The sequence below is a fragment of the Hemitrygon akajei genome, chromosome 9 (assembly GCF_048418815.1).
Source record: "Hemitrygon akajei chromosome 9, sHemAka1.3, whole genome shotgun sequence".
NCBI lineage: Eukaryota > Metazoa > Chordata > Chondrichthyes > Myliobatiformes > Dasyatidae > Hemitrygon > Hemitrygon akajei.
Window position 1 is genome coordinate 98,465,722 of NC_133132.1, and position 288,358 is coordinate 98,754,079.

Sequence of the window (288,358 nt, forward strand, 5' to 3'; positions counted from 1 at the left end):
TAGGTCACTTTTCTTCCCCATTATGATGTTTGATTTGAACACAACTGAACCTCCTGACCTTGTCTGCATGCTTTTATGCATTGAGCTGCTGCTACATGATTGGCCAGAGGGTGGTGAATCCATGAAATTCACTGGCACTGATGGCTATGAAGGCCAAGTTATTAGCTATGTTTAAAGTAGAGGTTGATAGGTTCTTGATTAGTTATGGGCGTCAAAGGTTACGGGCAAGAGAATGGGGTTGAGAGGGATAATAAATCAGACATGATCGAATGGTGAGGCAGACTCAATGGGTCAAATGGCCTAATGCTATACGTATCTTATGGTTTTATTTAGTTTCAAGAAAATTCCATCAGTGAAAAACTGAAAAGAAATGTAAGTGTCCCTTTAAGAGAAATTTAGGCAGGGAACAAATGCACAGTAAACAATTCAAATCACAGTTGTGATTTTTTAAGAATGGCAGTTTGCCTCTTAGTTGAATCACATGAAGTTGCTATTCTTATTGATAGAAACTACACTAGCCATTAAATAATTTGGCCTTCATAGTCTACCTACCTTTAACAATGTAAGAAGACTAGCTCACTCATTGTCCCAGCAACTATCTCATGGACTCTACAGATCAGTGCGGTAACCCCTGACCATCCCTTCAGAAAATACATTGACCCGAGAACAAGCAACATGCCATCCACGAACATCTAGAGATCATCTTGGCCTTGAAATGACTGAGCAGCTGAACAAACTTCCCTGCCTGACTACATTTTCCACAATCTGCCACACGCTACATACAGTGGTGATGTAACCCTTTTCACTAAATTGTCTTACCTCTCTGAAGACCTGATGGTTTTTAAAACTATAACTGACATAGATAGGGTAGGAAGTCAGAATCTTTTCCCCAGGCAGGAGGCAAAGGGTGGGAATAAAGGGAGCCTCCTGGTTGACTGCTGGTAACTAGTAGTGTTACACCAGGGTTTGTGTTGGGACTGATTATTTTTACATCAGATGGCAATGATTTGGATGATGGAATTGATGGCTTTGTTGCAAAGTTTGCAGATGGTATGAAAGTAGGTGGAGGGGCAGGTAGTTTTGAGTAAGTAGAGAGGCTACAGAAGGATTTAGATTAGGAGAATGGACAAAGAAAAGGCAGGTTGAGTAGAGTGTTGGGAAGTGTATGGTCATGCACTTTGGTAGAAGAAATGAAAGGGTTGACTATTTTCTAAATGGGAAGAAAATACAAAAAAACTAAGGCTCAAGGGGACTTGAGAGTTCTGTGCAGGATTCCCTAAAGGTTAATTTGCAGGTTGAGTCTGTGGTGAGGAAGGCAAATGCAATGTTCCATTCATTTCAAGGGGACTAGAATATAAAAGCAAGGATGTAATGTTGAGACTTTACAAAGCACCGGTGAGGCCTCACTCAGTATTGTGAACAGGTTTGAGCACCTTATCTTAGAAAGGATGTGCTGAAACTGGAGAGGGTTTAAAGGAGGCTCATGAAAATTATTCCAGAATTGAATGGCTTATCATATGAAGAGTGTTAGATGGTTCTGGGCCTGTATTCACTAGAATTTAAAAGAAAATGGTAAGACTCTTGGCAGTGTGCAGGATCTGAGAGATCTTGGGGTCTGTGTAGATAGGACGCTCAAAGCTGCTGCACAGGTTGACAGTGTTGCTAAGAAGGCGTATGGTGTGTTGGCATTCATCAACTGTGAGATTGAGTTCAAGAGCTGTGAGGTAATGTTACACCTACTAAGACCTTGGTCAGACCCCACTTGGAGTACTGTGTTCATTTCTGCTCACCTCACAACAGGCAAGATGTGGATATTATAGAGAGAGTGCAGAGGATATTTACAAGAATGTTACCTTGATTGGAGGGCGTACCTTATGAGAATAGGTGACGGACGACGAGAGGTGACCTGATAGAGGTGTATAAGATGATGAGGAGCATTGATCATGTGAATAGCCAGAGGCTTTTTTCCAGGGCTGACATGGTTAACACGAAGGGGCATAGTTTTAAGGTGCTTGGATATGGGTACTGAGGGGATGTCAGGGGTAAGTTTTTCAGAGGGTGGTGGGCATGTGGAATGCACTGCCAGCGAAGGTGGTGGAAGTGGTTACAATAGGGTCTTTTAAGAGCCAGTCAGATAGGTACATGGAGCTCACAAAAATAAGAGGGCTATGTGCTAGGGAAAGAGTAGGTTATATGGTTAGCAACCATGGACCTGTAGTGTGCTGTAATTTTCTATGTCTATCAACTGTTTACTCTTCCATAGATGCTGCCTGGCCTGCTGAGTTTCTCCAGCATCTTGTGTGTTTGCTTACCTTGTTTCTCTCAGCTTTAAGTCTCATCTTACAGAGCAATACACACAAGAAGTTGGAGGAACTCAGCGAATCACACAGCGTCTATAGAGTGAAATAAACAGTAGATGTTTTAGGCCAAGAGCCTTCATCGGCACTGCAAAGCAAGTGGACAGACAAGAAGATGGAGTGAGGAGGAGTGCAATCTGGCAGGTGATAGGAGAGAGGGTGGGGAGGGTGATGAAGTGAGAAGCTGGGAGGTGATAAATGGAAGAGGTGAAGGGCTGAATTAGGACAAATCTGATGAGAGTGGGCCATGGAAGAAAGGGGAGTAAAGGCACTCCTTTTCGTCCACTATGCACTGTAAACACTTAAAATCGCAGTTTATAAGGTCGTAAATACATGTTGGTATTTATGCACATTTTATTTCATATACGTATTTTAGCCTCTAACTTATTATTTTATACTGTTTATTCTTTATAATTGTTCTTGTTGCATGTCGCGCCAACACACCGCAGCAAATTCCTAAAACGTATACGACGAATAAAGTTGATCCTTGATTACCATTGCGAATTTGGAAGGACGGAATTCATGGGTGAACGGGAGATCCAGTTCTGTTCCACCATTGAGGAGTTGAGATGATCGTATGGGGGTGAACTCGCTAACGCCCTCGCGTTGCAGAGACACCCGCTGCCCACTGTCTGACTACAGACCTCGGCGCAGTTAGTCCCTCTAAAGGAGTGCTGCCCTGTCGTTTCACGGCTCCTCATCCATAGTCAGAGGGTGAGGGCCTCCCCGGACTGCAGCTTTCTCCACACCCCTTTACAAAACTGCAGGGAAACGAAACCGAAAGCGCGTAACGCCGAAGAAACGTAAATGGAAGTGGGAGTTGTAGCGTCGGCGTAGGGTAGCGGGCAAGTGCAGAAGTTTGCTGGCGCAGAAACGGTGAGCTGCTCTCGTTTTTGTCTGGGGTCCTCGGTGCAGACGCGAGATGGGTTTGTGCGACCATTTAAAGTAGCCTGCGTTGTTGAACATCTCTCGGGGCAGGAGGGAGATGGGAGGCATTGGTGTATGGTTAATCTATCCAACACAGTGGCAAGGGTGCTGGCAACTTACAATATGTAAGTTCTGCCCCCCCCCCGCCCCCACATCTCAGTCTGCAGTTAGTTTCCAAACTCAAGAGGCGCCTGAACGAAAGATCCCGCGGTCTATATTCACGGGGGCCATTGCCCCTCTTGTAGTCGTACCTCAGATGCACTGAAAGAATCTCAAACTGTGGGCTTCGGAGGACTGAGATCATATGTCCTGTGGTAATGTTGCAGCTCTGTAAAACTCTAGTTCGACTATGCCTGGAGGATTGTGTTCAATTCTAGTCGCCTCATTATAGGATAGGGCTGTATAAACTATAACATAGAGGCACAGAGTGGATAGACAGCTAATACAAGGGGGCATAATCTTACCGTGATTGGAGGAGGATATAGAGGGGATGTCAGAGATAAATTCATTACACAGAGTGTAGGGTGTGTGGAATGCACTACCAGGGGTGGTGGTAGAGGCAGGTATATTAGAGACTTTTTAAAAATTTATTTATTTATTTATTAATTTTTAGAAAATTACGAAGTATAAATGTGGTGATAAAATAGTGAGAAAAATAATATTAACCCTCCCCACCCTTAACCCTTATCTAAAGAAAGAAAAAAAAGAGAAAGATTGCCTGGATATCGGAGGATCCCCACATGCTCCATGGAGTTCAATTAGAGACTTCTAAGAGACTTTTAGATAGGCATGTAGATGATAGAAAAACAGAAGGCTGTGGGAGAGGGAAGTGTTAGATTGATCCTAGAGTAGGTTAAAAGGTCAGCACAAAATCATGAGCTGTACTTTCCTGTGTTCTATGGCCTATTACAGGTTCGGAAAGAAAATGGCCAATGCAGAAGCAACAACTTCTGATGCTGGCCACAAGTATGTGGAAAAGCTTATCCTTTATGCAGCATCAGTCAAGAAGAACTTGACCTGGGAAGAGTCACAAAGTGGACCATCTCATGACCCTGTGTAAGTTGCTAAGGAATATGTTTCTTTGATCGTGTTGTTTACAGCTCCATGTTCACAGTTCCTCCCCACGGTTTTAACTTCCTCCATCTAACAACCCTGAAATTCCTTTAACATCTTCCAGGTGTAATATCCATCGAGAGCTCTGCCTTGACATGATAAGAATCTGAAGCTCGAGTTGCCTTTGCAGCCAAGCTACTTAATGAGATTGTCTTATCTCTTCCCTCAGCGCTAATCTTTTCCTGAAACCCATCTTGCTTTATTCACTCAATTTCAAAAGATCGCGGTCACTTTCTTCAATATATTCAGTTTTGGTGGAGCATTCAAACACTGAGTGTGAGTGAGGAATTTATTCTGTCTGGAGGCCGGAAGGCTGTGTTGGCGGAAGATGTGTATCTTGTATTTACATAATGCCATTGAAATCAGTTGTTTCTGCCATACTCAAACCACCTTGTCTGGCACCAACAATCGTTCCATGGTCAAAGTCACTCAGATCACATTTCTTCCCCATTCTAATGTTTGGTCTGAACAACAATTGAATCTCTCGACCATGTCTGGATGCTTTTATGCGTTGAGTTGCTGCCACATGATTGGCTGATTAGATATTTGCATTAATGAGCGGATGTACAGGTGTACCTAATAAAGTGACTACTGAGTGTATTTTGGAAAACTCTGTGCATGTTTATAAAGTAGTTAACTTGTATACTGTATATGCCAAGTGAAAAATTAAATTGATCATAAGATATAAACTTATACAGAACTAATACAAACCAGCAGCTACTCCTGGCCTTCATTGTTCTGTCTGTTGTCCTGTATCGGTCTTCTATTTCCCAGGGGAAAATCACAGCCCATGTAGGTTCCATTGGAGAGGCACATATACCAATGAACAAGGTTAGGCTCCAGAGGATCATTGAGGTGTTTTGTGGATCAGCAAATGTTCAGACAGAAAAATTAACTGTTGCTTTGCTAATTTTATTTCCATTGCTCTGTCTGCTCTACTTCAGGTTCATAACTTCTGCAAATCTTGGGAATAAAATATACCCTGAGGCCCAGGGCAAAACAAAGAAGAAAGCTAAACAGAATGCAGCTAAGAATGCTTGTGAGTTTCTGGACCTTCTGGATACAGAATCTGAGCAGGTGAGCCTTCTGTGTCATACTTTAATCTTTAACTACAACTTTTAAAATACTCAGATTTGATTTGAGGCATTTATTTCTTATTGGATTTTATCTCTGTCGTTTAGCCAAAGGGGCACCATGATTGTCAGTGTTAAAGGGAATGTGAGGCCTGGACCTCTAGGTGGGTGTGGAATTGGAGTTTATTAGACCATAAGACCTGGAAACTGTATCAGGCTATTTGGCCTATCAAATCAGCTCCACAAGTCAATCATAGTTGATTTATTTTCCTCCTCAACCGCCTTTTCTCCATAACCTTGATGCCCTTACCAATAAAGGACCTCTGCTATGAATTTACCCGATGACTTAGCCTTTACAGGTATCTGTGGCGATGATTCACCATCCAATAGCTAAAGAAGTTTCTCCTCATCTCTGTTCTGAAGGAACATCCTTCTATTCTGAGGCTGTGCCCTATTGTCTGCTAATAGAAACATCCTCTCCATGTCCACTCTATCTAGGACTGTAAGTAAGTTTCATTGTTAGCCCCTGTCATTCTTCTAAACTTCACCAAAATTACAGACCCAGAGCCATTCATTAATTAGCCCTTTCATTACTGTGACCAATATTGTGAACCACCTCTGGACTGTCTACAATGCCAGCACATCTATTCTTAGATATGAAGTCCAAAACTGTTCATAATAAAGTCTAGAGCTCAAAATCAAACATGGCCTGAGGTGGTACCACTGGGAATCCTATGGCAGGTGGAATGAGAGCCTTTATGGAACACTTTCATTCTCTTATTCAATATTTCAAGAATCTTTATCAAATTGCCATTAAGGGGATCAGGAAAGTACTTTGTGAGGTGCTTTTGATAGAGTCCTCCGAGAGAACCACAACCTTGTCGTAGGGTTTGGAGGCTTGCGAGAGCTGGAGAGCTGTGTTGGCTGGAGTCAGGACCTTGTGATTTGACTTTTGGTGAGTGATCTGTGCCAAACAGGTCAAAGGGTAGAGGTCAGACTAAGAGTGATTCACTGGTCCTGCATGTTTTGGGGTTCAGCTCAGGGCTAACAATCCTGACTGGTCAAAAAAATTGTTACGGAAACAGCGATGAAGAATCCCATTTCTGTGTATGATGGTATTCCTGAGTCTCCACCCGGGATTTGCATCACTGACAGTAGTGAAAACCAAGAGGAAGCTACCGGCATGATGAAGGAAGCCCTGAGCACCACCAAGATTAAGACCAAAGTTGTTTCTTGTAATGTACGAACCATATACAACATTGGCAAGCTAGCACAAATAAATGTAGAAATGTGTCGTTACAACCTATGTATACTGGCCGTCTGTGAAAGAATATGGACAGGGTCTGGCAGTCTAAAGGTAGCAACTGGGTAAGGAGTTTTATACTCAGGAAGGGAAGATGGTCAGCATCACGATGGTGTAGCTGTCATTTTGAAGAAAGGCATTGAGAAGTGCTTGCTAGAGTCAAGACCAATCAACAGGTTGATGAGAGTCAGGCTGAAAGGGAAGCAAGAGAACATGACTGTAACCCTGTGCTAAGCTCCTACTGATGATAGTGACATTGAAGAAACGGATGTCTTCTACGAACAGCTGCAATCGGAGCTAGAGTTAACGCCGCGCCATGACAGCCATTGTCATAGGAGATCTAAGTGCCAAAGTGGGAGATAACAACTCACACTTCACTAGGGTCAGGAGCACGCATGGATGTGGAACAATGTATAACAATGGTGAAAGACTGATGGAATTCTGTGCCATGAACAATTTGGTCAAAGGAGGGACTCTCTTTCTGCACCGTGAAATCCACAAACTGACGTGCTCAGCCAATGAATGTGACAAGAACCAGATTGACCATTTAATGATCAATGGTACGTGGAGACGATCCTTGCAGGATGTTGAAGAGAAGAGCAGACACAGGAAGTGATCACCACTTTGCTGTAGCAGTGAAGAAACTCAAGCTGAGAAGCACTGGGACCAGAACAAATACAGCAAAGATGTTTTGATATTGAAAAGCTCAAGGACACCAGTGTGAGATGTGCCTTCAGCATTCAGCTTAAGAATGGATTCCAGGTCTTGCAAGACCTTGTTGAGGATGTGTCTCAGCGTAGAAGGCTGAGGGGGGACTTGATAGAGTTATTTAAAGTAATGAGGGGGATAGATTGAGTTGACGTAGATAGGCTTTTTCCATTGAGAGGAGGGGAGATTCAAACAAGAGGACATGATTTGAGAGTTAGGGGCAAAAGTTTAAGGGTAACACGCGGGGGAATTTCTTTACTCAGAGAGTGGTAGCTGTGTGGAATGAGCTTCCAGTAGAAGTGGTAGAGGCAGGTTCGGTATTGTCATTTAAAGTAAAATTGGATAGGTATATGGACAGGAAAGGAATGGAGGGTTATGGGCTGAGTGCGGGCCAGTGGGACTAGGTGAGTGTAAGTGTTGGCACGGACTAGAAGGGCCGAGATGGCCTGTTTCCCTGCTGTAATTGTTATATGGTTATAAGAATGGATACAGCAGGAAACATGGACAGCCTCAGAAGAAATACAGAAAATTTTAAAAAGTGTTGGATGCAAAATCAACACGAATTAAGGAGAAACTTCACCTAGCATACACTGAAGCTAACAAGAAGGTAAAGAGACTTGTTAGAAAGATTAAGCGTCTACATCGAAGACCTTGTACAGGAGGCTGAAGCAGCAGCTATTCAAGGTGTTCCAGGAAATATATACAAGATTTCAGAATTGGTATGCAGAAAGTGCTGGGGCAGATCCAGTGGTCCCATGAGAAATAAGAACAATCTGCTTTCGACAACTGAGAAAGAGCAAGAATCACAATGGTTAGAATATTTCAGAGAATTACAGAATAGACAACCACCAAATGAAGAACCTGACATACACGAGGCAGCAGAAGATCTCGACATCAGCACAGATCCACAGAAGAGATTGTTGCTGCGATTAAATCAATAAAGAACGGCAAAACTCTGGGACATGACAATTTGAATGCTGACCTGTTCAGAGTGAACCAAAGGTTGCAACAGCCATTCTACACCCACTGTTTACTGTAATCTGGGAACGGGGACAAATACAAAAGGACTGGTCAAAGGAAGTCATTGTTAGGATCCCCAAGAAAGGAGCATGAAGTGATTGCAACAACTGGCATGGCATTAGACTTTTGTCAGTGTCGAGCACAATTCTCGTCAAAGTCATTGTCAATGGATTACAGACGCTGTCGATGTGTGCTTCAGGAAAGAGCAAGCTGGGCTTCAGGAGAAACAGGCTGTGTCAATCAGATCATCATGCTGTGTTAAATCAGAGAAGAGTGCGCAGAGTGGCAGAGACAGCCATATGTGAATTTCATGGACTTTGAAAACGCTCCTGCTCCTCAGCCAGCCTTTCCTTGTGATCTTTATCTGAAGGGGACATGGCATGTATCACAAACGTGAATGACTGGAAGATGTAATCAGTCAAAATGCTGCAGTAAATTTAAAAAAACAACTGCAGATACTGGAAACCTAAATAAAGGGTTTCCAGTACCACCAGGGAGAGCCTTTGGTGAATTCTCAGATTGTATTTAGAAAATTGCCCAGCTTATCTAGAGTTTCTATACTAATTTCACCTGCATAGTTGGGACTGTAATTTGAGTTCTTAAGTCAAGGCAGGAGTCAGGCATGGCTGTGTGATGTTGGTGATATTATTTAACCTGGTGATTGACTGGGTTATGAGGCAAACAATGAAATATAAGCAGAGAGGCATTAGATGGACTCTATTCTCTACTTTAGAAGACCTTGACTTTTGTGGATGACTTGGCATTGCTATCACATACACACCAGCACATGCAAGAGAAAACCCAGTGCCTGTGTACCTTGGCTGGACAGGCTGGACTCAGAGTCAGCCGGAGAATGACTGAGACCATGACCCTCAATGTAGAATCTCCTCCTGTCACGGCACATGGTGCCAAGTTACCTGGCACCGGCTGATTCACCTACCTGAGCAGCATCATTCGGCAGGATGGTGGGACCAAGTACGATGTCCGGTGCAGACTCAGTAGAGCTTGAACTGTCTTCAGATCAATGAGCAACTTATGGGAATTAACCAAGTGCAGTGTCCACACCAGGGTGAAGTGGTGCCAGAACTCTGTACTGTCCTCAGTGTACGGGTCAGAATGCTGGCGCATGACAGAGAGCAACCTTGCCAAGCCATCATCATTCCATGCCATGAGCCGCTGGAAGATCCTCCTCTGTATTTTCTGGCCAAGAAAGAACTCCAGTCTTGCCCTAATCCTTCAGTGTCACCAAGAGGACATGACACCATCATCATGAGGACATGTTAGAGATGGATTGGGCACATGAGGAGAAGAGGGGCCAACTCCAGCATTTAAGACAGCATTTCATTGGACCCCTGAAGGGCAGAGGAAATGCAGGAAATCAAACACAACTTAGCGCCATACTGTAGAGGCAGGAATGAGAACTGTGAACCACATCTTGGGTACAATAGAGATGGTCAAGGACAGACAGAGATGGAGGATCTTCATTGTTGCCCAAAACACCAGTAGTGTAACAGACAGTGATTAACCAAGTAACTTTGATAGAGTGGATGTGGAGAGAATGGTTTCTACAGTGAAGGAGTCAAGGACCAGAAGATACAACCTCAGAATAGAGGTAGGTTCATTTAGAATAGAAATGAGAAGGTATTCTTTAGCCAGAGGTTGGTGAATCTGTGGAATTCATTGCCACAGATGGCTGTGGAGGCTAAGTTATTGAATACAGTTAAAGCGGAAGTTGATAGGTTCTTGATTATTCAGGGTGTCAAAGGTTATGGGGAGAAGGCAGGAAAATGGGGTTGAGAGGGATAATAAATCAGCATTATGGAATGGGGACAGATGGCCTAATTCTGCTCCAATGTCTTATGGTCTTTCAGTTCTGCAAGATGCTATAGAAATGGAAATCCTCAATTATATTTATTTTGTCGAAGTGTCTAACCGTTGTTGGTGAAGGAGCAAGTGGCTGCTGCCTAGGACCTGGTGATGCACTGAGATACAGTGAAAACTTGTACTACGTGGTTTTCTCAATGCCCTGATGAAATGAACGAATGCAGCATTACTGAATTTAGTGACAGATTTTGCATCCATGCATGTAGATCATTACATCGAGGAAACACAAGCTGGCTGACTTGATGAGTTTTTTCCAACATTTTCTGCTTTTCACTTCTTTCGTACTCTGTGTACCTGAAAACAAATGGCTACTGGAGTGGTGGCTAAAGAAGTCATAGAGTCTTAGAACACTTTAGCGCAGAAACAAGCCCTCCAAACAATTATTCTGCCCTAGCACCTGGACCATAGCTCTCCCTACCCCTCCCAACCATGTATTTATCCAAATTTCTATTAAATATTGAAATCAAATCCGCACCCAACACTCACACTGGTAGCTCATTCTATACTCTCAGCACCCTCTGAGTGAAGCAGTTCCCCTCATGTTCTCCTTAAACATTACATCTTTCACCCTTCAATGGTTCAGTTTAATGTCAGAGAATGTACACAATATACAACCTGAAATTCTTACTCTCCACAGACATCCACAAAACAGAGAGGAAAAACCGCAAAGAATGAATGACAGAAAAATGCTAGAACCCCAAAGCCCCCCTCCACCCCATGCTCAGCAAGAGCATAACTGCCCCCTCCCACAACACCCACCATGCAAGCAATAGCAAAGCTCCCAGAGACAATGATCTGGAGAAGATGCATGTCTTCCAGCTACTCCTGGACATCCCTAAAGGCAGCTGTATATTATAGATTTCGACAGGACCCCAGCCACCTTGAAAAGGGAAAAAGACACATGAGAACAGGAGATTTAAATTGTTTCACAGGTGAACTGGAAGAAGTCGCCCGGGTCCACCAAAACCTCTGCCACCATCTTTAGCTCTTTTAACCCACGACCTCTAGTTTGAGTCTCACCCAACTTCAGTGGAAAAAGCCTGCTTACGTTAGCCCTAACTATACCACTCAGAATTTTGTATACCTCTATCAAATCTCCCCTCATTCTCCTGTGCTCTGTAGAATAAAGTCTTAACCTATTCACATTTTCCCTTTAACTCAAGTTCTGAAGTCCCAGCAACATCCTTGTAAATCATCACTTGGGAGCAAGATATTGAAAAACACTGGAATCCCTTGAATTCTGTTAGAGTTCCAAGAGGTGAGTTTCGGGCAAAGAAACAGCTTCCAGCGGCTGCCCTCGCACACATCTCCTCTATTTCCTGGATACCTATCTTCCTGTCACCTTAAATGGGCTGGAGTTCCTCTTGTGCTCTCCTACCTACCACCAAGCATCACTCTCCACAGCTTCCATCATCTTCAGCGGGACCCTGTCACCAAACACCTCCCACCTTCCACAGGGATCACTCCCTCTGTGATTCCCATGTTTGTTCATCCCTCCCAACTAATTACCCTCTTGACACTTATCCCTTCAAGCGAAAGAAGTGCTACACCTCCCCATTCATCTCCTCCCTCACCTCCATTCAGGGCCTCAAACAGTCCTTCCTTCTGAGGCAACTCTTCCACGCCCAAATCTATTGTATCCAGTGCTCCTGATGTGGCCTCTTCTACACTGATGAGACCGCCTTAGATCGGGGGACCGCTTTGTCGAGCACCTTGGCTTCATCTGCAAAGAACAGAATTTCCCAGTGGCCAATGACTTTAATTCACCACGTCGGTGCCTGGTCTCCTCTACTGTCATAATGAGGCCTCTCTCGGGGAGGAGCAACACCTCATATTCTGTCTAGGTAGCCTCCAACTTGATGGGATGAACATCGATTTCTCCAACTTCTGGTTCCCCCCCCCTCCCTCTTTTTCAATACCCCACTCTGGACCCCGTCATACCCCTTCTCACAGGAGGCAAGTAATATGGCTCACAGCAGGAGTGCACAACAAATTGATCAAATGGAATTGGATACTGGCTCAACTGTTTCAGATTCCACAAAATGAGTTTGATACTGAAATGAAGCCTGCAGATATCCAACTAAGAACTTATACTGGAGAAAAGATAACTGCTTTTTTAATGACATTTATAAGTAACAGTGAAATATAACAACCAACAAGCCACATTGGGTTTGTATGTGGCAAAAACGAGGACCAGCATTGTGGGGCTGTGATTGGCTGAGACAATTACAACTTGATTGGAGATCCATCCATCATCTGCATGCCACATCCCCTGCAACAGAGTCAACTGAAAGCAAGTTAAGAAAGGTACTGGATGATGCCACAGCAGTGTACAGGGATGACAATGGAAAATTCAAACATATTAAGGATAAAATACGGTTTAATGAAAATGCCACACCAATGTTTTACAAAGCCTATCTGGCTCCTTATACCATTTGTGATAAAGTAGCCAGTGAGCCAGATTGCATGGAGGCTAAAGGAATTCTTTCCAAGGTTGAGCAAATATAAAAATAAATAAACAATTAATATTGAGAACATGAGATGAAGAACCCTTGAAAGTGAGTCCAAAGGTTGTGGGAACAGTTCAGTGGTGGGGTGAGTGAAGTTATCCTTTCTGGTTCAAGAGCCTGATGATTGAAGGTTAATAACTGATCCTGAATGTGGTGATGTGAGTCCTGAGGCACCTGTGGGTCCCATGGGTTTACCTTCCTGATGGCAGCAGTGAGAAGAGAGCATGCCCTGGGAGGTGGAGGTTCCTGATGATGGATACTGCTTACCTGGTGACAATGCTCTGTGTAGATGTGCTCAATGGTGGGGAGGGCTTTAAATGTTATCAAATGGGCTGCATCCACTTTTTGTACGATCTTTTCTGTGCAAAGGCATTGGTGTTTCCATCACAGGCTGTGATCCAGCCAGTCAGTATACTCTCCACCACACATCTGTAGAAGTTAGTCAAAATTATAGATATCATGTTGAATCTTTGCAAACTCCTAAGGATGTAAAGTCACTGATGTGCTTTCTTCATAATTGCACTTTTGTGCTGGGCCATGACAAATAACTCCAAGGAATTAAAACCTTTTCCACCTCTGATCCCTCGATGTGGACCGGCTCATGGACCTCTGGTTTCCTCCTCCTGAAGTCAATAATCAGTTCCTTGTGTCTTACTGACATTGAGAGAGAGGTTAGCCAGATTTTCAATCTTCCCCCCAATATGCTGATTCATCACCTCCTTTGATTTGGCCCACAACAGTGGTGTCGTCAGAAAAGGAGAATGACATTTGAGCTGTACTTGGGCACCCAGTCATAAGTGCAAAGTGAGAAGAGCAGGGGACTAAGTATTCAGCCTTGTGGTGCACCTGTGCAGACGGAGATTGTGGAGGAGATGATGTTGCCAATCCGAACTGCAAACTGCTTGGGGTCTGCAAGTGAGGAAAGCAGGAATCCAATTGCACAAGGCGGTATTGAGGCCAAGGTTTGAAGCTTATTGATTAGTTTTGAGGGACTGATAGTATTGAATGCTGAGCTGTAGTCGATAGAGAGCATCCTGAAGAATGTATCTTTGCTGTCCAGATGTTCCAGGGTTGAGTGAAGAGCCAGTGAAATGGAATCTGCTATGGAACAGTTGTTCTGACAGGCAAATTGGAGTGGATCCAAGTCGCTTTTCAAGCAGGAGTTGGTATGTTTCATTACCAACCTCTCAAAGCACTTCATCGCAGTGACTGTAAGTGCTACTGGACAATAGTCATTGAGGCTGGTTCCTACATTCTTCTTGGGCACCAGTACAATTGAAGCCTGCTTGAAGCAAGTGGGTACCTCAGACTGCTGAAGTGATCTCAGTGAACAAACCAGCCAGTTGATCAGCACTTGCCTTCAGTACTCAGCCAGATACCCCATCTGGGCCGGATGGTTTCTATGGGTTTACCCTCCTGAAGGATGCTCTCACATCAGCCTCAGAGACTGAAATCACAGAATCATTGGAGACTGTGGGAGTTTGTGAAAGTTCCTCCATGATTTGATGGTCAAAGTGAGCATTGAGCTCATCTGGGGTGAAGTCCTGTTGTCACTTATGTTGTTTGGTTTCATTTTGTAAGAGGTGATGGTGTTCAACTTCTACCAAAGCTGTGGAGCATCCTTCATTGACTCAGGTGTGGCCCTTCGCCCATGAGAAGACTTTCTGGAGATTGTGCCTGGACCTCTTGCATCCTAATTGGTTGCCAGACCTGAATGCCTCTGATCTGGCCCTCAGCCGTTTTCAGATCTCATGGTTCATCCAGGGCCTCTGGTCGGGAAGACTCTGAATGATTTTGTGGGGGCACACTCATCTATATCTGCTTTTAGAAAGTCTGTGACAACCATGGTGTATTCGTTCAAATCTACAGATGAGGTCTTGAACATGGCCCAGTCCACCAACTCGAAGCGATCGTGTAGCCGTTTCACTGCCTCCCGTGACCACCTCTTTATTGTCCTAAGTTCTGGAGTTTTGTTCTTTAACCTCTGTCTGTATATAGGTAGGAGGACAGGCAAGTGATCAGATTTCCCATTGTGTGGTCTGGGCATGGATCAGTTGACATTCCTTATCCCAGTGCTTCCCAACCTTTCTTATGCCATGGACCCCTACCATTAACTGAGGGATCATTGGACCTCAGGTTGGGAACCCCTGCCTCACCTTAATTTAGCAGCGGTCTAGTGTGTTGGGATCTCTGGTGCTATAGGTTATATGCTGATGGTGATTGGGCAGCTTTCTTCAAACAAGCCTGATTGAAATCCCCAACTATGATTTGAAATGCATGGGAATGGACTGTTTGTTGTTTGGAGGCAGCATCATGTAATATCTCAAGTGCTTGATTATAGTCAGTTGATGGTGGTATGTAAATGCAGTCAGGATCATGGAAGAGAACTCTCTTGGTAAATAGAATGGTCAGCTTTTGATTGTTGGGTGTTCAAGGTTGGGGGACAAGAGTACGACAAAGCCACCACATTGGAGTTCCACAGATAGTTCATCAGGAAACACATACCTCCACCTTTTGCCTTTCCAGAATCAGCAGTTTGGTTCAAGAAGCCTTGGAGTCTGATTGCTGTATGTGACATACTCTGAGTAAGCCAGATCCAGGTAAAACACAGAACACAACAATTTCTCATTTCCCTTCAATGCAGCAATCTTGCCCTCAGTTCCTCAATTGTGTTCTCCAGTGACTGCACATTCACTAACAAGATGCTGAGAGGAGGGGGCCTCATCCGTCTGCTTATAGGTGCTGTAACTGCTGACTTGAGAGTTAGGTCTACTGATACCCTCAGAAGATTGTGGAATCTGGTTCATTATGTCAGTTTAAAATTCCTTAAAGGGAAATTACATGCTGCAGATTGCAGTGAGAGTAATTCAAAAGAGGTATATTTAGAGGTACTGTACGTAGCCCACAGAACATTGAGGCCCCAGAACCTCAAATTGTTTTACATCCACAAGTTTAACCTGCTTAGCAGAGAGATTAACACTGCCCCCCACCCACCAACCCCAGTCAGGAAAGATGTTATCCCACAAAACTAAGAAATCTTCCACACCGATTAAATCTTTAGGCCTGAATGGGACAGTTTAAAATTTACTATGCTGTGGATGTCTGTATATTGTAGTAGGTGTATTATACTGTACCATCATGTCGTCTCTGCCCTGGCAGAGGGGCCCTGAAACATATCCTTAGCAGCTGCCCAAAAGCCTTGAAAGAAGGCTGCTGCCGCTGATGCCATAACCAGGTGCTAAAGACAGTGGCTGAAAGTATCTCCTTGATCATAGCAACAGTAGCACCTTGCCAACCCAGAAAGCCCATAGCCTTTGTCAAAGCTAGAGTCCAACCAGAGCCTCAGCCCAGATCACCGGCAGGCTTCCCTTTCCACAGTGTCTGACTGGCAACTGAAACAGACAGAGATACTTTATTGATCCCGGGGGAAATTGGGAAAGTTGATCTGAGCAAGCAATTAAAGTTTCCTGACTTCATCACATCGTTATCTGAGGCCTGACGCGGTCATTCTGTACGAAACCTCGAAGCAGGTGGTCATGGTAGAACTGACAGTGCCTTGTGAAGACTGGATTGATGAGGCATTTGAGCATAAGAAAGCCAGATACCAGGAGCTGGTAGAGCAGTGACAGAGACTGGGGTGGTGGGCACAATGCGAGCCTGTAGAGCTGGGGTGTAGAGATTTTGCTGGCTGCTTGCTGTGCAGAACCTACTCTCTACTCGGGATTCTGGTGGCTGCAAAGAAAAGAGACATCAGGACTGTCACAGGAACTGCTGAGCAAGCCTCCAAATGCCTATAGCTCAAGAAAGGTAACTTGTGGACCAACGCTGCTGGGACACGTCAGGGTCTGATGAATCCACGTATGCACACATATACACTGTAGCTAGGGTGCCTAAGACATTTGCACATTACAGGATTTGTCAACGTGGAGTGGAGAGCAAGTTTGCATATATGGCAGGAGCAAAGGATGTTGGAATGGCAAGTGAGGAGTGCTGTGGGAGGGGTGCGGGGCAGGTGACAGAGTAACATGGGCGGGGAGGGTGGGGTGGTGTGGGTTCAGACGCAACCAGCCCTGAGATGGCAGGTAAGTTAATTTGATTCCAAACAACTGGTTTATTGATCATTATAGAATGTTTCTCTGGTGCTTCCCACTGCTTTCCCCTTTTCCCAACCATGTTTCCCTTCTCCCTGCCTCCTTCCCACTCAGTCCATTAATAGAGACCCATATCAGAATCAGGTTTATCATCACTCAGATATATCATGAAATTTGTATTTTTGTGTGGCAGCAGTACAATCCATTACATAAAATTACTACAGTACTGTACAAACTTCTTGGGCACCTTTGTGATATAAATGTACCTAAGACTTTTGCACAGCTGATATCAGTGATAATGTGTATATAAATTAAGATGCATTCTGTGTTGAGTTAGAGTTTATAGCTAAGCAGGGAGGAGTGTTGTGTACTTAATATTTCAGTAATGTAAATATGTTGTTTGATTAAGCAACCTTTGCGTTTACGTAATTCATTATGGGTTATATGCAAAAGTATCGTTATGCCATATGGGCGGGCCTTGCTAAAGTAAAACGAAACATATACAGGTTATCCCCAGCTCCCATTTTTTTTCCTTTTGATTTGTTTCTGGAGTTACAAAGCATTACATAAACTACTCATTTCACAGTCTGTTTCGATGTTTCAATACACGTGACAAATAAAGCTAATCTTTAATCGCATGTGCCATTGTTCAGTGACGGATACAGCCGTTCAGAAGAATTCAAGTGCTCCTCTGTGCCCGAAACCTATGTGATGATGGTTTGGGCACCTACAGTGTGAGTTGGTGGCAGAATCAGAGGCATTGTCCCTGACGTGTTTTTCTTGTAGCCTCTCAACAGCTCCTTCCGAACACCGAGCCCAGCTGGCGGGGAAAATTACATCAGTAAGCTCAATGAATACAAGCAGAAGCATGACCTGAAAATGTGGTACGATGATAACGAGATCAGTACAGGGGTGGCTCACATACAAAAGTAAGTGCAGCTTTGTAAAGATAAATTATTACGCCTTTACTGTCTCACACCTTGCCAAACAGCACACCAACCTTAGTTATTGATTTTCCTCATAGAACATAGAACAGAAACAGGCCTTTCAACCCACAATATTTTCCGGTGAGGTGGCAGCGTGCTTGGTCACAGCAGCCTCTGGGTCCAAACAAAGGTTTAATTGTTCATTTTTAACACTTTTTTACCATCGAAAGACCCATAAGCCCATCACCCCTACTGGGCATAGGCCGCCAACAGCAGCTCACAGAGTCCTCTGTCCTGGGCCAGTCTTTCAAGTTATCCCTCAGTGAAGCCCATTTTTTGGTGCCTTCTAGGTGAAGATTCTTCCTCTCCCAGGGATAAGGTCCTTGGAAGTTTTGTTGGCATTTCTATAGCTCTGGGTTTTTACGGAATGGGGTTGCTAGCCGTATGCCCAACCCTCCCCCTTCTGCAGCCGAACTTGGGACTTTCCGTAGTGGAACTGGGATTCATGTAAATGGGTGGTTGGTGGTTTGCATTTGGTTGACTGAAAGGTTGGTTTCCGTGCTATAATGAATCTATGAATTTATCGAGATGTTTTCAGATTCTGTTCTGAGTATAGCCCCATAAACCAATTTTCTTGTGTGACAGAAACATCCGTTTTCAAGAGTAACCCGTATTGCATCATTCTACATACACTTGCTATAATTCAAAGTTCAAAGTAAACTTATCAAATTATGTATGTGTCATCATATACAACCTTGGGATTAATATTCTTGCAGCCATACTCAATAAATCCTATAACCATAATAGAATCAATGAGAAAGCTATCCACAAAGAGACCTAAACAACCAGTGTAGAAAAGACAACAAGCTATGCAAATATAAAAAGAAAGAAAAAAGAAATAATAATAATAAATTAATAAATAAGCAATTAATATCAAGAACATGAGATGAAGAGTCCTTCAAAGTGAACCCAAAGGTCGTGGGAACTGTTCAGTGATGGGCGAGTGAAGTTATCCCTTTGGTTCAAGAGCCTGATGGTTGAGGGGTAATAATTGTTCCTGAACCTGGTGGTGTGATTCAGTGAGAAGAGAGCATGTCCTGGGAGGTGCGGGTCCCTGAGGGTGAATGCTGCTTTCTGCGACATCACCCTGTATAGATGTGCTCAGTGATCCATGGCAGACTAGGCCATGTAAACTGCTTTTTGTAGGATAGTCATTCAAGTGCATTGGTGTTTCCATACCAGCCTGTGATGAATTCATTCCGTTGAGTATTTTATGTAACAATAATAAACCATGTTGCTGGTAACATGCTCTTCTGGTCCAGTGAAGCTGTGCCAGCTGGTTACAACCAATTAAAGCTACTGACCTGCATGTCTTTGGAGTGTGGGAGGAAACTGGAGCACCAGGAGGAAACCCTCGTGGTTAAAGGGAGAATGTACAAACTCCTTATGGACAGCAGCAGGAATTGAACCTGGGTCACTGGCACTGTAATTGCATAGTTAACAGCTACACTGCTGTGCCACCCCTTTTTGGCTTGTCCTGTCAAAGCCTACCAATTTTTGTTACTGCACCTTAGAAAACAGTCAGTCTGGGTGCACAACGGGTTGGTATGGTAACTTCATTCTCTCTTCCCCCCTCTCCCATTGGGCAGAAAATACAGAAGTCTGAAAGCATGTACCATCAGGCTCAAGGACAGCTACTATCCTATTGTTAACCTCTCTTTAACGGACCTCTTGCACAATAAGTTGGGCTCGGCCTCACAATCTACCTCGTTACAATCTGGCACTTTATTGTTTACCTGCTCTGCACTTCCTCTGGCGCTTTACACTTTATTCTGCATTGTTATTGTTTTACCTTGTTCCAGCTCAATGCTCAGTGTAATGACCTGATCTGTACGAAGTGTATGTTTCACTCTTTCGCTTAATACGTGTGACAATAATAAACCATTGCCATTTCCAAAACTACCCATAATTAAACTAACAGAATATACACTGAATAATCAGAATAATTTATACAGAATATAACAGAATGCCCACAGTATCCAATCATTAATCCAGAAAGTTGTGAAGCATTTTTTTACTATCTTGAAAAATGCTTCAGAGGCATATAGGAGAATTTGTGTAACATCAGGTTTCCATAAATCAGATCACTTGTTGGGCCAGAAAGGCCTGTTATATGTAAATTCTCCCACACATAAGCGGAACCTCTGAATATATCAGAAAGTTATACTGTTTTGATTATGTGTCCGTGGCTAAAGTGACTGTCATTGTGTTGCAGGTTTAGTTGTCAAGTTGTCATTAATGATAGGAAATACCCAGAAGGCTTTGGAGGAAGCAAGAAAGAAGCCAAGAGAGAAGCCGCAAGACTAGCATTGGTGGAAATTTCGAAACATCCATTTACTTTCAAGGTACTGACTGAGTAGAAGAGGACAATGTGGCACACAGACCCAGGGGACAGTCAAAATCAGGCTTGTTAGCACAGCTGGTGAAAGACTTGGATGCCTGCTCTGTGCCTTGATGCTTAAAGAGCTCTGTGCTGGATGATTAGCAAGGGATGCGGGAAAGATCACTTCTTTTGGTGAAGGGGCTGTGATCACTGAGTCGAGTATTGGTGGGTCCTCAGGTTACTGTAAAGGCTGAACTGGGATCCACACATTCTGGTGCAGTGTGGATAAGAGTAAGTGGTGGCTGTGGTTAGTGGTTGGGTCTCTTGGTTGTTCAGCAGCTGCTGCTTGAACAGATTTCCTCCAGGTGTAGATGTAATGTTGAATGTCTTCAGGCTACTTCAATTCCTTTGCCCACCAGGGGCTAACTGACCTTCCTTAAACTGGGAATAAAGGATCTGTCTGGGGAGACGTGAGTGAGTCATCTGGATGATGTGACCTACGATGATGATGTTCATATTGCCCTCTTCCGGTACACTGGTGAAGGAATTACAGTGGAACCCTACATTTATATATTACAATTAAGAGGGGTTGGAAAACTTTTGTTGGAAGGGGCCCAAATGTTGGAGCATAGACACTGATAATGTTGAGGTGTGTACAATAACTGCAAATTTTCGGAGTGGGAGGCAGTGTTGGCTTGGAGAAGTAGAGATGGCAGGGAGTAGAGGTGCTGTGGTAGGGTCATGGGCATCAAGCTAACCTGCCTTTTGGCTTTGCTGAGTTGATGCTGGGGAAGGGTGAGCGTGTTTTATTGGTTCTAAGCAAGGAAAGACGGAAAGAAATGTGAGCTTTATTTGGCTCGTGAACATCAAATCTGAAATGTGTTGTTTTCATCAATGATCAACGCATTCTGAGGCTGTGCCATGCTTCCAGCATCAACACAGTATGCCCTTAACTTACTAACTCTAACCCATTTGTCTTTGGAATGTAGGAGGAAACCGGAGCACCCGGAGGAAACCCACACAGTCACAGGGAGAACGTACAAACTCCTTACAGTCAGTGGTGAGAATTGAACCCTGATGGGTGATCACTAGCGCCACAAAGAGTTATGTTAACTGCCACACTTACCACGCCATCCACAGAACTGGCATCTCAGGATCACTGCCCTTTCCACTGACCCCGTTGGTCTTTTCCTCAGCCTCACTGGGTGCCCCCCACCCTCCCAAACAGGAAATCTCCAAATGAATCTTAAGAATAATTACAACAAAACTAATTCCAAAATAATGGCTGTGGGCCTGTACTCACTGGAGTTTAGAAGAATAAGGGGCATATCTGACTGAAACCTATTGAATATTGAACGGTCTAGACAGAGTGGACATGGAGAGGATGTTTCCAGTAATGGGGGAGTCTGGGACCAGAGGGTATTAGATTGGGAGGGTAGATTCTAAAGGGAAAGAGTATTTCCTTGATTGATGCTGCACCTTATCTTTGCCTCTTAAAATTAAAATTATATCAAAATCAAGAGGACATGGTAGGTTTAAGTTGAGAGGAAGGAGTTTGAAAGGGGACCTGAGTGGTAAGTTGTTCTACACAGCGAGGGGTGATATCTGGAATGTACTGCCAGAGGAGGTGACAGTCATGTACACTTGTGGTTTAAGAGGATTTAAATAGGCAAGGCATAGAAATTGTTGGATTGAGTCTGATGGGCAGAAAAGTCAGCATGGATCTGTGCTGTACACTTCTGTGACTATAAGCTAAACCTCTTTTCTCTTTATTTGATTTAGAATCTCGAGAAATCACTGGCTGATGTGAAGAATGAGGAAGAGCCCAAGGAGAATACAGAAGACTCTTCTGTCCAGAATTTCGAAAGGTACTTCCATTTTATACATCCACCCCTCCTCCATCATCTATACAGTACTCTCTGGCTCAAGGAGCCTGCTGCCCAGTTACACCCATGTGACCAATTAACCTACTAACCGTACAATAGTTACCCTTTTAGGAGAAGGGCCCCTGTGTTGGAAAACTTGACCCATTTGTTTAATTAATGTCTGATTCTTTTAGGGATAACTTGCCTCTCTTCCTTCTGTCCTTGCCCTTCTCCATTCTCACCTCATCTCTTCTCAGTCTTTCACTAATCTCTCTCCCTTTTCTCCTCCCCCCCACTCTCTTACTGTTTCTCCTACTTTCCTGTCCTCAACCTCCTCCCACTTCTTCCACCTTGCTCTCCCTACCTTTCTTCACTCACTGCTCTCGCTCTTCCTCTCTCTCTTCCTCTCTCCCCCTCTCTCCCCCTCTCTCCCCCTCTCTCTCCCCCTCTCTCCCCCTATCTCCCCCCTCTCTCCCCCTCTCTCCCCCCCTCTCTCCCCCCTCTCTCCCCCCTCTCTCCCCCCTCTCTCCCCCCTCTCTCCCCCCTCTCTCCCCCCTCTCTCCCCCCTCTCTCCCCCCCTCTCTCCCCCCTCTCTCCCCCCCTCTCTCCCCCCCTCCCCCCTCTCTCTCTTTCTGAAACAGAAAGCCCCGGAAACACTCAGCCGGTCAGGCAGCATCTAGGAAGAGCCATCTCTGCTGACTGTATCAAATGCTTTCGTCAGATCGACGAAGGTCATAAAGAGGTCGCTTTGCTGCTCTTGACATTTTTCCTGGAGTTGGCGTGCAGCAAATATCATGTTGACAGTTCCACGCTCTGCACGGAAGCCACACTGGCTTTCTGGGAGGAGACCTTGCTCAAGGTGTTGGAGAAGGCGATTAAGCAAGACGCGAGCCAAGATCTTCCCAGCTATGGACAGGAGGGAGATACCTCTGTGATTGTGACAAGACTGGTGGTTGCCTTTCCTCTTGTAGATGTGGACTGTGCTGGCATCTTTCAACTGTTGCGGGACCTTTCCTTTGTTCCACATAGACTGGAAGAGTTCAGTCAGCTTCTGCATCATGAATGGGCCTCCTGCTTTGTAGACATCAGCAGAGATTGCATCTGATCCTGGTGCTTTGCTACAAGAAAGTTACCTGATGGCTTTTCTAACTTCTTCTGTGGGGAGGTTGTCAAGGTCCAGGTTGATCTCCACCTGAGGTAGGCGAGCAATGGCCTCATCATTGATTTCGGCAGGGCGGTTGAGGACCTGGTTGAAGTGTTCAGCCCATCTCTCCAAAATCTGCTTTTTTTCTGTCAGCAGCCGAGTCCCATCTGCACTGAGGAGGGGGGACGAGCCAGAGGACTGAGGTCCATACGTAGCCTTCAAAGCGTAGCTCAAATGGAAATGGTTGAGCTGTTTAGCTGAACCAACTGTTCAGAGCGCACCAGAACGATCTCATCGGCCTTATTGCTGAACCAGACATCTTGCATCTCACGGAGTTTCTTCTGCACTTACCGTCTTGCACTGGTGAAGGCATCTATCTTTGCTTGTGATGTGGGATTGTTCTGGTGCGCTCTGAACAGTTGGTTCAGCTAAACAGCTCAACCATTTCCATTTGAGCTGTCTCCGCAGACTTCTCCACGTACGATGGCAGGTCAAAGTCCCAGACACGGAGGTCCTGGAGCGGGCTAGCACCCACAGCGTCTACACCCTCCTACAGAAAGCCCAAGCCAGATGGGCTGGCCATGTCGTCAGGATGTCTGACAGTCAACTACCAAAACAGCTGCTGTATGGAGAGCTGAGCCAGGGCAAGCGCTCAGCTGGAGAGCAGAAGAAACGTTTCAAAGACTGCCTCAAAGTGTCCCCCAAAGACCTCAACATCAATCCCAGTAGCTGGGAATCGCTTGCTCTGGACCGCCCAACCTGGTGGAGCAGGACCACTAAAGGAGCGTATGCAGCAGAAATCAGACGCACCGCAGAGGCTCAGAGGAAACGCGCCACGCGCAAGGCTCGAGCTACCTCCACTTCCACTGCAGCACCTACCCTCATGTGTCCCACATGTGGGCGAGCTTTCAGGGCCTGGATTGGCCTCACCAGTCACCTCCGGACCCACAGTCACAAACCCTCCACCTGACAGAAGTCGTGGTTGTCTTCAACTCCGAAGGACAAACAACAACAATCTGAGAAGAGGGAAATGAGAGACCCTCACCGGGACTTTCCTTTCTCACTTACTTCCCCATGTCACTGTTGTTTCCCCTCTCCTTCCCTCTTTTACCATTCGTCCTTGTTCCCTGTCCACCACCCACTATCTCCCTTCATCCCATTCTCCTCTCATCCCCATTCCCTTCCAGATGAGTGACTGGACTAGTAGTGAGTGTCTGAGGTCAATAAACACAAGAGGTTCTGCAGATGCTGAAAATCCAGAGTAAAGTGTAAAACGCTGGAGGAACAGCATGTCCTGATGAAGGTTCTTGGCCCATAAGATTGACTGTTTCTTCCTCAGTAGGGAAAGGGGGGGGGGGGGTGTGTCCATGAGTGCAGGGACGGGGATCCAGGGATAGTGGAAAACGGGGTTAAGGGGTGCTGGTGTCTTTGGTAGAAGCTTGGGAATGGGACAGTGAACCAGATTTGGGACTTTTGAACAATGGGATAACCAATTATCAGACCTTTTATTTATCTCTTAGTAACACACACCAAAAACTCAACAGATCAGGCAGCATCGATGCAGGGAAATAAACAGGCAACATTTTGGACTGAAACCCCTCATTAGGTCATTGAGTAAGAGAACAGTGCAGTACAGAAACAGGCCCTTTAGCCCATCTAGCCTATACTGAACTATTAATCTGCCTAGTTCCAATCACCTGCACCTGGACCATAGCCCTCCATACCTACAGGTCCTACTGAGTTCCTCCAGAATTTACTAAGATCAGCTGTGAACGGCAGAGCAGAGTCAGTATGTCAAAGGGCCGTGTTCTGCAGCAGTTATCTTGTGGTCTGATGGACCCAGAGCCAGGGGTTCATGACCACTGGAAAATCTGATTCACAGCAAATAAAGTTGGTCAGGAAACAGTAAGCACGAAACTTTCTAGATTCTTGTAATCTCAGGGTATATATGGTGAGACATAGAGTACATACTTTGATAATATGCATTATTAACTTTGAAACCCATCAGTGTCTTTCAGGGAAGTAACTTTACTGTCTTTATCCAGCCTGGCATCAGACTCATCACTGTGGTTGGCGTTTAACCACATCTTCAGGCCAGGAGCTGGTGCTGCCTGTGGGACCTTGATGTGCCCAAAGTGGCAGCTTTATTTCTGATACAACAGTAGAGTCATAGAACACTACAGCATAGAAGCAGGCCCTTGGGCCCATCCAGTTGGTGCTGAACCATTATTCTGCCTAAATTGTATTCATGTGCCCATGGAACATAGTCCACTATACCCCTCCCATCCATGTACTGGCCCAAATTTCCATTAAATGTTGAAATCAAACCGACATCCACCACCACAATAGTAACTCCTACAACACAAAATGCTGGAGGAACTCAGCAAGTCAGGCAGCATCGATGGAGGGAAATAAACATTCCCAATGAAGGGTCTTGGTCTGAAATGTCGACTGTTCATTCCCCTCCATAGATTCTGAGTTCTTCCAGCATTTTGTGAGTTTCTCAAGATTGGCAGCATCTGCAGCATCTCTGTGTAACTCACACAGCACTTGCTGAATTGTAAAGCACATTGGGTGGCGTGGGCCCCACGACTGAACTGAGAAGAATGTTCTTCCTTGTCAGGCTAACAGAAGATGAGGCGGCACAGCAGGAAGAGATGAGGAATCTGCCCTCTGGTGTGGTTGCTGCTGAAAACTCCATAAGCTTCACTTCCGGAATGGTACAGAAGACCTTTTAGATTAACTTATGTTAGATTACTTTATTTGTCATACGTATATCGGAATATATCGAAATGCATCATTTGTGTCAGTGATCAGCACAGTCTGAGGATGTGCTGGGGCAGCCCACAAGTGGCACCAGAAGCATGGTGATATCATGCCCACAGCTCACTAACCCTAACGAGTACGCCTTTGGAATGTGGGAGAAAGCCAGAGGAAACTCGCACAGTCATGGGGAGAATCTACAAACTCCTTACAGACAATGGTGGAATTGAACTCATGTCACTGGCACTGTAGTAGGGTTGCTGTACTACTGTGATGTCTTCATGATGTTCCATTTTGTTTGATTCATTGTTCAGTGTTCCCCCCCACACCCCTTCTGGCCCTACACCCCTCATAACCCTATCTAGCCCCAATATGCCTCCCTCTTTCGGTAACCCTCTCCACTCCCTACACCCCTCACGCTCTGTAACCACCCTCCCCCACACCCCTCCCTCCCTTTGTAATCCCCTCCAGTCCCTATACCCTCCCTTACACCACTCCCTCTCTCAGTAATACCCTACCCCTTCCCTCTCTCTGTAATACCCTACACCCTCCCTCTCTCTCTCTAGCATCCCCTACACTTCCCTTTCTCTGAACCCCCTCCAGTCCCCACACCTTCCTTCTCCCTGTAAACCTCACACCCTCCCTCTATTTGTAATTCCCTACACCCCTCCCCTCTGCAAGGAAACCCCCATGAAGCAGCTTTAATGCCAATAAAAGACAGTTCAGAAATTACCAACTTCAAATATGTCTGTAATCGAACAGTCTCCCCTGTTATAAGTGATGTGTTCCTTGATTGTTAGTCTCCCCTGTTTTAAGTGATGTGTTCCGTGATTGTTTGCAGTCAATCAGAGGGTTAACAAATGCAGTTGGAGAGCTGAATGAGTTTTGCCAGAAGAATGGACTGTCCCACGACTTTGTGCAAGTGGACCAGCGAGGACCTTCTCACGTCCCAGAGTAAGAGAATGTACAGCGAGGGGCACTGGGAACCAGGGAGAGAGGCGGAGGAGTGAGCAGGCTGGCCTTTTATCGAAGCTTAAGGGTGGTGTGATTGAGATATTTGAGGTTGTGAAGGAATTTCATGAGTGTGTGTACTGTAGGGGATTAGAGATAGGCTTTATTTGAAATGTGACACAGTCTGAGGTTGTGCTGGGAGCTGCCCACAAGTGTTGCCGCACTTCCAGCTCCAACATAGCATGCCCACAGTTCACTAGCCCCAAGCAACACACACACAATGCTGCAGGAACTCAGCATCTGTGGAAATGAATAAACAGTTGACATTTCAGGCCAGAACCTTTCTTCGGGACTGGAAAAGAAAGGCCGAAGACACTGGAATGAAAAGATGGGGGAAGGGGATGGAGGATACTAGAAGATGGTAGGTGAAGCCAGGTAGGTAGGCAAAGTAAAGGGCTGGAGAGGAAGGAATATGATAGAAGAAAAGAGTGGACCATAGGAGAAAGGGAGAAGGAGGGGCATCAGGCAGAGCTGATAGGCAAGCAAGAAGGGGTAAGAATCCAAAGTGGGGAATAGAAGAAGAGAGGAGGAGAGAGAATTTTTTTTACTGGAAGAAGAAATCAATATTCATGTCGCCAATTTAGAGGCTACACAGGCAGAGTACAAGGTGTTGCCTCTCTACCCTGAGGGTGGCCTCATTGTGGCACAAGAAGAGGCCATGGACCAATAAGTTGGAACGGGAATGGGAATCAGAATGAAAATGTTTGGCTGCTGGAGAGTTCTGCTTTTGGTGGATGGAATGGAGGTGTCTGACGAAACGGTTCCCCTATGTATGACAAGCCTCATCAATGTAGAGGAGGCTGCAGTGGGAACACCAGACACAAAAAATGACCCCAATAGCATGGCAGGTGAACTGTTGCCTCACCTGGAAGGACTGTTTGGGGCCCTGACTGGAGGTAAGGGAGGAGGTGAAGGGGCAGGTGTAGCATTTTGGCTGCCTGCAGGGTAAAGTTCTGGAAGGGAGATTTGTGGAGAGGGATGAATGGACAAGGGAATCAGTGAGAGAGCAATCCCTGTGGAAAGTGATGGGGGGTGTGGGGAAGTAAAGCTGCATTTGATGGTAGGATCCCTTTGGAGATGGTGGAATATGTGGAGAATCATGTGTTGGATACAGAGGATCATGGGGTGGTAGGTAAGGACAAGAGGAGCTTTATCCCTGTTAAGATGGCGGGAAGATAGGGTGAACGCAAATGCTCAGGAAATAGGAGATGTGGCTGAGGGCAGCATCGATGGTGGAAAAAGGGAAACTCTGTTCTTTGAAGAAGGACATCTCTGATATCCTGAAAAGGAAAGCTGCATCCTAGGATCAGACGTAGTGGGGATGAAGGAACTGAGAAAAGGGAGTCGCATTTTTACAGGACACAGGGTGGGAAGAGGTATCATGAAGATAACTGTGGGGATCGATAGATTTATAAAAGATGTCAGTTGACATTTTGACTCTAGAGATGGAGACAGAGAGATCGAGGAAGGGAAGGGAGGTATTCGAAACCCTAGTCCATACGTCTTTGGAATGTGGGAGAAAGCCAGAGCATCCGGAGGAAACTCACGTGTCGCAGAGAGAGAGTACGAGCTCCTTACAGACAGCAGCAGGAACTGAACACTGATCGCTGGCACTGTGCTGCCCCATAAGGATAAGTTGCCGAGAAGGTTGCTCTTTGCTGAGCCAGAAGTCGGGTTTGTCACTCTGGGATGGGTTTTATCAATCAGTTTTGATAATACTTTGATGATAAATTGATTTTGACTTTGACAATTGAACTTGCACCTACCACTTCTGCTCATGGCTCAATCCACACTCGCCATACCCTTTCATGAAGAAGTTTCTCCTTGAGTAATCCAACTTGCACCCTAAAACTTTTGACCTCTAGATCTACTTTCACCCAGCTGAGGGGAGGGAAGAAAACCTGCATGCATTCACCGTTTTGAAGCAAGCACAGAGCTGGCAGGCAGTGGGACTGAAAAGTCGGGGAATGATTCAGCTCAGACAGGCCCTTTGGCCCATTGAGGTCATGTCAGCTCTTGAGTTCTCTTCGCCTGTGATCTCCCTACTGCCCTGCACATTCTTTTATTTCAGAATTATCCCCGTTTCCTTTTAAACGTCTCTCCTGGCACTTTTGTTGCCCCATCCATTCCAAGTCATCATAACCTACTCAGAAAAAGGTTTTAATTTAAACTGTTCTAGCAATGAGGAGTTCTTTAAGGAGTTTGTTTGTTTTCTCCGTGACTGCAGGAGTTTCTGCCGGGTGCCATGGTGTCCTCCCACATTTCAAAGACATAGGGGTTAATGTGTCGTGTGGGTGTAATTGAGTGGCGCAACTTATTTGGGCCAGAAGAGCCTGTTACCGTGTCATATCTCAAAATATTCAGACCTCATCTGCAGTTGATAAATAAATATTTCAGATTTTGGCCTGTCCTCCAGTTACTGCATATTGCTGCCCCAAAACCCTAACCTGACCCCTAATTCCCCACTGATCCCAGAACCATCCCTACAAACCTAGGAAAAAACTACAAAACAATGTGTGCAATTCTTCTTTGCGTGCTAATGAAAAGTGCTGTTCCCATTCCAGGTTTACTGTACAATGCGTAATAAATGGAAAAAGATTTCCAAGTGCCACTGGGAATAATAAACAAGATGCCAAGCGGAAAGCAGCGCTTCTGGCTTTGGAAAAACTGAAAGTACGGCCCCTGTTATTTTACTTTCCTCCCTGCTATTTAATGATGATATTTTTCTGTCTCTCAAACTATTTTGGGTTCCACCATCTTGAGAAAGGCTCCTTCTTTATGTGCTTTTAACTAATTTGCTCACCTCTGCAAAGCTTTTTAACATGAACTGTTACAGTGCATTACATTTTTTGTGGAAAATTGTTTGAAGCTCGTGGCCTGTATTGACTGAAATTCAGGAGAATAAGGGGTGACCTCATTGAAACTCATTGAATGGTGAAAGGCCTTGATAGAGTGGATGTGGAGAGAATGTTTCTTATGGTGGGAGAGTCTAAGACCAGAGGACACGGCCTCAGAATAGAAGGGTGTCCTTTTAGAATGGAGATGAGGAATTTCTGTGGCTGGAGAATGGTGAATCTGTGGAATTCTTTAACACAGCTAGCTGTAGAGGCCTAGTCTTTATATATTTTTATATATATATATTTAAGGCAGAGGTTGATAATTCTCGATTGGTCAGGGCATGAATGGAAACGGGAAAAAGGCAGGTGATTGGGGCTGAGAGGAAAATTGGAGCAGCCATGATGAAATGGCAGAGCAGACTTGATGGGCCAAATGGCCTAATTTTGCTCCTATATCTTATGGAATATTTCTAGAGGTTTTTGAGACAGAGAGGGTGCAGAGGAATATAATACATGTGGATTGAATTTTATTACCTGAAGCTTATGAATCAAACACGTCTCCTAAAGCAAGCTACAGAATAGATTTTTTTTTAATGAAGTTTTATTCATTAGAGGTCTGTGCCAGTGAAGATAATGTTTGCAATGCCATCATTCATCCTGATTCATGTACAGCCTGTATATCTGAGGGAAACCGGCAGGTTGGATCTGCTAGCTGCTGCAGGCATCTCGATTCGCGGCCACATTCCTGAGTTGTGAGCTGTTCCAGTTATGAACGGTTCACCAGGACAAAACCCTGCCATAGCCTGGACATGACCTGTAGTGTGAAATTAAAAAATATAACTCAATTGTGGTTTTCAAAATGATGAACGATTTTCACAGGGCAAATGGAGGAAACCCATTTCTCAATGAAACGTCTTAACGTATCAAGTATATCGACATATCACAAACAAACAGCTGGTACTCCTTCCCTCCCCTACTTTCTTATTTTATTGAGATGCAGTGTGGAGTAGGCCCTGTGAGCCATATCACCCTGCAACCCCCTGAATTAATCCTTACCTAATCTCAGGACCATTTACAATGACCAGTTAACCTACCACCTGCAATGACTTTGGACTGTGGGAGGAAACCCACGTAGTCATGGGGAGAGCATACAAACTCCTTACAGGCAGCGGCATGAATTGAACTCGGGTTGCTGGTACCTTAAAGCTTTGTGCTAACCACTACGCTACTGTGCTGCCCTTCCCCGTTCCTTTCCAGTCCTGACGAAGGGTCTCAGCCTGAAACATCAACTGTTTATTCCTCCCCATAGATGCTGCCTGACCTACTGAATTCCTCCAGCACTCTGTGTGGGTTGCTCTGGGTTAACGGCATCTACAGAATCTCTTGTGTTTAGGAAGCCCATTCTCTCTGTCTGGTGAGGTGATAGGCAAAGATCATAGACTACAGAAAACATCGGGGTGGGGAAAGGAGAGGGTGAAATCATTTCACTTGATTGCCTGGAAATTGGATCATTGGTACCTTTCTTTAATAAGCAAGTCATGCATGAAGTGATATATCCTGAGTTAGATCATGGTAGCATCTGTTAGGCAAGGATGGGAAATTGGACTGGGAACTGCACTGGGGAAAGAATTCAACATACACTCATGGCTACTTAATAAAGTGGCCACTGCGAGTATGTTTGTGGTCTTCTGCACACCACTGATGTAACACCTGGTTATTTATGTTACTGTCCCCTTCCTGTCAGCTTGAACCAGTCGGGCCATTCTCCCTTGTCCCCTCTCATTAACAAGGAGTTTTTACCCATAAGACACTAGAGTCTGTTGTGCGTGAAAATCCCAGGAGATCAGCGGTTTCTGAGATGCTGAAACCGTTCCAGTGCTTAGGCTGAACAGCAGCTGAACCTCTTGACTGTGCCTGCACGCATTAATGCTTTGAGTTGCTGCCACATGACTGGCTGGCTGATAAGATATTCACGTTAAAGAGCAGCAGTACATATATACCTGATAAAGTGGCCACTGGGTAAAAGTTTAGATGACGCATCCTTACAAATTTTGAGTCATAGAGTAATACAACATGGATACTGGCCCTACGGCCTAACGAGTCCATGCTGACCATGGTACCACCCAGTCCTAATTCACTGCATTTGGTCCATCCCTCCATGTTCCTGTCCAAGTACTTATGAACTGATACTGTTGTAGCTGTCTCAAGCACTTCCTCTGGCAGCTCGTTCCATACACTCACCACCCTCTCTGTGAAAAAATTGCCCCACAGGTCCTTTTTAAATCTTTCCCCTCTCACCCTAAGTCTATGACTCCCTGGTTTTGGCCTCCCCTACCCTAGTGAAAATTCTGTTACCATCGACCTTATCCAAGCTTCTCACAAGTTTGAAAACTTCTGTAAGGTTACCTCTTGTTCTCTTACCATACCTCTCAATGTTGCAGTCACTTGTGCCTCATTTTCAAGAGCTCTCCAAGTCATGACCTCTATATTATTTAGTATTTGCACCACTTGTCTTTGTTTGCACGTTGTCTGTCAGTCATTGCTATGTATAGTTTTTCCTAAGTTCTATTGTATTTCTTTATTTTTGTGTAAGTACCTGCAAGGAAATGTATTTTAAGGTAGTGAATCTTACAGTGACATGTACATACTTTGATAATAAATTTACTTTGAACTTCCCACCACTATCTGACAGGAATTTGTACTTTCTTCCTGTGAGCATGCGGGTTTCCTCCCACACTCCAAAGACATATCGGTTAGTAGGTTAATTGGTCACATGGGTATAATTTGGCCAGATGGGCCTGTTACAGTGCTGTATCTCTCTAAATAAAATCAACTTTTTAAACTTTGAGAAACACTGAATGCTGGTTTTGTCAGAGTTTTGTCAGGATCTGGAATTGTGGTGCAATGAATCCTTGGGTACCGTGTTTATGACTTAAAAATTATTGAATTGAATTGACTTTATTACACACATCCTTCACATACATGAGTAACAATCTTTACGTTTTGTCTCTGTCTGAATGTGCAACTTATAGTAATTTGTAATAAACAGTATGTACAACAGGACAGTCAATATAGTATAGAAATACAATTGTATCAGTGCAAATTGGATTTAGGAGATTGTGTTTCATTTTTGTATACACAAACACTAATTTTTTTTACTTTCTTTGTCTCTATCATAAACGTGACAAATTCAGAAGTCCGATGTTCTATCATTGGCATCAGGAAGTGAGCAAAACAGAAGTTCGGAACAGTAAGTATGTGAAAGTATTCATAGGCAATTGTACTTTGGTCATAGCGCTATTCTGAACAATTTAAAACTTTGCTCATAGTTTTAATATCTGAATAAGATTCAGGTTTACTATTATGTCATGAAATTTGTGGTCTTGCATCTCAGTACATTGCAATAGATAATATAGATAATATTAAAAACCAAAGATTTACAATAAGATATATATGTATAATTAAGTTCAATAAATAGTACAATAAGAGAGCAAAATCAAAAGTTCAGAAAAAAAATAGTGAGGTAGTATATGTGGGTTCATTGTCCATTCAGAAATCTGATGGTGCAGGGGATGATGTTGTTCTTGAAACATTGAGTGTGTGTCTTCAGGCTCTTGCACCATCTCCTTGATGGTAGCAAGGAGCGATGGGGGTCTTTAATGATGGATGCTGCCTATTTGATACATTACCGTGATGTCTTTGATGCTGGGGAGGATAGAGTCCCTCGAGCTAGTGAGTTTACAACTTTCTGCAACTTTTTTCGATCCTGTGCATTGGCCCCTTAGTACTAAGCAGTGATGCAACCAGTTAGAATGCTCACCTGTGAGCATTCTGTACTGACAAACCAATTCTCAAAGTCCTAATGAAATATAGCCTCTATTGTTCCTTCTTTGTAACTGCATCAATGTGTTGATCCCAGGATAGATCTTCAGAGATGTTGACACCCAGGAACTTGAAACTGCTCCCCCTTTCTACTGCTGATCCCCCAGTGAGGACTACCGTGTGTTTCCTCAGCTTCCCCTTCCTGAAGTCCTTGGTCTTACTGACACTGAGTGCAAGATTGTTGTTGTGACACCACTCAACCAGCTGATCTGTCACCATCTGAAATTCTGCCAACAATGGTGGTGCTGTTGGCAAATTTATAGCTGGCATTTGAGCAGTGCCTAGCCACATAGTCGTGGATGAAGAGAGAGTAGAGCAGTGGGCTAAGCATGCATCCTTGAATAACTCCAAGTTGTGTTGGTAAGGTTAAGGGCCATGTTTTCATTGCTTAGAATTCCCTTAAGAGAGTCTTCATAGATGTCAGAGAGTCAAGCAAAGAGTCAGCTGAGTCTTCACTGAACACCCTTTTGAACCATAAACACTGGGGAGTCTTACCAGCCTCCTGAATGACTCTGTCAGATTTGCCTCCATCATTGACACCCCAGGCACCCACCACTCTCTGTGTTTTTACAACAAATGATGTCCATTAAATGTCCAGTAAATGAATTGTCTGGTTGACATAGCAGTGAATTATTTGGAATATTTTCAGTTACCTTTTTCTCGTTTTCCAAGGGAAAATGACAAATGCTGGGACATGTCGAACTCTGCTTCAGCAAACCCATCTACACCCAGCACGGTAAGTTACTCATTATAACAGGGAACAATAAACTCCATCTCCATTGCTTTATTTTGCTTTCTGGAAATTTGCGACAGGAATAACTATAAAAGTGGCAAAGATTTGAATAGCAGTCTCCTCCATTATGGACTCACAGGGGACTGCAGATGCTGGAATGTGGAGCTACAGTGTACCTGCTGTGGGAACTCAGCAGAATGGGCAGTATCAGCGGGGAGGAAAGGACTATAGTTCTCCCCTCACAGATGCTGCCTGACACGCTGAGTTCCTCTTGCAATATGCATCCTCTCACAATGCAGGAAAGTTACGGTGAGCTGTCAGGTCAGTAGAAAAGGTCATTGGCTGCAGTCCATCATCACTGCAGGACTTGTATCCACGACCAAGAAGCAGGCAGGAAAAATCATTGTGGACCTTACCCACCCTGAAAATTGCTTTTCCAAAAGCTCCTTTCCAGAAAGTGCTATAAGACTATTAAAACAAAACCTCATGCCATCTTAAACATTTCTTCCCCCAGGCAATTAATCTGATCAATCATTCTAGATAGCCCACTCAACCCCACCCTCATCATGGCTCTGGACTGTAAACACTTTAAATCACTTTATATAAAGTTGTTTACATTGTAAAGATATTGGTATTTATGCACATTTAGTCTCTAATTTTATTTTTATATAATTCTTTATTCTTTGTAGTGGTTGAAAGTTGTTTCTTTTGTTGCCCGTTGAACCCTGATCCACGTACCACGACATGTAAATATACAGGTTTTCCCCGGTTTTCAAACGTTCTGTCTACGACTCCTCGCTGTTACGAAAGACCTGCACTAGTTACCTGTTTTCGCTAACAGAAGGTGTTTTCACTGTTACGAAAAAAGGCAGTGCGCGCCCCGAGCAACCAAGTTTCTCCCCTGGAACTGCATTCTAGCCGGCTTTGCTTAAACGCGTGCCTGTGAGCATCTGTGATTTATGTCGATTTATTTTGTACATCCATTAGCAGGATGAGTTCTAAGGTATCGGAAAAGCCTAAAAGAGCGCGTAAGGGTGTTACACTTAGCGTAAAACTAGACATAATTAAGCGTTTCCATGGTGGTGCACGAAGTAAGGATATAGTGAGTTTGGCTAAGGGTTTGTGGAAGTTGACGAAGATGATGTTGAAGAGGTTTTGGCATCCCATGACCAAGAACTGAGAGATGAAGACCTGATGAAAAGGAAAGGATAACAATTGAAACCGGACGCAGTAGCGAACAGCCCGAAAGTGAAGTCGTCCAGGAACTGAATGTGAAGCGTGAGATTTTTGCTGCGATTGACAACACTGCAATGATTGCAGAAAAGTATGACTTTAATTTTGAAAGGGTATGTAGGTTTAGGGCATATTTGCAGGATGGTTTGAGTGCTTACAAAGAACTGTACGATAGAAAAATGTGCGAGGCTAAGCAGTCAAGCATACTGTCGTTTTTCAAGACTTCCACATCAGCCACAGCAGATGACAAACCTCGACCTTCGACATCGAGGTAGGTAGACATAGAAGATGTTAGTGACCTGCCTGCCCTGATGGAAACAGACGACGATGAGATGACACCCCAGTCTCCTCTACCTCCCACCACCCTGACCCTCAGCCTAACACACCATCTGTCTTCCCAATTGGGAACACATGGCTGTCTTCCCAATTCTAGTAAGTGAAACTACACTGTACATACATTATTTCTACTTTATATAGGCTGTGTATTTTTATGTGTTACTTGGTAGCTTCATAGCTTAAAGGTTACTGGAAAGAGTGTTTCTGCCGGGAGCACTTGCGCCGAGTGTTTTTGCCGCGAGTGCTGCTGAGAGCGCTTGTGTGAGATTTTCGCTGCGGTGGACAGTGCTGCAATAATTGCAGAAAAGTATTCCTACATTATATTAAAAAAAACACAGAAATACAACTGCAGATGCTGTGGATCAAAGAATACGTACACAATGCTGGAAGAACTCAGCAGGCCAGGCAGCATCTGTGAGAAAAGAGTAGCCAAGGTTTCGGGCCGAGACACTTCATCAGGAATGGGGGGGGGGGGGGGGGGAAGAGAGGGCCGAAGCCCAGTAATAGAGATAGGGGAGGAGGTAGGGCCTAGAGGCGCCAGGTGGAAAACCAATCAGAGGAAAGATAAAGGAGGGAGGGGGAGGGGATAAGCATGAAAAAACTGTAGAGATAAAGAAGCAGAAAGTTGAAAGGGGAGAGAGGCAGAGAGGTACCTGGGATAGGGGAAGGGGTAGGGGGAGGGAATTACCGGAAATTGGAGAATTCAATGTTCATACCACCAGGGTAGAGGCTACCCAGACGGTAGATGAGGTGTTGCTCCTCCAACCTGAGTTTGGCCTCATCATGGCAGTAGAGGAGGCCGTGTATGGACATATCTAGATGGAAATGAGAGGCAGAGTTGAAGTGGGTGGCAACCGGAAGGTCCTGTCTATTGTGACGGACGGAGCGTAGGTGCTCGACGAAGCGGTCCCCCAATCTACGTCGGGTCTCACCGATGTAGAGGAGGCCACACCAGGAGCACCGGATGCAACAGACGACTCCAGCAGACTCGCAGGTGAAGTGTTGCCTCACCTGGAAGGACTGTCTGGGTCCCGGAATGGTGGTAAGGGGGGAGGTGTGGGGACAGGTGTAGCATTTGCGCTTACAGGGATAAGTGCCAGGTGAGAGTTCTGTGGGGAGGGACGTGTGGACCAGGTAGTCGCGGAGGGAACGATCCCTGTGAAAAGCTGAGAGGGGTAGGAAGGGAAAGATGTGCTTGGTGGTGGGGTCCTGTTGAAGGTGGCGGAAGTTGCAGAGGATAATATGTTGGATCCGGAGGCTGGTGGGGTGGTAGGTGAGGACAAGGGGAACCCGGTCCCTGTTGTGGTGACAGGAGGATGGGTTAAGGGCTGAAGTGCGGGAAGTGGAGGAGATACGGGTGAGGGCATCTTTGATGACGCCAGAAGGGAAACCACGATCCTGAAAGAGAGAGGACATTTGAGAAGTCCTGGAATGGAAAGCCTCATCCTGGGAGCAGATGCGGCGGAGGAGGAACTGGGAATAGGGAATGGCATTTTTGCATTGGACAGGGTGGGAAGAGGTATAGTCAAGATAGTTATGGGAGTCAGTGGGTTTGTAGAAGATGTCAGTGGATAGTCTGTCTCCAGAGATGGAGACCAAGAGATCAAGAAAGGGGAGAGAAGTGTCCGAGATGGATCAAGTGAATTTAAGGGCTGGGTGAAAGTTAGAAGCAAAATTGATGAAATTGACGAGCTCAGCATGAGTACAGGAAGCAGCACCAATGTAGTCGTCGATGTAGCGGAGGAAAAGTTGGGGAGTGGTGCCAGTATAGATTTGGAGCATAGACTGTTCCACATAACCCACAAAGAGGCAGGCAAAAAACTCATAATTCCCACACCCCGCACAGCTTGGTTTTACCTCCTCCCCAAGATCCAGAAGCCTGACTGTTCCGGCAGACCCATAGTTTCAGCCTGCTCCTGTCCCACTGAACTTGTGTCTGCCTACCTGGACTCCATTTTATCCCCCATAGTTCAGTCTAACCCCACCTACATCCAGGATACATCCCATGCCCATCACCTCTTCAATAACTTCCAATTCCCTGGCCCCGACCGCTTCATTTTTACCATGGATGTTCAAATCTTATACACCTCCATCCCCCATCAAGAAGGCCTCAAAGCCCTCCGCTACTTTTTGGATAACAGACTCCACCAGTTCCCCAGCACCACCGGTTGGCGGAGCTTGTTCTAACTCTCAATAACTTCTCCTTTGGTTCTTCCCACTTTCTCCAGATCAAGGGCGTAGCCATGGGCACTCGCATGGGCCCCAGCTGTGCCTGCCTCTTTGTGGGTTATGTGGAACAGTCTATGCTCCAAATCTATACTGGCACCACTCCCCAACTTTTCCTCCGCTACATTGACAACTACATTGGTGCTGCTTCCTGCACCCATGTGGAGCTCGTCAATTTCATCAATTTTGCTTCTAACTTTCACCCAGCCCTTAAATTCACTTGGTCCATCTCGGACACTTCTCTCTCCTTTCTTGATCTCTCGGTCTCCATCTCTGGAGACAGACTATCCACTGACATCTTCTACAAACCCACTGACTCCCATAACTATCTTGACTATACCTCTTCCCACCCTGTCCAATGCAAAAATGCCATTCCCTATTCCCAGTTCCTCCGTCTCCGCTGCATCTGCTCCCAGGATGAGGCTTTCCGTTCCAGGACTTCTCAAATGTCCTCTTTCTTTCAGGATCGTGGTTTCCCTTCTGGCGTCATCAAAGATGCCCTCACCCGTATCTCCTCCACTTCCCGCACTCCAGCCCTTAACCCATCCTCCCGTCACCACAACAGGGACAGGGTTCCCCTTGTCCTCACCTACCACCCCACCAGCCTCCGGATCCAACACATTATCCTCCGCAACTTTCGCCACCTTCAACAGGACCCCACCACCAAGCACATCTTTCCCTCCCTACCCCTCTCAGCTTTTCACAGGGATCGTTCCCTCCACGACTACCTGGTCCACACGTCCCTCCCCACAGAACTCCCACCTGGCACTTATCCCTGTAAGCGCAAATGCTACACCTGTCCCCACACCTCCCCCCTTACCACCATTCCGGGCCCCAGACAGTCCTTCCAGGTGGGGCAACACTTCACCTGCGAGTTTGCTGGAGTTGTCTATTGCATCTGGTGCTCCCGGTGCGGCGGCCTCTACATCGGCGAGACCCGATACAGATTGGGGGACCGCTTCGTCGAGCACCTACGCTCCGTCCATCACAATAGACAGGACCTCACGGTTGCCACCCACTTCAACTCTGCCTCTCATTCCCATCTAGATATGTCCATACATGGCTTCCTTTACTGCCATGATGAGGCCAAACTCAGGTTGGAGGAGCAACACCTCATCTACCGTCTGGGTAGCCTCCAGCCTGGTAGTATGAACATTGAATTCTCCAATTTCCGGTAATTCCCTCCCCCTCCCCCTCCCCCTTCCCCTATCCCAGGTACCTCTCTGCCTCTCTCCCCTTTCAACTTCCTGCTCCTTTATCTCTACAGTTTTTTCATGCTTATCCCCTCCCCCTCCCTCCTTTATCTTTCCTCTGATTGGTTTTCCACCTGGCGCCTCTAGGCCCTACCCCCTCCCCTATCTCTATTACTGAGCTTTGGCCCTCTCTTCCCCCCCCCCCCCCCCCCCCATTCCTGATGAAGGGTCTCGGCCCGAAACCTTGGCTACTCTTTTCTCACGGATGCTGCCTGGCCTGTTGAGTTCTTCCAGCATTGTGTACCTACATTATATAGGCTGTGTATCAGATCATTCTTGCTTTTACTCTATGTTACTGCTATTTTAGGTTTTATGTGTTATTTGGCATGATTTGGTAGGTTATTTTTTGGGTCTGTGAACACTCACAAATTTTTCCCATATAAATCAATGGTAATTGCTTCTTCACTTTACGACATTCCGGCTTACGAACCGTTTCATAGAAACGCTCTGCCTTCGAATAGGGGGGGAAACTTGTATATGGCGAATAAAGGTGATCTCTTTTCTATTGTACCCAGACTGATAGTTATCCTTCAGCCAATATCGGTACTCCAGATTCTATAGCACTGATTCTGTGTTTATGATTGGCAAAGTCATTTGGCCCATCAAATCAATGCTATCCCATCCCACCAGTAGTTTCCCCTCGAACCTATTCCCCACACTTCCACAACAGTTCTACCACTCGGCCTACAAATGAGGGGCAATTTACAGTGGCTCATTAATCTACCATCCCACACGTCTTTTGGATGTAGGAGCACAAGGAGGAAACACACAAGGTTAGAGAGAACACACATACTCCACACAGGATAGCTCCGGAGGTCAGGACTGAACCCAGACCGCTGGCACTCGGTGGTAGCAGCTCCACCAGCTGTTTCACTGTGCTGCTTCTTCCAGATTAAATTCCACTGTTAACATGGTGACAACCAAATTCAGGATTAGCAGTTTTGGCAGTCCTGGGGCAAGTATCTTGCTGCTTGTGGGAGATGTGTATGAGTGCGAGAGAGTAAACACAAACAGACTTCTCCTGCTGAGGTTGGGTGAACTAGACGTCATAGTTTACGGGAGAAAGCTGAAATATTTCAGTGGAACCTGAGGGGGAATTTCTTCACTGAGAGGGTGGTGCAAGTCTGGATAAGTACAGGAATGGGAGGAGTATGGAGGACTATGGTCTAGGTGCTGGTCAACGGGAGTCAGCAGAATAACAATTTGACGCAGACTTGATGGGCCAAAGGGCCTATTTCTGTGCTATAGTGTTCTATGGCTCGAATATACGAAGTTAATCTGTCTGCAGTTGAAATTTATCTTCCAGTCATGCTTGTCTGGTATTTAAAACATTGAGGGGGGAGTCTTGCTTCTTCAAGTGGTCCTGAACAGTCTCTGTGTATGCCCACAGGTGTGGCTTCTTGCAGGGAATGGGAATCTGCCTCTGCTCTTTGATGCTTTCAGATTATCTACTCCATCTGTCCACACCTCCCCTCCCACCAATCCAGTCCCGCTCATCCTCTGTGATTCTGAGCTCCGCTCAGCCCGTCCCTCCGTCTCTCCACCCTGACTCCCTCCACCTCCTCTTCACATGCTCCCTACCTCCTTCGCTTGTGGTACATCTACTCTGTTCGTTCTAGACGGAGGGAGATTCAGTAGTAAAGTGCAGACCAAAGCCTCACCTGTTGCTGGAAGTAACAAAAATATTACAATGGTGCCAACTGGAAGGACCTGGGCCAGAACACAGGTGCTGCCTGATCTGCTGAGTGTTTCCAGCATTTTCTGTTTTTGGTATTAAAGCAACAAAAAGAACCGAGGTGTTCTATCGCAAGTAGTGGCCTCTCTCCATGCCCTCAGGTCATGTCCACCCATCTGTGTTGGAGGGTGGTGAATCTGTGCAGGGGCTGTGAAAGGCAAGTCATTGGGTGTATTCAAGACTGAGGTTGTTCGGTTGTTGATTGGTAAGGGTGAGAGAGCAGGAGAATGGGGTTGCAAGCAATCAGCCATGATTGAATGGTAGAGCAGTTTGATGGGCTGAATGGCCTTATTCTGCCCCTATATCTTATGGCCTTGTATCTTTGTTTTACAGGGGAATACTTCTGGGTCCAGAATGCCAAGGTACTGAATGCTTGTCCTGTGTGAACTTGGTATTTGTAGTGAATTTTATTAGCTGTGGCCTAGTGGAAATCATGCCATGGCATCTATAATTCCGAAGGAAACACCTTCAAACCAATTCTGGAGCACTGTGCTGGCGTTCCTCGTCCACACTTTGAGTGTTGTCCGTGTGTTGAGAGTGTGCTGCAGCATTGCATGTGTTACCCTTGTCACCTACCTGCAGATTGAAAGAGCACATAGAAAATTCACAAGGACGTTGCTGGAACTTGAGTTATAGGGAAAAGTTAAATAGGTTATGACTTTATTCCCTGGAGCATAGAAGAATAAGGGGAAATTTGATAGAGGTATACAAAATTATAATAGGTATAGATAGGGGTAATGCAAGTAGGCATTTTCCTCTCAGGGTTGGGTACGGTTAGAACTTAAGGTCATGGTGAAAGGTGAAATGATTAAGGGGAACGTGAGGGAGAACCTCTTCACTCAGAGGGTGGTGAGAGTGTGGAATGAGCTGCCAGCGGAAGTGGTGGTTTTGGGTTTGATCTCAATATTTAGAAAAACTTTAGGTAAGTGCATGGATGGGAGGGGTCTGGAGGACTATGATCTGGGTGTGGGTTGATGGGACTAGGAAGAATAACAGTTTGGCATGGACTAGATGGGCCAAATGGCCTGTTTCTGTGCTGTAGTGCTCTATGACTGTAAGATGTTAAAGCAAGGAACTATATTTCCTTAGAAATGGATGTAGAAGATTCAGCAACACTTGAGGGCTTCGCCTGTTTCCTTGGGTACTTATTCACGGACTGTCTGGTTGTAGTCTTATTGCTGTGTGTGAGCTCTCACTAGCTGCTGGGTTTCCTGTGTTGCAACCATGGCCACACCGCAGAGGTGCTCTGTTCTCCATCAGACACTTCCAGACATCCGAGGGCCCTGGATCTTCAAAACTAAGCTGAGGGGGAATTTCTTCAGCCCTCTAGAGGGTGGAATTCATTGCCAGGGAGGCCAAGCCATCGTGCTTTCTCTATGTGAGGCAGAGGTTGAAAGGTTCTCGATTAGTTAGGGGGTTAGGGTTATGTGGTTGAGGAAAAAAGCACCCACGATTGAATAACTACAAGAGATTCTGCAGAGCTATACATACAAAATGCTGGAGGAACTCTGCAGGTCAGGCAGCATCTATGGAGAGGAAATAAGCAGTTGACATTTTGGGACCTATTGATGAAACAATATTCTAATGAGGTATTAATAATCGTTCTTGTTATAACGGCTGGCAATTTACATCAACTTGAACTAGTTAATTTCTCAGGCCTGATGAAAAGACTCGGCCGAAACATCAATTGTTTATTCCCTTTCACGGGTGCCACCTGACCTGCTGCGATCCTCCAGCATGGTGTGTGTGTGTGTGTGTAATCATGTCTGAATGGCAGAGCAGACTTGATGGTCCAAATGGCCTAATTCTGCTCTTACCCTGAGGTCAGCTTTTGTAATGCTGGAATGACAGATTTGTACGCCAATATATAGAAACTGGTGTGTTGGTCAGGGCTATTTGCTCTCACTAGCTTTATAGGATCATTTCCTTGTGACATTTAACCTCTTGCCTGGCTAATGTTTGGTTTTTGGAAGTGAGGATGACCGCTTGTTATTTAAACTGGATGATCAATAGTGGTTTCTTGTTATAATGTCAGGCGATTAGCACCAACTTGGACGAATACGATGGGATCTTTTGAGGTAAGATAGCTTGTTTGTTAATATTAAATTGCTGTTTGAGCATAGTGCTTTCTTTATGTGAGGCATGACCGTGATTACTGCAGAGAAAAGAGCCATTCAGCCCATAAATTCTATGATATCTCTTTGCATGAATTGTTTCCATTCCCCTCCATCCTTTTCATATTTTCATTTACTTACTTACTATGCTAACAACAATTTTAGCTTTAATGTGACCCACGCCTTCGAGGATGCACTCCAGCCTCACACAGACAGCTCTCTGCCTTGCCCTATGAAAGGCTTTGCCCTCTCTTCCTTGCCCTATGAAAGGCCTTGCCCACTCTGCCTTGCCCTGTGAAAGGCCTTGCCCACTCTGCCTTGCCCTGTGAAAGGCCTTGCCCACTCTGCCTTGCCCTATGAAAGGCCTTGCCCACTCTGCCTTGCCCTATGAAAGGCCTTGCCCACTCTGCCTTGCCCTGTGAAAGGCCTTGCCCTATGAAAGGCTTTGCCCTCTCTGCCTTGCCCTATGAAAGGCCTTGCCCACTCTGCCTTGCCCTATGAAAGGCCTTGCCCTTTCTGCCTTGCCCTATGAAAGGCCTTGCCCACTCTGCCTTGCCCTATGAAAGGCCTTGCCCACTCTGCCTTGCCCTATGAAAGGCTTTGCCCACTCTGCCTTGCCCACTCTGCCTTGCCCTGTGAAAGGCCTCCCTGAGTAAATAATGAAGTTCCTCAACCAACTCACACTTCTCCCCTTCCTCCCCTCCATACCAGGAGCCCAGATATCATACAACCCGAACATAAGACCATAAGACATAGGAGCAGATTTAGACCACTCAGCCCATCGAGTCTATTCCAGCATTCAGTCATTGCTGATATATTTTCCTTTTCAACCCTCTTCCCTTTCCTTCTTCCCTTAACCTTTCACACCTTTACTGATCAAGATCCTGTCAGCCTCCACATTAAAAAACCACTGACATGGCCTCCACAACTGTCTGTGGCTATGAATTCCACAGATTCACCACCCTCTGGCTAAACAAATTCCTCCTCATCTCTGTTCTAAAGGAACACCCTTCTAAGGCTACGCCTTCTCATCCTGGACTCCCTCATTATAGAAAGTATCCTGTCCATGTCGGTCTAACTAGGCCTTTCAATATTCGATAGGTGTCAATGAGATTTCCCCCCCCCCCCCTTGCTCGTTTAAACTCCAGTGAGTACAGGCCCAGAGGCATCAGCTGCTCCCCATAATTGACCCTTTCATTCCTGGGATCATTCTCGTAAATCTACTCTGGACCCTCTCCAGGGTCAAGTACAGGGGCTGCGGCCTCTCAAGTTACATTTAGACATGGAAGGTGGACTCCACTGGGCTGCACGAAAAGGCAGGTGGCCCTGGAGGCTGTAACCCAGCTTAAAAATGTGTGGTATGGGATCGCCCTATGCAGCTGTGTCTGTGTCTCACATAGCACCTCTTATCCACTGACTGTGAAGTGGGGCCATTTTCCTCCGACCCCGAGTAAGAAGCTGATTGGTTCCAGCCTTATCCGTGTGGTGGACCCGGTACACCAACACCTCAACTTCTTCAGGAGGCTGAAGAAATTTGGCATGTCCCCTTTGGTCTTCACTAATTTTTAATCAATGCCCCGAAGAAGGCATTCTGTCTGGATGCACCAGGGCTTGGATATGGCAGCTGCTCTGTCTGTGACTGCAGAGAGTTGTGCACATCAAAAGAACTAACCTCCACTCTGTCTAAGCTTCTCACTGCGTCAGTCAAGCAGCCAGGATAATCAAAGACCCTACCCACCACCTCTTCTCCCGTCTCCCATCAGGCAGAAGATGTACAAGTCTGAAAGCACATACAGGTTTCCCCTGCTATCCAAAGGTAGAGCATTCCTGTAAGCTGGAATGTCGTAAAGTGAAGAAGCAATTATCATTTATTAAGATGGGAAAAATTTGTGAGCATTCCCAGACCTAAAAAAACCTACAAAATCATGCCAAGTAACACATAAAACCTAAAATAACAGTAACATATAGTAAAAGCAGGAATTATATGATAAATACACAGCCTATATAAAGTAGAAATACTTTTCTGCAATCATTGCAGCACTGTCTAGCGTAGCAAAAATCTCACTACGTAGCGTATGATCTCACTACGTAGCGCTACTAGCGTATCGAAAGCACTCTCTCCAGTAACTTTAAGCTATGAAGCTGCCAAATCATACCAAATAACACATAAAAATACACAGCCTTATAAAGTAGAAATAATGTATGTACAGTGTAGTTTTACTTACCGGAATCAGGAAGACAGTGAGCACACTGATGATGGTCTGTTAGGCTGAGGGTTGGTTGGGGTGGTGGGAGGTACAGGAGACTGGGGTGTCATCTCCTCATCATCTGTTTCCATCAGGGCAGGCAGGTCACTAACGTCTTCTATGTCTGCCCGCCTCGATGTCATCGTCTGCTGTGGGTGATGTGGAAGGCTTGAAAAATGACAGTATGCTTGACTGCTTAGCCTCGAGCATTTTTCTATCATACAGTTCTTTGTAAGCACTCAAACCATCCTGCAAATATGCCCTAAACCTACGTACCCTTCCAAAATTAAAGTCATACTTTTCTGCAATCATTGTAGCGTTGTCAATCGCAGCGAAAATCTCACGCTTCACGTTCTGTTCCTGGATGACTTCACTACTGCATTCAGTTTTGATTGTTATCCTTTCCTCTTGCAATTGCATCAGCTCTTCACCTGTCAGTTTCTTCTATCGAAATAAATGTCTTGCTTGGCAATTTTTTCCAATAAATTGCAGTTTCATCACAGTTAAGCACTTGCTTATATGAATAACCATCTTCTGTAATTATTTTCTTCAGTTCTGCTGGGAACTTTTCGGCAGCTTCAGTATCAGCCTCTCTCCAGTAAACTTTAAGCTATGAAGCTGCTCTTACCTCAGAAACCGATCAAACCACCCATGACTACCTTTAAATTCCACTTTCATCACCATCGTCCAGTGCTTTCTGTTTCAGCTTATTGAAAAGACTGATTTCTCCTTAAGTATAAGATAACTTATTGGAACACCACACTTTGTACACCCATCAATCCACTCAAGCAATAGACTTTCCATTTTATCCATTGTTGGATGCTGACTGAAAGAGACTACTTTGCTACGAGCAGAACCAACCATTGGCAGTTTTCAAGATTCTTTCTCTCTGCGTGTAAATAGTGCAAATGGTGGATGCAGGCAAATTCAACGCGTGGACAATGTCCTTGCTTCGTTCACCATGATCAAAACGCTTAATTATGTCTAGTTTTACGCTAAGCGTAGCATCCTTACTAGCTCTTTTAGGCTTTTCCGATACCTTAGAACTCATCTTGCTAACGGATGCACAAAATAAATCGACATAAAGCACAGATGCTCACAGGCACGTGTTTAAGCAATGCCGGCTAGAATGCAGTTCCGGGGGAGGAGCTTGGCTGCTCGGTGCACGTGCTGCCTTTTTTTATAACAGTAAAACACCTTCTGTTAGCGAAAACAGGTAACTAATGTAGGTCTTTCGTAACAGCGAGGTGTCATAAAGTGAACATTTGAAAAGCGGGGGACACCTGTACTGCCAGGCTCGAGGACAGCTTCTGTCCCACTATTATCAGACTCTTGAACACACTTCTTATAAGATGGACTCCTGGCCTCACAATCTGCACTGCACTTCCTTTGTAGCCGTTACACTTTATTCTCACCTTGTTATTGCGTTCCCTTTACTACTCACATGGTGAATGATGTGTATGAGTGAGAGGCATAACAAAGTTTTCCACTGTGGCTCAGTACCCGTGATGGTAATAAACTGATTTACCAATGGGCTGTGAAGTTAAGCCTTCACTTGCTCCCTCTGCGAAGAGGCTCGGTGAGGAGGGTCAAGCACTTTAGATCCATCCGCAAAAAGAGGGATTTTAATTCCTGTCACCATTCCCATTCTGACACGTCCATCCATGGTCTCCTGTTCTGCCACAATGAGGCCATCTCAGATTGGAAGAGCAGCAACTCATATTCTGTCTGGGCAATCTCCAACCTGATGGCATGAGCATTAATTTCTCCAATTTACAGTGTTTTCCCTCTCTCCCCTCCCACTTCCTCTATTCCCCACTTTGACCTCTTACTTGTTCTTCTCACCTGCCTGTCACCTCTCCCAGGTGCACCCTTCTCTAGCCTTTTTCACCTATCAGCTTTCAGCCCTCCCCCACTCACCTTGCTTCACCTACCACTTCCTTCCCTTTCCCCCGCCTTTTTATTCTGGTTTATTCCTCCTTCCTCCCAGTCCTGGTGAAAGTCTTGGCCCGAAATGCTGACTTTTTGTTCATTTCCATAGATGCCGCCTGACCTGCTGAGTTTCTCCAGTGTTTTGTGGGTGTTGCTCTGGATTTCCAGCGTTGTGTTTTATGAGAAATTTTGCAGTGTAGGTGCTGTCACTTGGCTGTACGCCAGCAGAGGGCAGTAGGAGCACTCCACCATCGAGCCGACACTGCAGTATGAATCTCCCTGGTTCCCCGCACATTCTCTAAAACTGAAAGCCAATGACAATGAACATGGGAGGCCTTGCCCCTGCCAAGGGTTAACTCCATCTCTGCTCCAAGCACCAACCCACTCACAGCCCATTTACAGGAGCTTCTCCTTTCCACCCCTGAAGCAGAAACCACTGCTCTACCCCCTGACATCTCCCCTCCTGAGACCTAGGTCTGGTCAGTAACCCCAGCTGTTTAATTCCAGTTCCAGGGTCCTGTTGAGTTGAGATAGGAATACCCCCTATTACTTTTGCACACCTGGGGGGAGATCCAGAAATCCAGGGATCTAGACAGCGTAGCAGTAGGCAGGTAGTGCAGGAGTCCCCTGAGGTCATCTCCCTCCTAAACAGGTATACTGTTTTGGATACTGTTGGGGGAGATGTCTCATCAGGGGAAGGCAGCAGCAGCCGAGTTCATTGCACCATGGGTGGCTCTGTGGCACAGGAGGGAAGGAAAAGGAGTGGGAGAGCTATAGTGATAGGGGATTTGTTTGTAAGGGGAATAGATAGGCGTTTCTGCGGCCGCAAAAGAGACTCCAGGATGGTATGTTGCCTCCCTGGTGCAAGGGTCAAGGATGTCTCTGAGCGGCTGCAGGACATTCTGGAATGGGAGGGTGAACAGCCAGTGGTCGTGGTGCACATAGGTACCAACGATATAGGTAAAAAACGGGATGAGGTCCTACAAGGTGAATTTAGGGAGTTAGGAGATAAACTAAAAAGTAGGACCACAAAGGTAATAATCTCTGGATTACTACCAGTGCCACGTGCTAGTCAGAGTAGAAATAGGAGGATATTTCAGATGAATACGTGGCTTGAAAAATGGTGTAAGGGGGAGGGATTCAAATTTCTGGGGCATTGGAACCAGTTCTGGGGGAGGTGGGACTGGTATAAACAGGACGGTCTGTACCTGGGCTGGACTGGAACCAATGTCCTAGGGGGAGCGTTTGCTACTGCTGATCAGGAGGCTTTAAACTAATGTGGCAGGGGGATGGGAACAAGTGCAGAGAGACAGAGGGGTGTAAAATGAGGGTAGAAGCAAAAGTAGTAAGGTGAAAAGTATAAGTGGCAGGCAGGCAAATCCAGGGCAAAAAGCAATAAGAGCCACTTTTCAACATAATTGTATAATGGCTAAGAGTGTTGTAAAAACAAGTCTGAAGGCTTTGTGTGTCAATGCGAAGAGCATTCGTAACAAGGTGGATGAATTGAATGTGCAGATAGTTATTAATGAATATGATATAGTTGGGATCACAGAGACATGGCTCCAGGGTGACCAAGGATGGGAGCTCAACATCCAGGGATATTCAATATTCAGGAGGGATAGACAGGAAAGAAAAGGAGGTGGGGTAGCATTGCTGGTTAGAGAGGAGATTAACGCAATAGAAAGGAAGGACATTAGCCTGGAGGATGTGGAATCGATATGGGTAGAGCTGCATAACACTAAGGGGCAGAAAATGCTGGTGGGAGTTGTGTACAGGCCACTTAACAGTAGTAGTGAGGTTGGGGATGGCATTAAACAGGAAATTAGAAATGCATGCAATAAAGGAACAGTAGTTATAATGGGAGACTTCAATCTACATATAGATTGGGTGAACCAAATTGGTAAGGGTGCTGAGGAAGAGGATTTCTTGGAATGTATGCGGGATGGTTTTCTGAACCAACATGTCGAGGAACCAACTAGAGAGCAGGCCATTCTAGATTGGGTATTGAGCAATGAGGAAGGGTTAGTTAGCAATCTTGTCGTGTGAGGCCCCTTGGGTAAGAGTGACCATAATATGGTGGAATTCTTCATTAAGATGGAGAGTGACATAGTTAATTCAGAAACAAAGGTTCTGAACTTAAAGAAGGGTAACTTTGAAGATATGAGACGTGAATTAGCTAAGATAGACTGGCAAATGATACTTAAAGGGTTGACAGTGGATATGCAATGGCAAGCATTTAAAGATCGCATGGATGAACTACAACAATTGTTCATCCCAGTTTGGCAAAAGAATAAACCAGGGAAGGTAGTGCACCCGTGGCTGACAAGGGAAATTAGGGATAGAATCAAGTCCAAAGAAGAAACATACAAATTAGCAAAAAAAAGCAGCACACCTGAGGACCAGGAGAAATTCAGAGACCAGCAGAGGAGGCCAAAGGGCTTAATTAGGAAAGGGAAAAAAGATTATGAGAGAAAGCTGGCAGGGAACATAAAAACTGACTGTAAAAGCTTTTATAGATACGCGAAAAGAAAAAGATTGGTCAAGACAAAAGTAGGTCCTTTACAGTCAGAAACAGGTGAATTGATCATAGGGAACAAAGACATGGCAGACCAATTGAATAACTACTTTGGCTCTGTCTTCACTAAGGAGGACATAAATAATCTTCCGGAAATAGTAAGGGACCGAGGGTCTAGTGAGATGGAGGAACTGAGGGAAATACATGTTAGTAGGGAAGTGGTGTTAGGTAAATTGAAGGGATTAAAGGCAGATAAATCCCCAGGGCCAGATGGTCTGCATCCCAGAGTGCTTAAGGAAGTAGCCCAAGAAATAGTGGATGCATTAGTGATAATTTTTCAAAACTCCTGAGATTCTGGATTAGTTCCTGAGGATTGGAGAGTGGTTAATGTAACCCCACTTTTTAAAAAAGGAGGGAGAGAGAAACTGGGGAATTATAGACTGGTTAGTCTGACATCGGTGGTGGGGAAAATGCTAGAGTCGGTTATCAAAGATGTGAAAACAGCACATTTGGAAAGAGGTGAAATCATCGGACAAAGTCAGCATGGATTTGTGAAAGGAAAATCATGTCTGACAAATCTTATAGAATTTTTTGAAGATGTAGCTAGTAGAGTGGATAGGAGAGAGCCAGTGGATGTGGTATATTTAGATTTTCAAAAGGCTTTTGACAAGGTCCCACACAGGAGATTAGTGTGCAAGCTTAAAGCACATGGTATTGGGGGTATGGTATTGATGTGGATAGAGAATTGGTTGGCATACAGGAAGCAAAGAGTGGGAGTAAACGGGACCTTTTCAGAATGGCAGGCAGTGACTAGTGGGGTACCGCAAGACTCAGTGCTGGGACCCCAGTTGTTTACAATATATATTAATGATTTAGACGAGGGAATTAAATGCAGCATCTCCAAGTTTGCGGATGACACGAAGCTGGGCGGCGGTGTTAGCTGTGAGGAGGATGCTAAGAGGATGCAGGGTGACTTGGATAGGTTAGGTGAGTGGGCAAATTCATGGCAGATGCAATTTAATGTGGATAAATGTGAGGTTATCCACTTTGGTTGCAAGAACAGGAAAACAGATTATTATCTGAACGGTGGCCGATTAGGAAAAGGGGAGATGCAACGAGACCTGGGTGTCATTGTACACCAGTCATTGAAGGTGGGCATGCAGGTACAGCAGGTGGTGAAAAAGGCAAATGGTATGTTGGCATTCATAGCAAAAGGATTTGAGTACAGGAGCAGGGAGGTTCTACTGCAGTTGTACAAGGCCTTGGTGAGATCGCACCTAGAATATTGTGTGCAGTTTTGGTCCCCTAATCTGAGGAAAGACATTCTTGCCATAGAGGGAGTACAGAGAAGGTTCACCAGATTGATTCCTGGGATGGCAGGACTTTCATATGAAGAAAGACTGGATCGACTAGGTTTATACTCACTGGAATTTAGAAGATTGGGGGAGGATCTTATTGAAACGTATAAAATTCTAAAGGGATTGGACAGGCTAGATGCAGGAAGATTGTTTCTGATGTTGGGGAAGTCCAGAATGAGGGGTCACAGTTTATGGATAAAGGGGAAGCCTTTTAGGACCGAGATGAGGAAAAACTTCTTCACACAGAGAGTGGTGAATCTGTGAAATTCTCTGCCACAGGAAACAGTTGAGGCCGGTTCATTGGCTATATTTAAGAGGAAGTTAGATATGGCCCTTGTGGCTAAAGGGATCAGGGGGTATGGAGAGAAAGCAGGTACAGGGTTCTGAGTTGGATGATCAGCCATGATCATACTGAATGGCGGTGCAGGCTCGAAGGGCTGAATGGCCTACTCCTGCACCTATTTTCTATGTTTCTATTACATATCCAGGGGGTTGATACCCATCAACTTACCCTGACCACTATCATCTGCTGTCAGTCCTTGCTAAGACTCCATGATTAGTAGCCACCATTTACAGTGAGAGACAGCCCATAAACAGGACCTTTGGCCCACTGGAGTCTATGCTGACTATCAACAACACGTTTACACTAAGCATATATTCATTCCATTTTATTTTCACCAGTAACCGCACCCCCCCCCCCCCAACCACACAAGGACTGATTTACCAAAAGACATAAGAGCAGAATTAAGCCATTCAGTCCATCGAGTCTGCTCCACCATTCCATCATGGGTGATTTATTTTTCCGCTCATCCCCATTCTCCTGCATTCTCCCTGTAACCTTTCACCCGCTTACTAATCAAGAACCTATCAACCTCTGCTTTAAATATTCTCAAAGACTTGTGGCAATGAGTTTCACAGATTCAGCCCTCTCTACTAAAGGAAATCCTCCTCTGTTCTAAAGAGACATCCTGCTATTCTGAGGCTGTGCCCCTGCTCCTGGACTCTCCTATTATTGGAATCATCCTCTGCACATCCACTTTATCTAATCCTTTCAGCATTCAGTAGGTTTCAATGAGATTCCCCCTCATTTTTCTAGAGTCAGTCAGTACAGGTCCAGAGTCATCAAATGCTCCTCATATGTTAATCGGCTAAACTAGAGAAAGTTAATCACTTTTGCACTTCTTTAAATTACAGGAGAGGAGAAAAGGTGAAAACCTAAGAATAAGGTAAGAGACTATATTGTATGTTCGCATTTAAATATGATTTGTAGCAAAGCTATCACCAGCGACCCGAGTTCAGTTCCACTGCTCTCTATAGGGAGTTTGCACATTTAACCCCGTGACTGTGTTTGTTTCCTCGCACGTTTCAAAGGTGAAAGGATTAGTGGGTGTAATTGGTCGGCGCGGGCTCCTGTCCTGCCAAACAAACACTTAAAGAAGAGAAATGTGGAAGGCACAGTGTCACTGCCTCACAGCGCCAGAGATTGGGGTTCAGTCCTGACCTCTGGCGCTGTCTGTGTGGAGTTTGCACGCTCTCTCTGTGATTCCCGAGTTTTCTGCTTCCCTCCCCATCCCAAAGAATTGCAGTTAATTGGCTGTAGTAAATTGCCCCTTTAAGTAGGCGAGTGTTAGAATCACGGGGGGTGGGGGATGCAGGGAATGTGGGGGCAGTAAAATAGAAATGGTTGATGTGGTTTCAGTGGGCAAGGGCCTGGCTCATCCCACATTCCCCATTGTGTTAAATCTCAAAGTGTATATTAAATGAAATGGGTCTTGGCACAGACTTCAGTACAAAGAAACTTTACAAATGTAAGTTCAAAGGTCAAAAATTTCATATTTCAAAGTGCATTTTATATCAATGTACATGTGCCCTCAGTAGCCACATTTGTTTAGGTGAATCTGCATACCTCATTTATGCAAATATCTATTCAGCCAATCATGTGGCAGCAAGTCATTGTACAAAAGCATGCAGACGTGTCAAGAGATTCAGTTGTTTAGACTAAACTTCAAAATGGGGAAGAAATGTGATCTAAATGACATTAGCCATAGAATGAAATTTGGTGCCAAATGGCATGGCTGGAGCGTCTTAGAAACTGAGCATCTCCTGGGAATTTCATGCACAAGTCTCTAGAGTTCAAAGGAAATGGTACAAAAAACAAAAAAAAAAATCCAGTTCAGTGGATGAAAAAGCCTTGTTTAATGAGAGAGGGCAGACAAGAAAGGCCAGACTGGTTCCAGCTGACAGGAAGGTGTCAGTAACTCAAGTAACCACACAGTGGTGTGCTGAAGAACATCTCTGAATGCACAACGTTGAATTGAATTGACATTATTTCTTACATCCTTCACATACGTGAGGAGTAAAAATCTTTATGCTCCATCTCTGAATATGCAATTTATAGTAATTTGTAATATATAGTATGTACAACAAAACAGTCAATATAGCATAGAAATACAATTGTATCCATCTGATGGCCTGGTGGAAGAAGCTTTCCCAGAGCCTGTTGGTCCTGGCTTTTATGCTGCAGTACTGTTTCCCGGATGGTAGCAGCTGGAACAGTTTGTGGTTGGGGTGACTTGGTCCCCAATGATCCTTCAGGCCCTTTTTACATGCCTGATGCTGTAAATATCTTGAATAGTGGGAAGTTCACGTCCACAGATGCGCTGGGCTGTCCGCACCACTCTCTGCAGAGTCCTGTGATTGAGAGAAGTACAGTTCCCCCACCAGGCAGTGATGCAGCCCAGTCAGGATGTTCTCAATTGTGCCCCTGTAGAAAGTCTTTAGGATCTGGGGACTTATGCCAAACTTCTTCAGCCGTCTGAGGCGAAAGAGGTGCTGTTGTGATTTTTTTTTCACCTCACAGCCGGTATGTACAGACCAGTGAGATCCTTGGTGATGTTTAAGCCGAGGAACTTAAAGCTGTTCGCCCTCTCAATCCCAGATGCATTGATATCAATAGGGGTTAGCCTGTCTACGTTCCTCCTGTAATCCACAATCAGCTCCTTTGTTTTTGCAATGTTGAGGGAGAGAGTGTTTTCTTGACACCACTGTGTCAGGGTGATGACTTCTTGAAGTCACCTTGGAGAAGTCATCACCCTTGAAGTGGATAGGTGACAGCAGCAGAAGACCTCACTGGGTTCCCCTCTAATGTCGAATAAAGTGGCCACGGAGTGTATACAGTCGGCCCTCCTTATCCACGGATTCTACCAACCGCGGATCGGGAAAACCCAGAAGTGCTCTTCCAACACTTGTTGTTTGAGCATGTACAGACTATTTTTTCTTGTCATTATTCCCTGAACAGTACAGTATAACAACTATTTACATAGCATTTACATTGTATTAGGTATTACAAGTAATCTAGAAATGAACAGTACAGGCAGTCCCCGAGTTATGAATGAGTTCCATTCCTGAGTCCGTCTTTAAGTCGGATTTGAAGTCGGAACAGGTATATCTGGTATTATGTAGTGTCAGTAAGTCAAACGTTTTTCTTAGTATTTAGTACATATTTTACCTTTCTATGCATATAGAACACTTAAGAAACATACATATTTCAATAATTAAACCACTGTGTTGCTTAGTAATAATTGTAGCTTTCATCGGGGCAGGGCCTTTCAAATGCTCCATTAAAATTGTTCCAATCGTTGACCGACTGTAGCCTAACGCTTTTCCAATGACCGATGGCGTTTCACCTCTTTCCGATCGCTTTATTATTTCCACCTTATTTTCAACTGCAATCGTGATTATTTTCGTGAACAGAAACACTGTGGAGCTACGCCGGGTCCTAATGTCCACAGCATTGAGACAGGTTAAATAAAGTCTGGGGTTCCGCTGGGTCCTAAAGACCACCGCACTGGAGCAGGTTAAATAAGGGACTTGAGCATCTGCATATTTTGGTATCCGCGAGGGGGGGGGGGTGGTCCCGAAACCAATCCCCCGCCGATAAGGAGGGCCGGCTGTATTATCATACTACATATTACCTTGAGGTCCCAATGCGCAAAAGAAAACATGCAAATAAAAAAAAATCTAAATACTGGGAACGTAAGTCTTTGGTTCCTTGAAAGTGAGTCTATAGGTTGTGGAATTAGTTCAGAGTTCAGAATCAGGTTTACTATCACTGGTGTGTGACATGAAATTTGTTAACTTAGCAGTAGCAGTTCAATGCAATACATTAATATAGAAGAAGAAAATGAAATAATATAATAATAAGTAAATCAATTACAGTATATGTTGCGGTTACCTGCACTGGTTCAGGAGTCGTATGATTGAACTGTTCCTGAACCTGGTGGTGTGGGACACAAGGTTCCTGTACCTCCTGCCCGATGGTAGTAGTATTAGTTCCATTGGCCTGAGCTGGGGTGTGTGTAGAAGGTAACAGGCCGGTAAGGGGTGAGAGTGCTACAGGGGAAGAGATGTAGTCCACCAGTAACATAAAGGGCAGCTGTGTAATTTCTATACATCACAGGGAGTACCATGGTGGATCTCCTGTACACCCCTCCTTTCACCATAAACTCAAAGTGCATCCTTAAATGTTACTCTCTCTCCACTTTGCGTTCCTTTATAACTCTCCTTTTCACTCCTCCCCTAATGTATCATTAAGTAACCTCAATGCCAAAGGTGGACAAGTCATGTTCCTGTGCTGTGGCTGGCAAGATTATTTAAGGAACAACACACAAAACGCTGGTGAAGCTCAAAGGAATAAACAGCCGATGTTTCAGACTGGGGCCTTTCATTGGGACCTGTCGACTGGTTATTCCCTTCTAAACTGTAGACACCTCCTGACCTGCTGAGTTCCTCCAGCATTCAGTTTGTTGCTTCGGATCTCCAGCAGCTCTTTGTGTTGAAAGGTTATTTACTCCTTTCTATTTATGTTTTTTTTCTTGATTAAAATGAACAAATCCAGCATGAAGGAATTTACTAACAAAGGAATAATCGGTGAAGGCGGATTTGGCTGTGTTTATAAAGCAAAGCATTCTGTTGATGAAACGTTCTATGCGATCAAGGAAATACCTACACGGGATGAGTGAGTGTATTTTTTTTCTTCCTCTTTAAACTGTTAACCTCAGCCAGCTACGAATGGAGGTTAGAGATTACTTGAAGCTGTTTGTGAAATGTTCAGGTTCTGGCTGAAGCCTGGCATAGTGGGCAGTGCAGTGCTTTACTGTGCCAGCAGTTAGAAAATTGGTGTTGTGTTCCCACCTCTGTCTGTAAATAATTGCACGATCTCCCTGTGACTTCCTCCGGGTGCACCAGTTTCATCCCACATTCTAAAAGATGAAATGAAAGATGTTTCCTGTACTTGGAGAATGTAGTCTGAGGTTGTACCATTGGGCAGGTGTAATGAGAGCTTTTATGGAATTGAAATGAAAGCAGAATTGGACAACTTGACCTTCCCAACATTTTTATTCACTTATCCAATATTTTATTATCCAGTATATTGTTATCAAATTGCTGTTAAGGGGAGCAAGAAAGTATTTTATGAGGTCCTTTTGCTAGAGTGGATGTTGAGAGGATGTTTCCTACAGTGGGGAGTCTAGGACCTGAGGACACAGCCTCAGAATAGAGAAATGTGCTTGAATTTCACCAGAGGGTGGTGAATCAGTGGAATTCATTGCCACAGATGCATCTGGAGGCCGAGTCATTGGATATATTTAAAGTGGAGGTTGATGGGTTCTTGAATAGTCAGGGCTTCAAAGGTTACAAGGAGAAGGCAGGAGAATGGAGTTGAGGGATAGTAAATCAGCCATGATGGAATGGCTGACAGATCTGATGGGCCAAAATGTGGTCTAAAATGTACAGGTTAGCTTCAGTGAATTGTGGGCATGCTATGTTGGCGCTGAAAGCATAGCAGCACTTGTGGGCTGCCCCCAGCACATCTTTGGGCTGTGTTGCTTGTTGAGGCAAATGACACGTTTCAGTGTAACTTGGAGTTGGCAGTGCTTTCACGGGCCGGAGGATGGTGCATGAAGGTGGAATGAACTCAGTGGATGTACAAGAGATGTTTGTAGAATGTGTTAAAGGGTGACACAATTGTACAACCGTTGGAACCAGTGTCCACAGCTCCAGAGACTCCTGACCTCAAGCACTGTCTGTGTGGAGTTTGCACGTTCTCCCTCTCAACCAGAAGAAAGCAGCACGGTGAGAAGTACAGCCTTTATCGAATGGCGGCGCAGATGTGATGGGTTGAATTCTGCTGCTGTGTCTTATGGTCTCTTAGTGGTCTGGAGTCCGCCACCACCTAAAGGCAGGCGGCTGGTTAATTGCCCACTGTAAATCAGCCCCAGTGTGTGGGGAGTGGTAGAATCTGGGGACGAGGGGTAATTGTCCACTGTAAATCAGCCCCAGTGTGTAGGGAGTGGTAGAATCTGGGGACGAGGGGGTAATTGTCCACTGTAAATCAGCCCCAGTGTGTGGGGAGTGGTAGAATCTGGGGACGAGGGGTAATTGTCCACTGTAAATCAGCCCCAGTGTGTAGGGAGTGGTAGAATCTGGGGACAAGGGGGTAATTGTCCACTGTAAATCAGCCCCAGTGTGTGGGGAGTGGTAGAATCTGGGGACGAGGGGGTAATTGTCCACTGTAAATCAGCCCCAGTGTGTAGGGAGTGGTAGAATCTGGGGTCGAGGGGGTAATTGTCCACTGTAAATCAGCCCCTGTGTGTGGGGAGTGGTAGAATCTGGGGACGAGGGGTAATTGTCCTCTGTAAATCAGCCCCAGTGTGTGGGGAGTGGTAGAATCTGGGGACGAGGGGTAATTGTCCACTGTAAATCAGCCCCAGTGTGTGGTGAGTGGTAGAATCTGGGGACGAGGGGTAATTGTCCACTGTAAATCAGCCCCAGTGTGTGGGGAGTGGTAGAATCTGGGGACGAGGGGTAATTGTCCACTGTAAATCAGCCCCAGTGTGTGGGGAGTGGTAGAATCTGGGGACGAGGGGTAATTGTCCACTGTAAATCAGCCCCAGTGTGTGGTGAGTGGTAGAATCTGGGGACGAGGGGTAATTGTCCACTGTAAATCAGCCCCAGTGTGTGGGGAGTGGTAGAATCTGGGGACGAGGGGTAATTGTCCACTGTAAATCAGCCCCAGTGTGTGGGGAGTGGTAGAATCTGGGGTGGGAGAGATGAGAATGTGGGAGAGAATAAAAATGATTGGAGTAGGAGTGGTGTAAGGTGAATGACTGCGCATTCAAAGGGTCTGTTTCTGCGCTGTATGACTTTGAGTCATTGTATACAGCAGTTTTCCAGAGACCAAGGAGTTGTGTCAAATAGAAAGAGATAGCTGCTTGTACAACAGTGGTTTGAGGGGAACATCAAACTACTTAGAACATACAACAGTGCGCCAATCCTGGAGCAGGATTCTTGGGTGAACCCCTAGATGGCACTCTTGGGTGCTTGGTCTGTCCAGCAGGGGAGAAAAGAATGAGACTTGTGTTTCTACGCTCAGGTATTCCAACACACGCTATCATTGAAGTGCTTTTTAAAATTATAAATGTGGGAAATTTGCCAAGAATCAGATTATTTTGGGTGCTTTATATTTAAGTAGAACATAGAATGGTACAGCATAGTCCAGTCCATTCAGCCCACAATATTGTACCATTCTTTAACCTACTCTTAAGTTCAATCCAACCTACATATCTCTCCATTTTTTGATCATCCATGTGCCTATCTGTTAGTCTCTTAAAAGTTGCCAATATATCTGCCTCTACCATCACCCCTAGCAGTGTATCACACTTACCACCTGTATGTAAAAAAAATCTGACATACTCCCTGTACTTTTGTATTAGCCATTTCCAACCTGGGGGAAAGGTGCTGGCTGTCCACTCTATAAGTGGATGCTGTCAGCCCAAAGAGAAAAGCCCTAGCTTGCTCAGCCGATGCTCCTGCTCTCTAATCCTGGTGAATCATCCCGATGGCTGATCTGTGCTTAACGGCATTGCTTTGATGAACCTGCCTTCTCGTGAGACTTTGACTCTGACATGTTGCCTTTAATCTCCAATTAGAAGCACCAGACGAGAGGCCGTGGTTTTGGCAAATATGGAACATCCCAACATTGTTCGATACCACACTTCCTGGTTTGAAGAGAGGTAATGAGACAATAGACGTAAGTTTTGTTGCTGCATAAAATTTGTAATTACACACAGTGGCTACTTTATTAGATATAGGAATGGAATGCGGTGTGGTTCACTGCTGCTGTAGCCCATCCATTTCAAGTTTCAATGTGCTGTGCATTCAGAGATGCTCTTGTGCATTCCACTACTGTAATGCGTGGTTATTTGAGTTATTGTCACCTTTATCCAGTCTGGCCATTTTCCTCTGACCTCTCTCATTAACGAGGCATTTTTGCCCAAGAACTGCTGCTCACTGGATGTCATTTGTTTTTCGCACCATTCTCTGCAAACTCTAAAGACTGTTGTGTGTGGCAATCTCAGGAGATTAACAGTTTCTGAAATACTTCAACCACCCTGTCTGGCACTAACAATCATTCACAGTCAAAGTCACTTAGATCACGTTTCTTCCACATTCTGATGTTTGGTCTGAACAACAACTGAAGCTCTTGACCTTTTATGCATTGATTGCTACGACATGATTGGCTGATTAGATATTTGCATTAATGAGCTTAAGACCCTAAGAAATAGCAGAATTAGGCCATTTGGCCCATCATCTGCTCCTCCATTTCATCATGGCTGATGCATTTTCCCTCTCAACCCTAATCTCCTGCTAATCTCCCATACCCCTTCATGCCCTGAGTAATCAAAAAAACCTCTGCCTTAAATATACCCAATGACTTGGCCTCCAGAGCTGCCTGTGGCAACAAATCCAACAGATTCCCCACACTCCGGTTGAAGAAATTCCTTCTCACCTTCGTTTTAAAAGGATGCCCTCTATTCTAAGGCTGTGTCCTCTGGACCTAGACACCCTCACCGTGGAAACACCCTCTTCACTTCCATTCTAGGAGGCCTTTCAATGTTTGATAGGTTCTATCAAGTCACTCCTCGTTCTTCTGAATTCTAGTGAATGCAGGCCCTTCTGTATATTTCTTACTACCGCACACAAAATGCTGGAGGAACTCAGCAGATCAGGAAGCATTTATGGAGAGGAATAAAGAGTCGATGTTTTGGGCTGAGACCCTTTATCAGGATTAATGAATGAGTTGTGACGAATGGTCACTTCTGCACTCTCACCCTCTGCACTCGCTTTGAAGCTTCAATCTCCCTCATTGCTTTCATTGGCGAATAATTGGGGCTTTAATTGGCAAAATGGAGACAAACATGGGTTTGAGCCGTGTCCTGTAGCCTGCCCGCTACAAAGTTCGTGCACGCTGCCTCGGCCTCCCGGAATCCTGTGCTGGAACACCCAAACATCTGCACTCACCTCGATGTTTCAGTCGCCCTCATTGCTTTAATCGGCGAATGATAGAAGCTTCAATTGGTGAAATGGAGTCAAACACTGGCTTGTGCGGCATCCTGCAGCCTTCTCACCACAAGGTTCGCTCACTCTGCATCTGCCTCCCAGAATCATCTCGGAGACTGCAGAGTGCTGAAGCACCCAAACAGCAAAACACAGGCTTCAACAGTTCCAGAATCTCATTCAATGTGAGAAACAAACAAACATAAAAGAAGTGAAAAAGATGGTTTCATGATTTATCCAGAAGATGTTGGCCAAAGGAGCATTGTACGCAGGCGCCATCTTGACTAGAAGTCTGTGTGTGTGACTGCATAAAGTTTCTTAAACATGCAGGCTATCTTTTCATAGTTTCTTGTTCATGATTTTTCAAAACTTACAATTTCTTTTTTTGAATTACGCTGTTGCAGGGATAACAAGACATACCTGTACATCCAAATGAAGTTGTACGAGAAGAGCTTAAATGTCTGGATACAAGAAAGCTATCAGCAACAGCGGACCGAAGTTTCCTTAAGCATAATGCGTCAATTGTTGGATGGTGTTGAGTACATTCATCGGGAGAAGTTGATTCATCGGGATCTGAAGGTCAGACTATTGAGATTGTGGTTGTCTTATAACTGTAAGGGTTGTCTAGTCAGCATGGGATTGTGCATGGTGTTCATGTCTAACCAATCTCACAGAGTTTTTTGAGGAAGTTACCAGGAAAGCAGATGAAGGCAAAGCAGTGGATGTTGTCTACATGGACTTTAGCAAGGTAATTGACAAAGTCCCGCATGGGAGGCTTGTCAAGAAGGTTCAGTCACTCAGCATTCAACATGAGGTATTAAATTGAATTAGAGATTGGCTTTATGGGAGAAGCCAGAAAGTGGTAATAGAGGGTTGCCTCTCTGAGAGAAGGCCTGTGACTAGTGGTGTGCTACAGGGATCGGAGCTGGGTCCTTTGTTGTTTGTCATCTATATCTATGATTGGATGATAATGTGATTAACTGGATCATCAAATTTGCAGATGACACCAAGATTGGGGGTGTAGTGCACAGTGAGGAAGGCTGTCATGGCTTGCATAGGGATCTGAACCAGCTGGAAAATGGGCCGAAAAATGGCAGATGGAATTTAATGCAGACAAGTGTGAGTTTTTGCACTTCAGTAGAACCAACCAGGGAAGGCCTTACACAGTGAATGGCAGGAAACTAAGGAATGTGGTAGAACAAAGGGATCTGGAAATACAGGGCCATAATTCATTGAAAGTGGCATCACCTGCAGATGGGGTCATAAAGAAAGCTTTTGGCACATAGGCCTTCATAAGTCTAAGTATTGATCACAGGAGATGGGATGTTATGTTGAAGTTGTGAGGCCTCATTTGGAGTATTGTGTGCAGTTTGGTCACCTACCTCCAGGAAAGGTTGAAAGAGTACGGAGAAAATTTACAAGAATGTTGCCGGGTTTGGAGGACCAGAGTTATAAGGAAACATTGAATAGGTTAGGACTGTATTCTTTAGAGTGTAGAAGATTGAGAGGAGATTTGAAAAGGGTGTACAAAATTATGCAGGGTATAGATAGGGTATAGATAGGCTTTTTCTACTGAAGTTGGGTGGGACAACAACTAGAGATTATAGGTTAAGGGTGAAAGGTGAAAAGTTTAAGGGGAACATAAGGGGAAACTTTTTCAGTCAGAGGGCCATGAGAGTGTGGAATGAGCTACCAGCACAAGTGGTGTAAGCAAGCTCAATTTCAACATTTAAGAGATGTTTGAATAGGTACATGAATGGTAGGAGTATGGAAGGCTATGGTCCCAGTGCAGGTTGATAAGCAATATAAATGGTTTCAGCATGGACTAGATGGGCCAAAGGGCCTGCCTCTGTGCTGTACTTCTTTATGACTCTCTGTGAACTCACTCCCACATCACAATAGTGACTGTGCCTTCATTGGCACTTCTCACTTTGGTCTTCAAGCTCCCAATAGCCTCCCTCTGCAACACTCTGCTAACTCATTTTACAACTCACTAGGCGACTCACCCGCCCACCCACACACTCGTGGGAGTAAACCCTCCACACTACCAATCTTTCCTCTTCTCTCCCACTCCTGATGCAGCGTCTCCGCCTGAAGATTTCCACTTACACCTTCTGCCCCCACGGATGCCCCTCCCACCCCTAGAGTTCTTGTCACTGATGGCCCATATTTGCCGTGTGTAGTGGCCACAGTGGGTGTTGACGGTGTGAAGGCAGGACTGTGTATACTGCTCTGCCTCCTCTGGCAGTGTTGCCCTAGTGACTAAAGGGCATGACCCCAGGTGGTGGCCTGGTTTAGAACTGCTTGACCACTCTGGATTAGACTCCAGATGTTCATAGGGATCAGGTCTATTAACACTGGCAGCAGCACAGTGCATTATGTAAAATATCCATCACATTATAAGACAAACTATATAAAAATAAGTAGTGCAGAAAAGAGTAAAAGCTAGTGAGTTAAGCACTGTAAACTGAAGGTTTTGCAGATGCTGAAAATAGCAAATGTTGGTGGAACTCGACAAGTCAGGCAGCATCTATGGAGAGGAATGAAGAGTTGATGCTTTGGGCCAAGATCCCTTTTAAGGACTGATGCTGGAATCCAGAGTAACACTCACAAAATGCTGGAAGAACTCAACAGCTCAGGCAGCATCTATGAAGGGGAATAAATAGCTGAAGTTTCAGGCCGAGACACTTCATCAGGACTTGGCCTCCTTTATTGTTGTGCTTCAAGAGCCCAGTTAAATACCTGAGTGTTGTGAGGGTCTCGGCCTCCTCCCCACCCTTCTCCCTCACTCCCAGGCAGTGTGCTCCGCGTAATCTCTTGTGTTTGTTATTAAAGGCCGTGGCCCAGTTTTGGGATAGCAGGTCCCTGATGGCCAGAACAGAAGGGCTTTTCTGTTCCAAATAAGTGACGTAAGAATCTAAGAAAGGCTGTTCAGGAGGAAGTCACAGCGTTGCTTTACAAAAAGGAAGTAATGTTTATACATACTATTACCTACTTGCACTCCATTTTGTCTGCAGCTTTTACACTTAATTCTGCACTCAAAGTTTCAAACTACATATATGTTGTTGTATACCACCCTGAACTTCATTTGCTTGTAGGCATTCACAGTACAACAAAGAAACACTATAGAAGCAATGAAAAAACTACACACAAACACTGAAAAACAACCAATGTTTGTAAAAGAAAACCAACTATGCAAACACCTAATAATAACAATAATGAATAAATAATTAAATAAAATACTGAAAAGATGAGTTGGAGAGTGGGTCTGTAGGTTGTGGAATCAGTTCAGAGTTGAGGTGAGTCAAGTTATCCACGCCAGTTCAGGAGCCTGATGGCTGAAGATTAATAACTGTTCCTGAACTTGGTGCTGTTGGACCCAAGGCTCTTGTATCTCCTCCCCAATGGCAGTATTGGGAAGAGATCACGACCAGGATGGTGGGTTCCTTGATGAGGGACACTGCTTTCTTGTGGCAGTGCTGCTTGCAAATGTGCCCATTGGGGGGGGCAGGACTTTGCCTGTGAGGGACAGGGCTGTATCCATCACTTCTTGTCAGCTCTCTGCACGTGGGTACTTGCTTCCATACCAGGCCATGATGCAGCCAGTCAGGGTACTGTCCTGCTATTGTTATTGTTTGACCTTGTTCTACCTTGATGCACTGTGTAATAATATGTGATGGATACAGCCCAGATCCCACACCGCCATCTTCAGGAACAGTTCAACCATCAGGCCCCTGAACCGGCGTGGATAACTTCACTCACCTCAACCCTGAACTGATTCCACAACCTACGGACCCACTTTCAAGGATTCTACAAACTGAAGTTTTCAGCATTATTTATTTGTTATTTATTATTATTAAATTTGTTTGTATTTACACAGTTTGTCATCTTTTGCACATCTCCCTTTGTAGTTTTTCATTGATTCTATTGTATTCCTCTGTTCTACTGTGATTGCCCCCAGGAAAATGAATCTCGGTAATATATAGCAACATACACGTACTTTGATAATAAATTTACTTTGAACTTTGATTTGATCTGTATGAACAGTATGCAAGACAGGCTTTTCACCACATGGCTATAATGAACCAATACCACTAACAAAATAACTGTCTTGATTTTAAAAAAACAGCCGGCAAACATCTTCCTTATCGAAGGAGAGAAGCTGGAAGCAAAAATTGGTGACTTTGGCCTCGTTAGGGCGAACGATCAGAGTTCACACACCAAGCACGTTGGGACACCTTACTACATGAGCCCAGAACAGGTGGGGAGACAGAAACACTCTCGGTACCACTGAAGCACTGAAACCTCTGCCTGCTCGAGTCTATACCTCTTCCTGTTCTTTCCATCCAAAGGGAATCTCGATACAATCACGGCTGAGGCCTTGGAGTGACCTTGGCAACTGATTACTCAGTCGGTGGTCTCTTAAAGCCTTCCTAAGCCCATTGTTCTGTGTAGTGTAAGGGAGAACAGTCCAGGCCATTCCTGTCTCTCCACAGAGCCAGATACTTCCTGACCTTCTCCAGAGCCTGCTGTCTAGAACAAGGCTTGATGTTCCAGGCAGGAGCACCATCCTTATTTTAGTTATGTAGAAATACAGCACAGTAACAGACCCTCCTGGCCCAATGAGCCCAATGGCACCCATGTGACCAATTAACCTGCTAACCCGTACATCTTTGGGATGTGGGAGGAAACCAGAGCACCTGGCGGAAACCCACACAGTCACAGTGAGAATGTACAAACTCATTACAGACTGTGGTGGGAATTGTAATAGCGTTATGCTAATGGCTATGCTAGCCTGCCACCCTCCCAAGTATTGCCATGCTTCCACCACCAACGTAGCATGCTTAGAACTCACTGACCCTAATCCTTATCTCTTTGAAATGGAACAACCAGCAGAAGCCCATGTGGTTACGGGGAGAACATCAAACTGCTTATGGGAATTGAACCCCGATCTTCTGATCTCTGGCCCTGTAAAACTACTGCGCTACTGTGCTGCTGTAAGACACCCCACAGTTTCAGGGTTGTTGCTGGAAGATGTGTGAATCTCTCTGGGATCCCCAAGTGCGGGGATTGACAAGCAGCGATATCACTTCTTGTGCCATTTCCTCCACTGTAGTGTGACAGTCACACCCAGTGGGGGTATCCTGCCTCTGGGGCAATGGGGAAGTTAAGTTGTCACTTCAGTTATTTCTGATTCCCAGTAGAGCTCCACTAGTCCATTATCCAACTGCTCAAAATTCCAACAGGAACCCAATTCCTGGGATCACTTAAACTCACCATGGCCCCGGTTCCAATGGTCCCTTCAATTCAAAGAATTCCCAATTCCCACAATCCCTTTAACATGTAGTTATTTTAGGCTAAATATGTAACTATTTTATATCTTTACAATTTTGTAAAATATCTGAACAGGCTTATTGCTTTCCACTTATTCTTGCATTTTACTTGTGTGGGTATAAGGCAGAAAGCAGAGACAAAACATTAAATGATCATTTGTCCTTCTGAAGAATATAGTTCATGATCGTACTTTTTCTGGGGAGCGTATACAAGTTTTTGTTTTTATTTTATTTATTAAGTGGTACAGCATGGAGTAAGCCCATCTGGTTTTTCGAGCCATGCCGCCCCAGTAAGCCCCAATGAAATGTGATTAACTGGACCCTAATTATGGACAATTTACAATGACCAATTAACCTGCCTGGCACATTTTTGGACTGTGGGAGGAAAGTGGAGCACCTGGAGAAAACCCATGGGGAGGAAACACAGAGACTCATTACAAAATGAACTCCTAACTCTGGAACACTCTGAGCTGTAAGAGCATCACACTAACAGCTTCTTTGAGCATGGAATTCGGCCAACTGTAGTTGTTACAGAATATGGTCCTTTAACTCTCTATCATGTTGTATATACTATATATACTTTAATTCTGATTCCCATTCCAGCTCGTCAATCCATGGCCTCTCTTGTGCCAGGATGAGGCCACCCTCAGGGTGGAGGAGCAACACCTTATATTTTGTCCGAGTAGGCTCCAACTTGATGGCATGAATATCGATTTCTCCTTCCCCTAAAAAAAATTCCTTCCCCTCCTCCCTTCTTCTAACTCTGGCCACTTCTTCTCACAGATACTTTGGGACACGGCAAAAATCCAGCTTCCTCCAACAAAAAGCTGTTTTTCTTTCTTAAACAACTTAGTTGTGCGTTTAACCACTTTTTGCCTTCAAACGAGGAAGCTGCCTGGACTAGAAACTGAGTTGTAGGATTCATCAAAGCTATATGTGCTCCAGAAGAGAGTACGATCAGGAACGGTGAATACGTACAGACAGCAGCCACGTGATTCGGAACCTCCTGTACCTAATAAAGTGGCCACTGAGTGTATGTTCGTCACCTTCAATCATTCCATGTGAAAGTCACTTGGATCACATTTCTTCCCCATTCTGATGTTTGGTCTGAACAATAACTGAACCCCTTGACCCTGTCGGCATGCTTTTATGTATTGAGTTGCTGCCACATGATTGACTGATCAGAACAAAGAGGTGGACAGGTGTACCTAATAAAGTGGTCTCTGACTGTACATATGCAGTGGCCTCAAAGTGGGGAATTCCAGCGTGGGATCGCTCCATTTCTCATCCTTCTTGTCTTCTCTCTCCCTCCCTCCCTCTAGCTCAGAGGGGACGACTACAACCACAAGGTCGACATCTTTGCCTTGGGACTGATCTTCTTTGAGCTCCTCTGGATGTATCAGGGCTCTGCATCAGAAAAACATGAGGTACGTATGACAGTAACGTGTGGCCAGAGGAAAGTCCCGGGACCAGGGCCCAATCTTGGGGAGAGAGGGAGGGTGTGAGGCACGTGGAGGGTTAGAAATGTCAGGAGAGAAGACGGAGGGGCAAGGGAAGATCAGAGTGGGAGAGGAACGTACAACATAGAGCATTACTGCCCAGTACCGGCCCTTCAGCCCACGAGATCAATCTAGCCCTTCCCTCCTACACAGTCCCCAATTTATCTGTCAGTTATTTTCCTAAGAGTTTCTTAAATGTCTCTAATGTATCTCCCACTAGCAGCACATTCCACACAGCCATCACTTTCTGTGTAAAGAACTATCTCTGGCATTCTCCCTATGCTGTCCTCCAGTCACCTTATAATTATGGCCCTTGGTATTAGCCATTTCCATCTGGGAAAACGACTCTATCTATACTTAGCTTGTACTCAAGATGCTAGGGTTATTGGAGGGGGAGGGAAGAGGTGTGTGGGGGTTGGGGTGTCAGGGAAAGGGTTGGAGGGGTGTGGGAGAGAGGAATGGTAGGGAGGGCTAAAGGGGGGAAGTAAATGGGATTGGAAGGGAAAGATTAGAGGATGTGGGATGCAGTAATGGACGAGGGTTTAGGGGAAGGGTAGGATTGATGGGAGGGTAGAAAGTGGAGGGAGTTGGAGAAGGGAGAGGGAATAGGAGGGGGAGAATGAGGAAGGGAGTGGAGAGACGGAGTTGATAGATGAGGGTATACAGAGAAGATGGAGGAGGCAGAGGGATTGGAGAGGTATAGGCTGGGTGAGAGGCTGAGAGGGAGATGAATGGTGTACATTGGGAACGAGATAGAGTAGAAGTGCGGGGAGGTCAAACATACCCCTCCTTCGTGTGTCATGGGGGAGTGTGTAGAAGTACTTCAGGTGATGAAGGGGAGAGGATGTGAAGGTGAAGGGGTTGGAGGGTCTTACTCACCAGAAGCACAACACGGCTAGGCTGTGGTCGAGAATTACCCCAGGAATGAAAGGGTTAACATATGAGGAGTGTTTGAAGGCTCTGAGCCTTTGCTTGCTGGAATTTAGAAGAATGGGGAGGGAGTCGGAATCTCATTGAAATGTATTGAATATTGAAAAGCACAGCTAGAGTGGATGTGGAGAGGATGTTTCCAATAGTGGGGGAGTCTAGGACCAGAGGGCACAGACTCCGAATACAAAGACGTCCCTTTAGAACAGAGATGACGAGATCCCCCCACATTCTTCTAAATTCCAGTGAGTACAGGTCCCAAGCTGCCAAATGCTCCTCATATGTTAACCCTTTCATTCCCGGAATAATCCTCGTGAACCTCCTCTGGACTCTCTCCAATGACAACACATCCTTTCTGAGATATGGGGTCCAAAACTGTTGACAATACTGTAAACACAGTCTGACTAGTGTCTTATAAAGCCTCAGCATTATCTCCTTGAAATAAATGCCAACATTGCTTTTCCCTTCGTTACCACAGACTCAACCTGTAGATTAACCTTTTGGGAGTTTTGCACGAGGACTCCCAAGTCCCTCTGCGCGTATGATGTTTGAACCTTCTCCCCATTTAGATAATAGTTGGCACTATTGTTTCTTTTGCTAAAATTCATTATCATACATTTCCCAAAAACTGTATTCCATCTGCCACATTTTTGCCCATTCTTCCAATTTGTCTAAGACCTGCTGCAATTCCATTGCTTCCTCAGCACTACCTACCTCTCCTCCTATCTTTGTATCATCCACAAACTTTGCCATAAATCCAACAATTCCATTATCTAATCTTTGACAAACAATGTGAAAAGTAGCTGCCTCAGTACTGACCCCAGAGGAACACCAGTCACTGGCAGCCAATCAGAAAAGGCTCCTTTTCTTCCCACTCGCTGCCTCCTGCCTGTCAGCCATTCTGCTATCCATTCCAGTATCTTTCCTGTAATGTCATGGGATTTTATCTTGTTAAGCAGCCTCGTGTGGCACCTTATCACATGCCTTCTGAAAATCCAAGTAAATGACATCCACTGCCTCTCCTTTGTCCACCCTGCTTCTTACTTCCTCGAAGAATTCTAACAGATTTGTCAGGCAGGATTTCCCTTTACAGAAACCATGCTGACTTTGACTTATTTTATCATTAAAGTCCAAGTACCTTGAAACCTCATCCTTAATAATAGACTGGACACTTTCCCAACCACTGAGGTCTTAGGGTCTTATGGCTGCCATCTGGCACAATTAGCATGGTTATATGTATGGTGTGCTGGGGCCTTGGTACCAAATGACACCACTGACCCCGTACCCTGCCACCTTTCCCTGTTGAGGGAGCTCCAGGGGCTTGTCAGCCAAGGTAATGGTGGAGTGGGAAGGGGGGGGGGTTGCAGCCCAGTCCATCACACAAACCAGCTACCCCTCACCCCTCCATGGACCCTCCCTACTATTCCCTGATGAAGGGTCGCAAAATGTCAACTCTTTATTCCTTTTCTTAGATGCTGCCTGACCAGCTCAGTTAGACCATAAGACATAGAAGCAGAATTAGGCTGTTTGGCCCATTGAGTCGACTCTGCCATTCCACCATGGCTGGTGTAGTATCTCTCTCAACCCTAGTCTCCTACCTTCTCCCTGTAACCTGTGATGCCCTGACTAATCAAGAGCCTATCATCCTCTGCTTTAAATATACCCAAGTTCCACCAGCATCTTGTCTGTGTGTCTGGGATTTCCAGCATCTGTAAAATCTCGTGTCTACACCTGCAAGTCCATTGGGAGAGCAGTTAACATAATCAAGGATTCCTCCTGCCCCAGTTATACTCTCCCCCCCCCCCCCCCCCCCACCGGGCAGAAGTTACAAAACCCTGAGAGTACTATCACCTGGCTCAAGTTCTCAGAACTTGAACCGAGCCCTCGTGTGCAAAAAGATGAACTCCTGAACCTGCCTCCTTGCCTGCCACTTCCTCTCTGTTTTAATGTTTCCTCCATTTCTCTGTAACTACATCACCGTTGTCTGTATTCTGTGTATGGCCTTGATGGAATAACTTGTGTCCTGATCAGTTTAGGTGACAAGTAAAGCCACCACTGCCTCAGAATCAGAATCAGGTTTATTATCACTGGCTTGTGTCATGAAATTTGTTGTTTTGTGGCAGTAGTACATTGCAATGCAAAATAATAAAAATCTATAGAATACAATAAATATATATTAAATAATTAAATGAGTATTGCAAAAGTAGAGGAAAGAAAATAGTGGGGTCGTGTTCATGGATTCATTGTCCATTCAGAAATCTGAGGACAGAGTAGAAGAAGTTGTACCTGAAACATTGAGTGTGTGTCTTCAGGCTCCTCTACCTCCTCCTTGATGATATCAATGAGAAGAGGGCATGTCCTGGGTGATGGGGGTCCTTAATGATGAATGTTGACTTTTTTGAGGCACTGCCTTTGAAGATGTCCTCAATGTTGGCGAGGCTGGTGCCTATGATGGAGCTGTCTGACTTGACAGCTTTTTCCTCAGTGGTGTAGTGGCATCAGCACTGGACTTTGAGGTGGGTGGCCCTGACTTGAATCTGGCCAGGCCCCATCTTGGGCAGCAGCAGTATCTGTGCAGAAGAAAGGCCAGGCAGTCTACTTCCATATCTTGCCACAAAAACCTGTGGACAGCTACACTATCTGTAGCAACTGAGTGGCATTCACGCGTCTCCTTCTCCACATTGCCACCTGAGGGCCATGAATGGATGTGCTGGCAATACACAGTCAGGCTGCTCTGTGGGTGAATAAACGGTTGATGAGACCCTTGCAACATCGTGTGTGCATTGCTCAAGATCTCCAGCATCTGCACAATCTCTTGTGTTATGGCTGTGCAGGCGTCTGGAATTGGGATGGCCTCAGGCTGAGGAGAGAGAAATAAGAGAGAATTTTTAATTAGTTTATTTTGTTTTATTTAGAATTGGAAAAAGATTCGCAAGGGTACGTTTCCTGACGGTTTTGCTGAGCGGTATACCAATGAGGTAACTCCAACTCGTTTTACTATTATCCAGATGCATGAATTTTGTCAAACCATCATTAAGAGTGAATATTAATTCACTCCCTCTGTACCCACTAGAGCATCTTAATCCGAAAAATGCTGACGGAGAGTGCAGCTGAACGACCAGAGGCGGCTGAGGTGAGGCGGGGGATGGACTCCTCCCATGCACAAACCATTTGAGGGATCTAAGAAGTAAGAACCCTCCTGGATAGCCATCTCAGAATGTGGAACTTAAATAATCGCCATCCTTCCTACAGAGGAATCTTGTCATGCACTTTTTAAAAGTTCACTTCTAGTACTTTTTTATATTAATTGTTTCATACCTGGACTAAGCAGTGTCAATCAATGTTTGATTCCAAGGATCTGTTTAATTGGAGGTTCCTGTCATTGCAATAGTCAGGTAGTTTTTGAAGCAATGTAAAGGTTTATATACTCAGTAATCACTTTATTAGGTACTGGAGATGAGTCCGTGATCTTCTGCTGCTCTAGGCCATCCTCGTGCACTCAAGAGTCGCTCTTCTGCCACCACTGTTGTTACACGGGGTTACTTGAGTTACTGTTGCCTTCCTGTCAGTTTGAACCAGTCCAGCCATTCTCCTGTGGTCTCTCTTATTAACAAGGTGTTTTTACCCACAGAACTGGCACACACTGGATGTTTGATTTTGTTTTTTGCACCATTCTCTGTGAATTCTAGAGATTGTTGTGCGTTAAATTCCAGAAGACCAGTAGTTTGAGATACTCAAACCACCCCATCTGGCACCAACAATCATTCCATGATCAAAGTCACTTAGATCACATTCCTTCCCTCATCAGATGTTTGGTCTGAACAACAACTTAACCTCTTGACCATGATATTCGTATTAATGAGCTGGTGTACAGGAGTACCTAATAAAGTGGCCACTGAGTGCATATCAGCAAGCATTTCATCCCCTCACCTCCTCACTAGCTCATCCATCTCCTCAGCCACATTCCCACCACTTCAATGCACGTACTTCACTGGCTTGTGCTTCCCCTCACTCCCACCTCCATGCAGATCCCTCACCTCCTCACTCCCACCTCCATGAAGATCCCTCACCCCATCACTCCCCACCTCACCCAGAACCCTCACCCCCTCACTCCCCACCTCACCCAGAACCCTCACCCCATCACTCCCCACCTCATGCACTCACCCACCCCTTAATGCCCTCACCGCATTGCCCAACACCCTCCGCTGCTCTCCCATACCCTCATCCAACATCCTCGGCCTCTCATCCACCCCTTCACCAACTGCTCCCCAGCCAGCACACCTTCCAGCTCTCAGCCCTCAAGGCCCAGGTTTGATCCTGAGTGGACCAGGAGGGATTCCTCCACTTCCCTCCCACGTTGCGATGTTGTACGTGCCGGTAGCTGAAGTGCTTGTGGTAAGTTTTCCCAAGTGTTGGTGGGGTGGGGAGGGGGGAATGGGTGGAAATGTGACAGAAAATGGGTTACAGGGAAATAAATGAAGGGATTGCTGGCATAGAATCAACAGGCCAAATAAAGCCCCTCACAAACCAGGGAATTGAGTGCAGGAGTTGGGATGTTATACTGAAGTTTTCTAGGAAGTTGGTGAGGCTGAATTTGGAGCATTATATACAGTTCTTGTCACCTACCATAGCAAAAGATACCAATAAGATTTGAGAGGATGTTGCCAGGACTTAAGGGACTGAGTTACAGGGAAACATTGAATAAGTTAGGACTTTATTCCCTGGAGCTTAGGAGAATGAGGAGAGATTTGGTTAGAGGTGTATGAGGTTGTGAGGAGCATCAACAGGGTAAATGGAAGCAGGCTTTTCCCCTCAGGTTGGGTGAGAATAGAACTGGAGGCCATAAGTTTGAGTGAAAGGTGAAATATTTAAGGCAAAACTTGACTCGAGGGTGGTGAGAGTGTGGAACGAGTTGCCAGTGGAAGTGGTGGGTGCAGGTTTGATTTTAACATTTGGGAGAAGTTCGGATAGGTATATGGATGGGAAGGATATGATCTGGGTGTAGGTCGATGGAATTAGTCAGAAGACCAGGCTGGCATGGATTAGATGGCCTGAAGGGCCTGTTTCTGTACTGTAGTTCTCTATGACTCTATAGCATCAGCTGGTGATGGTTGGAAAACATGTCTCCAGCATGCCTTCTGAAAGATTAGATATGGAGAGGACACACAAAATGCTGGAGGAACTCAGCAGGTCAAACAGCATCTGGGAAAGGAATAAACAGTCAACATTTTGCGCCGAGACTCATCATCAGAACTCATCAGAGCAGTCCTGATGAAGGTTCTTAGTCCAAAACTGTGGCTGTTTATTCCTCTCTACAGGTGCTGCCTGACCTGTGGAGTTCCTCCAGCATTTTGGGTGTGTTACTCTGGATTTCTAGCAACTTCAGAATCTCTTGTGATTGTGGGGAGGACATTCCCACCTGTTAGGTGGGAGGGGGAGCGAATCTAGAACCAGGGGTCTCTAAACAAAGGAGCCACTGAAATAGGATTGGGACAGTCTTTTCTATCAGAGGGTCTTCCTTGAAGGGTGGTGAAAGCAGGGTCTTCGAGTATTTTTGAAGGCTGGACTAGACCAATTCTTGATAAACAAAGGGATAGGAAGGGGAATGAAAGGGCTCAAGGGTCAGTGGGACTATGGAGTCAGATTAGTTATTAAATGGGAGAATGACCAAGGGGACAGGTCTGAATTAATAGGTTGATGTGAACATTTGCTTGTTCACAAGATGAGTTTTAAAATTTTAAACCTTTAATGTTCGGACACTATTAAAATTGAGGAAATCGGTTTTAAAAAACACTACATTTAAAATAATCACATTTCATTAAAATATTGAAATACTTAGAAAGCATTAAAGAAAAGTTTAATTTTTTAAAAAGGACATAACTATTCCTGCACTCCTCAAGCAGAAATTTCCCAGCAAAGTGAGTCGGTCTGTTTGGGACTCCCCAGTGCAGTGCTGAGGTGGTCCTAGCCAAAGGGAGCTCTGTCCATGGCCCCTGTGTGGGGACAGGATCCTTCCACTGGCACCTGTTACTCACTGGGTTTCTCTAGGTCAGGGGGTAGGTACAGCAGTTTGAGTGATTGGAAGCCACCACATCCCTTTGGAATAGGTAGTAGAACAGTGATCACTCCAGTTAATTATGATGTTCTCCTAAGGGTTCGTCTATTAGTGGATCCTCAGGTAGCCAATCCAGGGTCCACATAACCAGGATGTTTTGGTGGATTCCCTTACTAGGTAGGGTCATGCATGGGCAGCCACCACGGCCTGTGTCAGATCGGGGTCTGGGTTCAGCAACGTGGAGGACATGGAGACAACTGAGGACCCTCCACTGCTGTAGTCTTCCTCCACCATCACTGCCGTTGTGATTTGTCGTCATCCTCTGCGGGCGCTCAAGTCTTGGTTGGATTGATCTTTGTCTGGAACCTCCCCAAGGCCTTTCTGTCATGGAGCTAAGCCCCAGATGGCTAAACTCCAGATAGCATCGCTTTTGGGATCTCAGAAACTCACAAGCCTCCCCACCACAACAAGGTGACGGTCCTCAGAGAAGGATTTGGAAAAGGTGGTTGCAGTATATCCAGCAAGATCTAGCCCTCAGTTGTAGGCCTTGCTATTCTGGAGCCCTTTCGATCCTTCCCAGTAACTGGATCCTCTTTGCTCTAGATACCTCCCTGTTCTGCCTCTTCCCAATTCTGCGGTACTTTCTCAACTGATTTATGGTCAGGACGCAGCTCCTCCAAGCTGCCTTAAGTGGTCCTTTATCTAAAAAAGCAAAAACCTGCAGAGGATGGAAATCTGAAATAAAAACAGTAAATGCTGGAGGCACTCAGCAAGCCAGACGACATCTGTGGAGAGCCAGAGTTAACGTTTCAGTGCAACAACATAAATGGGACTTGGGGAATAGTTATAAATCAAATGTGTTTTACATCACAGGGAAGAGGCAGGGGTGGAGAGGGCAAATAGAATGGCACTGAATGGTGGTCACCCAGAGAAACTCAACGACAGTGGCAGTGGTGGTGCTGGCTGGGAGAAGGTGGTAATGACGTGTGTCTGTAAAGATAGAGATTAGCTTTCTAAATCAAACCATGTAGTGAGATATATCATTTGTGCCAATGACTAACACAGTCCGGGGACAGCCTACAAGGTCTTGCCGTGCCTCTAGTACCAACATAGCATGCCTACAACTTACTATCCCCAACCAGTACATCTTTGGGATGTGGGAGGAAACCCACGCAATCACAGGGAGAACGTACAGCAGTGGGAATTGAACCCTGGTCGCCAGTGTTATAAAATGGTCACTGCCAGGAATTGACAACTGCAGGGCCATGAGACACCGGGCATCTTGAGTGAATCCAACATGGGAAGGGAGGAATTCACCAGGAATTTCATAGTTGGAGACATTTGCTGGGGTAAGAAATTGGCCCTGAAAGATAATACTGGTCAACAACGCGCTGTAAACAAGAAACCATTGAATGCAGACAAATAAAAGGGAAAGGAACTCCCGTGGGAGAGGGGAACAGACTTACCCAGGGGAGTGGCAGTCGTTCCAGCTGAAACTGGAAATCAGAGATTGCTCCTCACTGCTGGTACATTTCCCACAGTGAGTACCATTGTTAGACTGATCAGCCATAATGACTGAGCCTCTACCAGGGTGCCACGGTGGCGCAGCGTTGGAACTGATGGCTCCCTGCTCTGGAGACCTGGCTCCGATCCCAGCTGTCGGGGTGGAGTTCGCATGTTCGCCCTGTGACAGCGTTGGGTTCCATTGGGTGCTCCGGTTTCCTCCCACATCCCAAAGATGTGCAGATCGGTGGGTTAATTAACCCTGTAAGTTGCCCCAGGAAAGGGTAGAATCTGGGGTGGAGCTGGTGAGAATTTGGTGAAACTAACAAAGCATTTAATGTAAGATCAGTGTAAATGGGGAGCTGGTGGTGGTTATGGACTTGGTGGGCTCTTTCTGTGCTGTCTCTCTCAGCCAGCACTGCCACTATTGGTGTCATTCAGTGTCTCTGGGAGGCCATTCCCTTCATCCAGCCCCTTCTTGGTGTCTTAAAACAGATCCGATTTTTAAACTTCCCACAGGCACGATGAAAACCCTGAAACACTTAATTCTGTTTCTCCCTCCACAGATACTGCCTGATCTGCTGAGTGTTTCTGGTATGTTCTGGTTTTATTTCATACTTCCAGCATCTGCAGTTGTTTTGCTTTTTGACAAAGGACCATTGAATGGGGCTGGGAAGAGCCCAGTCCTGCACAAGGAACCGAATTGAGAATGGACTGTGAGGTGGGGAGATGCATGAGGAAGTGTCCAGGACAGAGTGGGGGGGTGTCAGTGATTGGGAAGGGTCTCCACAGATCATGCTTCACCTGCTCTTAGTTCTTAATTTCCCTTGACCCATGAGTATGACTGATTGTTGGACTGTGGGAGTGGGAGCCTACCCCCGAAACTGCCCAACCTCACCATTCAATGCCCAGCACCCCTCCAATGTCCTCAGCTCTTCCTTCCCCTGAGGAGGCTGGTTTGCTTGCTTGTGGCCCCCACACTATCAGGACAGAGAGCAGAGAAGGAAGCGAGACTGAAAGCAAGGGGCAGCTAGGCTGAGAGTCTCCCCTTTTGGATAGGGCTGAGGAAGACTGATGTAGGTTCTGAAAGCAATGGATTGCCTAGACTTGCAACCACAAACACAAGAGATTCTGCAGCTGATGGAAATCCAGAGTAACACACACTAGATGCTGGAGGAACTCAGCAGGTCAGGAAGCATCTATGGAAATGAATTCAACGGTTCCGGCCAAGAACCTTAGATTGGTTAGATTTATTAACTTTATCTTTATGGCCCATGTTTTATCTTCAACCACAATAAGAAGACTTTGCCAGATTTGGGCTTCACTCTATGCCATGCTCTCCACCCAAGGTGTGGTGGTACCTGTCACACCATTTTCACTGTAGCCCATAGTGGCAAGGGGAGCACTAATAGAATGGGGTAAGGGTGACTTGGGGGGGGGGGCATGTCCACTCTCTTCCTTCAGCCTCCATGGTGGATGTTCCTGTGGCTGCTGCAAAGGTCTGACCACCTTCAGTGGGCAGTGGGGACTGCAGCCCATCTGAAAAACACCCTCTGTCCCACCACTGGCCACAGGTTTCTTGACCTTTACTGAGGAGAAGGAGCTAGCGTCGGTGCTATTGGCACCACTGAGGTCGATAAGGAGGTGAACTCTGGTGGTGAGAACGGGTCCAAGGACCATCTTAGCAAAAAGATGCTGGCAGAGCAGGAAGGCATTGGGAAGAACCCTCTTAAAGAACCGTGCAAGTGTGGGGGGGTTCAGGAGTGATTAGAATGAGTGATAGTGGTGACCGAGTGTGAGGAGTAACTGATGTAGGGGGAGAGGGCGTTGTGTGTGCAGGACATGCAAGACTAAGTTGGGCTGAATGGCCTGTCTTCGTGTGGTGTATTCACTGTGGAAAAGGGCACCAGTTTGTGTGTATTATGGCCTGTAAACGTGACCCAATGAGGACTAGAGCCAGGAAGGATGTCGTGGCATATTAGTAGGAGACACATTTCCTGTCTTGGTCCCATTTCTGGGCTGTGGCCCTCATTTTTCTCACAGAAGATTAATGGCCAAGACTCTCCCTGAACAATCTCACTCTGCTGGTCAGTTCACTCCAGTTTACTTGTTATTTGGGGCTTCTCAAAGCTTATGTGGCTCTACTGGTCTCAATACTGATGGTGATCATAACTTACCTTGGTAATTATTTTTAATCTCAGAACTTCCTTGTGAATTTTAAATAAAGTTTAACTCAAACAGTGACAGAATTTATTGAACGTCAGCATGTGACATAAAGCGGGTGCTCTGGTATTCCACATCCCAAAGGCGTGCAGGACCACGGGCTAATTGGCTGCAGTAAATGCACCCCACTGTGTGAGTGACAGGGGAGGGGGATTGATGGGAATGCAGGGAAAATGGGTCAGTGGCCGTCTCTGAGTCTATAATGTTGGGGATTTGACTGTAACACACTAGTATGATATTTGGGTGAAGCACTGAGGAAGTGCCCCTGTGTTGGAGGCACCATCTTTACCTTAAACTATAGAGCAGACTGTAAAGGAGGGTGAGGTGCCAAGGGAGGGGAAGCGGAAGATCGAGTGGAGAGGGAGTGAGTGAGAGGCAGTGAAGACCTCAAGTCATGTGAGTAGAATTAGGCCAGTCAGCCCATCGAGTGAACTCTGCCCTTCGATCATGCCTGGTTTATCATCCCTCTCAGCTCCATTTTCCTGCCTTCTCCACGTAGCCTTTGACACCCTGAATAAGCAAGGGTCTATCAACATCCACTTTAAATATTTACTCAATGACCTGGCATCCAGAGCTGTTTATGGCAATGAGTTCACCAGATTCACCACTCTCTGGCTAAAGAAATTCCTCCATCTCTGTTCTAAAGGGACATCCTTGTATTCTGAAGCTGTGCCCTCTGGTCCTAGACTTGCTCACTATTGAAAGCATCCTCTCTACGTCCACTCTATCCAGGCCTTGCCATATTCAGTCGGGTTCAATGAGATCCTCCCCCCCACCTTTCTAAACTCCAGTGAGTACAGAAGGGAGAGAGAGCCCAGCAAAGCTGAGAAGTGAGCGATTCCCTCCATTGCCAGCTGAATACAGGAGGGGTAGCAATGGTTCTTGCTGGGGGAATCCAGGAGTCTCTGGAATTGAGCGCAGTTCAACTGTAGTTACTTCATGTTACATTGTTATTAAAGGAGAGATTGAAACAGTAAGTCACAATGCTATAATGTGACCACTGTAACATTTTTTAACTTTTAATTTTGTTGGTCTTTTGACCCAGTGATCCTGCACCACCCAATTACACCCATGTGACAATTCAACATGGGAGGAAGCCCACAGATGGCAGTGGGAATTGAACCCGGGTCACTGGCGCTGCAGCAGTATTGTGCTAACCCCTATGCTACTACGTCACCCCCTACAACTCAACAGCAGAGAAGCGGTGCGTGGCCTATCTAGTCACATCTGGTGATTACACTTTGCCGAGCCTCCTTCACGTCTCCCTCTGTCCCAGCTGCACTTAGGTGGAGATCATTTCCATGGCCTCCCCTTATTTTGTTCACTTCATGGGCTGGGAATGGCTCTGTAGATCAACTTGTTCCTCCTGAACCCACAGACCTTATATTTAAGACTTGGCGAGGTTTGACCCAATAAAACACGAAGGCCACTTTCCCTGCCCTTTAAGGATTTTAATGGCCACCCTGCAGCCTCTTCCCCTCATGAAGACTGATCTCAACTTCTATACACTTTTCCAGGAGAGTTGTGCCCTCTGACTCCAAGTATAACTAAATGCATTTCACACTCTGGAGACCCAAGTGGCTAACGTTACCCCGAGCTTTCTGCTTGGAGTTTGGTTCTCATGTTCTCCAGTCCTTACCTAGGGAGGAAAGATCCTAAGAACAAAACGAGTCCACAGGCCAACTTTATTACCAATGCATTTTAATATTGCCTTTTGCAATTTATTATAAAATACACTTTATCCCCATTCTTTAAACAATTAATGTGGTTATGCCGGTGAATGAATTCCAGATAAAGGTAGTTTTAGAAATAGTAACACAGTATTAGGCAGGAGAGGCTCTTTGCTCTATCTAGCTCGCCTACACCCCATGTTCCTATCACTCGTTCTAATTACCTGGCAGCCACCAATTCACAAGAATCAAGCCACCTCCCCCTCAAATCTTTTTATCTCAGAGTCAAGCCAGAAATGTTGCTGGTTCTAATCATTTAGTTGGATCATACACTCAGTGGCCACTTTATTAGATACAGAAGTAGAACCTGGTGTAATCTTCTGCTGCTGGAGGCCATCCACCTCAAGGGTCAACATGTTGTGCATTCAGAGATATTCCTCCACACACCACTGTTGTAAAGCGTGGTTATTAGTGTTACTATCGCTTGATCCAGTCTGGCCATTCTCCTCTGACCTCTCATTAACAAGGTGTTTTTGCCCTCAGAATGGCCACACTCTGGATTTTTTAGTTTTGTTTTTCACACCATTCCCTTTAAACTCTAGAACTGTTGTGCATGAAAACTCCAGGGGATCAGCAATTTCGGAGATACTCAAACCACCCCATCTGGCACCAATGGTCAATGTCACTTAGATCACGTTTCTTCCCCATTCTGATGTTTGGTCTGAGTAACAACTGAACCTCTTGACCATGTCTGCATGCTTTTATGCATTGAGTTGCTGCCACGTGATTGGCTGATTAGGTATTTGCATTAACAAGCACGTGTGCAGGTGTACCTAATAAAGTGGCCACTGAGTGTATAAGCTCACAACGTAAGATGGAGATTATTTTACCCATCATGGTCTGCCACCTGTAAAAGACTCTGGCCATTAAGAGACATTTCCTGTCCTTGTCCCAGAGCCTTTACAAAGTTGTTAAGACATAAGGAGGAGGTGGGGGAGCAGAACATTCAGCCCCAGGGTTGTTCCCACAGTCCTCATTTACTTTCCTGTCCTTTCCCCACAACCTCTGATTAGAAATCTAAATTTCAGCTTTAAGAACTGAAGAAACTCAAGAACTCAGCCTCCACACCCCTCTGTGGCAAGGAGTTCCAAAGACATGGCTGCCTAATGACTTTCTACTCCCCCATACGGGACACATCCTCCCAGTATTTAATGCATCTAATTTCCTTTTAGACTCTCCCCTATGGGACACATCCTCCAATTTACTGCACCTTGTCGAATATGATTTATTTCAATAAGATGGCCTCTCATTCTTCCAAACTCCAGTAAGTTCCAGACTGCTTTGTTTTGCATTCTTTCATGTGTCCATTCCATATGTAATACACGATGTAACAAAGAAACCTTCTCATGAACACTTTCACTCAATCTACACCTCAAAAGACACTCTAACCCCAGGGATGTTAAAATATCTCTCTAACCCCAGGGATTTTAAAATATCCCTCTAACCCCAGGGATGTTAAAATGCCCCTTAACCCCAGGGATTTTAAAATATCTCTCTAACCCCAGGGATTTTAAAATATCCCTTAACCCCAGGGATTTTAAAATATCTCTCTAACCCCAGGGATTTTAAAATGTCCCTTAACCCCAGGGATTTTAAAATATCCCTCTAACCCCAGGGATTTTAAAATGTCCCTTAACCCCAGGGATTTTAAAATATCCCTCTAACCCCAGGGATGTTAAAATGCCCCTTAACCCCAGGGATTTTAAAATATCCCTTAACCCCAGGGATTTTAAAATATCTCTCTAACCCCAGGGATGTTAAAATGTCCCTTAACCCCAGGGATTTTAAAATATCTCTCTAACCCCAGGGATGTTAAAATGTCCCTTAACCCCAGGGATTTTAAAATGTCCCTCTAACCCCAGGGATTTTAAAATATCCCTCTAACTCCAGGGATTTTAAAATGCCCCTTAACCCCAGGGATTTTAAAATGTCCCTCTAACCCCAGGGATTTTAAAATGCCCCTTAACCCCAGGGATTTTAAAATGTCCCTCTAACCCCAGGGATGTTAAAATATCCCTCTAACCCCAGGGATGTTAAGATGTCCCTTAACCCCAGGGATTTTAAGATGCCCCTCTAACCCCAGGGATGTTAAGATGTCCCTTAACCTCAGGGATGTTAAGATGTCCCTTAACCCCAGGGATGTTAAAATGCCCCTTAACCCCAGGGATTTTAAAATGCTCCCTTTCTACTCTGACTATGGACTGATGTACATGGATAAGGTTCATCTGTGGAGCAAAGATTCAACTCTCTTCATTGCTCTGAGCTTCCTGACACTCATCCATGGTACTAGAAGCTAACTCGCTCTCTTTCCTGTGCCTCCACAAGTTTCTGGTCCATTCTATTGGTGAAGAGGGTGGACAGCTGTCCTTGGCATATCGAGCATGGTATCAGAAGTGTGGTCTGAAATCCAACTGCGTCTCTCCTTTACAAATTGGAGCTTCTGACTGCTGTTCTTCAGCCAAATTTCAGTTGCAAATCCTTCATCGGTCTCCGATCAGGAGCCACGCAGTGCGGTTACACCTGGGGAAGTTGGGGCTGCCAACCCCCTGGGACTGAGCTGGAGTTCCCAGGTAATGAGAGGCAGTCTAAGGAAAGGCGTAGCATACAGAATGGTGACACAGTAGTTTGGTGGTTAGTGTGACTCTGACCCAGGTTCAATTCCCACCGCTGTTTGTCTGAACATTTTCCCCATGACGCAGAGTTCCCCTGTTGCTCCAGTTTTCTCCCACATCCCAGAGACGAAGCTTAATGGATCGCGTAGGTGCAATTGGGCAGCACAGGTTTGTTGGGCCAGAACAGCCCGTCCATGGTGTATCTTGAAACTTTAAACAAAATGGAGGGGAATCAAGGAGACACAAAGACTGTGGATGCTGCAGATCTGGAGGAACGCACAAGGCGCAGCCAGGCAGCACCTGCAGAGAGATGTTCTGGTCGAGACCCCTCAACTGGATTGGACTTAAGAAGAAGACGATTTCCTGCCCAATCTTTATGCACATGTTGTTTGAAATGCATTGGAATCAAGAGAGGGAGCAGGGTGATTCAAGGTAACACACATACACAATTCTGGAAGAGCTCAGTAGGTCAGGTAGAATCTATGGAAAGGAATGAAGAGTTGATGTTTTGGACCAAGACCCTACAGGAAAGAAGGATGAAGAAGCCAGAATAAGAATGAAGGGAGAGGGGAAGGAGTACAAACTGGCAGGTGATGGGTGAGGTCGGGTGGGTGGGGGGATGAAGTAAGAAACTGGGAGGCGATGGGTGGAAAAGGCAGAAGGAATCTGATAGGAGAGGAGAGTGGACCATGGGGGAAAGGGAAAAATCAGAGGGAGGTGATGGGCAGGTGAAGAGAAGGGGCAAGATGGAGCACCTCAGACTGAGTATGAGGTGTTGCTCCTTCAGTCTGAGTGTGGCCTCATTGTGGCAGTAGCAGAGGCCATGGACCAACATGTTGTAATGGGAATGGGAAGTCAAATTGAAATCAGTGGCCATCAGGCTATCTACCTTTTGTGGCGGACAGAGCAAATCTATTTTGGGTCTCAGCGATGTAGAGGAGGCCATACTGGGAGCACCAGGTACAGTAGATGTCCCTGACAGACTTGCCTCACCCAAAAGGACTGCTTGGGACCCTGTGGTGAAGGAGAAGGCACAGGGGCTGGTGTAGCACCTGTTCTGTATGCAGAGATAAGTGCCAGGAGGGATATCAGTGGGGAGGTTAGTGAAGAAGTCACTGGAAATCTGGGGAAAAACTGGAAGTGCTGGAAGAACTCAGCAGGTCAGGCAGCATCTATGGAGGGGAAAGTTCTGGGTCAAGACCCTTCATCTGGACTGGACTCGAGAAGGTTTGAAGAAGTTAGTGATTCAAGGTTAGTGAAGAAATTGCTGCTGCTCTCTTTGGCCAGGAGTCTGGTGGGGTATTTGCAAGCACTAGGAGCAAATTGACTATTGGAGGGATGATGCACGTGAGGACAGGAAATCAGGTGATGAAGCCTCCAGGAAGATGTCCATGCAGAGCTGGCAACCCTCAGGGCTGCAGAATGGTGCTGGCAGTGAAGATCTTGCGGTTCTGATGTTGTACACCTGAAAGCCATGCTTTATTCTCCAGTGACCAGCAGATTTTTCTTTAAAAAACACACACACACATTCTGACACAGTTAGTACTATGAAGAGACATGCAAGCAATACCTAAAAGTGTTTCGGCTTGGCTACCAGTAGAAAATTCAGACGGGAGAGACGTCGGTATTCGGGCGTCAGTTCAAACATAGTAGCCCCCATTGTATTTAATCCAAAGTTTTGATTCACAATTTAAAATATAAAAAGCGCGTTGCATATCAACAGGATGCCGGAGGAGGGTCGGTTAGACTGGTGGGCAGATTCCTCTGCAGCTGGGAGATTGAGAGTTTGGGCCCATCCAGGGGAAATTTGTGTCCTCAGCCCATTCTGCCAGTGTTGGCTGCTGGGTAATGTTGGGGACGCTGACCTCAGGGTTTGACTGCACCTTGGTTTAACACATAACATAACGTAAACACAAAATTCTGCAGATGCTGGAAATCCAGTGTAGTACACATGAAATGCTGGAGGAACTCATCAGGCCAGGCAGCATCTATAGAGAGGAATAAAGGAGGAGTTGATTTTTCAGACTGAGTCCTGATGAAGGGTCTCAGCCTGACACATTGACTCATTATTCCTCTCCTTAGATGCTGCCTGATGTGCTGAGGGTTCCTCCAGCATTTTGTGTGTGTTACTTTGGCCACTCTCAAGACCAGGTCCGCAATGCACCCCAACTTAAAATCAATTTTGGACAGTAAATTGCCATTCAAGGTTGGGTAGAGGGGCAGGGGTGGGCAAGTGGAGGAGGCAGAGTGGGTAGGGCAGGGCAAGGGGGCAGGAGGTGGAGGAGGAGGAGGGCGGACTGACCACCAGCCACGACATCTTCCGGATTCTCACGCAGCTAACTCTTGAAGACACAGTGGAGTCGCCATCTCACAGCTTCACAGGTTCAATCCTGACCTCTGGTGCTGTCTGTGTGGAGTCCGCATGTTCTCCCTGTGAGTACGTGACTCTCCCCCCCCCCCCCCCACACACACACAACCCCGAAAGGTGACTGGGTCGGTGGGTTAATTGGCTGATGTAAATTGCCTCCAGTGTGTAGGTGAGTGAGAGGTTGAATCTGGAGGGAATGCAAAGGGAATAAAATTAATGTGTTTAGCACAGCCACAGTGGGCTGAAGGGCTTGTGTCTGTGCTGTATGACTCCTTGGCAATGGGTGTGACCCCTTTAATTAACTGCCTTGCACAGGACAGTAGCTGCGAGCAGCCCGCACGCACAAGACAGCAGATGTGTATGTCAGTGGGTCTGGGTGGGAACGGGAACAAGAAACCCGGCAGGACACTGCCCACCTGCTGTCACGGGTCACGGTCCGAGGGGGCTGTACGTGGGGTGACACGGTAGTGTAGCGGTCAGCTGAACACTTTACAGCGCCAATGCTTGGTGTTCATTTCCCACCGCTCTCTGTAAGGAGTTTATACGTTCTCCCCGTCACCTCTGGCTGCTCTGGTTCCTCGCACACTCCAAGGATGGCCAAGTTAGTGAGTTGTGGGTGTGACAGAAGCATGGTGATACTTGTGGGCTGCCCCCAGCACCTTCTCAGGCTGCGTTGGCCGTTGACACAAACGACTCCTTTCACTGTGTTTTGACGTACATGTGACAAATAAAGTGAATCTTCCTCTGCCCGATAGAGCGGCCCAGAACACAGACATCTCTGCATGCATGGGTCTTCAGACTGCAGGTCTTCTGAGTGGAGACTTGGAATGTGAAGACCCATGCAGACCTCAATGGGAATGCTGACCCGAGCCCTTTTAATTAAGCACCGCCAGGTAAACGTCATCACACATGCAGCATCTGGGGACTGGAGTAGGAAGGAGAACAAAAAGCAATGGAGGGATGTTGCAAGCGATGGACGTCAGCATCTCACTGAGTGAACCCAGGTTGTGGTGCCACCAGGGCAAGAGGAGGGGTCGGACACGAAGGCAAGCAGCTTCTCAACTGTGTGAGGCGTCACCCAGAGGTCAACAGCAAACCGCCTGCCCACTGCGACACCAAGTGCCAGTGCCCAGAAGGCAGGGGTGCACAGTAGAACCGGTACCCTCTCGATACCGTGGCCAAATGTTGTGAGGCGCGGGTTACAGCTGATGCCCTCTCAACACTGCACTTGAATAGCGAGGTGTATCGGGCAGGGTGGAACACCCCCACCCTCAGACCAATCTCCACCACAAAGCCAATACCCTGCTCAATGAAATACCATCTTGCTCCGGCAGTCGGTGATGAATACACGCTCATCGGTGGTACACAGACACACAACGTGTCTTTAGAAATATCCAGTAAGAAATAGGCACCCATATGTAACATGAGCTGTCTGTATCTTCCCGCCTTTTACCACAAAAAGTTTCCTCTGAAATGGTTGCCGTGCCACTAGAAGGAATGCGAGAAGCTGGCGGCTGACGTCCGGGACGCCTTGCTCCTTCGGCTCTGACCCACAAAGCCCGGATCTGACCGCTCCTCCGCCGGCTCCTCCTTCTTGCTGATTCGGAGGCGGCTGATGAGGCTGGCGGCCAGCCGGTCCCACTCCTCGGGCAGCAGGAGCAGCAGGAAGCCCAGGCAGATGATCAGCACGGCCACCACCCTCACGCCATTGAAGATGATGTCGCTGGTGTAGGCGTCCACCACTGGCGACGGAGAGAGAGAGGAGAAGCAGCTTTAGTGTGTGGCGGGAGTCCCGATCGCCCTGCTCTAACCCACTGTCCAGAGAAAGTACGGGGGGTGACGATGGCAGCCCAATCAGACATTGAAGATCAGGTCCAGCTTTGCTCTGACAGACCCCCTGCCTTTCTAAAACAACACCCTAGCTCAGCCCCACCCCCCCCCATGTAGATGCACCACCGTCCCTTTCCCTCAGCTCCTCCACCTCCTCAGGGTCTCGGCATCCTCCTCCCCAATCTGGGCCAGTTCAGCAATCCCCCTTCTGTTCCTGCAGTATGCCTGCCTCTCCAACCAAATTCACCCCCACTGCCCTCCTGGGCCGTGACCTCACCACTGGGTCATTCGTACCCAGATATCTTCCCCCCGCCCCTCCTTTTACTGAGTAGCAACTTTACCCCTGCCCTCAGGAGCCACTGCTTCCTCTTGCCTGGCTGTCTCCTGGCACCATGATCGTACAGCTATGCATTCCGTCTCCACAGACCAACATCTGCCCACACCTCCTCCTCCTCACCTGACCTGGCCTAGCCTCTACTGAAGTGGAGTGCCCGAGTGCTGGTGTGGAATGGACTCATTGGGCTGGAGAGTTCTATGCTGCATTGATCTATAGCTCCATGTATATCCCCTTCAGGAGGAAAATACGGTCAATCCTAATTAATATTTGGACCATGGTCACCACAAACAATCATTCCCCATCACTCACTACAGAGGCAGCTCTCTGAGGGGTAAGTCATAATACATAGGAGCAAAATAATGCCATTTAGTCCATCAAGTCTGCTTTGCATTCCACCATGACTGATTTATTATCCCTCTTGACCCCATTCTCCTGCCTTCTCCCTATAATCTTTGATGCTCTTACTAATCAAGAACCTATCAATGTTCGCTTTAAATATACCCAGTGACCTGGCCTCCACAACTGTCTGTAGCAATGAATTCCAAAGATTCACCACCCTCTGACTAAAGGTGTTCCTCCACATCTCTGTTTTAAAGAGATCTCCTTCTATTCTGAGGCTGGACCCTCTGGTCCTGGACTCTCCCACTAGAGGAAATATCCTCTCCATATCCACTCTGTCTAGGACTTTCAATATTCCATACATTTCATTGAGCCCCCCCCCCCTCATTCTTTTAAACCCCAATGAGTACCGGCCCAGAGCAATCAAACACTTGTCATACATTAACCCTTTCATTCCTGGGATCATTCTTGTAAAGCTCCTCTCACCCTCTCCAATGCCAACACATCCTTTCTTAGATAAGTGGCCCAAAACTGCTCATAGTAGTCAAATAACCAGTGCCTCATAAAGCCTCAGCTATTATTTTCTAGTCACTCAAAATGAATGCTAACATCGTGTTTGTCTTTCTTACCACCGACTCAACCTGCAAGTTAACTTTTAGGGAATTCTGCACGAGGACTCCCAAGTCCCTTTGCACTTCTGATTCATGAATTTGCTCCCAGTTAGAAAATAATCTACACCTTTATTTCTTCCATCAAAACACAAGACTATACAATTCCTTACACTTTATTCCATCTGCCACTTCTTTGCCCATTGTCCTAATCTGTTTAAGCCTCCATTCTTCCTCAACACTACCTGCCATTCCACCTATCTTTGTATCGTCTGCAAATTTGGCCACAAAGCCACTAATTCAGTCATCCATTGGGTGCTGGTCTTTTTTTTCTTTAATTGGGTTCTTTCAGGTTTCTTGGTGTGTGGCTACCTGTAAGTAAAAAATCTCAAGGTTGTATAATTTATCTATTCTTTGATTAGAAATGCACTTTGAATCCTGGAATCAAATCATTAACATACAATGTGAAAAAAGTGGTCCTAGCACCAACTCCTGCTGAACACCACTAGTCAGAAAAGGCCCCCATTATTTCCACACTTTGCCTCCTGCCTGTCAGCCAATCTTCTATCCATGCTAGTATCTTTCCTGTAATACCTTGGGCTCTTATGTTGTTAGGCACCCTTGTTGTGGCATCTTGTCAAAGGCCTTCTGAAAATCAAAGTAAACAACATCCACTAACTCTCTTTGTCTCTCCTGCTTGTTATTTCCTCAAAGAATCCTAACAGATTTGTCAGGTAAGATTCCCCCTTAAGGAAACTATGCTGACTTTGAATTATTTTATAATGCGCCTCCAAGTACCCCAAAACCTCATCCTTAGTATTGGCCTCCAACGTCTTCCTAACCACTGAGGTCAGGATAACTGGTCTATAATTTCCTTCCTTCTGCCTCCCTCCCTTCTTAAAGAATGGGGTGACATTAGCAAATTTTCAGTCCTCCAGAACCATTCCAGAATCTAGTGATTCTTGAAAAATCTCTACTAATGCCTCCACAATCTCTTCAGCTACCTCCTGGGTGTCTATCTGGTCTACCTTCAGATCTTTCGGGTTCCCAAGCACTTTCTCCTTAGTAATGGCAACTACGCTCACTTCTGCCCCCAGTACTCAAATTTCTGACATTCTGCTGGTATGTTTCACAGTGAAGACTGACACAAAAAAATTACTGAGTTCATCCGCCATTTCTTTATCCCCTATTACTAGCTCTCTAGCATCATTTTACAGTGGTCCAATATCCACACTTGCCTCTCATTTACTCTTTATATAATTGAAAAACTCTTTTGGTATTCTCTTTTATATTATTGGCTGGCTTACCTTAACCCTTTCTCCTTATTGCCCTTTTACTTGCCTTCTGTTGGTTCTGAAGGTACCCAATAAAGAATTCACTGAGTGTACGGTATATGGTGAATAAAGTTGATCTTTGATCTTGACCTGAACCTCGTATACAGTGCATGGGTCCCCAACCCTTAATGCTGTTAGCCAACAAAGTCTAGGCAGAACATTTGAAAACATTCAGCTTCTGGGGGGGTGGATCCAGATGCCACACCACTGCCCTTTGTAAAGGCTGAACCACACAATCTCATTTCTAAGATTCTGGTCCTCCAGTCTGGGTCCCTCCTCTGCCAGAGAGAGTGATCCCTTCCCATCCATCCTCATGGATTTCTTAACCATTCTGATGTCTTGATAACACCTTTTGTACTGAAGGGGCTCTAGGCCTGTCCTCTACGACACTCTGAGACTTAATGAGTCCTACAGCACAGAAACGGGCTCTTCAGGTTATCTAGTACATGCCAACCTGATTTTCTGCCTAGTGCCATCGACCTACACCTGGACCATATCCTTCCCATCTGTGTCCCTATCCAGAGTTGAAATGTTACAACTGAACCTGCATCCACCACTTGTGCGGGCAACTTGTTCCACACTCACACCACCCTCTGAGTGAAGAAGTTCCCCTCCATGTTCACCTTTCACCCTCAACCTCTCGTTCTAGTCTCATCCAACCTGAAGGGAAAAAACCTGCTAGCGTTTACCTATCTATACATTCTATAATTTTCTATAGCTCTATAAGATCTCCCCTCATTCTCCTGCACTCCAGAGAATAAAGTCTTAACCTATTCAACCTCTCCCTGGGACTCATGTCCTGGCAGCACCCTCACAAATTTTCTCCGCACTCTTTCAAGCTTATTGGTATCTTTCCTGTAGGTAGGTGACCAGAACTGCACACGATGCTCCAAATTCAGCCTCATCAGCATTTTGTACAACTTCAAAATAACATTCCAACTCCTTTCCTCAGTGTCCTGATTTATGAAGGACAATGTACCAAAAGCTCTCTTTATCTAACAGTGAAGCCACTTTCAAGGAATTATGGATCTATATTCCCATATCCCTGTCTTCTACCACACACTCCTCAGTGCCCAACCATTCACTGTGTACTCCCAAAAAGCAACACCTTACACTTGTCTGCGTTAAGCGCCTTCTGCCATTTTTCACTAATAGAAGAATCTCGGCAGCTTTAATCACCTGGTACTATTGACAAGCTTTAAATGGTATCTAATCCTGGAAACCCCTGTTGACACAAAATATCTATCCCTGTCCTCGTCCTTGTTGTTCCTTTAAACTCCATCTGCCACAATATGACCCATCCTGACCTGAAAACATTCTCCCTGCTTCCTCTATCACAACCCCTCTTAGCATTAAGCACTTTTGATAGTGTTTTTTGACAGCGGGCCTGGGAGAACACTTGTACCCAGAACCTGCAGCTTTCTTGCTTATTGCTGCAGCCCAGGGAAAGAGCCAAAGAGAAAAACCTCTTACCAGCGTTTACAGGAACACTGAGGACCACTCCCACGGATATCAGTGTTGGAGAAGTGACGGCAATCCCGAAATTCATCAGGATGGTAAAGGCTGGAAAGATGGACACAGAAACCATGACATTAAAGGGAAGAAATGCATCTCCCCGTCCAACCTCAGCACATCCCGATGTGCCTTAAGGCCAGCGAGGTACTGATGAGCATAAGAGGGCTCATAATAGAGACAGGGAAAACCGTAGGTATCAGGCTGGATGAGGCTTTATTTCTGTATCGGGGTATTAAAATTTGTTGAGGATCATTATAACCAGAAAAGCGTGAAGTGGTTCATTTTGGAAGGTGGAACTTGGAGGCAGAGTATAGGGTTAATGGCAGGATTCTTAGTGGTGTGGAGGAGCAGGGGGATCTTGGGGTCCACGTCCATAGATCCTTCAGAGTTGGTGCACGTTGATAGGATTGTTACGAAGGCATATCACGTGTCAGCATTCATTAATTGTGAGATTCAGTTCAAGAGCCACAACGTAATGTTGTGGATCTATAAAACCCTGGTTATATCACACTTGGAATATTGTGTTCAGTTCTGGTCGCCTCATTAACAGGAAGGATATGGAAGCTTTAGAATGGGTGCAGAAGAGATTTACCAGGATGCTGCCTGACTAGAGATAGGTTGGGTGAGCTAGCGCTTTTCTCTCTGAAGCAAATGAAGGAAGATGAGCGGTGAGTTGATAAAGGTGTACAAGATGACAAGAAGAATAGGTAGATGGACTGCCAGAAACCTTTTCCCAGGGTGGAAATGGCCAATACAAGACAGCAGAAGTTTAAGGTGATCAGAGGAAAGTATGGAGGGGTGTGAGATGTAAGTGGTGGGTACGTCAAACACCCTGACAAAGATGGTGGTAGAGACAGATACATTAGGGACATTTAAGAAACTGTCATGTGGATGATAGAAAAATGGAGGACTCTGTGGGAGGGAAGGGTTGGATTGATCTTGGAGTAGGTTAAAAGGATGGCCAACTTGCAGGCTGCCCCAGCACATCTTTGAGTTGTGTTGGTTCTTAATGTAAACAATGCATTTCACTGTCCGTTTCAATGTACATGTGATTAATAAATCTGAATGTGAACCCAACTCTCCTACTCCCATTGGGCAGAAGTTATAAAATCTTGAAAGCATGTACCACTAGGCTCAGGAAAAGTCTCTGTCCCACCATTATCAGACTCTTGAACAGACCTCTTGTATGGTAGCATGGACTCTCCACCTCGTTATGGTCTTGCACTTTATTGTCTACCTGCACTGTATATTCTTGGTAGTTTTTACACTTCATTCTGCATTGTTTCACCTTGTTCTAGCTCAAAGCAGTGTGCAATGATCTGCTCTGTAGGAACAGTGTGCAAGACGAGCGTTTCACCGTGTCTCAGTACAGTAATAGACCAACAGCAAACTCGGTGCCATTACTCCTCCATCCACGTTCAACCACACCACAGCCAGTTTGGATTCCTAGAGGCCAGTGAGGTCACTGGGGGAAGAGGGTCTCAGGAGGAGGTGCAGAGTCTGGGTGGAGGGGAGGGAATGCAGACACCGAAACAGTTAGAGGAAACACTTTGCAACTTACAAAGCAGAAGAATTGCTATCCCACACAGCTTCTCCCAGGGAATGAGGCTAAAGGAGGTCCAGTACTCGATACCGGTGAAGTAAAGAGCCATGGGAACGCAGATAATAAAGGTGACGTTGAACAGGCCGAGCACCGTTAGGAATAAGGCAGCTTCACCGTATTTGGCACTGCCCAGCAACATCTTAAACAAGATCTGGGAAGAAGGAGAAAGCTGCATTACCTACAGGCTCAGCAAGTTCAGGTTGTTTAACAGCCAACGCAGCACAGAATTTTACAAAAATATATTAATTATAAGCTCAAGCTACTACAGTACTATAGTATAATCACATCTGTTGATCATTTATCAGTCGTTTGCACACTGGCTGTTTGTCAGTGTCGTTTGTGTATAGTTTGTCCTTGATTCTACTGTCTTTCTTTGTTCAACTGTAAATGCATGCCAGGTAATGAATGTGAGGTAGTATATGGTGACGTCGATGTACTCAGATAATAAATTTACTGTGAGTTTTGGTGTGTTGTGATCATTTTGCAACGTCAAAGTTGAAGTTGCGTTTGTTGCCGTGTGCTGAGGTGCAATGAAAAACTTACTTGCAGTGACATCACAGGCACAGAGCATCGGGTAAGCAGCATTCACAAAAGAAACATAAGTTAAAACATAAATTAAACACAATTTTTACAAGGAAAAACACAAATAGAAGCAAAAGAATTTAATTTCAATGCAAAGTGAAGCTAACAGTGCTGTTGAGGTGTTGCATTAGGGTTGTGCCGGGCAGTTCATGCACTGAATGGTTGAAAGGAAGTAGCTATTCTTGAAACTGGTGCTGTGGAACTTCAAGGTTCTGTACGTCCTACCCGAGGGTGGTCGCAAGAAGAAGGCACGGTCCGGATGGTGGTGAATTTTGACGATGGATCTTGCCATCTTGAGGAGGCCTCTCATGTAAATACTACTAAAGGGTTAATCCCTTGCCAGGTTGGGGTGCTCTTGCTGAGGCTCTCACCTTGTAGAGGGCCGACATGGAGGCTGACGCCACAACGAGCGTAATTCCGATGACAGAGTGGCTATGGAAACCGTCGGCGTAAGTGATCATCACAATGCCAGCGATGGCAAGAATGGCAGCCACTATCTGGTGAGGAGAGATGGAGGCTCGGTTAGTCAAAGAGCACTACAGCACAGAAACAGGCTCCATGCCCATCTAGACTGTGCTGGTCTAGTCGTCTGCCTAAACCCATCTTCCTGCAGCCGAACTATATCCCTCCAATCTCATCTAAATGTTACATTTGAACCTGAGTCTCACTTCTGCTGGCAGCTCGTTCGACACTTAAATGATGTTCCCGCTTTTAAATATTTTACCTTTCACCTTAAACCCATGACCTCTAGTTCTAATCTCACCAACCTGAAGGGTGAAAAGCCTGCTTGTATTCACTCCATCTATATCTCTCATAATTCTGTATGCTTCTATAAAATCTTCCCTCATTCTCTTAAGTTCCAGTGAAAAAAGTCCTAAACTATTCAACCTCTCCCTATTATTCAGGTCCTATAACTAAGAAAGGATGTGCTGGCATCCTAGAGGTTCCAGAGGAGGTTTATGAGAATTATCCCAGGAATAAAAGGGTTAATGTGTGAGAAATGCTTGAAGCCTCTAGGCCCGCTCTAGCTGGAGTTCGGAAGAATGAATGGGAATCTTGTTGAAACCTAGCGGATACTGAAAGGCCTAGATAGAGTGGATGTTTCCAATAGTGGGGGAGTCTAGAAACAGTGGGCATGGCCTAGAATAGAAGGGTGTTTCATTAGAACAGAGACGAGGAGGAATTTCTTTAGCCAGAGGTGGTGAGTCTGTGGAATTCATTGCCACAAACGGCTGTGGAGGCCACGTCCTTGGGTATGTTTAAAACTGAGGTTGACAGGTACTTGGTCAGCCAGGGCTTTAAAGGCTAAGAGGAGAATGCAGGAGAATGAGATTAAGAGGGAAAATAATGGCCATGGTGAGCCCTGGGGTCGTAGGTCACGGCTGAAGAAAGTTCGTCGGCCAGTGAAGAGTCAAGTCAGGAGCAGTTCCTCTGGATAACAGCCCTGCCTCCAAGGCAAAGGTTGTACGTTATGAAAACCAGAGATTTTGCAGATACTGGAAATCCTGAGCAATACACACAAAATCCTGGAGGAACTCAGCAGGAGAGAGCAGCTCATATCCCTCCATAGATGCTGCTTGACTCTACAAGTTTACTTTTATTTAGAGCAGGGGGTCCACGGCATAAAAAAGGTCTTAGAGACTTAGAGACACTTCGCAGAGCAGGCCTTTCCTGTCCTTCGAGCCAAGCTGTCCAGCAACACACAGATTTAACTCTAGCCTACCCACCAGACAATTCACAATAACAAATTAACCTGCTCACCGGCACGCCGTTGGACTATGGGACAAAACTGGAGGAAACACACATGCGCATAGGAAGGAGCTTACAAACTTGCTTACGGAGGATGCTGGATTTGAACTCCCAATTCCAACGCTCCTGGCTGTAACAGCATCGCGCTAACCACTACTCTACCGTGACGCCCCAACATGTTGCAGGTTAATGCCAGGAAAGTTCCCATCAAGGAGGTGCTCCTCTGTCACTGTTAATGTTCACTCTCGTCTCACGCGGTGTGGGACGGGACAGGAACACCCTTCACGCAGTGTGGGACGGGAACGTATAGACAGACAATGGTGGTGCTATTCCCAGGCTCTGTCTCCATGCAGTCACACTGTCCTCAGTCAGTCTCAGGTTATCTCATTCATCAATCAGCACAGAAAGAGGCCATTCAGCTCTCTCTATCTGTGCTGACCTTCAGGCACCCATTTAGACTAACCTTACACAAATCCAGTCTTGAATTGACACCAGCTTCCCCAAAACTAGCTGGATTTATCTCAGCCAATTAGCAGAACAATCATGTCAGGGGCTATTTACCACAGCCAATTAAACCCATCTCCTTCATCCGGGAGGGGGTATTTACCACAGTCTGTGTACCCACCAACCCAGTCGTTGGGGTGTGGTTTCCTGTGGGGTCACAGGAAGAATGTTCAGACTCCGCCCATGGCAATGTGCCTGGGGATCGAACCTGAGTCTCTGGCGCCATAGGGCAGAGATTCTACCAGCTATGTCACTGTGCCACCACTGAGCAGGAGGACAAACTGCCTGCCCTCACACGCCGAGGGCTCCTACCTGTTGTAAAGCGCTCCCTTCTGCCCCTAGTCTGTGTCGTAAGGCGCTCCTTGTACAAAGTGTTAAGCAGGACGCATGACTCACCCGGACCCCCATGAACTTGTCCCGTAGGACAATCCATGACAGCAGAAAGACAAAGGCCTTGTTACAGCAGAAGAGAGCAGAGGCATCCGTGACACTTATCTTCTTCAGGGCCAGTAGGTATAGGTAATGGGTTAGAGTCCACAGGACGCAGAAGGGGGCGGCCCTGGTGAAGAATATTTTGATGGTTAAGCCGTCATCCCCATAGAACCTGCAGCATTCCCTGCCGGGGAGAAGGACGAGAGTTAGTAACGCCTCGCAGCGATGGCGACCCATGTTTAATTCCTGCCTCTGTCTCTGCCTTCTCCTCGTGACCGTGTAGATTTCCTCTGGGTGCTCCAGTTTCCTCCCACGTTCCAAAGACGTTTAGTTTAGGGTTAGTGAGCTGTGGGTATGCTATGTTGGCCCATGGAACTGCACTGTGTTATGCCCCTCCACTCCCACCACAAGACCATAAGATATTGCAGCAGAATTAGGCCATTCAGCTAAGTCTGCTCTGCCAATCGATCTTGGCTGAATTATTTTCCCTCTCAACCCCATTCTTCTGCCTTCTCCCCTTTACAAATGCCTTTACAAATCAGGAACCTATCAAACTCCACTTTAAGTTTGTAAGTTTGATGTCAGTGGTGGGTAAATTAATGGAAAGTATTCTTAGAGATGGGGTATATAATTATCTGGATAGACAGGGTCTGATTAGGAACAGTCAACATGGATTTGTGCGTGGAAGGTCATGTTTAACAAATCTTACTGAATTTTTTGAAGAGGTTACTAGGAAAGTTGACGAGGGTAAAGCAGTGGATGTTGTCTATATGGACTTCAGTAAGGCCTTTGACAAGGTTCCGCACAGAAGGTTAGTTAGGAAGGTTCAATCGTTAGGTATTAATATTGAAATAGTAAAATGGATTCAACAGTGTCTGGATGGGAGATGCCAGAGAGTAGTGGTGGATAACTGTTTGTCAGGTTGGAGGCCAGTGACTAGTGGTGTGCCTCAGGGATCTGTACTGGGTCCAATGTTGTTTGTCATATACATTAATGATCTGGATGATGGGGAGGTAAATTGGATTAGTAAGTATGCAGATGATACTAAGATAGGTAGCGTTGTGGATAATGAAGTAGGTTTTCAAAGTTTGCAGAGAGATTTAGGCCAGTTAGAAGAGTGGGCTGAAAGATGGCAGGTGGAGTTTAATGCTGATAAGTGTGAGGTGCTACATTTTGGTAGGAATAATCCAAATAGGACATACATGGTAAATGGTAGGGCATTGAAGAATGCAGTAGAACAGAGTGATCTAGGAATAATGGTGCATAGTTCCCTGAAGGTGGAATCTCATGTGCATAGGGTGGTGAAGAAAGCTTTTGGTATGCTGGCCTTTATAAATCAGGGCATTGAATATAGGAGTTGGGATGTAATGTTAAAATTGTACAAGGCATTGGTAAGGCTGAATGTGGAGTATTGTGTACAGTTCTGGTCACTGAATTATAGGAAAGATGTCAACAAGATAGAGAGAGTACAGAGAAGATTTACTAGAATGTTACCTGGGTTTCAGCACCTAAGTTACAGAGAAAGGTTGAACAAGTTAGGTCTTTATTCTTTGGAGCGTAGAAGGTTGAGGGGGGACTTGATAGAGGTATTTAAAATTATGAGGGGGATAGATACAGTTGACGTTGATAGGCTTTTTCCATTGAGAGTAGGGGAGATTCAAACAAGAGGACATGAGTTGAGAGTTAGGGGGCAAAAGTTTAGGGGTAACACGAGGGGGAATTTCTTTACTCAGAGAGTGGCAGCTGTGTGGTACGAGCTTCCAGTAGAAGTGGTAAAGGCAGGTTCGATATTGTCATTTGAAGTAAAATTGGATAGGTATATGGACAGGAAAGGAATGGAGGGTTATGGGCTGACTGCAGGTCGGTGGGACTAGGTGAGAGTAAGCGTTCGGCACGGACTAGAAGGGCCGAGATGACCTGTTTCCGTGCTGTAATTGTTATATGGTTATATAAATATTCCCAATGACTTGCCTATAGCAATGAATTCCACAGATTTATCACCCTCTGACTACAAAATTCCTTCCCATCTCTGTTCTAAATGGATGCCCTTCTATTCTGAGGACTCCTCCACTATTAGAAACATCCTCTGCATGTTCACTCTATATAGGACTTTCAAGATTCCGTGCTTTCAATGAGATCCTTCCTCATTCTTCTAAACTCCAGATAGTACTGACTCAGAGCCATCAAACGCTCCTCAAACATTAACCCTTTCAGTCCTGGGATCATTCTTGTGAACCACCTCCTCTGGAACCTCTCTGATGCCAGCACATCCTTTCTTACATATGGAGTCTAAAACTGTGCACAGTATTCCAAATGTGGCCAATACCTCTGTTGCTGAGCTTGAGTCTGCACACTGGCTGCTCAGGTACAATATCTCTTAAAACCACAGACTGGGAGCCCTCACATTCCAGGAGAGTTCTTCACTCCTCACTGGAAGATGGACTGAATTTTTCACAGCAGTGAATTCAGATTGGAATTGATACTGAATGATAGGGGTGTGCTAACAGTCGTCAGTCGTGCCCAAGATGTTATGAACACATACACAGGTAGAGTTAACACCCAAGTTATGAGGCACAACTCAAGAAACCCAGCTTTGAAAGCAAGGATGTAATGCTGAGGCTTTATAAGGCATTGTTCAAAGCGCACTTGGAGCATCATGAGCAGCTTTGGGCCCCTTATCTAATAAAGGCTGTGCTGACGTTGGAGAGGATCCAGAGGAGATTCACAAGACTTATCCCAGGAATGAAAGCGTTTACATATGAGGAGTGTCTGATGGCTGTGGACCTGGGCTCGCTGGAGTTTAGAAGAATTGGGGTGGGGGGAGGGGAATCTTGTTGATATCTTCCAAATATTGAAAGACCTAAATAGAGTGGACATAGAGAGGATGTTTCTAATAGCAAGAGAAGCTAGGACCAGAGGGCACAGCTTCAGAATAGAAGGATATCCATTTGCCACAGGGATGAAGAGGAATGTTTCTTAGCGAGAGGGTGGTAAGACTGTGGAAATCTTTGCTACAGGTGTCCACAGAGGCCAAGTCACTGTTTCAATTTAATGTGGAGGTTGACAGTTCTTGGTTAGTAAGGACATTAAAGGTTGTGAAGGGAAGGCAGAGGAAGGGGGTTGAGCGAGAAAATCAATTAGCTATAATTGAATGGCAGAGACGACTCGATGGGCTGAATAGCCTGACTCTTCTCCTATGTTTTGTTGACTTATCGAGCTGTCAGTGAGAATTCTGTACTCCTTCCCAAATTCTCCCTGTCCCTCCCAACAACATGAGGGTTTCTGTGTTCAATAGCTGTAAATTGCTCCTGTTTTGTGGGTTGGGTTGGGTTGGAAGGAAGAGGTGCCTGAAAATCAGAGGAATTGATAGGGGTGGTAGACAAGGGAAGAGATTAATGTCAGGGGCAAACAAAGAATGGAAGTGCTGAAAGGCCTATCTGTACACCAAATCACTCAATGATTCTGATGCCCACTCACTCACTGATTCTAATACCCAGCCAATGATTCTGATGCCCACTCACTCACTGATTCTAATACCCAGCCAATGATTCTGATGCCCACTCACTCACTGATTCTAATACCCAGCCAATGATTCTAATGCCCACTCACTCACTGATTCTAATACCCAGCCAATGATTCTAATGCCCACTCACTCACTTATTCTAATATCCAATCACTCAATGATTCTAATATCCACTCACTCACTGATTCTAATATCCAATCACTCAATGATTCTAATATACAGTCACCAAATGATTCTAATATCCAATCACTCACTGATTCTAATATCCAATCACTCAATGATTCTAATATCCACTCACTCACTGATTCTAATATCCAATCACTCAATGATTCTAATATACAGTCACTCAATGATTCTAATATCCAATCACTCAATGATTCTAATACCCACTCACTCAAAGATTCTGATGCCCACTCACTCAATGATTCTGATGCCCACTCACTCAATGATTCTGATGCCCACTCACTCAAAGATTCTGATGCCCACTCACTCAATGATTCTGATGCCCACTCACTCACTGATTCTAATATCCAATCACTCAATGATTCTAATAAACAGTCACTCAATGATTCTAATATCCAATCACTCAATGATTCTAATACCCACTCACTCAAAGATTCTGATGCCCACTTACTCAATGATTCTGATGCCCACTCACTCAAAGATTCTGATGCCATCACTCAATGATTCCGATGCCCACTCACACAATGATTCTGATGCCCACTCACTCAAAGATTCTGATGCCAACTCACTCAAAGATTCTGATGCCCACTCACTCAAAGATTCTGATGCCCACTCACACAATGATTCTAATATCCAATCACTCAAAGATTCTGATGCCCACTCACTCAAAGATTCTGATGCCATCACACAAAGATTCTGATGCCATCACTCAAAGATTCTGATGCCCACTCACTCAATGATTCTGATGCCATCACTCAATGATTCTAATACCCACTCACTCAAAGATTCTGATGCCATCACTCAATGATTCTGATGCCATCACTCAAAGATTCTGATACCATCACTCAATGATTCTGATGCCATCACTCAAAGATTCTGATGCCATCACTCAATGATTCTGATGCCATCACTCAAAAGATTCTGATGCCCACTCACTCAAAGATTCTGATGCCATCACTCAATGATTCTGATGCCATCACTCAATGATTCTGATGCCATCACTCAAAGATTCTGATGCCCACTCACTCAAAGATTCTGATGCCATCACTCAATGATTCTGATGCCATCACTCAAAGATTCTGATGCCCACTCACTCAATGATTCTGATGCCACCACTCAATGATTCTGATGCCCACTCAAAGATTCTGATGCCATCACTCAATGATTCTAATACCCACTCACTCAAAGATTCTGATGCCATCACTCAAAGATTCTGATGTCCACTCACTCAAAGATTCTGATGCCCACTCACTCAATGATTCTGATGCCCACTCACTCAATGATTCTCATACCCACTTACTCAATGATTCTAATACCCACTCACTCAAAGATTCTGATGCCATCACTCAATGATTCTGCTGCCCACTCACTCAAAGATTCTGATGCCATCACTCAATGATTCTGATGCCCACTCACTCAAAGATTCTGATGCCATCACTCAATGATTCTGATGCCCACTCACTCAAAGATTCTGATGCCATCACTCAATGATTCTGATGCCCACTCACTCAAAGTTTCTGATGCCCACTCACACGATTCTAATATCCAATCACTCAATGATTCTGATGCCCACTCACTCAAAGATTCTAATACCCACTCACTCAAAGATTCTGATGCCCACTCACTCAAAGATTCTGATGCCCACTCACACGATTCTAATATCCAATCACTCAAAGATTCTGATGCCATCACTCAATGATTCTGATGCCATCACTCAATGATTCTGATGCCCACTCACTCAGATTCTGATGCCATCACTCAATGATTCTGATGCCCACTCACACGATTCTAATATCCAATCACTCAATGATTCTGATGCCCACTCACTCAAAGATTCTAATACCCACTCACTCAAAGATTCTGATGCCCACTCACTCAAAGATTCTGATGCCCACTCACACGATTCTAATATCCAATCACTCAAAGATTCTGATGCCATCACTCAATGATTCTGATGCCATCACTCAATGATTCTGATGCCCACTCACTCAGATTCTGATGCCATCACTCAATGATTCTGATGCCCACTCACACGATTCTAATATCCAATCACTCAAAGATTCTGATGCCATCACTCAATGATTCTGATGCCCACTCACTCAGATTCTGATGCCATCACTCAATGATTCTGATGCCCACTCACACGATTCTAATATCCAATCACTCAAAGATTCTGATGCCCACTCACTCAAAGATTCTGATGCCATCACTCAATGATTCTAATGCCCACTCACTCAATGATTCTAATGCCCACTCACTCAATGATTCCAATGCCCAATCACTCAATGATTCTAATCCCCCATCAGTCAATGATATAATACACAATCATTCAATGAGTGTTTCTGTTGGCTCAGAGCTGAGGAGGTTCAGTTTGTAGATAATGAAATTGCCCTGGGATATACAATGGCCAGGCACGTTAACTCTGACGGCAGTACTGAGAAGCATGAGCAGCCTGCAGGGTCAGAGAAACCACAGGTTGCTGCTCCTGCAGTGCCACTGCTGTCAGGTGGACCTATCTGAGCCTCCTCCGGGAGACAAGGGTCTCCCTCTCTAAGGATGCTAGTGTGGGGCTCCATCTCTCTAGCTGAGCAAAGTGCCATCTCCATCTCTCCACCCTGACAGTCCCAGCACAGAGCTCCGTCTCCTTACTCCCAACAGCCCTAATGCAGAGCTCCATCTCTCTACCCTGACAGTCCCAGCACAGAGCTCCGTCTCCTTACTCCAACAGCCCTAATGCAGAGCTCCTACTCTCCACCCGAGCACAACTTCCTCACCCCATGAGGGACGCAGTACAGAGCTCCATCTCTCCACCCTGACAGCCCCAGCACAGAGCTCCGTCTCCCTGCACCGTGGACCCCGGCATGGAGCTCCCCACCTGAATTGTTGCAGAGGTGTCTGCTTCTCCTCGGCGCTCCAGGCGTGTCCGATGTAGTAGAGCGGGAAGAAGAGGAGGTTCCAGGTGGCGGCGAACCAGGTGACGGCGAAAGGTGCATCAAAGGACCGGAAGGTGATCTTGGCCAGCTGGCTGGTGCCCGCCCAGGACGAGCAGACACTCAGGAACACCGCCCAGCCCCACAAGGCCTGCTTCAGCCGGGCAACAGAGAAACCTCGCAGGTACCGGCAGCAGGCTGGGCCGCTCCTCCACCATCGGCTCCTCCTCCCTCCTCTGGCTTCCTCCTGCGTCTCCACCTCCGTCCGGACTGAGCTGCCCCCTGCCTTGCTCGCCTCCGCTCGCACTGAGCCACTCCCGGCCTTGCTCGCCTCCTCTGGTTTTTCATCTGCTGTAAGGGGAGTGGGGGGGGGGGGGGGGGGGGGAAGGGGTCGAAGGTCAGTCCAGATCCCAAATGTCGATCAGTAACAAACCCTGGGCGACTGTCCTGGGAAGAGACAGACACCACTGACATTTCTACAATTCTCTGGGATACCCCATCAGGAACCCCATTAATAAATTACAGGGGAAGAATTAGGCCATTCAGCCCATTGAGTCAGCTCTGTCATTCAATCATGGCTGATTTTTTTCAGCCCGATTCTCCCATCTTCTCCCCATAGTCCTTAAATCCCTTACCAATCAGGAACCTATCAATCTCTGCTTTAAATACACCCAATGACTTGACCTCCATCATCCTCGGTGGCAATGAAATTCCGTCTAATCTCTTCTAAAGGGACCTCTCTTTATTCTGAGGCTGTGCCTTTAGATCCTAGACTCTCCCATCTAGGAAACATCCTCTCAATGTCCATTCTACCAGGCCTATCATATTGGACTGGTTTCAATGAGATCCTCCATCACGTACGGACCCAAGGACACCAAACGTTCCTCGTGTGTTAATGAGCATAGTGAACTCTGGTTTTAAATTCCACGCTGGATATTTAAGCAGGTCACCAACACTTGCACGATCCTCAGCCAAAACATTTCACCATTAATAACCAACAACCACGTATTCCCAAATTCCCCAAGGATAGACCAGGATTTCAACTTCCCTAATACAGACTGGGACGTCTTTCGTCAAAGAAGTTCAGACAGGGTAGAATACGTTAGGGATACTGGAGTGAGTCCAGCTAGAGTGTGGGCTACACTGCACCTGGTGTTGAGTAATGAGCCTGATCTTTCGCTGGGAACATCTGTGATTGAGATAACTTAAGACAGCTGTACATACGGATAAGTATGGACCTTATGGGAGAGTGTTAAATTGAAGCAGGGCAAATTGCAAGAGTATTAAGCAGGACCTAGGGAGAGTTAACTAGGAAAAGCTGTTTTGGGTTAAGTCAATTTCTGCCACGTGAAAGGTGTTTAGAGACCAACTTGCACAGGGTAAAGGACAGGTAGGTTCCAGTATGGCAAAGTCATGAAACTTTGGATTATGGCAATTTAGTCAAGAAGCAAAAGGTAAGGTTTAGTACACAAGAGATACTGCTGATGCTGGAAATCTTGAGTAACACACATAAAATGCTGGAGGAACTCAGCAAGTCAGGCAATGTCTATGGAGGGGAAAAAAGAGTCGACGTTTTGGGATGATACCCTTCATCATTCCTGGAAAGGAAGGGGGAAGAAGGTGAGGAGAGGGGAAGGAGTACAAGCCAGAAGGAGATAGGCGAGGGGAAAGTAGGAGTGGGGGGGGGGGATGAAATAAGAAGCTGGGAGGTGACATGTGGAGGAAGTAAAGGGCTGAGAAAGGAATCTGAGAGGAGAGGTCAGTTGACCTTGGGAGAAAGGAAAGGAGGAGGTGCACCAGAGAGATGCGATGGGCAGTTGAGGAGAAGATAAGGGGTGAGAAGGGAGTCAGAGTGGTGAATGGAAAAGAGAGGGGCGAGTAATAGCGGACAGCTAGAGAAATTGATGTCCGTACTGTCAGGTTGGAGACTACCCAGATGGAATATGAAGATTACTGGGGGTGGTGGAGTCACCACACAGGTCACAGGGAGTGCGGGTTCACACAACACAAGACTGGGAAGTGCGGATTCGTACAATGTGGGACGGGGGAATCAAAATCAGGTTTATTATCACTGGCATGTGGTGTGAAATTTGTTAACTTAGCAGCAGCAGTTCAATGTAATACATAATCTAACAGGGAGAGAAAAATAATAATAATAATAATAAATAAAAAACATAATAATAAATGAACAAGTAAATCAATTACATATATTGAATAGATTTTTTAAAATGTGCAAAAACAGAAATGCTGTATACAGTATTAAAAAAGTGAGGTAGTGTTCATGGGTTCAATGTCCATTTAGGAATCAGATGGCAGAAGGGAAGAAGCTGTTCCTGAATCGCTGAGTGTGTACCTTCAGGCTTCTGTACCTCCTACCTGATATTAACAATGAGAAAAGGGCATGCCCTGGGTGCTGGAGGTCCTTAATAATGGATGTTGCCTTTCTGAGATACCGCTCCCTGAAGATAACCTGGGTACTTTGTAGGCTAGTAACCAAGATGGAGCTGACTAGATTTACAACCTTCTGCAGCTTCTCTCAGTCCTGTGCAGTAGCCCCTCCATACCAGATAGTGATGTAGCCTGTCAGAATGCTCTCCACGGTACAACTATAGAAGTTTTGAGTGTATTTGTTGACATACAAAATCTCTTCAAACTCCTAATGAAGTACAGTCACTGTCTTGCCTTCTTTATAACTACATCAATATGTTGGGACCAGGTTAGATCCTTAGAGATCTTGACACCCAGGAACATGAAGCTGCTCACTTTCTCCACTTCCGATCCCTCTATGAGGATTGGTATGTGTTCCTTCGTCTTACCCTTCCTGAAGTCCACACTCAGTTCTTTTGTCTTGCTGATGTTAAGCGCCGGTTGTTGCTGCGGTACCACTCCACTAGTTGGTATATCTCACTCCTGTACGCCCTCTCGTCACCACCTGAGATTCTCCCAACAATGGTTGTATCGTCAGCAAATTTTCAGATGGTATTGGAGCTATGCCTAGCCACACAGTCATGTGTATGTAGAGAGTAGAGCAGTGGGCTAAGCGCTAAGTACAGAGTAATACAACACAGGATGGGGAGTGCAGATTTGTACAATGTGGGAGAGCAGATTCACAAGACACAGGGGAGGGACAGTATGGATCCACACAACACAAAAGAGGAGAGTGTGGATTCCCACAACACAGGACAGAGGGACTGTAGATTCACACAACACAGGACAGGGGGAGTGTGGATTCACACAACACAGGACAGGGGGTGTGTGGATTCACACAACACAGGACAGGGAGATTGGGGATTCACACAACACAGGACAGGGGGAGTGTGGATTCACTCAACACAGGACGGGGGAGTGTGGATTCACACAACACAGGACAGGGAGATTGGGGATTCACACAACACAGGACAGGGAGATTGGGGATTCACACAACACAGGACAGGGGGACTGTAGATTCACACAACACAGGACAGGGAGTTTGTAGATACACACAACACAGGACAGGCGGACTGTGGATTCACACAACACAGGACAGGGGGATTGTAGATTCACACCACACAGGACAGGGAGATTGTAGATTCACACAACACACGACAGGGAGATTGGGGATTCACACAACACAGGACAGGGAGTTTGTAGATTCACACAACACAGGACAGGCGGACTGTGGATTCACACAACACAGGACAGGGGGATTGTAGATTCACACCACACAGGACAGGGAGATTGTAGATTCACACAACACAGGACAGGGAGATTGAGGATTCACACAACACAGGACAGGGGGACTGTAGATTCACACAACACAGGACAGGCGGACTGTGGATTCACACAACACAGGACAGGTGGAGTGTGGATTCACACAACACACGACAGGGAGATTGTAGATTCACACAACACAGGACAGGGGGATTGTAGATTCACACAACACAGGACAGGGAGATTGGGGAGTCACACAACACAGGACAGGGGGATTGTCGATTCACACAACACAGGACAGGGGGACTGTAGATTCACACAACACAGGACAGGTGGAGTGTGGATTCACACAACACACGACAGGGAGATTGAGGATTCACACAACACAGGACAGGCGGATTGTAGATTCACACAACACACGACAGGGAGATTGAGGATTCACACAACACAGGACAGCGGGAGTGTGGATTTACACAACACAGGACAGGGGGACTGTAGATTCACATAACACAGGACAGGCGGACTGTGGATTCACACAACACAGGACAGGTGGAGTGTGGATTCACACAACACACGATAGGGAGATTGGGGATTCACACAACACAGGACAGGGGGATTGTAGATTCACACAACACACGATAGGGAGATTGGGGATTCACACAACACAGGACAGGGAGATTGGGGATTCACACAACACAGGACAGGGGGAGTGTGGATTCACTCAACACAGGACAGGGGGAGTGTGGATTCACACAACACAGGACAGGGGGTGTGTGGATTCACACAACACAGGACAGGGAGATTGGGGATTCACACAACACAGGACAGGGGGAGTGTGGATTCACTCAACACAGGACGGGGGAGTGTGGATTCACACAACACAGGACAGGGAGATTGGGGATTCACACAACACAGGACAGGGGGAGTGTGGATTCACACAACACAGGACAGGGAGATTGGGGATTCACACAACACAGGACAGGGGGAGTGCGGATTCACACAACACAGGACAGGGGGTTTGTAGATTCACACAACACAGGACAGGGGGACTGTAGATTCACACAACACAGGACAGGGAGTTTGTAGATTCACACAACACAGGACAGGCGGACTGTGGATTCACACAACACAGGACAGGGGGAGTGTGGATTCACACAACACAGGACAGGGGGACTGTAGATTCACACAACACAGGACAGGGGGATTGTGGATTCACACAACACAGGACAGGGGGACTGTAGATTCACACCACACAGGACAGGGGGATTGTGGATTCACACAACACAGGACAGGGGGACTGTAGATTCACACCACACAGGACAGGGAGATTGTAGATTCACACAACACAGGACAGGGAGATTGAGGATTCACACAACACAGGACAGGGGGACTGTAGATTCACACAACACAGGACAGGCGGACTGTGGATTCACACAACACAGGACAGGTGGAGTGTGGATTCACACAACACACGACAGGGAGATTGTAGATTCACACAACACAGGACAGGGGGATTGTAGATTCACACAACACAGGACAGGGAGATTGGGGAGTCACACAACACAGGACAGGGGGATTGTCGATTCACACAACACAGGACAGGGGGACTGTAGATTCACATAACACAGGACAGGCGGACTGTGGATTCACACAACACAGGACAGGGAGATTGTCGATTCACACAACACAGGACAGGCGGACTGTAGATTCACATAACACAGGACAGGCGGAGTGTGGATTCACACAACACAGGACAGGTGGAGTGTGGATTCACACAACACACGACAGGGAGATTGGGGATTCACACAACACAGGACAGGGGGTTTGTGGATTCACACAACACAGGACAGGGGGATTGTAGATTCACACAACACAGGACAGGGGGACTGTAGATTCACACAACACAGGACAGGGGGACTGTAGATTCACACAACACAGGACAGGGGGTTTGTAGATTCACACAACACAGGACAGGGGAATTGTGGATTCACACAACACAGGACAGGGGGATTGTAGATTCACACAACACAGGACAGGGGGACTGTAGATTCACACAACACAGGACAGGGGGATGGTCGATTCACACAACACAGGACAGGGGGACTGTAGATTCACACCACACAGGACAGGGAGATTGTAGATTCACACAACACAGGACAGGGGAGTGTGGATTCACACAACACAGGACAGGGGGATTGTAGATTCACACAACACAGGACAGGGAGATTGGGGAGTCACACAACACAGGACAGGGGGATTGTCGATTCACACAACACAGGACAGGGGGACTGTAGATTCACACAACACAGGACAGGGGGATTGTCGATTCACACAACACAGGGCAGGGGGATTGTAGATTCACACAACACAGGACAGGAGGTTTGTAGATTCACACAACACAGGACAGGGGGATTGTGGATTCACACAACACAGGACAGGGAGATTGAGGATTCACACAACACAGGACAGGGGGACTGTAGATTCACACAACACAGGACAGGGAGATTGAGGATTCACACAACACAGGACAGGGGGATTGTGGATTCACACAACACAGGACAGGGAGATTGAGGATTCACACAACACAGGACAGGGGGACTGTAGATTCACACAACACAGGACAGGGGGACTGTAGATTCACACAACACACGACAGGGAGATTGGGGATTCACACAACACAGGACAGGGGGACTGTAGATTCACATAACACAGGACAGGCGGACTGTGGATTCACAGAACACAGGACAGGTGGAGTGTGGATTCACACAACACACGACAGGGAGATTGGGGATTCACACAACACAGGACAGGGGGAGTGTGGATTCACACAACACAGGACAGGGGGATTGTAGATTCACACAACACAGGACAGGGGGATTGTGGATTCACACAACACAGGACAGGGGGATTGTAGATTCACACAACACAGGACGGGGGACTGTAGATTCACATAACATAGGACAGGGGGATTGTAGATTCACACAACACAGGACAGGGGGATTGTAGATTCACACAACACAGGACAGGGGGACTGTAGATTCACACAACACAGGACAGGGGGATTGTAGATTCACACAACACAGGACAGGGAGATTGTAGATTCACACAACACAGGACAGGGGGACTGTAGATTCACACAACACAGGACAGGGGGATTGTAGATTCACACAACACAGGACAGGGGGAGTGTGGATTTACACAACACAGGACAGGGGGATTGTAGATTCACACAACACAGGACAGGGAGATTGTAGATTCACACAACACAGGACAGGGGGACTGTAGATTCACACAACACAGGACAGGGGGATTGTAGATTCACACAACACAGGACAGGGGGAGTGTGGATTTACACAACACAGGACAGGGGGATTGTAGATTCACACAACACAGGACAGGGGGTTTGTAGATTCACACAACACAGGACAGGGGGATTGTGGATTCACACAACACAGGACAGGGAGATTGAGGATTCACACAACACAGGACAGGGGGACTGTAGATTCACACAACACAGGACAGGGAGATTGAGGATTCACACAACACAGGACAGGGGGACTGTAGATTCACACAACACAGGACAGGGGGACTGTGGATTCACACAACACAGGACAGGGGGATTGTCGATTCACACAACACAGGACAGGAGGACTGTAGATTCACACAACACAGGACAGGGGGATTGTAGATTCACACAACACAGGACAGGGGGACTGTGGATTCACACAACACAGGACAGGCTGACTGTGGATTCACACAACACAGGACAGGGGGACTGTGGATTCACACAACACAGGACAGGGGGACTGTGGATTCACACAACACAGGACAGGCTGACTGTGGATTCACACAACACAGGACAGGGGGACTGTAGATTCACACAACACAGGACAGGGGGACTGTGGATTCACACAACACAGGACAGGGGGACTGTGGATTCACACAACACAGGACAGGCTGACTGTGGATTCACACAACACAGGACAGGGGGACTGTAGATTCACACAACACAGGACAGGCTGACTGTAGATTCACACAACACAGGACAGGGGGACTGTAGATTCACACAACACAGGACAGGGGGACTGTAGATTCACACAACACAGGACAGGGGGATTGAGGATTCACACAACACAGGACAGGGGGAGTGTGGATTCACACAACACAGGACAGGGGGACTGTAGATTCACACAACACAGGACAGGGGTTTGTAGATTCACACAACACAGGACAGGGGGAGTTTGGATTCACACAACACAGGACAGGGGGACTGTAGATTCACACAACACAGGACAGGGGTTTGTAGATTCACACAACACAGGACGGGGGAGTGTGGATTCACACAACACAGGACAGGGGGACTGTAGATTCACACAACACAGGACAGGGGGATTGTGGATTCACACAACACAGGACAGGGGGACTGTAGATTCACACAACACAGGACAGGGGGATTGTCGATTCACACAACACAGGACAGGGGGATTGAGGATTCACACAACACAGGACAGGGGGACTGTAGATTCACACAACACAGGACAGGGGGACTGTAGATTCACACAACACAGGACAGGGAGATTGAGGATTCACACAACACAGGACAGGGGGACTGTAGATTCACACAACACAGGACAGGGGGATTGTCGATTCACACAACACAGGACAGGGGGACTGTAGATTCACACAACACAGGACAGGGGGATTGTCGATTCACACAACACAGGACAGGGGGATTGTAGATTCACACAACACAGGACAGGGAGATTGGGGAGTCACACAACACAGGACAGGGGGATTGTCGATTCACACAACACAGGACAGGGGGACTGTAGATTCACACAACACAGGACAGGGGGAGTGTGGATTCACACAACACAGGACAGGGGGATTGTAGATTCACACAACACAGGACAGGGGGACTGTAGATTCACACAACACAGGACAGGGGGACTGTGGATTCACACAACACAGGACAGGGAGATTGTAGATTCACACAACACAGGACAGGCGGACTGTGGATTCACACAACACAGGACAGGGGGACTGTAGATTCACACAACACAGGACAGGGGGACTGTGGATTCACACAACACAGGACAGGGAGAGTGTGGATTCACACAACACAGGACAGGCGGACTGTGGATTCACACAACACAGGACAGGGGGACTGTAGATTCACACAACACAGGACAGGGGGACTGTAGATTCACACAACACAGGACAGGGAGATTGAGGATTCACACAACACAGGACAGGGAGATTGAGGATTCACACAACACAGGACAGCGGGAGTGTGGATTTACACAACACAGGACAGGGGGACTGTAGATTCACATAACACAGGACAGGCGGACTGTGGATTCACACAACACAGGACAGGCGGAGTGTGGATTCACACAACACACGACAGGGAGATTGGGGATTCACACAACACAGGACAGGGGGATTGTGGATTCACACAACACAGGACAGGGGGATTGTAGATTCACACAACACAGGACAGGGGGACTGTAGATTCACATAACACAGGACAGGGGGATTGTAGATTCACACAACACAGGACAGGGGGAGTGTGGATTCACACAACACAGGACAGGGAGATTGGGGATTCACACAACACAGGACAGGGGGAGTGTGGATTCACACAACACAGGACAGGGGGATTGTAGATTCACACAACACAGGACAGGGGGAGTGTGGATTCACACAACACAGGACAGGGGGATTGTGGATTCACACAACACAGGACAGGGGGAGTGTGGATTCACACAACACAGGACAGGGGTTTGTAGATTCACACAACACAGGACAGGGGGAGTGTGGATTCACACAACACAGGACAGGGGGAGTGTGGATTCACACAACACAGGACAGGGGGACTGTAGATTCACACAACACAGGACAGGGGGATTGTGGATTCACACAACACAGGACAGGGGGACTGTAGATTCACACAACACAGGACAGGGGGACTGTAGATTCACACAACACATGGATTGTGGATTTGAAGCTGACGAATCAAGTGGAGTGTGGATTCACAGCACACGGGCAGTATGGAGTTCCACACAGGACACAGATGAGTTGAACTGGCATTGGTGGTAGTTCAACTCATTGCACTATTTGAGGGCCTGGGTAAAGGAGGAAGGGTAGGTGGGTTTATCAGCTTCTGTGTTTGCTGTGCACTCCCGAATCTGAGACCCCCATCGAAATTGTGAGAAATGAATGAACTGAAACCCCCATTGTCATTGCCCATTGAGTCAGAGCCCAGAAACAGGCCTTTCAGCCCAAACAAACCATGCTGACCATTTGGCCTGTGACTCTCCAAACCTTTCCTAACCACATACCTGTCCCAGTGTCTTTCACAGGTTTTTATCATTTCTGCCTCAACCAGTTCCTCTGGCTGCTCATCCCATATTCGGACCACTCTCTGGGTGAAGAAGTTGTCACTTAGGTCATCTTTAAACATTTATCCTCTCTCCTTCAAGCTTTGCCCTCTATCCTTACCATACTGTGCAGGTGGCATTTATCTCTCTCTGTAGATGCCGCCTAGTTTGCTGAGTATCTCTAACATTCTACAGGCGACCATCTGCCACAGAAGGCGGGATTTCCTGGTGACCTCCCACTTCAATTCACCTTCCCATTCCTATTCTGACATGTTGGTCCATGTCTTCCTCGACTGCCACGATGAGGCCACACAGGTTGGAGGAGCAACACATCATATTCCATCTGGATAGCCTCCAACCTGATGGCATGAGTAGCGATTTCTCTACCTTCCAGTAATCTCCGCCCCCCCCCCTCTCCTTTTTCCCATTGCCATTCCGGTACTCCTCTGACACCTCTTCTTCTCCTAAACTGCCCATCACCTCCCTCTTGTTCCCCTCCTCCTAATCTTTCCCCTATGGCCCACTGTCCTCTCCTATCAGATTCCTTCTTCTTCAGCCCTTTACCTCTTCCACCTATCACCTCCCAGCTTCTTACTTCATCCCACCTCTCTCACCCACCTATCTTTCCCCTCAGCTGGTCTCACCTATCATCTGCCAGCTTGTACTCCTTCCCCTCTTATCACCCTGATATTCTCTTTCCTCCCCCCTTCTTTTCTAGTCCCGAAGAAAGGTCTCAGCCCGAAACATCCACTGTTCATTCATTTCCACAGATGCTGGCTGACCTGGCAATTCCTCCAGCAATTTGTGAGTGTTGACTCTCAGTGGTTGCAGGTTAAGGATGTGATCAGGCTGGAGGGGGTGCACACACGCACACACACATACACACACACACTCACTCACACTCACACACACATACACACACACACACACACACACACACGCACACACACACACACACACACACACACACACTCACACACACACACACACGCACACACACACTCACACACACACACACACACACACTCACACTCACACACACATACACACACTCACACACACACACACACTCACACTCACACACACATACACACACACACGCACACACACATACACACACACTCACACTCACACACACATACACACACACACACACACACGCACACACACACACACGCACACACACATACACACACACACTCACTCACACTCACACACACATACACACACACACTCACTCACTCTACTGGTGAGCATCTGGAAGTTTATATTTCATAACCCAAACAGACTTTGGGAGCAAACTCAAACTACCTGCGTCTCAATATCACCAAGACCAAGGAGATGGTGGTGGACTTTAGGAGATCTAGGCCTCATATGGAGCCAGTGATCATTAATGGAGAATGTGTGGAGCAGGTTAAGACCTACAAGTATCTGGGAGTACAGTTAGACGAGAAGCTAGACTGGACTGCCAACACAGATACCTTGTGCAGGAAGGCACAGAGTCGACTGTACTTCCTAAGAAGGTTGGCGTCATTCAATGTCTGTAGTGAGATGCTGAAGATGTTCTATAGGTCAGTTGTGGAGAGCGCCCTCTTCTTTGTGGTGGCGTGTTGGGGAGGAAGCATTAAGAAGAGGGACGCCTCACGTCTTAATAAGCTGGTAAGGAAGGCGGGCTCTGTCGTGGGCAAAGTACTGGAGAGTTTAACATCGGTAGCTGAGCGAAGGGCGCTGAGTAGGCTACGGTCAATTATGGATAACTCTGAACATCCTCTACATAGTACCATCCAGAGACAGAGAAGCAGTTTCAGCGACAGGTTACTATCGATGCAATGCTCCTCAGACAGGATGAAGAGGTCAATACTCCCCAATGCCATTAAGCTCTACAATTCTACCGCCAGGACTTAAGAACTTTTTAAAGCTATTATTAATGCTTTTTGAGATGGTGATTTAGATGCATATCATATTTTTTTTTACTGAGTTAAGTATTGTATGTAATTAGTTTTGCTACAACAAGTGTATGGGACATTGGAAAAAAGTTGAATTTCCCCATGGGGATGAATAAAGTATCTATCTATCTATCTATCTATCTATCTATCTATCTAACAATCTCTGCCACTTCTATCTCCCAAACACCTGAAAAGTCAAGTCAGTATCCAAGCCTCCTGTATCTAAAACAGTGGCCACTAAATGTACTGTGAGTTCCTCGTCCTCTGTCTACTTCAGGTTTCAATGTGTTGTATATTCAGAGATGGTCTTCTGCACACCACTGTTGTAACGCATGGTTATGTGATTTACCATCGCCTTCCTGTCAGCTTAAACCAGTCTGGCCATTCTCCCCTGACCTCTCTCATTAATAAGTCCCTTTCACCCACAGAACTGCCACTCACTGGATGTTTTTAGTATTTTGCACCATTCTCTGTAAACTCTGGAGACTGTTGTGCGTGAAAATCCCAGGAGATCAGCAGTTTCTGAAATACTCAAACCACCCCATCTGGCACCAACCATTGTTCCACAGTCAAAATCACTTCTATCACATTTCTTCCCCATTCTGATGTTTGATCTGAGCACCAACTGAACCTCTTGACCATCTCTGCATTCTTTTATGCATTGAGTTGCTGCCTAACAAAGTGCCCACTGTGTGTACGTTGCCTCAGGCTGTGTTCACCACCCCTGTAAGCTCCAACAGGTTTCAGTCACTGGCTCCCAACAGCTTACTTTCAAAACTCTGTTCAAATCCTTCCAGGACTTGGCTCATCCCTTTCCCTGTTCTCCTCCCCCACCCCAGGATCTCTGCCCTGGTTCCCAGATTCCATGGCTCCACCACTGCACTGTGTCCTCGAGCTCTGGAAGTCCATTTGCAAACCTCTACACTTCCCTCCATTCTCCTTCAGAGCGACACAGTCTACCCTCCTCTGGAGACTCATTAATAGCTGCCTCTTGGCCTCAGCTTTTGGATATCTGCTCCAAAATCAATGGTGCTCCATCAAAGTTATGGGAGCTTTTACTCCATTCAGAATGCCAGGTAACTGCATTTTATAAAGATAACGTGAACGAGCAACAGCTGGCTCCTCCTCCTCCAGACAGCTGTCTGAACGGACACCACTCACTGGGCACACAGTTCCCTCTCAGAACGTCCTGGTGAAGGTGTTGAGCATGTCTTTGTCACTTAGAACATAGAACACTGCAGTAAAGTACAGCCCTTCGACCCATGATGTGTGCTAGCTTTATAATCATTCTCTGCTATTTGTCTGGGGTGATGTGAGTAACACTATTACAGTCAGTGGCCCCGGGTTCAATTCAACACTATTACAGCCAGTGGCCCCGGGTTCAATTCAACACTATTACAGTCAGTGGCCCCGGGTTCAATTCAACACTATTACAGTCAGTGGCCCCGGGTTCAATTCAACACTATTACAGCCAGTGGCCCCGGGTTCAATTCAACACTATTACAGCCAGTGGCCCCGGGTTCAATTCAACACTATTACAGTCAGTGGCCCCGGGTTCAATTCAACACTATTACAGCCAGTGGCCCCGGGTTCAATTCAACACTATTACAGTCAGTGGCCCCGGGTTCAATTCAACACTATTACAGCCAGTGGCCCCGGGTTCAATTCAACACTATTACAGTCAGTGGCCCCGGGTTCAATTCAACACTATTACAGTCAGTGGCCCCGGGTTCAATTCAACACTATTACAGCCAGTGGCCCCGGGTTCAATTCAACACTATTACAGTCAGTGGCCCCGGGTTCAATTCAACACTATTACAGTCAGTGGCCCCGGGTTCAATTCAACACTATTACAGCCAGTGGCCCCGAGTTCAATTCAACACTATTACAGTCAGTGGCCCCGGGTTCAATTCAACACTATTACAGTCAGTGGCCCCGCCGGGTTCAATTCAACACTATTACAGTCAGTGGCCCCGGGTTCAATTCAACACTATTACAGCCAGTGGCCTCGAGTTCAATTCAACACTATTACAGTCAGTGGCCCCGGGTTCAATTCAACACTATTACAGTCAGTGGCCCCGGGTTCAATTCAACACTATTACAGTCAGTGGCCCCGGGTTCAATTCAACACTATTACAGTCAGTGGCCCCGGGTTCAATTCAACACTATTACAGTCAGTGGCCCCGGGTTCAATTCAACACTATTACAGTCAGTGGCCCCGCCGGGTTCAATTCAACACTATTACAGTCAGTGGCCCCGGGTTCAATTCAACACTATTACAGCCAGTGGCCCCGAGTTCAATTCAACACTATTACAGTCAGTGGCCCCGGGTTCAATTCAACACTATTACAGTCAGTGGCCCCGGGTTCAATTCAACACTATTACAGTCAGTGGCCCCGGGTTCAATTCAACACTATTACAGTCAGTGGCCCCGGGTTCAATTCAACACTATTACAGTCAGTGGCCCCGGGTTCAATTCAACACTATTACAGTCAGTGGCCCCGGGTTCAATTCAACACTATTACAGCCAGTGGCCCCGGGTTCAATTCAACACTATTACAGCCAGTGGCCCCGAGTTCAATTCAACACTATTACAGCCAGTGGCCCCGGGTTCAATTCAACACTATTACAGCCAGTGGCCCCGGGTTCAATTCAACACTATTACAGTCAGTGGCCCCGGGTTCAATTCAACACTATTACAGTCAGTGGCCCCGGGTTCAATTCAACACTATTACAGCCAGTGGCCCCGGGTTCAATTCAACACTATTACAGCCAGTGGCCCCGAGTTCAATTCAACACTATTACAGCCAGTGGCCCCGGGTTCAATTCAACACTATTACAGCCAGTGGCCCCGGGTTCAATTCAACACTATTACAGTCAGTGGCCCCGGGTTCAATTCAACACTATTACAGCCAGTGGCCCCGGGTTCAATTCAACACTATTACAGTCAGTGGCCCCGGGTTCAATTCAACACTATTACAGCCAGTGGCCCCGAGTTCAATTCAACACTATTACAGCCAGTGGCCCCGGGTTCAATTCATGCCACTGTTAGCAATAAGTTTCTCCTTGTGACTTGCATGGGTTTCCTCCGGGTACTCTGGTTTCCTCCCACACGCCGAAGTCGTACGGATTAGTGGGCTCATCTGTCACATGGGAGTAACTGTGTGTACGGGCTCACTGAACTGGAACGGCCTGTTACTGTGCTATATCTCTAAAGGGCCACATAAGTACTCTAACCCCTCCATTTGTCTACCATCCATGTGCCTATCTAAGAGTTTCTTAAATGCCCCAAACGTAAATGCCTCTACCACCACCCCTGGCAGGACATACCACACACTCACTACTGACTCTGATATCCTCCAATCACCCTAAAATGATGCCTCCTCATATTAGGCATTTCCACCCCGGGAAATACAATCGCTTGCTGTCCACTTGATTTCCATGACAATATAAGCTCATCTCACGGTGGTGTGCGTGTCATTGTAGTGGTGTGCGTATCATTGTAGTGGTGTGCGTGTCATTGTAGTGGTGTGCGTGTCATTGTAGTGGTGTGCGTATCATTGTAGTGGTGTGCGTATCATTGTAGTGGTGTGCGTGTCATTGTAGCAGTACGCTTGTCACAGCGCCTCTGTTGACAGATTTGCAGACAACACTGAGGTTGGTGGCTTTGTGGAGAGTGCACAAGTTTCTCGTACTGTAGGTTACAATGGGGCATTGAGAGAATGTGGAGCTGGGCTGAGAAGGGGCAGGCAGTCTTCAGTCCGAAGAAGTGAGGAGTGAGAGGTGATTCACTTGGGAAAGTTGAACTTGAAGATGGAGTTCAGGGTTAATGGCAGGATTCCTAGCAGCCTGCAGGAACACAGGGATCCTGGGGGTTCATGTCCATAATCCTTTAAAGTTGCCGTGCAAATTGATAGGATGGTTAAGAAGGCGTCTGGTGTGCCTGCCTTCACTTGACAAGGAATTGAGCTCAAGAGTTACAAGGTAATGTTGCAGTTCTATGAAACTCTGGTTAGACCACACTTCTTGTGTTCACTCTGGTTACCCCATTACAGGGTGAGGAAACTTTAGCGAGGGTGCAGAGGAGATTTACAGGATGCCATGTCTGATGAGGAACGGTTGAGCAGGCTAGGGATTTCCTCTTTGGAGCAATCGGGGATGAGAAACAACTTGATAGAAGTATGTGACAGACATAGAGTGAACAACCAGTAACTTTTCCCAGGGCAGCGATGGCCAATACCAGAGGCCATCCAGTTAAGGTGAGTGGAGGAAGTTTGATGGGGGGGGGGGGGGTAGCTTTTTCACACGGAGAGTAGTAAGTGTCTGGAATGCACTGCTGAGGGTAAAAGTAGAGGCAGATACATTAGGGACATTTAAGAGACTCTTAGATTAGGCACATGGGGTAGTTTTTATAGATCAGCACAACATCGTGGGCAAAGGGCCTGTACCGTGTCCTACAGTACTGTTCTGTATTAGTCCTGTATTAGTAATAAACCTGTTCTTTAGTGCTGCTGTTATAATTGTTGATGATAACAGTGTTTTTCATACATATTAATATCAATGTGTTTGTCATACTCTGTGCAGACTGACACCTGTTAACTCCCTGATTAGTTAGCACAGAGGAGATGGGCTGAAGGTGCTGGTTCCGTGCTGTACTCTACATACCAATATCACTGATATATACGTTAGAATCACAGTCACACTGTTATCACTGATTGACATGATCACAGCATTAGGCATTTTTACCAGAATATTCACGGAAAACGCGGTGTTACCACATCTTAATACAGTATCAGATTGTCAGACTCTCTAATGTATCAGTTTGTTGCATATTAGCCTCGGAGTGTTCTGCATAGCAATCTGTTTCGAACACATTTACATATGATCGATTTTATGTTAATAGCGACATACTTAACGATCAATGTTTAAGTTAATAGCATTGTATTAAAATGTTAATGAATTGTCACAACTTTATAAGACCGATCAACTTGTTTTCTCATTGCATATGTAAAAAAATCACAGGTTAATGCTTTGCATGAGAACTCTATTTTTCACGTTAATCTTATCATAGTTGCACAGAGTAACATGTAATACATATTAATTAGTACTACATGTTAAAACGCTGTAACATAACAACATTAAACACGGGAGCATCACTATAGTGATGTGATTGCTGGGATTATTGGATCTGCAAATTAATGCTTTGAGTTATCGCAGTATCGGTGCGTGAAGATGCCGTTGAAGCACAGAAATAAATGCCTTACTAAACGTGATATTACCATAATAATGGCATTCTTGCAGAGCCGGACTCCAGAGTTGGACTGAAACTGCTCCGAACTCGGAAGACCATTCGCTCATTACCCCTAACGCTATTGTTTATCTGTGTGACCTCAGACATAAACGCTGATGAATCCCCAGCCACCCCTCTCCCCGGCTGCCTCACAACTCCATTGTAATTCCGGCTACAAACCTTTCACTTCAGTGAGGGTCAGTACCGGACTGTTGCAGGCGGTGAGGGGAGCGACCCTGGCCGAATGTTTCTTCATCCTGATCCCGGCTCAAGGGCAGATTCCGAGCGAGTGCAGCCCGCATACCACTGACCAGCCGAGGAGATGCAGTCTACAGCCTTTCGCAGTCACCCTCTTCGGCGTCTCTCCGTGTGCGTGTGTTTGTGTGTCCCGGTATATCACCGACACACTGACAAACACATACACACACTGAGTGTTTGCTGTAATCAAAAGGCGTCACATAACTGGTGCCTTCTTTGGGAAGATGCAGCGCCCGGCAGCGGGGGGGAATGGTTCGTCCGCTTGGTGCAATGCTGCTAGCCCTTATCATTTCCTCCGCCTCCTTCCCTCCCTCCACCGAAGTCCTGCTCACACCAGGTATTCCAGCACTGAAGCTCGGCCTCGGCCCCCGCCCCCTTCCCTGCGGCTACCCATTCCTAGCAAAAATACATCAGACCTAGCCCACCAGCGGCGGGGAGAGGGATCTCCCACCCCTTCCCTCAAAGTGGGCAGTTCTCCTCCCACAGGCGCTGTAAACACACAACGATCCCAAATCAATCCGGGAGCGGATCTGGGAAGAACTTTTCCTCACGGGCCGGTTACTGGGAGAATGTTTATTTACAACAGATTGCCATGGTGGAGTCCAGGAGAAATGCAGGCTCTTCGGCCCAACTCGTCCAGGCTGACCAAGATGCCTCCCTGAGCTAGTCCCATTTGCCTGCGTTTCACCCAAATCCCTCTAAACTTTTCCGATCGTGTATGTGTCTAAGTGTATGAGGATGAATTTCTTCAGCCAGAGTGTATGAATCTGTCTAAGTCATTGCCACAAAGGCCAAGTCACTGGGTATAGTTACAGAGTAGGTTGACAGGTTCTTGATTAGTCAGGGTGTCAAAGGTTACGGGGGACAGGGGAATGGGGTTGAGAGGGATGGTAGTCATGATGGAATTGGTGGAGCCAAGTGGTATAATTCTGCTCCCATGTCTTACAAATGTTGTAAGTGTACCTGTCTCAACCACTTCCTCTGGCAGCTCCTTGCATATACTGACTGCCTCTGGGTGAAGAAGTTGCACCTCTTTCCCCTCTCACCTCTAACTTTTAAATCTTTCCCCTCTCACAGACAGACAGACTTTATTGATCCCGAGGGAAACTGGGTTTCGTTACAGCCGCACCAACCAAGAATAGTGTAGAAATATAGCAATATAAAACCATAAAAAATTAAATAATAATAAGTTAATTATGCCAAGTGGAAATAAGTCCAGGACCAGCCTATTGGCTCAGGGTGTCTGACACTCCTAGGGAGGAGTTGTAAAGTTTGATGGCCACAGGCAGGAATGACTTCCTATGACGCTCAGTGTTACATCTCAGTGGAATGAGTCTCTGGCTGAATGTACTCCTGTGCCTAACCAGTACATTATGGAGAGGATGGGAGTCATTGTCCAAGATGACATGCAATTTTGACAGCATCCTCTTTTCAGACACCACCGTCAGAGAGTCCAGTTCCACCCCCACAACATCACTGGCCTTACAAATGAGTTTGTTGATTCTGTTGGTGTCTGCTACCCTCAGCCTGCTGCCCCAGCACACAACAGCAAACATGATAGCACTGGCCACCACAGACTCGTAGAACATCCTCATCATCGTCCAGCAGATGTTAATCACCATGAACCTCTAGGTTTTGTTTCCCTTTCCTTGGGAAAAAGACTGTATTTACCCTGTCCATGCCTCTCTTAATTTCATACAACTATATAAGTTCACCCCTACATTTCAAGGAATGAAGTCCTATCTTGTCCAACCTTACCATATAATCCAATACCTCAAGTCCCAGTAAAATTCTTGTAAATCTTCTTTGCACTCTTTCCAGCTTAAAGATGTCTTTCCCAAAGTAGGGAGAGCAAGAGTGTTCACAATGCCTGACCAATGTTTTGTAAAACTGCAAGGTGATGTCCCCACTCCTATACTCAGTGCCCTGTCTGAAGGTCAGCATGCTAAACACCTTCTTCACTGCCCACCGTTCTTGGTGAGGGGCAGATCGGGCCTCAGGAGCCTGACATTGATGAAGGCAGAACAGTGGATGTGGTGCGGATGGATTTTGCTGAGGTGTTTGACGTGTTTCCCCATGGAAGACTCATTCAGAAAGTCAGGAGGCATGGGATCCAGGGAAACTTGGCTGTGTGAATTCAGAATCAGCTTGCCCACAGAAGACAGAGTTGGAGTCAGTGAGAGTTAGAGTCAGCTAGGTGTGATACTTTTTTGTTTCACAACTGTAGCAGCCAGTTGGACAAACCAATACCACTGTTAGAGACCAAGCACGGGGAGTTATCCTGTATGACGTGACTTCAGATCCAAACAGCTGGTCCTGATCTTATCGCACAAATCCTCTTCTGTCTGGAAAAACTTAAATGATTCTTCCCCTGGTTACACAGGCAGAAAGGGAAGGGGTGGCCACTAGACAGCGTAGCAGTAGGCAGGTAGTGCAGGAGTCCCCTGAGGTCATCTCCCTCCTAAACAGATATACTGTTTTGGATACTGTTGGGGGAGATGTCTCATCAGGGGAAGGCAGCAGCAGCTGAGTTCATTGCACCATGGGTGGCTCTGCGGCACAGGAGGGAAGGAAAAGGAGTGGGAGAGCTATAGTGATAGGGGATTCGATTGTAAGGGGAATAGATAGGCGTTTCTGTGGCCGCAAACGAGACTCCAGGATGGTATGTTGCCTCCCTGGTGCAAGGGTCAAGGATGTCTCTGAGCGGCTGCAGGACATTCTGGGATGGGAGGGTGAACAGCCGGTGGTCGTGGTGCACATAGGTACCAACGATATAGGTAAAAAACGGGATGAGGTCCTACAAGGTGAATTTAGGGAGTTAGGAGATAAACTAAAAAGTAGGACCACAAAGGTAATAATCTCTGGATTACTACCAGTGCCACGTGCTAGTCAGAATAGAAACAGGAGAATATTTCAGATGAATACGTGGCTTGAAAAATGGTGCAAGGGGGCGGGATTCAAATTTCTGGGGCATTGGAACCAGTTCTGGGGGAGGTGGGACTGGTATAAACAGGACGGTCTGCACCTGGGCTGGACTGGAACCAATGTCCTAGGGGGAGCGTTTGCTACTGCTGTTCAGGAGGCTTTAAACTAATGTGGCAGGGGGATGGGAACAAGAGCAGAGAGACAGGGGTGTAAAATGAGGGTAGAAGCAAAAAGTAGTAAGGTGAAAAGTAAAAGTGGCAGGCAGGCAAATCCAGGGCAAAAAGCAAAAAGAGCCACTTTTCAACATAATTGTATAATGGCTAAGAGTGTTGTAAAAACAAGTCTGAAGGCTTTGTGTGTCAATGCGAGGAGCATTCGTAACAAGGTGGATGAATTGAATGTGCAGATAGTTATTAATGAATATGATATAGTTGGGATCACAGAGACATGGCTCCAGGGTGACCAAGGATGGGAGCTCAACATCCAGGGATATTCAATATTCAGGAGGGATAGACAGGAAAGAAAAGGAGGTGGGGTAGCATTGCTGGTTAGAGAGGAGATTAACGCAATAGAAAGGAAGGACATTAGCCTGGAGGATGTGGAATCGATATGGGTAGAGCTGCATAACACTAAGGGGCAGAAAACGCTGGTGGGAGTTGTGTACAGGCCACCTAACAGTAGCAGTGAGGTTGGGGATGGCATTAAACAGGAAATTAGAAATGCGTGCAATAAAGGAACAGTAGTTATAATGGGAGACTTCAATCTATATATAGATTGGGTGAACCAAATTGGTAAGGGTGCTGAGGAAGAGGATTTCTTGGAATGTATGCGGGATGGTTTTCTGAACCAACATGTCGAGGAACCAGCTAGAGAGCAAGCCATTCTAGATTGGGTATTGAGCAATGAGGAAGGGTTAGTTAGCAATCTTGTCGTGTGAGGCCCCTTGGGTAAGAGTGACCATAATATTATGGAATTCTTCATTAAGATGGAGAGTGACATAGTTAATTCAGAAACAAAGGTTCTGAACTTAAAGAAGGGTAACTTTGAAGATATGAGACGTGAATTAGCTAAGATAGACTGGCAAATGATACTTAAAGGGTTGACGGTGGATATGCAATGGCAAGCATTTAAAGATCGCATGGATGAACTACAACAATTGTTCATCCCAGTTTGGCAAAAGAATAAACCAGGGAAGGTAGTGCACCTGTGGCTGACAAGGGAAATTAGGGATAGTATCAAGTCCAAAGAAGAAACATATAAATTAGCAAAAAAAAGCGGCACACCTGAGGACTGGGAGAACTTCAGAGACCAGCAGAGGAGGCCAAAGGGCTTAATTAGGAAAGGGAAAAAAGATTATGAGAGAAAGCTGGCAGGGAACATAAAAACTGACTGTAAAAGCTTTTATAGATACGTGAAAAGAAAAAGATTGGTCAAGACAAACATAGGTCCTTTACAGTCAGAAACAGGTGAATTGATCATGGGGAACAAAGGCATGGCAGACCAATTGAATAACTACTTTGGTTCTGTCTTCACTAAGGAGGACATAAATAATCTTCCGGAAATAGTAAGGGACCGAGGGTCTAGTGAGATGGAGGAACTGAGGGAAATACATGTTAGTAGGGAAGTGGAGTTAGGTAAATTGAAGGGATTAAAGGCAGATAAATCCCCAGGGCCAGATGGTCTGCATCCCAGAGTGCTTAAGGAAGTAGCCCAAGAAATAGTGGATGCATTAGTGATAATTTTTCAAAACTCCTTAGATTCTGGATTAGTTCCTGAGGATTGAAGGGTGGCTAATGTAACCCCACATTTTAAAAAAGGAGGGAGAGAGAAACCGGGGAATTATAGACCGGTTAGTCTGACATCGGTGGTGGGGAAAGTGCTAGAGTGGGTTATCAAAGAAGTGGTAACAGCACATTTGGAAAGAGGTGAAATCATCGGACAAAGTCAGTATGGATTTGTGAAAGGAAAATCATGTCTGACGAATCTTACAGAATTTTTTGAAGATGTAACTAGTAGAGTGGATGGGGAGAGCCAGTGGATGTGGTATATTTAGATTTTCAAAAGGCTTTTGACAAGGTCCCACACAGGAGATTAGTGTGCAAACTTAAAGCACACAGTATTGGGGGTATGGTATTGATGTGGATAGAGAATTGGTTGGCAGACAGGAAGCAAAGAGTGGGAGTAAACGGGACCTTTTCAGAATGGCAGGCAGTGACTAGTGGGGTACCACAAGGCTCAGTGCTGGGACCCCAGTTGTTTACAATATATATTAATGATTTAGACGAGGGAATTAAATGCAGCATCTCCAAGTTTGCGGATGACACGAAGCTGGGCGGCGGTGTTAGCTGTGAGGAGGATGCTAAGAGGATGCAGGGTGACTTGGATAGGTTAGGTGAGTGGGCAAATTCATGACAGATGCAATTTAATGTGGATAAATGTGAGGTTATCCACTTTGGCTGCAAGAACAGGAAAACAGATTATTATCTGAATGGTGGCCGATTAGGAAAAGGGGAGATGCAACGAGACCTGGGTGTCATTGTACACCAGTCATTGAAGGTGGGCATGCAGGTACAGCAGGCGGTGAAAAAGGCAAATGGTATGTTGGCATTCATAGCAAAAGGATTTGAGTACAGCAGCAGGGAGGTTCTACTGCAGTTGTACAAGGCCTTGGTGAGACCGCACCTAGAGTATTGTGTGCAGTTTTGGTCCCCTAATCTGAGGAAAGACATTCTTGCCATAGAGGGAGTACAAAGAAGGTTCACCAGATTGATTCCTGGGATGGCAGGACTTTCATATGAAGAAAGACTGATTCGACTAGGCTTATACTCACTGAATTTAGAAGATTGAGGGGGGATCTTATTGAAACATATAAAATTCTAAAGGGATTGGACAGGCTAGATGCAGGAAGATTGTTTCCGATCAGGGAGTATGGAGAGAAAGCAGGTACAGGGTTCTGAGTTGGATGATCAGGCATGATCTCACTGAATGGTGGTGCAGGCTCGAAGGGCTGAATGGCCTACTTCTGCACCTAGTTTCTATGTTTCTATGGTCCATAAGTTTCAACGCACTGTGTCATCAACTGTAAGCACAATATCTCCTGGCAGGAAATTGCATCTTATACATGATCATTTCTGATAGCAGGGGTAATACTCCTTGACCCACTGTTTCCAAAACAAGTTTGACATGTATGGGACTTGCTTTCATCTACAACGAGCATAAACGTCCTACTTTTGGAACTCTCCTGATGGTAAGGATGGTGAGGTCTTCAGAAACAACAGATGGTTGGGTGCTAACACTTCCAAGTCATTGGGATCAAATGATTCTTTAGTAATTGGATGACCATTGGTAATAGTCTCTACTTCACAAAGAACTGTGAGAAGATCCTCTTTGTCAAGATTCTGCATCTTCATGGCAGAACTGAAAACTTTTCTTACCGACTTGATCGATCTCTCCCATGCTCCTCCATGATGTGAGCCAGCCAGGGGGTTAAAAATTCACTTAGTTTCTTTCGGAAGCAGTACATCAAAGTTTGTCACATTATCAGAACACAGTTCATAAACCTGTCCTCGACTTGCCATAATGCATTGAAGTGGATTAACAAAGGAATCTGTGTCTAAAGATGCCACCTCAATGTGAACAGCTCGTATAGCTAGACAGGTAAATATGACCCATACCTCTTCACTGTACTCCTTCTGCTCTTCACCTCAAAAGCTGGATTTTCCCATGATGAAAGCACTGTGCTCTTCAATGGAGCTACCCTGGATTTTCCCATGATGAAAGCACTGTGCTCCTGCAAACACAGGGTATGCAACAATAGGTAGGTAGGTCATTACCCTGTAGCCATCTCCACTCGCGTCTGTGAAGCAGTGTAACCGTGCAACAGTAACTTCATCAAAATGCAAGGTTTTCAAACATTTAGCAACCTTGAAGTTTTCCAATTGACAAAGTTCTCCAGCCAACTTGTCTACTGATGAGCAACTATAGCATCATCCCAACCAAGCCCTTTCTTACATACACAGGTCTTGTAGGATCTTCTTAGCAGATAACACCTACTGGACTCAAAATTCCTGAGGGGTCATAGATGGAACTAATTATGGGGAGGACTCCCCCGCCTCTGGTGAGTGGCCTATCTTGGATCATAATCTTAAACTTGAAAGTATCAGATTGAGTGCACCATTGCACACCCAGTACCCTGTCACCAAAGGTATATCTTGATCCAAATCCAAATCACCCATGTATTTGACTCTCTGCTCTTCTGGTATTGCAGATAGCATACTTTGCATGTTGCTTATCCACTTTGTGAGTCGACAACTGCCTTTGACACAAATGGATTCAAGGTCACGATAGAGAGACACTACTTCCTCAGAGGACACTGATATCAGACAGTCATCAACAAGGAAGCAATGCAAAACCTTATCCACCATCTCACGGCTAAATTGCTTTTCTTTGTCTTCTGCCCACATCCTAAGAGTGGAATTGGCAAAACTCGGTGATGAAGTTGTTCCAAAGAGATGTACCACCATTTTAAAGTTCACCATATCTTGGCTGAGGTCATCATCAGACCACCAAAGAAAACTGAGTAGGTCAGTTCTGGGACCCCTACTCCTTGTGATTTTTATGAATGACTTGGATGAGGAAATGTGGGTTGGTAAGTTTGCAGATGAGATGAAGGTTGGTAAGATTGTGGACAGTGTAGAAGGTTGTTGAAGATTACAATGGGACATTGACAGGATGTAGGGCTGGGCTAAGAAGTGGCAGATGGAGTTTAATGTGGAAAAGTGTGAACTGATACACTTTGGGAGGTTGAACTTGAAGGCAGAATGCAGGGATAATGGCAGGATACTTAACAGTAGGGAGGAACAGAGGGATCTTCAAAGTACAATGTAATTTATTATTGAAGTATATACTGTATATTACCATATATAACCGAGATTCATTTTCCTGCAGGCATACTCAGCAAATCCAAGAATCAGTGAAAGACTGCACCAACAGGACAGACAAACAACCAACATGCAAGGGGCAACGAACTGTGCAAATACAAAAGGAAAATAAATAAATATTAAGTCCTTGAAAATGAGTCCATAGGTTGTGGAAACTGTACAGTGATGGGGCGAGTGCAATTGAATGAAGTTATGCCACACACACAAAATGCTGGAGGGACTCAGCAGGTCACACAGCATCTATGGAAAAGAGTACATGCAACGTTTTGGGCCGAGACCCTTCAGCAGGACAGGAGAAGAAAAGATGAGGAGTCAGTGTTAGAAGGTGGGGGGAGTTGAGAAAGAGACAAAAGGTAAAACTGGGAGGGGGAGGGATGAAGTAAAGAGCTGGAAAGTTGATTGGTGAAAGAGATACAGGGCTGGAGAAGGGCGAGTCTGACAGGAGAGAACAGAAGTCCTGGAAGAAAGTAAAAAGGGGTGGAGCACCAGAGGGAGGCAATGGGCAGGCAAGGAGATGAGGTGAGAGAGAGGAAATAGAGGTGGGGGGGGGGGACTTGCCACATTTCTAATATTGAGCTCAGTTCTGGTCACCTCATTAAAGGAAGGGTGTGGAAGCTTTAGACAGGGTGCAGAGGGGATTTACCAGGATGTTGCCTGGATTAGAGAGCACGTCTTATGAGGAAAGTCTGAGTGAGTTAGGGCTTTTCTCTTTGGAGCGAAGGAGGATGAGAGGTGACTTCATAGGGGTGTACAAGATGAAAAGAGGCATAGATAGAGTGGACATTTAGTGATTTTTTTTCCCCCAGAGTGGAAATGGCAAATATAAGAGGGCATAACTTTAAGTTGATCGGAGGAAAGAATAGAGGGGGATTCAGAAGTTGGTCTTTTACACAGAGAATGGGAACAAGATGCTAGGGGTGGTGACAGACATGGATACATTAAGGACATTTAAGAAGCTCTTTGATAGGCACATGAATGATAGAAAAAAATGGAGGGATATGTAGGAGGGAAGGGTTAGATTGATCGTAGAGTAGGTTAAAAGGTCGGTACAACATCGTAAGCCGAAGGGCCTGTGCTGTGCTCTATGTTCAGCAAGAATTCTTTTACCCAAAGTGTGGTGATTATACCTGAATGGTACACTGGAGCAGGGTGTAGAGGCAGAGGCTCTCACAATTAAGAAGAATCTGGACAAGCTCTTGAATCACCAAGGTGCAGAAGGATACGGATTAAGTGCTGGCAACTGGGATTAGTGTAGAAGGCACTTGGCAGTCAGATGGATGGGGAGGGCCGAAGAGCCCGTTTCGGTGCTGTCTGACTCCATGACAACCACGGGCACCCATTGCTTCAAGTGGGAATGGCACAACTCTGGAGTCTGGAGCCCTGAGGTAAAATATGGTCAGCTGGAAAAGGATACGAATTCAAAGTTTTATAAGATGTTGCTGTGGCTTAATTTGGAGTTTTACGTGTAGTTGTGGTCACCCCCTACAAAAGAGATTTCACGGTTGAAGGAGCATGGAGAAAATTTACAAGGATGTTGCTGGGACTTGAGGACTTGAGTTACAGGGAAATGTTGAATAGGTTAGGACTTTATACCCTGAAACGTAGGAAAATGAGAGGAGATTTGATTGAGGTATACAAAATTATGAGGGGTTTACATAAGGTAAATGCAAGCAAATGGTTTCCACTGAGATTATGTGAGACTAAAACTAGAGGTCACAGGTTAAACATGGAAAGCAAAATGTTTAAAGCGATATAGGGGAACTTCACTTAGAGGGTGGTGAGAGTTTTGGATGAGCTGCCAATGGAAGTGTGGATGTGGGTTCAATTTCAACATTTTAGCGAAATTTCGACAAATACATAGATGATGGGTATGGAGGCCTATGTTTCATGGATGGGACTAGGTAAAATTGGCACAGGCTGGATAGGCTGAAAGGCCTGTTTCTGTGCTGTAATGCTCTATGACTCAATGGAAAACTGTTCTACAGTTTTCAAAAATGTAGGTGATGTTGTGGATGGTGTAGAGGACTGCCAAAGGATACAGCAGGATATAGATCAGCTGCAAATTTGGACAGAGAAATAACAGATGGAGTTTAATTCAGCCAAATGTGAGGTGTTGCACTCAGGAAGATCAAATGTAAAGGGACAGTACATTAATCAAAGTTTAAAGTAAATTTATTATCAAAGTATAAATTACTATGTACTCCTTTCAGATTCATTTTCTTGCAGGCATTTACAGGAATTTAAATAAATACACTAGAATTCATGAAAAAAACTATACTTAACAAAGTCTGACAATGTGCAAACGAGGACAGATCATGCAAATAGTCAATAAAAAGTAAATGACACTGAGTTGTAGAGTCCTTGAAAGTGGGTCCATAGGTTGTGCAGTCAGTTCAGAGTTGAGGTGAGTGAAATTATCCAAGCTGGTACAGGAGCCTGATGGTTGTAGGGTAATAACTGTTCCTGAACATAGTGGTGTGGGACCTAAGGCTCCTGCACCTCCTGGCCAATGGTAATAGCAAGAAGAGAGCATGGCCTGGATGGTGGGGTCCTTGATGATGGATGCTGCTGTCTTGTGGCAGCTGGTCCATGCAAATGTGTTCAGTGACAGGGGAGGGCTTTGACTGTGATGGACTGGGCTGTATCCATCACGTTTTGTGGCCTTCAGCCTTAACAGTGTTGGTGTTCAGAAGGACCGGATCCATAGGTCCTTGGAAGTATCTGCACAGGATAAAGGGTGGTAGAGAAGGCATACAGCGTGTCTGCCTTCATTTGCCATTCTATAGTTGGTAAGTTATCATGCTACTATTTTTGCATGGTAGGGGAATTAAGGATTATGGGGGAAAGGCAGGTAGATGGAGATGAGTCCATGGCCAGATCAGCCATGATCTTATTGAATGGTGGGGCAGGCTCGATGGGCCAGATGGCCGACTCCTGCTCCTATTTCTTATGTTCTTATGTTATGTAGCTAGATAGGTCACATCTGCAATATTGCATTCATTTCTGGTTGCCCCATTATGGGAAGAAAGTGGAGGCTTTGGAGATGGTGCAGAAGGATGTTGCCTGGATTGAAGGGCAGGTGCTATAAGGAGACGTTGGACAAACAGGTTGTTTTCTCTGGAGTGGCAAGGCTGAAGGGAGACCTGATAACGTTAATGAGATAGAGGGATGGATAGAGTAGACAGACATATCTTTTTCTCAAGGTCGGAATGCCTAATAGCAAAGGGCAGGCATTTATGTTGAGGGAGTTAAGTTCAAGGAGATGAGACAGGCAAGTTTTTTTACACACAGAATGGTGGGTGCCTGTAATGCGCTGCCAGGGTGGCAGAGGTGGCAAATGCAACAGAGGCATTTCAGAGGCTTTTAGATTGACACGTCAGTATGCAGACAAAGGTGGGATATGGACATAGTGCAGGGAAAGTGCTCAGGTGTTTAATTTCTAGGTTAAGTAGTTCAGTGGTTCTTGGTGGGCTGAAGGCCTTTTCCTGTGCTGTACTCTTTCAGGTTCTCTGTACAGTTAGAAACTAATCACTAATATGAGGAATTTCAAAAGCCAGACTTTCTGAAGAGGAAAACTAATACCAAGTCATAAATGAGGGGACACAATTACAAGGTAAGGGGCACGTCATTCAAAACTGAGGTCGGCAAAATCCCTTCCCTTGGAGGAGGGTGAACCTGTGGAATCCCCCCCCCCCCCCGAGGGTGGTGGACCCTGGATCATTTAAGGTGGAGATAGATAAATATTTGATAGATCAAGGAATGAGGGTGATGATGAACTTGCACAGAAGAGGGATTGAGGTGAGCATAGATTAGCCATGATTGTGTTGAATAGTCAGACAGGTTTGAGGGGCCAAGTGGCCTACACCTCCTCACATTTTCTTGTGTTCTTGTTTGAGATCCAGAGATTTTGGATGTTCCAATAATGGCTGGCAGACTTGGAGCTCCTCATTGTTCTTCAGGACATCCAGCCTCGCTTCTAACCACACTAGTGCAGACTGAGCTAAAGGGTTAATGTCTGAGGAGCATTTGATGGCTCTGGGTCTGTATTCGCTGGAGTTTAGAAGAATGAGGGGAATCTCATTGAAACCTATCAAATATTGAAAGACCAAGATAGAGTGGATGTGGGGAGGATGTTCCCAATGGTGGGAGAGTCTAGGACCAGAAGGCAAGTCTCAGAATACAAGGGTATCCTTTTTGAAAAGAGATAAGGAGGGATTTCTTTAGCTAGAAAGTGGTGAATCTGTGCAATTTTTTTTGCCACAGACGGCTGCAGAGGCCAAGCCACCATTAGTAGGGGTGTCAAAGGTCATGGGGAGAAGGTAAGAGAATGGGGTTGAGAGGGATAATAAATCAGCCACGATTGAATGATGGAGCAGTCTCAATGGGCTGAATTGCCTAATTCTGCTCTTAAATCTTATAGATCTATGGACCTCCATCTTAAAATTGTCCCGGCCCATTATGGCCCAGTCTTCACCCCTAACCTTAGCAACACGGTGGGAAGATGAATTTAATGCTGACCTGCAAAGAAAATTCACAGCCACAGAGTACCTTTCACATCTCCGTATTCACGGAGAACTTTGCCGTGAGAAAAGTGGAATGTGGTAAAATTGCACAGGCAATCGAAGGTGGGGCTGAGGGAGGGGCACAGTGTAATGTGGTCATCAGGAAGAACTTAAAAACCACCAAAGGCAATCAATGGAGTCAATTGTGCACACACGGGGGCAGCACAGTGGTAAGTATAACGATTTACAACGCCAATGATCGGGGTTCAACTCCCACCGCTGCCAGTAAGGAGTTTGTATGTTCTCCCTGTGACACCATGGGTTTCCTCCGGACACTCCAACCTCCTCCCACGTTCCAAAGCTGAATGAACTAGGGTTAGTAAGTTGTGGGCGCCAGACGTGTGGCAACAGCAGCACAAACATGGGCCGTGTTGGTCATCAACGCAAATGACGTATTTCACTGAATGTTTCAATGTTGCGATGCACATATGCCCAATTAAGCTAGTCTCTGAAATTGTGTTCCCCATGCCGCACATTGGAAGAGATGTCGAGTCACAGGCTGGGCTTTTGACGTTGGATCTATTTTTCTACGAGAGCACAGTGGTTAGCACAACACTACAGTACAGGCGACCAGGTTCATGTCTCACTGTTGCCCTTAAAGAGTTTGTATGCTCTCCCCATAACTGCATTGATTTCCTCCCACAGTCCCAAGACGTACTGGTTGGTAGGTTAATTGGTCATGTAAATTGTCCCTTTGGATTAGATTGGAAGATTGCTGGACGGTGTGGCTCAAAGGGCTGGAAGGGCCTATTCCACTCTGTATCTCAATCAATAACTAGATCAGCAGATAAATACATTTAGACCTACAGTGTGATAACAGGCCCTTCCAGGCCAATGAGGACATGCCGCCCAATTACATCCACATGACCAATGAAACTACTGACCTGCTGTGTTTGGAATGTGGGAGGACACCAGCGCGCCTGGGGGAAACCAACATGGTCCTGGGGAGAACATACAAACTTCTTACAGGTATTGGTGAGAATTGAGCCCTGATTTTACAACTGGTGCTGTACAGCATTATGCCACTGTGCCACCCCACAGGGTAGTTTCACCATGACCTTCAGTCAGTGACAAGCCTCAGCTCGCACAGGTGAGGTGTGGCCAGTAACAACACAGCTGCCATTATGTACACACAGAGCATGAGGTCACCAGTCCCCGGGCACACTCAACGTGTGGCTCCACAGAAAAATATAGTCACACCACATGGGCTTTGTTGTCGTTGATGCAAATGATTCATTTCACTGTTTGTGTCAACGTTTTGATGTACAGTACATGTGACAACTAAAACTAATATTTAAAATTGTGTTCCGCCCATCAGAAGCAATGTTGAGTCCCTGGCTGGGCTTTTGATATTGGGTCTGTTTTAAATATTTATTTAACTCCCTGAGGCCTTGAGCCCATGGGTCAGTTTGGAATCATAATCTCCATCATGAGGAAGGGGGTGAGGTAGGCAGCTATTTGGATATAAAAGTAAATCCCAATCAAACTGGAACTCAACCTGGTCAGGGCCAAACCAAACCCAATTTAAACAAACCATAACCAATCCAAACCTGACCTGATCTGAGCCAATCAAAACTCAATCTTACCACAGCCAATCCAAACCCAACCCAGTCAAAGGCAATCAAACACAACCTAATCTTAGCCAATACAAACTCAACCCAACCATAGACAATCGAAACCCAACTTGTCCGCAACAGATCCAAACCCATCCAAACCCAACCTCAACACTACCAATCCACACCTAACCACACCACAGCCAAACCACATTCAACCATACCACAGCCAATCCAAACCCAACCTCAAAACCACCTATCCAAACCTAACCTCAACATAGCCAATCCGAACCCAACCCAACCAAGACTAATCTGAACCCAACCCAACCAACACCAATCTGAACTCAACCCAACCCAACCAACACCAATCTGAACTCAACCCAACCAACACCAATCCGAACCCAATCCAACCAACACCAATCCGAACTCAACCCAACCCAACCAACACCAATCCGAATTCAACCCAACCAACACCAATCCGAACCCAACCCAACCAACACCAATCCAAACCCAACCCAACCAACACCAATCCGAACCCAACCCAACCAACACCAATCCGAACTCAACCCAACCAACACCAATCCGAACTCAACCCAACCAACACCAATCCGAACTCAACCCAACCAACACCAAACCGAACTCAACCCAACCAACACTAATCCGAACCCAACCCAACCAACACCAATCCGAACCCAACCCAACCAACACCAATCCGAACTCAACCCAACCAACACCAATCCGAACCCAACCCAACCAACACCAATCCGAACCCAACCCAACCAACACCAATCCGAACCCAACCCAACCAACACCAATCCGAACCCAACCCAACCAACACCAATCCGAACCCAACCCAACCAACACCAATCCGAACCCAACCCAACCAACACCAATCCAAACCCAACCCAACCAACACCAATCCGAACCCAACCCAACCAACACCAATCCGAACCCAACCCAACCAACACCAATCCGAACTCAACCCAACCAACACCAATCCGAACTCAACCCAACCCAACCAAAACCAATCCGAACTCAACCCAACCCAACTAACACCAATCCAAACCCAACCCAACCCAACCAACACCAATCCAAACCCAACCCAACCCAACCAACACTAATCCGAACCCAACCCAACACCAATCCAAACCCAACCCAACCAACACCAATCCGAACCCAACATGAATACAGCCAATCCAAACCCAACCCAACCAACACCAAACCGAACCCTACCCAACCAACACCAATCCGAACCCAACCTAACCAACACCAATCCGAACCCAACTTGAATGCAGCCAATCCAAACCCAACCCACCCACAACCAGTTCAAACTTAACCTGACCACAGTCAATCTGAGGCTGATAAGTTAGGATCTATCCTAACTGAACCTGGCTACGGCTGGACCTACACTGACCCAGGCAGCATAAAACAAAACAATGTGTGTGAATGAGTGACCATACCTAACTTACAAACCTTCAGACTGGAAGAGAGCTCACAGGGAGTGGCTAGGCCTGGCCTGGCGATCTGGAATATTTCTCAGACCTGGAACAAGTGAGAAGGAAAGTACATCTTTCCGGGGGACGTTAAAGAAAGAGAAACATATGTGTTTCTCCAGCAACCTTTCACAACGGCTGCATGTCCACAGCATTTCAAAGCCAAGGTAGGGCATGGCCTCTGCTGTCGGGTGGGGAACCCAGTGAGTAACTGCGCACAACAAGATCCAAATGCAGCAAAAGTGAGTGACGGATACCAAAGGACATGCAGGAATGGCTAAGGCACACCAAAATTTGACCTGGGAGCAGCATTTGTACCTAAGATAAAACTTTGACAAACTTTTATAGATGCAGAGTGGAGAGTATCTTAACTAGTTGCATCATGGCCTGGTATGGAATCACTAATGCACAAGAATGGAAAAGTTCCACATAAAGTGGTGGATATAGCCCAGTCTGTCACAGGCAAAGCCCTCCCCACCACTGAGCACATTTACAAGAACAGTTGCCACAAGAAAGCAGTATCCATCATCAAGGATCCCCACAATCCAGGTCATGCTCTCTTCTTGCTACTACCATCAGGCAGGAGGTACAGGAGTTTAGGTCCCACAGCACAGGTTCAGGAACAGTTATTACCCGACAATCAGGCTCCTGACCCGGCACGACCAGCTTCCTTCACTTCAACTCTGAACTCATTCCATAATCCATGGGCTCAATTTCAAAGACTCTACAATTCATTCTCTCTGTCTCTATCTCCGGAGACAACTTATCTACTGATATCTTTTATAAACCCATTGATTCTCACAGCTACCTGGACTATACCTCTTCCCACCCTGTTACTTATAAAAATGCCATCCCCTTCTCTCAATTCCTCTGTCTCTGCCGCATCTGCTCTCAGGATGAGGCCTTTCATTCCAGAATTAAGGAGGTGTCCTCCTTCTTCAAAGAAAGGGGCTTCCCTTCCTCCACCATCAATGCTGCCCTCAACCGCATCTCTTCCATTTCATGCACGTCTGCTCTTATCCCATTCTCCCGCCACATCACCAGGAATAGGGTTCCTCTTGTTCTCACCAACCACCCCACCAGCCTCCATGTCCAGCACATAATTCTCCATAACTTCCACTATCTCCAACAGGATCCCACCACCAAGCCCATCTTTCCCTCCCCCTGCTCCCCCCCACCACTTTCTACTTTCCACGGGGATCGCACCCTACGTGTCTCCCTTGTCCATTTGACCCTCCACATTGATCTCCCTCCTGGCACTTAACCTTGCAAGTGGAACAAGCGCTACACCTGCTCCTATGCCCCCTTCCTCATGACCATTCAAGGCCCCAAACAGTCCTTCCAGGTGAGGTGATCAAGAGCCTGTATGTAGTCCAAATGAGTTTGGATGCTGGCTGGGGCACGGAGGAGTGAATGTTGAACTGAAAGCATAAACAGTGGAGAATTCTGCAGTGAGGATTTGGATCAATTCCACAGTTGGCATGGAAACACAACAGCTTCAAGCGTATCCTCCAATGGGATATTGTGCAGGCATGAGGCAGAAAGTGAAGAAAAACTGGCAAAACCTGAGATAGTGCAGAAATCCAGGAAATATGGGCAACATCAGGGAAAGAAATCAAGGAAAACAGGACAGTTTGGAGACAGGAGGCTCTGGAAGATTGGTCTGATGCTGAGGATGCTTTGTCGGAGGGTGATCAGCTGATAGGTGTCCAGAAACAAACTTCACTTTGGTATTGAGGGGGAGATCACTCAGGACAAGAGAAGCAAATTCTGTGAACATTTATAGAGCAATGGAGTAATACAGCACAGAAACAGGCCCATTAACACAGCTCGTCCATGCTGGCATAGTTGCCCATTGAGCTAGTCCCATTCCTAACCCACACCCCAGCCATATTCATTCTAAACCCCACACTTATCTACTCTAATGCCCTGCCCCCCCAATCCACTATAAACTTCCGCTATCCATTCTAAACCTCACCATCCATTCTAAACCCTCCCCCATCCATTCTAAACCTCACCATCCATTCTAAACCTCACCATCCATTCTAAACCCTCCCCCATCCATTGTAAACCTCCCCCATCCATTCTAAACCCTCCCCCATCCATTCTAAACTATCTCCCATCCATTCTAAACCCTCCCTCATCCATTCTAAACCCTCCCCCATCCATTCTAAACTATCTCCCATCCATTCTAAACCCTCCCTCATCCATTCTAAACCCTCCCCCATCCATTCTAAACTATCTCCCATCCATTCTAAACCCTCTCCCATCCATTCTAAACCCTCCCCCATCCATTCTAAACCTCACCATCCATTCTAAACTATCTCCCATCCATTCTAAACCCTCCCCCATCCATTCTAAACTATCTCCCATCCATTCTAAATCCTCCCCCATCCATTCTAAACCCTCCCCCATCCATTCTAAACTATCTCCCATCCATTGTAAACCTCCCCCATCCATTCTAAACTATCTCCCATCCATTCTAAACCCTCCCCCATCCATTCTAAACCCTCTCCCATCCATTCTAAACTATCTCCCATCCATTGTAAACCTCCCCCATCCATTCTAAACTATCTCCCATCCATTCTAAACTATCTCCCATCCATTGTAAACCTCTCCCATCCATTCTAAACCCTCCCCTATCCATTGTAAACCTCCCCCATTCAGCCCACAATGTTGTGCTGGCCTTTTAACCTTCAATAAGATTAATCTAACCCTTTCCTCCCACAGAGCCCTCAATTTTCTATCATCCATGTTTCTACCTAAGGGTTTCCAAAATGCTCCTGTTTTACATATCTATCTCTATAACCAGCCAAGCAAAGCTTTCCACAAACCCACCACTCTGTGTAAAAGTCTTACCTCTGACACCCCCCGCCCACCACCCCGCCGCTGTTCTTCCCTCCAATCACTTTAAAATTATGCCCTCTGGTAGAAGTCATTTCTGCTGTCTCTGGCTGTCTACTTGATCTATGCCATCTTGTACACCTCTAACTAGTCACCTCTCATCCCCTTTCACTCCAAAGACAAAATCTCTAGCTGGCTCAGCCTTTCCTCACTAGAGAGCAATCCAGTGTAATATCCTTGTATAAATCTCCTCTGCACCCTCTCTAACTCCATTCCCTAATCCTTCATGCACAAATCTTTCTGCTCCCATTTGCCACGGACTTACACTGGACATTTAACCTACTGTCACGTGCTCTTCAGGAGATCCTTGTCACCACTTTGTGGTGTGGAAACCCTCGAGGTCACAGGGAGAATGTGTAAACTCCTCACACAGACAGTGGTGGAGGTCGGGATCGAACCCAGGTATCTGCACCTATGAGGCAGCAACTCTACCACTGAGCCACACTCTCATTCCAGCTGATGGATGACTACCGTCCTTGTTAACACGTTTCTCTTCTCCTAGCAGATACCTACAGAGAGAAAAGTCATGCCTCCTTGTGCTGAGCATCACACACAAAATGCTGGGGGAGCTCAGCAGGCCAGGCAGCATCTGTGGAAAAAAGTACAGTCGACGTTTCGGGCCGAGACCCTTCGGCAGGACTGGAGAAAAAAAGGCTGAGGAGTAGATTTAAAAGGTGGGGGTGGGGGTGTGGAGGGGAGAGAGAAACACGGACTTATACCTTGCTAGGAACCCAGCAAGAAGAACCCTCAGTCCTCACGGCCCACCCTGCTCCTGGGAGCTGCAACAAATTCACGTGTCAAGGCTACGTTCTGGCTCTGACGTGGCTGCAGGTTTTGGGTAAGGAAGAGCAGTAATTGAGAATGAGATTCTGTGTGGTCATGCAGTGAGACAGGAGAGAGGCAGAATGTTCCCCTCAACCCCCTCACCCCCCCCCAGACATACTCTTCCTGTGGATCCATAAACAAAAGTCTTCATCAGCTGCGTGAAACTCCACGGAAAACACTGTGTGTTGTGGTTGCAACACAGCTGTGCAGCACCTGTCAACCGCAGGGACTTCGCTCTGTCCTGCACAGTCTCCGTTCAGGGACCCGGGCCGAGGACAGGGGAAGCCAACAGTGGTACATCTGCCTGTTGGCCCCCGGGGCTGAGGGAGTGGGAAAGGGGCCCAGATGACGAGAGCTTGGTATGGACTGGGGTCCCTGAGATAGGGTGTAGGCTGTGTGGTGGGTTATGGGTGAGGTGTGTGGGGTGGGGTGAGGGGCATGTCTGAGGGAGGGAGTGTGGATGCGAGGGAGTGCATATAGGTGAAAATATGTGTGTTGGGTAGAAACATGGGTAGAGGGAATGTATGTAGTGTGTGTGTGTGTGGAATTGTATGAATGTATGAGACTGTGTGAGGGAGGGTGTGTTGTGTAGGGGGATGGTATGGCTTTGTGGGTGTGTAGGGCAATGTCTGTGTGAGAAAGTGTGAAGTGAGTGTGGGAGTGTGAGTGTGCAAGGGAACAAGTGTATGAGAGAGTGTGTGGGATGGTGTGTTTGTGTGAGGGAGTGTGTGAGTGTGTTTGAGGGTTGGTGTGATTTTGTCAGAGTATGTGTGTCTGTGAGGGCGTGTGTGTCAATTTGTGAGTCCGTTCAAGTGCGTGCGTGTGTGTGTGTGTGTGTGTGTGTGTGAGGGAGGGTATATGTGTGCAAGAGAGTGTGTGAGAGATGGTGTGTGTCTGTGTGTGAATCTGTTAAAAGTGTGTGTGTGCATGTGTGTGTGTGGGTACATGCAACATGCTCTGTGTGTGTGTGTGTGTGTGTGTGAACCTATCAGAGTGAATGCATCTGTGTGTGTTTGAGGGATGGTGTAAGTCTGTCTGAGTGTGAGGGGACAGCTGGGAGATTCAGTGAGTGATAGCAGAGGGAAAAAGGGATTAATAAGGTGAACAAGTGTGAGTTCGATGATGGGGGTTGTGAGTGTGAGTGTGAGTGGGTATGATTGGGTGTGAGTGTGAGTGGGTCTGATGGGGAGTGTGAGTGTGAGGGGACTGTTGAGTGTGAGTGGGTCTGATGGGGAGTGTGAGTGTGAGGGGACTGTGAGTGTGAGTGGGTCTGATGGGGACTGTGAGTGTGAGGGGACTGTGAGTGTGAGTGGGTCTGATGGGGACTGTGAGTGTGAGGGGACTGTGAGTGTGAGTGGGTCTGATGGGGAGTGTGAATGTGGAGTGGGTATGGTTGGAGTGTGAGCGTGAGTGGGTCTGATGGGGAGTGTGAATGTGGAGTGGGTATGGTTGGAGTGTGAGCGTGAGGGGACTGTGAGTGTGAGTGTGTGGGTATGATTGGGTGTGAGTGTGAGGGGACTGTGAGTGTGAGTGGGTCTGATGGGGAGTGTGAGTGTGGAGTGGGTATGGTTGGGGTGTGAGTGTGAGTGTGGAGTGGGTATGGTTGGGGTGTGAGTGTGAATGGGTCTGATGGGGAGTGTGAGTGTGGAGTGGGTATGGTTGGGGTGTGAGTGTGAGTGGGTCTGATGGGGAGTGTGAGTGTGGAGTGGGTATGGTTGGGGTGTGAGTGTGAGTGGGTCTGATGGGGAGTGTGAGTGTGGAGTGGGTATGGTTGGGGTGTGAGTGTGAGTGGGTCTGATGGGGAGTGTGAGTGTGAGTGGGTATGATTGGGTGTGAGTGTGAGGGGACTGTGAGCGTGAGTGGGTCTGATGGGGAGTGTGAGTGTGGAGTGGGTATGGTTGGGGTGTGAGTGTGAGTGGGTCTGATGGGGAGTGTGAGTGTGGAATGGGTATGGTTGGGGTGTGAGTGTGAGTGGGTCTGATGGGGAGTGTGAGTGTGAGGGGACTGTGAGCGTGAGTGGGTCTGATGGGGAGTGTGAGGGGACTGTGAGTGTGAGTGGGTCTGATGGGGAGTGTGAGTGTGGAGTGGGTATGGTTGGGGTTTGAGTGTGAATGGGTCTGATGGGGAGTGTGAGTGTGGAGTGGGTATGGTTGGGGTGTGAGTGTGAGTGGGTCTGATGGGGAGTGTGAGTGTGGAGTGGGTATGGTTGGGGTGTGAGTGTGAGTGGGTCTGATGGGGAGTGTGAGTGTGAGTGGGTATGATTGGGTGTGAGTGTGAGGGGACTGTGAGCGTGAGTGGGTCTGATGGGGAGTGTGAGTGTGGAGTGGGTATGGTTGGGGTGTGAGTGTGAGTGGGTCTGATGGGGAGTGTGAGTGTGGAGTGGGTATGGTTGGGGTGTGAGTGTGAGTGGGTCTGATGGGGAGTGTGAGTGTGAGTGGGTATGATTGGGTGTGAGTGTGAGGGGACTGTGAGCGTGAGTGGGTCTGATGGGGAGTGTGAGTGTGGAGTGGGTATGGTTGGGGTGTGAGTGTGAGTGGGTCTGATGGGGAGTGTGAGTGTGGAATGGGTATGGTTGGGGTGTGAGTGTGAGTGGGTCTGATGGGGAGTGTGAGTGTGAGGGGACTGTGAGCGTGAGTGGGTCTGATGGGGAGTGTGAGGGGACTGTGAGTGTGAGTGGGTCTGATGGGGAGTGTGAGTGTGGAGTGGGTATGGTTGGGGTTTGAGTGTGAGTGGGTCTGATGGGGAGTGTGAGTGTGAGAGGACTGTGAGTGTGAGTGGGTCTGATGGGGAGTGTGAGTGTGAGGGGACTGTGAGTGTGAGTGGGTCTGATGGGGACTGTGAGTGTGAGTGGGTCTGATGGGGAGTGTGAGTGTGGAGTGGGTATGGTTGGGGTTTGAGTGTGAGTGGGTCTGATGGGGAGTGTGAGTGTGAGGGGACTGTTGAGTGTGAGTGGGTCTGATGGGGAGTGTGAGTGTGAGGGGACTGTGAGTGTGAGTGGGTCTGATGGGGACTGTGAGTGTGAGTGGGTCTGATGGGGAGTGTGAGTGTGGAGTGGGTATGGTTGGGGTTTGAGTGTGAGTGGGTCTGATGGGGAGTGTGAGTGTGAGGGGACTGTTGAGTGTGAGTGGGTCTGATGGGGACTGTGAGCGTGAGGGGAGTGTGAGTGTGAGTGGGTCTGATGGGGATTGTGAGTGTGGAGTGGGTATGGTCGGGGTGTGAGTGTGAGTGGGTATGATTGGGTGTGAGTGTGAGGGGACTGTGAGTGTGAGTGGGTCTGATGGGGACTGTGAGCGTGAGGGGACTGTTGAGTGTGAGTGGGTCTGATGGGGAGTGTGAGTGTGAGGGGACTGTGAGTGTGAGTGGGTCTGATGGGGAGTGTGAGTGTGAGGGGACTGTGAGTGTGAGTGGGTCTGATGGGGAGTGTGAGTGTGAGGGGACTGTGAGTGTGAGTGGGTATGATTGGGTGTGAGTGTGAGGGGACTGTGAGTGTGAGTGGGTCTGATGGGGACTGTGAGCGTGAGGGGACTGTTGAGTGTGAGTGGGTCTGATGGGGAGTGTGAGTGTGAGGGGACTGTGAGTGTGAGTGGGTCTGATGGGGAGTGTGAGTGTGAGGGGACTGTGAGTGTGAGTGGGTCTGATGGGGAGTGTGAGTGTGAGGGGACTGTGAGTGTGAGTGGGTATGATTGGGTGTGAGTGTGAGGGGACTGTGAGTGTGAGTGGGTCTGATGGGGACTGTGAGTGTGAGGGGACTGTGAGTGTGAGTGGGTCTGATGGGGAGTGTGAGTGTGAGTGGGTCTGATGGGGAGTGTGAGTGTGAGGGGACTGTGAGTGTGAGTGGGTCTGATGGGGACTGTGAGTGTGAGGGGACTGTGAGTGTGAGTGGGTCTGATGGGGAGTGTGAGTGTGAGGGGACTGTGAGTGTGAGTGGGTCTGATGGGGACTGTGAGTGTGAGTCATCTGATGTCCTTTAGTGAGGGCACATTCATGTTCTTGATGTTGATTGTTCTTGTGGTTGATGTTCTACCGTGCCTCAGCGCTGCCCCCTGCTGGTTCTTCTGCGCTCTGCAGCCACTACCTACTCCAGTTACTTGAGCCCGTCATGTATGTCTGGGAGGATGTGTGTGTGTGTGTGTGTGTGTGGGGGGGGGTGTGTGTGAGGGATGTGTGTGTGTGGGGGGTGGGGTGTGTGTGGGGGGGTTGGGGTGTGGGTGTGGGGTGTGGTGTGTGTGTGGGGTGTGTGTGTGTGTGGGGGGGGGGTGTGTGTGAGGGATGTGTGTGTGTGGGGGGTGGGGTGTGTGTGGGGGGGTTGGGGTGTGGGTGTGGGGGGGGGTTGGGTGTGGGGTGTTTGTGTGGAATGTGGGTGTGTGTGGGGGGGTGTGGGGTGTGTGTGGGGGGGTGGGGTGTGGGGGGTGGGTTGTGGTGTGTGGGGGGGTGGGGTGTGTGTGGGGGGGTTGGGGTGTGGGTGTGGGGTGTGGTGTGTGGGGGGTTGGGGTGTGGGGGGTGGGTTGTGGTGTGTGGGGGGTGGGGTGTGTGTGGGGGGTGTGTGTGTGGGGGGTTGGGGTGTGGGGGGTGGGTTGTGGTGTGTGGGGGGTGGGGTGTGTGTGTGGGGGTTTGGGTGTGGTGTGGGGGGTGGGGTGTGTGTGGGGGGTGTGTGTGTGGGCTGTGGGGTGTGTGTGTGGAATGTGGGTGTGTGTGTGTGGGGGGGGGTGTATGTGTGGAATGTGGGGTGTGTGTGGGGTGTGTGTGTGGGATGTGTGTGTAGGGTGTGTGTGGGGTGTGGGGTGGGGTGTGTGTGTGGAATGTGGGTGTGTGGGGGGGTGTGGGGTGTGTGTAGGGTGTGTGTGTGGAATGTGGGTGTGTGGGGTGTGGGGTGGGATGTGTGTGTGGAATGTGGGTGTGTGTGGTGTGTGGGGTGTGTGTGGGGGGGGTTGGGGTGTGGGTGTGGGGTGTGGTGTGTGGGGGGTTGGGGTGTGGGGGGTGGGTTGTGGTGTGTGGGGGGTGGGGTGTGTGTGTGTGGGGGGTTGGGGTGTGGGGGGTGGGTTGTGGTGTGTGGGGGGGTGGGGTGTGTGTGTGGGGGTTTGGGTGTGGTGTGTGGGGGGTGGGGTGTGTGTGGGGGGTGTGTGTGTGGGGGGTTGGGGTGTGGGGGGTGGGTTGTGGTGTGTGGGGGGTGGGGTGTGTGTGTGTGGGGTGTGGGGTGGGGTGTGTGTGGGGTGTGGGGTGGGATGTGTGTGTGGAATGTGGGTGTGTGTGGGTGTGGGGTGTGTGTGTGGGGGGTTGGGGTGTGGGTGTGGGATGTTTGTGTGTGTGGGGGAGTGGGGTGTGGTGTGTGGGGTGTGTGTGTGTGGGGGAGTGGGGTGTGGTGTGTGGGGTGTGTGTGTGGGGGGGTTGGGGTGTGGGTGTGGGGTGTGGTGTGTGGGGTGTGTGTGTGGGGGGTGTGTGTGGGGGGTTGGGGTGTGGGGGGTGGGTTGTGGTGTGTGGGGGGTGGGGTGTGTGTGTGGGGGTTTGGGTGTGGGGTGTGGTGTGTGTGTGGGATGTGTGTGTGTGGAGTGTTTGTGTGGAATGTGGGTGTGTGTGGGGGGGTGTGGGGTGTGTGTGGGGTGTGTGTGTGGGATGTGTGTGTGTAGGGTGTGTGTGTGGAATGTGGGTGTGTGGGGGGGTGTGGGGTGTGTGTGCGGTGTGGGGTGGGATGTGTGTGTGGAATGTGGGTGTGTGTGGGCTGTGGGTGTGTGTGTGTGGGGTGTGTGTGTGGAATGTGGGTGTGTGTGGGCTTTGGTTGTGTGTGTGGAATGTGGGTGTGTGTGGGCTGTGGGTGTGTGTGTGTGGGGTGTGTGTGTGGAATGTGGGTGTGTGTGGGCTTTGGTTGTGTGTGTGGAATGTGGGTGTGTGTGGGGTGTGGGGTGGGATGTGTGTGTGGAATGTGGGTGTGTGTGTGTGGGGTGTGGGGTGGGATGTGTGTGTGGAATGTGGGTGTGTGTGGGGTGTGGGGTGGGATGTGTGTGTGGAATGTGGGTGTGTGTGTGTGGGGTGTGGGGTGGGATGTGTGTGTGGAATGTGGGTGTGTGTGGGGCGGTGTGGGGTGTGTGTGGGGTGTGGGGTGGGATGTGTGTGTGGAATGTGGGTGTGTGTGGGGTGGGATGTGTGTGTGGGATGTGTGTGTGTAGGGTGTGTGTGTGGAATGTGGGTGTGTGTGGGGCGGTGTGGGGTGTGTGTGGGGTGTGGGGTGGGATGTGTGTGTGGAATGTGGGTGTGTGTGGGGTGGGATGTGTGTGTGGGATGTGTGTGTGTAGGGTGTGTGTGTGGAATGTGGGTGTGTGTGGGGGGGTGTGGGGTGTGTGTGGGGTGTGGGGTGGGATGTGTGTGTGGAATGTGGGTGTGTGTGGGGTGGGATGTGTGTATGGGGTGGTGTGTGTGTGTGTGGGATGTGTGTGTGGGGGGGGTGTGGGGTGTGTGTGGGGGGGTGGGGTGTGTGTGGGGGGGTGGGGTGTGTGTGTGGGGTGGGATGTGGGGTGTGTGTGGGATGTGTGTGTGGTGTGTATGGGGTGGGGTGTGTGTGTGGGGGGTGGGGTGTGTGTGTGTGGGATGTGTGTGGGGGGGGGGTGTGGGGTGTGTGTGGGGGGGGTGGGGTGTGTGTGTGGGGTGGGATGTGGGGTGTGTGTGGGATGTGTGTGTGTGTGGGGGGGTGGGGTGTGTGTGTGGGGTGGGATGTGGGGTGTGTGTGGGATGTGTGTGTGTGTGGGGGGGTGGTGTGTGTGTGTGGGGTGGGATGTGGGGTGTGTGTGGGATGTGTGTGTGTGGGGGGGGGTGGGGTGTGTGTGTGGGGTGGGATGTGGGGTGTGTGTGGGGGGGTGGGGTGTGTGTGTGGGGTGGGATGTGGGGTGTGTGTGTGTGGGGTGGGATGTGGGGTGTGTGTGGGATGTGTGTGTGTGTGGGGGGGTGGGGTGTGTGTGTGGGGTGGGATGTGGGGTGTGTGTGGGTGTGTGTGTGTGTGTGTGTGGGGGGGTGGGGTGTGTGTGTGGGGTGGGATGTGGGGTGTGTGTGTGTGTGGGGGGGTGGGGTGTGTGTGTGGGGTGGGATGTGGGGTGTGTGTGTGTGGGGTGGGATGTGGGGTGTGTGTGGGATGTGTGTGCGGTGTGTATGGGGTGTGGGGTGTTGATTATCTTCATTTTCTATCTCCCCACTTCTCCCATGTATATTTCAGGACTGCTATTACATCAAATACACGTTTAAAGACCCAACAAAGAGTTGTTATGTTAACTGCTTATCATGTTCTCAGGGTGGCCTGGTGTCCTCCACAATTAATGAAATTCTGTGTCCTTTCCAGTTCTGATAAAAGGTCTCAGCCCAAAACTCTTTATTCCTCTCCACAGATGCTGCCTGACACCGAACACAGAACATAAAAATCTACAGGACATTACAGGCCCTTCGGCCCACACTGTTGTGCTGACCGTGTAACCTACTCTAGAGACTGCCTAGAGTTCCCCTATCACATAGCCCTCTATTTTTCTAAGTTCCTAAAAGACCCTATTGTATCCACTTCCACCACCGCCGGCAGTACATTCCACGCACCCACCACTCTGTGTGAAAAACTTACCCCTGACATCCATCCCCTCGGTACCTTTTCCAAGCACCTTAAAACTATGCCCCCTCGTATTAGCCATTTCAGCCCTGGGAAAAAGCCTCTTACTATCCACATGATCAATGCCCCTCATCATCGTGTACACCTCTATCAGGTCACCTCTCAGCCTCTGTCGCTCCAAGGTGAAAAGGCTAAGTACACTCTACCTATTCTTATAAGAGACGCTCTCCAATCCAGGCAACATCCTTGTAAATCTCCTCTGCACTCTCTCTGTAGTTTCCACATCCTTCCTGTTGTGAGGTGAGCAGAAATGAACACAGTACTCCAAGTGGGGTCTGACCAAGGTCTTAGTAGGTGTAACATTACCTCTCGGCTCTTGAACTCAATCCCACAGTTGAATGCCAACACACCATACACCTTCTTAACAACATTGTCAACCTGCGCAGCAGATTGGGTGTCCTATTGACACAGACCCCAAGATCTCTCAGATCCTCCACACTGCCAAGAGTCTTACCATCTATATTATATTCTGTCTTCAAATTGGACCTACCATTTCACACTTATCTGGGTTGAAGTCCATCTGCCACTTCTCAGCCCAGTGATAGATTCCACCAGCATTTTGTGTGTGACAGTACTCAGCCTGTTTCAGGAGTCTGGTGAGGTGCCAGAACAACTGGGACCTGCCAGTGGAGTTGCCTGGCTGTGATTAGGACCTCAGTGCAGGTCTAGGGGAAGAGGTCACTGACATTGGTCCATTTCCACTTCCAATAGATTGGCAGAGACAGCATCTGCGGAGTTTTCCCAGAGTCTTACACCTGCCTGTCAGACTGGCAGTTTTGAGCCTGGTCTGAGATTTGTTCTTAAGCATTCTTCTCCTCAAACAAACTTTTAGTGAATTTCATCATAACTACTTACTGGCTGAGTCACCATGTAGACGGGTTCATAAAGAGAGCTTTTGTCCCATTGGCCTTCATAAATCAGAGTGTTGAGTACAGGAGCCGGGATGTTATGTTGAAGTTGTATAAAACATTGGTGATGCCAAATTTGAAGAAAAGTGTGCAGTTGTGATCAGTTACATACAGGGAATATATCAATAAATTTGAACGAGTTTAGAGAAAATTTACAAGGATGTTGTCAGGACCTGAGGGCCTGAGTTATAGGAATAGGTGAGGACACTTTTTCCTGGAGTGTAGGAGAATGAGAGGAGATTTGATAGAGGCATACAAAATTCTGGGGCATATATGAGGGGTCCTAATGAAGTGTCTCAATCCGAAATGTTGACTTTTTATTCCGCTCCATAGATGCTTGCTGACCTGCTGAGTTCTTCCAGCATTTTGTGTGAGTTGCTCTGGATTTCCAGCAGTGTTATGAGGGTAAATATGAGGCTTTTTCCACTGAGGTTGAATGAGACTAAACTAGAGGCAATAGATTAAATATTTAAGGGGAACATGAGGGGGAACTTCATCTCTCAAGTCTGAAATGAGCTGCCAGTGGAAGTTATGGATGTGGGTTCGATTGCAACATTTGTGAGAAGTCTGGATGGTACGTGGATGGGAGGGGTATGGAGGGCGATGGGCTGGGCAGTTTAGCAAGGACTAGATGGGCATTTCTGAGCTGTAGTGCCTCTCTGACCAGGGAGAATCTTTGGAATCGCCATCCAGGGGAAATTTTACAACCACCAGAGGGCAGCAGGAACACTGGGGGAAGCACTAGTTGTCAATGTCACTGTAAATTCCTGAAAATATTCCGCTTCCTCTCTGTAAGCCTGTCACCATAATAGGTCTGCAGCAGTTGCAATCTGCTCGTTTCTAATCCACACTGACTATGGTCTCCTGATGAGGGAGGCAAGGATCCAACTGGTACAAAGCCCCAGGTTTTGCAGAAATGGGCATATGATTGCGTTGAACTGTCATTAATAAACAGCAGCCTGACGTAGATATTGTTATTGTCCAGGTGATCCAAGGCTGAGTAGAGAGCCAGCGAGATCGCATCTGTTGTCGACCCGCAGCAGGTCCAGGTCCTTGCTTAGGCCGGAGCTGATTCTGGCCGTAACCTCTCACAGTCGATGTGAGGGCAACTGGGCAATAGTCATTGAGGCAGCTCACCCTGCTCTCCGTGGGCGTCGACCTTCTGAAACAGGTCTTTTTGACCTTTTGACAATCTCACCTCCACCTGCAGCAGTGAGAAATTGAAGATGACCTTGAACAGTCCTGCCAGTTGGTTAGCACAGGTTTTCAATGCCAAGTGCACCATCAGGGCCTGACACTTCACGAGGGTTCACTCTCTTGAAAGACATTCTGACAACGGCCACTGACACAGGATTCACGGGGTCATCAGATGTTGGATGGGTTCACACAAATGTAGTTTTATTCTCCCGTTCAAAGCGAGCATAAAGAGCGTTGGGATCAGAAGTGAAGCATCACAGCCATTTATGATGTTGGTTTCACCTTGTAGAAAGTAATGGCCTACAAACCCTGCCACAACTTCAATCGGAATTGTTTATTTCGCTCTTAAAATAGCCTTCCTTATGTCAGGATGTTTCATCCTTTGTAAACAAAACAAACAGCAAAGATCCCAGGTACCGCAGCAATATTTTACTGGGGGGAAAGCCTGTCTTTAATTCACAGGCTTAAAAGAGAAAGAGGAATATTTTTCAGGAATTTACAGTGACATTGACTAGTGCTTCCCCCAGTGTTCCTGCTGCCCTCTAGTGGATGTAAAATATCTTCTGGGTGGTGAATCCAACGATTCTCCCTGGTCAGAAAAGCACAACAGCTCAAAAACAGGCCCTTCAGCCCATCTAGTCCATTCCAAACTGTTATTCTGCCTAGTCCTGTCCATCTGCACTTGGACCATAGATCTTCATGCCCTTCCCATCCACATACCTATCTAATCTTCTCTTAAATGTTGCAATCAAACCCACATCCATAACTTCCGCTGGCAGCTCGTTCCAGACTTGCATCGCCTTGTGAGTGAAGAAGTTCCCCCTCAGGTTCCCCCTAATTATTTCATTTATGACCTCTAGTTCCAGCCTCACTCAACCTCAGCAGAAAAACCCTGTCTATAACTCTCACAACCACAAATGATTCTGCAGATGCTGGAAATCCAGAGCAACACACACAAAATGCTGGAAGAACTCAGCAGGTCAGGCAGCATCTATGGAGGGGAATAAAAAGTTGACGTTTCAGGCTGAGACACATCATCCGTCCCCTCATTTACCACGACCTCTGCTCCATTCTTTTCCAGTCCTGAAGAAGAGCCTCTCTGTATAGATGCTGCCTGACTTGTTGAGTTCCTCCAGTACTTTGTGCATGCTGCTTGAATTTCCAGCATCTGCAGATCTTCTCTTGTCTGTGGTTAGAACCTGCGGAAACTGGAACTGGAAAGAAAGTCAGAAAATGAGGGGAACACTTGGCAGGCCAGGCAGCATCTGTGGAGAGCGAAACGCGCTCAGCACTTGGGATCAGAGACCCCTACTCCGATCTGGAGAAGAGGGATGTGAGTTGCAGAGACACAGCAGTGGGGGGGCTGCATCGGGCAATGGAAGCAGCTGTGGCAGGACAAGACCAGGTCTAATGGGGCTGTGATAAGATGGTCATCTCTCTTTGTGTTATGTGCTCCAGATTCATGACTCAAGATTGTTTAATGTCATTTCCAGTACACAAGTATAAAGGAGAACAAAATAATTGTTACTCCAGATCTGATGCATAATAAAGAACACAATAGTAAAAAACACAAAAAATACATATAAATATATAAGAAAGCTTATATACATACTGCAGATTGATTGCAAGTGACACTAGGCACAGGAGTATCTGTACATAGGGTGACTGGCAGGAAATGATAAAGTAATGGTGGTGCGGGTTGTGGAGGGGTAGGTTAGTGGGTGGAAGTGTTGATCGGCCTTACTTGTGGGTCTGGTGGTCCTGGTGTGGATGTTATGTGGCCTCCTCCCTGACGGGAGTGGGGTACACAGTCCACGAGCAAGGTGGGCGGCATTGAAGAAGAGGATTTTTTGCCTGGCACCAGCTCTCGAGCTCTCTGCTTCCTCTGCAGGCTCGCTCATGGTTGTTGGTGATGAGCTGTTGTGTCATATGTGAACTTGACAATGGGGTGTCCATCCCAGGGCTGTGGGGCACGATCAGTAGGTCAGACTGTACTAATGGAGAGAGACCAACTCTATGTCCTAGTTCCGATGACGTGTCTTCACCCTGCCTCTGTCTCCAGATGTTCTGCCTGACCTGCTGAGTGTTGCCAGCGCTCTCTGTTTTTAATTATACCAATAAGATGCTCGAACAAACTTCTGCAGATGTAGCGTGGAGAGCACGCTGACTGGTTCCTTCACTGCCGGTTTGGAGGCTCCAATGTGCAGGATCGAAAGAGGAGTTTGTAAACTCAGCCAGCACCATCACAGGCACAGGCCTCCCCGACATCGAGGCCACCACTAAAAGGTGCTGCCTCAGGAAAGCATCCATCGTTAACAACTTCACCACTCAGGACATACCCTCTTCTCATTACGACCATCAGGAAGGAGTGCAGGAGAATGAAGACACACACTCAATGTTTTAGGAACAGCTCCTTCCCATTTGCCAGCCAGCAGATTTCCAAAAGGTCCATGAACACTACTTTGCTATTCCTCTTTTGAACTGTTTATTTATTTTATTTTTTATGTCTTACATTGTATTGCTGCCACAGAACATCAAATTTCACAGCACAGATAATAAACCCGATTCCGAAAAGTATAAAACTACTCCAGCCATTGAGAATCAGTCTGATCTACACACAGCACGGTCTCTTGGCATAAGCTGTCTTTTATTTAGTGATACACCTTGTCAACACCTTGGTAACACCCCGGTAACATGTCAGTAACACGTCAGTGACAGGCCTTTCCAGTCCAGTGAGACTGTGATACACCTTGTCAACACCTTGGTGACACCCCGGTAACACATCAGTGACAGGCCCTTCCAGTCCAGCGAGACTGTGATACACCTTGTCAACACCTTGGTAACACCCCGGTAACATGTCGGTAACACGTCAGTGACAGGCCCTTCCAGTCCAGCGAGACTGTGAGACACCTTGTCAACACCTTGGTAACACCCCGGTAACATGTCAGTAACACATCAGTTACAGGCCCTTCCAGTCCAGCGAGACTGTGATACACCTTGTCAACACCTTGGTAACACCCCGGTAACATATCGGTAACATGTCAGTGACAGGCCCTTCCAGTCCAGCGAGACTGTGATACACCTTGTCAACACCTTGGTAACACCCCGTTAACATGTCGGTAACATGTCAGTGACAGGCCCTTCCAGTCCAGCGAGACTGTGATACACCTTGTCAACACCTTGGTAACACCCCGTTAACATGTCGGTAACATGTCAGTGACAGGCCCTTCCAGTCCAGCGAGACTGTGATACACCTTGTCAACACCTTGGTAACACCCCGTTAACATGTCGGTAACATGTCAGTGACAGGCCCTTCCAGTCCAGCGAGACTGTGATACACCTTGTCAACACCTTGGTAACACCCCGGTAACATGTCAGTAACACGTCAGTGACAGGCCCTTCCAGTCCAGCGAGACTGTGATACACCTTGTCAACACCTTGGTAACACCCCGGTAACACGTCAGTGACAGGCCCTTCCAGTCCAGCGAGACTGTGATACACCTTGTCAACACCTTGGTAACACCCCGGTAACATGTCGGTAACACATCAGTGACAGGCCCTTCCAGTCCAGCGAGACTGTGATACACCTTGTCAACACCTTGGTGACACCCCGGTAACATGTCGGTAACACATCAGTGACAGGCCCTTCCAGTCCAGCGAGACTGTGATACACCTTGTCAACACCTTGGTAACACCCCGGTAACACGTCAGTAACACGTCAGTGACAGGCCCTTCCAGTCCAGCGAGACTGTGATACACCTTGTCAACGCCTTGGTAACACCCCGGTAACATGTCAGTAACACGTCAGTGACAGGCCCTTCCAGTCCAGCGAGACTGTGATACACCTTGTCAACACCTTGGTAACACCCCGGTAACATGTCAGTAACACGTCAGTGACAGGCCCTTCCAGTCCAGCGAGACTGTGATACACCTTGTCAACACCTTGGTAACACCCCGGTAACATGTCAGTGACATGTCAGTGACAGGCCCTTCCAGTCCAGCGAGACTGTGATACACCTTGTCAACACCTTGGTAACACCCCGGTAACACGTCAGTGACAGGCCCTTCCAGTCCAGCGAGACTGTGATACACCTTGTCAACACCTTGGTAACACCCCGGTAACACGTCAGTAACACGTCAGTGACAGGCCCTTCCAGTCCAGCGAGACTGTGATACACCTTGTCAACACCTTGGTAACACCCCGGTAACATGTCAGTAACACGTCAGTGACAGGCCCTTCCAGTCCAGCGAGACTGTGATACACCTTGTCAACACCTTGGTAACACCCCGGTAACACGTCAGTGACAGGCCCTTCCAGTCCAGCGAGACTCTGATACACCTTGTCAACACCTTGGTAACACCCCGGTAACATGTCAGTAACATGTCAGTGACAGGCCCTTCCAGTCCAGCGAGACTGTGATACACCTTGTCAACACCTTGGTAACACCCCGGTAACACGTCAGTGACAGGCCCTTCCAGTCCAGCGAGACTGTGATACACCTTGTCAACACCTTGGTGACACCCCGGTAACACGTCAGTGACAGGCCCTTCCAGTCCAGCGAGACTGTGATACACCTTGTCAACACCTTGGTAACACCCCGGTAACATGTCGGTAACATGTCAGTGACAGGCCCTTCCAGTCCAGCGAGACTGTGAGACACCTTGTCAACACCTTGGTGACACCCCGGTAACATGTCAGTAACACATCAGTTACAGGCCCTTCCAGTCCAGCGAGACTGTGATACACCTTGTCAACACCTTGGTAACACCCCGGTAACACGTCAGTGACATGTCAGTGACAGGCCCTTCCAGTCCAGCGAGACTGTGATACACCTTGTCAACACCTTGGTAACACCCCGGTAACACGTCAGTAACACGTCAGTGACAGGCCTTTCCAGTCCAGCGAGACTGTGAGACACCTTGTCAACACCTTGGTGACACCCCGGTAACACGTCAGTAACACGTCAGTGACAGGCCTTTCCAGTCCAGCGAGACTGTGATACACCTTGTCAACACCTTGGTAACACCCCGGTAACACGTCAGTGACATGTCAGTGACAGGCCCTTCCAGTCCAGCGAGACTGTGATACACCTTGTCAACACCTTGGTAACACCCCGGTAACACGTCAGTGACAGGCCCTTCCAGTCCAGCGAGACTGTGATACACCTTGTCAACACCTTGGTGACACCCCGGTAACACGTCAGTGACAGGCCCTTCCAGTCCAGCGAGACTGTGATACACCTTGTCAACACCTTGGTAACACCCCGGTAACACGTCAGTGACATGTCAGTGACAGGCCCTTCCAGTCCAGCGAGACTGTGATACACCTTGTCAACACCTTGGTAACACCCCGGTAACACGTCAGTGACAGGCCCTTCCAGTCCAGCGAGACTGTGATACACCTTGTCAACACCTTGGTGACACCCCGGTAACACGTCAGTGACAGGCCCTTCCAGTCCAGCGAGACTGTGATACACCTTGTCAACACCTTGGTAACACCCCGGTAACATGTCGGTAACACGTCAGTGACAGGCCCTTCCAGTCCAGCGAGACTGTGAGACACCTTGTCAACACCTTGGTGACACCCCGGTAACATGTCGGTAACACGTCAGTGACAGGCCCTTCCAGTCCAGCGAGACTGTGATACACCTTGTCAACACCTTGGTAACACCCCGGTAACATGTCGGTAACACGTCAGTGACAGGCCCTTCCAGTCCAGCGAGACTGTGATACACCTTGTCAACACCTTGGTGACACCCCGGTAACACGTCAGTGACAGGCCCTTCCAGTCCAGCGAGACTGTGATACACCTTGTCAACACCTTGGTAACACCCCGGTAACATGTCGGTAACACGTCAGTGACAGGCCCTTCCAGTCCAGCGAGACTGTGAGACACCTTGTCAACACCTTGGTGACACCCCGGTAACACGTCAGTGACAGGCCCTTCCAGTCCAGCGAGACTGTGATACACCTTGTCAACACCTTGGTAACACCCCGGTAACATGTCGGTAACACGTCAGTGACAGGCCCTTCCAGTCCAGCGAGACTGTGAGACACCTTGTCAACACCTTGGTAACACCCCGGTAACATGTCAGTAACACATCAGTTACAGGCCCTTCCAGTCCAGCGAGACTGTGATACACCTTGTCAACACCTTGGTAACACCCCGGTAACATGTCAGTAACACATCAGTTACAGGCCCTTCCAGTCCAGCGAGACTGTGATACACCTTGTCAACACCTTGGTAACACCCCGGTAACATGTCAGTAACACGTCAGTGACAGGCCCTTCCAGTCCAGCGAGACTGTGATACACCTTGTCAACACCTTGGTAACACCCCGGTAACATCCCAGTAACACGTCAGTGACAGGCCCTTCCAGTCCAGCGAGACTGTGATACACCTTGTCAACACCTTGGTAACACCCCGGTAACATGTCAGTAACACGTCAGTGACAGGCCCTTCCAGTCCAGCAAGACTGTGATACACCTTGTCAACACCTTGGTAACACCCCGGTAACACGTCAGTAACACGTCAGTGACAGGCCCTTCCAGTCCAGCGAGACTGTGATACACCTTGTCAACACCTTGGTAACACCCCGGTAACACGTCAGTAACACGTCAGTGACAGGCCTTTCCAGTCCAGCGAGACTGTGAGACACCTTGTCAACACCTTGGTAACACCCCGGTAACACGTCAGTAACACGTCAGTGACAGGCCTTTCCAGTCCAGCGAGACTGTGAGACACCTTGTCAACACCTTGGTGACACCCCGGTAACATGTCAGTAACACATCAGTTACAGGCCCTTCCAGTCCAGCGAGACTGTGATACACCTTGTCAACACCTTGGTGACACCCCAGTAACACGTCAGTAACACATCAGTTACAGGCCCTTCCAGTCCAGCGAGACTGTGATACACCTTGTCAACACCTTGGTAACACCCCGGTAACATGTTGGTAACACATCAGTGACAGGCCCTGCCAGTCCAGCGAGACTGTGATACACCTTGTCAACACCTTGGTAACACCCCGGTAACATGTCGGTAACACGTCAGGAACAGGCCCTTCCAGTCCAGCGAGACTGTGATACACCTTGTCAACACCTTGGTAACACCCCGGTAACATGTCAGTAACACATCAGTTACAGGCCCTTCCAGTCCAGCGAGACTGTGATACACCTTGTCAACACCTTGGTAACACCCCGTTAACATGTCGGTAACACGTCAGTGACAGGCCCTTCCAGTCCAGCGAGACTGTGATACACCTTGTCAACACCTTGGTAACACCCCGGTAACATGTCAGTAACACGTCAGTGACAGGCCCTTCCAGTCCAGCGAGACTGTGATACACCTTGTCAACACCTTGGTAACACCCCGGTAACATATCGGTAACATGTCAGTGACAGGCCCTTCCAGTCCAGCGAGACTGTGCTGCACATTTACACCCGTCTGGCCAATTAACCTACTAAACGGCACGACTTTTGAATGTGGGAGGAAACCAGAGCAAACCCATGCTGTCATGGGGAGAAAGTACAAACTCCTTACAGGCAACAGTGGGAATTGAACCCAGAACACCGACACTGAAATAGCGTTACACTAACCACAATGCTACTGTGTCCCTCTAGAGAAACCTGAGCCACCTATGTAACCAAAATAGTCTACATTTCTCTTTCGTGCTGCGTAGAATTAAGTTCCAAAGAAGACATGAGTGACTGGGTCATTAATGCAAAAATCTTATCAGCCAATCACGTGGCAGCAACTCAATGCATAAGAACATGCAGACATGGTCAAGGGGTTCAGTTGTTACTCAGACCAAACATCAGAATGGGGAAGAAATCTGATCTATGTGACTGACTGAAATGATTATTGGTGTCAGATAGGGTGGTTTGAGTGTATATTAGAAACTGCTTATCCCCTGGGAATTTCACACACACCAGTCTCTGGAGTTTGTAGAGAGAATGGGGTGAAAAATGAAAAATCATCCAGTCAGCCAGCAGTCCTGTGGGTGAAAATGGCTTGCTAATGAGAGAGGTCAGAAGAGAATTGGCAGACTAGTTCAAGGTGACAGACAGACAGACATACTTTATTGATCCCGAGGGAAATTGGGTTTCGTTACAGTCGCACCGCCCAAGAATAGTGTAGAGATATAGCAATATAAAACCATAAATAATAAAATAATAATAATAATAATAATAGGTTAATTATGCCAAGTGGAAATAAGTCCAGGACCAGCCTATTGGCTCAGGGTGTGTGAGGAAGGAGTTGTAAAGGCGACAGTAACGAGTTAACCACGTGTCATAACAGTGGTGCAGAAGAGTGTCTCTGAACTCTCAGCACATCCATCCTTGAAGTGGATTGGCTACAACAGCAGAGACCACAAACATGCACTGTGCATGTTACAGGATGTACCTAATACGATGGCCACTGAATGTGAACTTCCCAGCAATTACGTTGCAGTTGCCGCTGTGTTCTCCTGGTTTTGGTGACAGCTGTCACATTACTGGAACCTGGTTAACTGTTATTTCTGGTCTGGCATGAGAAGACCATGATGACTTTTTACTCTGTTTTTTTCTCTTTCTTTCTCTTGCCACACTTCTACTTTGCTCTTGTAACAGTTAACAAAACAGCTGTTAGCAACAAGATTTAAGCTGCATTCTTGACTTCCGAAGAACTTTTGGGTGGCAAACGCAAGCAGGATTCAACAGGCCATGTTTGGTACCTGGACTAACAACCCTGAAGGACTGGGCCAATAATTCAGTGCTGTGACAACCTTCAAATTCACTGCGACTGCACGTTGTGACGGTGTGAATTGCAGCCCTATCCCTCCCGTGAGCAGAGGTAGGATGCCGGCTTCGTGATTTGCAGTTCGAGTGAGTGCAGAAGCTCAGAAGCTTTTCGTGGGCTGCAGGACCAGGAAGGTGAGGACACCTGGTGTAGTACCGTGAGCAGCTTTGGGCTCCTTATCTGAGAAAGGGAGTGCTGGCTCACAGCGTCCGGAAGAGGTTCATGAGAATAACCCTGAGAATAAAAAGGTTAATGTATGAGGAGTTTTTGATGGCTCTGGGCCTGTACTCGCTGGAGTTCAGAAGTATGAGAGGGGATCTCATTGAAACCTATCAAATATAGAAAGCCCTAGACAGATTGGACGTGGAGAGGATGTTTCCTATAATGGGAGAGTCTAGGATCAGAGGGCACAGTCTCACAGCATAGAGGGACATCCATTAGGAACAGAGATGAGGAGGAATTTCTTTAGCCAGAGGATGGTAAATCTGTGGAATTCACTGCCACAGGCAGCTGTACAGACCAAGTCACTGGGTATATTTAAAGTGGAGGTTGATAGGTCCTTGATTAGTGAAGATGTCACAGGGAGGAGCAGGAGAATGGGGTTGAGAGGGATAATAAATCAGCCATGATGGAATGGTGGAGCAGACTCGATGGGCTGAATGGCCTAATTCTGCTCCTGTGTCTGATGGTCTTATGGACACTGGGCACTGCTCTCAGGCTGCCAATGCTGAGTCTCACTCGTCACTAAATTGTAGCTTTTAAATGCTAATAACTGTTCAACGCACACCCTACCACGCCAGCTTCCGGGGTTTAGATGCTGTAACTGTCCAGAATATGGATAGCTGGTATGGCCCCTTTAAAGGTTCAGGCCCCCCACTAATTGGCAGCCATGTTTTGGTACAAAGATTTAATACTTAAAGAACTGTGGGTCAGTGCTCAATCGTCTGTTCTGTTTGGGATTCTCATCTAGCTTCTAGTTTAGAACCCTGTCTTTGTGTCAGTCTTGTATCGTGCCTCGATTCTAGTCTCCGATACTCCAGCTCTTGGGCCTTAACCATCCTTGACTAGGTCTCTCATCACAGTATGATTCAGCCTAACATGGGCCCAGCGGGGTATCAAAGCCTTTCATCGGCTGTGGCCAGCCACAATGAGAAAATTTCAAGACCGAGCCAGGAATACCCGGCCTCCCGGTGGCTATGTGCCAACTATCGCAGGGAGGAAGCCAGAGCCACTTGGGTAAGGCTCTGAGTCGCTCTGCAGAGCCGGTCCATCTTCCGACCCCAGAGAGATTCGGTGGTGACCTGGGCTCTCGCTGTTGGTGTTCAAACTCCAGCCAGCCCAGTTCCCAATGGAGCGCAGAAAGGTGCGCTTCGCGATCTCTCCAGACCGGGAAAGCCCTGGCTGGGCCACTGGCATCGGCAGTGAAGGGCGCAGATTTGCTCAGCTTTGGAGGAATTCAAGGGTGTTCCATCATTCCACCAGAACTGACCGAGCCTCGGACTGTCTGGGGAAGGTGCATCAGGGCAGCCGGTCAGCAGCCATCTACGCCATAGAGTTTCAGACTTTGGCCCAAGAGGAAGGTGGACGGGGAGGCCCTGGTCACTCTATGCTGCCACTCCAAGGTGAACTAAAGGATCCCTTGTCTTGGGAAGCTGGAAGAGGACTTAGAGGCTCAGACTGATCAGTCTATCTGCCTTTATAATCACCCGGCGGAGCGAGAGTGGGAATACCCCAAGAGGTTGAAGAGTGCTAGCTCGAGCCTGGCCTCAATGCATCGCAGTTCCATGCCCAAACTCGGACAATGACCCGCTTGGGATCCAGTCGAACTCGTGCAAATCAGCCGCATAAGAATCTCCGTCAATGAGGGACTCCGGTGTTGGAGTTGAGGTTGCTGCTAATACTGTGGGGGAGCAGGTCACCTGCGGGCCGAATGTCTGAAGCTTCAGCAGTCGGGAGAACTGTTAGGACCGTCCGGTGTAGGGAGGACTGTGACGGTAGCAGCCACTAACTCAACCTCACGGATTTTGGTGTCACACTGAGGATGGAGATCTCCTGCGGTGTGAACTGATCAGAGATTGATGCTTTTTTGGACTTTGGGCAGCTGGAGAGTTCCTAGATTTTGGGACAGCCCATTGGCTCAACGTACTGCTGCAGGAGTTGAGACAGCTCACGTCTGCAACTGTCCTGGACGGCTGTCTGCTTGGTTCCGGGCAGATCCGGCAGCAGACATGGGTCTTGTGGATAAGCATAGAGGATCATGTTGAGGACATTGGTTTCTACATCATCAAATCTCTCCACATAGCCCTGATCCTCAGACACCCTCGGATGTCCCAGCACCACCCATCCATGAACTGGAAGGAAGGGAGGATCACTGGGGAGGCTGATAGACTCACTGGGGAGACTGATAGACTCACTGGGGAGGCTGATAGACTCACTGGGGAGACTGATAGACTCACTGGGGAGGCAACGAGACTCACTGGGGAGATTGATAGACTCACTGGGGATAGACTCACCGGGGAGGCTGATAGACTCACTGGGGAGACTGATAGACTCACCGGGGAGGCTGATAGACTCACTGGGGAGACTGATAGACTCACCGGGAAGGCTGATAGACTCACTGGGGAGACTGATAGACTCACTGGGAATAGACTCACTGGGGAGGCTGATAGACTCACTGGGGAGACTGATAGACTCACTGGGGAGGCTGATAGACTCACTGGGGAGACTGATAGACTCACCGGGAAGGCTGATAGACTCACTGGGGAGACTGATAGACTCACTGGGAATAGACTCACTGGGGAGGCTGATAGACTCACTGGGGAGACTGATAGACTCACTGGGGAGGCTGATAGACTCACTGGGGAGACTGATAGACTCACTGGGGAGGCTGATAGACACACTGGTGTTACGAAGGATGAACAACTCTGATGGGCAGAAGGGTGCAGAGTCACCCATGCCCCCCCTTTTGGAGAATCACAAATTGTTACTATTCTGATGCTGTTATCAAGGAAGTGAGAGAGACACAGGACGCTGCCAGGACAGTTGTTATTGATAACAGATCATGAAAGTTAATGAGAGAGACACAGCTCAGAGATACACAAAGTGGAATGTCTCCTACTGACAAAAGCCATTGATTACCTCTATTGTCTTTTGGAGAAGGATTGTGTACTTGGTACTGTTCTATTCATTGAAACCCCTCAGGGGGCAACCAGAGTGGGCTGGTTTGATGGGTTACATCATCCCAACCTGATTGACACCTGAGACCCCGTGAGCGGGGATAAAAGTGAGGTCTGGGCTAACACCCCTCAGACGCACCAGGAGAAATGCTAGTGAGCATCAGAACCCCCACGAGACAGGGTGGGAGATCGGAGACCGAACGAAGGGTGGGTAAATTTTAACTCACAGTGTTTTGTAGCGAGACCAGTGGGGGCTTGTGTGTGTGTCCACCCTTGCCTGGGTGACGAGTCCACCACGGAAGAACGGTCTAGCTAAAGGACGGAGGGGTCATACGTGAATGGCCACAACAACAACGCATCGACGGATCAAAATCGTAAAGGAAGGTTGGCAAGGTAATCGCTGTTACTGTTCACATGTTCTCTCTCTCTCTCCAACAATTGAAACACCGCGACCAACAACTACCACAGCCTGCATGAACTGAACTGAACTTTATATTTCCATCTGACAATTTATTATCCCCTAGACAACGATAGTGCTTGTTTCATTAGTGATTATTATTATACCCGCAATTTTAAGTTTAGTATTGCTAACGTATATTCTCTGTATATTTGCATTGATATTATTTTGTATATTTTTGCTAATAAATATTGTTGAAAATAGTAACACCAGACTCCAACGGACACTTCTATCTTTGCTGGTAAGACAGCCAGTTACGGGGTTTGTAACACTGGGAATAGACTTTCTGGGGAGGCTGATAGACTCACTGGGAATTGACTCACTGGAGAGTCTGATAGACTCACTGGGGAGGCTGATAGACTCACTGGGGAGGCTGATAGACTCACTGGGAATAGACTCACTGGGGAGGCTGATAGACTCACTGGGGATAGACTCACTGGGGATAGACTCACTGGGGAGACTGATAGACTCACTGGGGAGGCTGATAGACTCACTGGGAATAGACTCACTGGGGAGACTGATAGACTCACTGGGAATAGACTCACTAGGGAGACTGATAGACACTGGGAATTAACTCACTGGGGAGACTGATAGACTCACTGGGGATAGACTCACTGGGGAGACTGATAGACTCACTGGGGAGGCTGATAGACTCACTGGGAATAGATTCACTGGGGAAGCTGATAGATTCACTGGGAATAGACTCACTGGGGATAGACGCACTGGGGAGACTGATAGACTCACTGGGGAGGTGGTGAGACTCACTGGGGTGGCTGATAGACTCACTGGGAATAGATTCACTGGGGAAGCTGATAGATTCACTGGGAATAGACTCACTGGGGATAGACGCACTGAGGAGACTGATAGACTCACTGGGGAGACTGATAGACTCACTGGGAATTGACTCACTGGGGAGGCTGATAGACTCACTGGGGAGGCTGATGGACTCACTGGGGATAGACTCACTGGGGAGGCTGATAGACTCACTGGGAATAGATTCACTGGGGAAGCTGATAGACTCACTGGGAATAGACTCACTGGGGATAGACGCACTGGGGAGACTGATAGACTCACTGGGGAGGCTGATAGACTCACTGGGGAGACTGATAGACTCACTGGGAATAGACTCACTGGGGAGGCTGATAGACTCACTGGGGATAGACTCACTGGGGAGACTGATAGACTCACTGGGGAGACTGATAGACTCACTGGGAATAGACTCACTGGGGATAGACTCACTGGGGAGACTGATAGACTCACTGGGGATAGACTCACAGGGGAGGCTGATAGACTCACTGGGAATAGATTCACTGGGGAAGCTGATAGACCCACTGGGAATAGACTCACCGGGGAGGCTGATAGACTCACTGGGGAGACTGATAGACTCACTGGGGATAGACTCACCGGGGAGGCTGATAGACTCACCGGGGAGGCTGATAGACTCACTGGGGAGGCTGATAGACACACTGGGGATAGACTCAACAGGGAGGCTGATAGACTCACTGGGGATAGACTCACCGGGGAGGCTGATAGACTCACTGGGGAGGCTGATAGACTCACTGGGGATAGACTCACTGGGGAGGCTGATAGACTCACAGGTGAGGCTGATAGACTCACTGGGGAGAATGATAGACTCACTGGGGAGGCTGATAGACTCACTGGGGAGACTGATAGACTCACTGGGAATAGACTCACTGGGGATAGACTCACCGGGGAGGCTGATAGACTCACTGGGGATAGACTCACTGGGGATAGACTCACTGGGGAGGCTGATAGACTCACTGGGGATAGACTCACCGGGGAGGCTGATAGACTCACTGGGGAGGCTGATAGACTCACCGGGGAGGCTGATAGACTCACTGGGGATAGACTCACTGGGGAGGCTGATAGGCTCACTGGGGAGGCTGATAGACTCACTGGGGATAGACTCACTGGGGAGGCTGATAGACTCACTGGGGATAGACTCACTGGGGAGGCTGATAGACTCACCGGGGAGGCTGATAGACTCACTGGGGATAGACTCACCGGGGAGGCTGATAGACTCACTGGGGATAGACTCACCGGGGAGGCTGATAGACTCACTGGGGATAGACTCACTGGGGAGGCTGATAGACTCACTGGGGAGGCTGATAGACTCACTGGGGATAGACTCACTGGGGAGGCTGATAGGCTCACTGGGGAGGCTGATAGACTCACTGGGGAGGCTGATAGACTCACTGGGGATAGACTCACCGGGGAGGCTGATAGACTCACTGGGGATAGACTCACTGGGGAGACTGATAGACTCACTGGGGAAGCTGATAGACTCACTGAGGAGGCTGATAGACTCACTGGGGAGGCTGATAGACTCACTGGGGAGGCTGATAGACTCACAGGGGAGACTGATAGACTCACTGAGGAGGCAAATAGACTCACTGAGGAGGCTGATAGACTCACCGGGGAGGCTGATAGACTCACTGGGGAGGCTGATAGACTCACCGGGGAGGCTGATAGACTCACTGGGGATAGACTCACTGGGGAGGCTGATAGGCTCACTGGGGAGGCTGATAGACTCACCGGGGAGGCTGATAGACTCACTGGGGATAGACTCACTGGGGAGGCTGATAGACTCACCGGGGAGGCTGATAGACTCACTGGGGATAGACTCACTGGGGAGGCTGATAGGCTCACCGGGGAGGCTGATAGACTCACTGGGGAGACTGATAGACTCACTGGGGATAGACTCACTGGGGAGGCTGATAGGCTCACTGGGGAGGCTGATAGACTCACCGGGGAGGCTGATAGACTCACTGGGGATAGACTCACTGGGGAGGCTGATAGGCTCACCGGGGAGGCTGATAGACTCACTGGGGATAGACTCACCGGGGAGGCTGATAGACTCACTGGGGATAGACTCACTGGGGAGGCTGATAGACTCACTGGGGAGACTGATAGACTCACTGGGGATAGACTCACTGGGGAGGCTGATAGGCTCACTGGGGAGACTGATAGACTCACTGGGGAGGCTGATAGACTCACAGGGGAGACTGATAGACTCACTGGGGATAGACTCACTGGGGAGGCTGATAGACTCACTGGGGATAGACTCACTGGGGAGGCTGATAGACTCACTGGGGAGGCTGATAGACTCACTGGGGATAGACTCACTGGGGAGGCTGATAGACTCACTGGGGAGACTGATAGACTCACTGGGGAGGCTGATAGACTCACAGGGGAGACTGATAGACTCACTGGGGATAGACTCACCGGGGAGGCTGATAGACTCACTGGGGATAGACTCACCGGGGAGGCTGATAGACTCACTGGGGAGGCTGATAGACTCACTGAGGAGGCAAATAGAAAGCATGTAAGGGACTCACTGGGGAGACGGAGAGACCAGGGCTGGTAACCGTAGTAGCCAGTGATGCGCAGGATACGCTCCTCGATGGAAGTCAGGCCACCGGCACAGGCGCTGTTCAGGTCCTCGAATGATCTTGACGACTTCTCCTCAATGCACTCATCCACCACCAGGCAGTTGAGCTGACGGAGGTGCGGACTGATGTCTGACAACCTGCGGGGACTCACATCCGGAGAGCGGAGCATCACCCTGCGCAGGAAGGCAGAGGGACAACTGAGTACAAACATCTCCTCAAGACAGCCGTGGGACCATCTTACAGATGACAGCGGACTGTTGAGACTCTGCTGCAGAGAACAGTGAAACAGTCTGACTGTACTACAGGTGACAGTGGAGTGCTGAGACAGTGCTACAGTTAACAATGGTGTGGTGATCAATGTTCCCTCTAATTTTTAGTAGTCAGTGCGCACAAAAATCTTATGTTGTGCAAATTTTTTTTCCTGTGACAAAAGTATGTGCGCACTGAATGCACACATGGCAGTTTCTGTAGGTTTACAAAATATTTGACATAAAACTGCACAGAATAACAACAAAATAACATACATATTTAAGTCACTCAGTTATTTTTTCTCTCTGCTGTCTTTGGCATTTACCCATTCTTTGTAAACTCTATCTAGACAAATAGAACTTCCATCCAATTGATAGCTTTTGATTCTCATTAACATATCCAAATGACATTCACTTAAACGGTTTCTGAGCTTGTTTTTGAGTTGATTCATTAGGCTAAAACCTCACTCACAGTCCGCACTAGACGCAAGAAAGGTTCCCCCAATGTCCATCAACTGTACAAGGTCACAAAACTGTTCATTTTGAAGTACCAATGCCACCATTTAAGCAAAGTCTGAAATCAGTTCGGATTTAATTTTTTCTTGCATGAAAAATTTGAAATCATTAAACTGTCTTCAGTATCTTCAGCTAGAAAATCATGATATTTTAGACATAAGGCATTAACTTGTTCATCGCCAAATGTGAAGTCACAAGCTGCAATTGCGGAGAAATCAAAAGCCGTGATGCAGCTGTACAAACCGGGTCAGGAAAGGTGAGGTGACGTAAATTAGTGACGCGCATTGTGGTATTTGAAAAACCGACTTAACTACGGTAGTTAACAGAAACATTTAGCTAGAAGGTTATTTTCAATAAGTATAATTATTAATTACTACATTAGTTTAGGTAATTAACTTTCTGTACGCACATTAATTTCCTTTGTGCACTGGTTGAAAAATGGTTGCGCGCACACAGCTTAGTGGGAACATAGGTGGTGATACTGTGTTACAGGCAATATAGTGGAGCTATGGGTCTGTGCTACAGGTGACAATGGAACAGTCAGTCTGTGCTACAGGTGACAGCAGACTGTTGAGACTGGGTTACAGGGGCCAGTGGAGTGTTCAGACTGTGCTACAGGAAACAGTGCAGTGTTGAGACTAGGTTACAGGTGACAACAGAGTATTGAGACCAGGCTACACGGGCCAGCAGACTGTGCTACAGGCAACAGCGGAGTGGTAAGACTGTGCCACAGGCGATAGCAAAATGATGAGTCTGTGTTACCTGTAGCACAGACTCATCGCTCAGCTATTACCAGTAACACAGTATCACCACGCCATCGTCACCTGTAGAATGATGAATCTGTGCTACAGGTGAGAGTGGGAGTGGTGAGACTTCTGCAGGTGATAGCGGAGCAGTGGGACTGTTGTATAGGTGACCATGTAACCATGAGACTGTACTAAAGGTAAGAAAGGAGAAGTGAGACTGTACTACAGGTGAGAGTGGAGTGGTGATACTGTGCTACAGGTGATTCTGTGCTCAGTTCTGATCGCCTCACTACAGGAAGGATGTGGAAGCCATAGAAAGGGTGCAGAGGAGATTTACAAAGATGTTGCCTGGATTGGGGAGCACGCCTTATGAGAATAGGTTGAGTGAACTCGGCCTTTTCTCCTTGGAGCGGCGAAGGATGAGGTGACCTGATAGAGGTGTATAAGATGATGAGGGGCATTGATCGTGTGGATAGTCAGAGGCTTTTTCCCAGGGCTGAAATGGCTGCCACAAGAGGACACAGGTTTAAGGTGCTGGGGAGTAGGTACAGAGGAGATGTCAGGGGTAAGTTTTTTACACAGAGAGTGGTGAGTGCGTGGAATGGGCTGCCGGCAACAGTGGAAGCGGATACGATAGGGTCTTATTAAGAGACTTTTGGATAGGTACATGGAGCTTAGAAAAGTAGAGGGCTATGGGTAACCCTAGTAATTTCTAAGGTAGGGACATGTTCAGCACAACTTTGTGGGCCGAAGGGTCTGTATTGTGCTGTAGGGTTTCTATGTTTCTATGTGACAGGGCAGTGGTGAGACTGTTCTACAGGTGAAAGTGGAACCCTGAGACTACTACAGGTCACAAAGGAGTAGTGGAACTGTGCTACAGGTGAAGGTGGAACTATGAGACTGTACTACAGGTAACAAAGTAGTAAGACTGTGCTGCAGGTGACAGTGCATGCTGAGTGGAACAGTGAGACTGTTCTACAGGTGAGAGTGGAGTGGTGAGACAGTTGTAGAGATCAGAGCAGAGCTGTGAGACTGTGACACAGATGACTGTAGAACCCTGAGGCTGTGCCACAGGTTACAAAGGAGTAGTGGGACTGTGCTAATGTGCCCTACAGGTTGTAGGGCAGATTTGCGCCTATGGTACAGGTCACGGGAGAAGGTGTGGTGTAGTTCACACGGGAGGGGTGAGACGGTGAAACATGTCGCGGGGAAAGGGTCAGTTCACAATTCTGAAGAAAGAGACCACGTAATACGGATGAGTGACCCAGTAAGAGTCAGGGACAGATACCCCGCTACCCGTTCACAGACTGCTGCCGACCGCAGGACCGGTGGGGGCCGCCTGCTCACGCTTCTTGGTGCGAGATCAATCCCACCCCCACACCTGCCCTGCGCTCGGTCCCCACGGCACCGCGCTCCGTCTACTTACGCCAGCGAGGACTTGGTACTGCCGTCCCGGTACTCACGGACCCCCATGGCGCTGGAGCGGCCAGGACGGGGCAGGACGAGGGGCAGCGGTCGCGATTCGCCTGTAAGAGTTGGTCAGCAGCGAGCGAAAGCCGGCTCCCCCTGCTCTCACTGCCTGTCCCCTTTCCCCCTGCCTCCTCCGCTGCTCTCTCTCTCTCTCTCTGTCTGTCTGCGGCGGGGGGAGCGGTGCAACGACCGACGTGCTTGTAGACCGAGGGGCAGAGAGCATCGGAAACACCCTCACAGTCGCTCCCCTCTCGCCCCAACACCCCTTACAAAAAAGCACCCTTCTGGGAGTCAAGGGTACAGCTCCGGGAGGCGTATGGAGGGCACAGATCTCTTTGCCAAGTCTTTTCTACGATCTGCATTTATTGCCCAATCCCAACTGCCCCTCAGAAGGTGGAGGGGTGAGGGAGGGGAGGGGGAGGTGAGTCGCATCACTGAGCCACCACCGTCACCAGTGGCGAGGGTCTCGATGAGGGAATTTCATAGTTCGCATCTGACGACGATGGAGATTGGGCGGTGCTCTCTGCCCCCTGGTCCTTCCTGGTGGCAACGTGAGGGTCTTGGCCTGAAACCCCGACTCCAAGGATGTTCCCTGACCCGCTGAGTTCCTGCAGCATTGCTCCGGATTTCCCGCGTCTGTGTGCATTGAGGTAGGACAAGGTAAAACAGTAACAATGCAGGAAAACCTACAGGAAGAGTGCAGTGCAGGTAGACGATGAAGTACATGATGGTAAGGAGGTAGATTGTGAGGTCAAGGGTCCATCTTGTACCCTGTCAGTAAGAGTCGGAATGAAGCCGCCCCTGAGCCGGGTGACACCTGCTTCTTCTGCCGGATGGCGGAGCGGCGAGGAGGGAACGCCTGGGGCGGGCGGGCGGGTGTTTGATCCCCTATCTCCGTCAGGCCTTCCCCTGGCCACAAACGCCCTGCTCAAGTTCAAACAATGTGACTTTGAATATGCTGGCTGGCAGCGAGATGTACGACGGCTGGGGCAGACCAAAAGGGGTATTTGACAGTGATGTGACTGTGGTGGTGTGCGGTATGGGAGCAGCCCATAGATCAGAGACCCGTGTCACGCAACTGCTCGGGCTGGACCACAATACCGCGCCCTGCCTCCTTCACCACCAGGCTCAGGAACAGTTAAAAGTTTACATTCATTAGGCTCCTGAACCTGCATTAAACTGATTCCACTTTTAATCACTGGACAACTCATGCTCTCAGTTTGACTTTTTATTTTGTATATAAAATAATACATTTTTAATATAATAAAATATAATTACATTTTAATAATAGACTGAGGGAAAATCTGAAAGAGGTTTATAAGATTATGAGAGACATAGACAGGTGTAGACAGCATCCAGGGTTCAAATGTCTAATACCAGAGGGCCTGCATTTAAGGTGAGAAGAGTAAGTTCAAAGGAGGTAGAACATAGAAATCTACACACATTACAGGCCCTTCAGCCCACAATGTTGTGCCGAACACGTAGCCTACTCCAGAAACTGCCTAGAATTTCCCTGGTACATAGCCCTCATTTTGCTAAGCTCCATGTACCTATCTAAGATGCTCTTAAAAGACCCTATTGTATCCACCTCAACCACCATCACCGGCAGTGCATTCCTCACACCCACCACTCTGTGTGAAAAACTTATCCCTGATATCCCCCTTGTACCTACTTTCAAGCAATCTAAAACTATGACCCATCGTGCTAACCATTCCAGCCCTGGGAAAAAGCCTCTGACTATCCACACAATCAATGCCTCTCACCATCTTATACACCTCCATCAGGTCACCTCTCATCCTCCGTCACTCCAAGAAGAAAAGGCCAAGTTCACTCAACCTATTCTCATAAGATACACCCTCCAATCTAGACAACATCCTTGTAAATCTCCTCTGCACTCTCTCTATAGCATCCACATCCTTCCTATAGTGAGGTGGCCAGAACTGAACACAGCACCCCAAGTGGGGTCTGACTAAGATCTTATATAGCTGTAAGATTACCTCTCGGCTCTTGAACTCAATCCCATAGTTGATGAAGGCCAACACACCATACACCTTCTTAACAACACTTTGATGTGAGGAGCACTGGCTTGTGTTGATGCTAGAGACAGACTCATTAGGGACTTGTAAGAGCCAATTAAATAAGCACAGCTAAGTGAGGAAAATGGAAGGAGATTGACTGTGTAGTTAGAAGAGATTAGGTTAGTTAGCCATTTGATTACTAATTTAATCGGTTCAGCACAACATTGTGGGCCGAATGGCCTGTTCAAATGCTGTATGATTGTATGTTCTATTTGCACAGTTTGTCTTCTTTTGTACTTTGGCTGTTTGTTAGTCTTTGTGTGTTTTTTCTTTGATTCAATTGAATTTCTTTGCTGTGAATGCCAGAAAAAAAAGAATCTCAGGGTAGTATATGGTGACGTGCAGTATATGTACTTTGATAATAAATTTACTCTGAAATCTCTGCAAGTACACAGCCTGTGAAGGGAAGGAGTTTCTGTCTGCATCCCTTGCCCCCACTCTGCCAGGGTTGTGCCTCTGTGGAAGCTGGCTGGCTTTGCCTTCTATATTACCATAAGACCATAAGATATGGGAGCAGAATCAGGCCATTTGGCCCATCGAGTCTGAGCAATCAAGAATTATCAACCTCTGCCTTAAATATACATAATGACCTGGCCTCCACAGCTGCCTGTGGCAAAGAATTCCACAGATTCATCACTCTCTGGCTACAGAAATTCCTCCTCATCTCCGTACTTTTTGGGACGTCTATATCCTGTGCCTTCTGAGTTGCTTCCAGATGTTCCAGCCATTGCTGCTCTTCCATCATCCCTGCCAGTGTTCTTTTCCAATCAGTTCTGGCCAACTCCTCTCTCGTACCTCTGCATTTCCCTTTACTCCACTGGAATACTGATACATCTGACTTTAGCTTCTCCTTCTCAAATTTCAGGGTGAGTTTGATCATATTATGATCGCTTTCCCCAACTGTTCTTTTACCTTAAGCTCTCTAATCAATTCTGATTGGTTCATTGTACGGCACCCAATCCAGAATAGCTGATTCTCTAATGGGCTCAACCATGCGCTGCTCTAAAAAGCCATCTTGTATGGTCTCTAGAAGCTCCCCCTCTCGTAATCCAGCACCAACTTGATTTTTCCAATCTATCTGCATATTGAAGTCCCCCATGACTATTGTAACGTTGCCATTCTGGCAGGCATTTTCTATCTCTATTAAAGCCCTTTGAAATATCAGCTCAGCTCAGTTCCAGTTTTGCCCATTTGCTGAATGAGCTTTTCACTTTTTTAACATAAACACAATTATTACAAATCATTGTACAAGAGTATTATTGTATAAGGTGCCACAGAAACTTGACTGTAACAGCGATGCTATTTCACCTCGGGGCGTTCCAGAGTTTGGAGTTCAACTTTGGTGCAGTCTGTAAGGAATTTGTATTCCACCCCATTAACTTCATAGGTTTCCTCCCAGTGTTCTGATTTCCTCCCAAATTCCAAAGAGGTATTGGTTAGTAGGTTGATTGGTCATTGTAAATTGTCCTGTGATTAGGCTGGATTAAATAGGTGGGTTGATGGGTGGTGCAGCTCATTGGGCCAGAAAGGCTATTCTGCTCTGTATTTCTAAATAAATAAATGAATAAAATTATCTCATTACAAACGAAAACCAGACAAATCATAACTAACACATTTCCAACCTCATCCAGGATGGGACTTATCCCCCGCGGCATTCGATGGTCCTGTAACACCTCTAGCTCAGAAGCAGGTTAACTAGGACAACCTCCTCCCTCCCTGCCCACCTCCTTACTGGATGACCAAAGATGAAGAAGGTGACTGGAACCCCTGACAAACTAAGGCCACAATTAAACCTGATCCTCATTGCTGGTGGCGACAGTTTACAGCTTTCCATCACTGTGTGTCTGATCCTGTTGTAATCCTAGTTATCTACCACTGAGCGCCAAGTGCACATCTATGACTTGCGCAATAGAACTTAATTGACCTTAATTGGAAATGTGTGCAGATTAGAAGCAAGCCTGGGGAAGCATGTAAATGATTTGCATATTAGCAGCAGTTGTAATTACAGCAAGCTGTTTCATGCAGTGTTTGTAGATTGCCCCACTTGTGCTTGGTTTGATGGGACAGGGGGGTTTAATATTATGGTTCAGTGCATTCCAAGGATGTGGGGTTAGTAGGTTAATTGGTCACATGGCAGCTCGTTGGGCTGGAAGGGCATGTTACCATGCTGTTTCTCTAAATAAATAAATTACATTCAGTGGCCACTGTATCAGGTACAGGAGTGGAACCCGGTGTGGTCTTCTGCTGCTGTAGCCCATCCACTTCAAGGTTCGACATGTTGTGCATTCAGAGATGTTCTGCACACCACTGCTGTAACGTGGGGTTACTTGAGTTACTGTTGCTTGAACCAGTCTGGCCATTCTCCTCTGACTTCTGTCATTAACAAGGTGATTTTCCCCACCAGAACGCCACTCACTGGATGATTTCTGTTTTTCACACCATTCTCTGTAAACTTTAGGGATTATTGTGCGTGGAGATCTGAGATACTCAAGCCACCCTGTCTGGCACCAACAGTCTTTCCACAGTCAAAGTCACTTGGATCACATTTCTTCCCCATTCTGATGTTTGGGCTGAACAACAACTGAATCTCTTGACCATGTCTGCATATTTTTATGCATTGAGTTGCTGCCACATGATTGGCTGATTAGATTTGTATTTGCATTAGATGTACCTAATAAAGTGGTCACTGAGTGTAAATAAAGTACTATAATCCCCAATAATGGCAATCTACATAGAACAGAGAACTCCTGGATTATAGGGAAAGGTCGAGTAGGTTAAAGCTTTATTCCCTGAAGTACAAGGGAATGAGGGGAGATTTGATAGAGGTGTACAGAATTAAGAGGGGTATAGCTAGGGTAAATGCAAGCAGGCATTTTCCACTGAGGTTGGGTGGGACTATAAGGTTTAGGGTGAAATGTGAAATATTTAAGGGGAATATGAGGGGGATCTCCTTCACTTAGAGGGTGGTGCGAGTGTGGAACGAGCTGCCAGGGAAAGTGCGACATTAAAGAGAAGTTTGGATTAGTACATGGGCAGGAGGGGTATGGAGGGCGCTGGTCCAGGTGTAGGTCGATGGATCTCAGCTGAATAATAGGCCAGCAAAGACTAGATGGGTGGAAGGGTCGGTTTCTGTGCTGTTGTCCTCTTTGACTCTAGATGGGATTATCTTAGATGGGTGGCCACCTTGGCTGGTATGGGCTGGTTGGACCAAAGAACCTCTTTTTGTACTGACAGACAGTGGCCTCTGTGCTCCCTTACAGGGCAGCAGCTAGTACTATTAAATGGAGTCATCGTTTTCATCATCTCTACCTCGGCAGTATTCACTAAATTACGCCTCACCACACAATTTTAAATTAAGCTGCATTTCTGCTCAAAGAACATTTTCAAAGGAAGGTGACACAACTTCCTCTGGACTTTTCTGGAATGGAGAGAGATGAGAAGAGTTCAGGTCTAGGTGTTGGAATAAAATTGTGACTGACTGTTAAACACAGGAGATCCTGCAAATGCAGGAAATCTTGAACAAAACACACAAAATGCTAGTGGAATTCAGAAAGTCGGGCAGCATCTATGGAGGGGGATAAACAGTTGATGTTTTGGGCCAAGACCATTCATTAGGAAGAGTGCGGAAACCTGGCCAGAGTCTCCCCCACCTTGTCATTCTGAATCTGCCCCCTTCCTTTCCTGTCCTGATGAAGGGTCCCGGCCAAAGTGTCAATAGATGGTGCTGATCTGCTGAGTTCCTCCGGCATTGGTGAGTGACTAATCCCCAGCAGTGGGACTTTTAGATACAGGGAACAAGCTGGTGTTCATTAACTGTGAAGTTTTCCCTACATTCCCAACAGCAACACGGTGAAAGCTCTGTAGAGCTGCTCCGTGGTTTGGGATCCTGAAAAGGACATGTAAGTTCTTCAAAAATACAAGCAACACACACAAAATGCTGGAGGAACTCTGTGTGTTAGGCAGGAACTCAATATGTTTCCTATGGAGAGGAATAAACAGTCAACACTTTGGACCAAGACCCTTCATAAGGACTAGAAAAGAAGGGGTCAGGAGCCAGAATAAAAGGTGGGTGGACTTTAGAAGTAACTCTGGTTACCAGAAGTTCCACTCTTTCCCTTCTCCACCTGGCCCCATTACCTGTTTTCTTTATCCTACAACACTCTCATGAGACTGCCCACCTCCTTTACCTTCCTCTGGTTCCCCACCATCTTCCCTTTCTTACATGGTCCACTGTCCTCACTCTCCAGATTTTTTCTCCTCTCAGATTCTATCTTCAGCTTGGAAGTTCCACGGAGTTCCACAGGAGATCCTGCAGATGGCTGGAAATCTTGGAAAAAAACGTAGAAAATGCTACAGGAATTCAGAAAGTCAGGCAGCATCTATGGAGGGGGATAAACAATAATACCTCCCCTCTGTTCCCCACTCCAGATTCAACAGCCTCTCTTGTGCCTCTGAAATACTGCCTTTGCTGTGATCATCTCCTTTTCTGAAAAGCCCACCAAATCCCAGAGATTTCTATCCATTAAAACTGCAGGAATTTTCCCTTGAAAGCAGTGACAGTGAAATGCAGGTAACTGTGTACTTGGAGTTTTCTACTCCAACATCACACAATAGAAACCTCTCCATGTCATCCTGACCTCAAGTTTACCTTCAGTTTCCCCTTGAATATTTCACCTTTCATTCTAAACCTAGGGCAAGTTCATCCTGGTGCTGGTAAAATGGGGGAACTATTATTTCTGCTGCACAGTCCAGCTGTTTTTGGGTGGTCTTGTAGACCTGAGAGAGTGTGGGGTCTTTTCTGGTTTCCCTTTGGATCACCTCTGTCGTAATAGGGAGACTTTTAATTTGTATTAAAGAGGATACGTCAAGAGTGTCCTCTTTTGTAAATTTTCTCAGCACACTTGTGTAATCATTGGGTGTCTCTGGTGTGACCACACTAAGTGATGCCTGGTAAAGAATTCACACTTACTGCATTGTGCTCTGAGCCCATAATCTTCTCATCTTTTTATCACTGTCTTGAGACTTTGGAGATGCTCCTTGTCATCCTCACTGGTAACAATCATGTTATCCAGGTAACACTGAGTGCCTGGGCAGTCTTACAGCACCTGGTTCATTGATTTCTGCCAGAGTGCAGGCATAGATGCTACTCCAAAGATAAGCCTATGATTGTGATAATGCTCTTTGTGAGTGTTTATGGTGAGAAGCACTTTGGACTCTCCTTGCATCTCCATCTGTAGGCAGGCCTCAGCTAAGTCCACTCTGCTGAAGTGTTTCCCTCTAGGAAGGTTTGCAAAGATGTCCTCTATCCTGGGCAGAGGTATTGATCTACTGGGTTGATGATGACCTGAAAACCTCCACAGACCCTGAAAGATCCTGGGACCACTGGCATTGCCCATGGGTGCCACCCAGCCCTGGAAAGAATTCCCTCAGCCTCCATGAGATCTAACTCACCAACTACCTTATCACGGATGGTATAAGGAACTGGATGGGCTTTGTAAAACTTGTGTGTGGCATTTTCACTTACCACTATATTACACTTGATATGTTTTTGAGTTTTCCAATGCCATCCTTGAACACTGCTGTGGCATCATTCAGTACATTTCTTAATTTGCTTTCAGTTGACTCTGTTGCAGGGGATGTGGCATGCAGATGATGGATGGATCTCCAATCAAGTTGTAATTGTCTCAGCTAATCACATCCCCACAATATTGCCCCTCCTGTTTTACCACATACAAGCCCAAGTGGCTTTTTGGTTGTTGTATTTCATTGTTTTGAATGTCATTCCTCCAGGGGTTACCTTTCCCCTAATATAAATTCTTAGTTGGACTTAGAATTAAGTTGGACTTAGTTAAACTTATCAGGCTTCAGTTCAGTATCTTTGAAATGCCGTTCAAACTCATTTTGTGGAATGACTGAAACAGCTGAGCCCGTGTCCAATTCAATTTTAATGAATTGTCGTCCACTTCTGATGTAAGCCATATTGCTTATCTGTTGTTAGTTTTCACATTGTAAATCTGAAGGCTCCTGTGTCACACTCATCATTAATAGATTTTTCATCAAAAACATGCATTTTGAATCTGCAACTTGACTTTTTATCTTTTTCTCTTCCCTGTTCAGTCCATTTATTTTTGTCTGTCTGGCATGCTGTTCGTATGTATCCTACTTTGTTGAATATTTTGCAAGTTTTGCCTTTAAACCTGCATTGACCTGGTGTATGTGAGCACCTGCCACAATGGTAACACAGTTTGTTCAGCCAGGCAAGTCTCCTGATAGATGCTGCAATGTTGTTCACGCTCACTTTAATTCCTGACTGCAACCTAATTGCATCTCTGTCAGTGGTTTCCATTGATACAGTGATTTCAACTGCTCTTTTAAATGTGAGTTGTGCTTCAGTTAGGAGCCAGTTTTGAATGCCTTCTTCTAAGAACTGAATGACCTTTCAGTGCATCATTTAGCCTATCACTGAACTGAAAATGCTTAGACAATCTCTTCATTTCAGCCACATATGCTGAAATGGATTTCCCTACTGTTTGATTCCACTTAAGAAACCTAAAGCATTCTGCAATCAGCAATGGTCCTAGTTCTAACTGTTCCTGCAATACTTCCACAATATCAGCAAAGCTCATTTTGGCTGGTTTGGTTGGAGCCATTAAACTTCTAAGCAAAGTGTATGCACTTTCATCTAATGCACTCAGCAAAACTGGCACTTACTTTGCATTGGCTATTTCATCTGTTTCAAAATACTGCTCGATTTGTTTCATATACAATACCCAGTTATCTGTTGTGTAATCAAACATGTCCATCTTTCCAATCTAGTCAGCCATTTCTGCTTTTTCAAAATTTATTTTTATTATCACTCAGTACCCACTGTTTATGAACCTATGAATCCATTTTCTACCTTTTTAAACTCAGCTGTTTCTGTCCCTTCCTGAAGATGCACAAACTGTGCTGTTTTTTTTTGCTTGATCGTTTCTTGCTGTGTTTTTTTAAAAATGCAATCATCTCGCTGTGCTTCAACAGCTGGTAGTCATCTCAGGTCCATTTAGAACTTACTCATTGCCCTTGTTATGTTTTGTAACTCCAAAATATAAAACTAATTTTAAAAAACCAAGAGAGCCTGAGAAAAGCGTGTAAACTTAGTTTTTACTTTTTGGCAAGATTCATGCATATGATGTGATGGTGTAATGACGTATGCCATTCATGTACTTCTACATATAATCTGTAATGAATTACATAAACAACAAAGAATGCCTAATCAAACAACATATTTACAATATTACCCAAATATTCCTGAAATATTAAATGCACCACTCCTATGACTGCAGAAAACTGCACAGAGTTGCGGACGTGGCTCAGAAACCAGCCTCCCCTTTACGGACTCTGTCTATAGTCCTCACTGCCTTGGTAAAGCAACCAGTGTGATCAAAGGTCCCTCCCATTCAAAACATTCTCTCTTCTCCCCCTCCCATCAAGCAGAAGGTGCAAAAGCGTGAAAGCTCTTCCTACCAGTCTCAAGGACAGCTTCCACCTTACTCTTATAAGGCTACCGAATGACCTCCCAATATGGTAGGTACACTCTTGACTTCTCAATCTAATTTGGTCTGACCTTGCAGCCTACTGTCGGCCTGCATTGCATTTTCTGTGCAGCTGTAACACTTTGCTATTGTTCTACCTTGTACTACCTTGCTGCACTGCAATAACGAAATGATCTGTATGGATGGCACACAAGCCATATTTTTCACTGTGCCTTGTGGTATTTGTGACAATGATAAACAAATTTACCAGTCTATCACCCTGCCTTCATCAGTCTTCTTGTTATCATTTGTTAAAAAATACTCATCTTTTGCTGCAGCTCATTCCTGGGATGTGAAACATCTATTATACATCTGGAATTGTTCCTGTATCATTGATAGCTGATGAGTTTTAGACAGTTAGATGGGTTATCACCGAATCAGCTGTAGTTGCTTTTTTAAATATTTGCACAGGATCTGTAAGTCATTTTGTGTTGTGGATTGGAAGTTAATTGGGAAATGGGAGGGAGAGGGTGATAGTAAAGAGAACATACACGCAGTGGCACTTTATTAAGTACAAGAGTGGAACCCTGCGTGGTTTTCAGCTGCTGTAGCCCATCCAATTCAAAGTTCAATATGTGTGTTCAATACTGTTGTAACGTGTGGGCATTTGAACTACTGTTGCCTTCCTGTCAGCTTGAACCAGTCTCTGACCTCACTCATTAACAAAGTGTTTTTGCCCACAAAACTGGATGTTTTTTTTTGTTTTTCACACCATTCTCTGTAATCTCTGGATTGTTAAGTGTGAAAATCCCAGGAGATGAGCAGTTTCTGAGATACTCAAACCACCCCATCTGACACCAACGATCATTCCAAGGTCAAAGTGACTTAGATCACATTTCTTCCCCATTCTGATGTTTAGACTGAATGACGACTAAACCTCTTGACCCTGTCTACATGCTTAATGCATTGAGTTGCTGCCACATGATTGGCTGATTGCATATTTGCATTAGGTGTACTTAACAAATTGCCCACTGAGTGTATTCAAAGCAAAATTTATTATCAGAATACAAACATGTCACCACATACAACCCTGAGATTCATTTGCCTCCAGGCATATTTAACAAATCTATAGAACAATAATTGTAAACAAGATCAATGGACAACAAACAATGCAACTGCAAATATAAATAAATAGCAATAAATATTGAGAGCATGAAATATCAAGGCAAAGAGTCTTTAAAGTGAGACTATTGGTTGTGGGACCACCAGAAATAGAATGTATGTAGTTATCCCCTTTTGTTCAAGAGCCTGATGGTTGAGGGATAGTAACTGTTCTTGAACCTGGTGGTGTGAGTCCCGAGGCACCTGTACCTTCTACCTGATGGCAGCAGAGATAAAAGAGCATGGCCCAGGTGGTGAGGATCTCTGATGATGGATGCTGCGTTTCTATGGCAACAGTTCACGTGGATGTGCTCAATGGTTGTGAGGGTGTTACCTGTGATGTAATTGGCTGAATCCATTACCTTTTGTAGGATTTTCCACTCTAAGGCATACCAGGCTGTAATGCAGCCAGCCACCACACATCTATAGAAGTTTATCAAGGGTTTTGATGACATGACAAACTTCCGCAGACTCCTGAGGAAGTAGAGGCGCTGTCGTGCTTTCTTTGCAGTTATAGTTCTATGGACAGGTCCTCTGAGATAGTGACACCCAGGAATTTAAAGTTACTGACCCTCTCCACCTCTGATCTTCCAATAAGTACGGGCTCATGGTCCTCTGGTTTCACTGTCCCAAAGTCTACAATCAGTTCCTTGGGGACATCGACTAAGAGGTCGTTGTTATGACACCACTCAGCCAAGTTTTCAATCTCTCTCCTGTATATTGATTCTTCACCACTTTTGATACGGCCCAGAACGGTGGTGTCATCAGCAAACTTGAACGTGGTGTTGGATTGATTCTGTGTGACGAGGGCCAATTCACTTAATGGTAAGAGGCACAGACAGAGTGGACTGCCTGGTGTTTTTTCCCAGGGTGGAAATGGCTAATATGAGGGGGCATAATTTTAAGGTGATTGGAGAAAAGTATAGGGGGGACATCAGAGGTAATTTCTTTACAATGAGAGTGGTGAGTACATGGAACACACTTCCAGGATGTGGTGATAGAGGTATATACATTAGCGGCATTTAAGAAACTCTTGATAGAAATCGATGATAGAAAAATGGAGGGGTATGGGGAAGGGTTAAGGTTAGGTGAATCTTAGAGTAGGTTTAAAGGTCGGCTCAACATCGAGGGCCTTAGAGTCTGTACTGTGCTGTAATGCTCTATCTTCTATATTTATATTCTTAATGAAGAGAAATATCATTGTACAAGACATTGTTGAGGCTGCATGGCCAGCCTGCTATAGAAAAGATACCATTAGCATGGACTGATGCGGAGGAGATTCACAGGGATGTTGCCTGGGCTTGAGGGACTGAATTACAGAGAGCAGTTGAGCTGTTTGAGGTTATTTTCACAGGAGAAAGAGGGGTGATCTTACAGAGGTGTGTAAAATCACAACGGACACAGAAGGGCACCAGTGCACTCAGTCTTTTTCCCAGGGGATGGGAACCAAGAAGTCAGGGCCCAACGTCTGTGCATCCCCAGGCCACTGGAGGCTGAGGAAGATGGCCTGACCTGGTGTTAGAGGACTGAGTATGTGCATGGGTGGGTGGATGGGAGGGAGAGAGGAATGGGGCTTGTCCTGCCGTTGTTGCTGTCTTGCTTGGTATGTTCTCTTTTGTTGTGTTCTGTGATGTTCTGCTGAGCTTTGTGGGCCGAAGGGCCTGTATTGTACTGTAGGTTTTCTATGTTTCTATGCTATGTTGGTGACGGAATACGTGGTGACACCTGGGCTGTCCCCAGCGCATCCTTGTGGGTGTTGGTTGTTAGTGCAAACGATGCATTTCACTGTAGGTTTCAATGTACATGTGATGTATAAATCTGAGTCTGAAATCTGAAATCTAGAAGTCATGGGTTTAAAGTGAATGGGGAGAAATTTAGTAGGAACGTGAAGGGCAGCTTTATCACCCAGAGGGTGGTACCAATATGTAATGACCTGCCAGAGGAAGTGGTTGAGCCAGGTACATTAACAGCATTTAAAAAGTTCATGGATAGGAAAGGTTTAGATGGACTTGAGTCAACAAGGGCAAATGGGACTATTGTAGATGGGTATCTAGGTCAGCATGGATCAGTTGGGACTATGGCAGGCTGTGAAGAGAATGGAGTATGGGTGCTTTGCTGTGCAGATCATCAAAAGCTCGTGTGGGGAAAAATAGCTGATTCAGCAAAAATCTCTAATTCTGGAGTGGCACCTGGAGAATGACAGTAATCCAGAGGTAATAGATTTCTCCCTGACACTCCCAACCTTTGTATCATCAGCAAATTTACTAACCCATCCCTCCACTTCCTCATCCAGGTCATTTATAAAAATCACAAAGAGTAGGGGACCCAGAACAGATTCCTGAGGCACACCACTGGTCACCAACCTCGATGCAGAATATGACCCGCCTGTGACCACTCTTTGCCTTATGTGGGCAAGTCAATTCTGGATCCACAAAGCAAAGTCCCCTTGGATCCCATGCCTCCTTACTTTCTCAATAAGCCTTCGATGGGTACCTTATCAAATGCCTTGCTGAAATCCATATACACTACATCTACTGCTCTACCTTCATCAATGTGTTTAGTCACAACCTCAGAAAATTCAACCAGGCTCATAAGGCACGAATCGCCTTTGACAAAGCCATGCTGACTATTCCTAATCATATTATGCCTCTCCAAATGTTCATAAATCCTGCCTCTCAGGATCTTTTCCATCACCTTACCAACCACTGAAGTAAGACTCATTGGTCTATAATTTCCTGGGCTATCTCTACTACCTTTCTTGAATAAGGGAACAACATCCACAACCCTCCAATCCTCCAGAACCTCTCCCATCCCCATTGATGATGCAAAGATCATTGTCAGAGGCTCAGCAATCTCCTCCCTTGCTTCCCACAGTAGCCTGGGGTATATCTCGTCTGGTCCCGGAGACTTATCCAACTTGATGCGTTCCAAAAGCTCCAGCACATCCTCTTTCTTAATGTCTACATACTCAAGCTTTTCAGTCCACTGTAAGTCATCCCTACAATCACCAAGATCCTTTTCTGTAGTGAATACTGAAGCAAAGTATTCATTAAGTATCTCTGCTATCTCCTCTGGTTCCATACACACTTTTCCACTGTCACACTTGACTGGTCCTATTCTCTCACATCTTATACTCTTGCTCTTCACATACTTGTAGAATGCCTTGGGGTTTTCTTTAATCCTTCTCATGACCCCTTCTGGCTCTCCTAATTTCATTTTTAAGCTCCTTTCTGCTAGCCTTATAATCTTCTAGATCTCTATCATTACTTAGTTTTTTGAACCTTTTGTAAGCTTTTCTTCTTGACTAGATTTTCAACAGCTTTTGTAAACCATGGTTCCTGTACCCTACCATCCTTTCCCCGTCTCATTGGAATGTTCCTATGCAGAACGCCACTCAAATATCCCCTGAACTTTTGCCACATTTCTACCATACATTTCCCTGAGAACATCTGTTCCTAATTTATGCTTCCAAGTTCCTGCCTGATAGCTTCATATTTCCCTCTCCTCTTGTAGGCTTATCTAAATATTGTGTCAGGAAACTTCCTGAACACACCTAACAAACTCCAACCCATCTAAACCCCTTGCTCGAGGGAGATGCCAATCAATATTGGGAAATTAAAATCTCCCACCACAATAACCCTGTTATTATTACACCTTTCCAGAATCTGTCTCTCTATCTGCTCCTCGATGTCCCTGTTACTATTGGGTGGTCTATAAAAAGCACCTAGTGGAGTTATTTGCCCTTTCCTGTTTCTAACTTCCACCCACAGACACTCAGCAGACAATCCCTCCATGACTTCCTCCTTTTCTGTAGCCATGACACTATCTCTGATCAACAGTGTCACGTCCCCACCTCTTCTTTTGCCTCCCTCCCTGTCCTTTCTGAAACACTTAAAGCCTGGCACTCTAAGTAACCACTCCTGTCCCTGAGGCATCCAAGTCTCTGTAATGGTCACAACATCATAGCTCCAAGTACTGATCCATGCTCTAAGCTCATCCACTTTGTTCATGATGCTTCTTGCATTAAAATAGAACATCTCAAACCATCAGTCTGAGTGCGTCCCTTCTCTATCACCTGTCTATCCTTCCTCTCACACTGTCTCTAAGCTTTCTCTATTTGTGAGCCAACCGCCCCTTCCTCCGTCTTGTTTGATTCCCAACCCCCATCAATTCTAGTTTAAACTGCCCCCAATAGCCTTAGCAAACCTCCCCACCAGGATATTGGACCCCTTGGATTCAAGTGCAACCCGTCCTTTTTGTACAGGTCACTCCTGTCCCAAAAGAGGTCCCAATGATCCAGAAATCTGAATCCTTGCCCCCTGTTCCAATCCCTCAGCCACACATTTATCCTCCACCTCACTGTATTCCTATACTCACTGTCGTGTGGCAAAGGCAGTGATCCCGAGATTACTACCTTTGAGGTCCTCCCTCTCAACTTCCTTTGACAAATGGTTGTTAATGGAACGACACATTTCACTGCCTGTTTTGATGTACATTTGATAACTAAATCTGAGTGTGAAGGTGAATGTGAATCTGAGGTGCAGTTATGAAGGGAGACTGCAGGTGGCAGTGTTTCCCTGCACTGCTGAGGTTTCCATAAGAATTAGACCCTTCAGCCCATCGAGTCTGCTTCGCCATTCCATCATGGTTGATCCGGGATCTCACTCAACCCCATATCTTTGCCTTTTCGTCATATCTTTCGATGCCCTGACTGATCAGGAAATGATCAACTTCCACTTTAAATATACCCACAGACTTGTCAACCACCGCAGTCTGTGACAGAGCATTCCAGAGATTCACTACTCTCTGGCTAAAATAGTTCCTCCTTCCTTCTGTTCTAAAAGGTCACACCTCAGTTTTGAGGTTGTGCCCTCTAGTTCTGGATACCCCCACCAGAGGAAACATCCTCTCCACGTCCACCCTATCTAATCCTTTCAACATTCAGTAGGTTTCAATGAGATTCCCTGCATTCTTCGAAATTCCAGTGAGTCCAGGCCCAAAGCTGCCAAACGCTCCTCATATGTTAACCCCTTCATTCCCAGAATCATCCTCATGAACCTCCTCTGGACTCTCTCCAATGACAATACAACCTTTCTGAGATATGGAGCCCAAAACGGTTGACAATACTCCAAGTGCGACCTGATTAGTGTCTTATAAAGGCTCAGCATTATCTCCTTGCTTTTATATTCCATTCCTCTTGATATAAATGCCAACACTGCAGCTCTGTTGTAGCTGATGTGCAGAGGACTGCAGGACCAGCCCGGATCAGCTGGATGTCCCTTGCACATGAGGAACGAGCGGTCAGCAGAGGTGCTGGCTGCGGGTTCGATTGCAATATTTAAGAAAAGTTCAGATAAGTACATGGGCAGGTGTGATAGAAAGCGCTATGGTCCAGATCTGGGTCAATAGGACCAGGCAGAATAACAGATAGCAAGGACTAGATGGGCCAAAGGGCTAGTTTCTGTGTTCTAAGACTCTATTTGTCTGGCTCCTCTGCAGGTTGCAAGAGTCTTTGGAAACAAACCAGAACTGCTCAAATCCTGATGAAATACAGCCGCCACCATGCCTTCTGCATGATTGCATTAACATGCTGGGCTCGGTTAAGCCACAGTTAATTCTATCACCCTCACTTATATCTCCTGCCTCTGCTCATTCTATAATCCTTTACACTTACGACATTCAAGAGCCAATATCCCGAGCAGCGTAGCATAGCCTTCGTGATCCCCTCCATTTCCTCTGCACCAACACTCATTGCCTACGGACGGTCTTGACGGGTATTAATAACCAATAGAAAATCCGTGTTAAAGGCCAATAATACTTCAAAATTATTAAAGTAACTGACCAATCGTGTGTCACCCTAGAATCGTTTGGTCACATTCTTATCTTGAAGTCATATGCCAAAAGGCTCCAGTCTCCTGTTGTACAAAGGGGAGCCGGGCTCTTCAAAGACCTTTCTTACCTGGGCTGACTGCACCCTATCTGTAAACTACCCTTGCCTGGACAACTTCCACACACCTTTTAGCATATGAGAGTTCCAATCATGAGTATTGCAAAAGTGGGATCGAAAATGTCCCTGAGTCTGGTGGTATTATGTGAGAGGGGAGAAGGGAGAATGTCTGGGGTGGGTGGGGTCTCTGCTTTACTGAGCAGCAGGAAGTGTAAACAGGCTCAGTGGAAGGGAGGTTGGCTTGCATGATGGACCGAGCTGTGTTCACAGCTCTCTGCGGCCTCTTTGGATACACAGTACATCTCTACGGTTGACGGTCAGAGTTAAGGATCTGAAGTAACATTTCTTGCTGTGGAACTTTCCAACTAAATGAAGTAAATGGGGTAACACCCAAAACTTTGGAGGAACCTAGTGGGACAAGCAGTAGCTATGGAAGGAAATGGACAGTTGACGATTTGGGTTGAATCTCTTTGTCGGGACTGAAAGATAGAGGGGAGAGAGCCAGAATAAAAAGGATGGGGAGGGGGTTGGCAGGTGATATGGATTCATGGAGGGGTAGGGGAGGAGAAAGTGGGAATGATATCAGTAGCTGGGAGGTGATAGGTGGAAGTGACAAAGAGCTGAAGATGGTGGAACCTGCAAGGAGAGGAAGGAATAAAGGCAGGGAGATTGGAAGGGCCAAGGGGAAGAGAACCAGTGGGAAATGGGTGTGGCTAATGGGCAGGTGGAGAGGGTGACAGAAGGGAAGGAGACATAGTGATGGGAGCTGGGTAGGAGGGGAGAGAAAAGGGTCAGAAGGGGGCAGTTAATGGATATTAGATAATCAGCATTAAATTATAGTCAGGCTTAAAGGATTGAGCGGAAAGTGGTAGCATAAGCAAATTTCTACTCCACTGAGTGGTGAAGATTAAGAAGTGGACTTATCAAGGATTTTAAGCAACTTGATGTGGGAGGTAAGTCGACACATCTTCCTCCACCTAGGAGTCTTGAACAAGATGAGATCAGAGCTGTGAGAGGTTTGAAGAGAATCTCGACCCCAAGTTCATGAAGTTTGGACCATGCTGCCTCAAAGCTTCACTGGTTCCATATGTTTCAGTTCGTCTTTAGCATCTGTTCTAGAAGCCAGCTCTACCCACCTTCTCAGGACAACCGTCGAGGAACAGTAAACACTGACCGTGACAATGATGCCAAAATCCGAATGAATAAATAAATAAATATGATCAGGGCAGAGTTGTTCCACCAACACCTTCACTGGATGGTCAACAGTCAACTCACAGCAGTTACAGTCTACGGATATCCACCCAACCTTGATGGGTAGTCACATCATCCAGATGCCTAATGCACGTTTCCCAAGCACATCCTTTATTCCCAGTTGGAGGAAGGTCAGTGAGCTCCTGGTGGGAAAAGGAATTGCTTTAAAGATAACATCAGAATCAGCCTGAAGATATTCAACATTGTCCCTAAAAACTGGGAAGGTATTGCACTCAATACACACACCTGGAGGAAATCTGTTCAAGGTGGAGCTGCAGCTATGAAAGGAGCGAGTGAATAACCGAAAGAGCCAAACACTAACCACAACCACCACTTACTCTTGCCTACACTGCACCCGAATGTGTGGATCCGGATCGGCCGCTATAGCCACCAATAGATAACCCCTTAGGAGAACATCATACTTGACTCGGGTGATTGGACTTGTATCACTCATGGGATGCATCGTTCTAAATAGTGCTCACACAACATATAGAAAACACCTTTCTCTTTTAAAAGTATTAAAACATGATAACATTACCAACTTTTATTATTCAATCAATTAATTATTTAGACAGATATATATCTGTGCAGCATAGTGGTTAGTGTAATGCCAGTGATCACTGATCGGAATTCAATTCCCATTTATCAGTAGGGATTTGCACATTCTTCCCATGATTGCATGGGTTCCCCCAGTTTCCTCTCACATTCCAAAGAGGTTTAGTGAGTTTGGGACCACGCTGTGTTGGTGTCGGAGCACGGTGACACAGTGGGCTGTCCCAAGCCCAATCTTCAGACTGTGTTGGCCGTTGATGCAAATGATGCATTTCACTATATTTGTTGATGTTTAGATGTATATACAGCACGTACAATAAAGCTAATCTTAATGTTTTAGTTATACAATAACCCGTTACATTCGGTGGCCACATTATTAGGTACACCAGTACATGGTGTGATAAACATCCAGTGAGTGGCATTTCAGTGGGCAGAAGAGCCTTGTTAATGAGAGAGGTCAGAGGAGACTGGCTCAAGCATCACATTACACACATTACAACAGCGGTGTGCAGAAGAACATCTCTGAATGCACAACATGTCGAACCTTGAAGTGGATGGGCTGCAGTAGCAGGAGACTGCACCAGGCTCCACTCCTGTACCTAAATGTGATCACTATGTCGACTTTGATAACATTAGTATACATGTTACATACAATATATGCAGTATCAGTAGCTTTGAGCTATGCATCACAAGGTGGAAAATTGAAAGGAGGGATGAGATCCAGTTGTAATGGTTATTTATCAGAATGTGCCAGTCAGCTGAGTGGCTGTTCACTACAATTTAACGTACAATCAGTAGCCACTTTATTAGTTACAGCAAGTGCCCAATAACGTGGCCACTGTGTGTACCTATAGACATATTTACAGTCTTTATATTCTCGTCTTTTTAACCACAAACTCATTAAACTAAGCATAACATTCCATGTTATCTATCATCTGTACCAGTATCACAGATGATAATGCCTCTGGCAGGTTTGTTATATAACTGACTGCACATTTTGTCCAACAATAGTTACCTTGACTACAAAGAATCATGATACACTGCGTTGCATACAGTTTCTAACCATTAATTATAACCCCAAACTTAATACAGGTTAATATCCCCATTAATCACTGTCAATTATACAGTACATTGCATCCAGTATAATTATCAAACACCATAACTAATAGCATTTTCTACTCATCCTTGCCAGCCTCTGTGTTCACCCTCGTCTCCTGATTCCCACCTGTTACCTAATGGTCCCACCTGACACCTTACCAGGGCCAGTGATCATCCATCGGGGTTCGATTCCCGCCGCTGTCTGTAAGGAGTTTGTACATTCTCCCTGTGACTGCGTGGGTTTCCTCCGGGTGCTCTGGTTTCCTCCCACATTACAAAGATGCTCATGTTTGTGGGATAATTGGTCATGTTTGTTGTTTAATTTGGGTGGGGTGATCTCACTGGTCTGGAAGGACCTGTTACTAAGCTTTGTCTCTAATAGTAAATACATACAAATTACCTCATATCACTGCAACCCTTTACAAGCAGAATCAAACATCCCATCCAATTTGTGTCCTTGGATTGAAAGTGAAAACACTCTCGTTCATGTCACAGATGTTCTGTACCCACTGGATTGGCTTGTAGAATTGTTATTTTTCTTGCCGTTCAACTTTATTAGGCTTATTTGTATTTTTATATAATCACCTACAGCATATCGCCATAGAAATCGAGCGGATGGCCAGCAGAAATGGCTACTACCCGGAGAGAGTATAGGGGATGTCAGACGTAAGGTTTTATTACAGAGAGAGTGGAATGCCCTGCCAGTGGTGTGCAGAAAAACATCTCTGAACATTTTCCACAGTACTGTTCCCAAGGAGACATTGGATTGTGTAGTGGGAGAGAGAGTTTAAAAGAAGGGAATGGGGGAAGCCAGCACATTCTGTGTGCCACAGCCCCCAAGGAGACATTGGATTGTGTAGGGGGAGAGAGAGTTTAAAAGAAGGGAATGGGGGCAGCCAGCACATTCTGTGTGCCACAGCCCTCAAGGAGACATTGGATTGTGTAGGGGGAGAGAGAGTTGATAATCAGAATCAGAATCAGGTTTAATATCACCGGCATATGTCGTGACTTTTGTTGTTATGTGGCAGCAGAACAATGCAATACAGAATAAAAACTGAATTACATTAAGTATAAATATAGTGAAATTAAAGTAGAGCAAAACATTAGTGAGGTGGGGATGGGAACCAGAGTGCCAGAACAGTGAGTGGAGAGGTTGTGGAGACAGATGAGCTAAGGGCATGGATCAACACCTGGAATTATGATATTGAGCCTTAGTGAGACTTGGTTGCAGGAAAGGCAGGACTGGCAGCTCAATATTCCAGGGTCCCCATTGTTTTAGACATGACAGAGCGGGAGGGATTATAGGAAGAAGGGTGGAGTTACTAGTCAGGGAAAATGTCAGGGCAATGCTCCGTCAGGACAGATAGGAGAACTCTTCTTCTTAGGCATAATGGGTGGAACTGTGAAATAAGAAAGGTATGTCCACATTAGTGGAGCTATATTAAAGACCACCCCACAGTCCAAGGGATTTAGAGGAACAGATTTGTAGAGAGATCGCAGATAGTTGCAAGAAACATAAGATTGTTACAGTCGATGGTTTTAACTTTCCACATATTGACTGGGACTCCCATACTGTAAAAGGACCATATGGGATAGAGTTTATCAAATGTCTTCAGGGAAGTTTCCTTCATCAGTACATAGAATTCCCAGTTTGAGTGTGGGATAGTGGATCTGCTATTAGGGAATGAGTCAGGGCAGGTGACGGAAATGTGCGTTGGGGAACACTCCGCACTTAGTGATCACAATGCCATTAGTTTCAAAGTGAATATGCAAAAAGATTGGTCTGGTCTGCGGGATGAGATTCTAAATTGGAGAAAGGCCAAATTTGATGGTATCTGAAAGGATCTGGCAAGTGTGGATCGGGACAGGCTGTTTTCTGGGAAAGGTGGACTTGGTAAGTGGGAGGCCTTCAAAAGTGTAATTTTGAGAGTACAAAGCTTGTGTGTGCCTGTCAGAATAAAAGGTAAAGATAACAGGTTTAGGGAACCTTGGTTTTAAAAATATTGAGGCCTCGGTTAAGAAAAAAAGAGGCCCATACCAGGTATAGACAGGTAGGAGCAAAGGTGCTTATGGAGTACAAGAAATGCAAGAGAACTCTTCTGAAAGCAATCGGGGTGGGGGCGTGCGAGGCTAAAAGAGGGCATGAAGTTGCCCTAGCAGACAAGGTGAAGAAGAATCCGAAGGGATTCTACAGATACAGTATATTAGGAGGAAAAGGACTGCAAGGGACAAAATTCTTCCTCTGGAAGATCAGAATGGCCAAAAGAAATAGCAGAAATCTTAAATGTTTTTTTCCATCTGTATTTGCTCAGGCGATGGACACAGAAACTACAGAAGTGAGGCAAAGTGGCATCAAATTCATGGACCCGTTATAGATTACAGAGCAGGCGTTTGCTGCCCTGGGGCAAATCAGGGTGGATAAATCCCCAGGGCCTCTCAGACCCTACTGGGGGCAGTGCAGAAATTACCAGGGCACTAGCAGAGATACCTAAATCATCCTTAGCACAGGTGAGGTACCGGAGGATTGGACGATAGCTGATGCTGTTCTGCAGTTTAAAAAAGGCTCTAAACAGAAACCAGGAAATTATAGACTGGTGAGTCTGATATCAGTTGTGGGAAAGTTATTGGAAGGTATTCTGAGAGACCAGATATAGGAGTATTTCACTAGACATAGACTGATTAAGGATAGTCAGCATTGCATAGTAGGTCATGCCTAGCCAGTTTTATAGAGTTACTTGAGGAAGTTACCAGGAAAGTTGATGAAGGCAAGGCAGTGGATGTTGTCTACATGGACTTCAATAAGGCATTTGAGAAGTTCCCACATAGAAGGTTGGTCAAGAAGGTTCAGTCACTCAGCATTCAAGATGAGGTAATAAATTGGATAAGACATCGGCTTTGTGGGAGAAGCCAGAGGGGTTAGTAGATAGTTGCCTCTCTGACTAGTGGAGTGCTGCAGGGATCGGCGCTGGGTCCATTGTTGTTTATCATCTGTATCAATAAATTTGCAGATGACACTGGTAAACTGGATAAGCAAGTTTGCAGATGACACCAAGGGTGGAGGTGTAGTGGACAGTAGGATCTGGACCAGCTGGAAAAATGGGTTGAAAATGGCGGGTGGAATTCAGTGCAGACAAGTGTGAGGTTTTACATTTCAGCAGGACCAACCAGGGTAGGTCTTACACCGTGAAGGGTAGGGCACTGAGGAGTGTGGGAGTACAAAGGGATCTGGGAATACAGGTCTATAACTCACTGAAAGTGGCATCGCCGGTAGATAGGGTAGTAAAGAAAGCTTTTGACAGACTGAATCAAAGTATTGAGTACAGGAGGTGGGATGCTATGTTGAATTTGTATAAGATATTGGTGAGGCCTAACTTGGAGTAATGTGGGCAGTTTTGGTCACCTACCACCTGAAAGATGTAAACAAGGTCGAAAGAGTACAGAGAAAATTTACAAGGATGTTGTCAGGCCTGGAGGACCTGAGTTATAAGGAAAAATTGAAAATTGGAACGTAAAAGATTGAGAGGAGATTTGATAGAGGTATACAAACTTTTGAAGGGTATAAATAGGGTAAATGAAAGCTGGCTTTTTTCACTGTGGTTGCTGGGACTACAACCTGAGGTCATGGGTTAAGGGTGAAAGGTGAAAAGTTTAAAGGGAACATGAGGGGAAACATCTTCACTCAGAGAATTGTTGGAGTGTGGAATGAGCTGCCAGTACAAATGGTCTATCTGAGCTCGACTTGAACGTTTAAGAGAAGTTTGGATGGGTATGTGGATAGTAGGGATATGGGGGGCCATGGTCCCAGAGCAGGTCAATGGGAGTAGGCAGTTTAAATGGTTTGGCATGGACTAGATGGGACAAAGGGCCTGTTTCTGTGCCGTACTTTTCTATGACTATATAACTGTAGGTAGTGTTCATGGGTTCAATGTCCATTCAGAAATCTGATGGCAAAAGGGAAAAAGCTGTTCCTGAACTGTTGACTCTATGCCTTCAGGCTCCTGTACCTTCTCCCCGATGGTAGCAATGAGAAGAAGGCACGTCGTGGTAAGTAGGGGTCCTTAATGATGGATGCCGCCTTTTTGAGGCATCACTCCTTGAAGATGCTGGGGAAACTAGTGCCCTTGATGAAGCTGACTGAGTTCACAACTTTCTGCAGCTTATTTCGATCCTGTGCAGGTCTCCCCCGCACCTCCCCCCCAATACCAGATGGTGATGCAGCCAGTTAGAATGCTCTCCACAGTACATCTGTAGAAATTTGCGAGTGTCTTTAGTGACATACCAAATCTCTTTAAACTCCTAATTAAATATAGCCATAGTTGTGCCTTCCTTGTAACTACATCAATATGTTTGGCCCAGGATAAATCTTCAGAGATGTTGACATCCAGGAACTTGAAATTGCTCTCTCTTTCCACTGCTGATCCCTCAATGAGGACTGGTGTGTGTTCCCTCACCCTACCCTTTCGGAAGTCCAGAATCAGTTCTTTGGTCTTAGTGATATTGAGTGTAAGGACGTTGCTGCAACACCTTTCAGCTAGCTGGCTCCTGTATGCACTTCCATCTCCATCTGAAATTCTGCCAACAATAGTTGTGTCATCAGCAAACAAGTGTGCGGGGGCATTCGGCACATTTGGCACACCATTGTTCCCAAGAAAACATTGGATCATGCATAATTGCCTCAGGGATCTGTTCTGGGACCCTTACTCATCATGATTTTTATAAATGACCTGGATGAGGAAGTGGAGGGATGGGTGAGTAAGTTTGCTGATGACACAAAGGTTGGGGGTGTTGTGGATAGTGTGGAGGGCTGTCAGAGGTTACACTGAGACATTGATAAGATACAAAACTGGGCTGAGAAGTGGCAAATGGAGTTCAACCCAGATAAGTGTGAGGTGGTTTATTTTGGTAGATCAAATATGATAGCAGAATATAGTATTAATGGTAAGACTCTTGGCGGTGTGGAGGATCAGAGGGATCTTGGGGTCCGAGTCCATAGGACACTCAAAGCTGCTGTGCAGGCTGACGCTGTGGTTAAGAAGGCATATGGTGCATTGGCCTGCATCAATTGTGGGATTGAGTTTAAAAGCCGAGAGGTAATGTTACAGCTATATAGGACCCTGGTCAGACCCCACTTAGAGTACTGTGCTCAGTTCTGGTCACCTCACTACAGGAAGGATGTGGAAGCCATAGAAAGGGTGCAGAGGAGATTTACAAGGATGTTGCCTGGATTGGGGAGCATGCCTTATGAAGACAGGTTGAGTGAACTCAGCCTTTTCTTCTTGGAGCGACGGAGGATGAAAGGTGACCTGATAGAGATGATGAGAGGCATTGATCATGTGGATAGTCAGAGGCTTTTTCCCAGGGAAAAGATGGTTGCCACAAGAGGACACAGGTTTACGGTGCTGGGGAGTAGGTACAGAGGAGATGTCAGGGGTAAGTTTTTTTTTTTTTTTTTTTTTTTTTTTTTTTTTTTTTTACGCAGGGAGTGGTGAGTGCGTGGAATGGGCTGCTGGCAACGGTGGTGGAGGCAGATATGATAGGGTCTTTTAAGAGATTCCTGAATAGGTACTTGGAGCTTAGAAAAAAAGGGGCTATGGGTAACCCTAGTAATTTCTAAGGTAGGGACATGTTTGGCACAACTTTGTGGGTGTCGTGAGGGGCCGGATGGACCCAAACGCAGGACACAGGCACTGAAGTACTAGGGGGAGGACAGGATGGGGATGCCTTGGCACTTAAGGGTAGCTGGGCTTCAGGCAGGCAGAGCGGAGCGACTCCCGAAGTCCAGGTTCAGGTAGACAGGCTCCCAGGGTTCGGGCAGGCAGGTCCTTGAGGTTCAGGCAGATCTAGGTGGCGATAGGCTAGCGTAGAGCCCTCCCTGGGCAGGCCGCGTGTATCCCGGGTAGGGGCACCTCCCAGGCAGAAACACCGGAGGCCTGGGCACAACGTGGACCCCTAGGCGGGTGCGGGTACTATCCCAGAGTTCGGGTGGAAGAGAAGGAGGGGGCAGAACCCCTGCCGGGCCACGGCCCATTGGCCGGAGCCGCCCGACGGAGACGAGGGACAGGAACAGGCAGAACCCCCGCCCGACGGAGGCGAGGGACAGGAACAGGCAGAACCCCCGCCCGACGGAGGCGAGGGACAGGAACAGGCAGAACCCCCGCCCGACGGAGGCGAGGGACAGGAACAGGCAGAACCCCCGCCCGACGGAGGCGAGGGACAGGAACAGGCAGAACCCCCGCCCGACGGAGGCAAGGGACAGGAACAGGCAGAACCCCCGCCCGACGGAGGCGAGGGACAGGAACAGGCAGAACCCCCGCCCGACGGAGGCGAGGGACAGGAACAGGCAGAACCCCCGCCCGACGGAGACGAGGGACAGGAACAGGCAGAACCCCCGCCCGACGGAGACGAGGGACAGGAACAGGCCAAACCACTGCCGGGCCGAGGCAGGTCGGCCAGACATGCCCGACAGGGGCAAGGGGTAGGAACGGGCATAGGTCCAGGTCGACCAACACAACAGCCATGACAACAGGAAATTCGGAAACAGCCAGCAGACAGCACAACCGCGCGAAACACAAAACCGAGCGGAGAAGCGGGACCAGCGCATGGGAAGAAAGGTGGGGGAGCGGACCAACCTGGCAGTACTGGCACGGGGCAGAGAAGCACGATGAAGAATAGGTCTGAGCCCGGGCGGGATAACAGAATGCAGAGACGAGTTCAGAGCCAGCGGAGAAACAGGAAACAGAACAAAACGACCATCCCACTGGTCCCAGTCCCAAGGCCCCTTATAAACACCTGCAGCTCAATGAGTTACAGGTGTGTCTCCTTGAGCCAGGAGGGGCCTAACTAGATCACCGGTGACAGGAGGGACAACTGCAGGACCCGGAGTCCGGAGCCCCCGGACTGGATCAAAACCCGGAACGTGGCTCCGGATCGGACCCTGACGGTGAGCCGAAGAGCCTGTATTGTGCTGTAGGTTTTTCTATAACTAGGCCATTGTGTGAGTGGGCCAATAATAGATTGGGGAGTTGAGACTTTGGCAAGAAAAGGTGTAGTCTGTAGGTGGATTTTTTCCCGTTATTTATTCTTTATTTCTTTCTTATTGCCCATTTAGAGCAGTGGGGATACAAGGGAGGGTGGTTGAATGCTCCTCTTGCGGGGTCTGGGACTGTAGAGAGACCTCCAATGTCCCTGACAGCTTCATGTGCAAGAAGTGCATCCAGCCTACAGCTTCTAACAGACTTGGAGCTGGAACTGGATGAACTCCGGATCATTCGGGGGGTTGAGGGGTTGATAGACAGCACATACAGGGAGGTAGTTACACTCAGGTAACTTGGTGACCAGCAGGAAGGGGAAAGGGGCTAAACAGCAAGTGCAGAGTATCCCTGTGACTGTTCCCCCGAACAACAGGAAAACCACTTTGGATTCTGTTGGTGGTGGGGGGGGGGGGAGGATTACCTAGCAGAGGAAAGCCACAATAACCAGGTCTCTGGCACTGAGTCTGCTTCTGTTGCTCAGAAGGGAAGGGGGGAGAGGAGGCAGACTCTGCAGTGACAGGGGATATGTTGGTCAGGGGAACAGAAATGAGTTTTGTGGACGAGAATGAGATTCCCAGATGGTATGTTACCTCCTGGGTGCCAGGGTCAGGGACATCTTGGATCAAGCCCACATTTGTGAACAGCCAGAGGTGGTGGTCCATGTAGGTACCAATGATGTAGGTAAGAAGAGTGATGAGGTTCTGAAAGGGTCTTCAAGGTTGTTGTCTGGGCCGTATAGGAAGATGGTACAGCTTTACATGTGGCGAAGGAGATGGTGTAGGAGAGAAGGCTTCAGGTTTTTTGATCATTGGGCTCTCTGCCAGGGAAGGTGGGATCTGTACAGAAGGAACAGTTTGCACCAGAACCAAACGGGGACTAATATCCTAGCAGGAAGGTTTGTTAGCACTGCACAGGGTGGTTTGAATTGCAGGGGGATGGGAACCAAAGCTCCATTACAGGTAGTGGAGTGTTTGTGGAGAAAGATGTTGTTAAGCATCTGTACAAAGTCAGGAATCAAATGGTTGAGCATGGTGGGCCAAATATTCTGAGCTGCATATATTTCACTGCCAGGAATATGTAGGAAAGGTGTGTGAGCTCAGGGCATGGATCAACATGGGGAATTGTGACATTGTAGTCATACGTGAGACTTGGTTGCAGGAGGGGCAGGACTGGCAGCTTGTGATTTTAGATGAGGCAGAGCAAGAGGGATTAAAGGGGGAGGTGTGGCGTTACCAGTCAGGGAATAAATCACAGCAGTGCTCAGTCAGGACAGACTGGAGAGCTCATTTAGCGAGGCTTTACGGCTGGAACTGAGGAATAAGATATGACCCCGTTATTGGGATTATGTTATAGACCCATTATATTATGGGATTTAGAGGAGCAAATTTGTAGAGAGATTGCAGACTATTGCAAGAAACATAAGGTTATGATAGTTGGTAATTTTTACTTTTTAACATATTGACTGTGTTGTAATGTGAGTATTATTAAAAGTAAGTTAGTACCTGCTCAGTTACAGCGAGGTGCATCTCAGCCTGATGATCCCACTAACAGGAACCTGCATGTGAAGCCGATCATAACAGTAGCAAACGGGGCGCCCACAGACGATGTAAGAACAGAGCCTCCAGGACCACCAGACAAGCATTCAGAAAGCACTCTAAGTGATTTGATAAAGAAGGTAGAATTTTCTAGAGATGGCAGCCCCCTGGGAATCCATGTGGTGCCCTTTAACTCTGCGCTGAGTGGAAGATTCCTTGGCCTGAGTATTTGTGGTATTGAAGAGAACAGCCGTTCAAGAAAAGAGAACCTGCTCCAGGAGAATGAATGTATCATCAAAATCAATTACTGTGATTTAACAGACAAGACCTTTGTTCAAGCACAAGAGGTTTTCCGAAACGCATTGCGATTTCCTGCTGTTGAACTCCAGATAGTTCCAAGTTATAACAAGGAACTCTATGAGAAATTTGCAATTGGGTCTATTCTGAGCCACGGTTGTGACGATGATTCAAAAACCAAAGTTCCTTCTTCAGTGCGTTCCAAGCTAGGTGGCAAACCTGCAGATGCCGTTTATCCCAATAATGCTGAGAAGAGCTTGCCACTGATTTCAAAGAAGCTCAGTAGTCCAAAACAGTTAAATGCAGACCAGGAAAGCAGGACCATCAGTGACTTTGCTAGAGGGAGAGACACTGGCAGAGGGGGCACAGTCCCCTGAAGAGGATAGACCATTCTCACGAGGACACACAGACCCCTCTCGTGTCCCCAACACTTGATCCACCCAAAACATCCTCACCAGCGGTGCCTGCTGGGTCACCGGGGGTGGTGCGTAGATCGCAGCGCCCTCGCAAACCTCCTGACAGACTGAATCTTTGATTGGATAGTTTATTTTGGTGTTAGATTGAATGTTGAATTTGCCACATTTTTTTAGGTTTTTTGGTATTGGTAACCTGTTGCTAATAATACCACTGTTTTTATTTCCCAGTTCTTCTATATTTGGGGAATGTTGGATTTTAAAGAGGGAGAAGTGTTGTAATGTGAGTATTATTAAAAGTAAGTTAATACTAATCAGGAAGCTGTTGGTAGCAAGAGGCGGGATCCGGGGTTGGCGGGGTCTTTACTTCCACTCTTTTTACTCCCAGTATGCATTGTATACAGTTCCTCCACCCATGCCACACGAGGTACCTGGAAGCCTCTGTATTGTAAATATCATTTGCCGTCCCAGATAAAGATGCTCTTTTGGTCATAAAATTGTCAAGTGGTCTTTTGTAAAGTAGAAGTTACCAATCTATCAAAGCTTGCAGTGGGATCTGGTCCAGCTGGAAAAATGGGATGGAAGATGGCAGATGGAATTTAATGCCGACAAATGTGAGGTGTTGCAATTTGGGAGGATAAACCAGAGCAGGCCTTACAGAGTGAGCTGCAGGGACCTGAGGCGTGTGGTAGAACAGAGGAATGTGGGAATACAGATCCACAATTCCTTGAAAGTGGTTTCGCTGATAGATAGGGTTGTAAAGAAATCTTTTGGTATATTGGCCTTCATAAATCAATGTACTGAGTACAGGAGTTGGGATGTTATGTTGAAGTTGTACAAGATATTGGTGAGGCCTAATTTGGAGTGCTGTGTGCAGTTTTGGTCACCTACCTTCAGGAAAGATGAAAGAATGCAGAGAAAATTTATAAGGATATTGCTGGGACTTGAGGACCTGACTTGTAAAGAAAGATTGAAGAGGTTAGGACTTTACTCCCTGGAACGTAGAAGATTGAGTGGAGATTCGATAGAGATACACAGAAGTGTAGGTAGGGTAAATGCAAGCGGGCTTTTTCCACTGAGGTTGGGTGAGACTCGAACTAGAGGTTAAGGAGAAAGGTGAAATGTTTAAGGAGAACACGAAGGGAAATGTCTTGATTCAGAGGGTGGTGAGAGTGTGGAACAAGCTGCCAGCACAAGTGGTGTTTGTAGGTTCAATTCCAAATTTAAAAGAAATGTAGATAGATACACAGATGGGAGGGGACCAGAAGGCTATGATGCAGGTGCTGGTGGATGGGACTAGGCAGTTTAATGATTCACCACTGACTAGATGGGCCAAAGGGTCTGTTTCTGTGCTGTAGTGTTCTATGACTCTAACACGTTGAAACTTGAAGTGGTTGGGCTGCATCAGCGGAAGACCAGACTGGGTTCTACTCCTGTACCCAATGAAGTGGCCTCTGAGTGTATCTACATGTAATTGCTCAGTGAGTTTTCCAGAGGTTGCGTTTGCTTCTCTATTCTTCTGGAAACTTCTAGGTTTCAGTGGCACACGTCACATTACTTGAATCTGGCTATCTTACTGGTTAATTGCTATGAATGGAATTTCTATTATCAGTAGTCGGGTATGAGAAGACCACACTATCTCCCTCTGTTTGGCCCTCACCCTGCTTCTTATTTCTCTTTACTTTAGTCTTATAACATTTAATAAAATGATAGTAAGCAACATGTTTTATGTCTCATCCTGGCCTTCTGAAGAACCTTTGGATCGTGAAGCATCAGGATCCAACACACGTTAGGTCATTTCATCGCTCTTTAAGGTTGCTGTCATCCTGCAGCTTGGAGATAAGCTACTTGAATCCCAGGAGATGGTGCAATAATCAAATTTGGCACCTCAGAAATTGCAATGACTCTTTACATCAGTTGTTGTGCAGTGACAGCTCTTCGATGTTTTGAATGAATGAAGCTCACTTACTTTCAGCTCAAGCAGGGGCTTTTCACAGCACAGTATTTGGAATCTGCAAAGGGGAGGCATCCTTTCTCATCAGCTGCATCGCCATCTGGAGCTAATTTGCCTCCCTATCTCTCTTTAAGGATCAAATCAGATTCAGATTCATTTATTTATCACACATACAACAAAACATAGTCACAGTGTCATTGCGTTAACAACCAACACAACCTAAGGATGTGCTGGGGGCAGCCCGCAAGTGTCACCACACGTTCCAGCACCAACACAGCATTCACCACCACGATGTTCATCAGAACAACACAAGCAATAGTAATAGGACAGCAACAAAACAACAGCAGCAAAACAAGCCCCTTTCTTCCTCCCTCTCGTACACACTGTCCTCCAACCCCAGAATAGCCCACCTTTGGCCTCCAACCTCCAGTGGACTCACAGACTTCCGATCAAGATGGCGCCAGTGAATGATTCTTCTGGCAACGTCTTCCAGATAGTCAATCATTTCAGCTTTTCTATGTCTTCTACTTATTCCTTTTACCTTGATTTTGTTTTTGAAACTGTTGGAGCCTGTGACTCACAGACTGCAGTTCGAACGAGTGAGCTAAAACTCTGCTGTCCCCAAGAAGGCTTCAGGAGAGAAATGCAAATGTGAGCTGCCGCAAGGAGAAGCTCAGAGACAAGGTGAGGGGCTGTGACGGTGATGCACCATCAATAACTCTCGGAGACGGGAGGCGAACGATAGGCTTTTATTAGCTGCAAGATACCACAATTAGCAGCAAGAGACCACCACACAACATCCTGGAGACTGAGGGAGAAGCAGTGCCTCCAACCACCTTTATACAGGGGTCTGTGGGAGGAGCCACAGGAGCAGTCAGCAGAGGGGCGTGTCCAGACAGTTTTACATAGTTTACCACAGATGGAGTACATCTCTCACAATTAAAGAGTTGAGGAAGATTGAGGTGAATGCGGAGGAGAGCGAGTGGTTCACATCACTGCTCTCGGACAGGCCATGTGGGCCCAATGATCTCAGAGATGTTATTGAAATTCTGAGATTTAATGGCAGCTTAAGTCACTAGCTCCTCCGGAAAAATGTGTATTAAGCCCCATTAACCCGTCAAATATATTTTTTGAAAAATTTTTGAACTGAAAAGAGGGGCAAGAATGGGGAGAAGAAATGGAAATTAAAAAAGCGACACTGCGGAGCCTGCGTCCGAGAGGAGTGCAGCGAGCGGCTCTCCGACCCGACCGCGTGCGAGCGGGGCGGCTGCTGGGCCTCGTTCAGGCGAAGTGGCGAATGTCTTCGAAATCCTGAAAGAAATAATGGAGGTCGGTCCAGAAAGACATAAAGCAGCAGCTCCATGATATTAAGGCAGAGCTCGCCAGCGTTAATCAAAAAATAGCGGTGGCGGAGGCTCGAATTGAGAAGGTGGAAGATCGCATTTAAAACGTGGAACGGATACTGAGCAAGACAATAAAAATAATACATCACCAAGAAGGTAAACTGCTTGACCTGGAGGGAAGATCACAGCAGAAAAATATCAGAATCTACAACGTTCCCGAAGGAGCGGAGGGCCCGTATATGACGGAGTTTGTCAGAAAGTTACTGCTGGACGCGCTGGATCTTCCCCCGGCTATGGAGCTGGAAGTCGAAAGAGCCCACCGCGCCTTAGTCCCAAAACCTACCCAGGATAGAAAGCCACGCTCAATTATAATTAAATTCCTTCAGTACAGCACCAAGGTGGAGATTCTACGAAAGGCCTGGGGTAAGAAGAGAGTGTTTTTAGAGGATAAATTAATATATTTCGACCAAGATTACCCCCCCCCCCGCGGTCCTGCAGAAACGCAAAGAATACCCTGAAGTAAAGCGAGTACTAAAGCAAAACAAGATTAGATTTCAAACTCTGTACCCTGCTAAACTTCGAGTGTTTTATGACAACGGGACGCAGTTGTACCAGACAGTGGAAAAGGCTACTACAGACATGAAGGCCAGAGGGTTTCCCGTCAGCATGACCAAAACAAGGGAAAACCTGGCTGAGGAATTATCCTGCTCCGCTTGGGAAATACTGCGAGAATCGAGAAGGCAGGAGATGGGAGGAAGCCGAGAGAAATATATCAGGAAGAGACCGGGAGTTTCCCAAAGACAGTCCTCACCCCCTTCAGAAGAGCCATAAGGTTTGGCTAACTTTAAAAATGTTGAGAAGCTAAACAGAAGCAAAAGTACATGGTGATGTATCTCGAGAAATACTTATTATAATGTGGATTTTATATTACTTAGTTGGTATTCTTTATTCGCTCACTTACTCCTTTTTCCCCACCAAAATGAGTATATATGAGTGCTGTTACGTACCCCGTAACTGGGTCACTTACTAGCAAAGATAGAGAGGTCCGTTGAAGTCTGATGGTACTATTTTTAACAGTATTTATTGATGAAATACACAAAATAATATCAAGGCAAACTTACAGATAATATACGTCGTCAATACTAAATCTAAAAGCGCGGGTCTAATAGTAATCAATAAGAAATAGCTCTATCGTTGTCTAGGGGATAATGTATTGTCCGATGGAAATATAAAAGTCACTCAGTTCATTCAAGCTGCAGCTTTTGGGTTGGAGAGAAAGACGGGTTAAAACTTGCCCATTCCTTTTATGATGTCAATCCTTCGAGAGTCGTTGGGAGTTGATTTCCCCGTTGTTAGCTAAAAACCGTTCTGTCGTGGTACAGGGCCCACCGATTCTGGGGCAAACGGAAAAGGACGCACGTGAGCTTCCACTAGTTTTTGCTATTACGGGATCGTTAGCGTTTCTTCTGGTGCGTCTGAGGGGCTGTTCCCACAGACCCTCTTTTTATCCTGACTCACAGAGTCTCAGGTGTCAATCAGGTTGGGGATGATGCAATCCCTCCACCAACCTCCCCCTCGGTTCATTGCCTGGGGCTTCGATGCATCCGTGCAGGATGCAATACACAAGTCCGTCTCCAAGAGACAATAGCCGATATCAATGGGTCCGCCTTTCGGAGGCCAGGACACATTCCAACTCTTTGTGGATTCTGCATGTCTTTCTCTCATTTCCTGGGTCTCCTGAACTGACGTAATAGTGATCTTGCGATTCTCACAAAGGAGGGGGCTACCCCGCACCCTTCGGCCCCTCAGAGCTGTGGCGCATTCGTAACACCCCCTTTCTTCAAAGCGTTTTCACCAATGGTGAAAACGAAGTAGTACAGAGTCTTACAGGATTTTAGAATCTAACACAATACAAAAGCTTTTCCTTTTCACTACAGAGTAATACAGTTATACATTCAACTCAGCATCTAGATGGTTTCTGATTACAATTGTCACTTCCTTTAATATCTTAACATCTTGTACCCTACTAAAGTCTTGTAGCATCAGACTCCAATTTAGTAACCACCTATTTTTTTTCTTCAGCAAACAAAACTAAAGAGTTGTGATCTTAAGCTTACGTGTATACTACAAAAGTTCATGCAAATACTAATTGTTATGTTGCTTTCAAACTTAACAGGCAGGCTTCCATGGGGTTTGTCTTTTATTATTCACAGGCTTTGTCGAAATCCCTTAAAACCGGTTTCTGCTATTTAAAAATGGCGTCCCCATTAACCCTCGCCTCTTTTCCGGTTAGTTCCCACGTGGGGAGCTCGGGTAACCTGGCAAAATAGGCTTTTGCCCGCTTCTTTCATAGGAGTTATTTTATCAACACTGTGTCCCAAACTTAGACCATCTTCTGAATTTCCACCCAATTCTTTAATTTTACGCAAGTTGCTAGCTTTCTCTTCAGGACCCTTCAGGCTATTAGTTTTCAGTTCGAACTCTTTGTTCAAGCAGCATTTCAAATTCTGCCTTTTCACACCACACTCTGGAATAACAATAGCATGGGGGGGGGGCCCCATCATCTTCCAACTCAACCTGTAAGTGATCCGCGGGTTTTAAATTTTCTTCATTCGATTTGGGAACTACATATTTCCCGTTTTCTTCAATGATAATACTCATCTCCCCAATTTTGATCTCCGCATTAACTTTTAATACACCTTCGAGCACAAACACCTGGGAACTCTCACTTCCCTCTATTACCAAGGTTAACCCTTTCTTCACTGAACCAAGTCTATCTGACCCACAAGGACTGCCTTCCTTGTCAACTGAATCAAATACCTCAGACTTTTTCTGAGCTCCATTACTAGGTTCAGTACCACGTGCATCCACATCTTGGACACACTCCGACGGGACATTTGCCTCTTCCAGGTTTTCAATACCCGTGCCCGGTCCAAATTCCCCTGATTCTCCCAGCTACTCTCTGGGCAACTCCCTTCCGGAGTAAACTCAACCCCGCGGGCTGAAACAACCTCATCTGCCAACCCAGCAGACTTCTCCAAGGTAAGGGCACCCTTTTCATCTAGGACGGCCCTCAGTTCATTATCGGGAACACCTTTAGAATTTTCAACTTCTTCAAACAGTTCTGCCAAACCAGACAGATCATCCATGTCCAACTCTGGACCTTTTAACAGCTCTACCTGTTTCTCATCTTTATCTCCTGCCTCTAGAACTTTTCTCCTCACTAAGGGCAGATCTACCTCCTCTCCCTTACTCTCTTTCACTTTACTACTCTTCATTTTACCACCCTCTAAACCCTCGTGGTACAGGGTCGGTAAACGTCTTGGCCAAATCGATACTGGCCAGATTTAAACTGCTCTCGTTCTCAGCTGCCTTTCTCGACATGCTGCGAGTAACCGCGCATGTGGGATAGATCTTGGACGCTAGGGGCGGGGCTGCAACGCTCACCAGCTGGCTCGTCAGCGTCATTGCTGACCAAACCTTACCACCGGCTACATCATTACCCAGAAGGACGTCCGTGTCAGTTCTCGGGAATTCTGATCGCACCCCCATTTCAACAGGTCCAGAGACTAGCTCGCAATTCATAATGACCTTATGCAAGGACACCATTTCCGTCCCTTTGCCTATTCCTTTCACAGCTACCATTTCCGTCTTGCGACCAAAATCTAGTACCTTACTGCTAATCAATGACAGTTCAGCGCCCGTGTCTCTCCAGATCCGTACTGGAACTGGGGTACCTCCCTCCCTCACAGACACGGTTCCGTTTGACATACAAGTCTCAGACCCTTCTCATACTCTCTCTACCCGGGGCTCTATTGTCGATTTACTGATTACCACGGCACATCCGATAGGGACTGCTGCTTTCCCTTTTCCTGTCTCTTTCCTCTGAGCAAAGCACCTAGATGCAATATGCCCCCCCTTTCCACAATTAAAACAGGTCAAGCCCGGAAATCTCTGGCCGTTTTGCCTTTCCCCCTCAATCTTACCACTAGCTCCCGTCGGGACCTCTGCCTCAGCCGGTGGACTTTCTCTATCGTTCCCACGGTCTCTCTGGGAACCTTTATTCGAGGAAAACTTTGTCTTGTGGGTTAGGCATATTCATCTGCGAACCTAGCAAATTCTAAGATGGATTTATTCGGCTTCTCATTCAAATACATCCGGATATCTTTCGAAACACAACCTTTAAATTCCTCAATCAGAATTAACTCCCTGAGACGCCAATAATCCTCTTCCACTATCTCTGCTGTGCACCAACGGTCCAAGAGCACACCCTTCTCATAGGCAAACTCGGTATACGTCTGATTCCACCCTTTCTTTAGATTTCTGAAGTTTTGTCTATACGCTTCAGGTACTAACTCATAACTCCGGAGAATGGCCGCCTTTACTTTGTCATAACTCTCCTCCTCTTCCTCCTCCATGGACAACGCTGTATATGCCCGCTGTGCCTTCCCTTTTAACACACTTTGTAACAACGCCACCCACTGATCTCTGGGCCACTTCTGATTCACTGCCACCTTTTCAAAAAGCAAGAAATAACTATCAACATCCGTCTCCTCGAACGGAGGTACTAACCTCAACTCCCGACTAACATTAAACCGCTCCTCTCGGTCTGACCCCTGAACTCGTTGCTCTTGCCTTAACTTCTCCATCTCCAAGTCATGTTTCCTCTGTTTCTCTGCCTCCCTCTCCTTCTCGGCCCTTTCCTTCTCTTTCTCAGCTGCTTCCAGCTGTTTTAACTGAATTTCGTGCTCTCTTTGTTTCTCAGCTCTTTCCTGCTCCCGTTTCACCTCTAACTCCTTTAGCTGGAGCGCATGCTCCCTTTCTCTCTCGGCCCTTTCTTTCTCCCTCTCTCTCTCTCGGCTCTTTCTTTCTCCTTCTCAGCTGCTTCCAGCTGCTTTAACGTAGTTGCATGTTCCAACCTTAATTTCTCCAACTCTAACTGAGCCGTCCCACTAGCTGGTACCTTTTCAGGGATATTTTCCAATACCTCAGCTGCAAACACATTCTTCCCAATATAATACTGAGTTATGGCCCTTCGCACCTCCCGCTTTTTCATTGACAACCTCACCTCTGCGAGGTTTAACCCCTTCGCCAAATTTATCAAGTCTGATTTGGTGGCCGCCTCTAGCGCCTCCAGAGTCGGATTTTCTATAAATTCATCCACGTCCATCTTTGCTGGTTTCCCTTCTGGCTACCCGTGTAACCAGATCCAAGTTTGGACTTACAAGCCCGATTCACTGGCCTCCCAATTTGGTGTCAAATCCTGAGACGAGAACCCCAATTGTTACATACCCTGTAACTGGGTCACTTACCAGCAAAGATAGAGAGGTCCGTTGAAGTCTGATGGTACTATTTTTTTAACAGTATTTATTGATAAAAATACACAAAATAATATCAAGGCAAACTTACAGATAATACACGTCGTCAATACTAAATCTAAAAGCCCGGGTCTAATAGTATTCAATAAGAAATAGCTCTATTGTTGTCTAGGGGATAATGTATTATCCAATGGAAATATAAAAGTCACTCAGTTCATTCAAGCTGCAGCTTTTGGGTTGGAGGGGAAGACGAGTTAAAACTTGCCCATTCCTTTTATGATGTCAATCCTTCGAGAGTCGTTGGGAGTTGATTTCCCCGTTGTTAGCTAAAAACCATTCTGCCGTGGTACAGGGCCCACTGATTCCGGGGCAAACGGAAAAGGACACACGTGGCCCTCCACTGATTTTTGCTATTACGGGATCGTTAGCGTTTCTTCTGGTGCGTCTGAGGGGCTGTTCCCACAGACCCTCTTTTTATCCTGACTCACAGTGTCTCAGGTGTCAATTAGGTTGGGATGATGCAATCCCTCCACCAACCTCCCCCTCGGTTCATTGCCTGGGGCTTCGATGCATAGTACAGGATGCAATACACAAGTCCGTCTCCAAGAGACAATAGCCGGTATCAATGGGTCCGCCTTTCGGAGGCCAGGACACATTCCAACTCTTTGTGGATTCTGCATGTCTTTCTCTCATTTCCTGGGTCTCCTGAACTGACGTAATAGTGATCTTGCGATTCTCACAAAGGAGGGAGCTACCCCGCACCCTTCGGCCTCTCAGAGCTGTGGTACATTCATAACAGTGCATATGTGTGTAATGTGTGTGTGCATATATATGTATGTGTGTATATGTATGTATGCATATATATATTTTTTTTTGTGTGTGTGTGTGTGCGTGTGTGTATATATATATATGTCTATATAGGAGGAGTACACAGGGATATCTTTTCTGTGTAATGGTTTTGTTCACTGACTTTTATGAATACTGCAATGGGGGACCTCAACTCACAAATAGGAGGGGTTATCCCCCACAGCTAGACATTTCCTCTAGCTCAACGCAGGGTCATTTACTGGAGACCTCAGCCTTGGAATCACACGTTCGTTGCCAGTTTTGTTATTATTTGAGTTTCTTTGTTCTTATTTGTTCAGGGAGTAGATCGATTAAGTTTTATTCTAATTTCAGTGATACATTGACAGATAAATACAGATGGCTAAGGACAAGGTAAAATTCATTTCTTTTAATGTAAATGGGCTATTAAATCCAATCAAAAGTAAGAGAATTTTATCCAAAATGAAAAAAGAACAAGCCCATGTAATACATTTACGGGAAACTCATTTAAGTGATAATGAGCATAAAAAACTAAAGAGAATGGGCTTCACTAATCTGTTTTTCTCCTCATATAAATCAGGACATAGGAGAGGAGTTGCTATTCTTATCTCAAGTAAGCTAAATTTTGAAAAAATATTCGAAATGGGAGATAAAAAAGGCAGATATATTCTGGTAACGGGGAATATAGATGGCAATTCAGTTACTCTATTGCAGGGGTGTCAAACTCATTTTAGGTCACGGGCCGGATTGAGCAAAATGCAGCTTCATGTGGGCCGGATCAGTCGGACGCGTGCGAACGCAGCTTTCATTGCCTCCGTTTTTTCAGCCTGCTCTCATGTGTCTCAGTCTCTGCTATAACTACAAAGTGTTTCACTTTACAAATTCCGTTTCTTATGAAGAAGACTGCCGAGCAAGACTGCCGAATAAACACTAAAAACCCTGAAAACCTGGTATCTGAATAAACTCAGCATTAGCCATATCATACGCCATAGGCGCTTCGATTACTGGGGCCAGCTTTAATAGTAATTAGATATTATCTCGCGGGCCAAAGATAATTCCACCGTGGGCCGGATTTGGCCCGCGGGCCTTGAGTTTGACATATATGCTCTATTGAATATATACGCACCCCTGGGAAGTGATATTGGTTTCTTTCAGAAAATTACTAATATTATGGCAACGGAAACAGAAGGTCTCCTGATATGTGGGGGAGACTTAAATTTACAATTACAACCAAACTTAACCTCTTCCAATAGAAAAACCTATGAAACAAAATCTTTACATAAGAAAGTTAATACACTTTTTGAGGATGTTGGTTTAATTGATATATGGAGGGACCTTTTCCCTGACAGAGGGGATTACACTCATTATTCTGTTCCACATTCTGTATATACAAGAATAGACTATTTCATAACATTTAAAAAAGACAAAGACAAAATAAACACCTGTGGAATTGGAACAATAGATGTAAGTGACCATGCTCCTATATATTTATCTGTTAATTTTGACCTACAACCAAAGAATACTATTTGGAAACTAAATTCAAGTCTACTCAATGATCCGTACTTTAAGGAACAAATTAAAAAAGAAATTGGTCTCTACTTAGAATTTAATGATAATGGAGAGGTTTCACCTTCCATTTTATGGGATACTCTGAAGGCGGTCTTAAGAGGGAAAATTATAGCGATATCTTCATATTAAAAAAAAGGAATAAAACATTAGAGGAATTACAAAATAGGCTGAAGGAACTAGAGAAAAAACACAAATTGAATTTGGCACAGGATACATTAGAGGAAATTAAAAGAATTGGGAATGAAATAAATAATTTGGCTATGCAAGAAATCAGGAAAAACTTAATGTTTCTGAAACAGAGACATTATGAAAGTGGATCGAAATCTATGAAAATACTGGCGTGGAAACTGAAAAAAAAAATAGCAGTAAATACAATTCATAGAATTAGGGAGCCAAGAACAAAAATGATAAAAAAATAAGCTAAGTGAAATTCAAGAAGCTTTTGAAGTGTTTTACGAAACGCTATATTCCAAAGTTCCAAGGAGGAGCATAACTCAAATTGACACCTTCCTGAATTCTCTAGAGTTACCCACTTTAAGCAAAGAACAAAATAGAAGGATGACTGCTGACATAACTGAAGTTGAATTAAAAGCTGCAATTAGTAGGCTTAAATTAAGCAAGTCACCAGGATCAGATGGTTATATGGCAGAGTGGTACAAAGAATTTAAAAATGAGTTAATTCCTGTTTTACTCCCCACACTGAATTGGGCTCTAAAAAAGGCACAAATGCCACCCAGTTGGAAGGAAGTGATAATCTCAGCTATACCGAAAGAAGGCAAGGATAAAGTGGAATGCCGGTCATTTAGACCAATATCCGTTCTTAATGTAGATTATAGGTTATTTACCTCCAACATGGCCAAACGATTAGAGAAGTTTCTACCCATACTGATACGTAATGATCAGACAGGTTTTATACGACAACGCCAGACTCAAGACAATATACGAAGGACACTTCACATTATGGATCATATACAAAAAATTAAAATCGAAGCAATAGTGATAAGAATGGACGCTGAAAAAGCATTTGATTCAGTTAATTGGAATTTTCTTTACAGAGTTTTACATAGATTTGGTTTCCAAGACACAATTATTAAAACTATACAGACACTATATGACAATCCCACTGCTAGGATGAAAATCAATGGATATTTAACAAATAGTCTTACCCTAGAAAGGGGCACGAGACAGGATTGTGCATGGTCACCACTACTCTTCGTGTTATAGCTGGAACCATTAGCTCAATACATCAGACAAAATGAAGTTATCAGGGGAATTACTATTAAAGGGACAGAGCATAAATTGGCTTGTTGTGCGGATGACATTTTGATCTATCTAGGGCAACCAACATACTCTTTACCTAAATTGATGCAATCCTTTGAACAATATGGTCAATTATCAAGATACAAGATCAACATAGATAAAACCCAATTACTTTCATATCACTTTCAAATGGCAGGTATTTCTGGGAATAATGCAGAAGGTACAGGATCGGTTCATTCCAAAGAGGAAGAAAGATTCTAAGGGGAGTAAGGGGCGGCCGTGGCTGACAAGGGAAGTAAAGGGCAGTATAAAAATAAAAGAGAATAAGTATAACATAGCAAAGATGAGCGGGAAACCGGAGGACTGGGAAGCTTTTAAAGAGCAACAGAAGATAACAAAAAAGGCAATACAGTAAGAAAAAATGAGGTACGAAGGTAAACTAGCCAAGAATATAAAGGAGGATAGTAAAAGCTTCTTTAGGTATGTGAATAGCAAAAAAATAGTTAAGACCAAAATTGGGCCATTGAAGACAGAAACGGGTGAATTTATTACGGGGAACAAGGAAATGGCAGATGAGTTGAACAGGTACTTTGGATCTGTCTTCACTAGGGAAGACACAAACAATCTCCCAGATGTAATAGTGGCCAAAGGAACTAGAGTAAAGGATGAACTGAAGGAAATTTATATTAGGCAAGAAACGGTGTTGGATAGACTGTTGAGTCTGAAGGCTGATAAGTCCCCGGGACCTGATGGTCTGCATCCCAGGGTACTTAAAGAGGTGGCTCTAGAAATCGTGGACACATTGGTAATCATTTTCCAATGTTCTATAGATTCAGGAAGAGTTCCTGCTGATTGGAGGGTGGCTAATGTTGTCCCACTTTTCAAGAAGGGAGGGAGAGAGAAAACAGGGAATTATAAACCGGTTAGCCTGACGTCAGTGGTGGGAAAGATACTGGAGTCAGTTATAAAAGAGGAAATTACAACACATTTGGATATCAGTAGAAGGATCAGTCCAAGTCAGCATGGATTTATGAAGGGAAAATCATGCTTGACTAATCTTCTGGAGTTTTTTGAGAATGTAACTATGAAAATGGACAAGGGAGAGCCAGTAGATGTTGTGTACCTGGACTTCCAGAAAGCTTTTGATAAAGTCCCACATAGGAGATTAGGAGTAAAGAGGTCCTTCTGCAGCTGTACAGGGCCCTGGTGAGACCCCACCTGGAGTATTGTGTGCAGTTTTGGTCTCCAAATTTGAGGAAGGACATTCTTGCTATTGAGGGAGTGCAGCGTAGGTTCACAAGGTTAATTCCCAGAATGGCAGGACTGTCATATGTTGAAAGATTGGAGCGACTGGGCTTGTATACACTGGAATTTAGAAGAGGGGATCTGATTGAAACATATAAGATTATTAAGGGATTGGACACACTGAAGGCAGGAAGCATGTTCCCGCTGATGGGTGAGTCCAGAACTAGAGGCCACAGTTTAAGAATAAGGGGTAGGCCATTTAGAACAGAGATGCGGAAAAACTTTTTCACCCAGAGAGTGGTGGATATGTGGAATGCTCTGCCCCAGAAGGCAGTGGAGACCAAGTCTCTGGATGCATTCAAGAGAGAGTTAGATAGAGCTCTTATAGATAGCGGGGTCAAGGGATATGGGGAGAGGGCAGGAACGAGGTACTGATTGTATATGATCAGCCATGATCACAGTGAATGGCGGTGCTGGCTAGAAGGGCTGAATGGCCTACTCCTGCACCTACTGTCTATTGTCTATTGTCTATTATTATAGCCCACTAAGAGAAATTGAAAGTCGATACCCCTGGGCATGGCACACAGAGTCTTTCAAATATTTGGGCATCATTATGCCAAAAGATTTGGGAAAATTATCAGAATGTAATTATCAGCCTTTATATAAAAAAAATTAAGGAAGATGTGGCAAGATGGAGCCTGATTCCTTTTTTCAGTCTCAGTTCAAGGATTGAGTCTATTAAAATGAATATACTGCCCAGACTGTTATATCTCTTTCAGACCCTACCAATAGAGATTAATCAAAATCAATTCAATGAATGGAACAAGATGCTATCAAGGTATATTTGGCAGGGTAAAAGGCCTAGAGTTCATCTCAAAACTTTGCAATTAGCAAAGGAAAAGGTGGGATGGGGCTTGCCTTCTCTTAGAGATTATTATTTTGCAGCACAGTTGAGAGCTGTGATATGTTGGTGCAACCCATCTTATGACGCTCAATGGAAAAACATTTGGGAGCGGGTACTTCCCATCCCCATACAAGCAATTTTGGCTGATAACAGCCTGCAAAGGTACATAAATACTATTGATAACCCATGGGTGAAATTGACTCTTAAAATATGGAAAACTGCTATAAAAGAATATAATCTAGTGGGAGATATTGCAATTCTTAAATGGTGTGCATATGACTCTTATTTTACACCAAATAAATTGGATGCTAGATTTAAGGACTGGACAGCTAAAGGAATAACAGTTCTTTGCAACATAATGAAAGAAGGAACACTGTTCAGTTTTGAAATGCTTAAAGAGAAACACTTATTAGAAAAACAAGATTTTTATCAGAATTTACAGATGTGACAATATGTTAATAAGATGCTTAAAATGTAACCAGGGCAAATACATGCTTGATAGAGCTCTTTAGAAAAGCATATAATTCGGATAATGGTAGTAGAATCATTTCAAGCATGTATAAGGGGTTGTCAAATCTTAAAACACATTCGACTTCATACATTAAAACAAAATGGGAGAAGGAAGGAGGGATAATTATATCTGAGGAAGAATGGACAACAATATGGAGATATTAATGGAAGTGTACCAATTCACAGAAATGGAGGGAGCTTGGATGGAAAAACTTGATAAGATATTTTATTACACCCTCTCAGAAATCCCATTATGATGGTAACCTCCCTGTTTGCTGGAGAAATTGTGGAAATCAAAATGCAAATCATTATCATATTTTTTGGGACTGCCCTGTTATCAAAAACTATTGGAGGGGGATACACAATGCCCTACAAGACATCTTTAAATGTGAAATACCCTTGGAGAGTAAGACCATATATTTTGGATATATACCTCAAGAATGGTTGAAAGGAGATAAATAGTTAATGAATATACTGTTGGTGGCTGGTAAAAAGACTCTAACTAGGAAATGGTTATCACAGGAGCCCAACTTTAAATACATGGATGGAAATTACAATGGACATTTACAAAATGGAGAAGGTAACAGCATCTGTTAATCATAAGCTGGAACAATTTGATTCATACTGGGAAAAATGGTTTAACTACATAATGCCTCATAGGCCTGATTTTATTCTCACAAATCAATGAATCTGTTGTAAAAAAAAAAGATCACTCCCTACTTATACATAGTTCTTTCCTTTTGCTTGTTTTTTCTTTCCACTCTTTTCTATAAGGGTATACCCCAGATAAATACTTTGTGGAGATTTGTGATATATATGATTATATGATATATATGTACAATGTCTGAAATACATCTTATGGAAATGTTTGTTTGATGAACTTCAATAAAAAAATAAATTACAAAAAAAAAAGAAATTCTGAGATTTATGGATTGGACTGCGATTCATATTGGCCTCTTTCAATTCGGTGTTTTATTTCGTGTTCTCGCCCATTCTTTCTTGTTGCCGACTGGTGGGCTGGGGGTTTGGGGTTTGATGATCTTGTTGTTTCTCCATGTGGGTGATTTGTTAGTTTTTGTGCGAGGAGGGGCTGGGAGGGGTTCTGGGGTTTCTGAGTTTCAGTTACTATACAGACATCCACAGCATAGTAAATTTTAAATTGTCCCATTCAGGCCTAAAGATTTAATCATTGTGGAGGCTTTCTTACTCTTGAGGGATAACGTCTTTCCTATTAAGGGGGATAGCTTTGCTTGGCAAGTGAGACTAGTGGCTGTGAAACAATGTCAGGTTCTTGGGCCTCCTCCCTGGTGGTTGTAGGAGCTGACTCTGAGACTGCAGGAAGTGGTTCTGACAGCTCTGGGAACCTTTCTTCTTTCTGGTCCAAGATGCTCTTGGCATCTGCTAGACGTGTTGGCATCCTGCACAGTGCATGGGAAGCTGCTCGACTTGCTGATCTATCCCAGGCCACCAGACAAAGCTTCGAGCTAACCCTTTCATTTTAACCATGCCTAGATGGCCAGCACGTAGCTCCTCCAACACCAGCTCTCAGCTTGGATGGTACAACGGATCTCAATCCCCACAGAAGGCAACTCACATCAAGGGCAAGTTCATCCAGGCGCTGGTAAAAATGGGAAACTGGAGTTTGTGCTGCACATTCCAGCCATTTTGGGTTGCCTGAGAGAGTGTGGGGTCTTTTCTGGTTTCCCTTTGGATCATCTCTGCCGTAACAGGGAGACTTTCAATTTACATCAGGGAGAATTCGTCAAGAAGAGTGTCTTTTCTCATACCTTTTACAGGTACAGTACTTACTTTTCCAAAGGTAAATGGGACAATTCATCAGCATTTTCATGATTAATCATCAACTTAAATTCGATCTTGTAATTGTGTCCTCCAACAGAGTCCATCTCAACACTTGTGCGGCTGCTGTTAGTGGAACACTCTTCTGAGGACTGAAAATGGACACCAGTTATTGATGATCATCTCTCTCCCATAAACCCCAAACCAGACTCAATGCCTCTCTGTCAATCTGTGCGTAAGTTTTCTCTGCAGCGGTAAGGGAACATGATACAGTGCCTGTGGGGCATTCACTTCCATCACACGTAACATGTGGCATGACTACACCCATACCAAGAGGCGAGGAATCGCAGACAAGTTTCACTGGACGATGATGTGGATCATAATGTGTGAGTACAGTGTCTGTCATCACCATTTCTTTTACCTTTTGGAAAGACACCTCACAGTGTTTTGTCCATTGCCATTGCTTCCCAATTTGCAGGAATGAGTTCAAGGGGTGGAGCACAGTGGCCAGGTTTGGCAGGAACCTGTTATAGTGACTGACAAATCCTGTAAAAGACTGCAACTGTGATACATCCTTTGGCCCAGGGGCATCCAGCACTGCTTGGATTTTCTCAGCACACTTGTCTGTGGTGATGGTTGGTTTACAGATTTCACAATTGCTGAATGATGCACTGAGCCCATAATCTTCTAAATCTTTTCAGCACCGTTCTGAGAGTTCAGAGATGTTCCTTGTCATCCTCAGCGGTAACAACGATGTCGTCCAGGCCTGGACCGCCTTGTAGTGCCTAGCCATGGCTTTTTACCAGAGTGCAGGTGCAGATGCTACTCCAAAGATAAGGCTATTATAGCAATAAAGCCCTTTGTGAGTGCTTTTTTATTGGTTGTCAGGGCATATTCTGGAGTTAGGATATATAGCAAATATTAATTTGAGATTGAGGGAGTGCAGCTTCCTGTAGATTTTTTGGGTGTGCCCAAACGATGAACGTACTATCTGGGAATAGACAGACTGAGTAAGGCTCAGGAAAAGGAGGAATAACACAGACAAGGTCAGGAACAGCAAACGTGTTTCCTGCAAAGCAGCTAACATGGCCCACAGAGAGACAGCAGCCCCAAGCAGGGAGGGGAGACAGGGCGATGTGTGAGAATCATGTCAGGAGACCCCCAAGGGGAGGGGCCAAGCACAGCCAGGAGCTGTTAGAAGCAGGGGAGCTACCTGAGGAGGTAGCAGTGATTAAAGCAAGGGCTCACCAGGAAGGAACAGAAAGGGAACGAGTGGGCAGACATCAGTGTGAGGAGGGCAGAGGAAGAACAAGAAACAACAGAAATTACAAGTGTACAGGAAGACACTACAACTGGCAATTTAGTAAATGGAGACGTGAAGGACCACTGTAACCAGGGTAACACATTAAGGGATCGAGCAAAGCAGCAGCAACATATTGTGTATCAGAGTCAGAGGGAGAGAAGATAGTCTGCCCACAGCCAGGTGACTAAGTCATGGTAAGAGAGCTGGTTGAAAGGACAGGTTTCACGCCCAGGTGGATAGAGCCATAGGTGGTGCTCTGGATGTCTGACACCTGTATTTGTGTGTAGTCCTGGCAAGGCAGCCACTGGAAACACTGGACTCAGGCTAAACCATATGACTGACCTTCTTGTACCCTCAGAGACAGAGCAAGAGATCAAGTGTACCCATAACAGTGTCATTGCAGGAACCAAGTGCTGAACACCAGTCGACTGCATCAGTTCTGACCACACCCGACAGAAGCTGATCCAAAACAAATGCAAATGGAGAAGACACAGAGAAAGCGTGACAGGAAGCTGTGAACATGTTAAAGTATAACAGTAACTCTGCTCTGGAATGAAGGCTGATTGCGGAACGTAGGTGACTGGTTGTATAGCTCAAAGTAGAAAAACTGATGGAGAAATTAGATGGGAACGGACAGCAGAGACATCAGGTTCCACAACTTTGATGGCATGGCAACCGAGAAAGAAAAAATACACATTGAAGACAGTCACCCCAGCCTGGATGGGGAGTGAGTACAGATGAGACGGGCCCTTTCAGTGGTTGAGCCAGTGAACAAACGGACAGTCCAGAAGGAGGTGCCACCGGGGTGAGGTTCTTGCAGTCATTCAAATAGAGACCATCCCAACCCCTCCTGTGTGGTAGACCTGTCTGGACATGCCCCTCTGCTGACCGTGGTACACTACGTATACCTGTCTGGACACACCCCTCTGCTGATTGTGGTACACTACGTATACCTGTCTGGACACGCCCCTCTGCTGACTGTGGTAGACTACGTATACCTGTCTGGACACGCCCTTCTGCTGACTGTGGTACACTACGTATACCTGTCTGGACACACCCCTCTGCTGATTGTGGTACACTACGTATACCTGTCTGGACACGCCCCTCTGCTGACTGTGGTAGACTACGTATACCTGTCTGGACACACCCCTCTGCTGATTGTGGTACACTACGTATACCTGTCTGGACACGCCCCTCTGCTGACCGTGGTACACTACGTATACCTGTCTGGACACACCCCTCTGCTGACCGTGGTACACTACGTATACCTGTCTGGACACACCCCTCTGCTGATTGTGGTACACTACGTATACCTGTCTGGACACACCCTTCTGCTGACTGTGGTACACTACGTATACCTGTCTGGACACGCCCCTCTGCTGACTGTGGTACACTACGTATACCTGTCTGGACACGCCCCTCTGCTGACTGTGGTAGACTACGTATACCTGTCTGGACACACCCCTCTGCTGACTGTGGTAGACTACGTATACCTGTCTGGACACGCCCCTCTGCTGACTGTGGTACACTACGTATACCTGTCTGGACACGCCCCTCTGCTGACTGTGGTAGACTACGTATACCTGTCTGGACACACCCCTCTGCTGACTGTGGTAGACTACGTATACCTGTCTGGACACACCCCTCTGCTGACTGTGGTAGACTACGTATACCTGTCTGGACACACCCCTCTGCTGACTGTGGTACACTACGTATACCTGTCTGGACACACCCCTCTGCTGACTGTGGTACACTACGTATACCTGTCTGGACACGCCCCTCTGCTGACTGTGGTAGACTACGTATACCTGTCTGGACACACCCTTCTGCTGACTGTGGTACACTACGTATACCTGTCTGGACACACCCCTCTGCTGATTGTGGTACACTACGTATACCTGTCTGGACACGCCCCTCTGCTGACCGTGGTACACTACGTATACCTGTCTGGACACGCCCCTCTGCTGACTGTGGTAGACTACGTATACCTGTCTGGACACGCCCCTCTGCTGACCGTGGTACACTACGTATACCTGTCTGGACACGCCCCTCTGCTGACTGTGGTACACTACGTATACCTGTCTGGACACGCCCCTCTGCTGATTGTGGTACACTACGTATACCTGTCTGGACACGCCCCTCTGCTGACTGTGGTAGACTACGTATACCTGTCTGGACACGCCCCTCTGCTGACTGTGGTAGACTACGTATACCTGTCTGGACACGCCCCTCTGCTGACTGTGGTACACTACGTATACCTGTCTGGACACACCCCTCTGCTGACCGTGGTACACTACGTATACCTGTCTGGACACACCCCTCTGCTGACCGTGGTACACTACGTATACCTGTCTGGACACGCCCCTCTGCTGACTGTGGTAGACTACGTATACCTGTCTGGACACGCCCCTCTGCTGACTGTGGTACACTACGTATACCTGTCTGGACACACCCCTCTGCTGACCATGGTACACTACGTATACCTGTCTGGACACACCCCTCTGCTGATTGTGGTACACTACGTATACCTGTCTGGACACGCCCCTCTGCTGATTGTGGTACACTACGTATACCTGTCTGGACACACCCCTCTGCTGACTGTGGTACACTACGTATACCTGTCTGGACACGCCCCTCTGCTGATTGTGGTACACTACGTATACCTGTCTGGACACACCCCTCTGCTGACCATGGTACACTACGTATACCTGTCTGGACACACCCCTCTGCTGATTGTGGTACACTACGTATACCTGTCTGGACACGCCCCTCTGCTGACTGTGGTAGACTACGTATACCTGTCTGGACACGCCCCTCTGCTGATTGTGGTACACTACGTATACCTGTCTGGACACACCCCTCTGCTGACTGTGGTACACTACGTATACCTGTCTGGACACACCCCTCTGCTGATTGTGGTACACTACGTATACCTGTCTGGACACGCCCCTCTGCTGACTGTGGTAGACTACGTATACCTGTCTGGACACGCCCCTCTGCTGACTGTGGTAGACTACGTATACCTGTCTGGACACGCCCCTCTGCTGACTGTGGTACACTACATATACCTGTCTGGACACGGCCCCCCTCGCTGACTGCTCCTGTGGCTCCTCCCACAGACCCCTGTATAAAGGCGATTGGGGGCACTGCTCCTCCCTCAGTCTCCAAGATGTCGTGGTCCCTTTTTCTGCTAATAAAAGCCTATCGTTCGCCTCCCGTCTCCGAGAGTTATTGATGGTGCATCATCCTGTACATCGATGAGCGGGCCTGAGAGCCTGATAGTTACCTTGCTGGTGCCCCTGACCAGAGAGTAACCATTGATAGGCATTGCAAAGTTTGCTTTCAGTTGAATCTATTACAGAGGAAGTGGCATGCTAATTGTGAATGGATGTCCAATCAAGTTGTAGTTGTCTCAGCCAATCATGTCCAAACAATGCTGGCCCTCCTGTTATTATCACATATTAGTCCATTGTTGCTTGTTGTATTTTACTGTTACAAAAGTCATCCTCACAGGAGTTATCTTTTCTCCAGCATAGATGGATATGCACAGGCTTCCACTCAGCATGTTTGAAATGCCATTCAAACTCATTTTGTGGAATGATTGAAACAACCGAGAAAGTGTCCAATTTCATTTTAATTAATTTGCCATTCACTTCTGGTTTAAGTTATATTGCTTGTCTCTTTATTAGTTTTCACCTTATGAATCTCAAGGCTACTCACTCCTGTGTCACTTACATCGTTATCAGATCTTTCAACAGCAACAGATTAGTACTCTTTTTGAAACTGCAACCTGACTTTTCATGTTTTTCTCTTTCCTGTGCAATCCATTTACTCCTGTCTGCCCAACACACCCTCTGTATGCGTCTTACTTTGTTGCATTTTCTGCAAGTGTCACCTTTAAATCTACATTGGACTGGTGCTCACTTTCATTCCTAATTGCATCTCTCTCTGCAGCTTTCACTGAGACAATGATTTCAACTGCCGTTTTGAATGCAAGTGTGCTTCAGTTAGGAGCCATTTATGAATGCTTTCTTGTAAGATTCCATAGGATCATTCAGTGTATTATTAAGCCCATCAATGAACTGACAATGCTCAGACAATCTGCTCAATTCAGCCACATAAGCTGAAATCAACTCCCCTTCCTTTTGATTCCACTTATGAAACCTAAAGCAGTCTGCAATCAACAAAGGCTTTGGTTCTAGATGATCCTGCATTACTTTTCAATATCAGCAAAGCTTATTTTGGCTGGTTTTGGTTGGAACAGTCAAACTTCTAAGCAAACTGTATGCCTTTAAAAACAATTCACTCAGGAAAACTGGCACATTGAAAACAAGAAACTGGTTTCTCATTGGATATTTTACTTGCTTCAAAACACTGCTCAATTGGCTCAGTACACATGAGCCAGTTACCCTTTGAGCAATGAGTCTATCTTTCTGATGTAGCCAGTTATTTCTGCTTTTTCTTTATTATCATTTATCACCTGGTACTCACTGTTTACGGTATGAATCCCTGAATTCGTCCATTTCTTGCCTTTTTTAAAACTCAAATATTTTATCCTCTTGCCAAAAAAGCATGCTGCACTTCTTTTTAAACTGCAAGAAAATTAATCTCGGAGTTGTATATGGTGACATATAGTACTGACTTTGATAATAAATTTACTTTCAACTTTGATCTTTTTAATTCGAATGTCTTGCTGCACTTCAATGAGTAGGTAGTTGTTTCGGGTTTGTTTTAAATTTACCTCTTCACCACTGTTATGTTTTGTAACTCCAGACCATTAAACTCATCGAAAGGAAAAGACGGGAGTCCTAAATGTGAGTCTAACTCTGTGTTTACTCTAAGCGAGGTATGCACGTTTAACGTGGTATCATCATGATTTATGCAATTCACTTATTTTTACATGTAACCCCCAATGAATTATTTAAACAAACACGAATGCTTAATCAAACAATAAATTAACAATATTACTCAAATACAACTGAAATACTAAATACACAGCACCCCGACGTCTCCTGTTCTCTCATTTTCCCACTGTCTCTCATATTCTCAGAATAACATCCGCCTTCTCTCTCTTATTTCACTGTTGCCATGATTTCCCCCTCACTCCCACTGCCCCCAATCTGCCGATGCCAGTGTGTCAGCCGTAATCAGCAAGACTGAGGAAGGAAACAATCGTTCAGACGTGCAGAATGGCTCTTTGTTTAGCCACCCACGTGACTCAGAATATATATTTTTGATGAAAAGCTGACTGATTGCTGTTGTGAATTGTGGCAGTTAGAATTGTACAGCAGGGAATCAGGCCGTTCAGCCCAACTGCTCCATGCCAACCAATGGGTACCCTCCCAAATTAACCTCATCGCCCAGCACTTTGGGCCGCAGCCCTCAATGCCTAGTGATGTATTCATTAATTGATTTAGAGATACAGGCCCTTATGGCCCACGAGATATGGCTGATTTATTATCCCTCTCAACTCCATTCTTCTGTCATGCTTATATAATCTTTGGCACCCTGACTAATCTAGAACCTATCAATCTCTGCTTTGAATATACCCAATGACTTGGCCTCCACAACCATCTGTGACAATGAATTCCACGGATTTACCACCCTCTGGCTCAAGAAATCCTCCTCCTTTCTGTTCTAAAGGGATGTCCTTGATTTCTGAGGCTCTGCCCTGGTCCTAGACTCCCCGCTCTTGGAAACAACCTCTCCACGTCCACTCTATCTAGGCCTTTCAATGTTCGCTAGGTTTCACTGAGATTCATGAGACCATAAGAGAAGTAGGCCATTCAGCCCATCGAGTTTGCTCTGCCATTCAATCACAGACTGATCTAATTCTTCCAGTCATCCCCACGCCCCTGCTTTCACCCCATACCCTTTGTTGCCCTGGCTAATCAAGAACCTATCTATCTCTGCCTTAAATGCACCCAGTGACTTGCCCTACCCAGCAGCTCATGGCAACAAATTCCACAGATTTACCACCCTCTGACTAAAGTAATTTCACCGTACCACTGTTCTAAATGGACGTCCTTCAATCCTGAAGTTATGCGCTCTTGTTCTAGACTGCCCTACCATGGGAAATAACTTTGCCATATCTAATCTGTTCAGGCCTCTTAACATTCGGAATGTTTCTATGAGATCCCCTCTCATTCTCCTGAACTCCAGGGAATACAGCCCAAGAGCTGCCAGACGTTCCTCATACAGTAACCCTTTCATTCCTGGAATCATTCTTGTGAATCTTCTCTGAACCCTCTCCAATGTCAGTATATCCTTTTTAAAATAAGGAGCCTAAAACTGCGCACAGTACTCCCAAGTGTGATCTCACGAGTGCCTTATAGAGCCTCAACATCACATCCCTGCTCCTATATTCCATACCCCTAGAAATGAATGCCAATATTGCATTTGCCTTCTTCACCTGACTCTGGACTCTGACTCTTCTAAACTCCAGCAAGTACAGGTGCAGAGCCATCAAACACCCCTCGTATGTTCAACCGTTCATTCTCATGAACCTCCTCCAATGCTAGCTCATTCTATCTTAGGGAATTAAACAGTTGATGTTTCACGCCAAGCATCTTCATCAGGGTTTCATCGCACTCATCAAATCCTGATGAAGGGTCTTGGCCCGAAATGTTGACTGTTTTTTCCCCTCCACCTGACCTAATGAGTTCCTCCAGCACTTTGTGTGCGTTACTCAATACCTCCAGCATTTGTAGAATCTCTTGTGTCTTCAGCCGTTCTCTCGGACAGCACAGTCCAGACACTTACCACTCTCCAGGTAAATAAGATCACCTCACAATCTCTCAGAATCTCTTCTCCCTTACCCTAAACCTATATCCTCTAGGTTTTTGAGTCTGATATGGGGAAGTTTCCTGCTGTCTAGACTATGGATACCTCTCAATAGGTCAATGGCAGATACAATCTAAATGGCTCTTCACACGGCCTTAGACCACCTGAACAACACAAACACCTACGCCAGGATGCTGTTCATCGACTATAGCTCAGCATTTAATACCATCATTCCCACAATCCTGATTGAGAAGTTACAGAACCTGGGCCTCTGTACCTCCCTCTGCAGTTGGACCCTCGACTTCCTAACCAGAAGACCCCAATCTGTGTGGATTGGTGATAACATATCCTCCTCGCTGGCACAGCTCAGGGGTGTGTGCTTGGCCCACTGCTCTACTCTCTCTCTCTCTCTCTCTATATATATATATATATATGACTGTGTGGTCAGGCATAGCTCAAATACCATCTATAAATTTGCTGACAATACAACCATTGTTGGTAGAATCTCAGGTGGTGACCAGAGGGCGTACAGGAGTGAGATATGCCAACTAGTGGAGAGGTGTTGCAGCAACAACCTGGCACTCAATGTCAGTAAGACAAAAGAGCTGATGTGGACTTCAGAAAGGGTAAGATGAGGGAACATGAACCAATCCTCATAGAGGGATCAGAAGTGGAGAGAGTGAACAATTTCAAGTTCCCGGGTGTCAAGATCTCTGAGGACCTAACCTGGTCCCAACATATTGATGCAGTTATAAAGAAGGCAAGACAGCAACTATACTTCATTAGGAGTTTGAAGAGATTTGGTATGTCAACAAATACACTCAAAAACTTCTATAGATGTACCGTGGAGAGCATTCTGATAGGCTGCATCACTGTCTGGTATGGGGGTGGGGGCTACTGCACAGGACTGAAAGAAGCTGCAGAAGGTTGTAAATCTAGTCAGCTCCACCTTGGGCACTATCCTACAAAGTACCCAGGACATCTTCAAGGAGCAGTGACTCAGAAAGGCAGTGTCCATTGTTAAGGACCTCCAGCACCCAGGGCATGCCCTTTTCTCACTGTTACCATCAGGTAGGAGGTACAGAAGCCTGAAGGTACACACTCAGCGATTCAGGAACAGCTTCTTACCCTCTGCCATCAGATTCCTAAATGGACATTGAACCCATGAACACTATCTCACTTTTTTACATATATTCTGTTTTTGCATGATTTTTAATCTATTCAATATATGTATACTGTATAAAGTATACTGAATAATATTTACTTATTATTTTTTTCCTTCTTTTTCTACATTGCACTGCTGTTGCTAAATTAATAAATCTCACGGCACATGCTGGTGATAATTCTGATTGTTGGTTAGTGTATGTTCGTGGTCTTCTGCAGCTGCAAGGTTCAATATTTGTTCACTTCAAGGTTTGATATGTTGTGCATTCAGAGATGCTCTCGGCACACCACTGTTGTATTGTGTGGTTACTTGAGTCACTGTCACCATCCTGTCAGCTTGAACCAGTCTGGTCATTCTCCTGTGGTCTCTCTCATTAACAAGGTGTTTTCACCCACAGAACTGCAACCCACTGGATTTTTTTTTGCTTTTTTGCACCATTCTCTGTAAATTCTAGAGACTGTTGTATGTGAAAACCCCAGGAAATCAGCAGAAATTAGAGATACTCAAACCACCCCATCTGGCACCAACAATCATTCCATAGTCAAAGCCATTTCTGCCAAAATCTGATGTTTGGTTTGAAAAATAACTGAATGTTCTGACCATGTCAGCGTATTTTTATGCATTGAGTTGCTGCCACATGATTGGCTGACTAGATATTTGCACTGACAAGCAGGTGTATTGGTGTGCCTAATAAGTGGCCATCGAGTGCATGTCCTCTAGTTTTAGCTGTCTCCAATCTGGGGAAATCTCCTGCTGTCTAGACTATAGATACCTCTGACAGTTTTATGTTTCTCAGTCATATTGCTTCTTAACCTCCTCTGCTCCAGGGAGAACAGATCCAGATTCTCCCCTCTCCCCTCTCTGCCCCAGAATAAGGTGAAGGCTGGAAGCAACACTCAAAGTTTATATTTCAAAGTAAAGTTCTAAATAAATTATCAAAGTGCATATACATTACCATATACTTCCCTGAGATTTATTTCCTTGCAGATATTCACAGTGAGACCAAAGAAACACAATAAAATAGAGTCATAGACTCATAAAAAAGTACAGCATTGAAACAGGCCCTTTGGTCCATCTAGTCTATGCTGAACCTTTAAACTGCCTACTCCCATCGACCGGCATCAGGACCACAGTCCTCCATATCCCTACCATCCATGTGCCTATCCAAACTTCTCTTGAACGTTGAAATCGAGCTTGCATGCTCCACTTGTTCTGGCAGCTCATTCCATACTCTCACGAGCCTCTATGTGAAGAAGTTTTCGCTCGTGTTCCCCTTAAATTTTTCACCTTTCACCCTTAACCCATGACCTCAAGTTGTAGTCCCAGCCAAGCTCAGTGGAAAATTCCTGCTTGCATTTGCCCTGTCTATACCCTTCATAATTTTGTATGCCTCTATCAAATCTCCTCTCAATCTTCTATGTTCCAAGGAATAAAGTCCTAACCTATTCAGTCTTTCCTTATAACTCAGGTCTTTCAGTTCCCAGACCCAGCAACATCCTTGTAAATTTTCTCTGTAGTCTTTCAAACTTCCTTTATGCCCCTGTCTATCTGTGACTCCACCTTTAATAAATTATGAACCCAGTATTCCAGGTTCCCTTTGTTCTACAGCACTCCTCAGTTCCCTACGGTTCACTGTGTAAGATCCTACTGGTGCAACATCTCACACTTGTCTGCATTAAATTCCATCTGCTATTTTCAGCCCATTTTCCCGGCTGGCCCAGATCCCACTGTAAACTCTGATAGTCTTCCTTGTTCTCCACTACACCCCCCACTCTTGGTGTCAGCGGAAAAAACCTGCAGATCCAGTTAACCACATTATCATCCAGACAAACAATAACGGACCCAGCACCATTCCCTGCAGCACGGGCTTACAGTCAGAGAGGCAACCATCTACTACCACTCTCTGGCTTCTCTCACAAAGCCAATGGTTAATCCAATTACCACCTCATCTTGAAATCTGGGCAACTGAACCTTCTTGACCAACCTCCCATGCGGGACCTTGTCAGAGGCCTTGCTAAAGTCCATGTCGACAACATCCACTACCTTGCCTTCATCATCTTAGCTGTTAACCTCCTTGCAGAACTGTATAAGATTGGTTAGACGTGAACTACTAAAGCCATGCGGACTAACGCTGATCAGTACATGTCTAAACAAATACTCATCTATACAGTCCTTAGAATACTTCCAAATAACTTTTCCACTGCTGATGTCAGGCTCACCGGCTTATAATTTCCTGGTTTATTTTTAGAGCCTTTCTTAAACACTGGAACAACACTGGCTATCCTCCAATCCTCCGGAACCTCACCTGTCACTAAGGATGATTTAAATATCTCTGTTGGGGCCCCAGTACCTTCTGCACTTCCCTTGCACAGGGTTTGAGGTAACACCTGGGGATTTATCCACCCTAATTTGCCTCAAGACAGCAAACACCTCCTCCTTTGTTTTCTGTATAGGGTCCATGAAGTGTTGCTGCTTTTCCTCACTTCTGTAGAGTGCACACAAGCAAAGACGGTCAAACAACCAATGTGAAAAACACTACCAGTTACAAATACAAAAAAGAAAAAGTAACTAACTAAATCAAAATATAAATATTGAGAACATGACTTGTAGAGTCCTTGAAAGTGAGTCTATAGGTTGTGGAATCAGTTCAGAGTGGAGTTGAGTGAACTGGTTCAGGAGCCTGATGGCTGAGGAGTAATTACTGCTCCTGAACCCGGTGGTGTGGGATCTAAGGCTCCTGCCCTTCCCTCCCGATGGCAGCAAGAAGACAGCATGGCCTGGAATGCCGGGGTCCTTGATGAGGGATGCTGCTTTCCTGCGACAATGCTCCTTGGAGATGAACTCAATGGCTAAATGGACTGTACCCATTACTTTCCACAGGCTTCACTCATGACTGAAAGAAAATGGAGGGAGAGAGCAAGTCAGGAGCATCTCTCCCTGTACTGCGGCGTCTCCGCAGAAACCTCGCAATTTCATAGTCTATGCTTCTGCCTCCCATCAAATCTTCACCAGAAGCTGAACACAAGCCTCCTCCACATGGTGACTCATCATTAGGAACTGTGGGCCTTTCATACCTTGCTGAAAGTGTGGGCGTGATTCCATAATGCTACAACACGATTTCTTCCTCCACATTCCCTACAGTAACCACGGCTCAAACATCAGAGCATTTACCTTGGTGACAGTGACGCTCCACACCAGCCGCTTCCCCTGCTGTCAACATTTCCGAGGCGCAGACAGGTGGATGTGCAGAGGACATTCCCTCTAGACTGGGACGGCTGTTTAAAAACATCCATTTCAGACAGATGATCAGGCACGTCAGTTCCCCCCCACCCCCGCCACCAAGTTTACAGACTCTTTAGAGAACTTCTTCCTCAAGGGGCAGTGGAGGTGCTGTCTCAATACATTGAAGGCAGAGACAGCTCTGCTGTTGACAGGGAAGAGGTGAAAGGTTACACGCAGCAGTGTGAAGTGCTGGCAAGCTAAATAAGAAACATAATTAGAATCAGGCTTATTATTCCCAGGAGCGTACGAGAATAAGGGGAGATTTGGAAGAGGTATGCAAAATAATTAGAGGTACAGATACGGTTGATGTAAGCAGGCTTTTTCTACTGAGGTTGGATGAGACTAGAACCAAAGGTTATAGGTTAAGGGTGAAAGGTGAAATATTTAAGCAGGACCAGAGGGGGCCTTTCTTCACTCAGTAGGTGGTGGCAGTACGGAACGAATTGCCAGTGGAAGTGGATGAATGTGGATCGATTGCTAACTTTCAGAGAAATTTGGATGTGTATATGGATGGTAGGGGTATGGTGGGCTATGGACTAGGTACGGATTGGTGGGACGAGGCAGAATAACAGTTTCGCACTGACTAGAAGGGCCGAAGGGCCTGTTACTGTGCTGCAGTGCTCTGTGACTCCGTGTCTCACTAACAAATGCGATGAAATTTGTCGTTTTCGTGGCAGCAGTACAGAACAAGATAAGAAGTACTGTAGGTATGATAAAGATAAAATAAATAAATAGAGTAAAAGACGAATAGTAAGGTGGAGTTTGGAGTTTATGGACCGATCATTAACTTGATGACAGAGGGGAACAAGCTGTTCCTAAAACATTGAGTGTGGGTCTTCAGGCCCCTGGCCCTCCTCCTGGATGGTAGCAATGAGAAGAGGGCATGTCCTGGGTGTGGGGTGTTTAATGATGGATGCCAACTTGTAAAGGCACCTCCTTTTGCAGATCATCCACCTTGACTGAGTCTGGACCCTTCTGCTGCTTCTTATGGTCCTATGCATTGGCACCTCAATACCAGGCTGTGATAAACCAGTCAGAATTCTCGATAGATAGATAGATAGATAGATAGATAGATAGATAGATAGATAGATAGATAGATAGATAGATAGATAGATAGATAGATACTTTATTCATCCCCATGGGGAAATTCAACTTTTTTTCCAATGTCCCATACACTTGTTGTAGCAAAACTAATTACATACAATACTTAACTCAGTAAAAAAATATGATATGCATCTAAATCACTATCTCAAAAAGCATAAATAATAGCTTTTAAAAAGTTCTTAAGTCCTGGCGGTTGAATTGTAAAGCCTAATGGCATTGGGGAGTATTGACCTCTTCATCCTGTCTGAGGAGCACTGCATCGATAGTAACCTGACGCTGAAACTGCTTCTCTGTCTCTGGATGGTGCTATGTAGAGGATGTTCAGAGTTTTCCATAATTGACCGTAGCCTACTCAGCGCCCTTCGCTCAGCTACCGATGTTAAATTCTCCAGTACTTTGCCCACGACAGAGCCCGCCTTCCTTACCAGCTTATTAAGACGTGAGGCGTCCCTCTTCTTAATGCTTCCTCCCCAACACGCCACCACAAAGAAGAGGGCGCTCTCCACAACTGACCTATAGAACATCTTCAGCATCTCACTACAGACATTGAATGACACCAACCTTCTAAGGAAGTACAGTCGACTCTGTGCCTTCCTGCACAAGGCATCTGTGTTGGCAGTCCAGTCTAGCTTCTCACCTAACTGTACTCCCAGATACTTGTAGGTCTTAACCTGCTCCACACATTCTCCATTAATGATCACTGGCTCCATATGAGGCCTAGATCTCCTAAAGTCCACCACCATCTCCTTGGTCTTGGTGATATTGAGACGCAGGTAGTTTGAGTTGCACCACATCACAAAGTCCTGTATCAGTTTCCTATACTCCTCCTCCTGTCCATTCCTGACACACCCCACTATGGCCGTGTCATCAGCGAACTTCTGCACATGGCTGGACTCCGAGTTATATTGGAAGTCTGATGTGTACAGGGTGAACAGGACCGGAGAGAGTACGGTTCCCTGCGGCGCTCCTGTGCGGCTGACCACCGTGTCAGACCAACAGTCTCCCAACTGCACATACTGAGGTCTATCTGTCAAGTAGTACACTATTCAATCTACCATGTGAGAGTCTAGTCCCATCTCCGTTAGTTTGTGCCTTAAAATCTTGGGCTGGATGGTGTTAAAGGCACTAGAGAAGTCAAGGAATGTAATCCTCACAGCACAACTGACCCCATCTAGGTGAGAGAGTGATTTGTGCAGCAAATGTTGTGTGTAACACTACAAAACCATTCTATACCCACACTGGGAGTGGGGACGGGTCTGTAACACTACAGGACCATTCTATACACACACTGGGAGTGGGGACGGGTCTGTAACACAACAGGACCATTCTATACCCACACTGGGAGTGGGGACGGGTCTGTAACACTACAAAACCATTCTATACCAACACTGGGAGTGGGGACGGGTCTATAACAGTACAAAACCATTCTATACCCACACTGGGAGTCGGGACGGGTCGGTAACACTACAGGACCATTCTATACCCACACTGGGAGTGGGGACGGGTCTGTAACACTACAAAACCATTCTATACCCACACTGGGAGTGGGGACGGGTCTGTAACACTACAAAACCATTCTATACCCACACTGGGAGTGGGGACGGGTCTGTAACACTACAAAACCATTCTATACCCACACTGGGAGTGGGGACGGGTCTGTAACACTACAGGACCATTGTAAACCCACACTGGGAGTGGGGCGGGTCTGTAACACTACAAAACCATTCTATACCCACACTGGGTGTGGGGACGGGTCTGTAACACTACAGGACAATTCTATACCCACACTGGGAGTGGGGGACGGGTCTGTAACACTACAGGACAATTCTATACCCACACTGGGAGTGGGGACATGTCTGTAACACCACAGGAAAATTCTATACCCACACTGGGTGTGGGGACGGGTCTGTAACACTACAAAACCATTCAATACCCACACTGGGAGTGGGGACGGGTCTGTAACACTACAGGACCATTCTAAACACACACTGGGAGTGGGGGCGGGTCTGTAACACTACAGGACCATTATATACCCACACTGGGAGTGGAGACGGGTCTGTAACACTACAAAAGCATTCTATACCCACACTGGGAGTGGGGATGGGTCTGTAAAACTACAGGACTATTCTAAACCCACACTGGGAGTGGGGCGGGTCTGTAACACTACAAAACCATTCTATACCCACACTGGGAGTGGGGACGGTCTGTAACACTACAGGACCATTCTATACCCACACTGGGAGTGGGGACGGGTCTGTAACACTACAGGACAATTCTATACCCACACTGGGAGTGGGGACATGTCTGTAACACCACAGGACCATTCTATACCCACACTGGGAGTGGGGACGGGTCTGTAACACTACAAAACCATTCTATACCCACACTGGGAGTGGGGACGGGTCTGTAACACTACAGGACCATTCTAAACCCACACTGGGATTGGGGACGGGTCTGTAACACTACAAAACCATTCTAAACCCACACTGGGAGTGGGGACGGGTCTGTAACACTACAGGACCATTTTAAACCCACACTGGGAGTGGGGATGGGTCTGTAACACTACAAAACCATTCTAAACCCACACTGGGAGTGGGGACGGGTCTATAACACTACAGGACCATTCTAAACCCATACGTGGTGTGGGGACGGGTCTGTAACACTATAGGACCATTCTAAACCCACACTGGGAGTGGGGATGGGTCTGTAACACTACAAAACCATTCTAAACCCACACTGGGAGTGGGGACGGGTCTGTAACACTACAGGACCATTCTAAACCCACACTGGGACTGGGGACGGGTCTGTAACACTACAAAACCATTCTATACCCACACTGGGAGTGGAGGCGAGTCTGTAACACTACAAAACCATTCTATACCCACACTGGGAGTGGGGACGGGTCTGTAACACTACAGGACCATTCTAAACCCACACTGGGAGTGGGGATGGGTCTGTAACACTACAAAACCATTCTATACCCACACTGGGAGTGGGGACGGGTCTGTAACACTACAAAACCATTCTATACCCACACTGGGAGTGGGGACGGGATTGTAACACTACAAAACCATTCTATACCCACACTGGGAGTGGGGACGGGTCTGTAACACTACAGGACCATTCTAAACCCACACTGGGACTGGGGACGGGTCAGTAACACTACAGGACCATTCTAAGCCCACACTGGGACTGGGGACGGGTCTGTAACACTACTAAACCATTCTATACCCACACTGGGAGTGGGGATGGGTCTGTAACACTACAAAACCATTCAATACCCACACTGGGAGTGGGGACGGGTCTGTAACACTACAAAACCATTCTATACCCACACTGGGAGTGGGGACGGTCTGTAACACTACAGGAGCATTCTATACCCACACTGGGAGTGGGGACGGGTCTGTAACACTACATGACCATTCTATACTCAGACTGATAGTGGGGACGGGTCTGTAACACTGCAAAATCATTCTATACCCACACTGGGAGTGGGGACGGGTCTGTAACACTACAAAACCATTCTATACCCACCCTGAGAGTGTGGGCGGGTCTGTAACACTACAAAACAATTCTATACCCACACTGGGATTGGGGATGGGTCTGTAACACTACAAAACCATTCTATACCCACACAGGGAGTGGGGACGGGTCTGTAACACTACAGGACCATTCTATACCCACACTGGGAGTGGGGACGGGTCTGTAACACTACAAAACCATTCTATACCCACACTGGGAGTGGGGACGGGTCTGTAACACTACAGGACCATTCTAAACCCACACTGGGAGTGGGGACGGGTCTGTAACACTACAGGACCATTCTATACCCACCCTGAGAGTGTGGGCGGGTTTGTAACACAACAAAACAATTCTATACCCACACTGGGATTGGGGACGGGTCTGTAGCACTACAAAACCATTCTATACCCACACTGGGAGTGGGGACGGGTCTGTAACACTACAGGACCATTCTAAACCCACACTGGGAGTGGGGACGGGTCTGTAACACTACAAAACCATTCTATACCCACACTGGGAGTGGGGACGGGTCTGTAACGCTACAAAACCATTCTATACCCACACTGGGAGTGGGGACGGGTCTGTAACACTACAAAACCATTCTATACCCACATTGGGAGTGGGGACGGGTCTGTAACTCTACAAAACCATTCTATACCCACACTGGGAGTGGGGACGGGTCTGTAACACTACAGGACCATTCTATCTCCACACTGGGAGTGGAGACGGGTCTGTAACACTACAAAAGCATTCTATACACACACTGGGAGTGGGGACGGGTCTGTAACACTACAGGACCACTGTAAACCCACACTGGGAGTGGGGCGGGTCTGTAACACTACAAAACCATTCTATACCCACACTGGGAGTGGGGACACTCTGTAACACTACAGGAGCATTCTATACCCACACTGGGACTGGGGACGGGTCTGTAACACTACAGGACCATTCTAAACCCACACTGGGAGTGGGGCGGGTCTGTAACACTATAGGACCATTCTAAACCCACACTGGGAGTGGGGATGGGTCTGTAACACTACAAAACCATTCTAAACCCACACTGGGAGTGGGGACGGGTCTGTAACACTACAAAACCATTCTAAACCCACACTGGGAGTGGGGACGGGTCTGTAACACTACAGGACCATTCTAAACCCACACTGGGACTGGGGACGGGTCTGTAAAACTACAAAACCATTCTATACCCACACTGGGAGTGGAGGCGAGTCTGTAACACTACAAAACCATTCTATACCCACACTGGGAGTGGGGACGGGTCTGTAACACTACAGGACCATTCTAAACCCACACTGGGAGTGGGGATGGGTCTGTAACACTACAAAACCATTCTATACCCACACTGGGAGTGGGGACGGGTCTGTAACACTACAAAACCATTCTATACCCACACTGGGAGTGGAGACGGGTCTGTAACACTACAGGACCATTCTAAACCCACACTGGGAGTGGGGATGGGTCTGTAACACTACAAAACCATTCTATACCCACACTGGGAGTGGGGACGGGTCTGTAACACTACAAAACCATTCTATACCCACACTGGGAGTGGGGACGGGACTGTAACACTACAAAACCATTCTATACCCACACTGGGAGTGGGGACGGGTCTGTAACACTACAGGACCATTCTAAACCCACACTGGGACTGGGGACGGGTCTGTAACACTACAGGACCATTCTAAGCCCACACTGGGGCTGGGGACGGGTCTGTAACACTACTAAACCATTCTATACCCACACTGGGAGTGGGGATGGGTATGTAACACTACAAAACCATTCTATACCCACACTGGGAGTGGGGACGGTCTGTAACACTACAGGAGCATTCTATACCCACACTGGGAGTGGGGACGGGTCTGTAACACTACATGACCATTCTATACTCAGACTGATAGTGGGGACGGGTCTGTAACACTGCAAAATCATTCTATACCCACACTGGGAGTGGGGACGGGTCTGTAACACTACAAAACCATTCTATACCCACCCTGAGAGTGTGGGCGGGTCTGTAACACTACAAAACAATTCTATACCCACACTGGGATTGGGGATGGGTCTGTAACACTACAAAACCATTCTATACCCACACAGGGAGTGGGGACGGGTCTGTAACACTACAGGACCATTCTATACCCACACTGGGAGTGGGGACAGGTCTGTAACACTACAAAACCATTCTATACCCACACTGGGAGTGGGGACGTGTCTGTAACACTACAGGACCATTCTAAACCCACACTGGCAGTGGGGACGGGTCTGTAACACTACAGGACCATTCTATACCCACCCTGAGAGTGTGGGCGGGTCTGTAACACTACAAAACAATTCTATACCCACACTGGGAGTGGGGACGGGTCTGTAACACTACAAAACCATTCTATACCCACACTGGGAGTGGGGACGGGTCTGTAACACTATAGGACCATTCTAAACCCACACTGGGACTGGGGACGGGTCTGTAACACTACAAAACCATTCTATACCCACACTGGGAGTGGAGGCGGGGTCTGTAACACTACAAAACCATTCTATACCCACACTGGGAGTGGAGGCGGGTCTGTTACACTAGAAAACTATTCTATACCTACACTGGGAGTGGGGATGTGTCTGTAAATCTACAGGACCATTCTATACCCACACTGGGTGTGGGGACGGGTCTGTAACACTACAAAACCATTCTCTTCCCAGACTGATAGTGGGGACGGGTCTGTAACACTACGGGACCATTTATACCCACACTGGGAGTGGGGACGGGTCTGTAACACTACAGGACCATTCTAAACCCACACTGGGACTGGGGACGGGTCTGTAACACAACAAAACCATTCTATACCCACACTGGGAGTGGGGACGGGTCTGTAACACTACAAAACCATTCTATACCCACACTGGGAGTGGGGACGGGTCTGTAACACTACAAAACCATTCTATACCACACTGGGAGTGGGGACGGTCTGTAACACTACATGACCATTCTATACTCAGACTGATAGTGGGGACGGGTCTGTAACACTACAAAACCATTCTCTTCCCAGACTGATAGTGGGGACGGGTCTGTAACACTACGGGACCATTTATACCCACACTGGGAGTGGGGACGGGTCTGTAACACTACAAAACCATTCTAAACCCACACTGGGAGTGGGGACGGGTCTGTAACACTACAGGACCATTCTAAACCCACACTGGGACTGGGGAAGGGTCTGTAACACTACAAAACCATTCTATACCCACACTGGGAGTGGAGGCGGGTCTGTAACACTACAAAACCATCCTATACCCACACTGGGAGTGGGGACGGGTCTGTAACACTACAAAACCATTCTATACCCACACTGGGAGTGGGGACGGGTCTGTAACACTATAGGACCATTCTAAACCCGCACCGGGACTGGGGACGGGTCTGTAACACTACAAAACCATTCTATACCCACACTGGGAGTGGAGGCGGGGTCTGTAACACTACAAAACCATTCTATACCCACACTGGGAGTGGAGGCGGGTCTGTAACACTACAAAACCATTCTATACCCACACTGGGAGTGGGGACGGGGTCTGTAACACTACAAAACCATTCTATACCCACACTGGGAGTGGAGGCGGGTCTGTAACACTACAAAACCATTCTATACCCACACTGGGAGTGGGGACGGGTCTGTAACACTACAAAACCATTCCCTTCCCAGACTGATAGTGGGGACAGGTCTGTAACACTACGGGACCATTTATACACACACTGGGAGTGGGGACGGGTCTGTAACACTACAAAACCATTCTAAACCCACACCGGGAGTGGGGACGGGTCTGTAACACTACAGGACCATTCTAAACCCACACTGGGACTGGGGAAGGGTCTGTAACACTACAAAACCATTCTATACCCACATTGGGAGTGGAGGCGGGTCTGTAACACTACAAAACCATTCTATACCCACACTGGGAGTTGGGACGGGTCTGTAACACTACAGGACCATTCTAAACCCACACTGGGAGTGGGGATGGGTCTGTAACACTACAAAACCATTCTATACCCACACTGGGAGTGGGGACGGGTCTGTAACACTACAAAAACATTCTATACCCACACTGGGAGTGGGGACGGGTCTGTAACACTACAGGACCATTCTAAACCCACACTGGGAGTGGGGGCGGGCCTGTAACACTACAGGACCATTCTATACCCACACTGGGAGTGGAGACGGGTCTGTAACACTACAAAAGCATTCTATACACACACTGGGAGTGGGGACGGGTCTGTAACACTACAGGACCATTCTAAACCCACACTGGGAGTGGGGCGGGTCTGTAACACTACAAAACCATTCTATACCCACACTGGGAGTGGGGATGGGTCTGTAACACTACAAAACCATTCTATACCCACACTGGGAGTGGGGACGGCTCTGTAACACTACAAAACCATTCTCTTCCCAGACTGATAGTGGGGACGGGTCTGTAACACTACGGGACCATTTATACCCACACTGGGAGTGGAGACGGGTCTGTAACACTACAGGACCATTCTAAACCCACACTGGGACTGGGGACGGGTCTGTAACACAACAAAACCATTCTATACCCACACTGGGAGTGGGGACGGGTCTGTAACACTACAAAACCATTCTATACCCACACTGGGAGTGGGGACGGGTCTGTAACACTACAAAACCATTCTATACCACACTGGGAGTGGGGACGGTCTGTAACACTACATGACCATTCTATACTCAGACTGATAGTGGGGACGGGTCTGTAACACTACAAAACCATTCTCTTCCCAGACTGATAGTGGGGACGGGTCTGTAACACTACGGGACCATTTATACCCACACTGGGAGTGGGGACGGGTCTGTAACACTACAAAACCATTCTAAACCCACACTGGGAGTGGGGACGGGTCTGTAACACTACAGGACCATTCTAAACCCACACTGGGACTGGGGAAGGGTCTGTAACACTACAAAACCATTCTATACCCACACTGGGAGTGGAGGCGGGTCTGTAACACTACAAAACCATCCTATACCCACACTGGGAGTGGGGACGGGTCTGTAACACTACAAAACCATTCTATACCCACACTGGGAGTGGGGACGGGTCTGTAACACTATAGGACCATTCTAAACCCGCACCGGGACTGGGGACGGGTCTGTAACACTACAAAACCATTCTATACCCACACTGGGAGTGGAGGCGGGGTCTGTAACACTACAAAACCATTCTATACCCACACTGGGAGTGGAGGCGGGTCTGTAACACTACAAAACCATTCTATACCCACACTGGGAGTGGGGACGGGGTCTGTAACACTACAAAACCATTCTATACCCACACTGGGAGTGGAGGCGGGTCTGTAACACAACAAAACCATTCTATACCCACACTGGGAGTGGGGACGGGTCTGTAACAATATAGGACCATTCTAGACGCACACTGGGACTGGGGACGGGTCTGTAACACTACAAAACCATTCTATACCCACACTGGGAGTGGGGACGGGTCTGTAACACTACAAAACCATTCCCTTCCCAGACTGATAGTGGGGTCAGGTCTGTAACACTACGGGACCATTTATACACACACTGGGAGTGGGGACGGGTCTGTAACACTACAAAACCATTCTAAACCCACACTGGGAGTGGGGACGGGTCTGTAACACTACAGGACCATTCTAAACCCACACTGGGACTGGGGAAGGGTCTGTAACACTACAAAACCATTCTATACCCACATTGGGAGTGGAGGCGGGTCTGTAACACTACAAAACCATTCTATACCCACACTGGGAGTTGGGACGGGTCTGTAACACTACAGGACCATTCTAAACCCACACTGGGAGTGGGGATGGGTCTGTAACACTACAAAACCATTCTATACCCACACTGGGAGTGGGGACGGGTCTGTAACACTACAAAAACATTCTATACCCACACTGGGAGTGGGGACGGGTCTGTAACACTACAGGACCATTCTAAACCCACACTGGGAGTGGGGGCGGGCCTGTAACACTACAGGACCATTCTATACCCACACTGGGAGTGGAGACGGGTCTGTAACACTACAAAAGCATTCTATACACACACTGGGAGTGGGGACGGGTCTGTAACACTACAGGACCATTCTAAACCCACACTGGGAGTGGGGCGGGTCTGTAACACTACAAAACCATTCTATACCCACACTGGGAGTGGGGACAGTCTGTAACACTACAGGAGCATTCTATACCCACACTGGGAGTGGGGACGTGTCTGTAACACTACAGGACCATTCTATACCCACACTGGGAGTGGGGACGGGTCTGTAACACTACAGGACCATTCTATACCCACCCTGAGAGTGTGGGCGGGTCTGTAACACTACAAAACAATTCTATACCCACACTGGGAGTGGGGACGGGTCTGTAACACTACAAAACCATTCTATACCCACACTGGGAGTGGGGACGGGTCTGTAACACTATAGGACCATTCTAAACCCACACTGGGACTGGGGACGGGTCTGTAACACTACAAAACCATTCTATACCCACACTGGGAGTGGAGGCGGGGTCTGTAACACTACAAAACCATTCTATACCCACACTGGGAGTGGAGGCGGGTCTGTAACACTACAAAACCATTCTATACCACACTGGGAGTGGGGACGGTCTGTAACACTACATGACCATTCTATACTCAGACTGATAGTGGGGACGGGTCTGTAACACTACAAAACCATTCTCTTCCCAGACTGATAGTGGGGACGGGTCTGTAACACTACGGGACCATTTATACCCACACTGGGAGTGGGGACGGGTCTGTAACACTACAAAACCATTCTAAACCCACACTGGGAGTGGGGACGGGTCTGTAACACTACAGGACCATTCTAAACCCACACTGGGACTGGGGAAGGGTCTGTAACACTACAAAACCATTCTATACCCACACTGGGAGTGGAGGCGGGTCTGTAACACTACAAAACCATCCTATACCCACACTGGGAGTGGGGACGGGTCTGTAACACTACAAAACCATTCTATACCCACACTGGGAGTGGGGACGGGTCTGTAACACTATAGGACCATTCTAAACCCGCACCGGGACTGGGGACGGGTCTGTAACACTACAAAACCATTCTATACCCACACTGGGAGTGGAGGCGGGGTCTGTAAGACTACAAAACCATTCTATACCCACACTGGAGTGGAGGCGGGTCTGTAACACTACAAAACCATTCTATACCCACACTGGGAGTGGGGACGGGGTCTGTAACACTACAAAACCATTCTATACCCACACTGGGAGTGGAGGCGGGTCTGTAACACTACAAAACCATTCTATACCACACTGGGAGTGGGGACGGTCTGTAACAATATAGGACCATTCTATACTCAGACTGATAGTGGGGACGGGTCTGTAACACTACAAAACCATTCTCTTCCCAGACTGATAGTGGGGACGGGTCTGTAACACTACGGGACCATTTATACCCACACTGGGAGTGGGGACGGGTCTGTAACACTACAAAACCATTCTAAACCCACACTGGGAGTGGGGACGGGTCTGTAACACTACAGGACCATTCTAAACCCACACTGGGACTGGGGAAGGGTCTGTAACACTACAAAACCATTCTATACCCACACTGGGAGTGGAGGCGGGTCTGTAACACTACAAAACCATCCTATACCCACACTGGGAGTGGGGACGGGTCTGTAACACTACAAAACCATTCTATACCCACACTGGGAGTGGGGACGGGTCTGTAACACTATAGGACCATTCTAAACCCGCACCGGGACTGGGGACGGGTCTGTAACACTACAAAACCATTCTATACCCACACTGGGAGTGGAGGCGGGGTCTGTAACACTACAAAACCATTCTATACCCACACTGGGAGTGGAGGCGGGTCTGTAACACTACAAAACCATTCTATACCCACACTGGGAGTGGGGACGGGGTCTGTAACACTACAAAACCATTCTATACCCACACTGGGAGTGGAGGCGGGTCTGTAACACAACAAAACCATTCTATACCCACACTGGGAGTGGGGACGGGTCTGTAACAATATAGGACCATTCTAGACGCACACTGGGACTGGGGACGGGTCTGTAACACTACAAAACCATTCTATACCCACACTGGGAGTGGGGACGGGTCTGTAACACTACAAAACCATTCCCTTCCCAGACTGATAGTGGGGACAGGTCTGTAACACTACGGGACCATTTATACACACACTGGGAGTGGGGACGGGTCTGTAACACTACAAAACCATTCTAAACCCACACTGGGAGTGGGGACGGGTCTGTAACACTACAGGACCATTCTAAACCCACACTGGGACTGGGGAAGGGTCTGTAACACTACAAAACCATTCTATACCCACATTGGGAGTGGAGGCGGGTCTGTAACACTACAAAACCATTCTATACCCACACTGGGAGTTGGGACGGGTCTGTAACACTACAGGACCATTCTAAACCCACACTGGGAGTGGGGATGGGTCTGTAACACTACAAAACCATTCTATACCCACACTGGGAGTGGGGACGGGTCTGTAACACTACAAAAACATTCTATACCCACACTGGGAGTGGGGACGGGTCTGTAACACTACAGGACCATTCTAAACCCACACTGGGAGTGGGGGCGGGCCTGTAACACTACAGGACCATTCTATACCCACACTGGGAGTGGAGACGGGTCTGTAACACTACAAAAGCATTCTATACACACACTGGGAGTGGGGACGGGTCTGTAACACTACAGGACCATTCTAAACCCACACTGGGAGTGGGGCGGGTCTGTAACACTACAAAACCATTCTATACCCACACTGGGAGTGGGGACAGTCTGTAACACTACAGGAGCATTCTATACCCACACTGGGAGTGGGGACGTGTCTGTAACACTACAGGACCATTCTATACCCACACTGGGAGTGGGGACGGGTCTGTAACACTACAGGACCATTCTATACCCACCCTGAGAGTGTGGGCGGGTCTGTAACACTACAAAACAATTCTATACCCACACTGGGAGTGGGGACGGGTCTGTAACACTACAGGACCATTCTAAACCCACACTGGGACTGGGGAAGGGTCTGTAACACTACAAAACCATTCTATACCCACACTGGGAGTGGAGGCGGGTCTGTAACACTACAAAACCATCCTATACCCACACTGGGAGTGGGGACGGGTCTGTAACACTACAAAACCATTCTATACCCACACTGGGAGTGGGGACGGGTCTGTAACACTATAGGACCATTCTAAACCCGCACCGGGACTGGGGACGGTCTGTAACACTACAAAACCATTCTATACCCATACTGGGAGTGGAGGCGGGGTCTGTAACACTACAAAACCATTCTATACCCTCACTGGGAGTGGAGGCGGGTCTGTAACACTACAAAACCATTCTATACCCACACTGGGAGTGGGGACGGGGTCTGTAACACTACAAAACCATTCTATACCCACACTGGGAGTGGAGGCGGGTCTGTAACACAACAAAACCATTCTATACCCACACTGGGAGTGGGGACGGGTCTGTAACAATATAGGACCATTCTAGACGCACACTGGGACTGGGGACGGGTCTGTAACACTACAAAACCATTCTATACCCACACTGGGAGTGGGGACGGGTCTGTAACACTACAAAACCATTCCCTTCCCAGACTGATAGTGGGGACAGGTCTGTAACACTACGGGACCATTTATACACACACTGGGAGTGGGGACGGGTCTGTAACACTACAAAACCATTCTAAACCCACACTGGGAGTGGGGACGGGTCTGTAACACTACAGGACCATTCTAAACCCACACTGGGACTGGGGAAGGGTCTGTAACACTACAAAACCATTCTATACCCACATTGGGAGTGGAGGCGGGTCTGTAACACTACAAAACCATTCTATACCCACACTGGGAGTTGGGACGGGTCTGTAACACTACAGGACCATTCTAAACCCACACTGGGAGTGGGGATGGGTCTGTAACACTACAAAACCATTCTATACCCACACTGGCAGTGGGGAAGGGTCTGTAACACTACAAAAACATTCTATACCCACACTGGGAGTGGGGACGGGTCTGTAACACTACAGGACCATTCTAAACCCACACTGGGAGTGGGGGCGGGCCTGTAACACTACAGGACCATTCTATACCCACACTGGGAGTGGAGACGGGTCTGTAACACTACAAAAGCATTCTATACACACACTGGGAGTGGGGACGGGTCTGTAACACTACAGGACCATTCTAAACCCACACTGGGAGTGGGGCGGGTCTGTAACACTACAAAACCATTCTATACCCACACTGGGAGTGGGGACAGTCTGTAACACTACAGGAGCATTCTATACCCACACTGGGAGTGGGGACGTGTCTGTAACACTACAGGACCATTCTATACCCACACTGGGAGTGGGGACGGGTCTGTAACACTACAGGACCATTCTATACCCACACTGGGAGTGGGGACGGGTCTGTAACACTACAAAACCATTCTATACCCACACTGGGAGTGGGGACGTGTCTGTAACACTACAGGACCATTCTATACCCACACTGGGAGTGGGGACGGGTCTGCAACACTACAGGACAATTCTATAGCTACACTGGGAGTGGGGACGTGTCTGTAACACCACAGGACCATTCTATACCCACACTGGGAGTGGGGACGGGTCTGTAACACTGCAAAACCATTCTATACCCACACTGGGAGTGGGGACGGGTCTGTAACACTATAGGACCATTCTAAACCGACACTGGGACTGGGGACGGGTCTGTGACACTACAAAACCATTCTATACCCACACTGGGAGTGGAGGCGGTGTCTGTAACACTACAAAACCATTCTATACCCACACTGGGAGTGGAGGCGGGTCTGTTACACTAGAAAACCATTCTATACCTACACTGGGAGTGGGGATGTGTCTGTAAATCTACAGGACCATTCTATACTCACACTGGGTGTGGGGACGGGTCTGTAACACTACAAAACCATTCTCTTCCCAGACTGATAGTGGGGACGGGTCTGTAACACTACGGGACCATTTATCCCCACACTGGGAGTGGGGACGGGTCTGTAACACTACAAAACCATTCTAAACCCACACTGGGAGTGGGGACGGGTCTGTAACACTACAGGACCATTCTAAACCCACACTGGGACTGGGGAAGTGTCTGTAACACTACAAAACCATTCTATACCCACACTGGGAGTGGAGGCGGGTCTGTAACACTACAAAACCATTCTATACCCACACTGGGAGTGGGGACGGGTCTGTAACACTACAGGACCATTCTATCCCCACACTGGGAGTGGAGACGCGTCTGTAACACTACAAAAGCATTCTATACACACACTGGGAGTGGGGACGGGTCTGTAACACTACAGGACCACTGTAAATCCACACTGGGAGTGGGGCGGGTCTGTAACACTACAAAACCATTCTATACCCACACTGGGAGTGGGGACGGGTCTGTAACACTACAAAACCATTCTATACCCACCCTGTGAGTGTGGGCGGGTCTGTAACACTACAAAACAATTCGATACCCACACTGGGATTGGGGATGGGTCTGTAACACTACAACACCATCCTATACCCACACTGGGAGTGGGGACGGGTCTGTAACACTACAAAACCATTCTATACCCACACTGGGAGTGGGGACGGGTCTGTAACACTATAGGACCATTCTAAACCCACACCGGGACTGGGGACGGGTCTGTAACACTACAAAACCATTCTATACCCACACTGGGAGTGGAGGCGGGGTCTGTAACACTACAAAACCATTCTATACCCACACTGGGAGTGGAGGCGGGTCTGTAACACTACAAAACCATTCTATACCCACACTGGGAGTGGGGACGGGGTCTGTAACACTACAAAACCATTCTATACCCACACTGGGAGTGGAGGCGGGGCTGTAACACAACAAAACCATTCTATACCCACACTGGGAGTGGGGACGGGTCTGTAACAATATAGGACCATTCTAGACCCACACTGGGACTGGGGACGGGTCTGTAACACTACAAAACCATTCTATACCCACACTGGGAGTGGGGACGGGTCTGTAACACTACAAAACCATTCCCTTCCCAGACTGATAGTGGGGACAGGTCTGTAACACTACGGGACCATTTATACACACACTGGGAGTGGGGACGGGTCTGTAACACTACAAAACCATTCTAAACCCACACTGGGAGTGGGGACGGGTCTGTAACACTACAGGACCATTCTAAACCCACACTGGGACTGGGGAAGGGTCTGTAACACTACAAAACCATTCTATACCCACACTGGGAGTGGAGGCGGGTCTGTAACACTACAAAACCATTCTATACCCACACTGGGAGTTGGGACGGGTCTGTAACACTACAGGACCATTCTAAACCCACACTGGGAGTGGGGACGGGTCTGTAACACTACAAAACCATTCTATACCCACACTGGGAGTGGGGACGGGTCTGTAACACTACAAAAACATTCTATACCCACACTGGGAGTGGGGACGGGTCTGTAACACTACAGGACCATTCTAAACACACACTGGGAGTGGGGGCGGGCCTGTAACACTACAGGACCATTCTATACCCACACTGGGAGTGGAGACGGGTCTGTAACACTACAAAAGCATTCTATACACACACTGGGAGTGGGGACGGAACTGTAACACTACAGGACCATTCTAAACCCACACTGGGAGTGGGGCGGGTCTGTAACACTACAAAACCATTCTATACCCACACTGGGAGTGGGGACAGTCTGTAACACTACAGGAGCATTCTATACCCACACTGGGAGTGGGGACGGGTCTGTAACACTACAGGACCATTCTATACCCACACTGGGAGTGGGGACGGGTCTGTAACACTACAGGACCATTCTATACCCACACTGGGAGTGGGGACGGGTCTGTAACACTACAAAACCATTCTATACCCACACTGGGAGTGGGGATGGGTCTGCAACACTACAGGACAATTCTATAGCTACACTGGGAGTGGGGACGTGTCTGTAACACCACAGGACCATTCTATACCCACACTGGGAGTGGGGACGGGTCTGTAACACTGCAAAACCATTCTATACCCACACTGGGAGTGGGGACGGGTCTGTAACACTATAGGACCATTCTAAACCCACACTGGGACTGGGGACGGGTCTGTAACACTACAAAACCATTCTATACCCACACTGGGAGTGGAGGCGGTGTCTGTAACACTACAAAACCATTCTATACCCACACTGGGAGTGGAGGCGGGTCTGTTACACTAGAAAACCATTCTATACCTACACTGGGAGTGGGGATGTGTCTGTAAATCTACAGGACCATTCTATACTCACACTGGGTGTGGGGACGGGTCTGTAACACTACAAAACCATTCTCTTCCCAGACTGATAGTGGGGACGGGTCTGTAATACTACGGGACCATTTATACCCACACTGGGAGTGGGGACGGGTCTGTAACACTACAAAACCATTCTAAACCCACACTGGGAGTGGGGACGGGTCTGTAACACTACAGGACCATTCTAAACCCACACTGGGACTGGGGAAGGGTCTGTAACACTACAAAACCATTCTATACACACACTGGGAGTGGAGGCGGGTCTGTAACACTACAAAACCATTCTATACCCACACTGGGAGTGGGGACGGGTCTGTAACACTACAGGACCATTCTATCCCCACACTGGGAGTGGAGACGGGTCTGTAACACTACAAAAGCATTCTATACACACACTGGGAGTGGGGACGGGTCTGTAACACTACAGGACCACTGTAAATCCACACTGGGAGTGGGGCGGGTCTGTAACACTACAAAACCATTCTATACCCACACTGGGAGTGGGGACAGTCTGTAACACTACAGGAGCATTCTATACCCACACTGGGAGTGGGGACGGGTCTGTAACACTACAGGACCATTCTAAACCCACACTGGGAGTGGGGCGGGTCTGTAACACTATAGGACCATTCTAAACCCACTCTGGGAGTGGGGATGGGTCTGTAACACTACAAAACCATTCTAAACCCACACTGGGAGTGGGGAAGGGTCTGTAACACTACAAAACCATTCTAAACCCACACTGGGAGTGGGGACGGGTCTGTAACACTACAGGACCATTCTAAACCCACACTGGGACTGGGGACGGGTCTGTAACACGACAAAACCATTCTATACCCACACTGGGAGTGGAGGCGAGTCTGTAACACTACAAAACCATTCTATACCCACACTGGGAGTGGGGACGGGTCTGTAACACTACAGGACCATTCCAAACCCACACTGGGAGTGAGGATGGGTCTGTAACACTACAAAACCATTCTATACCCACAACGGGAGTGGGGACGGGTCTGTAACACTACAAAACCATTCTATACCCACACTGGGAGTGGGGACGGGACTGTAACACTACAAAACTATTCTATACCCACACTGGGAGTGGGGATGGGTCTGTAACAGTACAAAACCATTCTATACCCACACTGGGAGTGGGGACGGGTCTGTAACACTACAAAACCATTCTATACCCACACTGGGAGTGGGGACTGTCTGTAACACTACAGGAGCATTCTATACCCACACTGGGAGTGGGGACGGGTCTGTAACACTACATGACCATTCTATACTCAGACTGATAGTGGGGACGGGTCTGTAACACTGCAAAATCATTCTATACCCACACTGGGAGTGGGGACGGGTCTGTAACACTACAAAACCATTCTATACCCACCCTGTGACTGTGGGCGGGTCTGTAACACTACAAAACAATTCTATACCCACACTGGGATTGGGGATGGGTCTGTAACACTACAAAACCATTCTATACCCACACAGGGAGTGGGGACGGGTCTGTAACACTACAGGACCATTCTATACCCACACTGGGAGTGGGGACGGGTCTGTAACACTACAAAACCATTCTATACCCACACTGGGAGTGGGGACGGGTCTGTAACACTACAGGACCATTCTAAACCCACACTGGGAGTGGGGACGGGTCTGTAACACTACAGGACCATTCTATACCCACCCTGAGAGTGTGGGCGGGTCTGTAACACTACAAAACAATTCTATACCCACACTGGGATTGGGGACGGGTCTGTAGCACTACAAAACCATTCTATACCCACACTGGGAGTGGGGACGGGTCTGTAACACTACAGGACCATTCTAAACCCACACTGGGAGTGGGGACGGGTCTGTAACACTACAAAACCATTCTATACCCACACTGGGAGTGGGGACGGGTCTGTAACGCTACAAAACCATTCTATACCCACACTGGGAGTGGGGACGGGTCTGTAACACTACAAAACCATTCTATACCCACATTGGGAGTGGGGACGGGTCTGTAACACTACAAAACCATTCTATACCCACACTGGGAGTGGGGACGGGTCTGTAACAATACAGGACCATTCCATACCCACACTGGGAGTGGAGACGGGTCTGTAACACTACAAAAGCATTCTATACACACACTGGGAGTGGGGCCGGGTCTGTAACACTACAGGACCACTGTAAACCCACACTGGGAGTGGGGCGGGTCTGTAACACTACAAAACCATTCTATACCCACACTGGGAGTGGGGACAGTCTGTAACACTACAGGAGCATTCTATACCCACACTGGGAGTGGGGACGGGTCTGTAACACTACAGGACCATTCTAAACCCACACTGGGAGTGGGGCGGGTCTGTAACACTACAAAAGCATTCTATAACCACACTGGGAGTGGGGACGGGTCTGTAACACTACAAAACCATTCTATACCCACACTGGGAGTGGGGACGGGTCTGTAACACTATAGGACCATTCTAAACCCACACTGGGACTGGGGACGGGTCTGTAACACTACAAAACCATTCTATACCCACAGTGGGAGTGGAGGCGGGGTCTGTAACACTACAAAACCATTCTATACCCACACTGGGAGTGGAGGCGGGTCTGTTACACTAGAAAACCATTCTATACCTACACTGGGAGTGGGGATGTGTCTGTAAATCTACAGGACCATTCTATACTCACACTGGGTGTGGGGACGGGTCTGTAACACTACAAAACCATTCTCTTCCCAGACTGATAGTGGGGACGGGTCTGTAACACTATGGGACCATTTATACCCACACTGGGAGTGGGGTCGGGTCTGTAACACAACAAAACCATTCTAAACCCACACTGGGAGTGGGGCAGGTCTGTAACACTACAAAACCATTCTATACACACACTGGGAGTGGGGACAGTCTGTAACAGTACAGGAGCATTCTATACCCACACTGGGAGTGGGGACGGGTCTGTAACACTACAAAACCATTCTATACCCACATTGGGAGTGGGGACGGGTCTGTAACACTACAAAACCATTCTATTCCCACACTGGGAGTGGGGACGGGTCTGTAACACTACAGGACCATTCTATCCCCACACTGGGAGTGGAGACGGGTCTGTAACACTACAAAAGCATTCTATACACACACTGGGAGTGGGGACGGGTCTGTAACACTACAGGACCACTGTAAACCGACACTGGGAGTGGGGCGGGTCTGTAACACTACAAAACCATTCTATACCCACACTGGGAGTGGGGACAGTCTGTAACACTATAGGACCATTCTAAACCCACACTGGGACTGGGGACGGGTCTGTAACACTGCAAAACCATTCTATACCCACAGTGGGAGTGGAGGCGGGGTCTGTAACACTACAAAACCATTCTATACCCACACTGGGAGAGGAGGCGGGTCTGTTACACTATAAAACCATTCTATACCTACACTGGGAGTGGGGATGTGTCTGTAAATCTACAGGACCATTCTATACCCACACTGGGTGTGGGGACGGGTCTGTAACACTACAAAACCATTCTCTTCCCAGACTGATAGTGGGGACGGGTCTGTAACACTACGGGACCATTTATACCCACACTGGGAGTGGGGACGGGTCTGTAACACTACAGGACCATTCTAAACCCACACTGGGACTGGGGACGGGTCTGTAACACAACAAAACCATTCTATACCCACACTGGGAGTGGGGACGGGTCTGTAACACTACAAAACCATTCTATACCCACACTGGGAGTGGGGACGGGTCTGTAACACTACAAAACCATTCTATACCCATACTGGGAGTGGGGATGGGTCTGTAACACTACGGGACTATTCTATACCCACACTGGGAGTGGGGACGGGTCTGTAACACTACAAAACCATTCTATACCCACACTGGGAGTGGGAACGGGTCTGTAACACTACAAAACCATTCCATATACACACTGGGAGTGGAGGCGGGTCTGTAACACTACAAAACCATTCTATACCCACACTGGGAGTGGGGATGGGTCTGTAACACTACGGGACTATTCTATACCCACACTGGGAGTGGGGACGGGTCTGTAAAACTACAGGACCATTCTAAACCCACACTGCGACTGGGGACAGGTCTGTAACAATACAAAACCATTCTGTACCCACACTGGGAGTGGGGACGGGTCTGTAACACTACAAAACCATTCTAAACCCACACTGGGAGTGGGGACGGGTCTGTAACACTACAGGACCATTCTAAACCCACACTGGGACTGGGGACGGGTCTGTAACACGACAAAACCATTCTATACCCACACTGGGAGTGGAGGCGAGTCTGTAACACTACAAAACCATTCTATACCCACACTGGGAGTGGGGACGGGTCTGTAACACTACAGGACCATTCCAAACCCACACTGGGAGTGAGGATGGGTCTGTAACACTACAAAACCATTCTATACCCACAACGGGAGTGGGGACGGGTCTGTAACACTACAAAACCATTCTATACTCACACTGGGAGTGGGGACGGGACTGTAACACTACAAAACTATTCTATACCCACACTGGGAGTGGGGATGGGTCTGTAACAGTACAAAACCATTCTATACCCACACTGGGAGTGGGGACGGGTCTGTAACACTACAAAACCATTCTATACCCACACTGGGAGTGGGGACGGTCTGTAACACTACAGGAGCATTCTATACCCACACTGGGAGTGGGGACGGGTCTGTAACACTACATGACCATTCTATACTCAGACTGATAGTGGGGACGGGTCTGTAACACTGCAAAATCATTCTATACCCACACTGGGAGTGGGGACGGGTCTGTAACACTACAAAACCATTCTATACCCACCCTGTGACTGTGGGCGGGTCTGTAACACTACAAAACAATTCTATACCCACACTGGGATTGGGGATGGGTCTGTAACACTACAAAACCATTCTATACCCACACAGGGAGTGGGGACGGGTCTGTAACACTACAGGACCATTCTATACCCACACTGGGAGTGGGGACGGGTCTGTAACACTACAAAACCATTCTATACCCACACTGGGAGTGGGGACGGGTCTGTAACACTACAGGACCATTCTAAACCCACACTGGGAGTGGGGACGGGTCTGTAACACTACAGGACCATTCTATACCCACCCTGAGAGTGTGGGCGGGTCTGTAACACTACAAAACAATTCTATACCCACACTGGGATTGGGGACGGGTCTGTAGCACTACAAAACCATTCTATACCCACACTGGGAGTGGGGACGGGTCTGTAACACTACAGGACCATTCTAAACCCACACTGGGAGTGGGGACGGGTCTGTAACACTACAAAACCATTCTATACCCACACTGGGAGTGGGGACGGGTCTGTAACGCTACAAAACCATTCTATACCCACACTGGGAGTGGGGACGGGTCTGTAACACTACAAAACCATTCTATACCCACATTGGGAGTGGGGACGGGTCTGTAACACTACAAAACCATTCTATACCCACACTGGGAGTGGGGACGGGTCTGTAACAATACAGGACCATTCCATACCCACACTGGGAGTGGAGACGGGTCTGTAACACTACAAAAGCATTCTATACACACACTGGGAGTGGGGCCGGGTCTGTAACACTACAGGACCACTGTAAACCCACACTGGGAGTGGGGCGGGTCTGTAACACTACAAAACCATTCTATACCCACACTGGGAGTGGGGACAGTCTGTAACACTACAGGAGCATTCTATACCCACACTGGGAGTGGGGACGGGTCTGTAACACTACAGGACCATTCTAAACCCACACTGGGAGTGGGGCGGGTCTGTAACACTACAAAAGCATTCTATAACCACACTGGGAGTGGGGACGGGTCTGTAACACTACAAAACCATTCTATACCCACACTGGGAGTGGGGACGGGTCTGTAACACTATAGGACCATTCTAAACCCACACTGGGACTGGGGACGGGTCTGTAACACTACAAAACCATTCTATACCCACAGTGGGAGTGGAGGCGGGGTCTGTAACACTACAAAACCATTCTATACCCACACTGGGAGTGGAGGCGGGTCTGTTACACTAGAAAACCATTCTATACCTACACTGGGAGTGGGGATGTGTCTGTAAATCTACAGGACCATTCTATACTCACACTGGGTGTGGGGACGGGTCTGTAACACTACAAAACCATTCTCTTCCCAGACTGATAGTGGGGACGGGTCTGTAACACTATGGGACCATTTATACCCACACTGGGAGTGGGGTCGGGTCTGTAACACAACAAAACCATTCTAAACCCACACTGGGAGTGGGGCAGGTCTGTAACACTACAAAACCATTCTATACACACACTGGGAGTGGGGACAGTCTGTAACAGTACAGGAGCATTCTATACCCACACTGGGAGTGGGGACGGGTCTGTAACACTACAAAACCATTCTATACCCACATTGGGAGTGGGGACGGGTCTGTAACACTACAAAACCATTCTATTCCCACACTGGGAGTGGGGACGGGTCTGTAACACTACAGGACCATTCTATCCCCACACTGGGAGTGGAGACGGGTCTGTAACACTACAAAAGCATTCTATACACACACTGGGAGTGGGGACGGGTCTGTAACACTACAGGACCACTGTAAACCGACACTGGGAGTGGGGCGGGTCTGTAACACTACAAAACCATTCTATACCCACACTGGGAGTGGGGACAGTCTGTAACACTATAGGACCATTCTAAACCCACACTGGGACTGGGGACGGGTCTGTAACACTGCAAAACCATTCTATACCCACAGTGGGAGTGGAGGCGGGGTCTGTAACACTACAAAACCATTCTATACCCACACTGGGAGAGGAGGCGGGTCTGTTACACTATAAAACCATTCTATACCTACACTGGGAGTGGGGATGTGTCTGTAAATCTACAGGACCATTCTATACCCACACTGGGTGTGGGGACGGGTCTGTAACACTACAAAACCATTCTCTTCCCAGACTGATAGTGGGGACGGGTCTGTAACACTACGGGACCATTTATACCCACACTGGGAGTGGGGACGGGTCTGTAACACTACAGGACCATTCTAAACCCACACTGGGACTGGGGACGGGTCTGTAACACAACAAAACCATTCTATACCCACACTGGGAGTGGGGACGGGTCTGTAACACTACAAAACCATTCTATACCCACACTGGGAGTGGGGACGGGTCTGTAACACTACAAAACCATTCTATACCCATACTGGGAGTGGGGATGGGTCTGTAACACTACGGGACTATTCTATACCCACACTGGGAGTGGGGACGGGTCTGTAACACTACAAAACCATTCTATACCCACACTGGGAGTGGGAACGGGTCTGTAACACTACAAAACCATTCCATATACACACTGGGAGTGGAGGCGGGTCTGTAACACTACAAAACCATTCTATACCCACACTGGGAGTGGGGATGGGTCTGTAACACTACGGGACTATTCTATACCCACACTGGGAGTGGGGACGGGTCTGTAAAACTACAGGACCATTCTAAACCCACACTGCGACTGGGGACAGGTCTGTAACAATACAAAACCATTCTGTACCCACACTGGGAGTGGGGACGGGTCTGTAACACTACAAAACCATTCCATATCCACACTGGGAGTGGAGGCGGGTCTGTAACACTACAAAACCATTCTATACCCACACTGGGAGTGGGGACGGGTCTGTAACACTACAGGACCATTCCAAACCCACACTGGGAGTGGGGGCGGGTCTGTAACACTACAGGACCATTCTATACCCACACTGGGAGTGGAGGCGGGGCTGTAACACAACAAAATCATTCTATACCCACACTGGGAGTGGGGACGCGTCTGTAACACTACAAAACCATTCTATACCCACACTGGGAGTGGGGACGCGTCTGTAACACTACAAAACCATTCTCTTCCCAGACTGATAGTGGGGACGGGTCTGTAACACTACAGGACAATTCTATACCTACACTGGGAGAGGGGACATGTCTGTAACACCACAGGACCATTCTATACCCACACTGGGAGTGGGGACGGGTCTGTAACACTACAAAACCATTCTATACCCACACTGGGAGTGGGGACGGGTCTGTAACACTATAGGACCATTCTAAACCCACACTGGGACTGGGGACGTGTCTGTAACACTACAAAACCATTCTATACCCACACTGGGAGTGGAGGCGGGGTCAGTAACACTACAAAACCATTCTATACCCACACTGGGAGTGGAGGCGTGTCTGTTACACTAGAAAACCATTCTATACCTACACTGGGAGTGGGGATGTGTCTGTAAATCTACAGGACCATTCTATACCCACACTGGGTGTGGGGACGGGTCTGTAACACTACAAAACCATTCTCTTCCCAGACTGATAGTGGGGACGGGTCTGTAACACTACGGGACGATTTATACCCACACTGGGAGTGGGGACGGGTCTGTAACACTACAAAACCTTTCTAAACCCACACTGGGAGTGGGGACGGGTCTGTAACACAACAGGACCATTCTAAACCCACACTGGGACTGGGGAAGGGTCTGTAACACTACAAAACCATTCTATACCCACACTGGGAGTGGAGGCGGGTCTGTAACACTACAAAACCATTCTATACCCACACTGGGAGTGGGGACGGGTCTGTAACACTACAGGACCATTTTAAACCCACACTGGGAGTGGGGATGGGTCTGTAACACTACAAAACCATTCTATAGCCACACTGGGAGTGGGGACGGGTCTGTAACACTACAAAAACATTCTATACCCACACTGGGAGTGGGGACGGGTCTGTAACACTACAAAACCATTCTATACCCACACTGGGAGTGGGGACGGGTCTGTAACAATACAGGACCATTCTAAACCCACACTGGGACTGGGGATGGGTCTGTAACACTACAGGACCATTCTAAACCCACACTGGGACTGGGGACGGGTCTGTAACACTACAAAACCATTCTATACCCACACTGGGAGTGGGGACGGGTCTGTAACACTACAAAACCATTCTATACCACACTGGGAGTGGGGACGGTCTGTAACACTACAGGAGCATTCTATACCCACACTGGGAGTGGGGACGGGTCTGTAACACTACAGGACCATTCTAAACCCACACTGGGAGTGGGGACGGGTCTGTAACACTACAAAACCATTCTATACCCACACTGGGAGTGGGGACGGGTCTGTAACGCTACAAAACCATTCTATACCCACACTGGGAGTGGGGACGGGTCTGTAACACTACAAAACCATTCTATACCCACATTGGGAGTGGGGACGGGTCTGTAACACTACAAAACCATTCTATACCCACACTGGGAGTGGGGACGGGTCTGTAACAATACAGGACCATTCCATACCCACACTGGGAGTGGAGACGGGTCTGTAACACTACAAAAGCATTCTATACACACACTGGGAGTGGGGCCGGGTCTGTAACACTACAGGACCACTGTAAACCCACACTGGGAGTGGGGCGGGTCTGTAACACTACAAAACCATTCTATACCCACACTGGGAGTGGGGACAGTCTGTAACACTACAGGAGCATTCTATACCCACACTGGGAGTGGGGACGGGTCTGTAACACTACAGGACCATTCTAAACCCACACTGGGAGTGGGGCGGGTCTGTAACACTACAAAAGCATTCTATAACCACACTGGGAGTGGGGACGGGTCTGTAACACTACAAAACCATTCTATACCCACACTGGGAGTGGGGACGGGTCTGTAACACTATAGGACCATTCTAAACCCACACTGGGACTGGGGACGGGTCTGTAACACTACAAAACCATTCTATACCCACAGTGGGAGTGGAGGCGGGGTCTGTAACACTACAAAACCATTCTATACCCACACTGGGAGTGGAGGCGGGTCTGTTACACTAGAAAACCATTCTATACCTACACTGGGAGTGGGGATGTGTCTGTAAATCTACAGGACCATTCTATACTCACACTGGGTGTGGGGACGGGTCTGTAACACTACAAAACCATTCTCTTCCCAGACTGATAGTGGGGACGGGTCTGTAACACTATGGGACCATTTATACCCACACTGGGAGTGGGGTCGGGTCTGTAACACAACAAAACCATTCTAAACCCACACTGGGAGTGGGGCAGGTCTGTAACACTACAAAACCATTCTATACACACACTGGGAGTGGGGACAGTCTGTAACAGTACAGGAGCATTCTATACCCACACTGGGAGTGGGGACGGGTCTGTAACACTACAAAACCATTCTATACCCACATTGGGAGTGGGGACGGGTCTGTAACACTACAAAACCATTCTATTCCCACACTGGGAGTGGGGACGGGTCTGTAACACTACAGGACCATTCTATCCCCACACTGGGAGTGGAGACGGGTCTGTAACACTACAAAAGCATTCTATACACACACTGGGAGTGGGGACGGGTCTGTAACACTACAGGACCACTGTAAACCGACACTGGGAGTGGGGCGGGTCTGTAACACTACAAAACCATTCTATACCCACACTGGGAGTGGGGACAGTCTGTAACACTATAGGACCATTCTAAACCCACACTGGGACTGGGGACGGGTCTGTAACACTGCAAAACCATTCTATACCCACAGTGGGAGTGGAGGCGGGGTCTGTAACACTACAAAACCATTCTATACCCACACTGGGAGAGGAGGCGGGTCTGTTACACTATAAAACCATTCTATACCTACACTGGGAGTGGGGATGTGTCTGTAAATCTACAGGACCATTCTATACCCACACTGGGTGTGGGGACGGGTCTGTAACACTACAAAACCATTCTCTTCCCAGACTGATAGTGGGGACGGGTCTGTAACACTACGGGACCATTTATACCCACACTGGGAGTGGGGACGGGTCTGTAACACTACAGGACCATTCTAAACCCACACTGGGACTGGGGACGGGTCTGTAACACAACAAAACCATTCTATACCCACACTGGGAGTGGGGACGGGTCTGTAACACTACAAAACCATTCTATACCCACACTGGGAGTGGGGACGGGTCTGTAACACTACAAAACCATTCTATACCCATACTGGGAGTGGGGATGGGTCTGTAACACTACGGGACTATTCTATACCCACACTGGGAGTGGGGACGGGTCTGTAACACTACAAAACCATTCTATACCCACACTGGGAGTGGGAACGGGTCTGTAACACTACAAAACCATTCCATATACACACTGGGAGTGGAGGCGGGTCTGTAACACTACAAAACCATTCTATACCCACACTGGGAGTGGGGATGGGTCTGTAACACTACGGGACTATTCTATACCCACACTGGGAGTGGGGACGGGTCTGTAAAACTACAGGACCATTCTAAACCCACACTGCGACTGGGGACAGGTCTGTAACAATACAAAACCATTCTGTACCCACACTGGGAGTGGGGACGGGTCTGTAACACTACAAAACCATTCCATATCCACACTGGGAGTGGAGGCGGGTCTGTAACACTACAAAACCATTCTATACCCACACTGGGAGTGGGGACGGGTCTGTAACACTACAGGACCATTCCAAACCCACACTGGGAGTGGGGGCGGGTCTGTAACACTACAGGACCATTCTATACCCACACTGGGAGTGGAGGCGGGGCTGTAACACAACAAAATCATTCTATACCCACACTGGGAGTGGGGACGCGTCTGTAACACTACAAAACCATTCTATACCCACACTGGGAGTGGGGACGCGTCTGTAACACTACAAAACCATTCTCTTCCCAGACTGATAGTGGGGACGGGTCTGTAACACTACAGGACAATTCTATACCTACACTGGGAGAGGGGACATGTCTGTAACACCACAGGACCATTCTATACCCACACTGGGAGTGGGGACGGGTCTGTAACACTACAAAACCATTCTATACCCACACTGGGAGTGGGGACGGGTCTGTAACACTATAGGACCATTCTAAACCCACACTGGGACTGGGGACGTGTCTGTAACACTACAAAACCATTCTATACCCACACTGGGAGTGGAGGCGGGGTCAGTAACACTACAAAACCATTCTATACCCACACTGGGAGTGGAGGCGTGTCTGTTACACTAGAAAACCATTCTATACCTACACTGGGAGTGGGGATGTGTCTGTAAATCTACAGGACCATTCTATACCCACACTGGGTGTGGGGACGGGTCTGTAACACTACAAAACCATTCTCTTCCCAGACTGATAGTGGGGACGGGTCTGTAACACTACGGGACGATTTATACCCACACTGGGAGTGGGGACGGGTCTGTAACACTACAAAACCTTTCTAAACCCACACTGGGAGTGGGGACGGGTCTGTAACACAACAGGACCATTCTAAACCCACACTGGGACTGGGGAAGGGTCTGTAACACTACAAAACCATTCTATACCCACACTGGGAGTGGAGGCGGGTCTGTAACACTACAAAACCATTCTATACCCACACTGGGAGTGGGGACGGGTCTGTAACACTACAGGACCATTTTAAACCCACACTGGGAGTGGGGATGGGTCTGTAACACTACAAAACCATTCTATAGCCACACTGGGAGTGGGGACGGGTCTGTAACACTACAAAAACATTCTATACCCACACTGGGAGTGGGGACGGGTCTGTAACACTACAAAACCATTCTATACCCACACTGGGAGTGGGGACGGGTCTGTAACAATACAGGACCATTCTAAACCCACACTGGGACTGGGGATGGGTCTGTAACACTACAGGACCATTCTAAACCCACACTGGGACTGGGGACGGGTCTGTAACACTACAAAACCATTCTATACCCACACTGGGACTGGGGACGGGTCTGTAACACTACAAAACCATTCTATACCACACTGGGAGTGGGGACGGTCTGTAACACTACAGGAGCATTCTATACCCACACTGGGAGTGGGGACAGGTCTGTAACACTACATGACAATTCTATACTCAGACTGATAGTGGGGACGGGTCTGTAACACTGCAAAATTATTCTATACCCACACTGGGAGTTGGGACGGGTCTGTAACACTACAAAACCATTCTATACCCACCCTGAGAGTGTGGGCACGTCTGTAACACTACAAAACCATTCTATACCCACACTGGGAGTGGGGACAGGTCTGTAGCACTACAAAACCATTCTATACCCACACTGGGAGTGGGGACGGGTCTGTAACACTACAGCACCATTCTCAACCGACACTGGGACTGGGGACATGTCTGTAACACTACAAAACCATTCTATACCCACACTGGGAGTGGGGACGGGTCTGTAACACTACAGGACCATTCTAAACCCACAGTGGGACTGGGGACGGTTCTGCAACACTACAAAACCATTCTATACCCACACTGGGAGTGGCGACGGGTCTGTAACACTACAGGACCATTCTAAACCCACACTGGGACTGGGGACGGGTCTGTAACACAACAAAACCATTCTATACCCACACTGGGAGTGGGGACGGGTCTGTAACACTACAAAACCATTCTATACCCACACTGGGAGTGGGGACGGGTCTGTAACACTACAAAACCATTCTATACCCATACTGGGAGTGGGGATGGGTCTGTAACACTACGGGACTATTCTATACCCACACTGGGAGTGGGGACGGGTCTGTAACACTACAAAACCATTCTATACCCACACTGGGAGTGGGAACGGGTCTGTAACACTACAAAACCATTCCATATACACACTGGGAGTGGAGGCGGGTCTGTAACACTACAAAACCATTCTATACCCACACTGGGAGTGGGGATGGGTCTGTAACACTACGGGACTATTCTATACCCAAACTGGGAGTGGGGACGGGTCTGTAAAACTACAGGACCATTCTAAACCCACACTGCGACTGGGGACAGGTCTGTAACAATACAAAACCATTCTGTACCCACACTGGGAGTGGGGACGGGTCTGTAACACTACAAAACCATTCCATATCCACACTGGGAGTGGAGGCGGGTCTGTAACACTACAAAACCATTCTATACCCACACTGGGAGTGGGGACGGGTCTGTAACACTACAGGACCATTCTAAACCCACACTGGGAGTGGGGGCGGGTCTGTAACACTACAGGACCATTCTATACCCACACTGGGAGTGGAGGCGCGGCTGTAACACAACAAAATCATTCTATACCCACACTGGGAGTGGGGACGCGTCTGTAACACTACAAAACCATTCTATACCCACACTGGGAGTGGGGACGGGTCTGTAACACTACAAAACCATTCTCTTCCCAGACTGATAGTGGGGACGGGTCTGTAACACTACAGGACAATTCTATACCTACACTGGGAGTGGGGACATGTCTGTAACACCACAGGACCATTCTATACCCACACTGGGAGTGGGGACGGGTCTGTAACACTACAAAACCATTCTATACCCACACTGGGAGTGGGGACGGGTCTGTAACACTATAGGACCATTCTAAACCCACACTGGGACTGGGGACGTGTCTGTAACACTACAAAACCATTCTATACCCACACTGGGAGTGGAGGCGGGGTCAGTAACACTACAAAACCATTCTATACCCACACTGGGAGTGGAGGCGTGTCTGTTACACTAGAAAACCATTCTATACCTACACTGGGAGTGGGGATGTGTCTTTAAATCTACAGGACCATTCTATACCCACACTGGGTGTGGGGACGGGTCTGTAACACTACAAAACCATTCTCTTCCCAGACTGATAGTGGGGACGGGTCTGTAACACTACGGGACGATTTATACCCACACTGGGAGTGGGGACGGGTCTGTAACACTACAAAACCTTTCTAAACCCACACTGGGAGTGGGGACGGGTCTGTAACACTACAGGACCATTCTAAACCCACACTGGGACTGGGGAAGGGTCTGTAACACTACAAAACCATTCTAAACCCACACTGGGAGTGGGGATGGGTCTGTAACACTACAAAACCATTCTATACCCACACTGGGAGTGGGGACGGGTCTGTAACACTACAGGACCATTTTAAACCCACACTGGGAGTGGGGATGGGTCTGTAACACTACAAAACCATTCTATAGCCACACTGGGAGTGGGGACGGGTCTGTAACACTACAAAAACATTCTATACCCACACTGGGAGTGGGGACGGGTCTGTAACACTACAAAACCATTCTGTACCCACACTGGGAGTGGGGACGGGTCTGTAACAATACAGGACCATTCTAAACCCACACTGGGACTGGGGATGGGTCTGTAACACTACAGGACCATTCTAAACCCACACTGGGACTGGGGACGGGTCTGTAACACTACAAAACCATTCTATACCCACACTGGGAGTGGGGACGGGTCTGTAACACTACAAAACCATTCTATACCACACTGGGAGTGGGGACGGTCTGTAACACTACAGGAGCATTCTATACCCACACTGGGAGTGGGGACAGGTCTGTAACACTACATGACCATTCTATACTCAGACTGATAGTGGGGACGGGTCTGTAACACTGCAAAATCATTCTATACCCACACTGGGAGTTGGGACGGGTCTGTAACACTACAAAACCATTCTATACCCACCCTGAGAGTGTGGGCACGTCTGTAACACTACAAAACCATTCTATACCCACACTGGGAGTGGGGACAGGTCTGTAGCACTACAAAACCATTCTATACCCACACTGGGAGTGGGGACGGGTCTGTAACACTACAGCACCATTCTAAACCGACACTGGGACTGGGGACATGTCTGTAACACTACAAAACCATTCTATACCCACACTGGGAGTGGGGACGGGTCTGTAACACTACAGGACCATTCTAAACCCACAGTGGGACTGGGGACGGTTCTGTAACACTACAAAACCATTCTATACCCACACTGGGAGTGGGGACGTTTCTGTAACACTACAGGACCATTCTAAACCCACACTGGGATTGGGGACGGGTCTGTAACAATACAAAACCATTCTATACCCACACTGGGAGTGGGGACGGGTCTGTAACACTACAGGACCATTCTAAACCCACACTGGGACAGGGGACGGGTCTGTAACACTACAAAACCATTCTATACCCACTCTGAGAGTGTGGGCGGGTCTGTAACACTACAAAACTATTCTATACCCACATTGTGAGTGGGGAAGGGTCTGTAACACTACAGGACCATTCTAAACGCACACTGCGACTGGGGACAGGTCTGTAACACTACAAAACCATTCTATACCCACACTGGGAGTGGGGATGGGTCTGTAACACTACGGGACTATTCTATACCCACACTGGGAGTGGGGACGGGTCTGTAACACTACAGGACCATTCTAAACCCACACTGCGACTGGGGACAGGTCTGTAACAATACAAAACCATTCTATACCCACACTGGGAGTGGGGACGGGTCTGTAACACTACAAAACCATTCCATACCCACACTGGGAGTGGAGGCGGGTCTGTAACACTACAAAATCATTCTATACCCACACTGGGAGAGGGGCGGTGCTGTAACACTACAGGACCATTCTATACCCACACTGGGAGTGGGGACGGGTCTGTAACACTACAGGACCATTCTAAACCCACACTGGGAGTGGGGCGGGTCTGTAACACTACAAAACCATTCTATACCCACACTGGGAGTGGGGACGGGTCTGTAACACTACAAAACCATTCTATACCCACACTGGGAGTGGGGACGGGTCTGTAACACTACAAAACCATTCTCTTCCCAGACTGATAGTGGGGACGGGTCTGTAACACTACAGGACAATTCTATACCTACACTGGGAGTGGGGACATGTCTGTAACACCACAGGACCATTCTATACCCACACTGGGAGTGGGGACGGGTCTGTAACACTACAAAACCATTCTATACCCACACTGGGAGTGGGGACGGGTCTGTAACACTATAGGACCATTCTAACCCACACTGGGTCTGGGGACGGGTCTGTAACACTACAAAACCATTCTATACCCACACTGGGAGTGGAGGCGGGGTGTGTAACACTACAAAACCATTCTATACCCACACTGGGAGTGGAGGCGGGTCTGTTACACTAGAAAACCATACTATACCTACACTGGGAGTGGGGATGTGTCTGTAAATCTACAGGACCATTCTATACCCACACTGGGTGTGGGGACGGGTCTGTAACACTACAAAACCATTCTCTTCCCAGACTGATAGTGGGGACGAGTCTGAAACACTACCGGACCATTTATACCCACACTGGGAGTGGGGACGGGTCTGTAACACTACAAAACCATTCTAAACCCACACTGGGAGTGGGGACGTGTCTGTAACACTACAGGACCATTCTAAACCCATACTGGGACTGGGGAAGGGTCTGTAACACTACAAAACCATTCTATACCCACACTGGGAGTGGAGGCGGGTCTGTAAAACTACAAAACCATTCTATACCCACACTGGGAGTAGGGACGTGTCTGTAACACTACAGGACCATTCTAAACCCACACTGGGAGTGGGGACAGGTCTGTAACACTACAAAAACGTTCTATACCCACACTGGGAGTGGGGACGGGTCTGTAACACTACAAAACCATTCTATACCCACACTGGGAGTGGGGACGGGTCTGTAACAATACAGGACCATTCTAAACCCACACTGGGACTGGGGATGGGTCTGTAACACTAGAGGACCATTCTAAACCCACCCTGGACTGGGGACGGGTCTGTAACACTACAGGACCATTCTAAACCCACAGTGGGACTGGGGACGGGTCTGTAACACTACAAAACCATTCTATAGACACACTGGGAGTGGGGATGGGTCTGTAACACTACAGGACCTTTCTAAACCCACACTGGGACTGGGGACGGTTCTGTAACACTACAAAACCATTCTATACCCACACTGGGAGTGGGGACGTTTCTGTTACACTACAGGACCATTCTAAACCCACACTGGGATTGGGGACGGGTCTGTAACAATACAAAACCATTCTATACCCACACTGGGAGTGGGGACGGGTCTGTAACACTACAGGACCATTCTAAACCCACACTGGGACAGGGGACGGGTCTGTAACACTACAAAACCATTCTATACCCACTCTGAGAGTGTGGGCGGGTCTGTAACACTACAAAACTATTCTATACCCACATTGTGAGTGGGGAAGGGTCTGTAACACTACAGGACCATTCTAAACGCACACTGCGACTGGGGACAGGTCTGTAACATTACAAAACCATTCTATACCCACACTGGGAGTGGGGATGGGTCTGTAACACTACGGGACTCTTCTATACCCACACTGGGAGTGGGGACGGGTCTGTAACACTACAGGACCATTCTAAACCCACACTGCGACTGGGGACAGGTCTGTAACAATACAAAACCATTCTATACCCACACTGGGAGTGGGGACGGGTCTGTAACACTACAAAACCATTCCATACCCACACTGGGAGTGGAGGCGGGTCTGTAACACTACAAAATCATTCTATACCCACACTGGGAGAGGGGCGGTGCTGTAACACTACAGGACCATTCTATACCCACACTGGGAGTGGGGACGGGTCTGTAACACTACAGGACCATTCTAAACCCACACTGGGAGTGGGGCGGGTCTGTAACACTACAAAACCATTCTATACCCACACTGGGAGTGGGGACGGGTCTGTAACACTACAAAACCATTCTATACCCACACTGGGAGTGGGGACGGGTCTGTAACACTACAAAACCATTCTCTTCCCAGACTGATAGTGGGGACGGGTCTGTAACACTACAGGACAATTCTATACCTACACTGGGAGTGGGGACATGTCTGTAACACCACAGGACCATTCTATACCCACACTGGGAGTGGGGACGGGTCTGTAACACTACAAAACCATTCTATACCCACACTGGGAGTGGGGACGGGTCTGTAACACTATAGGACCATTCTAACCCACACTGGGACTGGGGACGGGTCTGTAACACTACAAAACCATTCTATACCCACACTGGGAGTGGAGGCGGGGTGTGTAACACTACAAAACCATTCTATACCCACACTGGGAGTGGAGGCGGGTCTGTTACACTAAAAAACCATACTATACCTACACTGGGAGTGGGGATGTGTCTGTAAATCTACAGGACCATTCTATACCCACACTGGGTGTGGGGACGGGTCTGTAACACTACAAAACCATTCTCTTCCCAGACTGATAGTGGGGACGAGTCTGAAACACTACCGGACCATTTATACCCACACTGGGAGTGGGGACGGGTCTGTAACACTACAAAACCATTCTAAACCCACACTGGGAGTGGGGACGGGTCTGTAACACTACAGGACCATTCTAAACCCATACTGGGACTGGGGAAGGGTCTGTAACACTACAAAACCATTCTATACCCACACTGGGAGTGGAGGCGGGTCTGTAAAACTACAAAACCATTCTATACCCACACTGGGAGTAGGGACGGGTCTGTAACACTACAGGACCATTCTAAACCCACACTGGGAGTGGGGACAGGTCTGTAACACTACAAAAACGTTCTATACCCACACTGGGAGTGGGGACGGGTCTGTAACACTACAAAACCATTCTATACCCACACTGGGAGTGGGGACGGGTCTGTAACAATACAGGACCATTCTAAACCCACACTGGGACTGGGGATGGGTCTGTAACACTAGAGGACCATTCTAAACCCACCCTGGACTGGGGACGGGTCTGTAACACTACAGGACCATTCTAAACCCACAGTGGGACTGGGGACGGGTCTGTAACACTACAAAACCATTCTATAGACACACTGGGAGTGGGGATGGGTCTGTAACACTACAGGACCTTTCTAAACCCACACTGGGACTGGGGACGGTTCTCTAACACTACAAAACCATTCTATACCCACACTGGGAGTGGGGACGTTTCTGTTACACTACAGGACCATTCTAAACCCACACTGGGATTGGGGACGGGTCTGTAACAATACAAAACCATTCTATACCCACACTGGGAGTGGGGACGGGTCTGTAACACTACAGGACCATTCTAAACCCACACTGGGACAGGGGACGGGTCTGTAACACTACAAAACCATTCTATACCCACTCTGAGAGTGTGGGCGGGTCTGTAACACTACAAAACTATTCTATACCCACATTGTGAGTGGGGAAGGGTCTGTAACACTACAGGACCATTCTAAACGCACACTGCGACTGGGGACAGGTCTGTAACATTACAAAACCATTCTATACCCACACTGGGAGTGGGGATGGGTCTGTAACACTACGGGACTCTTCTATACCCACACTGGGAGTGGGGACGGGTCTGTAACACTACAGGACCATTCTAAACCCACACTGCGACTGGGGACAGGTCTGTAACAATACAAAACCATTCTATACCCACACTGGGAGTGGGGACGGGTCTGTAACACTACAAAACCATTCCATACTCACACTGGGAGTGGAGGCGGGTCTGTAACACTACAAAATCATTCTATACCCAAACTGGGAGTTGGGCGGTGCTGTAACACTACAGGACCATTCTATACCCACACTGGGAGTGGGGACGGGTCTGTAACACTACAAAACCATTCTATACCCACACTGGGAGTGGGGACGGGTCTGTAACACTACAAAACCATTCTCTTCCCAGACTGATAGTGGGGACGGGTCTGTAACACTACGGGACCATTTATACACACACTGGGAGTGGGGACGGGTCTGTAACACTACAGGACCATTCTAAACCCACACTGGGAGTGGGGACGGGTCTGTAACACTACAGGACAATTCTATACCTACACTGGGAGTGGGGACATGTCTGTAACACCACAGGACCATTCTATACCCACACTGGGAGTGGGGACGGGTCTGTAACACTACAAAACCATTCTATACCCACACTGGGAGTGGGGACGGGTCTGTAACACTATAGGACCATTCTAAACCCACACTGGGACTGGGGACGGGTCTGTAACACTACAAAACCATTCTATACCCACACTGGGAGTGGAGGCGGGGTGTGTAACACTACAAAACCATTCTATACCCACACTGGGAGTGGAGGCGGGTCTGTTACACTAGAAAACCATTCTATACCTACACTGGGAGTGGGGATGTGTCTGTAAATCTACAGGACCATTCTATACCCACACTGGGTGTGGGGACGGGTCTGTAACACTACAAAACCATTCTCTTCCCAGACTGATAGTGGGGACGAGTCTGCAACACTACCGGACCATTTATACCCACACTGGGATTGGGGACGGGTCTGTAACACTACAAAACCATTCTAAACCCACACTGGGAGTGGGGACGGGTCTGTAACACTACAGGACCATTCTAAACCCACACTGGGACTGGGGAAGGGTCTGTAACACTACAAAACCATTCTATACCCACACTGGGAGTGGAGGCGGGTCTGTAAATCTACAAAACCATTCTATACCCAGACTGGGAGTAGGGACGGGTCTGTAACACTACAGGACCATTCTAAACCCACACTGGGAGTGGGGATGGGTCTGTAACACTACGACAACATTCAATACCCACACTGGGAGTGGGGACGGGTCTGTAACACTACAGGACCATTCTAAACCCACACTGGGAGTGGGGGCGGGTCTGTAACACTACAGGACCATTCTATACCCATACTGGGAGTGGAGACGGGTCTGTAACACTACAAAAGCATTCTATACACACACTGGGATTGGGGACGGGTCTGTAACACTACAGGACCATTCTAAACCCACACTGGGAGTGGGGTGGGTCTGTCACACTACAAAACCATTCTATACCCACACTGGGAGTGGGGACAGTCTGTAACACTACAGGAGCATTCTATACCCACACTGGGAGTGGGGAAGTGTCTGTAACACTACAGGACCATTCTATACCCACACTGGGAGTGGGGACGGGTCTGTAACACTACAGGACAATTCTATACCTACACTGGGAGTGGGGACATGTCTGTAACACTACAAAACCATTCTATACCCACACTGGGAGTGGGGACGGGTCTGTAACACTATAGGACCATTCTAAACCCACACTGGGACTGGGGACGGGTCTGTAACACTACAAAACCATTCTATACCCACACTGGGAGTGGAGGTGGGGTCTGTAACACTACAAAACCATTCTATACCCACACTGGGAGTGGAGGCGGGTCTGTTACACTAGAAAACCATTCTATACCTACACTGGGAGTGGGGATGTGTCTATAAATCTACAGGACCATTCTATACCCACACTGGGTGTGGGGACGGGTCTGTAACACTACAAAACCATTCTAAACCCACACTGGGAGTGGGGATGGGTCTGTAACACTACAAAACCATTCTAAACCCACACTGGGAGTGGGGACGGGTCTGTAACACTACAAAAACATTCTAAACCCACACTGGGAGTGGGGACGGGTCTGTAACACTACAGGACCATTCTAAACCCACACTGGGACTGGACAATGGTCTGTAACACTACAAAACCATTCTATACCCACACTGGGAGTGGGGACGGGTCTGTAACACTACAGGACCATTCTAAACCCACACTGGGAGTGGGGATGGGTCTGTAACACTACAAAACCATTCTATACCCACACTGGGAGTGGGGACGGGTCTGTAACAATACAGGAGCATTCTAAACCCACACTGGGACTGGGGATGGGTCTGTAACACTACAGGACCATTCTAAACCCACACTGGGACTGGGGACGGGTCTGTAACACTACAAAACCATTCTATACCCACACTGGGAGTGGGGACGGGTCTGTAACACTACAAAACCATTCTATACCCACACTGGGAGTGGGGACGGGTCTGTAACACTACAATACCATTCTATACCACACTGGGAGTGGGGACGGTCTGTAACACTACAGGAGCATTCTATACTCAGACTGATAGTGGAAACGGGTCTGTAACACTGCAAAATCATTCTATACCCACACTGGGAGTTGGGACGGGTCTGTAACACAACAAAACCATTCTATACCCACCGTGAGAGTGTGGGCGGGTCTGTAACACTACAAAACCATTCTATACCCACACTGGGAGTGGGGACAGGTCTGTAGCACTACAAAACCATTCTATACCCACACCGGGAGTGGGGACGGGTCTGTAACACTACAGGACCATTCTAAACCCAGACTGTGACTGGGGACATGTCTGTAACACTACAAAACCATTCTATACCCACACTGGGAGTGGGGACGGGTCTGTAACACTACAGGACCATTCTAAACCCACAGTGGGACTGGGGACGGGTCTGTAACACTACAAAACCATTCTATACACACACTGGGAGTGGGGATGGGTCTGTAACACTACAGGACCTTTCTAAACCCACACTGGGACTGGGGACGGTTCTGTAACACTACAAAACCAGTCTATACACACACTGGGAGTGGGGACGGGTCTGTAACACAACAGGACCATTCTAAACACACACTGGGATTGGGGACGGGTCTGTAACAATACAAAACGATTCTATACCCACACTGGGAGTGGGGACGGGTCTGTAACACTACAGGACCATTCTAAACCCACACTGGGACTGGGGACGGGTCTGTAACACTACAAAACCATTCTATACCCACCCTGAGAGTGTGGGCGGGTCTGTAACACTACAAAACAATTCTATACCCACATTGTGAGTGGGGAAGGGTCTGTAAAACTACAGGACCATTCTAAACCCACACTGCGACTGGGGACAGGTCTGTAACACTAAAAAACCATTCTATACCCACACTGGGAGTGGGGACGGGTCTGTAACACTACAAAACCATTCCATATCCACACTGGGAGTGGAGGCGGGTCTGTAACACTACAAAACCATTCTATACCCACACTGGGAGAGGGGATGGGTCTGTAACACTACTGGACTATTCTATACCCACACTGGGAGTGGGGACGGGTCTGTAACACTACAGGACCATTCTAAACCCACACTGCGACTGGGGACAGGTCTGTAACAATACAAAACCATTCTATACCCACACTGGGAGTGGGGACGGGTCTGTAACACTACAAAACCATTCCATACCCACTCTGGGAGTGGGGACATGTCTGTAACACCACAGGACCATTCTATACCCACACTGGGAGTGGGGACGGGTCTGTAACACTACAAAACCATTCTATACCCACACTGGGAGTGGGGACGGGTCTGCAACACTATAGGACCATTCTAAACCCTCACTGGGACTGGGGACGGGTCTGTAACACTACAAAACCATTCTATACCCACACTGGGAGTGGAGGCGGGGTCTGTAACACTTCAAAACCATTCTATACCCACACTGGGAGTGGAGGCGGGTCTGTTACACTAGAAAACCATTCTATACCTACACTGGGAGTGGGAATGTGTCTGTAAATCTACAGGACCATTCTATACCCACACTGGGAGTGGGGACGGGTCTGTAACACTACAGGACCATTCTAAACCCACAGTGGGACTGGGGACGGGTCTGTAACACTACAAAACCATTCTATACACAAACCGGGAGTGGGGATGGGTCTGTAACACTACAGGACCTTTCTAAACCGACACTGGGACTGGGGACGGTTCTGTAACACTACAAAACCATTCTATACACACACTGGGAGTGGGGACGGGTCTGTAACACTACAGGACCATTCTAAACCCACACTGGGATTGGGGACGGGTCTGTAACAATACAAAACCATTCTATACCCACACTGGGAGTGGGGACGGGTCTGTAACACTACAGGACCATTCTAAACCCACACTGGGACTGGGGACGGGTCTGTAACACTACAAAACCATTCTATACCCACCCTGAGAGTGTGGGCGGGTCTGTAACACTACAAAACAATTCTATACCCACATTGTGAGTGGGGAAGGGTCTGTAAAACTACAGGACCATTCTAAACCCACACTGCGACTGGGGACAGGTCTGTAACACTAAAAAACCATTCTATAACCACACTGGGAGTGGGGACGGGTCTGTAACACTACAAAACCATTCCATATCCACACTGGGAGTGGAGGCGGGTCTGTAACACTACAAAACCATTCTATACCCACACTGGGAGAGGGGATGGGTCTGTAACACTACGGGACTATTCTATACCCACACTGGGAGTGGGGACGGGTCTGTAACACTACAGGACCATTCTAAACCCACACTGCGACTGGGGACAGGTCTGTAACAATACAAAACCATTCTATACCCACACTGGGAGTGGGGACGGGTCTGTAACACTACAAAACCATTCCATACCCACTCTGGGAGTGGGGACATGTCTGTAACACCACAGGACCATTCTATACCCACACTGGGAGTGGGGACGGGTCTGTAACACTACAAAACCATTCTATACCCACACTGGGAGTGGGGACGGGTCTGTAACACTATAGGACCATTCTAAACCCTCACTGGGACTGGGGACGGGTCTGTAACACTACAAAACCATTCTATACCCACACTGGGAGTGGAGGCGGGGTCTGTAACACTACAAAACCATTCTATACCCACACTGGGAGTGGAGGCGAGTCTGTTACACTAGAAAACCATTCTATACCTACACTGGGAGTGGGAAAGTGTCTGTAAATCTACAGGACCATTCTATACCCACACTGGGTGTGGGGACGGGTCTGTAACACTACAAAACCATTCTCTTCCCAGACTGGTAGTGGGGACGGGTCTGTAACACTACAGGACTATTCTAAACCCACACTGGGACTGGGGAAGGGTCTGTAACACTACAAAACCATTCTATACCCACACTGGGAGTGGAGGCGGGTTCGTAACACTACAAAACCATTCTATACCCACACTGGGAGTAGGGACGGGTCTGTAACACTACAGGACCATTCTAAACCCACACTGGGAGTGGGGATGGGTCTGTAACACTACAAAAACATTCTATACCCACACTGGGAGTGGGGACGGGTCTGTAACACGACAGGACCATTCTAAACCCACACTGGGAGTGTGGGCGGGTCTGTAACACTACAGGACAATTCTATACCCACACTGGGAGTGGAGACGGGTCTGTAACACTACAAAAGCATTCTATACACATACTGGGAGTGGGGACGGGTCTGTAACACTACAGGACCATTCTAAACCCACACTGGGAGTGGGGTGGGTCTGTAACACTACAAAACCATTCAATACCCACACTGGGAGTGGGGACAGTCTGGAACACTACAGGAGCATTCTATACCCACACTGGGAGTGGAGACGGGTCTGTAACACTACAAAAGCATTCTATACACATACTGGGAGTGGGGACGGGTCTGTAACACTTCAGGACCATTCTAAACCCACACTGGGAGTGGGGTGGGTCTGTAACACTACAAAACCATTCTATACCCACACTGGGAGTGGGGACGTGTCTGTAACACTACAGGACCATTCGTTACCCACACTGGGAGTGGGGACGGGTCTGTAACACTACAGGACAATTCTATACCTACACTGGGAGTGGGGACATGTCTGTAACACCACAGGACCATTCTATACCCACACTGGGAGTGGGGACGGGTCTGTAACACTACAAAACCATTCTATACCCACACTGGGAGTGGGGACGGGTCTGTAACACTATAGGACCATTCTAAACCCACACTGGGACTGGGGACGGGTCTGTAACACTACAAAACCATTCTATACCCACACTGGGAGTGGAGGCGGGGTCTGTAACACTACAAAACCATTCTATACCCACACTGGGAGTGGAGGCGGGTCTGTTACACTAGAAAACCATTCTATACCTACACTGGGAGTGGGGATGTGTCTGTAAATCTACAGGACCATTCTATACCCACACTGGGAGTGGGGACGGGTCTGTAACACTACAAAACCATTCTATACCCACCCTGAGAGTGTGGGCGGGTCTGTAACACTACAAAACAATTCTATACCCACATTGTGAGTGGGGAAGGGTCTGTAACACTACAGGACCATTCTAAACCCACACTGCGACTGGGGACAGGTCTGTAACACTATAAAACCATTCTATACCCACACTGGGAGTGGGGACGGGTTTGTAACACTACAAAACCATTCCATATCCACACTGGGAGTGGAGGCGGGTCTGTAACACTACGAAACCATTCTATACCCACACTGGGAGAGGGGATGGGTCTGTAACACTACGGGACTATTCTATACCCACACTGGGAGTGGGGACGGGTCTGTAACACTACAGGACCATTCTAAACCCACACTGCGACTGGGGACAGGTCTGTAACAATACAAAACCATTCTATACCCACACTGGGAGTGGGGACGGGTCTGTAACACTACAAAACCATTCTATACCCACACTGGGAGTGGGGACGGGTCTGTAACACTATAGGACCATTCTAAACCCTCACTGGGACTGGGGACGGGTCTGTAACACTACAAAACCATTCTATACCCACACTGGGAGTGGAGGCGGGGTCTGTAACACTACAAAACCATTCTATACCCACACTGGGAGTGGAGGCGGGTCTGTTACACTAGAAAACCATTCTATACCTACACTGGGAGTGGGAATGTGTCTGTAAATCTACAGGACCATTCTATACCCACACTGGGTGTGGGGACGGGTCTGTAACACTACAAAACCATTCTCTTCCCAGACTGGTAGTGGGGACGGGTCTGCAACACTACGGGACCATTTATACCCACACTGGGAGTGGGGACGGGTCTGTAACACTACAAAACCATTCTAAACCCACACTGGGAGTGGGGACGGGTCTGTAACACTACAGGACCATTCTAAACCCACACTGGGACTGGGGAAGGGTCTGTAACACTACAAAACCATTCTATACCCACACTGGGAGTGGCGGCGGGTCTGTAACACTACAAAACCATTCTATACCCACACTGGGAGTAGGGACGGGTCTGTAACACTACAGGACCCTTCTAAACCCACACTGGGAGTGGGGATGGGTATGTAACACTACAAAACCATTCTATACCCACACTGGGAGTGGGGACGGGTCTGTAACACTACAAAAACATTCTATACCCACACTGGGAGTGGGGACGGGTCTGTAACACTACAGGACCATTCTAAACCCACACTGGGAGTGGGGGCGGGTCTGTAACACTACAGGACCATTCTATACCCACACTGGGAGTGGAGACGGGTCTGTAACACTACAAAAGCATTCTATACACATACTGGGAGTGGGGACGGGTCTGTAACACTACAGGACCATTTTAAACCCACACTGGGAGTGGGGTGGGTCTGTAACACTACAAAACCATTCTATACCCACACTGGGAGTGGGGACAGTCTGTAACACTACAGGAGCATTCTATACCCACACAGGGAGTGGGGACGTGTCTGTAACACTACAGGACCATTCTATACCCACACTGGGAGTGGGGACGGGTCTGTAACACTACAGGACAATTCTATACCTACACTGGGAGTGGGGACATGTCTGTAACACCACAGGACCATTCTATACCCACACTGGGAGTGGGGACGGGTCTGTAACACTACAAAACCATTCTATACCCACACTGGGAGTGGGGACGGGTCTGTAACACTATAGGACCATTCTAAACCCACACTGGGACTGGGGACGGGTCTGTAACACTACAAAACCATTCTATACCCACACTGGGAGTGGAGGTGGGGTCTGTAACACTACAAAACCATTCTATACCCACACTGGGAGTGGAGGCGGGTCTGTTACACTAGAAAACCATTCTATACCTACACTGGGAGTGGGGATGTGTCTGTAAATCTACAGGACCATTCTATACCCACACTGGGTGTGGGGAAGGGTCTGTAACACTACAAAACCATTCTCTTCCCAGACTGATAGTGGGGACGGGTCTGTAACACTACGGGACCATTTATACCCACACTGGGAGTGGGGACGGGTCTGTAACACTACAAAACCATTCTAAACCCACACTGGGAGTGGGGACGGGTCTGTAACACTACAGGACCATTCTAAACCCACACTGGGACTGGGGAAGGGTCTGTAACACTACAAAACCATTCTATACCCACACTGGGAGTGGAGGCGGGTCTGTAACACTACAAAACCATTCTATACCCACACTGGGAGTGGGGACGGGTCTGTAACACTACAGGACCATTTTAAACCCACACTGGGAGTGGGGATGGGTCTGTAACACTACAAAACCATTCTATAGCCACACTGGGAGTGGGGACGGGTCTGTAACACTACAAAAACATTCTATACCCACACTGGGAGTGGGGACGGGTCTGTAACACTACAAAACCATTCTATACACACACTGGGAGTGTGGACGGGTCTGTAACAATACAGGACCATTCTAAACCCACACTGGGACTGGGGACGGGTCTGTAACACTACAGGACCATTCTAAACCCACACTGGGACTGGGGACGGGTCTGTAACATTACAAAACCATTCTATACCCACACTGGGAGTGGGGACGGGTTTGTAACACTACGAAACCATTCTATACCCACACTGGGAGTGGGGACGGGTCTGTAACACTACAAAACCATTCTATAACACACTGGGAGTGGGGACGGTCTGTAACACTACAGGAGCATTCTATACCCACACTGGGAGTGGGGACAGGTCTGTAACACTACATGACCATTCTATACTCAGACTGATAGTGGGGACGGTCTGTAACACTGCAAAATCATTCTATACCCACACTGGGAGTTGGGACGGGTAAGTAACACTACAAAACCATTCTATACCCACCCTGAGAGTGTGGGCGGGTCTGTAACACTACAAAACCATTCTACACCCACACTGGGAGTGGGGACAGGTCTGTAGCACTACAAAACCATTCTATACCCACACTGGGAGTGGGGACGGGTCTGTAACACTACAGGACCATTCTAAACCCACACTGGGACTGGGGACATGTCTGTAACACTACAAAACCATTCTATACCCACACTGGGAGTGGGGACGGGTCTGTAACACTACAGGACCATTCTAAACCCACAGTGGGACTGGGGATGGGTCTGTAACACTACAAAACCATTCTACACACACACTGGGAGTGGGGATGGGTCTGTAACACTACAGGACCTTTCTAAACCCACACTGGGACTGGGGACGGTTCTGTAACACTACAAAACCATTCTATACCCACACTGGGAGTGGGGACGGGTCTGTAACACTACAGGACCATTCTAAACCCACACTGGGATTGGGGACGGGTCTGTAACAATACAAAACCATTCTATACCCACACTGGGAGTGGGGACGGGTCTGTAACACTACAGGACCATTCTAAACCCACACTGGGACTGGGGACGGGTCTGCAACACTACAAAACCATTCTATACCCACCCTGAGAGTGTGGGCGGGTCTGTAACACTACAAAACAATTATATACCCACATTGTGAGTGGGGAAGGGTCTGTAACACTACAGGACCATTCCATATCCACACTGGGACTGGAGGCGGGTCTGTAACACTACAAAGCCATTCTATACCCACACTGGGAGTGGGGATGGGTCTGTAACACTACGGGACTATTCTATACCCACACTGGGAGTGCGGACGGGTCTGTAACACTACAGGACCATTCTAAACCCACACTGCGACCGGGGACAGGTCTGTAACAATACAAAACCATTCTATACCCACAATGGGAGTGGAGGCGGGTCTGTAACACTACAAAATCATTCTATACCCACACTGGGAGAGGGGCGGGGCTGTAACACTACAGGACCTTTCTATACCCACACTGGGAGTGGGGACGGGTCTGTAACACTACAAAACCATTCTATACCCACACTGGGAGTGGGGACGGGTCTGTAACACTACAAAACCATTCTCTTCCCAGACTGATAGTGGGGACGGGTCTGTAACACTACAGGACAATTCTATACCCACACTGGGAGTGGGGACGGGTCTGTAACACTACAAAACCATTGTATACCCACACTGGGAGTGGGGACGGGTCTGTAACACTATAGGACCATTCTAAACGCACACTGGGACTGGGGACGGGTCTGTAACAATACAAAACCATTCTATATCCACACTGGGAGTGGGGACGGGTCTGTAACACTACAGGACCATTCTAAACCCACACTGGGACTGGGGACGGGTCTGTAACACTACAAAACCATTCTATACCCACCCTGAGAGTGTGGGCGGGTCTGTAACACTACAAAACAATTCTATACCCACATTGTGAGTGGGGAAGGGTCTGTAAAACTACAGGACCATTCTAAACCCACACTGCGACTGGGGACAGGTCTGTAACACTAAAAAACCATTCTATACCCACACTGGGAGTGGGGACGGGTCTGTAACACTACAAAACCATTCCATATCCACACTGGGAGTGGAGGCGGGTCTGTAACACTACAAAACCATTCTATACCCACACTGGGAGAGTGGATGGGTCTGTAACACTACGGGACTATTCTATACCCACACTGGGAGTGGGGACGGGTCTGTAACACTACAGGACCATTCTAAACCCACACTGCGACTGGGGACAGGTCTGTAACAATACAAAACCATTCTATACCCACACTGGGAGTGGGGACGGGTCTGTAACACTACAAAACCATTCCATACCCACTCTTGGAGTGGGGACATGTCTGTAACACCACAGGACCATTCTATACCCACACTGGGAGTGGGGACGGGTCTGTAACACTACAAAACCATTCTATACCCACACTGGGAGTGGGGACGGGTCTGTAACACTATAGGACCATTCTAAACCCTCACTGGGACTGGGGACTGGTCTGTAACACTACAAAACCATTCTATACCCACACTGGGAGTGGAGGCGGGGTCTGTAACACTACAAAACCATTCTATACCCACACTGGGAGTGGAGGCGGGTCTGTTACACTAGAAAACCATTCTATACCTACACTGGGAGTGGGAATGTGTCTGTAAATCTACAGGACCATTGTATACCCACACTGGGAGTGGGGACGGGTCTGTAACACTACAGGACCATTCTAAACCCACAGTGGGACTGGGGACGGGTCTGTAACACTACAAAACCATTCTATACACACACTGGGAGTGGGGATGGGTCTGTAACACAACAGGACCTTTCTAAACCCACACTGGGACTGGGGACGGTTCTGTAACACTACAAAACCATTCTATACACACACTGGGAGTGGGGACGGGTCTGTAACACTACAGGACCATTCTAAACCCACACTGGGATTGGGGACGGGTCTGTAACAATACAAAACCATTCTATACCCACACTGGGAGTGGGGACGGGTCTGTAACACTACAGGACCATTCTAAACCCACACTGGGACTGGGGACGGGTCTGTAACACTACAAAACCATTCTATACCCACCCTGAGAGTGTGGGCGGGTCTGTAACACTACAAAACAATTCTATACCCACATTGTGAGTGGGGAAGGGTCTGTAAAACTACAGGACCACTCTAAACCCACACTGCGACTGGGGACAGGTCTGTAACACTAAAAAACCATTCTATAACCACACTGGGAGTGGGGACGGGTCTGTAACACTACAAAACCATTCCATATCCACACTGGGAGTGGAGGCGGGTCTGTAACACTACAAAACCATTCTATACCCACACTGGGAGAGGGGATGGGTCTGTAACACTACGGGACTATTCTATACCCACACTGGGAGTGGGGACGGGTCTGTAACACTACAGGACCATTCTAAACCCACACTGCGACTGGGGACAGGTCTGTAACAATACAAAACCATTCTATACCCACACTGGGAGTGGGGACGGGTCTGTAACACTACAAAACCATTCCATACCCACTCTGGGAGTGGGGACATGTCTGTAACACCACAGGACCATTCTATACCCACACTGGGAGTGGGGACGGGTCTGTAACACTACAAAACCATTCTATACCCACACTGGGAGTGGGGACGGGTCTGTAACACTATAGGACCATTCTAAACCCTCACTGGGACTGGGGACGGGTCTGTAACACTACAAAACCATTCTATACCCACACTGGGAGTGGAGGCGGGGTCTGTAACACTACAAAACCATTCTATACCCACACTGGGAGTGGAGGCGGGTCTGTTACACTAGAAAACCATTCTATACCTACACTGGGAGTGGGAATGTGTCTGTAAATCTACAGGACCATTCTATACCCACACTGGGTGTGGGGACGGGTCTGTAACACTACAAAACCATTCTCTTCCCAGACTGGTAGTGGGGACGGGTCTGTAACACTACAGGACTATTCTAAACCCACACTGGGACTGGGGAAGGGTCTGTAACACTACAAAACCATTCTATACCCACACTGGGAGTGGAGGCGGGTTTGTAACACTACAAAACCATTCTATACCCACACTGGGAGTAGGGACGGGTCTGTAACACTACAGGACCATTCTAAACCCACACTGGGAGTGGGGATGGGTCTGTAACACTACAAAACCATTCTATACCCACACTGGGAGTGGGGACGGGTCTGTAACACTACAAAAACATTCTATACCCACACTGGGAGTGGGGACGGGTCTGTAACACGACAGGACCATTCTAAACCCACACTGGGAGTGTGGGCGGGTCTGTAACACTACAGGACAATTCTATACCCACACTGGGAGTGGAGACGGGTCTGTAACACTACAAAAGCATTCTATACACATACTGGGAGTGGGGACGGGTCTGTAACACTACAGGACCATTCTAAACCCACACTGGGAGTGGGGTGGGTCTGTAACACTACAAAACCATTCAATACCCACACTGGGAGTGGGGACAGTCTGTAACACTACAGGAGCATTCTATACCCACACTGGGAGTGGAGACGGGTCTGTAACACTACAAAAGCATTCTATACACATACTGGGAGTGGGGACGGGTCTGTAACACTTCAGGACCATTCTAAACCCACACTGGGAGTGGGGTGGGTCTGTAACACTACAAAACCATTCTATACCCACACTGGGAGTGGGGACGTGTCTGTAACACTACAGGACCATTCTATACCCACACTGGGAGTGGGGACGGGTCTGTAACACTACAGGACAATTCTATACCTACACTGGGAGTGGGGACATGTCTGTAACACCACAGGACCATTCTATACCCACACTGGGAGTGGGGACGGGTCTGTAACACTACAAAACCATTCTATACCCACACTGGGAGTGGGGACGGGTCTGTAACACTATAGGACCATTCTAAACCCACACTGGGACTGGGGACGGGTCTGCAACACTACAAAACCATTCTATACCCACACTGGGAGTGGAGGCGGGGTCTGTAACACTACAAAACCATTCTATACCCACACTGGGAGTGGAGGCGGATCTGTTACACTAGAAAACCATTCTATACCTACACTGGGAGTGGGGATGTGTCTGTAAATCTACAGGACCATTCTATACCCACACTGGGAGTGGGGACGGGTCTGTAACACTACAAAACCATTCTATAACCACCCTGAGAGTGTGGGCGGGTCTGTAACACTACAAAACAATTCTATACCCACATTGTGAGTGGGGAAGGGTCTGTAACACTACAGGACCATTCTAAACCCACACTGCGACTGGGGACAGGTCTGTAACACTAAAAAACCATTCTATACCCACACTGGGAGTGGGGACGGGTCTGTAACACTACAAAACCATTCCATATCCACACTGGGAGTGGAGGCGGGTCTGTAACACTACGAAACCATTCTATACCCACACTGGGAGAGGGGATGGGTCTGTAACACTACGGGACTATTCTATACCCACACTGGGAGTGGGGACGGGTCTGTAACACTACAGGACCATTCTAAACCCACACTGCGACTGGGGACAGGTCTGTAACAATACAAAACCATTCTATACCCACACTGGGAGTGGGGACGGGTCTGTAACACTACAAAACCATTCCATACCCACTCTGGGAGTGGGGACATGTCTGTAACACCACAGGACCATTCTATACCCACACTGGGAGTGGGGACGGGTCTGTAACACTACAAAACCATTCTATACCCACACTGGGAGTGGGGACGGGTCTGTAACACTATAGGACCATTCTAAACCCTCACTGGGACTGGGGACGGGTCTGTAACACTACAACACCATTCTATACCCACACTGGGAGTGGAGGCGGGGTCTGTAACACTACAAAACCATTCTATACCCACACTGGGAGTGGAGGCGGGTCTGTTACACTAGAAAACCATTCTATACCTACACTGGGAGTGGGAATGTGTCTGTAAATCTACAGGACCATTCTATACCCACACTGGGTGTGGGGACGGGTCTGTAACACTACAAAACCATTCTCTTCCCAGACTGGTAGTGGGGACGGGTCTGTAACACTACAGGACTATTCTAAACCCACACTGGGACTGGGGAAGGGTCTGTAACACTACAAAACCATTCTATACCCACACTGGGAGTGGAGGCGGGTTTGTAACACTACAAAACCATTCTATACCCACACTGGGAGTAGGGACGGGTCTGTAACACTACAGGACCATTCTAAACCCACACTGGGAGTGGGGATGGGTCTGTAACACTACAAAACCATTCTATACCCACACTGGGAGTGGGGACGGGTCTGTAACACTACAAAAACATTCTATACCCACACTGGGAGTGGGGACGGGTCTGTAACACGACAGGACCATTCTAAACCCACACTGGGAGTGTGGGCGGGTCTGTAACACTACAGGACAATTCTATACCCACACTGGGAGTGGAGACGGGTCTGTAACACTACAAAAGCATTCTATACACATACTGGGAGTGGGGACGGGTCTGTAACACTACAGGACCATTCTAAACCCACACTGGGAGTGGGGTGGGTCTGTAACACTACAAAACCATTCAATACCCACACTGGGAGTGGGGACAGTCTGTAACACTACAGGAGCATTCTATACCCACACTGGGAGTGGAGACGGGTCTGTAACACTACAAAAGCATTCTATACACATACTGGGAGTGGGGACGGGTCTGTAACACTTCAGGACCATTCTAAACCCACACTGGGAGTGGGGTGGGTCTGTAACACTACAAAACCATTCTATACCCACACTGGGAGTGGGGACGTGTCTGTAACACTACAGGACCATTCTATACCCACACTGGGAGTGGGGACGGGTCTGTAACACTACAGGACAATTCTATACCTACACTGGGAGTGGGGACATGTCTGTAACACCACAGGACCATTCTATACCCACACTGGGAGTGGGGACGGGTCTGTAACACTACAAAACCATTCTATACCCACACTGGGAGTGGGGACGGGTCTGTAACACTATAGGACCATTCTAAACCCACACTGGGACTGGGGACGGGTCTGTAACACTACAAAACCATTCTATACCCACACTGGGAGTGGAGGCGGGGTCTGTAACACTACAAAACCATTCTATACCCACACTGGGAGTGGAGGCGGGTCTGTTACACTAGAAAACCATTCTATACCTACACTGGGAGTGGGGATGTGTCTGTAAATCTACAGGACCATTCTATACCCACACTGGGAGTGGGGACGGGTCTGTAACACTACAAAACCATTCTATACCCACCCTGAGAGTGTGGGCGGGTCTGTAACACTACAAAACAATTCTATACCCACATTGTGAGTGGGGAAGGGTCTGTAACACTACAGGACCATTCTAAACCCACACTGCGACTGGGGACAGGTCTGTAACACTAAAAAACCATTCTATACCCACACTGGGAGTGGGGACGGGTCTGTAACACTACAAAACCATTCCATATCCACACTGGGAGTGGAGGCGGGTCTGTAACACTACGAAACCATTCTATACCCACACTGGGAGAGGGGATGGGTCTGTAACACTACGGGACTATTCTATACCCACACTGGGAGTGGGGACGGGTCTGTAACACTACAGGACCATTCTAAACCCACACTGCGACTGGGGACAGGTCTGTAACAATACAAAACCATTCTATACCCACACTGGGAGTGGGGACGGGTCTGTAACACTACAAAACCATTCCATACCCACTCTGGGAGTGGGGACATGTCTGTAACACCACAGGACCATTCTATACCCACACTGGGAGTGGGGACGGGTCTGTAACACTACAAAACCATTCTATACCCACACTGGGAGTGGGGACGGGTCTGTAACACTATAGGACCATTCTAAACCCTCACTGGGACTGGGGACGGGTCTGTAACACTACAAAACCATTCTATACCCACACTGGGAGTGGAGGCGGGGTCTGTAACACTACAAAACCATTCTATACCCACACTGGGAGTGGAGGCGGGTCTGTTACACTAGAAAACCATTCTATACCTACACTGGGAGTGGGAATGTGTCTGTAAATCTACAGGACCATTCTATACCCACACTGGGTGTGGGGACGGGTCTGTAACACTACAAAACCATTCTCTTCCCAGACTGGTAGTGGGGACGGGTCTGCAACACTACAAAACCATTCTATACACACACTGGGAGTGGGGATGGGTCTGTAACACTACAGGACCTTTCTAAACCCACACTGGGACTGGGGACGGTTCTGTAACACTACAAAACCATTCTATACACACACTGGGAGTGGGGACGGGTCTGTAACACTACAGGACCATTCTAAACCCACACTGGGATTGGGGACGGGTCTGTAACAATACAAAACCATTCTATACCCACACCGGGAGTGGGGACGGGTCTGTAACACTACAGGACCATTCTAAACCCACACTGGGACTGGGGACGGGTCTGTAACACTACAAAACCATTCTATACCCACCCTGAGAGTGTGGGCGGGTCTGTAACACTACAAAACAATTCTATACCCACATTGTGAGTGGGGAAGGGTCTGTAAAACTACAGGACCATTCTAAACCCACACTGCGACTGGGGACAGGTCTGTAACACTAAAAAACCATTCTATAACCACACTGGGAGTGGGGACGGGTCTGTAACACTACAAAACCATTCCATATCCACACTGGGAGTGGAGGCGGGTCTGTAACACTACAAAACCATTCTATACCCACACTGGGAGAGGGGATGGGTCTGTAACACTACGGGACTATTCTATACCCACACTGGGAGTGGGGACGGGTCTGTAACACTACAGGACCATTCTAAACCCACACTGCGACTGGGGACAGGTCTGTAACAATACAAAACCATTCTATACCCACACTGGGAGTGGGGACGGGTCTGTAACACTACAAAACCATTCCATACCCACTCTGGGAGTGGGGACATGTCTGTAACACCACAGGACCATTCTATACCTACACTGGGAGTGGGGACGGGTCTGTAACACTACAAAACCATTCTATACCCACACTGGGAGTGGGGACGGGTCTGTAACACTATAGGACCATTCTAAACCCTCACTGGGACTGGGGACGGGTCTGTAACACTACAAAACCATTCTATACCCACACTGGGAGTGGAGGCGGGGTCTGTAACACTACAAAACCATTCTATACCCACACTGGGAGTGGAGGCGGGTCTGTTACACTAGAAAAGCATTCTATACCTACACTGGGAGTGGGAATGAGTCTGTAAATCTACAGGAGCATTCTATACCCACACTGGGTGTGGGGACGGGTCTGTAACACTACAAAACCATTCTCTTCCCAGACTGGTAGTGGGGACGGGTCTGTAACACTACAGGACTATTCTAAACCCACACTGGGACTGGGGAAGGGTCTGTAACACTACAAAACCATTCTATACCCACACTGGGAGTGGAGGCGGGTTTGTAACACTACAAAACCATTCTATACCCACACTGGGAGTAGGGACGGGTCTGTAACACTACAGGACCATTCTAAACCCACACTGGGAGTGGGGATGGGTCTGTAACACTACAAAACCATTCTATACCCACACTGGGAGTGGGGACGGGTCTGTAACACTACAAAAACATTCTATACCCACACTGGGAGTGGGGACGGGTCTGTAACACGACAGGACCATTCTAAACCCACACTGGGAGTGTGGGCGGGTCTGTAACACTACAGGACAATTCTATACCCACACTGGGAGTGGAGACGGGTCTGTAACACTACAAAAGCATTCTATACAGATACTGGGAGTGGGGACGGGTCTGTAACACTACAGGACCATTCTAAACCCACACTGGGAGTGGGGTGGGTCTGTAACACTACAAAACCATTCAATACCCACACTGGGAGTGGGGACAGTCTGTAACACTACAGGAGCATTCTATACCCACACTGGGAGTCGAGACGGGTCTGTAACACTACAAAACCATTCTATACCCACACTGGGAGTGGAGGCGGGTCTGTTACACTAGAAAACCATTCTATACCTACACTGGGAGTGGGGATGTGTCTGTAAATCTACAGGACCATTCTATACCCACACTGGGAGTGGGGACGGGTCTGTAACACTACAAAACCATTCTATACCCACCCTGAGAGTGTGGGCGGGTCTGTAACACTACAAAACAATTCTATACCCACATTGTGAGTGGGGAAGGGTCTGTAACACTACAGGACCATTCTAAACCCACACTGCGACTGGGGACAGGTCTGTAACACTAAAAAACCATTCTATACCCACACTGGGAGTGGGGACGGGTCTGTAACACTACAAAACCATTCCATATCCACACTGGGAGTGGAGGCGGGTCTGTAACACTACGAAACCATTCTATACCCACACTGGGAGAGGGGATGGGTCTGTAACACTACGGGACTATTCTATACCCACACTGGGAGTGGGGACGGGTCTGTAACACTACAGGACCATTCTAAACCCACACTGCGACTGGGGACAGGTCTGTAACAATACAAAACCATTCTATACCCACACTGGGAGTGGGGACGGGTCTGTAACACTACAAAACCATTCCATACCCACTCTGGGAGTGGGGACATGTCTGTAACACCACAGGACCATTCTATACCCACACTGGGAGTGGGGACGGGTCTGTAACACTACAAAACCATTCTATACCCACACTGGGAGTGGGGACGGGTCTGTAACACTATAGGACCATTCTAAACCCTCACTGGGACTGGGGACGGGTCTGTAACACTACAAAACCATTCTATACCCACACTGGGAGTGGAGGCGGGGTCTGTAACACTACAAAACCATTCTCTTCCCAGACTGGTAGTGGGGATGGGTCTGTAACACTACAGGACCTTTCTAAACCCACACTGGGACTGGGGACGGTTCTGTAACACTACAAAACCATTCTATACACACACTGGGAGTGGGGACGGGTCTGTAACACTACAGGACCATTCTAAACCCACACTGGGATTGGGGACGGGTCTGTAACAATACAAAACCATTCTATACCCACACTGGGAGTGGGGACGGGTCTGTAACACTACAGGACCATTCTAAACCCACACTGGGACTGGGGACGGGTCTGTAACACTACAAAACCATTCTATACCCACCCTGAGAGTGTGGGCGGGTCTGTAACACTACAAAACAATTCTATACCCACATTGTGAGTGGGGAAGGGTCTGTAAAACTACAGGACCATTCTAAACCCACACTGCGACTGGGGACAGGTCTGTAACACTAAAAAACCATTCTATAACCACACTGGGAGTGGGGACGGGTCTGTAACACTACAAAACCATTCCATATCCACACTGGGAGTGGAGGCGGGTCTGTAACACTACAAAACCATTCTATACCCACACTGGGAGAGGGGATGGGTCTGTAACACTACGGGACTATTCTATACCCACACTGGGAGTGGGGACGGGTCTGTAACACTACAGGACCATTCTAAACCCACACTGCGACTGGGGACAGGTCTGTAACAATACAAAACCATTCTATACCCACACTGGGAGTGGGGACGGGTCTGTAACACTACAAAACCATTCCATACCCACTCTGGGAGTGGGGACATGTCTGTAACACCACAGGACCATTCTATACCTACACTGGGAGTGGGGACGGGTCTGTAACACTACAAAACCATTCTATACCCACACTGGGAGTGGGGACGGGTCTGTAACACTATAGGACCATTCTAAACCCTCACTGGGACTGGGGACGGGTCTGTAACACTACAAAACCATTCTATACCCACACTGGGAGTGGAGGCGGGGTCTGTAACACTACAAAACCATTCTATACCCACACTGGGAGTGGAGGCGGGTCTGTTACACTAGAAAAGCATTCTATACCTACACTGGGAGTGGGAATGTGTCTGTAAATCTACAGGACCATTCTATACCCACACTGGGTGTGGGGACGGGTCTGTAACACTACAAAACCATTCTCTTCCCAGACTGGTAGTGGGGACGGGTATGTAACACTACAGGACTATTCTAAACCCACACTGGGACTGGGGAAGGGTCTGTAACACTACAAAACCATTCTATACCCACACTGGGAGTGGAGGCGGGTTTGTAACACTACAAAACCATTCTATACCCACACTGGGAGTAGGGACGGGTCTGTAACACTACAGGACCATTCTAAACCCACACTGGGAGTGGGGATGGGTCTGTAACACTACCAAACCATTCTATACCCACACTGGGAGTGGGGACGGGTCTGTAACACTACAAAAACATTCTATACCCACACTGGGAGTGGGGACGGGTCTGTAACACGACAGGACCATTCTAAACCCACACTGGGAGTGTGGGCGGGTCTGTAACACTACAGGACAATTCTATACCCACACTGGGAGTGGAGACGGGTCTGTAACACTACAAAAGCATTCTATACACATACTGGGAGTGGGGACGGGTCTGTAACACTACAGGACCATTCTAAACCCACACTGGGAGTGGGGTGGGTCTGTAACACTACAAAACCATTCAATACCCACACTGGGAGTGGGGACAGTCTGTAACACTACAGGAGCATTCTATACCCACACTGGGAGTGGAGACGGGTCTGTAACACTACAAAAGCATTCTATACACATACTGGGAGTGGGGACGGGTCTGTAACACTTCAGGACCATTCTAAACCCACACTGGGAGTGGGGTGGGTCTGTAACACTACAAAACCATTCTATACCCACACTGGGAGTGGGGACGTGTCTGTAACACTACAGGACCATTCTATACCCACACTGGGAGTGGGGACGGGTCTGTAACACTACAGGACAATTCTATACCTACACTGGGAGTGGGGACATGTCTGTAACACCACAGGACCATTCTATACCCACACTGGGAGTGGGGACGGGTCTGTAACACTACAAAACCATTCTATACCCACACTGGGAGTGGGGACGGGTCTGTAACACTATAGGACCATTCTAAACCCACACTGGGACTGGGGACGGGTCTGTAACACTACAAAACCATTCTATACCCACACTGGGAGTGGGGACGGGTCTGTAACACTACAAAACCATTCTATACCCACACTGGGAGTGGGGACGGGTCTGTAACACTATAGGACCATTCTCAACCCACACTGGGACTGGGGACGGGTCTGTAACACTACAAAACCATTCTATACCCACACTGGGAGTGGAGGCGGGTCTGTTACACTAGAAAACCATTCTATACCTACACTGGGAGTGGGGATGTGTCTGTAAATCTACAGGACCATTCTATACCCACACTGGGAGTGGGGACGGGTCTGTAACACTACAAAACCATTCTATACCCACCCTGAGAGTGTGGGCGGGTCTGTAACACTACAAAACAATTCTATACCCACATTGTGAGTGGGGAAGGGTCTGTAACACTACAGGACCATTCTAAACCCACACTGCGACTGGGGACAGGTCTGTAACACTAAAAAACCATTCTATACCCACACTGGGAGTGGGGACGGGTCTGTAACACTACAAAACCATTCCATATCCACACTGGGAGTGGAGGCGGGTCTGTAACACTACGAAACCATTCTATACCCACACTGGGAGAGGGGATGGGTCTGTAACACTACGGGACTATTCTATACCCACACTGGGAGTGGGGACGGGTCTGTAACACTACAGGACCATTCTAAACCCACACTGCGACTGGGGACAGGTCTGTAACAATACAAAACCATTCTATACCCACACTGGGAGTGGGGACCGGTCTGTAACACTACAAAACCATTCCATACCCACTCTGGGAGTGGGGACATGTCTGTAACACCACAGGACCATTCTATACCCACACTGGGAGTGGGGACGGGTCTGTAACACTACAAAACCATTCTATACCCACACTGGGAGTGGGGACGGGTCTGTAACACTATAGGACCATTCTAAACCCTCACTGGGACTGGGGACGGGTCTGTAACACTACAAAACCATTCTATACCCACACTGGGAGTGGAGGCGGGGTCTGTAACACTACAAAACCATTCTATACCCACACTGGGAGTGGAGGCGGGTCTGTTACACTAGAAAACCATTCTATACCTACACGGGGAGTGGGAATGTGTCTGTAAATCTACAGGACCATTCTATACCCACACTGGGTGTGGGGACGGGTCTGTAACACTACAAAACCATTCTCTTCCCAGACTGGTAGTGGGGACGGGTCTGCAACACTACGGGACCATTTATACCCACACTGGGAGTGGGGACGGGTCTGTAACACTACAAAACCATTCTAAACCCACACTGGGAGTGGGGACGGGTCTGTAACACTACAGGACCATTCTAAACCCACACTGGGACTGGGGAAGGGTCTGTAACACTACAAAACCATTCTATACCCACACTGGGAGTGGAGGCGGGTCTGTAACACTACAAAACCATTCTATACCCACACTGGGAGTAGGGACGGGTCTGTAACACTACAGGACCATTCTAAACCCACACTGGGAGTGGGGATGGGTCTGTAACACTACAAAACCATTCTATACCCACACTGGGAGTGGGGACGGGTCTGTAACACTACAAAAACATTCTATACCCACACTGGGAGTGGGGACGGGTCTGTAACACTACAGGACCATTCTAAACCCACACTGGGAGTGGGGGCGGGTCTGTAACACTACAGGACCATTCTATACCCACACTGGGAGTGGAGACGGGTCTGTAACACTACAAAAGCATTCTATACACATACTGGGAGTGGGGACGGGTCTGTAACACTACAGGACCATTCTAAACCCACACTGGGAGTGGGGTGGGTCTGTAACACTACAAAACCATTCTATACCCACACTGGGAGTGGGGACAGTCTGTAACACTACAGGAGCATTCTATACCCACACTGGGAGTGGGGACGTGTCTGTAACACTACAGGACCATTCTATACCCACACTGGGAGTGGGGACGGGTCTGTAACACTACAGGACAATTCTATACCTACACTGGGAGTGGGGACATGTCTGTAACACCACAGGACCATTCTATACCCACACTGGGAGTGGGGACGGGTCTGTAACACTACAAAACCATTCTATACCCACACTGGGAGTGGGGACGGGTCTGTAACACTATAGGACCATTCTAAACCCACAC

At 47.2% G+C, this 288,358-nt stretch overlaps 2 protein-coding genes across 6 annotated transcripts; one reads left to right on the plus strand and one right to left on the minus strand.

Moving 5' to 3' along the window:
* The first annotated feature begins 2,889 nt into the window (after positions 1-2,889).
* Positions 2,890-81,404, plus strand: LOC140733372 (interferon-induced, double-stranded RNA-activated protein kinase-like). 4 transcript variants are annotated; one of them, XM_073056618.1, is made up of 21 exons: positions 2,890-3,233; positions 4,197-4,340; positions 5,342-5,474; positions 17,773-17,915; positions 20,188-20,317; positions 22,078-22,163; positions 25,928-26,024; positions 26,909-27,021; positions 29,643-29,751; positions 33,110-33,165; positions 34,470-34,533; positions 41,647-41,675; positions 43,349-43,391; positions 52,673-52,704; positions 56,376-56,495; positions 59,467-59,550; positions 61,279-61,453; positions 65,004-65,135; positions 67,530-67,634; positions 71,549-71,611; positions 71,707-81,404. In XM_073056618.1, the coding sequence occupies exons 2-21, from the start codon at positions 4,210-4,212 to the stop codon at positions 71,806-71,808; spliced, it is 1,947 nt and encodes a 648-aa protein (XP_072912719.1). In that variant the 5' UTR covers positions 2,890-3,233; positions 4,197-4,209; the 3' UTR covers positions 71,809-81,404. The 4 variants fall into 4 exon arrangements, with proteins under 4 accessions (XP_072912719.1, XP_072912722.1, XP_072912721.1 ...); XM_073056619.1 differs by lacking the exon at positions 2,890-3,233 and adding an exon at positions 3,496-3,598; XM_073056621.1 differs by lacking the exon at positions 56,376-56,495.
* A 2,977-nt stretch (positions 81,405-84,381) lies between these two features.
* Positions 84,382-120,563, minus strand: LOC140733373 (solute carrier family 35 member F3-like). 2 transcript variants are annotated; one of them, XM_073056623.1, is made up of 7 exons: positions 120,083-120,563; positions 102,539-102,944; positions 95,922-96,141; positions 93,644-93,769; positions 92,649-92,829; positions 91,046-91,135; positions 84,382-86,866 (listed from the first exon to the last, which is right to left on the minus strand). In XM_073056623.1, the coding sequence occupies exons 1-7, from the start codon at positions 120,156-120,158 to the stop codon at positions 86,613-86,615; spliced, it is 1,353 nt and encodes a 450-aa protein (XP_072912724.1). In that variant the 5' UTR covers positions 120,159-120,563; the 3' UTR covers positions 84,382-86,612. The 2 variants fall into 2 exon arrangements, with proteins under 2 accessions (XP_072912724.1, XP_072912723.1); XM_073056622.1 differs by having other exon boundaries at positions 92,649-92,841.
* Between the last annotated feature and the right edge of the window lie 167,795 nt (positions 120,564-288,358).

Bases quoted from the DNA above. Each gene is read 5' to 3' on its own strand.
- LOC140733373 (XM_073056622.1), bottom strand. From the start codon at position 120,158: ATGAAGAAACATTCGGCCAGGGTCGCTCCCCTCACCGCCTGCAACAGT. The intron at 102,945-120,082 runs GTTTGTAGCCGG...CTCCCCTTACAG, and splicing joins GACCCTCACTGAAGTGAAAG to CAGATGAAAAACCAGAGGAG. The intron at 86,867-91,045 runs GTAAGAGGTTTT...CTCCGTCGCCAG, and splicing joins CAGTGTTCCTGTAAACGCTG to TGGTGGACGCCTACACCAGC.
- LOC140733372 (XM_073056618.1), top strand. From the start codon at position 4,210: ATGGCCAATGCAGAAGCAACAACTTCTGATGCTGGCCACAAGTATGTG. The intron at 17,916-20,187 runs GTAAGTGCAGCT...ATTGTGTTGCAG, and splicing joins GGGGTGGCTCACATACAAAA to GTTTAGTTGTCAAGTTGTCA. The intron at 59,551-61,278 runs GTAATGAGACAA...ACGCTGTTGCAG, and splicing joins ACTTCCTGGTTTGAAGAGAG to GGATAACAAGACATACCTGT.